The sequence below is a fragment of the Eubalaena glacialis genome, chromosome 17 (assembly GCF_028564815.1).
Source record: "Eubalaena glacialis isolate mEubGla1 chromosome 17, mEubGla1.1.hap2.+ XY, whole genome shotgun sequence".
Classification (NCBI taxonomy): domain Eukaryota; kingdom Metazoa; phylum Chordata; class Mammalia; order Artiodactyla; family Balaenidae; genus Eubalaena; species Eubalaena glacialis.
In genome coordinates this window covers 490761-779118 of record NC_083732.1, presented here as the reverse complement: position 1 = coordinate 779118, position 288358 = coordinate 490761, and the positions used below count along the sequence as shown (strand labels likewise).

Below are 288358 nucleotides of genomic sequence, written 5' to 3'. Positions count from 1 at the left end.
CCGGCAGGAGCCCCAGACACCGCCCCCTCCATCCTTCCTTCTCCTGAGCAAACCCTTCACCAGAGCAGAGGGCACCCGGCGAGGCTCAGGAAGAGGGTCCTGGGGGCTCATCTTCTCGAGCAGCGCACATGGGCTGCTCCCCACCGTGTGCGACCCCATGCTGGACCCCAAGGGGCCCGAGGGGCACCGGGCGGCATGCGCGGATGGCACTGGCCAAGCATCGTGTGCCACTGGGTTCTGGGTTCTGTGGGATCAGAATCTTAGGCAGGTGGGGACCCTTCGTTAAGAAAAAGAATACAGGGGCTTCCCCGGTGGCGCAGTGGTTAGGAATCCACCTGCCAGTGCAGGGCACACAGGTTCCAGCCCTGGTCTGGGAAGATCCCACATGCTGTGGAGCAACTAAGCCCGTGTGCCACAACTACTGAGCCTGTGCTCTAGAGCCCGTGAGCCACAACTACTGGGCCCGTGTGCTGCAACTACTGAAGCCCATGTGCCTAGAGCCCGTGCTTGGCAAAAAGAGAAGCCACTGCAATGAGAAGCCCGTGCACCACAACGAAGAGTAGCCCCCGCTCGCCGCAACTAGAGAAAGCCCGTGCGCGGCAATGAAGACCCAACTCAGCCAAAAAGAAATAAATAAATAAATTTATAAAAAAAAAAAAAAAAAGAAAAGGAAAAGAATACACAGGTACAAATACGAAATGACACTGAAATTTTACCAGAATGAAGAAAGAAACCACAACCAATTAAGTGAGCTCTGGGGACTCAGCCCCTTTCTTCTGAAAGCCCTTTACCAGAAATGCTTACGTACGAAGGTTTGCAGGCAGCAACCTGGCTTCCTCTCCACCCAGAACCATCCCGACGTCCCAGCGCCCAGGCGAGGGGGTCCCTGAGCCGCAGACCTCCCTGCTGCTGGGGGCGGGGAGGAAGCTCCTTGGCCGGCCGGCCCACCCGCCTCCCCACATCTGCTCTGGCCTCTATGAACCGAGCTCCTGCGCTGTGTTTGCAGTGGCTTTTCAACCCACAGGAAAAGCAGGGATGCGGCACGTGTCAATGTCAGGGTCCCAAGCTCCACGCGTGGCATTGACATCAGCCTGAAACAAACAATGAACGGAAGCGGACGCATGAACGTGGGTTCTCAGGGCCCAACACGCCTCCATGCCCGTCGGCTGAGTCCCCGTCCCGACAGCGCTGCCCGGGGCACGCCGACCCCCAGCCACCGGCCGGATTCAGACTCGGGAGGACTCCAAACCGTGAACTGCTGCGGAAATGTATACACACCTCCTCGTCCCAGCAGCTCTCTTCTAAGGGATGTTCCTGTGTGATCCAGCTTTAAGTTTTCAACTCTGTCATATTTTCTAAACTCCAGTCTCTTCCATTTACGTTAGGACTGTAGCCCTCGCCCTCCCCGCAGGGAAAGCTAAACAGTGTGGTCAGGACTCGGTGTTCCCAGGCGCCCGTGAAAACCTCTGTCCTCACTGCTACTGCTAACGGCTGCGCTGCCCACCCCCCTCGTGGTCCACCCCGTTCACTGCCCGGTGGACGGACGGGCAGGTGCGTCCGCGCCCAGGCGAGTCAGGACCCGGTGTGCGGGAACCCGTCTAAGCAGCAAGCAGCTCGGCTCCTGACCACCAGAAACTAATGGTGCAGAGCTGGTTCGTGGGCACCGATGGAGGTCCATGCCATGTTGGTGCATGAGAAACTAGGAAACAAGACCTAATACGGTATAACCTTATTTATGTAAATATCTATCTGCCTGCATTTGCATATTTTATATACACACAGGAAGATTCTAGTGTTCTTGTGTTCTAGTGATTATTTCTAAACAATGGGATCTTGTTTAACTTTGATTTCCTTACCTGACCTTCTCTCTAGACAGATAAAAAAATATGCACAACATGCAAAATATAAGTTTTACAATGAATAATGAATATTTTTTCAAAAGGAGCAACGCATGTGAAGACAAAGGGGCGGGGGGCTCAGAGGGAAGCCGGGGGGGACGAGCACCCAGGCCTCAGGGCCACACACGCAGAGGGCAGCCTCTTCCCGAGTTACAAAATGCCCTCCTTTTTGCCGTTTTCTCTCTCAAAACTGCTCTAAATTCCCAATCCTAAAGGATTAAACGGAGATGCAGGACAAGAGGGGTGAATTAAAGCAGGAGGCACTTGGGATGGAAGTGGGGCCTGAATTTAGAATCCAAAGACCTGGGCTTAGATCTGGTCCGGCTGCTGAGTGACCAGCAACGACATAGTCGATGACACTTCCCAAACCTCTGTCTGCTTGTCCAAACGCATTTTCACCTGGAAACCTGTAAGGCCATGCATTTAACAATATCATCTCCACCTCTAGGTTGTGCCAGAAGGAAAACTGAGTAACTTTATGGCTGCGTTTTTTAGAGCCCCAGGAATAGTCACCAGCCCCCGAAGCCGTGCCCACCTCCCCTTCTCTGGACCAGGGGCGATGCTCACCCAGTCTCTGCCAAAATGGCCCCGCCTACTCATCCGAGAGCCCTGCCCCTCTGTACCGTGGAGCCCCCAGCCTGGCCCACTGAGGTCGGCAAAGATTTTCAGTCGCTAGCGCTTACTAGAGGATCCTCACAGAAGAGTATTATATGTAATGTATAATTGATATAGTCACATCATTGTGTAACTGACACGTGAAATGACAGGCGGCCACTTCCTGGGTCAGCGCCTGCATTTAAAGGATGTGTCAGGAATCCTGGTGGAATTCACCACCGTCCTTTTTGTCCTTCCATCCTAACAGAAGAGAGTTTTGCAGCCGGGATGGCTGGGACCTGTCAGGGTGATTAGATGGAATTCCACTCGGTGGCCCTTCTAATACAGCCATCATTTTCCTAAGAAAAGGAGCCCCAGCTGGCGAACACGTCCTGCCCTCCTCCCTTGCTCTCCCCTCTTACCTGGAGCACAGAAGGGATGTCTGGATATGGAGCCGGCATCCTTGGAATCAGAACAAAAACCGCACACTGGGCGGGGTTGGGGGCGGGCGAGCAGAGGACGCGGCGCCCACGCCAGCCCCAGACTGCCTCTCTCTGGACGTCTTGAGAAAAGGGAAAAACAGACGCTGTCCCATGGTGATTGACGGAACTTCTGGTACTTCTGACAAGTGCAACTCCAGGTGATTAAGAAAACCTGCCTGTTCTGAGGCCTCGCCAGCCAGACCCTGAACATGGATCGGTTCCAAAAGTTCCACTACACGTGTCAGGTGCTCAGCTACGGTCACGGCCACACCCATCGCCGGCCTCGGAGCCTGAAACTGGGACAGGACCAGCCATCACCTCCCGGGCACGTGTCCTGCTGCTGAGGAAGGTCTTCATCCATCCCCAGGCCTCCGACGAGCCCGCAGCCGGCGAAGCTCGCTCTGACGTCGTCCCTGAAAAACCCAGGCTGGGTCCACTGTGAGAACCAGCCGCCACCTGTGCGTCCTCAGCACGCTGCCCCCTCGCCGGAACGGCCGCGCGCTCGGCGCATCGGAGCAGCGAGACGCGGAGGGGTCCTGGAGGCCGGCCAAGCCACACGTGTGTGCACGTGCACGTGGGGTTCTGCGCGCACATGCGCACTGTGTATACAGCACATGCGCACTGTGTACACAGCACATGCGCACTGTGTATACACGCATGCGTGCATCTGTCAGCTAGGAGGACTGACAGCCCTCGCCCCAAGCGCCTCTCCACCCCGGCAACGGTGGCTGAAAGGCAAACAGTAAATCCCAGAAAGTCGGGAATGAGGAGTTGCTCAGAAGGAGACGAGTTCAAATGTGTGGCCCGAGGCTCCAGGGTCCGGCCTTGTAATCGGTCATTCCCTGCGGCCATTCCTATGCAGGTGTAGCCCGGCATGGAGCCCACTGCCCACAACCGAGGTGGGGCCACCAGGAAGGAGGAGGGCAGAGGGCCCTTTCCGGCCTGCTCTGTGCGGCTGGAATACGGGCGGGGGGCGGCTGTACAGCTGACGGCGACTGTCCTGTCCCCGCTGACGCTGGTCTCACCACCGCCCCGAAGCAGGTGGAGACAGGTCCAGAGCCCCCGGGGCAGGAGGCCCGGGCACGGGGGTGCTTCTCACTGGGGTGGGGCAGGGAGCGCCCGCGAGGCTTCCAGCTGCTGCCCCGCCTCAGTCGCACAGTCCATCTGTGGGTCTGTCCATGGGTCCGTCCACGGGGACGGGAGGCAGGACCCGGAGGTGGCCCCCTGGGGAGGCTCGGCGGGCACGGCTCTGTGGTTCCCATAAAACATCTCATAGGTAAAACCCTCCACTGTATGCTGATAGCAATGCATCTTCACTCACCTACTAAGGCTCCACCCTTTTACTCTTCCTCTTTTATATTTTTTGATGTCACAACTTACATCTTTTTATGCTGTGAATTCATTAAATTACAGTAGCCATAGTTATTTTTCATGCTGTTTCTTTCATCTTTATACAATAGTTGAGTGGTTAACACACCATTCTAACATAATTTACAGTTTTCTAATTCTGAAGGCCCATTTTTCACCTATACTGCAGTGTTGTGTACTTTCATGTGTTTTTATGTCACTGATCAGTGTCTTTTCATTTTAGCTTGAAAAACTCCTTTCAGCCTTTCTTGCAGGGCAGGTCTAGTGGTGGTGAGCTCCCTCAGCTTTTGTTCTTCTGGGAAAACCTTTATTTCTCCTTCACGTCTGAAAAATAACATTGCCTGATAAAGTACTCTTGGTTAGCAACTTTTATCTTTCAACTCTGAGTGAGTCATTCCACTCTCTCCTGGCCTGTGGGGTTTCTGCTGAGAAACCTGCTCCTGGCCTAATAGGGGCTCATTTGTAGGTTACTTTCTTTTTCTCACTCGCTGCCTTTAAGATTCTTTCTTTATCATTGATTTTTTGAGTTTCATTAGAATGTGTCTAAGGAGAAGGTGTTTTTGTATTGCGATAATAAGGTGTTCTACCAGCTTAATGGACTTGTACTGATGCTTCTAATTCCTTCCCAGGTTTGGGAAGTTCTCAGCTATTCCTTCTTTAAATAAACTCTGTCTCCACCCCACCACCCAACTCCTCTGCTACACCAATTATTATCACATTTGTCTTCCTGAGCAAATCTGATAGCTCTCATAAGGTTTTTTTTTTTACTTTTTTAAGTCTCCGTTCTCTATTCTAACTGAATTATTTTTCTATTCCTACCCTCCAAGTCACTTATTCTTTCTTCCATCTGGTTTGCTCTGTTACCAATACTCTGTTGAATTTTCCATCTCCTTCACTGAATTCTTCAGCTCCAGAATTTCTGTTTGGTTCTTTTTTATAATTCCAATGTCTTTGGTAAAGATATCCTCTGTTAATTTTATTCCTGAGTTCACTGAATTGCCTGAGTTTTCTTGTTGCTCATGGAATTTCTTAATAACAGCTATTTTGAATTCTTTATCAGGTAGATTGCAATATTCTAAGCCTTGAGTTCAGTTGCTGAAGAATTATCATTTTCTTTTTCTTTTATTTATTTATTTATGGCTGTGTTGGGTCTTTGTTGATGCGCACGGGCTTTCTCTAGTTGCAGCGAGTGGGGGCTACTCTTCGTTGCTGTGCACAGGCTTCTCATTGCAGTGGCTACTCTTTGTTGTGGAGCACGGGATCTATGTGCACAGGCTCAGTAGTTGTGGCTCGTGGGCTCTAGGTGTGCGGGCTTCGGTAGTTGTAGCACACAGGCTCAGTAGTTGTGGTGCACGGGCTTAGTTGCTCCGTGGCATGTGGGATCTTCCTGGACCAGGGCTCGAACCCGTGTCTCCTGCATTGGCAGGCGGATTCTTAGCCACTGTGCCACCAGGGAAGTCCCATTATTTTCTTTTCCTAATACCATGTTGTCCTGATTTTTCATAGTGCTTGACTATATGTGCCTCTACTTTCGCATCTGAAGTAGCAGACACCTTCCTTAGTTAAGAATCTATGTTTACTCTGTTTCTCACAATTCGACGGGCTGGCAATTAGAAACCTTTCCTTTGTATCCCAGAAGGTGGCGCTATAGCTCAGGTTTGCAGCTTCTCCTGGAGGAGCTCCGCAGATACACTGAGGATGGTGCACAGGAGCTGGCATAGAGTGGGGATAGGAGTGGACTTGGCACTGGGCTTTGGGGGTCCCCACAGGCCCAGCAGGGGACCCTCGAGTAGGGCACTGCCAGAGGTCTAGTGGGTGGACCTCCTGCCAGAATTCCGAAGCAGAGAACAGGAGACACGCCCCTTCAGTGCCGTTTGATATTGTCTCTCGCCTCTCTTTCCTCTCTCCATCCCCAGTCAGACGTCCCTCCTCAGAAACCCAGGTGCTGCAGGAGAGAAAACTGGTCCCTCCAGCTGCAACGCCACAGCTGGGTCAGCCAGAAGGTCACTCACGCTTTCCACCTTCTCGGCCAGAGAGGTCACCTCTGACACCTTGCAGCGTCATCCTGGGGAGGGAAGCTGACTGGGTGAGTTCCTCCACCCCCTCTCCCTCAAAGCCCATCTCTACCCTGCCCTGAAGGGGCGCCCGACTTCCCATCGGCAGGCTGGACCCCCAGGGATCCTCTGTCAGCCACAGATGCCTGCCCGGGTCTACACTCCGAGGCTGCCTTTCCCCATCGTGACATGTGGCAGTGGGGCAGGCTCTCCCACTCCCTTGGATCCAGAGCCCCACTGAGGCCTGTCTGCTGACTTTCCTTTGCACAGGTGGGTAGAAGCTTCCAGGTGTCCTGGGGTAATGCGCTGGTTAGGCTCAGTCATGGGTGTCCAGTTAATTGTAAATCAAAGGGGAGAGAATAAAGGAATGACTCATGCTGCCATGATGCTGACCCCACTCCATCCTTTCACATTTAACCTATGTGTGGCCTTAGAGCCAAAGTGAGTCTCAGGAAGGGAGCATGTAGTTGGATCCTGTTTTTGTTTTTTAAAATTCATCCTGCCAATCTCTGCCTTCTGTTTGGAAAGTTTAGTCCATTTAAATTTTAAGTCATTGCTTATAAGGAAAGACTTACTTCTGCCATTTTGCCATTTGTTCCTATATACCTCATATCACTTTTTGTCCCCCATTTCCTCCATTACTGCCTTTTATGTTTAGTTGATTCTTTGTAGTGACATTTTGATTCTTTTCTCAATTCCTTTTGTGTATAGTTTATGATGTTTTCTTTGTGGTTACCATGGGGATTACATTTAATACCCTAAAGTGATGACAATCAAATCTGAAATTTTGGTGTCAACTTCAATCACATACAAAAACTCTGTCCCCACAGAGTTCCAGATTATTGAGGTCACAAATTACATCTTTATACATCATGTGACAAATTACATAGATTTTTATTCTTATGTATTTATCTTTTAAATCCTGTAGAAAATAAAAAGTGGAGTTATAAACCAAAATTACAATAATACTGGTATTCACATTTGCCGTGTATTTACCTATACCAGAGATCTTTATATCTTCTTGTGACTACTATTTACTGTCACACATCCTTGCATTTCAACCGGAGAGATCCCATCAGCATTGCTGGTAGGGCAGGTCTAGTTGTAATGAACCTCCTCAGCTTTTGTTTGTGTGGGAATGTGTTAGTTTCTTCCCCATTTGGAAGGACAGTTTTACCAAACAGAGAACTCTTGGTTGACAGTTCTCTTTCAGCACTTTATCATCCCACTGCCTTCTGACCTCCAAAGTTTCTCCTGCGAAATAGGCTGATCATCTTATGGAGGATGCCTTGTACGTAATGAGGCGCTTTCTTCTGGCTGCTTCCAAGATACTCTTTGCCGTGTCTTTTGACAGTTTGATTACAGTGTATCTCCACGTGAGTCACTCTGAGTTTATCTAACTCAGAGTTATTGAGCTCTCTTATTTGTAGATTCACATCTTTCATTAAACTTGGGGAGTTTGGCCATTATTTCTTCAAGTAGTCTCTCTCTCTCACTCTCTCATTTGGGGACTCCCATAATGCAAACATTGGTCTGCTTATAGTATCACATAAATCCCTTAGATTCTGTTCACTTTTTAAAATTCTTTTTTCTGCCTGTTCCTCAGACTCCATAATTTCAATTGTCCTATTTCAAGTTCACTGATTCTTCTGCCTGCTCAAATCTATTATTGAAATCCTGCAGTAAATTTTTCATTTCATTTATTGTACTTTTTACCTCCAGTATTTCTGTTTGGTCGTTTTTATAATTTCTACTTCCTTGTGGATATTCTCATTTTGTTCACACATCATTTTCCTGATTTCTTTCAGTTCTTTTTCCATGTTTTCCTCTAGGTCTTTGAGCACATTTAGGAGAGATTTTTAAAGTCTTTGTCTAGTAAGTCCAATGTTTGAGCTTCCTCAGAGACAGTTTCTGTCAATGTTTCCCCTCTGAATATGCCACGTTTTCCTGCTTCTTTGTATGCCTTGTGATTTTTTTTCTTAAAAATTGGGCCCTTTAATATTACAGTGTAGTATCTCTGGAAATAAGATTGACCTCCTTCTCCAGGAATTTTTTGTTTGTTGATCCTTGTAGTAGACCATTAGTTTTGAGACTTTCCCAAACTATTTTTGCAAAGACTAGTCTTTGTCCCATGTGATCACTTGAGTCTGTCCTTTACACTGTGTTCAGCTAATGTGAGAGTCTTCCTTGAATGTCACAAGTCTTTATCAGTTGGCTCTGTCTGGGGAGCTCCTTCAACACTCAGTCAGGCTTGCTTTGAGCCTAGGAATCAGCCCAAGGTGAAAGCTTAATGTCTTCTCGTGTCTTTTCTGAACATGCATCTTGCCAAGGTATGCATTTGGATTTCTAATGCTCCTGTGTACACAGCTGCTTTTGAATGCCCTAATTTCCAGAGTCTCACTCCAGCTTCTCCCCCAGGCCCTAGATTGTCTACTGTATGTCTTGCCCTAGGCATCTGTGAACCTGTGTAGCTGTTGGGGGCACTGCCCACAGTTTTTCCTTCTAAGTTCTGAGTTAGGCAAAGCAGATGAGCACCTTGCATTAGTCTTTTAGGTATCCCCCAGACAGTTTAGAATAGACAAACAGTAATTTCCCAATAAAGTCTGCTCTGCTCCCTCCAGTTTAAGGGAGGGACCTGGGAAGTAGGCTGCTGCGGCTTCAAACCTGCCACCACCCCAGGGGAGGAGTCGGGTAAGAGTAAGTAAGAACACCACTAAACTTCCTGACCACTTTGAATATGGCTTTTTCTTGACTGGGTGTTTGCTTGGTGACTGTAAACTGACTGTTTTCCAGAGCCCTGACAAAGCTGGTTGAGACAGTTTCTGTTTGTTTCTTTCAGTGTTTCCATGGGGAAGCAAGAGCTCAGAGCTTCTCAGACCACCATTTTGCTATTAGTAACCCCTCTCCCAGTCCTTGTTTTTATTTTACCACTTTCATTCACATTTCTTGAACTTCTTCTAGTGTAGTGACCTTTTGAAACAAAGTACAATATTTACCAATTTACTTATTTGGCCTATTGGATTTTCATCACACTACCTTTCAGATGATCTCGTCCAACATGATCTGTATCTCCACCAGCTTCCTGTCATCCACAACCAAATAAGCAAACCCTTCACTGTTCTTCAAGTCTCTATTTAGATTTTTAAAAGACTAGCACGGGGACTTCCCTGGTGGTGCAGTGGTTAAGAATCTGCCTGCCAATGCAGGGGACACGGGTTCGAGCCCTGGTCCAGGAATATCCCACATGCTGCGGAGCAACTAAGCCCATGTGCCACAACTACTGAGCCTGTGCTCTAGAGCCCGCGAGCCACAACTACTGAGCCCGCGTGCCACAACTTCTGCAGCCCACGTGCCTAGAGCCCGTGCTCTGCAACAAGAGAAGCCACCACAATGAGAAGCCCGGGCACTGCAAGGAAGAGTAGCCCCCGCTTGCCGCGCACAGCAATGAAGACCCAACACAGCCAATAAATAAATAAATAAATAAATTTATAAAAAATAAAAATAAAAGAATAGCACAATCAACCAATCATCGTGTTCTCCCAGTCTTCTGTCCTGTCCTCTTAATGTTCTCACCAGCATCTATCCCATAATCAGAACCCTGTATTATGGCTATTTTGGTTTTTAATGAATCATAAACTAAGGTTCCCAAGCCATGATATCTCCCCAGGGAAAACAGCCAACAGATGTCAACAGCCTTGCAGATACCAGAAGCACTGAGTCAAAGGTGATAATTATAGATGCTCATCCATTCCCCAAATTCCATCATAAGAAATAATTTTGGTTCCCACTTAAAATTTTTAAGTAGAATTTTACTTGCAGCAGTGAAAACCAGGAGGTAGTTTATCACAAAAAACAAAGACTTTGAAATCAAACAGACCAGTATTCAAATACTGATGTTGGCACTTACTAATAGCAAATTACTTAATTTCTATAAAACTCATTTTCTCATCTGAAAAAAAAAAAGTGGAGAAAACAACAACTATCTTGCAGGGATAACATGAAAATTAAGTAAAATAGCACATATAAAGTCTTAATACTGCATTTAAAGATCCCTTCACTAGGAAAAAGGAGAAAGACAATGAAAATTTCCCCAAAGCTAAGAATTCTAACGAATTTTATTAAAGAGATATTACATGGATGCCTAACTGTTGGTTTATATGCTCTCTCGTTTCCATTGCTATAACAGCATATAAATGTGATGAAACGTATCAGGCAGTTCTAGGGTGGGTGTCTAGTGTATTTTGGGAAGACAGATGGAGGAGCCCATGGGGGATATTTGCATGAGGAGTCAAGATTCCCAAGAAAGATTTCTTCTTAAGAGAGGAGAGAGTCAAGGTCCACAGAGGTGGCCCAAATCCAGCGAGTACACGTTGAAGGTGAGCTTTCTTTGAGTACAGACAGCACAGTGATGTACGCTACTCAGAGCACCTCCACTCAGCTCCCCAGCTCATGTCTGACTCCCAGGGAGAGAGGAATGAAACACAGACCAAGTAGAAAAGAAAGCTGTTTTGTCCGACTCCCTCGGGACATCAAGGGCACACGTCCACGCTGGTCTATAAAGGAATGAAACACAAGTCAAGGAGGGAGACCCTCCCCCACTCTGGCACAGCCTCAGACCGAGAGCTCAGGAGCTAGACCAGGCAAGAGGGGCCTGCACCCGCCTCTGCCCATCGTGAACAGCAAACAACAAACTGAAGAAGGACGAGCGCCGAGGGCACATCGTTCACATGAGGTCCAGCCCAGCGCCGTCCCCCAGGGATGCGGTGCCGCCAGCCCCAGTCGCCACTTCCCCAGCTCCAGCCCAGCATCCTCAGCACGAAGGGCAGCTGTGTCCAGGTGCTGGGCCACTCTGCGGGTTGGACCGCTGCCCTCAGCTGGGGGGGGATGCTGCCCTCGCACACAGGGGGGACGCTTGGGTGTGAGAACGCTTTACACACGTGTGGAAAGTTAACCTACCTTTTCAATCCTGCCTCAGCATAAACGCAGCAGACCCTTACATAGCAGAGATTCCCAGCGGCACCCAGGTCACCAAGAGCCCCTTCTCTTGCTTTTCTTGTGGTGTCTATTCACAGATCCTGAGGGGTCCACATGTCAGCACGGTACTCACAACCGCTGCTGAGAAACCACAGTGACTGAGAAACAGCTCGCAATCTTAAACCATTTAAGTTACTCGTAAACTTATATATGTTGGTCTAGACACAACACACGAGCATAATACCAATTCTTTACGTCGGCAACGAGATGACATTTAATGCGAGAAATACAAATTGTTTCATGTTCATAAAAATACAAATATGACAAAAATTACGTAAGACATCAGGCTTTTTAAAATTAAATTTAAATTTTCAGTTTTATTTCAATAATTTTGATTTAAGATGAATATTCATTTTTAAAATTTGCACTTTAATTTTCATATTTTAAAAGAAAAAAGATTTTTCAAAAACATGAAAATATTAATTTTTAATAATTTTACACTTGTTTTAATTTATATTTTTATAAAATATTTCCATTTTAATCATTTACAGCATTACTGTCAGTTGAACACAAATTATGTAAACATCTTTATTAGATCTATATAATTCGTGATTTAGCTGAAATTAGGCAAGAGAAAATAAATTTTGTGCTATATATATATTTTTTTTTAAAAAATCAGTGTTCTTTTTTAAAAAATTTATTTATTTATTTTATTTATTTTTGGCTGCGTTGGGTCTTTGTTGCTGCACATGGGCTTTCTCTAATTGCGGAGAGCGGGGGCTACTCTTCGTTGCGGTGCGCGGGCTTCTCATTGTGGTGGCTTCTCTTGTGGCGGAGCACGGGGCTCTAGAGCACGTGGCCTTCAGTAGTTGCAGCACACGGGCTCAGTAGTTGTGGCTCACAGGCTCTAGAGCACCGGCTCAGTAGTTGTGGCGCACAGGCTTAGTTGCTGCGCGGCATGTGGGATCTTCCCGGACCAGGGCTCGAACCCGTGTCCCCTGCACTGGCAGGCAGATTCTTAACCACTGCGCCACCAGGGAAGCCCTGTGCTATGTATTAATTGTGTATGTTTTATTTGATTATTCATTCAAACATCTACAGAACACCCATACATAATAATAATTATTATTCCACATATTATTATGTGGAATAATTAAATTCATCCTTGATATTTTCCTTTCAGTCATATAAGAATTGCAGCTTTACATATATTTTTATTTTGTCATTATGAAGACATTTATCAGGATAAAACAATAGAACATGTACATTTGGTACCTGTCTGTTGCTTTGATTTATAACTTTAATATTACACGTGGCATGTGGGCCACAACCGTCTGGGGCAGGCTGGATGGAGGGGCCCAGAAATGCCCCAGGCCCAGGACCTCCGTGGGAGGCACTCCCTAAACCAGAGCAGGAAACTGGGAAATGACAGCTCAGCAGCTCAGAGCACAGCACCCCAGCCCCCGAGACTCCCGGGAACAGCTGGGGAATCGGGGATGAGCTAGAACCCACACCGTAATTGTGTGGAAAATATATAGGAAGTTTCTCTGAGTTTCTCTCCTTGTGACCATTTCTACCCCAAGACCATGCGGCCTGAAAAATATTAAATTACAGAAAGAAACAGAGAAGTCCCTCTCCTACCCAAAACTTCCAAAACAATGGCGCTTTGCGAACATTTAGACATATCTTAATTCTGCTGTAATAAGCAACTTAGTATTCAGACAACCAGGAAGTGAAACCCAGGGACAAGCCAGCCAACCTGAGCTCCAGGGGCTCAGGAAAGGCAAGGGGTTCCAGCACACGCCACCCAATGACCTGCGTCAACACATCCTCTCCACGCAGGGTGACCCCCCTTGGAGTGGTCAGTGTTTACAAACACAGCCCAAGCCGGGAATAAACTCCCGGGAATCGCTGCAGGCAGACCACCAGCGGCAGGGACAACACCACATTGGTTACCAGAGGGCCCAGCGAAACCCAGCAGCACCAGAGCAAGACGCCCATGGGCAGTGGACGAGACAAGCGGCCCGGAGTGGAGGCGCCCGCACCCTGCCCTCGTGTCACAGCCATGGAGCGTGGTCCTCGAGTTCCTGTCCCCAAGCACAGCTTCCTCGATTTGATTTGTTTGGGGAAAGCGTCTAGGGGACCTAGGCTGAACGCTCAGCACAAAACGTCCTCGAGAAGCCGACTTTTTTGTTAATAAGACCTAACTGAACTGAACGGGCACGAAGACGGTCCACAGACAAAACCGGCCCTAGCACGCACCCCGGCTTCGCAGCCTCCTGACCGCTACAGAGATGCCTGCACAGCCGTGCCCATCCCAAGAGGCGGGTGTGGGCAGCAGATTAAAGAAATGTGGTCTGAACGCACGGCAGCGTACTGCTCAGCCTTAGAAAGGAAGGGAATTCCGACACACGCCGCAGCGTGGATGGACCTGGAGGACACCATGCTCAGTGACATACGCCGGACACAAAAGCACAGTTGCTGTACGTTTCCATTTATGCGAAGTCTGCAAAGTGGCCAGTTCATAGGAACAGAAAGTAGAACGGTGGGTGCCGAGGCTGGGGGAGGGGAGTAAGTGTTTAGTGGGGCAGAGTTTGTTCTGCAAGACGAAGAAGTTCTGGAGATCTGCTGCACAATACTGTGAATATACTTAACACTACTGAACCGAACATTTAAAAATGGTTAAGATGGCAAACTTAATGTTACGTGTTTTCTACCACAATAAAAAAAAGCTATAAAATACAAACATGTCTTGCCTGGCAAAGAATTTTGAGTTCTTTTTTTAATGTGATGAATGAATACGTAATCTAAAACTGTTAAAAGGAATTATTACTTGTAATAAAAAAATTGAATTTAAAAGTTAAACCAAGAAAAGGGGAAGAGAACTCTGGAACTGAATAACCCAAAGGAAGCCCCGGAAGTGGTGGGCCGTCCACTCGGGCCCAAGGGGTAACTGCCGTATCTGGATGACTCATGGTGTCCTGAGCCAGACACAGGATCGAGCAGCTGCTGCCAGCGTCCCCTGCATATGGTGAGCAGGACCTGAGACCTTCCTGCCTCTGTCCACACCAGCCTGTGTCCCCCTCAGCTGTGTCCTAGATAGGCAGACGCCGGCTCTCGCTTCTGTCCTGAGTCTAATGGCCTGGGTTTTCCATCACTGGAGCACGTTTAGATAGCCCAACGTTCAAAAAATAAGTCCACTTACCTTCTTCTGAAATTATTACTTTGGAGAAGACAAATTATGAAATTGCTTACCTAAAACACCTTCACTAAAAGAGCTCATATGTCTTCATATAATATTAGGAAGCCATTTTTAAAGGCATTTAGGCTCTTTTAGGTTTTTTTCAGTCCACTATGCGACGTGAAAACTTCCTTACTTAAAATGTTGAGACCGGCCAAAGATTTCATATGCTGTGCTAATAAGAAATCAAGTGGGGACTTCCCTGGTGGCACAGTGGATAAGACTCCGTGCTCCCAATGCAGGGGGCCCGGGTTCGATCCCTGGTCAGGGAACTAGATCCCACATGCATGCCACAACTAAGAGTTTGCATGCCACAACTAAGGAGACTGATAGCCACAACTAGGACCCAGTGCAACCAAATAAATAAATAAATAAATTTCTTTAAAAAAAAAATCAAGTGGACAAAGCAAAAGCTCTGAAATGCCCCTAAACAAACTTGGAAATCTCTCGTATCAATTAAAAACATCCGCCCACAGGGTAGATCATGAAAATTGTGCTTTCATGTCACCAGAGTCTGACACCTGAAGAGCAGACAGTAAATAATAACTGAATAGATAAACAAGAGAAGGAAGCCTCCTCCTTCCTCGGGGACTTGATGAGTGAGAGCTGACGATGTCGGGAGCCTCGCTAATTCAGTCCAGATGTGCTGCCTCGGTGCTGCCCTTCATAACTAAGGCTGTGCGTTAAGTGGGGAGGGGTCTAGACTCCACCCAAAGCGAGCGGCTGACCCAGGGCGCACCTGCCCTGTGTGAAGAGGGACGCGCTTGGCCCCAGTGACTGGGGGGGGATGTGGGCATGACCCTCCCCGAGACTTCCATTTTTAAATAAAATGCCCCAAAACAACCTTGCTGTGTGCTCAGCTCAAAGCAGCAGCTACAAGACCAGGCCCCCCTCAACCAGATGACTTGTGGACCCACCTCAGTCCTGTTCGGAGGACGTTTAACACAACCTTTGGATAAATCCCCTTGGCTGAGTGAGAGTGCATCCCACCCCGGACAGCAGCCACACCGGCCAGGCGATGTCTTGTCATCATCCCCGTGCAGTGCCGCCCACAGTGTGTGGCTCAGAGATAGCACCACCCCAACTTTTCTTAAGGGAGGCGAAGGATGCAAATGTCCAGGTGCCGACAGGGGCTGCGGGCCTCTGGTTTGTCAGGCGCTGGACCTGGAGACTTCAGTCACCCCAATTCCCACAGCTCTGTGACGCAGGAGGACCCAGATGTGGCGGATCCTGCAGACACACGGCCCCGCCCGGCCTTCCGCCCCGTCCAGAGCACACGTGGCTCATCAGGCGGGCCAGCACACCCTCTGAACGCGGGGCAGAATCGCACAGCTGCTGACTCAGGTCTCGGATTTGCACACAACTTCCCTCCACATCACCCTGGGAACGCGGGCTTCCCATCACCCGCCCCCTCCCACCCCCAGTCCCGCACGGTCCAGCCGCACCGATGCTGGGGTGAGTAACGGGTCTGAGAACGTCTGCAGACGCTTAGACGTGGTTTTGTTCCCCTTCGGTCCCGAACGGTCACCCCACGTAAGCACAGGAGAAGCGCCAGCGCAGAGGACCCTGCGGCGACCTGGCGTCAGGAATCTGAAGAGTGAAGGGGCCGAGGCCGGGGGTGGACACGGCCGCCCTGGAGCCCGGCTGTCTGGGTGCGAGCTGGTGTCCCTGAGTCTCAGTTTCCTCAGCGTCGAGTGGGGATGATAGCTGTCCCACCTCTCGACCGGGAAACCTACAGGGGCCTCCACCACCTGGGAGAGGACACACCTGTCCCCGAAGTAAACCAGGCTCTGTGGCAGGAAGGGCGGAGGAGAAATCGGGGAGGCTGTGTCCTCACGCAGACCATGCCTTGTTCGAGGGGCAGCCTGGACAGCCTTGAAACCCTTCCAGGACATTCCACCAGGATGATTCCCAAACCGCTTACCTGGGGGGGGGGCTCCCATTACTCTCTCTACACCCCTTGTCATCAGAGCATCACTCGCTCTCCTTGACCTAATTTTCTCTCTCACTCTCCAGAAGGTAAGCTCCAAGGAGGCGGGGCCTTACCTGCCTTGCTCTGATGTGGTGAGTGCTCAACAAACACGTGGAAGAAAGGGGGAGGGGGGAGTGGAGAGAACGGGGAAGGGGGAGGGGAGCTAAGGCTGAGACAGCCTTGTAACACTCCTCAAAACGCAAAGCCGAGGCAACGCGCTGACAATCACGCTGGGAGCACTGCCCCGTCGGTGGTGCCCTGTAAACGTTTCTGGCCAGCATCCAGGCACAGCCCTGGTGCCATATTTTTAACGGTTGAATTTTTGTCTAGTGAAAAAAAAATTGGCACCAAACCAATAATTAAAACATTAAAAAGACTGTTAAGTGTTTTATTTAAAGTTTTCCCAGTCTATTTTCTTAAGGAAACGTGCATTTCAGCCAGCGATCTTGGTCTAGCTTGTAATGACTTATTTATATATCATATTTTAAATCACTGCTCGGCTGACTGGAAATTATTATTGTCTTTGGAGGGAGACTACAGGGTGAGATAGCTTCTTGAAGGTGGCTGTGAACATTCATACGACATTCCACCAAGAAGGAATTACCTTACCTGGAATTCCCTTAAGCCCTCAGTCCCCAGTTTCAACTCTATTAAGTTGCATATTCATACACCATTTACAGTGAAGCCTTCAGATTTGATCACCAATATTCTAAATTTTGAACAGCCACCGTATGCCCTCCCAGCCCCTCAGAACTGCAGAGTCTCCTGTTCTCTGGTGCGGTCCCAGTCCGCTCCTTCATCAAAAGGAAAAGGAAAGGACACACACCTAGCTTTCAGGGAACCCTAACATACAAGGTATTTTTAAAGGAAGATTATTCGCAAGAGAAGTTCTTCCTTACATCTTCTGCAGATGTGAGAAGGTACTGGAAAACGCAGGGAGCCCCGGGAGAGGAGTCCGGGGTCAGAGGGGGCCCCCCACCCGGAGAAGCGCTGACCACGTCGGGGTGCCCACCACAGGTACATCAAGGCCGTGGGCTGTGCCCGCCCCGCTGTTTGCCTTCAATCCCAAGAGAGGAGGCCACCACACGCTCTAGGACATAGCAGTCAGAGGAAGCTGAAAAGTGACCGACTTACTCGCCTTGGACCAGGCCTGGGGCAAGTGCGGGCCGCGTAGCTGGGGAGGGTGGCCGGCCGCAGGGACAGCAGCCCGCTGCCCACCCCCGACACCTCCACAGCCCCGCCCCGGGCACCTGTCCTCTGTCACCTCCCTCCAGCCCCACCCTCCCCTGCGGGCCGGCTCCCCTCCCCGCCCAGGCCCCTCGCAGAGTCGAGCTTCCTACCTGCGGTCAGACGCCTGCTTCCCCCGCCCGCCACCGGGTGAGTCCAATGGGGGACACTCATCAGGAATGCGCAGAAGAGGCGCTGATGCGAACCCCGCCCGCCTGCTCTTCAGGGGCCCCTGCTTTCCACATAACACACGCTGGGGCTGACCCTTCACGAGGGCCCCGGAAGCCCCTGGGGACAGGGACAGGATAGCCAGGCTAGGACACCTCCCTCGGGAAACGCGGCTTCTTCAGCTGGACCTCGGTTTTGGTATCCTCAAGGGCCGGTCAAGTGTCTTCGTCCTAAGACATTTGGGAGTCCCTACCAACACACTCCTTCCAGCGGTTCTCCGACAAGACCCAAGGTCTCATCTCTAAGGAACGCAACTTCCTAGAAAACCCTGAACATTCGGCTAAAGTTTAAAAGTGATGCCTAGCATGCGACAGTGGCCGGCATCCCAAGTGTCACACACGCAGGCATCTCTCACACACACACGGGCATCTCAACACACACACACACAGGCATCTCAACACACACACACACACACACACACAGGCATCACACACACACACAGGCATCTCACACACACACACACAGGCATCTCACACACACAGAGGCATCTCACACACACACACACACAGGCATCTTACACACACACACAGAGGCATCTCACACACACACATACACACGGGCATCTCACACACACAAAGGCATCTCACACACACACAGGCATCACATACACACAGGCATCACACAGGCATCTCACACACACACACACACACACACACAGAGAGGCATCACATACACAGAGGCATCTCTCACACACACACAGGCATCTCACACACACACACAGGCATCACATACACACAGGCATCTCACACACACAGGCATCACACAGGCATCGCTCATGCACAAACAGGCATCACACACACACACACACGCAGGCATCTCACACACACACAGGCATCTCTCACACACAGAACGGCATCTCACACACACAGGCATCACACAGGCATCTCTCACGCACAAACAGGCATCACACACACACACACACACGCAGGCATCTCACACACACACAGGCATCTCACACACACACACAGGCATCTCACACACACACACGCAGGCATCTCACAAACACACAGGCATCTCTCTCACACACACAGAGAGGCATCTCACACACACACACACAGGCATCTGCTCACACACGCAGGCATCTCACACACACACAGGCATCTGCTCACACCGGCCCTGCTGGGTCCTGATCTCACGCTTCCTTCTTCACCACTTTGTGGAGGTGACTCTACTCATTCTTCAAAGGTCACCTCAAATGAGAACTTTCCAGAAAGCTTTCTCGAGTTCCTTCCAAGACTGTATTTCTTCATCCTATAAATACCAATAACGTTTTATACCTCCTCTGTGCATAAGCAAACCCTGCATGGCATCACAGTAGCAGACATTTGTCTCGAGAGACTGAGCTCTTTGAGGGCAGAGAACATGTACCTCTCCCCTCTCTACCCCTAGAAGCCTCTCCTCAACATCCTTATACACAGAAAACAACTGTTAAATGTCATAGATCAACTTTAATCGTTAATTGTCCATCTCTAGAAAACTGAAAAATGTGCATACCATCCCCTGGGTCTTTTGAAAAATACCCAGTTTTCAGGGTTCTACGGTTGTCAATTATAGTTAAAGGAGATACCCCTCTGAGAATTTCCAGGAAACTATACGGTATAGTAAGATGAGTACCATACTCTTACTCTCTCCATCCATGTATGTATTAATGAATCCATAAAAACTCAAATAACAAAAAAACTCAAACAAACAAATGTGGAACAAAGAATCCATCAGATAAAAGCCCTGTTCCCCAAACAAGTTTACCCTCCAGAAATCTGGATCTCCACAGGGGCTTTGTCTGAATTGCTGATTCCTGTTCAAGATAAATCCCTTCAGTGAGCAACAAATGGTCTTCATAAGAACCTCTCACTACAGCCAGACTCTCCTTCCTGGCACAATTACTAGCCCCTCTTCTAAAATACCATGTTGTTACCCATAGATTGTCACTTAGAAATTAAATATATACTCACTGAGCACTTATTTTAAGCAATGTTCTAGGTACTGACGATCTAACAGCAACAAAGAGGGGAAAAGCAGTTACTATGGGAAAGCATCTATTCAAACAGGGACAATACACAATAAACATAATAATCAAGTAAATCATGTAGTATGTTAGGTAAAATAATAGGACACATCTCACACCATCCACCAAAAACTACCTCAAGTGAACCACAGACCTAAGTATGAGAGATTATGCTATAAAACTGTTAAAACATCAGAGTAAATCATCATAATCTTGAATGGAGCAGTAATTTCTTAGGTCTGACATCAAAAGCACAACTGGGAAAAGAGAAGATGGCTAAACTGGACTTCACCAAAATCAACAAATTTTGTGCTTCGAATGACACCATCAAGAAAGTGAAAAGACAACCCACAGACTGAGAGAAAACATTTGCAAATCATATATCTGATAAGGGACACGTATCCAGAATATACAAAAACTTTTATAATGCAATAATAAGTTGATGAATAACCCAATTTTAAAAATGGGCAAAGGATTTGAATAGATCTTTCTCCAAAGCAAAAATGCAAATGGCCAATTAGCGCATGAAAAAGTATCCAACATCATTAGTCACCAGGGAAATGCAAATCAAACCACAATGAGATACCATGTCACACCTACTAGGATGGCTAAAATCAAAAAGACAGACAATCACAAGTGTTGTCAAGGATGTGGAGAAACTGGAGTCTCAGTGCATTGCTGGTACGAATGCAAAATGGTGCGATCAGTTTGGAAAACAGTCTGGCAGTTCCCCAAAATGCTAAGCATAGAATTACCACACAACCCAGCAGTTCCACTCTTGGTGTATACCCACAAGAACTGAAAATATATCCACACAAAAACTTGTACAGGAATATTCATAGCAGCAGTAGCAAAATAGCCAAAATGTGGAACCAAACCAAACACTCATTAACTCATGAATGGATAAACAAAACTGTGGTAAATCTATACAATATCATTCAGCCATAAAAAGGAATGAAGTACCATGCCACAGCATAAATGAACCTCTGAAGTACTATGCTCCATGAAAGAAGCTAGCCATAGAAGACCACATATTGTATGATTCTATTTATAGAAAATGTCCAGAATGGCCAAATATAGAGACAGAAGGCAGACCTAACATTTAAGTTGAGATGCCTCCTCTGTGAAACCCCTCCCAACAGAAGCAGGCAAACTGGCAGTGTCCTGTGGCCTCACGTTGTAACTGCTGACTAGAATGTAAGTTCTATGAAGACAGAAATGTTAAATGTCCATTTTGTTCTCTGCTGTGTCCCCAACACCTAGAGCAGTGCTGAGCACAGAACAAGGGTTCAACAAATATCTATCGCAAGCTCCAGGGAAAAAATGTGTTCACAGGCCCCATCAACAGGCAATGGTCCTCGAGTTTATCCCATTCATCTCTGTGCTCCCAGAACCCACGGTAACGTGGTGCCTGGCACACAGAACATCTCCAATCAATGTGGGGGAAGAATGAATGAATGAGAAATAGACTAAAAACTACCCTCAAAATGCACAGCTCTTCCCAGATGGGATGCCCAGGAAGACCCCTGTTGGCTTCTGACATATAGAAATGTAAGAGAATCTGTGTTGTTTGAAACCACTCAGTTTGTGATAATCTGTTACAGCAGCAGTGGGAAACTGTGATAATATGCCACGATAATTAACTCTATAGCGTAAAATATTTTGAGAAATACTTTTTAAAAATAGTTTTTCAGATTCTATCCTGGTTTTCCTGATTACTCATAAAACTTTTCAATAGTATAAGTTGCAAGAATATGGTAGTTGTTACTCCTAATTTTTCCCCTTCCCCTCCTCCTAGCCATCTTGCTCTACTTTCCATGTTGGTTCTGAGCTGTAATTTGAGGTTAAGCTGAAAGACCAGAAAATGGAAAGCTGTCATAAGTGGTTCTCTCAAATTTCCTGGACCTTGGGAACAGAACCACGTTGACTGCTTTTTTGGTTTGACCTAGTTAATTCTCTGTTCATTGGGAGCCTTTGAATTCTTTAATATGAACATACAATGTAATAACCACTTTCTATTTTTAAAAAATTGTAATAGATCTTTGCATCAAAGCAAACTCTTATGCATTAAAACTTCTCTTATAATGAAAAGAATTTGTTCAAGCCTGCTTTTTTTTTCTTTTAGTCAAAAGTCCAATTTTATTTTATTTTATTTTATTTTTATTTTTATTGGAGTGGAGTTGATTTACAATGTTGCTAGTTTCAGGTGTGCAGCAAAGTGAATCAGTTATACATGTACATATACCACTCTTTTTTAGATTCTTTTCCCATATAGGTCATTACACAGTATTGAGTAGAGTTCCCTGTGCTATACAGGAGGTCCTTATTAGTTATCTATTTTATATATGGTAGTGTGTATATGTCAATCCCAATCTCCCAATTTATCCCTCTCCCAGCCTTACCCCCGGTAACCATAAGTTTGTTTTCTACATCTTTGACTCTATTTCTATTTTGTTAATAAGTTCACTTGTACCCTTTTTTTAGATTCCACATATAAGCGATATAACATGATATTTGTCTTTATCTGACTTACTTCACTCAGTACGAGAATCTCTAGGTCCATCTGTGTTGCTGCAAATGACATTATTTTGTTCTTTTTTTTTATTCAAGCCTGCTTTTCTTTTTTTTTAGCTGCATCTGGTCTTAGTTGCAGCACATGGGATCTTTGTTGAGGCATGAAGGATCTTTTCGTTATGGCACGCAGTCTGCTCAGGTTTCTCTCTAGTTGTGGCTCTCAGGCTTCTAATTGTGGCGTGCGGGCTTTCTCTCTCTAGTTGTGGCACCTGGGCTCCAGAGCACACGGGCTCAGTAGTTGCAGCACGCGGGCTCTGAAGTTGTGGCACGCGAGCTCCAGGGCACGTGGGTTCTGTAGTTTGCGGCACGCGGGCTCTCTCATTGAGGTGTGCGAGCTCAGTAGTTGTGGCACATGGGCTTAGTTGCCCTGCGGCACGTGTGATCTTAGTTCCCCAACCAGGGATCGAACCTATGTCCCCTGCATTGGAAGGTGGATTCTTTACCACTGGACCACCAGGGAAGTCCCTCAAGCCTGCTTTATAAAAAATCATTTTCTTCATCACGTCCTTTGCAGTGTTTTTTTCTCCCCCCCAGTTTGGTTAGGCTAAATATGCAGCCTTAACTAAATCAAATGTAATAAAACAAGTCAAGGTTGAAAAAAAGCTCTTTAGACACATGTCACCAAAAACAATGAGAAAATTTATTAAGTGTTTTTCTCTCTCGTTTTTTTATTCCTAGCATTAATGGTGCATTTAACTGCACTCTTCTTATCTTGGTTATATCCTTGAAAAATATTTATACTTCTCAAGTCTCAAATGTCAGAGCAAAGAGCCAAAGCTATGAGCTCCAGTTTAAGCCTTTACTGAAAACAAAAATATAGTCTTCTGCATAAAAGACAAAAATTAATTTGTAAGAGATGTCAAGGCCTACCTGAAACAAACGTGTAACTATTTTCCCACGACGAGAATAAATAATGGTACAGAATCATTTCACATGCCATCGGCTGAAGTGCACGGTGGGTCATCTCGGCTGTCACACAGTGTCGCTGTGGGAAAGGGGGGCTGGCGGGAGTGCCCTTGCCCACCGCCGGCTCCACAGCCCCTGCAGGAGGGACGGGGGAGGGCGCGGGCTCTGGAGGAGGGGCGCGTGGAACATTCCGGCAAATCCTCAGCCCTAAAGGTCTGGCAGGAGCAAGGACTTGAATCTGATGTTCAGTCGCAGGCACAGGAAAGGGCACAAGCAGAAGTGTCCCCTCGGCCTTCGTAATGATGACCGGTTCTAACCTCACGTGCCATCAACACGGAATCTCAACCCGGAACATCGTCCTCCAGAAAGAGGGCATGGGGCGGGGCCAGGGCAGACCGAGGCCCCTCCCACCCCCGCCCCGCCCCGCCCCGCCCCTCAGCCAAGGGACCCGCGGTGGGCAAGGCAGGCGGGCAAGGCGGGAGGAGGAGCAGGACCCCGGCCACAGGACGGCGCGCGCATTTCTGCCGTTGCTCAGGAGTTCGTCTGCTTGGGAGCTGAGGAGGGTCCGAACCAGAAGCGGAAACCGAATAATACTCCCTTTCCCAGGCTCCTAAGACGGCACGAGCCTTGCACGTCCAGAGCAAGACCGCAGACGCCGTAAAACACCAACGGTCCGGCGGGAAAGGTCCCCACCTCACCTTTCATCCACATTTGTTCTCTTCAGATAAATATTCTGCTTTTACATGAGAGACCCTTTATTCACAGCAGCTAATCCCAGAAAGCGACAGGAAATAACTGTGCGTTGAAAAAGAGGGACAGAAAGGGTCATGGCCAATCAGAGACATTCCTGACATACACGACTAGTTTCCAAGCACTTGAAGAGAAAGATGTAGATACACCTGTGAAAAATCTAGAACAGGATGAGATTTAATGTAATTCAAGGCAGAAAAAAAATGTTGGGGAAACCGTGCACACATACTTTTATACCCTCAGGTACGCAGACAAAGGCGTACCCGATGCACTGCTGACAGAGGTCCCAGGGGACGGGGGGCCTGGGACGTGACCAGGGGCTCCACAGGGGTTTCTAAAGTGGCTTCTCCCACCCAATTTCAAAAGGCTCCTCCTCCCTGGTGTTGGTCTGTCTTCCCCAACTCCAGCTGTTCTCCTTCCCGAGGGCTGTTTATCCGACCCAGATGCCACTGCATCACAGCCCCGGAGACCCATGCGCCTCAGTTCGGCTGTATTAAGAGACACGGATTTACTACACGTAACGTGAACCACCAAAGGGGCCAGGCAACAACTCAAACTTTACACCGTGCACACACACACACGCGTGCACACACATTACACCCATGCATACATGTTCACACACGTGCTCACACATTACCCCATGTGCACACACACATGCACACACACACTACCCCGTGCACACATGCATTCAGACACAGGCACTCTGTTGACTGTGAAAATCAGGGTCCAGCCCTCACCTCCACCGCGGAACTCGGGTGATCACCGTGGACCCTGCCAGGATGGAATCCTTGTCTTTAGACATGCTTTGCTCTTATTTTCAAGAGTAGAAAAAGGGAAAATAAGAAGGAAAGCCAGAGTTTGTATATCACCAGGGCACAACCATGCTCACTCACACAACTGAGACACGAAGGCCACCCTCCCACACACGCCTCTGCGCCCAGGGCCGGCAGCCCTAGACCCAGAGCTCGGACCACGAGGGACGGGGCTTCCCCCAGCAGGTGGGCCCGACCACCTCGCTCAAGGCCTGGCCAGTCGGGACCAGGCAGACCTGGAGTCATGGCTTCCCCGCCGCGAGCTGTGCAACTTTGGCCTTGGCCATGTCATCCTGCCCAGCGGCTGACACGCTGCCCGGGGCACAGTCTGCCGGAGCTGCAGCCGCAGCAACAGAGTCACAGCAGCTCCCTGAGATCGTTCTCGGGGTAGTTAAAGGCTCCGGGAGAGGAGGAGGAGCTGGGTGACTTCAGTAACCACACCCGCCCTGCCTCTGGGCCTCTGCCCGCGGGGGGCCCGGGCCCAGCAGCATCAGAGGCTCCGGCGGCGTTCAGGCCGAGACCTGCAGCCCAGGGGCCAGCAGGAGGCCAAGCCTCGGCAGTCACCCAGGCCCTGGCAGACGGCGAGCGTGGGTCCTGAGCTCAGTCCCTTGCATTTCCTGCAGGGCACGCCAGCACGCTGAGGTCTCCCGGTCACAACGGGAAGCGGCCATGGAAACCCCAGTGGCGTTGCTGGGTCCCTGCTCCTCGGCATCTGATGAGAACCTCCCAGGTGGCTCTCCTTCTGGTGCCTCTGAGGAGAGGCCCATGCTTGGTACCAAGCCCCGGTGCTAGAAATGAGAAGAGCTGGGGCCGTCCTGCAGGGGAGCCCTCAGGACCCTGACTGACGCTCACAGCCCAAATTCCAGACAAGATGATGTGGCAGGTGCTGAAGTTGAACCAGAGATGCTAAGAAGTTTCTTTGAATCATGGAAGAGGCCAGCAGAAGCATTAAAACTCAAAATAATGATCTTCCTTGTCTTCTGCATGATGCCTTCAAGAAATAAACACACTAGCCTGAACTAAAAGATGTGTAATACAACAGAAGTAAAAATACTAAACAATTTATAGTTGCATATGTGCCTGATACTTTCCGGAGAGACTTACACTTTATTTTTCACAACAGCCCTATGAGGCAGGTCCTATTATTACTTTTACAAATGAGAAAACCGAGGCTCAGAGAGATGGGGTAACTCACCCGTGAGTAAACGCAGCCTCACCCGTCCCCAAATAAATCAGCCTGCAGTCCCCACCCACTCTCACGGCTGAGGGACGGACATGCGTGGACGGGTGTAGACCACAGTGCTCAGGACATGCGCTCCTTCTCCTTTGACCAGTGGCCCTGTTTGTGCAAGTCCACGCACCCAGCATCACGGAGAGCACGCCTGCACGGACCCCGACCAGGGGGGTGCTGCCCTGACCCAGTGCGGCTCACACCGGGTGCTGCGGCTCTGGTCTCATGGGCTTGTCTAAACTTGGCCAGTCTAACTACATCCTTCGCTGTAATTTCAGAAACTGGTATTTCATAAGCACCGGCACTGTTATTAAGGCTGAATCACTAGGAACCTCTGTTTCCATGATTTGGAGCCTGGACGGGAACAGTCGGGCACAGAGACACTAAGCACAGAGCTTCAGCCCAGAAGGGAATTTTTTTCCTCTGAAAATTGAGGGCAAACTATTTGGCTGTTTAAAAGCTAAAAATAAATACAGTTTACTGGTTCCAAACACTGTTTGTGGTAGTTCAGCTCCAAGATCATCACAGTTTGGAAACAAGTTATGTTTGGCAAACAGGCCGCAAGGGATCAAACTGCTTTTTCTATTTTAAATAACAAAATAAAAACAAAGTCTTTTGATTAAAAAATTAACAGCTGTACAGTAAACTCTCGTGCATTTTCATAAGGCTATTAGTGGGACCTGAGAGCCAACCCTTTCGGCCAGAGAAAATTATTCAACCAACCACAATACTCCACCAAACACTGCAGGAGTCAATATGCTGCATTAACTGCAGTGAGCGTTCAAGTCAGGGTAAAAATGAGGCTGCAGTCTCCCCAGGGCCCTGTATCCAGTGCCGCAGGACTGAACAAACGGTTTCTGTCTGTTCAAAGCTCCCCCACCAGAAAGAAGGAGATTTAGAACGCGGATTAGCAAACATAAATTAAATAGTTGGGCAATGGAGCAGTTTAAGTGTGTTTTGATAACGCAGCCTCTGAGCTGGGCTCCAGCCTCCACCTCCCAAGCACAGGACCCCGGGCTGGGCCGCCCACCCTCCCCTCCGCTCCTTCCCTCTGTCCCACGACCCGGCGCTGCCACCGCGGCCAGCCTCACCGCCGCTGCCTGCGGACCCGGCCCCCCTTCCCCCCCTCGCCCTTCCCCACGTGCCTCGAGGTGGAGTGACAGTCGCCACGGGACCAGCTCCTCCCCAGGGTGGGGGTCCTGCCCTGAGCAGCCTTCCTGATGCTCCCAGAGACCTGGGCATCTTCCCTGGGCAGCCCTGGGCTTGTGGGGCACCCGACCCTGTACCGTAGTTACTGATGTGGCGAAAGTCACCAAGGCATCGTGCTGGGGCCGCCAAGGGCCCAGGTGGCAGAGGCGTGCATGCCCATCACGGAGACCCTTCTGGACACGAATCCAGGTACCTGAGCCTTAAGGTCTCAGGGTTCAATTAAGTTACAGGATCATGTCCACCACCACCACCACACACACCACACCACATGCACAGGGACACACACAAGTACACACCACACCACACACACAGACACACGCTCACATATGCACACCTCACACACAGACACACCATGCACACAGACCCACGTGCTCACATACGCACGCACCACACACACACACGCCCTCCCCTCCTCCCTTCCCCCATCCAGCCCAACATGCTTCTACCCTAAATGCCCAAATCAGCCCCAGGGCCCCTGCAGGCTGGCTCTGACCCCATCACTCTTCACAGCCCCTACCACACACACTGCGTCCCTCGGTGAAGACACACAGCAGGGGCAGCACCCCTCTGGCGCCCTCTCAGCGAAAGTAAAGGATCAGATGCCATTTCTCCGCATGATGAGGAAATAAATGCATCTGGATTTGAGAACCTCAGCGTGCTCTCTGACTGATACGCTTCCAGACATATTCTTTGAAAGTAAATAACAGAAAAGGAAATGCAAGATGTAAACTGGGATCTGACATTGCAAGCTGACTCTGCAGATGACTTTTATAGTTTGCAAAGCATTTTCACACGTGTTATCTTATTTGACCTTCACAACCGTCCTGTACATAGAACAAGTATTATAATTTCCATCTTTCAGAGTCAAGTGGAGGCTCAGAGTACGGGGGGCACAGGAACCCAGCCAACTCACATCAAGGCTAGTCCCGCTATTTATCTTTAAATCTTTCCTGTTGTGCTTCATGTGAAATGTGCAGGAAAAATTCCAAAATAGTTCCAGAGGCTGATGTCCCCGTGTATCCAATTTACGGTAAAAGTGGATCTCTCCCCATTTTAAAAGTGACAGCTTGAATAAGAACTGCGTGAGTAATTAAGTCATTCGTCTTATTCATTAAACCACTGGCGAGAGCTGGTTATAAAAATGCTGTCGGCGTGAGGAGGGCGGCCGCTGAGCATCCTCTGTGAGTGCCGGAGGGTCCTCACTCCCGCCAGCCTACGGGGGGCTCAGGAGACCCTAGAGCTGCTTTGTGAGAATACCTTCTGCTACGGCTCTGCTACAGACAGCAAGATTTATCTGGGTCCTTTGTTGGGGACACATGGCCCTGTTTCTCCACTTCCCTTGATCTCTTGGTGTCTGGAATTAGAAAAAACAGCCGCCTCTCCTGGTCTTCACGGCCTGACCGCACCCAGAGCACAGAGAGGACCCTCGGCCACCAGCCTGGCCAGAGACTCTGGGGGCCTCTTGAACCTTCATGCTAACCCAAACCTTTTTCTCACTAGCGCCCAGGCAGCTGGAGCATGCTGGTACCATCAACACTCCCAGGCAGGCAGGACAGAAGCCAGGCCCGGCAGCCCCAGGACAGCTGGACGTCTGTGCCAGGCCTCCCCCTGCGGGAAGCAGCTGGGAGCCGGGGGTCCCTTCTTCCCGCGCAGCACAGGGTTCAGGGAGGGATGATGGCCCGAGGATGTCTCAAACTTTCCTGCCAGCTTTGAGGTGGCCAATTTCATACTTGTCCAGGGTACAGAAGCCTCTCAATGAGTTTCCAGGTTTCTTAAAAGGGAATTTGCCCGTGTGCTGTTCAATCCGTGTGTCTGGATGGGTGGGGCGTGGGGTGGAGCTGGGCAGGACTCCCAGTCCTCCATCTTGCTGGCATCATCTCTCTGACAGATAACTCTAACACCTTTATCATCTTGGTTTTGCCATATATTGACTTTTCATTCACTTTGAGATCATCTGGGAGCTGGTACGATGAATGATGTTTTACTGAGCCCCTGGATCCTGTGGGAGCCTCTACTTCAGCTGGGCGTCTCTGACCCCATCCCAGCCGGGGAGGGGGGCCGGTGCGGGGTGCTGTCCGATTACTGGGAGACAAAGTTAGAAGCCCAGGCTCCCTACCTGGTTACCACGGACACCCACGGCGGGCAGGGGTCCTCACTGCTGTTGGAGGGGGTGGGAGTTCTGGCTCACTGTCTCCACTACACCAAGGGAGGGTGATCCCAATCACTGGGCCTCAGTGGAGGCCTTGACTCGTCATCAGGCCAGCTTTGACGCACCCAGTTGCAATTAGCAGGAGGAATAAGGGAAAGTACATCTACTCCACCTTCCTGGAAGCGGAAGTCCCTGGGAAGCTTTTAAAAAATATCTCTGCCCAGATCCCACCTCTAAAGATGGATTTAACTGGTCTGGAGCAGTGCCTGGACATCAGGAACTTTAAAGGCCTTCCAGGTGACTCCGACGTGCCCCACCCCACCCCAAGTGCCACCACCTCACCCTCGTGCTCCCATCACCGTGGCCCCCACCAGCCTTCCTCTGCCCACGTTCCTCTCTTGCCCAGAAGGCTTGCTCTTCCCAAAACACTCCCCTGCCCCCTCATATATATTGACTTCCTTTGCGGAGCATTACCATGGGACATAGTTCTCTGTAATTCTGATCTAAGTTTCTAATTGTACATTTACTCTATTTGATTACTTATCAGTGCCTGGAAAGCCCATGAGGCTGTGAGTGTCCTACCATCGGGGACTACGCCTGCCTCACCCAGCAGCATTCCCGGTGTCTAGAACGGGGCCCAGCACGTGGTAGACGGCCCATAACCTTTCACAGAACGAACGGCCGCTTGGATGAACATGCACATCTGGGTTCTAGCACATGAGGTGAATCAGGCCTACTGCTTCTCCCAAGGTGAACGCCACTCAGCACTAGTTTAGCAGGATAATAACACAGACGTAACGGGGAACAGAGTCCTGTGGACAAGTACCTCGGAGAAACCCCGGGTTTAATGAAATTCCACGTGACTTTCCACCTATGGTTTACTGACACGCACTGTTAGAATTTCTAGATAGGAATCTTGGAGCTCTATTTCCCAAATTATCTGACTACAATACCATTTTTCACGGTATAACTTGTGGCACTAGTTTCACGACTGAGTCTGGCAGGAACAACGTGATGATCAGAGAGTGCACCCAACTTGAGAGAAACTGGAACTCATGGCCCGGGGGGGGCATGGTTCTTGGAAGGGGAGGAAATTCAACACTCGACACTTCACGTCTACTCTCACCTTAGTGAGGTTACACACCATCTATCTCTTGTCTTTAGAGAGTCAAACACCAAAATATTTGTGACACTGAATTAAGAGTCAGGAGACTGCCCTTCCTTTATGGCTTCACGACCTTGAGCAAGTTATGTAATCACCTGCAAAATGAGAGCGATAATACACACCCTGCCTATCTCACTGGATGGGGTAAGGAACAAAAGAAATAATGAATATAATAACAACAATGACTAACATTATTTCCTTACTCTGTGCTGAAGAATATTTCTAGGAACTTTCCAAGTATTACCTCTCTCATCTGTTGAAGGAGGTGCTATTACTATCTTTGTTATAAAGATGATCTACTTGATCCTAGAGAGGTTTAGTAACTTTCCCAACAACATAGCCAGGAAGCGACAGTCAGGACTTAAGCTCAGAAAATCTGATTCTGGAGTCTGTGTCCCTAACCTCTATGCTCCAAATAAGTGTTCCTGGCAATCTCTGAAGTGTGCAGTTAACATAATACTCATCATGATTTCTCGACCTCGTGTTCCCTTTCAGCCTCAGCAAACCAGGAAGGTCATGCTGCACGGCACAGAAACAGGGTGCCTGGCTCCAGCCCTGTCTTGCACCGATAGTCATGTAACCCTGTGCAAGTCACTCAGAAGTAACCGCCATTTATTGAGCATCTGCCATGGGTCAAGCCCTGTGCTGGGTCGAGTTTTACAGACATCAATTCATTCCTGGGGGGGCTCAAATTCGTCCTCAGTCAAGTGAGGGGGAAGAAGCTTTCTGCCTAATATACTATTTGTTCATAACGACATTTTTCACAAGCATAAAATCATTTTTTAATTGTGCTATGGTACAACATCATTTTAGATTTATAAAACTTTGTGGCTTATTTATGTGTATTTTAAGCATTTCATATTTTTTCCAGCTTTACTGAAGAATAGGGACAAATAAAAATTCTATATATTTCAGGTGTACAATGTGATGACATATGTATACATTGTGAAATGATTATTACAGTAAGGCTAATTAATGCATCCATCACCTCACATATTTTTTTTCCAGTGAAAACATTTAAGTTCTACTCTCAGTAAATTTCAATTTTTTAATACAGTGTTATCAAATATAGTCATCATGTTTTACATTAGAGCCTCAAAACTTATTCATCTTCTAACTGAAAGTTTGTGCCCTTTTTCCTCATCCCCTGTCCCTGGCATCCACCATTCTGCTCCCTGCTTCTATGAGTTAGACTTTTTTAGATTCTACATATAAGTTAGATCAAAAAAATATTTGTCTTTCTGTGTCTGGCTTATATCACTTAGAGTAATGTCTTCCAAGTCCATCCATGTTGTCACAAATGGCAGGATTTCCTTATGTTTTATCCCTGAACGATATTCCGTTGAATGTGTATATATACCACCTTTTCTTTATCCATTCAACTTACAAAGCTATATTAATCAAAACAGTATGGTACTGGCATAAAAACACATAGACCAATGCAACAGAATAGAGAGCCCAGAAATAAACCCACACTTACATGGTCAGCTAATTGTTAACAAAGGTGCCAAGAAAACACAATGCAGAAAGGGTACCCTCTTCAATAAACGGGGTTGGGGAAACTGGATATTCACATGCAAATAAAAAAGAATGAAACTGGACCACTATCTGACACCATACACAAAATTAACTCAAAAATGTGTTAAAGACCCCTGAATGTAGAACCTGAAATCTGAAAACTCCTAGAAGAAAACATAAGTTAAAAACTTGAAACTGGTCTTGGTAATGATTTTTTTTGATATGACACCAAAAGCACAGGCAACAAAAGCAAAAATAAACAAGTGGGAATACATCAAACTAAAAAGCTTCTGCAAAGCAAGGGAAGCCATCGACAAAATGAAAAGGCAACATACAGAATGGGAGAAAACATTTGCAAACCATATATCTGATGACGAGTTAATATCCAAAATATATATGGTACTCATACAACTCAATTGCCAAAATAATGTTCACACAACCTGATTTAAAAATGAGCGAAGGAACTGAATAGACATTTTTCCACAGAAGACACACAAATAGCCAACAAGTATATGAAAAGGTGCTCAACATCACTCATCACCAGGGAAACGCAAATGAAAACCACAATGAGATATCACCTCACACCTGTTAACCACAAATAACAAGTATTGGTGAGAATGTGGAAAAACGGGAACCCTCGTGCACTGTTGGTGGGAATGTAAACTGGTGCAGCTGCTATGGAAAACAGTATGGAGGTTCCTCAAAAAATTAAAAGCAGATCTACCATACTATCCAGCAATTGCACTCCTGGGTATTTATCCAAAGGAAATGAAATCAGTATCTCAAAGAGATACATGCACCCCCAGGTTCACAGCAGCGTTATTCACAACAGCCAAGACGTGGAAACATCCTAAGTGTCCAGCAACAAATGAATTTATAATAACAACTGATGATGTTCTCCTGTCTGGTCACTTCCAGATGACTGAAGGAAATTACCTCCTTGCCTGTAATGGGTGGGCGATACTTTACTCAGGCCATGGGTACTCAGGGCTCCTCCTTTTCCTGCTTAGAAGACTAGAGCAGAGTCCAGTCTTGGACAGAGAACCCGCGGCCTCTCAGGGTGCCCCCGGCTCGCTCTCCAGCTGCCCGCGCTGTCTGCTCCGTGGGCCACGCACCAGGGCAGCGTCCCGCTCCCGCGCCACCGCCTCGGGCTCGCACCCTCCACCAGGGGGTCTGGATGATCCCAGCCCGGGGTCCTGACTGCCAACTACACTGTTGCTGGCTCCCAAATCTAGACCTTTTTTCCTAAAATCCAGAGTGCACAAGTTCAAAATCAACATGTCCACAAACAAAACATCAGCGCTTCCTTTTCCTTCCGCAAACCCGTCCACTCAGGGCCAGTTCCGTACTCTGCAGCCCCCCGGTGAAAAAGGAAAATGCCACGAAAGGAACTAAAATAGGCAACTTTTTCCTTTGTCCACAGTCTCCCCGTCGACTAGTCATGATGTTTGTTACTTACTATTTAAAGTTATTCTAGGTAAACAAACATTACAATTTTGATCATTAGCATGAATTTTACTGCTTACCTTTTACTGTGGAATACCAGTTTTACCTGCAAATAGAGGAGCATTTAATTCATATGTGGAACCACAGAAATCACACAATCTGCATTTTGTAGCTCATAGCTGCTCGTGTATTGTGTTCTTACCAAAACAGCGGAAACACTACACAAAACACACTGAAGTGCTTTTACTTTTGCTTCTTGATATGCTCTTGGTACGTTCTGCCAGCCCTCCAGCTCTGTGCCAGCACCCAGCACCCAGGACCCGCTTCCGGACCGTCCCCCTTTGTTCGCAGCGCCAAGCCCAGGGGACGGGCGCAGAGCAGCCGCGGGGACGGCGCCACGGCCCCCAGCCTGCAGAGGCTCACCACGAGACCGCTCACGTTCACACTTATTTTGTTGTCGAAAGACATTCATGAGAAATTTTAATCAAAACACTTCATTTTCCTCTTTCGTCAGCACTCAACCAACAGATGTGCAGTGCAGGGGTGAGACGGGAAAAGGGCTCCCGGGAGGTCCGGCGGGGTCTGTCCTCGAGTCCTGCCACCGCCCCTGTGCACAGCACCTAACCCTTCTGGGCTTTGGTGAGTTTCCCTCTCAGCGAGAGGTGTGTCTGGGGTGCTGAGGACACGTGTCCTGCCTGTGTCGGGCACCAGGTGACCACACCTCGGGCACCGTGAGGCCTCCCTCCCCTTTCCTGAACGTCAGCAGACTTCCTTCAAGACCGTCGCCCCCCCACAGCCCCCCGAGGGCCGTCCGGCCTCCAGGTCAGGCCTCTGCTCCTTTGCTCAGCCGCTCCGTCCTGGCGGCTCTGACCTCCTCTGCTCGTGTGTGACCAGCCAGAGCCGGACGCAGCCCTGCCGTCCAGGTGCCCCCAGCCAGGAGGGCCGGGCACCCTGGGAAGGACAGAGGCGGCGGAACCCAGGCTCCGCAGAGACGCTCGGCCTGGACCCGGACCGCTGCCAGCGAACTGAAGCCAGGATGCCGGGCGAGGAGAGGCCCTAGGTGGGCAAGGCCAAGGGCTGGACCAGCCTCTCCAGCCCGCGGAGACGGGATTGGTTCTCACCGACCCCAAGGCGAGGAAGCCGAAGCCGCGGCCAGGGAAACAGGGCAACTTGGCAGCCCTACCGCTGGTTTCTCAGAACTGCTGTGTCTTCTTCCAAACAAGCCTCAGGAGAAGCACAATTTAAAACTGACTTCATCTGCGAGAGTCAAAATATTTTGGCAGTTCTCTGGAAGGGGCAAAAAAGACAACTAAGCCCTTCCCAACTCCTTCCCCAGGACAAGAAGAGAAGTTACAACACAGGCTTATGGGAGCCAGTGACAGAAATACATCGAAGATCTGCAGTTACACGGTGCGCGAATTTGGAGCAGCAGTTTTGAGTCTAAGTAAATGTCTGGAGGCTTTACTGAAATGTCTCTTTGTCTTCACTTGGCCGAACTGGCACCTCGGGATCACAGCAGGGGCCTCCACGACATCAGAAAACTGGGCGCGAAGAGCAACCTTCAGCACATCGTGGGCCAGCAGAGACGTGATCCCATTTTAGGCGGCTGAGGATGCGCCTCTGGTCCCCGCAGGGTCAGAGGGTCCTGCAGGCTGCCTTCGTTCAATAGATACTCTCAGCATAATTCATTTACAAGTTGCTCCTTTGACCAATCTCTCCATAATGTACCCAAGGCGAAACCTCCACCTTGCGTAACACCCTCACACACTTGCCTCTCTACTGCCCACGTTCTGCACGCCAAGAAAGGCCTAGCAAAGCTGGAAACATCCCAGGGAGGCCAGGTAAAGTGCGGGGAGGGGCATTCACACGAGAATAATTTGGAAAAATGATGACAGAGCACAAATGATCAACCTACGTCATGTCACAAAGGGTGGGAGGAGGCGACAGGAGCCCCAGACTTCCTGGGACGAGGGCGCCCTGCGAACATCCGCCCTGCCTACGCGGAGGCGCTGGGGAGAGCCAACACACAGCCTGTGAGGCTGGGGACCCCGGGCGCTCACTCAGAGTGCGGGCCCAACCACCCACCCGTTCACTCCCCATCCAGCCAGCCTGGTGTCTGGACAGCGAACGGGTTTGCAGTGAGCACGGTCCCGGCTCCAAGGAGTTCAGGGTCTCAGGAGAAGCAGAGCTGAGGTGACCTGCACACACGTGAGCACCTGGTAACTGCCCGGAACCATGCTGGGGACGCCCAGGCGCTGTGACAGGTGCTGTGACGGGCGCTATGACAGGTATGCAAAGCTCAGGGAGGTGCCTGGAAGGGCGCAGAAAGGCTTCTAGGGCGGCAATGCCTAATGGGGTTTAAAAGATGATTAGAAACAGTTCCATGAGGGTGGGGAGGTGGAAACCCCCGCAGATGGACCACCTCTCCCGACCTCGGCCCGTCTCCCAGAGCCCGCCAGGCCTCTCCCTCCCGGCTTTCCCCCCGAGCTGTCTCCTTCCGCCACCGGGTGCTGCATCCCAGACGGACCCGGACCTGCACACTGGGTGGGCTTGCTCACGTCCACTCTCTACCCCACACTCCACTTCTCCACGGAGAGCCTTAAGGTCACCTGCAGCCTTGGGGTCCCCAACGCTGTGGCCTGTTATTTGTGGTCACAGACCGTGCATCTCAGCAGCATCTGGAACCACTGACACGCACGCACACACCCGTTTCCCCTCATTCTCTCGGCTCCTTGCCTGTTTGCACTCTGCTGTCCTCTCCCCATCCTCACCTCCGAAGGTCTGAGTGCTCCGCCCGTGGGATGGGTGGGGTGATCCCGGGTCTCACCCTCCTCTGGCTGCTCCCTCCCCCCTCCCCGCCGCTGGGACCCCCAGCATCTCCATCCCTGTGTCTCCACTCAGCCCTACCCACACCTGGACCCTGTCACTCCCGCTGACACCCTGTAGACACTGGGAACCAAGCAGGTAAGAACGGAACCCGCCTCCGCCCCTCAGAGACCCCCCAGGGCTCTTTCTCACTCTTCCCTCTCCTTACCCCTCCCCCGCCGCCCACCCAGGGGTCCCCATGCCCCGCAGCCCTCTCCCTGCCGCAGTGAGAGTTCAACTGTCTCTTCAGGACTCCAAAGGCTCCCCTGCAGTGGCCAAAACACCGACGCCACAGGCAGCTGTGCCGGGTCCAGCGCGGCGACCTCACCCCCGGCTGAGGCCTCCGGCGCCGGCCCTCCCCCCATGGGCCGTGCGCTGTCTCAGCCCCCAGCGCCGCGAGCACGGAACACACGGAGCGGGCGCCTCCACGGAGAACCTGCCTGCTCACGGCTCTGGGGGCCCCATGGCCTTGGTCAGGGCCGCGTCTAGACCTGGTGCCGAGCCCCCCATGGGACGAGCGAGAGAGCCGGGGTCTCTCTATCGTGAATCCGACCGGGAACACGGTCCCGCTCACGGTGCAGCACGAGGATGAGAGCCTGGCCCTCAGCAATCGTTCAACAAGCCTCTTGGATGAACAAGCGTGGCCCGAGAACATGGCCTGTCAAGGAGCCACAGTATTTTCTGTGTGTAGGTGAGGGGGTAACGAAGACACGGCAGAGAGCGCGGGTGGCAGTAGATGTGGATGCCCGGCGGGGCGAGCCTTGTGCTTCGTCCTGAAACAAGTGAAAAGCTGCCTATGGATTTTGGGAAGAAGCATCATCCACTGCAGTAAAAGGGTTCCCGAGAAACAAGACCAGAGGCAGCGGGAAGGTTCAGAAAACTGTTCCGCTGTCCAGGCCAAGAATGGGGCCTAAACCAAGGCGGTGGCTTTGGGATCAGAGAGCACAGAATAGGCTGGTTCACGAGCCGTTAGTCACGAAGGCTTGGCTGGGCTTCATCTCCCACTGGATGCGGCATGCGACAGAAGGGACGAATCGAGGACAAATTCCAGGTTTCTGAACAGACAGAGGGGGCTGCCCGTCATAAAGCAGGGCTTAGAGAAGGGAGCCCTGGTCCAGGTTTGGAGAAAATGAGTCTGATTCTGAAAACGCTGAATCTGACATGCTTCTGACATACCCACGTGACGGCGGCCGGTTACAGCTGGAGGCCCAGGCTTGGCACTCAGAACAGTTTGGGCTGGAAACACAGCACGTAGATTGGATTTAAGCCATGAGAGTGGATGGGGTCATGCAGGAAGGGTGTAGAGAACACAGAAAGTAAGAGAAGTCTGAACACAAATCCTAAAGAAAACTAACACCTAAGGAGCAGGAGAAGAGTAGCAGCAAAGGGACAGGAAAAGCAGCAGAGAGAGAGAAACCAGGGCGTGGGCTTTTGAGGACGGCAAGAGATGGTTTCGAGAAGGACAGAGAGGCAGCCGACGATCCTGCTTCGAAGCCCCCGTGCCACTCCCAGCGGCCGGGAAGTTGTCGGGAATCTCAGCAAAACGACCTCAGGGGACTCTGGGAACAGGGGAGGAAGGGGAGACAGTAGGAACCAGCGCCCTAACCCCAACCCTTCCAGCTCCGAGGCTCCTTTCCCAACCGACAGTACGGGAAATAATATTTGCTCAGAGTTCACTGGCACCATTACTTTAAAAAGCCACCAAAAAGACAACTTAATATTGCACATTGACACAGCCATCTTTGCAGTGAAAGCACCTCATTGGGAGGGCACAACTTTTTTAAAACGATCACAGCAGAAACGTGGGAACCACAGAAGTGCATGCGGTGTGAAGTGTCCCACCCCATCCCTGGGTGGCGGCTGTGAGCACCCAGCTGCCCACCGTCCACTGACACACATTTCATTCAACAATTACTGAGTGCCTACAGCTGCCAGATCCTTTGTGCATTACAGTTTTGGGTGATGTTTTTGAGGTAAATAAGAATTTCACTGAATATACAGTAGAGGATTTTCTATGTTTGCATCTATATCTCTAATTTACATTTTGCGATGCCCCATAATATTTCATAAGATATATGTATGCACTAAAAACTGCTTACTATTCTCTAACGGACATTGAGGTTGATTCCAATTTTCACTGTGTAACCCTGCAGGGTACATTTAATTTTTTGTTCATCTTGTGTCCGTAAGCAAGTATTCACACAAGCTGTATTCCAAACATGGGATGGCTGGGTCAAAAATGTACATTTTTAATTTTTCTAGATCCTGCCAAGTTGTGACGGCCAGGATATGAGTGTCCCCACCAACCCCAGATATAATTTCTATCTTCTTAATTTCCACCAATCTAACCAGTGAAACATGGCATCACGCTGAATTTTTAATTTACAGTTCCCTAATTATTTGGAAGGTTAAGCATTGTTTCAGTATTTGTGGGCCATTAGTTTTCTTTTTTTTTTTTTTTTCTGGGAGTTGATCTTGTCCTTCCTTCTGTTATCTGCCTTCTTCTGATTGGTTTGTGTGAACGCTTTGAACATTACGACTGTAACTCCCTTTCTGTACTGTGTGTGGCAAATATTTTCTCTAGCTCTTCGGCTCGTGTTTTAACTTTGTGGTGTTTCTCACTAATAAGCAGTGCTTTGTGTTCGGAGTTTGTTTTTTTTTTTGTCAGTCAGACCTGTCCGTCAATTCCTGGACGGTTTTTGGGTTTTGTGTTTCGCTTAGCAAACGCTTCACGACCCCAAGGTTATGCAAACACCCCACAGTTTCTTCAGCACCTTTTAAAGTTTCCAGGCCTCCACCTGAGAAGCACGCGCCGTCAGAACTGACTCCTTAACAGTCCTATATGGTCCCGGGACTTGTTTCCCTACATCCAATTACACGTGTGTGGCAGCCTTTGAGCCACATCATTTTGAAAGAGTTTCAGTGAGCAGAAATGTTTCCAGGATATAAATGTACTTCCAAGACTTGCTACAAGTCCACCACTGGTTTCCCAACCCTGTCAGCTTTCCTGCGGCCTGGAATCTCCTTCTCCTACTAGGAAATGCGGCTGGGGAGACGGCCGGTTGCCCTGCACAGAGGAGGGGCTGGGGAATGACCGTGTCCCCACCAGCGGCCCTCCAAGGCAGCTTCTTTGTAAAGCGCTTTTGTGCTTTCACTGATGGTGGCAATTTATCCGGGCTTCATGCAAGAAAGGGGGTCTTTCAAGAGAAGAGCTCTTCTTCCCAAGAACAGTCAAGAAAGTTGGGAGAGATTAGCCAAATGGTAGTATGCTGGGGGTGACATGGCTTTCGTTACTTTTTCAAAAGAAAAGAAAACACTTTATCACTGCAAACTGCTTTGGTAGATCAAACCGACGTGCGTGGTTCACTTCTGCTTGGTAGCCGCCCCGATGTGGCTGCCATCTGGCGAGGCTCCTCCTCACGGCGCACAGCCCGGATGCGCTTCCACAGAGCGGGCCAGTAACTCCGTGCCAAACCCCACTCGCACAGCTCACACAGTCACACTTCTGTTTGTTTTTACTGTGGACTTTTAATTCCTCACGTGCCTGGGCCGTGTCCAAGGCCTCTGTGTGTGCATTAGACCGTCTTTAAAAGACCTGCCACCAACCAGACAACACACACGAATCCGAACAAATGATTCAAACGAGCCCCTTCCTGCAGACCTTTGACACAGCACGGGATCCAAAACAGCCACGTGCACAAACAGCGCAAACCGCTATTGGGCCGGAAACGTTAGAAACGTCAAGTTCCAGAATCTGACACATCCACCCGCCGTCTGCAGGACGCAGACTTCCGAGTGAGTTCGCCAGTGTAGACAGCGAGCCTCTCTCACGAGAACCGGCTGAAACGAGGCAGCCTCTCCCTGCTGAAGGCCCCATCGCGGCAACAAAGGGACGACGGCTGGACCCCGCTGAGCGAGGGCTCGGAGCTCAGAGGTCAGGACAGGAGGCCGCACACCCTGTCCGACCCAGAGGCCAGGTGCGCCGCAGTTTCTCAGAGCGCGGCTCCCCGTCGGGCTTCTTCACCGGCGGGTGCTACGCCCCGAGTGGCCCCGAGTGGGGAGCGGGGCCACGGAGGCTCGTGTCCCGGAGGAGAGTCCCGAGTCCGAAAGGACGGGCATCCTTCCCTGCAGGCTGCCCTCCGCGTCTGTGGGTTCGCTGGTCCCCAGTCGGCCCAGCACCCACGAGGGGGGCGGCCCCACTCCAGGCCCCCGAAGCCGGCAGCATAGGCACCCCAGCACCTCCAGCCTGATGAGGCCTCTGCCCCAGGGCTGGTGCGCTCTGGACCACCCAGATGATCCAGCCTCCTCATTTCAAGGTCCACTGTGCCACGTAACAGAAGACAACCAAGGGGGTGAAACCTCATCACGCTGACAGGTTCGGGGAGCAGATGGGACGTCGGGGGCCAGCAGGCAGGTCAGGAATTCTGCTCCCAGGGCGGTAAACACTGCCCACGCGCGGGCACTCTAGGTGGCCTTGTGTGTCATTAAGTTCCCAAATTGGCAGTTTCCTTTCCTGAGAATTTGGGATAATGACCCTTTTTCAGGACTCAGGACACCACGAGAATGACTGCAAATTCCAGGCAAACGTTTATTTGTGGCTATTTCATCGCTGCAGCAAACGTCCTCAGAGGTATAACATACACACGAAGACGATGCTGTCGGTGCCGGCCCTTCCCCCGAGAGGGGTAACGTCCTGGACGCCCTTCCCGGGAGTGAGGGTGGCCTCTGCCCTCGCTCCCACTTGCTCCATCCACCCCGAGTGTGCCCGTCGGGGCTCGGGGATGACTGAAGAGAGCTCGGTGAAGGGAAATGAGAAGATGTGACCGGACACAGAAGAGCAGCAGGCCGTTTCCTCGGGCTCTGAAGACAAGCGGAGGGCGCAGTGACCGGGCTGCCGAGGCTTAGAGAGAGAAACACAGGCGTCTCCGGCCTCGCCTGGCAAGGAGGGAGCCGGGAACTCACGCCCCGAGCTCTCCCGCCTCTGCTCTTCAACATCCTGCCGGCGCCTCCCATCGGCTGAAGGGAAGGAAGCCTGGTGGATGACAGTCAGCGGAGATCAGAGATCCGTTCCCAGAGCCCACAGCATGGCGGGAAAGTTGGAAATGCAGTGACTTGGATATTGAAGAAGAAGGATGTGTCATTCACAAAAAACAAATGTTCCTGCAGCAACAAACAGCCCCAAATCCCGGTGGCTTTCAGTAATGGCCACGTGTTCGTCCAGGGATGAACTGGCTGCAGCCGTGCTCCACACCATCCTGCCCCAGAACTGAGGCCAGCGGAGCCCACCATCCAAAGCGCGTCCAACTTCGTGGCAAAGAATAAGGGCGGTGATCCCAGGCCAGCTGCAAAAGCATCTGTCTGGGGGCACTTCGGTCCTCACTTCACTGGCTAGAGCACATCACACGCCCACTCTTGATCTCACAAATGCAGTGACGTGTAACTTCCCACTGTGAGAGGCTTGTAGGGAGGAAAACTAGCATATCTAACAGACAGGAATACAGTGTAACAGCCAGGGGATGAGTGGTACCCACACCCACCCCGTTCCAACACAGGGAATACCGCCGACCCTCCCCATGGGAGAGCGGCCCTGAGGACTCACCTGTCACCCCGTCAGCTTTAAGTCTAGCACCCCTGGGTGACATCCTTGCCATCGGGTCCAGGTGTGGCTTCTCAGGGCCCAGAGACCTATGAACGCATGACCTAAAAATCTATCTTCCCCCTTAACACGTGCAGCATGCCAAAATGAAATAAAACCTCACTCCCGCTGAGAAAGGGGGAGAACAGGAAACACACAGCCGCCTTGGAGCCACAGCAGTGGTCAATCCTGCTATGCAGAATTTTGTGTGTGTGTGTGCGTTTTTCTAGGAAGCAGCCCGTAGCTGATAAAACTCTCAAAGCAGTTCTGAATTTGAAAGAAGTTAGGAACCCCTCAAATGAAAAGAAAATTATAGTATTGAGAACTCGAAATTTTCTGCCCTGGTAGAATTTTCTTAGAACAAAAGCACCATTGGAACGCACATTGCTAGGTTACAGAAGTTGACTAGGAAAGGGAGGTCAGCCCTAACCTCAGTCAAGCTCTGCCCCCAGTAGAGGAAACCAAGAGGGGTCACGCAGAGGTAACGCTTCCGTTTCCAGCACTTACCCTATTTTGTGTTTTCACACGAGCTTTGGGAGAGTGGGCATAGCTTCTCAGGGCTGGACGTCTGAAGTGAAAAGCGATGTGAGCATCTCCATCAGATTCACCCCACGTAGCCTGCAGAGAGAAATTGAAAGAACAGTTCAAAATCTTCTCATAGTGAAAACACGAGACCTGTAAGTTTCTACCAGCAAGCTCTAGCAAACATTAAAGGGATAAAAAATTCAAAGGTTACACAAACTACTTCGGATAAAAGATAATATGGGTTTATAACTATAATGTAGGATTGATGTATTATTAGAAAATCAATTGATGTAATTTACCACATCAACCAATAAAAGAATGGCATATGATCATCTCTACAAATGCTGGGGAAACTTTGGAAAAAACAATATCTATTCATGATTTTAAAACAAAATAAAATTCTTAACATGCTAGAAACTTCTTGATCCAATAAAGGGTCTCTTCAAAAAACCTACAGCATACAAGATACTTAATTGCTACTTAATTGAAGATCGGAAATAAGATCTGCCCGCTCTACCACACCAAACTAGAAATCTTAGCACAGCACAGCTGGAAAAAGAGAAAGGTAAGAGAAGTAGAAAGGAAGGACAAAACAAAGATTATTCATATGTACAAATGATAAGAGTTGTCTACATAGAAAATTCCAAAGAATCTACAGGTAAATAATCATAATTAATGGTAGAGATTAGTAAGACTTTTGGGTACAAATTCAGTTTTTAAAAATCCTTTTCTAAGACTTCCTCTTTCAGAATGATGGAGTAGACATACTTTTTCCTATTCCTCCCATTAAGGAAAGCCCCAAATCTTGGGCGTTATCTGTAAAACAAACAAAAGACTCTGAAAGGTGTAGACAAGGAAGCAACCCCCTGGGACACCTGGACCCACACAACAGTGGTTCGGGTTCTTTCTTTGCCTCCTGCCCCAGGCTGGGTGCTGGGGAAGACGGTGGGCACAGAGCAGAAAGAACCCAGAAGGGCCTGCTGCCCCCGGTGAGAGGACCAGGAATGGGGCAGCACCCCGAGACAGAACACGTGGGGTGAGGACCACCCTCCTCCGGCCCCCTCCGCCTCTGTGGGCAGCTGACTGTGAAGCTCCATCTCCAGCCCCCGATGGCTCTTCGCCTGCTCGAGGGGCTGCGGCGGGGAAGAGGCTACGATTAGTTTAGGGCCCAGAAGTCTGCTTCTGGTCGCCCCCCACTGCCCCGCACCTCACTCTTCCCTGCCGGGGCCTTTCCCAGCTGAGGGCGGGGGAACCCCCCAGGTCTTTGGGTCCTAAAGCCCTGCCCTCCTAATGGCCCGGCTGGGTCTCCAGCGGGAAAATTCCCCTCTTATCTCTGGGCCTCCCCAGGCCTCCCTGATCTGCTCTGCGTGGGCACAGGGGTCCAGGGTCTGTCAGGCGGCCTTTCTCGGCCATTTGCCCTCCGACCTCTAGTGAAAGTAGCTGCTGGCGCCTCTCCCGTCCGGTGGGGACCACAGGCAGCACTTGAACGGACAGGCTGTGAATTCGCTGTGCGTCCGGCCCAGAGCTTCATAGCGCCTGGCGGCAGCCCTGAGCAAAAAAGAGCCCAGTACCTTCTCAGGACAGCAGGCCCGGGTGTTCGAGTCTTCCTCTCTCCTCTCCCACCTCTCTCTTAAGAACGGAGGACGGGACAGAGTAAATCCAGCCGGTACGAGTGCATCCGAGAGGTTCCAATTCTCTCCCAAGAAACAGTCGTCCATAAATATGTGAAAGAGCGTCTGTAACAGTTGTTTCTATTCTGCCTCGGTGGCCTCCAAGCTGACCAAACAGGAAACCAAGGGAGCTTCTGAAACTTGAAACTCAGTGTCCAAATAGTCACCAGATTTGTTGAGCCACCTTTTTTTTTCATTGCTTAGAAGGACAATAAGGTCAAGTTACCAGAAGAAAGCAAGACGGAGTGTCCGAAGCTGGGAGGGACTGAGGTCTGTGTGTCCAACACTCTGGCCGGAGTAACTTAGGTGGTATCACTGTCTTTAAACAGTTCCAAACGAGACTAGAAATGTGAGGCATTTGGGGGAAATACATCAGCTAAGAGGAGCACTTCTACAAGACAGCAAATTTTGGTAACTGGAAACACAAACGGATCCTTCCAAGAAGGACCAATGAAGTAGAGAGATTGAGGTAGATGTGGATTAAACAGCAAGGAAAGAGGACGCACCAAGCAAGTGGAGAAGGGCTTGTCCTGCACTGGGCGAGCCACCCGGCAAAACCTGCAGTTCCCTCCTTCAAGGGACTCACTTGTAAACTGCAGTTCTGATGCCCCCAAAGGACTGGAAACGGGCAGACATTCCTGTGCACACGTGTTCACAGCAGCACTCTCAATAATCAAAAGATGGAAGCAGCCCAAATGCCCCTCGATGGACGGATGGATAACAAACGTGGTCCGTCCCTACGGTGGTCTATTACTCAGCCATAAGGGGAATAGCGTGCTGACACAGCGCAGCACGGATGAGCCCTGAACATGACGCCAAGGGGAGGAAGTCAGACACAGGCCTCACACAGCATGACCCCAGTTATAGGAAACGTCCAGAGCAGGTGAAGGAAGGCACAGGGGCAGAAAGTGCACGGGTGGTTGCCAGGGCAACGGAGAGTGCCTGCCGATGGGCTGCGATTTCTCTGGGGTGATTAAAATACTTGGGGACTAAGTAGAGGTGGTGGCTGCACAACGCTGTGAGTGTACTAAATGCCACTGCATGTCCACTTTTAAATGGTTGATCTTATGTTACATAACTTCACCTCAATTTTTTAAAAAAGCATTTTAATTGCATGTTGATACAATGTCAGAAATCACCGAGTAACTTTCCTTCCTCCAGTGAAACATCTTGGATGCTCAAGTGTGAAGAGGCAAACGCGGGATTTCTCTGGGCCCTGGGCGCTCAGCCCTGCTCCCCGCAGCCCTTCCCGGGAGGTACTGAACCCCTGGGCCCCGAGAAGATTTGAAGCCCATCTCCTCATTTTGCACATAAAAGCACGGAGGCCCAAAGGGTGTGTCAGTTGCTTAAGAAGCTCAGGCATTTTTGAAAGATCGGAGACAAATTCGTTATTTTTTCCATGTGAAAAGATACCAACGAAAACCTCGCTCCGTGCTCAGCAGGCAGTGTGGACAACACGCAGAGGTGTGCGGACAGCTGTGGGGGGAGGCCGGGCGCCTGGGGCCGTGTCACCCGGGTGGGGCCGCGCCCTGACTGTCACGTCTGGGAACTGAAGTAACACAGGGGAGCATGTGCAGGAGACGGAGGGAACTAGTCCGGTTTATAAAATGGTCTGAGAGCCTCGGGCACACTGGGCTTCAGATAAAAGACATAAATGTCCTCTCAGGGAAAAAACAGATACGTCCGTGTACATGTGGGTGATGATGTCACATGACTGGCTGACTCTTGGCCTCGCGGCGTGTCCGTCACGTGGGAAACCAGGCCTGTCCCCGTGGGCGGCGCTCAGCCCGGCTCAGGCACAGGGACGCAGCGGGCAGGGCGGCTCCCAGACCCCGGAGCCACTCCCGATGGGGAACTCGGGGCGGCCGGGCTGGCACCCGAAGGGCTCCTGCAAGGCCCACCCGAGCGCTGGCCGCTCTGACCCGCGGGCCGGGCCCCTGCAGCGCGGCTAACAGGGCAGGAAGGAAGTGTCCCCGGCTTCCACGCTGACGACAGCTCAGCTGCAGAGCTGAGATGCCCCGCGGGTCAGGGACCCTCCCCTCCCCCAGCTCCGGCATCTTTCATGCGTGGAAGGAAGAGAGCTGAGAGCCAGGTGAGGAGCGTTACTGGCACAGAGGCGAGGGTGAAGGCCGACGGGGCAGGGCCCCCAAGCGCCCCTCAAAGCCTGGGCTGTCCTGTCCCCTCCCAGCCACCGGGAAGAGTGTCCAGACAGGAGGGCACGCGTCGTCCTAAGCGTGGAGAAGGCAGAGCGACCGGCACGGCGCCGGCTTAGTCCCCATGGTGGCTGGTGTCCCCCCATCACCCCAGCCGATCCCACTCCGACCTCAGAGCCTGGCCACCAGCAGGCTGGGCGGGTGGCAAGCAGTCGGGTGGCCCCCAGGTCTCTACTTGTCTGAGCCACCCTGTAGAGAGAGTAAGAGTCTTCACTTACCAGGATCCTGCCTGTTTCACCTCAGGACCACCTTCAGACACACTGATGTGATCCCTCTGCGCTTCATTCATGCTTCTATTTAGAGACACTGCGGCGTCCCTCCAGAGCTGTGGACGGGGTTAGCGAGGAGAGGCCCACGTCCGCAGGTTCGCATAGTGAGTGCAACCGCAGGGTATTTTTTGAGCAGGTGAGGCCAGCAACACCCCAGCTCCATCTGGACGCCTCTGTGTCCTCGTGGAACGGGCGGCCTTTCCTGCAGAACTGGGTCCTTCGTGCTTTACGAGGGTAGGTACTGCCCTCTGCTGATGACTCAAAGCCGGGGCAGGACAGAGGCCTGGTGCAGGCAGCGCAGACGTCTCCCCCCAACGTGCTCCACCCACAAGGTGGAGGCCAGCCTGCAGCACCCGTGACAGACCAGACCTTGGTCCCTGCAAAGTTTAGGGTCACGAGGGAGACACCTGAGCACAGATGCGTCGGGGACCCAAGTCCTCAAAGGGAACGGGGAGTCCAGGGGCGAACCACCCCCCCAAAGTCACGGCCATGCACACGGTCCCCCTGCAAGCACTGCTGGCACCGGAGAGGAGCCCATCCCACACGGGGGAAAAGCCCGTCACCCGACTCCTCTAACCAGGAGCGGCAGCCCCCTCCACAGCCCGAGGAGGAACAGGGCCACCAGCTCCGAGCCCCCCCCGGCCCCCAACGTGGCCGTGTGCCGAGGGACTCCCAGCCAAGAGCTACGCCAACAGGACCGGAGCTTAAACCGAACAGCTATTCCTGGGCAGAAACAGCTCAATAAACTCTACAGGGTGACTTCTGTAAAAAGATGACAAAGCAGAGAAAAGGTCCCTGATTTCAGTGTGTTGACAGCATTCGCTGAAATCTCCCTTTGAATCAAGTAACCACCTTGAGGCTTTCTAAAAACACAACCGAAAATGCGTGACTCTGAACACTGAAATCAGCCAACCGCGTAAACAAACACAGAACTCAACCCCCTTCAGACGCCTGGTTCTGTTTCCACCAGGTCCTGTGGACTGACAGCCCCACCCAGGACAGGATGGCGGTTGTCCAGGAGCACAGACTCCACAGCACAACTGAAAACAACAAACACACACTTTCCCGGGACCACCCACGGGCCTCCCCTGTGTTCACTCGATGCAAACACGCTCGGTCAGCGTCGCTGCGCGGGAAAGGGGTCCATCCCGGAGTCTGCGCGTCACTGCCGGGGAAACGCTCCTGTGAGCAGAAGTGCCGAGGCTCGTTAGTCTGGAGGCGCTGTCCCCCGGGGGCCTCGGAGCCTTCCGCAGACACCGTGTGTGCCACGCTGCTTCCACAGGGCGGGCCTGAGGGCGTCGCCCGGGGTCACCGCTCTCAGACCGGACTGCCAACGCTAAACGAGCACCCAGCCCCTCAGGCCAACGGGCGTCCGGGGGTGGCGTCGGCCCGGGCCTCCACGCGGTGGCCTGACCCCCACTGGCCCTGCCTGGGGGTCACTGCCCGTGGGCCCACCCCGGGGCTGGGGGCTGCACAGCCCAGGGCCCCTCCGCCCCAAGCTGCCAGCAGAAGCCCTGGAGCCCAGGCTGTGCCGGGAAGCCGCGACCACGACGGGAGTGTGTCTGATACAGTGAGTATCTCGGAGGAATACCCACTCCAGCAACAACAAAATACATCAGGGCTGAGGCAAACACCCAAGGCATCTTCCCGAACCCTCTGGTCTTGGGCAAGGCTGGGCCCAGGTCCTAAGAATGCTTCCTGGGGACTGAAAGTTGGGACTTAGAGAAGAATCAAAAGTTCTCTAACGTGCCTCTGGACTCTTTCCCAGTCTCAATCCAGGGCACAGAACTGGGCCTAAGCGGGGTCCCCAGGGGTCGTGGGCACTTCCCAGCAGTGCCTGCAGCCTTGGGGACCAAGCCCACAGACCAGAACTGCTCACAGGACCCTTGGTGTCCAGAGGACGCTTGCTCTGTGAGAATTCGACTGTCAACACCCTGCTGTTCCAGAAAAGCTGTCTCCCTAGACGGAGGGTCGGAATCCGGACGCGGAGGCCTTAGCAAGGAGAGGAGCCGGACAGGGAGGCCTGTTCCTTGAGGCCAGGGGGCGGGGAGGGCGGGGTGTCGGCAGAGGGGCCCATGGCCTTGTTTAAGGGCAAAGGGCTCCAGCCACCCGACATTTCCCTAAAAGGGAATAATTCGTTTCAAACACGGTATCTGCGAAACGCAGGACTGTCCTTCCTCATCCGAGAAACAAGAGTGCTGTTCGCGACGTCTAAGCTGCTCCCCCTTCACGTGACCCAGTGAAGGATGAACAGGATCCCAACTCCTGCACTGTTGCTGCTGCTGCCGCTGACGTGTAGACACGCTTTCCTGTCGGACAGTCTCCACCATTTTTACCCAGGAATTTAACACTCAACCTCAGAATCTTCAGCCAGACAAAGTCTAGCTTCTATTCCACTTACATCGAGGCCATAGGGGAGCCTCCTTCAGCCAAGGGCACTGGCGGGCGGAAAGGGCTGCAGAGTCTGAGGGTCCACATCGCCCCCGCTGCCCAGCGGTGCTCTGCGTGTCCCCGCTTTCTTTCCTGGTCCAGTGGACACAGGACAGAGCTGGACGTGCGTCCGGGCACAGGGGTCTATCCTGCACTGACACCAGACAGCCCTGTGGAGCCAGGGAGGGTCTAGGTATCACAGAGAAAAGCCTCACGTTCAGGAATAAAACACGGAAGAAAATCATTCCTCGATATAAAAGGTTCTCTGCTCGTCCCCTCCCACGTATTCGCATGCTGGGAGTGGGAACATTCTGGTAAAACCCTTTGGGGAAACTGGGTGTTTGCAGAGGATGGGTAACTTCACAATGTATGAGTTTGTCAAATACAGTAAAATATTTCAAAGAAACGTCCATGTCAACAAAACACAAATACCTCTCCTCCAACTCAAAAAAAGCCCCTGAAATCCAAGCATTGACTGAGTCCGGATCACAAAGTGTTCTTTCCTGTGGTAATTTGGAAAATAATGAGTTCGATTTTTAAAATCATATATAAAGTATTTTAAAAGCACATCAATATTGTCACCTGCCTGATACAAAAATGAATCTGTCAGTTAACACAATGTCATACAAGCCTTAAGAAAAGGGTTAAATTATTGCTGAAAATCCTACCCCCTCTATGGAATACATTCCAGTACAGCACAACTTCATATTAAGAGACAAACAGAACTTAACAAACATTAACACCAAATGTAACCTAATAGAAAAAGTCTCAAGGTACTTGTTATGCGATGAAAGTGACATTTTTCTATTTAGATATATTTTGTTAAGTATTAAATAAAAATGTTACAGATGATGTGGAGAATGGGGGTTAGGGAGACTATGGGGGATGATCTACATTCCCACCTGATACAGCCAAGACAAAGCACTTGACTTTAAAACTGAAGAAAAATGAAATTTCTCAAGCCGTCAGTCTTGTTAGTCCTGCCCTAATAAAACCAACATGAATGAAAGTAACTTTCAACTCACTCACCATCCCACCACCCCAGCAAATCACCTTTATCCTCCTCATTCTCAAAGTAGCTTATCCTAAGAGCCCCCTAACACACAGAAGAAATCCACTTCCAGATGTGATGAAACTCAGTTTGAAAAAACAGTTCCCTCAAATATTTACAACGACAAGAACTAAGAAAGTTGTTAAAACAAGGCACGTAGTGAGAGGCCCGCGCACCGTGATGAAGAGTGGTCCCTGCTCGCTGCAACTAGAGAAAGCCCTCGCACAGAAACGAAGACCCAACACAGCCATAAATAAATAAATAAATGAATTTAAAAAAAAATACAAGGCATGTTTCATTCACGTCATACTCTGAAGACTGTTCCTGAGACTCTGTGTTTCTGTCGGCTCCACACAAGCCTGAGAGTAAACGCAGAAACAGTCTGGATGTGGGAACAGGTGCCCTGAGAGCTTCGGAAACCCTCGCCCCCACTTCAGCTGATTCCTAGTCACCGCCCTCCCCGCGGGGCCGTCCTCGTGACCTCGGCTCGGCCTTCAGCCCAGGGACCGGTCACCAGGACGGGACACCTGGGGCCGAGAACTCCCCCAGCTCGGAGTCCGACTCCTGAGCCCCAGGGGCGGTGATGACAGCGTGACCTTGCCGTGTCCTTGCTCCTCCCGGGGATGCCGGGGGATGAGTCAGGCTCTCCAAGTCACAGCACTAAACGGGGCCCCCCTGCCCGAGAGCTGTCACCCCCCGGGCCCAGGTGGCAGGTGCGCGGGCGGAAAGGCCCCTCCCGGTCCCCAGGGCCCGGCGTCCACAGGTGCTGGGACCCCCGCGCCAGGCCTAACCCTGCGGCGCTCCCAGCTTTAGGACATATTTCTTGTAACCCCCATTAAAAAGCAAAAAGAGACCAAAATGGTGTTTATGAATTCTAAAAAGGACATTTTCCTCAGAAGGTATAGCGTGGGGCGGGGGGTCTCGGGGCTCAGGTGGCGGCATCACCGGTGCCCCAGGCGCCCAGCGGGCGGGGACAGGTGTCCGCGGAGAGGACAGCGTGCGGGTTAATCCTGAACTCAGAGGCCGCATGGAGAGGGAGGAAGGGCTGCTGGTGAGTCTGTGGATCCGCCCTCGACGGCCCGAGTCCTGCTCTGCTTCCAGGCCCAGGGACCCTGGTCCTTAAGGAGGTGAAACCCGAACCTGGACAGAGTTCAGGGGCTGGGGGTCTTCCTGGAAGGGGCCCCCACGGAGAGCGAAGACAACACGCATCGCCTGACCCATCTTCCCTGGCTCGTGGAGCCTGAGACACGTCAGACACAGGCCTCCCACAAAGGAGTCCGCATTCAAGTCAAAGGAGGATTTATTCCTCATCCAAACATTTAGCCACAATGTGACAAAACTAACAGTGTGGGAACAGAGCTCCTTGGCTGGAAGGACCAGCCCTGGGAAGTGGGAACCGGAGAGCCACCACCCGCTCCATCCTCCGTGTGAGGGGTAACCCGGGCGACAGTGGGGACCAGGAGGTCGGAGAGGAAGAGAAATGCTGGGCTGGACAGACAGCTAAGGTCTAGTGGACGACCAGACGCCAGCAGAGGGAGGGCCGTCAAACCAGCGGATTAGCAGCCAGAAGTTTATAAACAGTTCCCACAAATCACTATGAAAAAAAGACACACACACACACACCCAAGCAAAGGATTAAAAAAAACCCAGGGAAATACCCAGAAGAAACCCCCAGGGTGACGGCCATGAAGAGGAGCCCGAAGACCCCACTCACGAGGGACTCAGGTCCATCCTGCTGAGACATGAACTTCCACGGGAGCCCCTTCCACAGCCACACGCGCGCGTGAAGGTACCTGCACGGATTTACTCTCTGCAGCTTTGCCAGCAATGGAGAGGATGAAAACTCGACCTGAATGTGTGTTGAGAGCATCGAGCCCCTTACAGAAGGGGCTGCACCAGTACGGTCTGACATGGAAAAGCAAGTAACGCACGATAGTAGGTTTTTAAATACGCTTATGTGGCTTTAACAGTATGTAAACACAACAAGAAAGGATCTTCTCTGTGTCTCTAAGGAGCCCGTGTTTTGTTTTTATTTTCTTAGAATGATGTTTAGAAACCACGTACTAATATGTAATAAATGGATTTGCTAAAATGAGTCTGATGTCTGATGAGTGGGTTCAAATTAACATTCCAGAACATGATTAAATTACTACAAATTCTTTCCTTGGAAGAACAGTACTAAAAAACCCTTTTATTTCTTGAGATCCCCTTAAGCCGTGGCAGTTAATACACGTAGCGATCCCTGTTTTGCATTTAATTATGTGTCCTCCTTACCCCCATACCCAAAAGCACCGACTTCACTTTGTGTCTGTCCCTATTTGGAAGAAATAAAACTTGTCGGCAGGCCACCTGACTGCAAAGCATCTGCAGACGCAGCTCAAGGCCCTCAGGTCGCACAAGCCTGGAGAATACCCGGCAGAGCCGGCTCTCAGGCAGCACGACGCTTCCTCTGGGCCCTCGTCTAAGCCTCGGGGAGTCACCCTGATCAGCGTCCCCTCAGCCAAACTTCAGGTCCCGCGCCCCGGAGCAGCCGGCCCCCACCTCCTGGCCGCTCTTCTGGAGCAGCGGCTGGGCCTGGACCCGACGTGGGCCTCCCCTCCCAGCCTGGGCCGTGCTGAGGCACAACGGCCGACCGGGCCGGGGACACGGGCAGGAAATGCCCAAGACCCTCTGCCGCACCCGCCCGCCCCTCACTCGGCGCCGTGGCACCACCTGTATCCGCAGCCTCTCGTGAACGCCTGCTGAATACACGCAGGCGGCAGTGAGGGCTCGGCCTCGCACCTGCACCCCCTCGAGCTCCCAGTGACGACTCCTGCTCAGCCTCCATGGCCTCCTAGGGAAAACCGTCCCGTGACAGTGACCGCACACCGTCCCTCGCCCAGCAGCACAGGCACGTTTGCCGTCACAGACGCAGCGCTCAACTACGGACGGCGACGCGTTTGCACCTGTGCGGAATTAAGTAAATTCCTAATTGAGTAAAACCCTTTGGAGGCTTTTTCAAAAAGCCTTTTCTCTTGTGAAACATCAAAAACATAGAAAGTACACAAAACAAACATTACAGCTCAGTGAATTATCACTTCTCCGTTCACAGTGACCGTCTCTTGACCTACATGACAACCAGATTCATGCTTTTCTTTAGAGTTTTACCACATAATCACGAGTCAAACAATACAGGTCAGTTTTGGTTTTTTTTTTTTTTGAACATAAATAGAATCACACAGTATGTGAACTCCTGGCCTGCTTCTCTCATTCGACACGTTTGTATCTTCATCCACGCTCTTGTGTGTGCCGAGCACCGTTTGGAGGAAAGTAGCACAGGGTGTTTTCTGCCCAGGGCTCAGCCGCCATGCACACCTCCCCCTCTTCCTGTTCCCTGGCTGTTGGGTTTATATTTAGGAATGAGTGACTGGGACTTGGGGTAGGTGTAGCCTTGACTTCAATAGATGATGCCAAGCAGTTTCCAGCAGGACTGTTCACGCTTCCGCCCTCAGCAGGTTTCCGCCCTCAGCGGGTAAGACTTCTGGGAGCTTGCCAACCTCACCCTTTTTAATTTTGACCACACTGGAAGTATCAGCGATAACTCGTTGAGCACCTTTTCATAACTTTCTTGGCCATTTGCATGTCCTCTTTTGTGACTTGTTGATTAATACCCATTTTTCTATTGGGTTGTCTTTTTCTTACTGATTGATAGGATTTTTACTTATAGATTTGAGTTCTTTTTCTAATTATTTGCAATGCAAGTATCTACTCAGTTTGCCTTTTTCTTTTTTTTTTAAATTGAAGTACAGTTCATTTACAATATTGTGTTAGTTTCAGGTGTACAACATAGTGACTCGGTTATATATATATTTTTTGATTCTTTTCCATTACAGGTTATTAAGATACTGAATATAGTTCCGTGCTACACAGTAAATCCTTTTTATCTGTTTTATATAGTAGTGTGTATCTGTTGATCCCAAACTCCCAATTTATCCCTCCCCTGCCCTTCTCCTTTGGTAACCATAAATTTTTTATGTGTTTCTGTTTTGTAAATAAATTCATTTGTATTATTTTTTAGATTCCACATATAAGTGATATCATATAATATTTGTCTTTCTCTGACTTACTTCACTTGGTATGATCATCTCTAGGTCCATCCATGTTGCTGCAAATGGCAATAATTCATTCTTTTTTATGGCAGAGTTATATTCTATTTATTTATTTATTTAGCTACATCTTCTTTGTCCGTTCATCTGTCGGACACTTGGGTTGCTTCAATGTCTTGGCTATTTATTTAGTGCTGCTATGAACACTGGGGTGCCTGTATCTTTTCAAATTAGCGTTTTTGTCTTTTCTAGATATACGCCCAGGAGCAGGGATTGCTGGATCATATGGTAACTCTATTTTTAGTTTTTTAAGGAACCTCCATACTGTTTTCCATAGTGGCATTTACATTCCCACCAACATTGTAGGAGGGTTCCCTTTTCTCCACACCCCCTCCAGCATTTATTTGTGGACTTTTTGATGATGGCCAGCCTTTTCATTTTCTTAATGGTATCTTTTAATAAACCAGAATCCTGATAAAATTTATCAATCTCTTACCTTAAGGATAGTGGTTTTTTGTGTAATGTTTAAGAAATCATTTCCTATCCCAATATTTGTGTGGCTTTCATATTTAAATCTACAATCTATTCAAACTGATTTCTGTAGATAATGTGAGGTAGATATCAAGGCTTTTTAAAAGAAATTTGTTTTTATCTGTTTTCAAATTTCTTGGCATAAAGTTGTTCGTAAATCCCTCATCATCTTATCTTTATCCACATGAGCTCTAGTGATTTCTTCTTTTTGATTTCTAATATTATTTGTGCCTTCCCTTTTATGTCTTGGTGAGGACTTGCCAATTTTAGACATCTTAACAATGAACCAAACTTAGATCTGTTGGTTCTATTTTCTCATTTATTGACTTTTATTTTTACCTTTATTTCCTCCCTTCTGCTTTCCTTGAGTTTAATTTTGCTTTCTATGACTTCTTGAGATGAATGCTGAGATGATCAACTTTCACCCGTTCATAATTTAAATGTTTTAAATCTATACATTTTCTTCTTAGCAATATTTTTGCTTCATCCCCCAGATTTTAACTTGTAGTATTTTAGTCATCACTCAATTCAAAATATTTCCAATTTCCATTGTGATTTTTCCATTCACCCATCTGTTATTTACACAAGTATTACCTAGTGTCTAATCTCATCATTTTCTGGCTATCATTTTGTTACGATTTCCACAGTGCTCAAAGAGCACACTCAGTGGCAAAGAGGTGCTTCCAAGGAGTGTTTATTCCGCAGTTGGTGGGTGCACTTTTCTACACTTGCCCTTTAGGTCATTTGCTAGTCATGTTCAAATCTTCCATAAACTTAATGGCTTGTGCTATCAGTTGCAGGGAGAGATATATGTTAGTGTGAATGTCTTTTTTTTTTTTTGTAAAGAGCTATAATTTTCTGTAATTTTTTTCTGTGCCTATTTCAAGGCTATGTTTAACTGGGTATAAATGTAGAATGTTGATGTTTCCTAGTGATCAGGCTGCTTTATCTTCAGCAAGTTGTCTTTGTATATTGTTTGCATTATCTTCCTCCAACCTTTTATTTTCAACCTTTCTGCATCCTTTTTTTCACAGCTTTATTGAGGATAAAATTAAACAGCACACATTTAAGTTGTTCAAGTTGGTAAATCTCACATGTACATGAAACAACCCCACAATCAAGACAATATGTCTATTATCCCCAAGTTCCTTCATGCTCCCATCACGAGGCAACCGTCGGTCTGCAGTCAAGATAGATTAGTGCATTTTCTAGAACTTCATATAATAAAATCATATGATATGTACTCTGTCTTCTTTCACTCAGCGGGATTATTTTGAAATTCCTTTTTATTGCTGAATAGCATTCCACCGTATGGGTGTATCACACAGTTTGTTCACCCATTCACTTGATGATACACATTTGGGTGTTTCCAGCTTTTGACTCTTACAAATATTCTGAGTATTCATGTCTTTGTATGGACATATGCTTTTCATTGTCTTGAGCACATACCTAGGGATGGAAACGCTAGGTCAGATAGTAGATGTGTGTTTAACTTTTTAAGAAACTGCCAAGCTATTTTCAGAAGTAGATGCACCATTTTACAGACCCAACAGCAACATATGAGAACTCCAGTTCACCGACATCCGCCCCAAAACCTGGGGTGTCTTAATTCAGATGTTCATAGGTGTATAGTGGTATCTCAATTTGGTTTTTATTTGCATTTCCCTAATGATTACTGATGTTGACCATCTTATCATGTGCTTATTTGCCATTTGTATTTCTTTGTTACTGAAGTGTCTGTTCAGTTTTTGTCTATTTTTTTAATTGGGTTGTTTTCTTATTGGCAAGTTTTGAGTTCTATACATTTTCTGGACTAACGTCTTGTATCAGTGTATTAGTTCCCAATTATTGTCAAAACCACCACAAACTTAGGGGCTTAAAACAACACAAATTTATTATCTTACAGTTCTGTAGGTTAGAAGCCTGAAATGTCTGTTTGGCTAAAATTAAGGTTTGGAGAGGGCTTAATTAAGGTTTCCTGCAGGCTCTAAGGGAGCCATCTTCTTATTTTTTCCAGCTTCTAGAGGCTGCTCACTCTCCTTAGCTTTGGTCCCCTTCTCCATCCTCAAAGCCAGCTTCTCCCGTCACAGGGACCATGTGGCCTCCCTCAACCACGTTTAAGTACGCTTGTGGTCACACTGGGCCCACCTGGATAACTTCATCTCACGGTCAGCTGATGAGCAACCTTAATCCCGTCTGCAACCTGACTCCCCTTTGCCTTTTAACATTACATCTTCACAAGTTTGGGGGATGAGGACATAGACATCTTTGGGGGACCACAATTAGATGTGTGACTTGCAAATATTTTCTTCCAGTCTATGGCTGGTCTTTTCATTCTCTAACAGGGTCTTCCAAAAAGCATAAGTTATTCATTTCAGTGAAGTTCAGTTCTTAACTTCTGTTCTATGGATCCTGCTTTTGGTTTGTTATCTAAGAAAACTTTGCCTAGTCCCCCCCAAAAGTTTTCTATTTTTTCTTCTGAAAGTTTGATAGGTTTTTTTTTTTTAAATTACCACAAATTTAGTGGCTTAAATCAACACACGTTTATTTATCTATTTATTTCTGTGCGAGGGCTTCCTCTAGTTGCGGCAAGCGGGGGCCACTCTTCATCGCGGTGCGCGGGCCTCTCACTGTCGCGGCCTCTCTTGTTGCGGAGCACAGGCTCCAGACGCGCAGGCTCAGTAGTTGTGGCTCACGGGCCCAGTTGCTCCGCGGCATGTGGGATCTTCCCAGACCAGGGCTCGAACCCGTGTCCCCTGCATTAGCAGGCAGACTCTCAACCACTGCGCCACCAGGGAAGCCCTTGATAGGTTTTATGTTCTATGATCCATTCTGAATTAACTTTCTTCTATGGTGTGAGGTATGAGTTGAAGTTTTGCATAAGGATAACCAATCATCCCAGAACTTTCTGTTGAAAAGATTATGGGAAGTGACAAAGGGCCCCCGCTGGCCAGTGAAGAGCCTGGCAGGAGCACAACGGGAGGTCACAGACAAGGGGTCAGAAGGAGAGGCGTGTGGATGGACCTCTGGGAGCGGGCACAAGGCGTGAAGATCACTGATCACAGGTTAATGCCCAGCAGAGAACATCACCCGAACACCCAAGCAGACAGAACGGTCAGCTAGCCTGCCATCACCACCTCAGTGCAGACAGTGGGTGCGTGCAGACAGCATCCACTGTGGTGGGTGAGGGCTGTACATGGGCCCAGCAACGTGGGCTTCTGCTCAGCAAGGCCAGTCTTCCAGCTGCAACACCACCCCTGACAAGGTCAACCAGACACTTTGGGGCACCCACTGGGCCCGTTCCACTCTGGAGAAGGCTGGCTTCATCTTTCATATTCCCACCCCACTCCCCTGTTGACTCCACCTCGATCTTCCGCCAGCAAACTCAGAGCTAGGAAGGAAGTGAGCCAGGCTCCAGGTACCTAGGCTGGTACCCATGCTCCTTCAGAGTCAAAAAGGGAATGCCTCTAAATGCTCTGAGGATGTGAATTTGGCCTGTAATTAATATTTCAGGACACCTTGTTTCTCACACACACACTGGCTTTGCCCAGTCTGGACTCCCTTCCCTGATTTCTACTGCGCTACATGACGACAGACAATTGAAATAAAACACGTCTGCACATTTTTACAACTATAAAGTATCTGATACGAAACAACTTTGCTGTTTGCAAATTGTCAGCTTTTATTTAGCTAAACAGTAAAACAAATAAACAAATGTCCTATTTCTCTTAGAAAACTGCCTACTAGCAAAACTCCTCTGGTCTAGTGTACGAATTTTTGCTCCCAGAGGGCCAAGATAGCACATGTGCCTGTCAACAGCAGAGCAACTTTTCTGGAAAGTAACACATGAAGATGGGTTATGCCAAGATGCTTTCTCTCTGGGAGCCTTGCGTCAGCCTTATTCTCAAGTCAGTGTGGTCACTGTCAGCTGTTACAATCTCCACCAGGACAGAGAAAACAGGTTTTCTGTAAGTGGCCCTTCACCCTGAACACTGCCAATTCACTCCCCACTCCCCACTAAGGTCAACAGTGCCCAGGCTATTAACCATGACAAGCAGTATAGCACGCTATCTGCCTCTATATTCTTACTGTCTCTGCCACTTCCCGATTCCAGAACCCAGTCAGCTCTGGCTTCAGCAGTAACCTCACGCCTTCATCTGCAGCCTGCCACCAAAGGGGCAGGGTTCGTACAGGACTCCTGACCTGGGCTCCGGGGACACGCAGCTGGGGGTGTGCAGAGGACCCCACACCCCTGGCTGTGGCCTCAGACTGTGCGAGCCTGACTGGCTCCCTGCCAAGGAGCTGCCGTGGTGGCCAAGGGTGCAGATCTGCTGCACTCGGTGACTCAGAAAATCCACACCTTCACACACAAATTAAAACACACCCACAAAATACGTATGTCTCTACCACTGACTTCACCTGCGAAGTTCCCAGACATCAATCTCACGTATATTACAAGGATCTCAAAAAATTACTCTCTTAAAGTTTGGTTTTATTATTTGTATCTTACTATAATAAACACTTGATTTTTTTCCCTGCAATCTCTCTTCTCTAATTTTAGGACATTTTTATGTACAGACAATACCCGTGTGCTCCCTCTCCCCCTGCAGTTTCTCCTATTACTAGCATCTTGCCTTAGTTAGTGTGGCACATCTGCTACAACTGATGAACCACTCCTAATTATTACTAACTGAAGTCCATAGTTGACATGAGGGTTCACTCTGTGTGCTGTACACTCCATGGGCTCTGACAAACATACAATGACGCGGCTCCACCATTACGGACAGTGTGACTGCCCTAAAAACCTCCTGTGCCCCACCTAGGCATCCCTCTACCTCCCCGCCACTCCCCAGTCCCTTGGCAACCACTCACCTTGTTACTGTTTGCCTTTACCAGAATGCCATACAGTTGGGATCATACAGCATGTAGCTTTTTCAGACTGACTGGACTCCTAGAAACAACTAGATCTCCACAGTTTATCAGCTCCACCAAGTTCATGGAAAGTTAGTATGCACTGCTCAGAAGTATACTGAGGACTGAAGGAACAAAATCCCATGGACCAGTTCTGGATAACACAGCATTTCAAGAATATTCTCCCTTGGATTAGTTAAAACATAAATACAAACTGGGTCTTTTATCCAATTCATAATGAATTGTTACTGCTAGAAATAATTGGTACAAAACCTGAAAATGGCTATAACTGCTCACAGTAAAATCTAGATCTCCAAAAAAAATTTTTTTTTAATAAGAAAAGGAAGAGAGACTTCCCTGGTGGTCCAGTGGTTCAGAATTCACCTTACAATGCAGGGGACACTGGTTCGATCCCTGGTCGGGGAACTAAGATCCCACATGCCGCGGGGCAACTAAGCCCAAGCGCCACAACTAGAGAGAAGCCCACGCGCCTCAACAAAAGATCTCGCATGCCACGACGAAGATCCCGCGTGCCGCGACTAAGACCTGATGCAGCCAAATAAATAAAATGAAAAAAAAAAAAAAAAAAGGATGAAAATGGGAATGTAAGTTGATACAGCCACTATGGAGAACAGTATGGAGGTTCCTTAAAAAACTAAAAATAGAACTACCATAGGACCCAGCAATCCCACTACTGGGCGTATACCCTGAGAAAACCATAATTCAAAAAGACACATGCAACCCCAATTGTTTACTGCAGCACTATTTACAATAGCCAGGACAGCAACCTAAATGTCCATCAACAGAGGAATGGATAAAGATGTGTTACATAGATAAAATGGAATATTAATCAGCCACAAAAAGAAATGAAATTGGGCCATTTGCAGAAACGTGGATGGACCTAGAGACTGTCATATAGAGTGAAGTAAGTCAGAAAGAGAAAAACAAGTATCATACCAACGCATATATGTGGAATCTAGAAAAATGGTATAGATGAGCTTATTTGCAAAGCAGAAATAGAGACACAGCCATAGAGAACAAACGTATGGATAACAAGGGGGAAGACGGGGGGTGGGGGGGGTGAACTGGGAGATTGGGATTGACACATATACACTATTGACACTATGTATAAAATAGACAACTCATGGGAACATACATACTGTATTGCACAGGGAACTCTACTCACTGCTCTGTGCTGACCTAAATGGGAAGGAAATCCAAAAAAGAGGGGATATGTGTATACATATAGCCAATTCACTTTGCTATACAGCAGAAACTAACACAACATTGTAAAGCAACTATACTCTAATAAAAATTAATTTAAAAAACAAAAGGAAGAAAAAATATCTAAGAAACTTGGACTAGAAATTATGACTGCAAAAGATAATGGAAGAGTAATTAGGCAAGAAATAGAAATCAAAGACATCCAGATTGGAAAATAAGGATGATAACCTCTATTTGCAGATGACACAATTCTACATACAGAAAACCCTTAAAATTTTACACCAAAAAACTATCATCACTAATAAATTTAGCAAGATTGCAAATACAAGACTCTAAGCAAAGTGGGTACAGGGTGGATGTACCTCAACATATTGAATAGTAAAGGCCATAAAATGCAAGCCCACAGCTAACATCACACTCACAGTGAAAAGCTGAAGCTTTTCCTCTAAGATCAGAAACAAGACAAGGGTGTCTACTTTTACCAGTTTTATTCAACATAAAACTGAAAGTTCCAGTCAGAGCAATTAGGCAAAAAAAGAACTGGAAGGTATCTAAGTCAGAAAGAAAGAAGTATAACTGTACTCACAGATGACATGATATTATGTATAGAAAACCTTAAAGATCCCACCAAAAAAACTGTTTGAACTAATCAACAAATTCAGTAAAACTGCAGGATACAAAATCAATATAGAAAAATCAGCTGCGTTTCTATACACTAATACTTAGCTATCAGAAAGAGAAATTAAGAAAATAATCTCATTTACAATTGCATCAAAAACTAAAATACCTAGGAATAAATTTAACCAACGAGGTGAAAGACTTGTACATTTGAAAATGGACAAGACCGAGACTAGCCAAAACAATCTTGAAAAAGAAGAACATACTTGGAGGACTCATACTTCTTGATTCCAAAACTTACTATAAAACTAGAGTAACCAAGTGTGGTACTGGCATTAAGGCGAGACACACAGATCAAGGGAACAGCATTGAGAGTCCAGAAATAAACCCATATATAAATATGGTCAATTGATTTTTGACAAGGGTACAAGACCATTCAACAAATGATGCTAAGATGACTGGATATATATGTGCGAAAGAATGCATCTGGACTCGTCCCTCACACCACATACAAAAATTAACTCAAAACAGATCAAAGGCCTAAATGTAAAAGCTAAAAGTATAAATTCTTAGAAGAAAACACAGATGTAAATTTTTGTCACTATATCAGAATGAACCAACAGGAGATCATAGATAAATGATAGGTAGATAAAGAAAGAAAAAGACAGACACAGAGACAGATATTTATTTTAAGGAATTGGCTTAAGTAATTGTGGGGACAGGCTAGCAGGCGGGAAATTCAGGCAGGACTTGACACTACAGTCTTGAAGCAGAACTTAACTTTCCTCCAGGAAACCTCAGTTTTTGCTCTTGAGGCCTTCAATTGACTGGATGAGGTCTCATCGCATTATTGAGGGCAAGCTCCTCTACTTAACATCAACGATTGTAGATGTTAATCACATCTACAAAATATCTTGAAAGGACCCAGATTAGTGTTTGATTTAGTAACTGATTACTACAGCCTAGCCCAGCTGACACAATTAACCATCACAATGACCTTGGACTAGGCAATGATTTCTTAGACATAATATCAAAATTACAAGTAACCAAAGAAAAAACAGAAAAATTACGTTGCATAAAAATATAAAAATCTGTGCATCAAAGAAATAGTATCAAAGAAAGTGAAAAGAGGGGCTTCCCTGGTGGCACAGTGGTTAAGAATCCACGTGCCAATGCAGGGGACACGGGTTCGAGCCCTGGTCTGGGAAGATCCCACATGCCATGGAGCAACTAAGCCCGAGTGCCACAACTACTGAGTCTGCGCTCTAGAGGCCACGAGCCACAACTACTGAGCCCGTGTGCCACAACTACTGAGTCTGCACTCTGGAGCCCGCAAGCCACACCTATTGAAGCCCACGTGCCTAGAGCCCGTGCTCCGCAACAAGAGAAGCTCCCGCTCGCCACAACGAGAGAAAGCCCGCGCACAGCAACAAAGACCAAAAATGCAGCCAAAAGTAAGTAAATAAATAAATTAAAAAAAAAAAACGTGAAAAGACAGACCAGAGAACAGGAGAAAATATTTGCAAACCATATATCTGATACAGGTCTAATATCCAGAATATATAAGACCTCTTACAACTCAACAATAAAACTACAAATAAACCAATTTTTTATATGGGCAAAGGACCTGAGTAGACATTTCTCTAAAGAAAATACACAAATAGCCAGTGATCTTGTAAAAAGATGCTCAGCATCATTAGTGACTGGGAAAAACCTCAACGAAATTCCACTTTACACCTACGAGGATGGCTAGAATCAAAGACAAACAATAACGTGTTGGTGAGGATGCGGAGAACTGCTGGTAGAGATGTAAAACAGCACAACTACTTTGGAAAACAGCCAGGTAGTTCCTCAAATGACTAAACACAGTTACCTTATGACTTGGCAATTCCACTCCTAGGTATATCCACCCAAGAGAAATGAAAACATATGTCCTCATAAAAACTTATATACAAATGTTTGTAACAGCATTACTTATCACAGCCAAAATATGGAAACAGGCCAAATAGCCATCATTCTGGAATGTTCTAGAATTAGTGATGTCTGCACAATCTTGTGGATATGGTAAAAACCACTGGGCTGAACAGTTTAAAAGGTGAATTTTATGGTATGTCATTTACATCTCGACTTCACAAGGAACGTGTAGGTATGGCAGAACCTCCTGTCCTGGCTCTGCTGGCCTTGGGCCCCACACCTCCAGGCTAGGATGCAGCGGGCCACCGGGAGCAGCGGAGCTTCAGCTCCAGGAAGCACCCTCCCCGGGGGCACGAGAGGATCCAACTGAGGTGTTGGCCACCACCCTCCCGTAAGGAGCCCGGCAGCGTTTCACACCAAGTCAGCTCAAAGGGGGACTGTCCAGCCTCTGCAGGGCTACTCTGAGATGCAGGTCGAGGTGTGTGTTTCTGGTGGGCCAGCGAGGTGTATGCCCCACCTGTGTGAGATGAGTGCGTGAATGAACTGCACCACCACCTCCACCTGTAACGTGCACTGGTCAGAACAACAATGCAAACAATCGTAAATGCACTGATAACACTCATGACTGTGGGAGGGCAGGAGTGGTGCCCATCCAGGGGTGGATCCACCAGGGCCACTGCACCCAGGTGGGACGGGGGAGGGGTGCCAGGCATGCCAGGTCTCACTAGCACCCAGAAGCCCATCTGTCTGCCTTCAACCATGAGCAGAAATTAACCTTGTCCAGAAAGCACGAGCGGCTTAAGGAAGCCTCCTATATAACCTCACGTAACCGCTTGGAAAGTAGCCCACCCTTCACACAGGAGGACAGACCTGATGCAAATGCGTATCTTGACATAATTTAAGTGAATGTTCTTAGATTAATAACATTTTTAAAAGCTACCACTTACTGATTTAAAACCATTCATATTGTTTCATGACACCACAACTCTATGGGGTAAGCATGACCTTCTCAGAAGGAACTGAAGGGCACAGGGCTAAGTGGCCCAAAGCCACAGGGTAGAGGGCCCTAGGATTTCCATCAGCTTCCTCTCTGCTGCTCTTCGTTGATCAATTTACAGACCCGGTTCGGCTTAGAACCTCACTGCTAACGGCGCTTGGGTTCTGCCAGTGAGGAGCCCCAGAGGAGGACCACAGACTCCATCACCCACTCGATCACCAAGGCTGACAGAACTGGTGCCTACCTATCACCTCCATGGTATTGTCTACCTTTATGTCCTAAAGAAGCAGTCTCACAAGGACTTAACACAGGGAGGGCTGAAAAACACACCCCAACCTGTCTGCTGAGCAGAACTCAGTAAAATCTGCATCGCATAAAAAGTCACCTAGTTTCTGGCAGTCATTTTAATAATTTTCAATACAAATAAATGATTCTAACACTTCTTTGCAGCCAAATACATTGTTTTCAAAACTGGTATTTCTAATAATCTTAAATATCTCAAATAAGAAAACACCCAATTTCTGATGTTTAGCTTCAAAAAATATACTCTGGGGATTTTTTTAAAATTCAAAGAATATTAAATGCTTAGAATACATTTATAAATAATATTAAAATTTTATTACCGTGATGGGCAGCTTGGACATCAACTCTGAGGCAAATGAAGCAAAAATATCACATACAAGGACACTGTGTCAAGGAGGACAACGGTGACAGGTGAGGAGAAGATCTGCAAATCGGGGATAGAGAAGGTTGGAGAGGACCCAGGTAGTGAGGGCACAGGTGGTAAACAAAGGGCACAGGCAGGAAGGAGCGAGAGCACAGGGAACGGGCGCGCTACCTCTCATAAACAGTCTTCAAATTCATGGTTGGGGCTGATGTGAGGGGACCACATCCAGAATGATGGGGAAAAGGGGTTTAAAGGGATCCACTCAAGAGAAACAGAACATAAGAACAGCAGTGGCCACAGGCTGATAAAAGGGAGCTACAGAGATTACAGGTGAGGGAGATTCACCAGAGGACGATGGACAGTACAGAGGCACAAACGGAGAGAGGAGCCACTTTCAACCGCAGTTTACTTTCTAAACCAATAAATGTATTCAGCACCTCTTAGCACTAAGCTTTAAAACCTAACGGATTAAAATGTGTCATCCAAATTTAAAATGATCTTACTAATATATCAGCTTATCTACCATCACCAATCATAGATCATTTTTATTTCTATACAGGGCCACAAACACAGCGAAGTGAGTATCACAGTAATTCTCAAGAATCAAGGGTTTAAGACAACTGTGGTCTCAAAGTTGAATCAAGACTCAGGAATTTCAGTTCTCTGGTTAACAGAACAGAACAGAGGGGGACCTAATGTGGGAACTGTATTTATACCAAATGAAGGTCAGATAACACAACAAAGGTTTTTTGTACCAGTTTGGCAAGAGAAAAAAGGTAAGAAAAATCTGAGGTCCAGCCGCACACTCTAGGATAGACATGGCAACAACAAAAATCCAAGACGAGACGAAAATATTTACATTTCAAGTAGAGAGTAATTCAATAAAACATCCTCAATATTAAAGTCTTTTACATTTTAATTACTATAATTGTGTTAATTTGCTTTATAATTTTATAGGGCTAAGAAGTTTATACATTTGCATTAATACAATTTTATGCATTAAACAATGTTTTAACAAAAATAATTCAAGACAATACTGAGTCCAAAAGAATTATTTTTCTCCTTAAAGAAGTCCATATGATACTCAAGATTAAGAAACCCAGGCAATTAGATATTTTACTTTTCTTGTGAACTCAATTACTTTTACTTGAGTATTAAGATGATTTTTTAAATTACAGCAATAAAAAGATAATTTATGATAGTGGATATAATCTGGACATCTGGCAATCACTACTTATTTGGACAATGTGGCTTGAGAAGCAGTAAAACAATACATTTCTCTTTGTCAGTTATCCACTGTGGAGAAAAACTACCTTTTTCCCTCAAATTTAAGGGCTGACAAACTACAAAGGCTATAAAATCTCACCCTGTGTAATAAAGCATTCACAATTACCATGCTTGTTGATTGGAAGAGTCTTTGGACCCAAAAAACATGACATTAAGTATTATAACTAATTTTACTACATTTTAATGTAGGTGTCCTGTCGAAACCTCACTTTACATTACACTGTTAATTTTCCAGATTACTTTGTAAAATTATCTATTGTTAAAAGCCTGTTTAAAAAAAAAAAGCTATTATATCAGATGAAGGAAGAATACACACACTCAATTGTTCAGTGTTTCCCCATAATCTCTGAACAATATTTTAATTACTCAACTGCACTGAACAAACAAGAAACAGTTTTCACTCTCAATGAATTCAAAGATTTGCTTCTTTACTGACCACAGGGTTTCTCACTTCTATTGGTTTCTCAGTGCCAGAGATTAGTCTTCCTTTGGAGGTGGACTATTACCTTTACTTTTGTATAATCTTTTGGCTGCCAAAATCTCAGACAGATGTAAGCAGCTGCTCAGTACTCAACTAAGACAAGATGAAAGAATTCACATGGTAAGTCTACATCAGGAGCAGAGGGGTCACTGCACAACCCTTACACGGTATCCGGTCAGCTGCCCACCGGAGAAAGGATGATTCCTGGAATCTTTCTAAGTTAAGAAAGTGAAATCTATCTGGCTTTTATCACTGATTTCATAAATGAAGTTGCAGAAAAAATCTTGTACTGATCTTTAGATTACATGTAAAAATGAAATGCAGAGGACCTTTAGCAATTTTTTAGGTGAGACTATCCCATTAGAGATGTACGTAAACACAATGGGCAACCTCTTCATATCCAGTGATTCTTAAAAATCACGTACTCACTCCATGATTCCCTCAAACTCCCTTATTTCACAGGATGACAGTTTTGACTTGTCATTTATTTTCTGTGTCATCAAATACCTTCAATAGTTTTCTCTTCAGAAAATACTTATGGTGTATCTTTTATTTTCAGTATTCCACTATACTTTTAAAATAACCAACATTTTCAGTATGACCTATGATAAGATTTCCATCTACTGTTTAGTAACTTCAAAGAGGCATATTAATTTTAGCATAAAAGATATTCTATTTCCATACATTTTGTTTGTCAATAAACACAGTACTGGGTAGGAATTAACTGCTAACGCTCCTATCAAGCCTGTAATACGCTGCATCCACTGCTTTTCATAATGTTTCCGTTTTATATACAAAATACAAACGCTTTCCAAAATCTTCGGAGCTGGAATCTTTTTGTGAACACAACCAAAAGCCAATCAAGTTGTTACTGGAAAATCATATTGTTACTTCTCAGAAAAGTGAAATCAGTGCCTTTTAGATCCTTCCCAGCAATTAATTATACTATAATGCTACACATATATGTCTAAAAAATATACTTACCGAGGAAATCTGGGGGAAAAAATTCCTTAAGTAACTCCCCAAACTGTTTTTCATGACACTAGACAGTATCATCCGCACTTACACTCTTTAACGTGTACATGCAAGTACGGCTGTGTACCCACGAGAAGAGTGAGCACAGCTTTGACCGAAGTCTATACCTCACGATGCGTCTTCCAGAGCCGCCCACATGGTCACACACCAAATCCAGGGTGGGAAACACATTGATATTTTCCAGCCATGTACTCTAAATTTTCAAAACAATATGAATTTCATGCATATTTATCAAAAACAATATATACTTAGTGGGAAGCAGTTAAATCAATGAACTGGTATTAAGTAATCCAGACTAATAAACCATATGCAAGTCAAACTAATTCAGTCCCCCAGCACTTACTCAAATTTGAAGTGTGATAAATTCTTTTAAAAAGATAATTTAAAATTACAATTTTAAAAAAAATTTTACACCCAAAAGACTCAAATACCATTGACCACCTCTTATAAATGTTTATGTTCCAAAATCCTGAAAAGTCACACATAAACCTGTAACAACAAATGCCATTACTTTAAAATACTAGAAAAAATATTTTTTAAATGAGGGATTCTGAAAATTAGTAATTAAAACCATTAAAGCATAACACTGACCTAACAGGACAAATATTTTACTTTTGTAATCTTTATTAATACATGATCATCCCCTAGAGTCTCACCTGCTAGCCTTTCAAACAAATTTCGAAGGCAACACACACCTGGGCGGGGGAAGTCCTTCACAACAGTGGGTGCGGGGAAAGGAGAGTGGACCAGAGGTCAAGGTGCCCAGGGTCTCAGCCCACCCATGTAGAAACAATGTACAGCATTCAGATGGTTATCAGCGCCCACGTATGACAGGACACACTCTCCCAGTGGGGAAGGGGTCACTAGAGACCGATTTAGACTGTCAGGAACCACCACTCTCACATAGGATATCAGTGTAATCACACTTAATCTCAACCACTTAAAATTTTTAAGAATGTATGCCAAGGTAATAGTTCATTTCAAACCTATTTTAATAAATTACACATGCACTAATTTGTATGTATACATTCTCTATGTGTCACTTTAAACATCTTTGATAATTAAAGCCATATTGAAATTAGTAAATTTAGATAAACTGCCGCTGACTTTACCGTATTACTGGCCAAGAAAAGGTGGCTCACAGCTTTAACTTTGAATGCACTTGATAAAAACATGCCAGGGTTGAGAAATCTGTCCTTGTTACATGACCACCTTACTATTTTCTTCAGAAAACAGAATCCATAAGAGAGAAGTATTTTCAACAAAGTAGTACACCCAAGCGCTCTGAGATGAAAAACGGCGACTGAAAGCCTCAGGTCACTCTGGTAAAAGCAGAGCACAGGTGGACTTTCAATTCAGAATTATGTAGCTGCCAAAGCAAAGGATAAATGAACAAAACTAACCCCAGTTAGTGCTAAGAGCACTGGGGGCAGATATGATGAAGAAAAACTGGAACGTATATTTGGATAATTTGCAAATCTCTAATTCTATAAAAATTGCTAGAACTCAAACATCTTTCTTAACAATATTTCTGGTGAAATCAAATTCAAAACATAATACCTGGGATTCCTCCTTCTCCTAACAAGAAATTAAACTTATTAGGTAATCTGTACTGTTAAATACTCCACAAATTCCAATTTGCAAGAAGTATACAATATAGGATAAATAATAAAAGGTGTGTATAGGGGAAGGCTACAATAATTCCAATTTCTGCTACCTCAGCAAGTTACTGTACACATACCACATCAATATAACAGAAATGGCACAGTTTCTGAGGACACATTCCACATTTTATTTACAATTTAAGACTAACGTTAATCTCAGAATCACATATCCATACATCTATTTCCTTTTTGTTGATTTCACTTAAATGTAAATGCATGGTTTGTCCAACAAAGACTGTAAACAACTCTTCACCGCGTCTGGTACATGGAACACCCAGGAACAGCTTGTAACGGAAATCCGTCCACCTCCCCACAACAATTTTATTATAAATACAGGTATCAAAACAATCCTGAACGTATTTTTGATACTACTAGTAGTCAGCACCTATACCGCTTCAAAAATGAACACATTTGGTGACAATATTCATTGTACCTGCTATTTTAGACAATTTCAACGGAAGCTCTTTCACTAAGCAAGAGCACGCCGTTCCGGGTTTTCCTTCTTGAGCTTTCTCTTCAGAAACACATCTGCTTGCACAGCCATCTGACACTTCTCGCTGTTCTTCCACCTGGAAACCTGAGTTCCACTCTGAGTACTCCAGGTTCATGCTTAAATGACGGTGCCTTAACAAGAAAAAAAACTGTGCTGAATTTTCCTCCTGTTACCTGAAAACATAATGGGTGTACATATATTAAATATACTCTTACAGATGTCCAGGTCATGTTTACCAGCTGGAATTATCTTACTTAATGTGTGGGTATTTTGCATTGTGATATTTAATCAAGACATTAACATGAATAGAAGGTTGTTGATTTAAGACAAGTTTTAAATCCACTAAAATTAATTGTTGTATGTTTGTCCTTCTGGTGGCTGTGGAAGCTTCATATTTTCTTTGGACATCATTAGACGTCTTAGCTCTTGAAGTACAACTTTAATGCTGTATGAATTTTGCCATTTTGCTAACACTGGTATGCTCCGTGCATCCACCTGAAAGGAGAGGGAAAAGAGTAAAATTAACTACCAAGTTTAAAGGGGTCTGGCACCAATTTACTAGACACACTTTGATAAGAAGTGCTTTGAAAAATTCATAGCCTGGCTCTATTTTCACAAAGCGAACATTATGAAACTACTGGTTCATATAATACTTAGGGATAATATTCCTTCTTCAACAGGTGTTTCCTAAAAATTTGTGTCCTTTCTGTGTGGTGCTTTTCTGTAAACGTGTAGTGAACTTCGGTCATCAGAAATAAACAAATGTTATATAAAATAACTACACATAAACATATTCACCAATTCCTTCTTGATAAGGTCAGAGGTTTCTCTCCATTTCCAATGCCACGACCCAAAGTCTGGGCAATGACCTCCACCAGGATTAAGGAAAGAACTGCGAACCCTGACCTCTGCTTTCGGATCTCTCTCTCCCGTGTGTTCTCCGCACTGTGCTAAATTCATCTTCCGCTGCAGGAAACTGGCAGGATGGGGCTGGAGCTCCTTCAAAGCCTCACCCCCAGGTACCTGCCATCTCTCGGCCTGCGTGGCAGTTCCCTGGAAAACCCCTCCCGCAGGGTTTCTCTTTGTCTGACCTCAGAACTCACCCACGGAGGACCACCTAGTCCCCGGCCCACCCCTCCACCTGGTGTTTGCCAAAAATAACCAGTGTCAATTGTGTGACACCTCGGAGACACAAACTACTATGTACAAAATAAGCAACAAGGATGTACTGTACAACACAGGGAAAGATAACCATTATATTGTAATAACTTTAAATGTAGTATAATTTATAAAAATACTGAATCACTATGTTGTACATATGAAACAAATATAATACTGTAAATCGACTATATACTTCAATACAAAATAAAAATTTTTTTAAATTAAAGAAATTGTTTAAACTGTTTAACACCTCTGCTAGGTGAGGAGGTGGTAAGAGGAAAGCAGGAAGGTGACCAAATACTTCACAGGAAAGGTGGGAAATGAGATGTCCAGTGAGGCTTTGAAAAGTTCCAACACACGCCTGTGAATCTAGAAGACACACATGTGCAGGGCTGTACAGGCTCAAAAGACCTGAGAAGGCCATATACTCTCACCTATGGCTGACCCTGAGCAACATATAAAGAATTTGATTATGCACCATAACCAAGTGGGATTTATCCCAGAAGGGCAAGGTTGGTTCAATATATAAAAATCAATCAATGTAATACACCATATTAACAGAACAGAGAGCAAAAAACCATGATTATCTCAACAGACACAAAAAAGCTTTGACAAAATCCAACAACCTTTCATGATAAAAACACTCAACAAACTAGGTATATCAACCCAATAAAGAGCACCTACAAAAAATATACAGCTAACAGCACACTCAATGGTGAAGGACCGAAAGCTTTCCTCCTGAGATAAGACAAGACAAGGACATCTGCTGCCATCACTGCTACTCAACACTGAACTGGAGGCTCTGGCCAGGCAACTAGGCAAGAAGATGAAATTAAAGGTTTTGAAAAGAAAGAAGTGAAACCATCTCTATGCGCAGATGCCATGGCCTTGTACACAGATCCTAAGGCAGCCATTAAAGGAATTGCTGGAGGGAATAAACAAGTAGAGCAAGGCTGCAGGGTACAGGATCCACAAACAAAACCTCGTCTGTGTGCTTGCAATGAATGATCTGAAAATCAACTCAAGGAAACAATGCCATTTACAATAGGATAAGAAACAGAAGTGTAGGCCATGTACACTGAATACTATAAAAAAACTGTTGACAAAGACATCCCATGTACATGGATCAGAAGACTTAATGTCGTTAAGCTGACAATACTCCTCAAATTGATCTACAGATTTCACACAATCCCTATGAAAATTTCAACTGCCCTGTTTTTTCTTTCCTTTTTTGCACAGCTGGACAACCTGATCCTTTAATTCATATGGAAATGCAAGGAACCCAGAATAGCCGAAACAATATGAAAAAGAACACTTACTACAAAGCTACAGTAATCAAGAAGGGTGTGGGACTTCCCTGGCGGTCCAGTGGTTAAAACACTGCACTTCCATTGCAGGGGGCACGGGTTCGAGCCCTGGTCGGTGAACTAAGATCCCACATGCCGCGCAGGTGGCCAAAACAAACAAACAAAACAAAAACAAAGGGTGGGGCTCACACAAGGATGGACATACAGATCAATGGAATGGAATACAACTGAGAACCCAGATCAATGGAATGGAATACAACTGAGAACCCAGAAGTAAATCCATGCACGTACAGTCAAAAGATCTCTGACAAGGGTGTCAACTATGGGGAAAGGACAGTCTCTTCAATAGATGGTGTTGGGACAACTGGACATTCACGTGCAAAGGAATGAAGGTGGACCCTTAACTCAAAATGGATCAAAGACCTAAATTAACAGCTGAAACAATAAAACTCTTAGAAAAAAACAGGAGTAAATCTCTGTGACGTGGGATTTGACAATGGTTTCTTAGATGTAACAACTAAATACTTTCAACAAAAGAAAAAGTAGATAAATTGGCTACATAAAATTTTTTAATTTTTGTGTTGAAAACATCAAGAAAGCAAAGAGACAACCCACAGAATGAAACAAAATTCATGCAAATCATATACCTGACAAGGGGCTCTTGTTCAGTAAATTAAGAACTCTTAGAACTTAATAATAAAGGCTAAATATCTCAATTAAAATGTGGGCAAAGTGGATCGTGGTAGACAGCTGTTATGGACTGCATGTTTGTGTCCCCCAAAACTCATGCGCTGAAACCCTAACCACCACGGAAAGGTACTAGGAGTTGAGGACCTTGGGAAGTAATTATCAATAGGTTTAGGTGATGACCCAAGGGTGGAGCCACCAAGATGGGATTAGGAGAGAACGAGACTGGAACTTGCTCTGTCCTCCCTGTGAAGACCCAGCAAGAAGTCAGTCAGCTGCAGCCCAGAATGAGGGTCCTCACTAGAAGCCGACCGCGTGGGCACCCTGATCTCAGACTTCCCAGCCTCCAGCCTGTGAGAAATAATCTCTGCTGTCCAAACCACCCCCGGTTTATGGTATTTTTGTGACAGCAGCCAAACTAAGACAGCAGCTTTTGTGATGGTTCCCGAAGATCTTCAACTCCTGACATTCACGTCCTATGTGACCCCTCCCTGGAGTGTGGGCTGGACAGAACGCTGGGGTATGACTTCTGACGTTAAGATACAAAAATACTCCAGCTTCCATCCTCTTTCTTGCTTTCACTCCCCTGCTTTGCAGATGGAAGCCAGCTGCCGTGCTGTGAACTGCTCTGTGGCCTCTGGCTATAGTGTATAATTAGGAACTGAAGCCTGACTGAGAACTGACTACTGACAACACGTACGTGAGTGAGGCTGGAGCTGCATCCTTCCTCAGTCGAGCTTTCAGCAGAGACCACAGCACAGGCTGGCATGTGGGCTGCAGCCCTGTGAGAGGCCCTGGGCCATAGTCCCAGCCCACAAAGACTGTGAGACAATAAATCCTTGTCGTTTTAGACGGTTCTGAATAGACATTTCTCCAAAGAAGGTAAAAAAAAATGGCCAATAAGCAGGTGAAAAGGTGCCTAACTAGGGGAATGCAAATCAAACCACAATGAATATCAATCAAAAGAAAACCTGATGCCTAATCCAGTCACTCTATACACACACCTACGCTCCAATAATTAAACCAGGACTTAATTTCTCTGCTTCCAGGTCCCCACTCCAGCCTGACTATATGAAGCGTTGGTGGGGATGGACAGTCACAGGCACGTACACACAGTGAGCAGGACAGACATGGACAACCCTGGGAGAGCCCGGGCAGAAGTCAGTCAAGCTGAAGACAAGCCCCACCCAGACCCCACCTCAGCAGACATCCTACTTCTTAGGTGAACGCCCTAGAGCAGGGCCACTGAAAGCACCTTTCACGGAACAGCCCAAGGCCTTGCACTGATTTTTACTGGTCCACCACAAGATAAACACAGAAATTCAGAGTGGCCTTTAGAGAGTTCTACAGCAATCTGACAGAGAAACTTTTATCTTAAAAAATCTGAGCTTGGATTTTCTTCTTAATTTCATTTTGCTAGTAATTCACTTTCATTGCACTTTATAAAAATACTGATCCATAACCTACTGGAACCCACGAACCCCCCAGTCCTGAGACGCGTGTTCTAGGGTATAAGAATACTTGCATAAGAATGTTCACTGTAGCAATCTTTTCAGTGAAAACTGAAAACAACCTAAATCCCCAGCAAACGAAAAATGGAATATTACACAATAAAAAGGAACAATCTAATCTGCATGACATAGCATGGATGAAGTTCAAAAGTCACTGACATATGAGTCCACACAAAAGGGATACAACATAGAAGCATACACAAACGTGCACAGTAAAAGCACAACCACGCATGAAAATGATAAACGCCAAATCTGAGATGGAGCCACCTCCGAGGAAAGAGGAAGGGGAAACCGGGAAAGGCACAGACAAAGTTAACTCTGTATAATGCAGTCTTTCTTTAAAAAAAGACCTGTTACAAATAAGACAAAAATGTTAAGATTTGAGGAGGGTAAGTGGAGGATGTTGGTTACATCATTCTCTAAAACCTGCCTGTGTGTTAGAAACAATTCTTTTAAAAACGCCAAAAACAAAAACAAAGAGAAAAATGATAATCAATTTATAGTAACCGCTACAAAGGGGAAGAATAAAAGAGTGACTGTAGCAGAGTAACAAAACAGACACAGTTCAGACTGGGAGTCTGGACAGAACTCTCAGAGAGTGACACTTAACACAGGGAAGTGAAGAGTCCGTAAGGATGTCCACCCAGGAAGAACAGAAAGTGCAACGGTCTTGAGGCCAAAGGAAAGGTGTGCAGGGCAGCAAGCACCGTGAGCCCCCAGGGAGCCAGGGTAGAGAGTGTGCACGTGTGGCTGAAGCCACTGCAGGATTTTAAAGCACAGAAGCGACAGGACACAACCTGTGCCTCAGAAAGATCCCTCTGCTGCCTGCTTTGTAAAGATTGGGGGAGGTATAGCAGGAGAATCAGAGAGGCTGTGCAGGGCCCAGACAAGAGATGATGGCCAACATTCACTCGGTGGCAACGTAAGGAGAAAAGTAAGATCGGACTCGAGTTACATTTTCAACAAAGACTAACAGACCTTAATGGTAGAGGGTTTAAGGAGGAGAGGCAGAGAAGGAGGCATAATGTCCAAAATGAGATCAGGTAAGCTCGTAAGGCAGGTCTGAAATTTAATGCTGAATTTCCTAGTTCCCACAACAATGTAGAACTCACTATGAATTACCTAATTTGCAGAGTCTATAATGTGAAAACAAACCAGCAGATGTGAAGCACAGCTATTCCTGGTAAAGAAATTTCACAAAAATATCTTCCTCATAAAGGCAAAGTTGTATGCCATAAAAGAAATTCCCTAAACAATATCCATTCTGTAAATTCAAACTGTTTCGTAATCCTGCTTCCATCACATCTCTTAATATTACTTGACACAGAAATAGTTAAGTATGCACGCTGTAATTTCTAGAATAACCACTGGAAGAACAGAAACAATGAAAAGAATTGAGAACAGCCATTTCAAAAGTAGGAAAGAAACAAGAAACACGTGTAAAGATAGAAACCACAAGATAAGATGATTATTACACCTGAACGCATCACCACATTGTACAATAAATGTCCATGGACTGATGCCCTAGCAGGCAGGGCAGGGACGACTCTCAGGGCCCAGCACCGGCTGGCGCACCGCACGCAGGGAGGTATGGGAGTGGTCCAGCAGGTCCAGGGCTGAGATGCCCAATAACACTCCTCCAGGCAGGGTCATGCTTTTGTCCGGTGCACCCAGCAGGGAGGAGCCAGCCCACCTGGGGCCCTGGGGTGGGGTGGGGTGGGGGCCGGACGGCCAGCTGTGTGTCCAGGACCCAGCCTGCTGCTGGAAGCGTGCTTTCACACAGGGGGACTGAGCACATGCAGGTAAACACACTGGGCAACAGAAGGCAGGTTTCTCACCGCAGAAGGCAAGAAGTACAAGCATAGAAAGGATGAAATCTGGAAAACGCCCTGCAGTGTTGGAACAGAACTGGAGATGATGGTATAAACTCATGGTTTGGGATGGATGATGGACGGAAGAGAAGGAAAGAGGGAGGGAGGGAGGAAGGAAGGCTAGGCTGTATAGATGTGATACATAAAGAAAATATAAGAGAGAATATAAAAGAAATGCTCCGGATGTTAATTACCATTGCTGGGACACAGGGACGGGATGATAGGCGCACACAGAAGTTCAGGTAACGTCCTGCTCCTATGACAGATGAGGTTCCTGCTACTATCATCACATTACCATGCTTCTAACACGTATTCTGCATGTGAGCAAGCTCGCAACACGGCACCTCAAGAACCTGCACTTCAAGTTCTAATACTCGTATGAACCTAAGACTCGCACTGGAAATTATTTCCGCTCACTTCCTTCTGTGAGTCAGGTAGAGCACATCATTTTGATTTATCTGCTTTAAACAACCATGCTCAACCACGACTGTCTGTTCCCGTACAGGCATACTTGCTCCTCAGAGAAAAACCTCCTCTTCATACATATTCATCCTTTTAATCTCACCAATGTACCTTAACCCTAAAGAAAAATAACATTCAAAGAGAAATAATGACTATCTTATCACCAAGTAAGGATTCAGCTGAAATATGACTACTGAAGCAATTAATAAAACCCTCACCTCTATCTAGGCTAGTACATAAAGGTTCTTAAGGAAAGGTCCATTCAAAAGAGAAAAACAACATGAGATAAACTGTTTTAGACTTTCCGCTAAACAAAGGTGCTTTTGTTGTTGTTGTTTTAACATTCTCCTGACTATATATTTATAGGTTATGTAAGAATAAAATGACTACTTTAACTTACCATTCCACTGGAATTATTTATTCCATTCATATTAATTTTGGTTACAAATCTAACTGATGGAGGTGCTTCTGGGTATTTAGGTCCACATTCTACTTTCAGGCTATATATTCTGTTTTCATAATTTGTCTGGAAGGCAAAAATAATAATAATAATATTCAAGTGCTAATCGAGAGAAAGTACAATATAAATGTACTTAATATTACCACTTGTATGATCAAGAATTTACTTTTCTACAAATTTATTTGATCTATATGGTTAGAAAAAATGCAGCATGCACACTTAAAAGTAGAGATTTTATAAAATTAAATAATTCTACAAAGTAATATCAAAATGATCAGAACTTGCTTTTGTAGTACAGACAATGCCTGTAACAAATTAAAAGGAAAAAACAGACCACTTAAATTCAGATTTTACTAAAAAGTCCATATTGTGGCTTGACCTGTGTCACACATATATAAAGGTTCCCATTTTTCCAGGACAATTCTATTTATTCTTACTGCTCCCTGTATTAATTATTAATAATACTTCATTTCATTCTCAAAAGGGTCTGGCTGGACAATAAATTATATGGTTACCCCATTTATACAGCAATCAATATATCTTCTGGTATAAAACGCCATATTATACCATTGTCCAGCACTAGAGCAATTAATTCATGCCTCTTACTAGTTACATTTACATTATTACTTCATTAATTTTGTGGTCCATTAAATTCCATTATCTAAATTCAGAGATACAGTAGCCAACTTTTATTTTTCCACATCATTTAAAAACAGGGTTTCTTAATCGAGAAGTTGAACATTACCATATTATAAAACAGCCATTTTAAAGCTACCAGACTTAACGCTTCTAGATTTTTCAAGGCTTACTTTTATGCCTATAATTAACTCTTCTTTATCCTTATGGCTTCTGTTCACTCGGTAAACTTATTAGTGTGCAATGAAAACAAGAAAGTAAAAAAATAAATGGAAGTGACAATTTAATACCTGTTGATTCCTGTATAAACATGGGAAAAAAGAAGTTAACCATCTATAGATTTCACTTACCCCAACTGATCCACAGCTTCCTCTCCCTTAAGTAAGAGTTCTCCCAAGTGGAGGTCAGGTCTGGGTTATTAAACTACCGTAATTTAAGATGTATACAACAATCTTATACATATATTATTAAATATTTCAATATTTTAAAAAAGAAACAGCTGGATAAAACTCATCCAAGTTTAACAGCAAACATATATTAATAATATGCCCAGGACCTGCAGAGGTTTAAACAGGACTAAAGGTCAAGGAAATCATCTGGTCTGTTGTTCTCCAATCACATGCACATCAGTCTCTCTAGAAAACTTGTGTTAAAAATAATAATAATTTTTAAAAAATGATACAAATGAACTTATATACAAAACAGAAACAGACTCACAGACATAAAAAGCAAACTTATGGTCACCAAAGGGGAAAGTGGGAGGGGGAGGGGTAAATTAGGAGTTTGGGGTTAACAGATACACACTAGTATACATAAAATAGATAACCAACAAGGACCTATTGTAGAGCACAGGGAAAATGATACTCAATATTTTGTAATAACCTACAAGGTAAAAGAATCTGAAAAAAAATAGATACATATGTCTGTATCACTGAACCACTTTGCTGTGCACCTGAAACTAACACAACATTGTAAATCAACTAGACTCCAATAAAAAAAGAAAAGGAAAAAAAAATTTTTCTTAAATAGCCCCTGAGAAATTCCATACTGTTAAAAATACTCAAAGTACATGGAAACAACTAGAACTCTCATACTTTGCTGGTTGTAGAGAATGGTATAACCATTTTGGAAACAATATGGCATTTTCTTATGAAGATAAATAAGCACACACCTCCCCTACCACGTAGGAATTCCATTCCTAGGCATTTTATCCAAGAGAAATGGAAACAAACCTATGTTCATAAGAAGACTTGTAATCATAGCAGCTTTACTTGTAATGGCCAGGGAGTACTACGATCAGGAGAAGCGATAAGCACATTGTGGCATCTCTGTGAAACACACCACTACCCACTTCATGGAACAACACAGCTGATCCCGAGACATTAAATGCCAAGTCAAAAGAAGCGGGCCTCTAAGCACACACACTGCACGACTCCACTTGCACAAAGTCCTACAACACACAAGACTACTCTAGGGTGTAGGGAGTAGTGACTGGGGCAGGGTGGGGATGGGGAGGGGCACAGGGAATTTCTGGGGGCACAGACATGTTCTGTATCTCGACATGGGTGCGGGTAACAAGTTCCATTTGTCGAAAATCATGGTAATATCTATGCATTTCACTATATGCAAATTATACCTCAATCTAAGCTAGCCTACAATGATTAAACATCCTAACTTTTGGTACCTTGGATTAATTTCATCACCCCTGGATTTTAAATTAACAGCCAAGTCTTTCTGTTGTCTGACAAAAGAGTGAAAGAAAAGAGAGTAGTAAAAGCAACTAATGTTTATTAATTATGTACTACAGATACTCTCTTATTGTCTAATTATTAATTCATTTAATTCTCAAAACTTCTAAAGTAAGTATACATACAAGGAAACTTGGAAACGTTACTAAACATCTAATGCTAAAAAAACACTGCTTCAGAAAATTTAATATACAAACATATATGGAAAAACAAAATTGCTAATTATATAAATCCAAATAAATAGTGGAAAAACATAACAAACCAGGGATCTTAGTAACATATAAAAAACATATAAAAAACCGAGAAACAACTAACCAAGTAACAGAATGTTAAGGCAGGAATTCTCCTATTACCCTAAAGCTGGGGACAAAATTGTTCTGAATCTGGCACCTTCCAAAGAAAAACCAACTAAGCCGAGATGCCGCCCCTGCAGGTTTTATTAAAAGGCAGCTGAGCAGCTGAATGAGTGCTGGGACCACCCCCTTTCAGCCAGCACCCCAGGCCTCAGCGAGGCGGGGAAGCCTGGCTGGAATGACAGGGCCTCTCAGGGGTGCCTCCTGCTCCACAGGAAGGGGAAGGGGCTCCAAGACAACACCCCCCCGCCCACAGAAAGCGGCAGGGGGCAGCATCCTGTCTCTGCGCCCCCTGCCAGCAGGCCTAGCCCCATCCGACCCTACAGCAGCCCTGGCTCCCACTGGGCACAGCAACCCAGCGAGCTTCCTGTGGTTCAGCGACACCAGGAAACAGCTAGTTTGGGGGTCCTGCTGATGACCCCAACCGGGTGAGAGAGACTTGTGAACTAGGTTACAGGGCAGCCCACAAAATCATGGAGGGTCTCATGCACAAACTCCAAAACACTCTTCAAGTTTCAAGTCTCTTAGAGGTATAGCGACCAGAGAAAATCCAAATGTAAATAATTTCGCATGTATCCTCCACCCAGTTCAGACTGTCCAATCTGCAAGCTGCTCATTAGATAAGAATGCTCATAAATTATAAGCACTTACTTTTACCAAAAAGACCATGGTGATACTGTTCACAGGCAGTGAAAATCAAGGTTTTCATTACAAATACCAAGTTACAAAACATCAAGAATTCTAACCATCAGGATTTTATTTCCTTCCTCACATGTCTTATGGAAAAATCAGAGCACTGGAGGAAAGAGGGAACTTGTTAGTTTAGCAGAGTGCACGAATTCTGCAAAGGAATACCAGAAAATGCAAAACATACATTAATTCATTCTCTAAAGTTAACATTGCTAATTACCTGACCATTTTTCTTTTATAAAAAATCAAGAGGAAATCTAAACTCTACCCAACAGCAAAACAGTTGAAATGCTCCCATCACAGGCAGCAAACAGTATACAAAACCAAAGACTAAAAAAAATTTCATATTTGTGTTCTTTCCAACAAGTCAAAAAACATACAATACATATTTCCAAGAGTCACTGCAGGGTGCGCAGTAAATGGTGCCTTTGAGTAAGGAATGCAACGCAGAAAAAAAATTTCCCAGTCTGAAAAAGATTTTGAGTAAAAATAGAAAGTCATAAACTTGAGAAAGACCTAAGAATAAAACAACAGGTCTGTTGCCAGCAATGCTAGAAAATATGCAAGAATCAGTCTTGTCTACATATTTTATAGATGAAAACATGGAGGCCAGAACATTTCCATGGCGTGTCAACTGTCATTGGCCAACAGCAATGTGCACTCAACACAAACCAATTTAGAAACCCTGATGACACACACAGCGGGTTAGTAACATGTTACATCAAAACACACTGTTTGCTCTTCCCAAATACCCCTCCGTTTCCTCACCTTTTCTCCTCTCTATCTGGAATGTTCTCCATCCCCATCACCACCTTCTGAAATCCTACCAGCCAGTCCTTTAAGGCTCATTCCAAAGGCAACTTCCTCCACTGTTCAGCCTTCCTCAATTATTCCAGCTAGAAGAAACATATTCTAAAGTCCCGCAGTGAACTTTCTCTGCCATATTCAGAATCTATCATTTGTGTTCATTTCTTCTCCTCTACTCAACTGCAAACACTTTGGCAGCAATGATCGTATCAGTCTTTTCCCCCCAATCCTCCAGAAAATCAAGCATCAATAAATGTATACAAAATAAGTAAAAAGTGAGGAAGTGTTTCAGTTAAAGTTACCATAATTATTTATTTTAATATCAATATTATAAAATAAAATGCTTACTCTAAAGTGACAATAAATATTAATAGAAAAAAATATGTAATTTATAGCACTGACCCTTGGTGGCCCAATAATCATGCCTGTCCACCTTGTAAGTGTCATATCTTCATCATCTTCAAGGCCCCAGCTAACCGTACCATCGCCTACTCCTTTTTGTCCTTCTTCAAGTTCTTCCAACAAGCGAAAATTACGAGGAACTTTAACGCCTATACAAAAGAATGTCAATGTAAATGTAAAAAGCTCACAATTATAAGGGCTACACATATTCAAATTCAGCTTTTCCCAAATTAACCTTTAAAAATTATTTCCCAAAAAGACAAAATTCCCTTTAAAAAGCATTCTGCCCCCAAAAATGCTGAATCTAAAAACCCTTCAAAATGAAAACGCTAAAGAAAGCGCTGTTCCAAACATTAACAGCAGTACAGAACATGTATATAAATTCCTAATCAATCAATTTTACACTGACATAAATCAATCATAAGGGAATCATCGTAAGTGATTATTTTTCCATAATTGAGATTCCTGTTCCTCAGCCAAGAACACTACATCGAATAAACAGGCGTGACCAGAAAGTCCATAAAAGCTCCATTTCATTAGCATATACTCTCCAGTAATCTTAAAGAAGAGAATTATGTTCCATCTGTAAAAACGCACTAAGAGGTACTATTTTTGAGAATCCTGACCCCACCCTCGGTCCTGAGCCAGTCTGCTGGCTGCCTAATAACCAGGGGGCCCCGTCTCCCCTGTCAGCGGGTTGGAGGCTGGAGAGCCAGCCTCCTGGTGGATGTTTCCTAAGACACGTCCTTCTCCTCTGGGCCCAACGCAGCAACAGTTTCACAATCCAACAGCCTTTCTCACACCCCCACTTCTTTAGACCTCCTCATTCTACTTACTTCTAAAATCTTAACACAGAAATGTTCCTCTCTGCCTAGAACCCTCAGCCTTTCACAGTCCCTACTCCCTCATTCTCACTGAACCTGGTCTTTGCCACCATTCTGACCTCCAACCCCTGGAACCAACCACGATCTGTGCACTTTATCACAACCTGTCCTAGGATCACTGGCCTGGCCTCTCCAGAGGATGGACCCTGTGGTTTTCCGTGTTCTCAACAGCATCTAGCATGAAACACCCTCCAGCCCCACTGCACAAGTCTTGAAAAAAATCAGGACCCTCTCCTTCTGGCTCTGGAGCACCGCCTCTCTCCCTCCCTCCCTCCCTCTCACATGCAAGCACACACACAATCATGAGGCAGGAAAAAAAGTGACGTCTCTTTTAAAGCGACTGTCATTTTGTATGACTTATCTCTCTTGCTGAAACTAAAACATCTCTTTCAGTTACTAATCTGTAGTAATGTGTCTGGACAAACAATGGAAAGCCAATAAGTACTGCAACTTAAAAACACTAGCCATGGGGCTTCCCTGGTGGTGCAGTGGTTAAGAATCCGCCTGCCAATGCAGGGGACACGGGTTCGATCCCTGGTCTGGGAAGATCCCACATGCCGCGGAGCAGCTAAGCCCGTGCGCCACAGCTACTGAAGCCTGTGCACCTAGAGCCCGTGCTCCGCAACAAGAGAAGCCACCGCAATGAGAAGCCTGCGCACCGCAATGAAGACCCAACGTAGCCAAAAATAAAATAAATTATAAAAAAAAAAAAAACTAGCCACTTTATGTGCTGTGCTTCATAAAAAAGGCTTGAAAATCTTGGGCCACAGAAACATGGAGCTGTTATAATTCACAAAAACAAGAGTACTCATTATTACAACTACAATAACTAGTAATAACCATTTGTTTAGGGTACACTGTGTGTGATTTTAAATAAATTATCCCACTTGATCCTAAAAGCACTCATTTTACAGTTATAGAAACTGAAGTTTGAAAGAGTTAAGTGACCTACCCAAGGTCACACAGTTACAAGCGGCAGATCCAGTATTAAAACCCAGTTTCTAGACCAAAGTCACTCTCCTAACCGTTGGGTTATACAGCGAGCCATCCTGGCAGCATCGCGGGCGCCGCCCGAGGCCAGCTCCCAGTGCTGCTGCCTCCGAGACAGGGGCCCCGGCCCCGTTTTCTCATCTATAAAAGTGAGACCACGGTGGCTTCTGCTCCAAAGAACCACTGTGAAAATTAAACAAGGTAATCTATCTTAAACAGAATAAATGTTGACTATGACCGTTTTAGTGTCCATATTAAGTAAAATTACAAAAAACTTCCATTCACCTCCATCTACGTTTTGGGAGAGTTCAAGCTCTCTGTACAGTCCTGAAGGTTGGCCCCCCCCGAAACAGCCCCCTGAGCTGTAAGTTTCTAGGCACATAACGCTGGGACAACTGCTATTCCCTGCAGCTGCACAGTCAGAATCTCCACCATCTATTGCTACTGACTTGCTTTTTAAAGGCTTCTAAAAGGACCTTGATTACTCTTACCATTATGAAGTCATTCCCCAAGAAAAATTCTAAATTTGTGTTGAATTTTGTTGCCTCCTTTTTATAAACAATTCAGTCAGGTGAGCTTTATGAGCGTCCAAAACTACAAAGTAAACAATGTAAAAGTAATGTTTCTTTTTACATAAGTGCCATAAAAGCGATAAACCTAGTGACTGCTAAACTTTTCACCATTTCTATGCTGCATTTTGGGGAAATAGTTCTAAGATTAATGGATCAATTATTGGCAATGTTAACATTTAAAAGATTATAGCAGCTAAGATTATTTTGTTTTTAAAGTATAAGACTCAAAACAAACACCAGTGAGCTACATTTTTAAATTCAGGGCTAGAGTACTCCGGTTTTATTTCACCCAACCACTAATGTCTGTGAAGAGAAAACACCACGAGATGGGGATGTTGGTCTGTGAGTGTTGCAGTGTGTACATAAGCTGCCCTCTGGATCTCTTGCCATGTCTGAGCCTTCTTCTATTAGTTCAGAGTGCCTTTTTCCTATGTGTGTGTATGTGTGCATGCTGTTGCTATTACTGTTGTTGTTTAATAGTTTTAAATACTTTAATCCCTTAGTCTAGGATCTTCATTAAAAGAAAAAAAAGCAGCCCATATACCCACCCTTTCCTAGCTGAAACTCTTTTAAAATGCTGTCAATTTTTAGATCCAGAAGAACCTCAGAGACCATCAGGTCCAAAACCTAACGCTTTAGAGGAAAGAGAGTTCTCACCAGGAAAAGTTAGGTGATAATCCTAAAGTCACTTAACTACCAGTTAGTTACCAAACCAAGTCAAAAACCCAAGTCTCCAGGCATCCACTAATCTAGTCTCCTCCTTACTACATTACAATGAACCTCCATTCATAAGAGGTAAGACCCAAAATAATATTATTCAAAAGTAAAATGCTGAATGCAAACAACCTAGAAAACATGCTTCCAGTTTTTAATCTCAAGGCTATCAGATTCCTAATAATGTACCTTTAATTCCCACAATACCAAAAGTAAAGGCATAAACACTGCCAAATAAAAACTAGAATGAGTCTTGAAATGCTGTTTATTAGGAACATGGATTTCCCAATTATAACTCATAAATATTTTTACCTTTTTCAGTTATAAGGAAAAAAGCCCAAATAAAACCTTAAATAGTAATAAATCTGTCAATCTATCCACACAAACGTAAGAAATGACAGCAAAGCAAATTTAACATCACTTTGCAACCAACCATCTAAATTAAGAAAGCTCTGATAACACTAAAAAAAAGAAAAGAAAAGAAAAAAAAAAGATGAGGTGGTATAGTTTTGAAGAGGGCCAGGTGAATTCCAGTTCTACACTCTGGGATGTAGAAAACCCAATAATAAATAACTATGAACATTTTAGTGTATTTCTTTTTAGATTACTTTCCATGTGTAGTAATATATGGTTTCTGTGTTTTTTCCCAAATGATATCACGACTCATAATTTTGTAACTTGCTCTTTTCCTCACTTACAAACATGTTTCTATATGAAGCATAATCAAGTACCATTTTTAAATGTCCTGGTGAATAATATTAGTCATGTTGGGGAACGGGGTGGGCAGGACTTCACTGGACACCCTTTCACACTATTTGACCAGGTGAATCATCATCACCTACAGAAATGAAAGGAAAACCCCCATACAAACAGAATGAATTTCTTCCATCTTATCTGCTTTCCAGCCCTACTTAGCTGGTCCTCATGAACAGCCGGCTCCCCCGCACTACACGCCCAGAGTGGTGGTGGTAGGTTAGGGGAGGGAGTGTCGGGGTGCCCAGCTTACGGGCCGGTCAGGCTGCGTAACTGCCCCTGCAGAGTTCTCTTAGGCGCTTGGGCTTCTGTCACCCTTCGACACACCTGAGGGGGCACGCTGCTACAATGGAACTCCTGAACAGTCCCACTTGTAATCTGAGTGCTTGCTTCCCATCCCACTCTGGGAGTTCGGAGTCCCCACAAACTCCCAGCAGGCTGACTTAGTTAAAATGGACATATTTATTGAGCACCTCCTCTGCTCAGAGGAGGCAGAAGCATTAAATTTTACCTTATATTGTTTTAACATCACCATTTCACTAAGTAAGAAAATTAAGGCTTAAACTACTAGGTTGGGCCACATGAGTGGAACTGCTGATGTTCAGGCATCTCTGTGATCAACAGAAAGTAATTTTGCAAGGTCCACCCTAACAACATGGCGAGCTAGTGGGGGAGGCGAGGAGGAAACAAGTCCCAAAGCCCAAGCTGCCCGCCATTACTCTCACTCCCTCCCCTCAGTCCCAGATGGCACGCACATCCCTGGCCCTGCAAATCTGATGGGAAGAGGAACACATCATGACCAGCTGTGGGGGCAACTGCCAAAAATAAATCCTGCTCCGAACGCTCGTAAAAAGAGCCTTTCCATGTATCACACACCTGGGTGTGCGCGAAGCAAAATATTTCCCTACCCAGGGAAATAATATAACTGTCATTTTATATTTTTCAAAGTACTTTCCCATACAGTCATCTATCTGAATAAGGGAAATATCTTTTGAGGTGTGAGGGGCAGATATATCCACATTTTCACAAAGATCAAAGACATGAAGTAACTCACTCAAGATCATGGCAAGCCAGTAGCTGAGTCAAAAGTGAAATTCACATTTCTCAGCATGAGTACAACTCCTTCCATTACTGTACACTGCATACTTCAGAAAGTAAAAAGGAAAGCAGGGAAACTTCAGAATGTGTATGACTTAAAACACGTATTTTTCAAAACATACACATTGTTGAAATTCACTATATAAACAAAAACATACAGAAAGTTTTAAAATTCAAGTCTAAGAAACAGGGACTTACCTTCTGATTTTGCATTGCTTAAAATTATATAGTAACAGAAGCATTTATAAAAGCTCTCTGTGAATAATATTTTCTAATTTTTCAGAAATTTAAGACTCAAATATTTGTTTGGTTTTAACATTCTTTTCTTCCTTAATGGGATGAAACAAAATTCGGAAAACACCACATGTAGCGGAACATGCATTAGGCAGCAAAGCACTGGGAAACCTGTATTTGATCATATCCATTACTTCTACATTAACTCATCCCTTCACTCAATAAACCTCTGACTACTGGATGTAGTTACTATGCTAGGCACTTGATACCAGGAGGACTAAAACCCTTGTTTGCCCTCAAGAAGTTTACAGTCTATGACAGGAGGACAGTTAAAGAGATAGCACAACACAAAGTAAAACATCCTCTGGGGACACCTAGGAAGGACAACCAACCCCAAAGAACGGACAAGGAAGGTCTCCTTGAAGAAGAAACTCTCCAGGTACAACATAAAAGAAACCATTCAGGGGGAGAGTAGGTGAAAATATTCAGGACATTAGTGGAGAAAATTAAAAAACATAAGCAAAGAATGTCAAAAAACTGAATAAACAGAGCAATCTGCCTACATGAGAAACTCACTGCAAATACATAAGTTCTCCTCAAACTAATCCACAGATTCTTACAATTTAAACTGAAATTCCAATAGCATTGTTCTTGGAACAGGACAAAGAGTCCTAATATTCTTATGGAAAACTTAAGGGGCAGGAGTTTGGAGAAAACTTTTAAAGAAAAGGAAAACAGAGGGGATAACTTCCCTAGATGTTAAGACTTCCCCATCAGCCAAAGAAAGTAATTAAGATAATGTGAAGTCAGTGCAAGAATCGACAAACAGACTAATGAAAAAGAAAGCCCCAAAACAGATACATGCATGTATGAAAACAGGATATGTAATAAGGGCAGCATTAAGAGTCAGCAGGGGGACTTTCCTGGCAATCCAGAGGTTGAAACTTCGCCTTCCAAAGCAGGGGGTGCGGGTTCGGTCCCTGGTTGGAGCTAGGATCCCACACGCCTTGCGGCCAAAAAACCAAAACATAAAACAGAAGCAATACTGCAAAAAATTCAATAAAAACTTTAAAAAATGGTCCACATCAAAAAAAAAAAGAAAGAGTCAGCAGGAATCCACACTAAAAGAGGACCAATCTTGAATCATGTACCAGAAAAATATATGTTATTATTTTGCTTTAAAGAACATTAGTGGAAAACTGGCAGTCTGAACAGGGCCCAGAGATAAAAGTTCGGTATCAAAGTTAATTTCTTGATTTTGATAATTATATTGCCGAGCAAGAGAACGTCCCGGCTTTCAGTACATACACAGTGAAGTATTTAGCAGTGAAGAGGGACATGTCTATAACTTATTCTCAAATGGTTCATTAAAAAAAAGTATGTCTGTGTGGACGGAGGGAAAGAGGGAAAGAAAGAGTACACACGCAAGCACATGCAAAAATCTTAAATATTAGCATGGGGTAGGATTTCCTCATACTGTTCATGTAACTGTTCTGTAAATCTGAAATTATTTCAAAACAAAAAAATAGGGAAAGAATGGACTGGACTGTTCAGTAAATGATGTTAGAAAATTTTATCCACATGGAAAAATAAATTAGATCCCTATCTCACAGCATACATGAAAATCAATCCTAGGCATATTAAATGCCTAAATGTGAAGAGCAAAACATAGACTTCAGGAAAATATATGATATCCTCCGACCTTGGGATATAAGAAAGGATTTCTTTAAAAAAAAAAAAAAGCACAAACCAAAAGATTGATAAACTTGACTAAAATTTAAAAACCAACTTGACAAAAGAGCCACAAACTGTTATGAGTAACATGTAGTAACATGTTACATGAGTAACAAAAAATGTCAGCCTCCAAAATATACGAAGAATTCATCCTATGATTCAACAAGGAAAAGAAAATAGTGAATAAGGAGGTTCACAGAAATGGAAACGGATGTACAATAAACATATAAAAAGGGTTCTCAACCTCAACAGTAATCAGGGGAAACATGAATTAAACCATAATGACTCTCCACCAGACTGACAAATATTAAGTCTGGCAATACTTGGTTTGACAAAAATGTAGAGATGGAGGCTCATTCACTGCTGAGGTTGGCATAAACTGGTACAACTCTGGGAGGAAACTGGTAACATTCACGGAGATGCTGGCAAAGGGTTGGAGGAAGGTAGGAATGCTCACTTACCATGATTTCTAATCGTGAAAATTTAGAAACAACCTAAGCATCACATGGTATAATCCATGACAAAATACTGTTGCAATTAAAATGAAAGAATTAGAGCTACAAGTATCAATCAATGCTAAAATTTTACAAACATGTTGTTTAGTAAGTGTACAGTTGCAGTTTTACAAGGTGAAAAGGATCTGGAGATTGGCTGCACAACAAAGTGAATACATGATATTGCTGAACTGTACAGAGACAGTTAAGACAGTAAATTGTACGTTACAAACACTTTACCATAATTTAAAAGAAAAAATAAACCAAAAAAAAAAAAAGCTATATATCAACAGACCTTTACTATACTCTTCCTGAGTACATACACATCTAGCAAAAGTATAAAAATGTTTGTGGAATATACTCCTTAATCAGGATAGTGATCACCTCTGGGCAAAGAGGAAGGGGCCTAGTATTTGGAAGGGTCCTGGTAATGTTTCGTTTCTTCAAAAAACAAAAAACCTGAAGCAAGAATAATTTATTAGCGTTTGAGAGAGCTGGGGGTGGGTGAATGTGCATTCATGCATTTTTCTGGTGTTTAAAAATCTTTCATCTAAAAAGAAAAGGAGAAACAGTACCCAAACAAGGAGAGAAAGAATGGTAGGCAATGTTTGGGGATAGCAGTTGAGTATAAATGAGCAAAGAGCCAGAAACTGCCTGGAAGGACAGGTGTGCTTGCAAATTCAGACTTCACCTGCGGCGATGAAGACCAAGGGAGGGGTTTAAGCACAGACTTCAAGGACAGGAGGGCAGAGGGGAGAACAACATCGGCTGTGATGAAAGAGCAATCAGGGAAAAAACGTTAAATGCCTCCACTAAGAAAAATGTGGTTCGTTTTATTGTTCTAATTCTGTGATTTTATTTATTTCCAATAACCAAAACTAAACATCAAGCACGAGCTAGGAACTGTGCTAGGCCATGGGATCTCACACTGACAGTCCCAGCCCCAGCCCTCATGGAGCCGACAGCGTATTAGGGCAGCAAGACACAAATCACAGCGTATGAGAAGCACTTAGATGACAAAAGCAACAGGAAAGTTTCCTAAAGTAGTAGTTTTGCTCTACCACAAATCTAGACAGGTGACTGTGGGCAAAGTGTCTTTTTCTTAAACTCTGCATACTCTGATGTAAAATGTGGGACTAAACTACATGAGCCCACCCCAACCCAGCTCACTGACCCGCACATACAAGCCTACTTCAGGAGGGGTCCGGCTGGACTGGGGAGAAAGGAGAAATCCTGTCCCCAGGTCTCTGCCCCACCTCTATCCTCAGCTTCAGAACCCTTGCACAACCACGTTATTCCTAAAGCTCCTCCCAAGTTTAGGATTCTTGAATTCCATTTGGAGGACTGTTTCAGAACATCAGACATGACCCTATCCTAAGAAGTCCAAAAAAAGCAAAAAGGAAAAAGTAATAAACATAAGGTATAAAAATTTTAAGTTGATTTTTAAACTATTAAAACCCTATAACATGAATAACCAGTTACACTGAAGTAGTAAATGGATAATATGTATTTCATAGACAGATATGAAATACAACTGATAATCCAACAAGCAAATAAACCAGAAGAGAAAATAAGAAAAACATGCAGCCTTGAAAAAAAAAAAAATAATAACATTACTGTACTCCCATCAAAAAATAAAATTAAAAGCACAGTAAACACAATGCTGGCAAGACAGTGGATAAACTACATTTATCCATCCTTACACCTCACTGGAAATTGACTACACCCTGCTGAAGACGGAATTTGACAAAATATAACAAGAATTTTTAAATATTTATACGCTTTGATTTATACTCCAGTCTGTGAAATCCACCCTCAAGAACAAAGCACACAGAGTGCAGCCTGCCTCAGAGCCAACTGTGAACAACCCGTCTCCTGTCTCCAGGCATGTGCCCTCCTGTTCAGAGGCCAGGGCTACTCCCCTCCCCCCGAATCTGGGCTGGCCTTGCCACTTGTTTTGGTAGAACGTGATGCTGGTGCGGTTCTGGGCTGGGACGAGCCTCGTCAGAGCCCTATAGCTTATGTTTGGTTTTCTTGGAAGCCAACCACCATATAAATTCTGACCTCCCAGACACTACTGGGATGTGAGGAAGTCCAAACAGGGCACCTGGAGTGGCCACGCGGACGAGAACCAAGGCGCCTGGGCAAAAGGCCCAGCCCACCGTCAGGTGAAGGGAGACGAGCAAAACCACCCAGTCAGCCCCCGAATCATAAGAATAAATCACTGTTTGAAGCCATATATCCACTTCAGATATTAAAATTTGTCTTAGAATTGATGAAATATGGCAGATGAAAATAAATCTGAAAAAAATTTCAAATCAAACGTACATCTGAAGCATCTGTACTATACCTTCAAACACAAATCCTCTGGATTAGAGGATTTGCAAAGTGCCTCGAACCCGTGGTATGGAAGCTGCATTATGTACAGCAGAATGTGAATCATGCTACTGGTACTCTTTAGGTGACAGCCAAAACCACTCTGCCCCCAGCCACTCCCCCAAAATTCTGCAACTCTTCTTACAGCCTATGTGCTGTACACTAACTCAGGTAAGGAAAAAATAAGCAGCTTCATGTGTTTATTTAATAAAAGTATTTGAACACAAAACATCCTTTTAGTACTGCTTCACTTCAGAAAAGTAAACTCAAAACAAAATTTAAAAGTAAAGCATTATAATACACAAAGGGGGAAAGCTAGATTTTACTTGAGCCATTTGTTTTCTCATTATTAAATCACTCACATAGAAACTGCACCATAAGGAAATGACAACATCAGAGGCACTCAATAAACACGTGGTGCGTTTACGGCAGATGCTTACTCTCAACCTTTCTGTCGACACTTATGGGCCAGTCCTGAAGCAGGTGATGCCGATTCTGAACACAGAATCCTTTCCCCAGCGTCTTGGCGGTGGTGATGGGTGAGGACAACCATGTACGCGGACGCATTCAAATGCAATAAGCTACCACAAGAGATTCTGCTCAGACACACTACTGATATCTCGATGAGGCAGACTAAGCAGGGAGAACAGAGTTACTTAATATTCTCCAGGAAACCTGCGAGCAATGTTTACTTCAGAACTAAGAAGGAATGCCTCCCTGAGAATAAACTCGGGAGTGGCGGAAAGCTAGGTGAACCACAACATACTCTGCTTCCTCTCCAGCAGGGACTTCCAAGTGGAGTGAGGACTGGCACACCTCCCTCTGGCGGAGACCACTTACAGGGTACAGGGGCTCTCCTGTGACGCCAGGGAGCTGCAGTTAGAAGCAAAGGAAATATCCCGCCAAGTCACTGCTGGCAGGGTGAACACTTGAGAAAATTAAAAACTTTTCAATAACAAGTATATCCTCTCAGGAAACAACCACTTACATCAATACTGTTTAGTAAGCTGTAACTGATAATTCAGGTAGCAGGTGACACTACCCTGAATAACAAACAGTAAACCAAGCTATGCATTGTTGGTACTTTTCAATAACATTCCAGTCACCAGACTGAAAATAATCTATGGCATAATTACATACTTACAAAGAATAAACTGCTTGAAGCATGCCTGCTATCTGGCTATATAACTCAATGTAACATTAAACCTCACACTTGGCAAGGCAGGGCTTAGACTCCTACCCTCTGTCATGTGGTAATCCTGTATAATAATCATAATCAGATCATCACTTAGAACTTACATATGTCAACATGATGTTTTTAAAACAAAGAGATAGACGATGAAGTACATACCAAAAGCCAGACTTTTCATCTTAACAAAGTAGAAACAATAGATAAATTGGACTTTACCAAAATTTAAAACTTTGGGGTTTCAAAGGATACCATCAAGAAAATCAAAAAACCTACAGAATGAGAAAAAATACTTACAAACCGTACATCTAATAAGGAACTTGTATCTAGAATATATAATAACTCCTACTACTCAACAATAAAGAGACAAATAACGCAAATTTTTTAAGACGGACAAACCAGAAATGAACCCAAACTTATGTGGGCAATTAATCTACAACAAAGGAAACAAGAACATACACTGAAGAGTGACGTCAATAAATGGTGCTGGGGAAATCGGACAGCTACATGCACAAGAATCAAACTGGACTACTCCCTCACACCACACACAAAAGTAAACTCAAAATCCGTCAACGACTTAACTGTAACACCTGAAGCCTTAAAATTTCTAGAAGAAAACTTAGGCAGTATGCTCTTTGACATCAGTCTTAGCAATAATTTTTTGGACGTCTCCTCAGGCAAGGGGAAAAAAAAGCAAAAATAAGCAAATGAGACTACATCAAACTAAAGGCTTTGCACAGTGAAGGAAACTATCAACATAACAGAAAAGAAGCCTATAGAATGGGAGAAGACATTTGCAAACACTACATCTGCTAAGGGATTAATATCCAAAATATACAAAGAACTCATACAACTCAACATCCAAAAAAGCAACCTGATTTCAAAACTGGGCAGAGGATCTGAATAAGACATCTTTCCAAAGACACACAGATGGCCAACAGGCACATGAAAAGATGATGCTCAACGTCACTAATCATCAGGGAAATGCAAATCAAAACCACAATGAGATACCACCTCACACCTGTCAGAATTGCTGTCATCAAAAAGACAACAAAAAACAAGTTGGCAAGAATGTGGAGAAAAGGGAACCCTTGTGCACTGTTGGTGGGAATGTAAATTGGTGCAGCCACTATGGAAAACAGTATGGAGGTTCCTCAAAAAATTAAAAATAGAACTACCATACAATTCAGCAATTCTACTCCTGGCTATTTATCTGAAGAGAACAAAAGCACTATTTCAAAAAGATATATTCACCCTTATGTTCATTGCAGCATTATGCACAATAGCCAAGATAAGAAAGCAACCTAAGTTCCCATCAATACATGAATGGATAAAGATGATGTGGAAGGTGCACACACATGCGTGCACACACACACACACAAATACACTGTAATACCATTCAGCCATAAAAAAGAATGAAATCTTGCCATTTGCGACAACACGGATGGACCTAGAGAGTATTATGCTGAGAAATAAGTCCCAAAGAAAAAGGCAAATGCTGTATGATTCCACTTACATGAAGCAACCAAAAAGTTTATAGAATACAGTGTGATACAGAAGCAGCATCAAAGAACCTGAAATCAAGAAACTAGCTCTGGACTCAGCATCTAGCTAAGTAATCTTGTGAAAGTCATTTCATATCTAGATAGTCAGTGCTCATCTATAAAATAAACTTTGCCTAGAGCCTAAATGATTCATAATGTACTTTCCATGAGCACTACTATTCCAATATATGTATAAGGACCTATACAAGCCACAAGGACCTCTCTCCCCTTCTGTAGTTTCAAACCTTGCTGAGTTCCAACTTAAACTGAAAATAACATCTGCTCTTACACAAGTCAGCAAAGACTGTGTAAACAAGAATACACTTCCAAACCCAGTCCTGAAGTCCCATCTTACAATAATATCTCAAAGATTTACTTATAAATACATCTGCTCTTTTAAAGCAGTTAACTACTTTTGAAACAAACTTTTGAACACTGGATTTCATTCCATTTATTCTAGTCTACATACCTCACATCCATTTTGAAATTTTGCGTCAAACAGCTCCACAAATACTTGCTAAGTGGATGTTTCCACATATGGGCAATCTCCGCTTTTCATGGTTTCCACACGCGTGGCTTTCAGTTACCACGGTTTAGTGAGACACCAGTCCCCCAACAACAGGGTTCAGACTCCAGTCTCCACGGTACGCAGACAATGAGTAAGCGCACAGAGCACACACGTGGTGCTAGCTCCTCAGTCCACAGGTCACCATGTGAGTCACAGACGAGCAGTCCCAACCAGCAGCCAGCACTCCACAGCTTTCAGTGTGTAGGTGAGGGCTCACTGCACATCTCTCACTCAGTTAACAGACAGCAAAGCATGGAATAAAGTTGCCTCCTTGTCCACCAGTGACAGTCCATAAAAATAGCCAACAAAGATGAAAGTCCAGCAAAGAAACAGGAACTGGCAACACGGGAAGTGAAATTTGAACAAATGTAAAGACAGTCACAGAAGAAATTTGACCGTGGGAACGTTGGAGAGACTCCGGAAGACCAGGCAGAGGAATTCTGTGAACGTGAGCTTATTGACATAAATGAGGAAAGGAGATGTAGGAAAAGGATGACCGTGTCCCAGAGGAAGTGAAAAACTTCACAATAAAGAAACTCTCAGAGATATTTCCTAACATTGAAAGCACAAATGACAAAATACTGGAAGCAGATCCAAATTTAGGAGTATGACAATTCACCAAAGCACAGAAAAGATGCTTGTTCCACATAAGTTATACGATAGGAAGATGAGGCAAGCATTGTTCAAACTACTCTTGACAAGCGTTTTATAAAGAAACAAAAACACTCTAATTCTTAATCTCTCACGTTTAAACTACAGTGTACTAAACAAACGCTAGTTTTACTATTTTTTCCATTTTTCCTATATGCTTGTAACCCCAAGAATTTTTCAATGTTTCAGCAAACATTTTCAAAGGTCAAAGAATAATCATAATTTTTCTCACTTAGTAAGATTGCTCTGAACAGTTTCAGTTTGCCACCCAAACTACCATGCAAAGGGAGGACTGCTGATAGTAAGGTTGTATTGCTTGACGATATTATCAAGAGCAAACATATGTCAAGAGCACCCAGGTTCCTAACTCACATAGACAAATCTACCAGGCCTGTTATTAAAGTCTCAAGAGGGAAATACCCTGGACTATTACAGTTCAGCTCTTGTATTGTTTAATTTCCAGGTTCTATGATTTACACCTGCAAATCTCTTCTTCTGTTACTACTCCCAAGTTCTGCCCATATCCACAAATCTTCATCCTGAAGATGGGGAAAACAAACAAAATCATGTAGTCCAACCTTCTCATAGAAGGGACGGAAAAGCAAGGCTTAAGAGACTCATTGCACGCCTAGCATGGTAATCTACCAGGGCAGCAGGGGAGTTAAAACACGGCTCAACCCAGTTCCTGTTCCCGTATACATAATGCTTCCCACTTCTGAAAAAGGTAATCAGGCTTCACTGTGGTTGTTTTCCACCTACATGGCTTACGTAGACCTACCACACTTTTTAATCTAACATTAATACTTCTATTAGTGCTGAGATGTGATTAAATTTTTGAATCACAGGTACTAAATATACTAACAAATTTCTATCCCAAAGAGTCGTGTTTCTTAAGCCGTGTCCTATGAAATCATCTTGACCCCCAGAGGTGACTGTCTCTTGGGAAAGGGGAACCTAGCCAGTGGGGTCTCCACCACAGCCCTACTTCCGTCCACGAGAAGCATCTGACAGTCTGAAACAAGGATTCTGCTAGGAAGAGAAGTATGAAAGCCACTCTCAAGCCTAAAAGGAAGTAAGATTCCTGATTTCAGGATTATTCCAAATTCATAGCTGCTCATGATGGAAAAAGCACTAGACTGAGAGTAAAAAACCCGGATTCTGATCTGGACTCTACTGCTAACCAACTATGTAAAACCTTGTATTTCCTCAGGCCTCAGTTCACTCAACTGCAAAACAAGAGAACCAAATGGTATGGCAAAGTATCGGTCAGCTTAGAGGTCTCAGTCTAGTTAGAATTCTTCCTGCCAATTTTTCTTCCAGTAACAGAAAGACTAAAAGCATATGATTTAGATAATGCAAGTTAAAATATAATGCTTTAGTTAAAATTAAAAAAAATATCTGTCAGATGTTTTTTTCTTTTCGGACTATTAAACAGCTATTTTTATCAAGATTATTTTGGCTTAAATAAAAAACATGTACAGTACACCCTAATTGTAAAATTTCAAGCTTTATCACATTTATTTCACAAATACACGGGTACTGTTTCCCTCCCTTGCTACCAAGAGGCAAACAATACAAAAGGAGAACTAAGAGAAAATATAATTTAAAAATAGTTTCGAAACATAGTCCAAAACTGCTTCTGCACTCCTCTCTCCCCAAGATGAATGATAGTGTCAATGCTGTAAAGCACAGAAAAGGAATAAACGGCATGAAATTCGCCAAGGCAATTTTTAACAACAGTTTCAAAACAAATTTCAGAGGTTTAAGAAAACATCAACTAACTGCCTAAAAAATATTCTTTCTGATTACGCTCAGGTTTCGAATCTCATAAATTTAAAAGCAGCGTAAATGTAACAATTAGAATGCTGAAATATAAACTAGAAAATACAGGCTTCCAATGTACAATAAACGTGCTAGTAACCTCTCAGCAACTTCTTTATAATTCATAGTCAACTTCCAAAAATGACTCACTGTGGTTAACAAAGAGCACCTGCCATTAACATAATCTAATCATTGGTCTTTTCAAAATATTTCCACACTCTCACATGTACAACGTTAGAGGGGAGAAAAATCGTGCTGAAATAAAAAATGAAATCCACAAAATGAAGACTATCAATCAAATTGAAGCACACCACTTTATTACTAAATTTTCAAGAACCTTCAGGTACGAAGCACAACTCTTAAAAAGACATGGAGTTTTAATGCACAAGCACACTCGATTTCAAATAGCAAGGACAGTAAAGTTTTAACACTAAAATGTCACTTTTTAAATCATCCACGCTTTACTAGTAGTTAGCTCTGACCCCAAGTGTACCGAAATAGCTCCCCAACGCTAAAATCGTTAAACAGCTTATCCTGACACCTGTACGTAATAAAGATGCGATACAAAAGACGCAATTCTTCATTAAAATGAAGGTAGAATAGCACTACCTTAAAAGTACCCATCACAACATACACCGAAGCCTTCCACTTTAGTACACAAAGACTTGAAAATTCGTGTTATGCAATGATGGCATGAAATACAAAACCACACTGTTCCACAGCCACGGTTCAATAATGACTAGAAAAATTAAAGACCAAACGCATTAACGTTTTAAGTAATAAAACTGTGCCCCTTTAACATTTTGTAATGGTCAAATTTCTAAAACCTCAGTGTTCATACCTAATTTCAACGTCTGTGCTCAGAGGAAACCAAAACTGTATTCAGTACGAGAGAGGAGCGGAACAGCTAATCTAAGAAACCGCTTTTTCTTCAATTAGCGTTCACCTCGCTCCTTGCTTCTATTTAGTCTGCACCTCAGTTTTTCACTCCAGCGAAAGAAAGACCACACGCATTCAGTCGGATAAGAACGGCCCTGTCCTCCGCCCACGTCAGGACGAGCCGGGGGGTCGGACCCGCTCCATCCAGGACCCCCACGCGAGGCCTCGCGCGCCCAGGTGGACGCGGCCCGCCCGGGCTCCCCTCCTCGCTCCCGCACCGCCCGCCAGAGCCCCGGGCGAGCCGGCCCGGCCCAGCCCAGCCCCCAGGCGCGCAGCCGACGCGCGGGCACGACCGCCGCCCCGACGGCCGCCAGGACCCTCCCTGCTCCGGCCGCGCTCCGCGGGAAGTCCGGCGGCCGGGGGCCCGTACTCCGGCTTCTCCCACACCGCCAGGCCGGCCGCCAGCTGCGCGCAGAAGCGCAGCGCGGGTTGGGATGGAAAAGCAGGCAGCCCGACAGGGTACTGACCTGTGGAGACCGCCATCTTCTCCTGCAGCCCGACGCACCGCCCAGACGCACGCGACGTCCGCACTTCCTCCGGGAGCGCCGCCGCCCGCCCCGCGGCTTCCGGCCCCAGGCTCCCGCCCCACGGCTTCCGGCCCCAGGCTCCCGCCCCGCGGCTTCCGGTCCCAGGCTCCCGCCCCGCGGCTTCCGGCTTCCTGGGACGGTGCTGCCAAATCAGAGTGCAAGGGTGCAGGTTAAGCTCATGGAACAGACTTGAGTCAGTCACCGTGACGGAGAGCAAGAGCGCGAGGCCAGAATGCTCGGGAGGGGAACGTGCTCCGAGAGCCCGCGCCGGCTCTGACGTCATAGGCGTGCGTCGGAGCAGGTGCGCGAGCGCCGCCCAGAGGGCCGTCCTCGGTCGCGGGGGAGGGTGGCGTCTGTGTGGAGTTCGACGAAGTGCCTGTGGAAATGAGGCCTTGACCAGACAGGGGCGTTGACGGTTCCGTCGAAAATGATTCAAGAAGTGACAAAAAGTTTAAGGAGTCCTTCGAATTAAACCACCTTGTTCATGCTTTCTTTTGAGATAGGCACGCGAGAGAAATGTGATTGAAGTCTGTGTCTGAGTCTAGAAAGTTGCTTCCGCTTGTGAGTGATTGGGGAGCATCACTGCGTCCGGAGGGCGGAGGTGCCCACGCGGCTCGGGCGGCCGCGGGGACGACCGGGACGACCCCCGAGGCCATGACGTCCCCCGGGGCGCGCGGACCCCTCCCCGCCCCGGCCCGCATGAGTGGGGCTCGTTCTGCGGCCGGGCGGTGGGCCTGCTGGGTGGGCTGCTGCTTTCCGTCCTGCGCCCCTGTTTACCCGTCCCTTGCACTCGGCGGAGGCTTGGGGAGGAGACAGACCCTCCGCTGGGTTCTGAACGTGGAGGGGGTGTCAGTGCTTGGTCCCAGCCACGCCCCCTAAAATGAAGCGGCCGAGCGGGCGCTGTTCGGTTCGCTCTCTGCGGTGGGAAGCCTCTGCCGCGGCTCCCGGTGGCCCTCTCCTGGCCTCATGCCTTGCTCTTTAATATGCCCCTGCCTTTTGTGGGAGCTGTGTTTACTGACCAGCTTCCAGTGAATAAGATGAGGCAGTGCCCACTGCGGCGGCACATACCCTAAAATTGGACCGGCGCAGGGAGGATTAGCGTGGCCCCTGCCAGGATGCACGCAAATTCGTGAAGCGGCCCATGTTTTACGGAAATCTGAGCAAGAGTGGGTATCCGTGTACGTATGACTGACTCACTTTGCTGTGCAGCAAGGAACCAACAACACTGTAAAGTGACTCTACGCCAATAAAAATCCATTTTAAAAGAAAGAATAGAATAAGACAGAAGTGTGGGGTATTGCTTCTGAGATTTTGTTTAAAAAGACTACACTGCAAGGACTTCCCTGGCGGTGCAGGGGTTAGGACCCGGCGCTTCCACTGCCCAGGGCCCAGGTTGGATCCCGGGTGGGGGAACTAAGATCATCCCACAAGCCGCGTGGTGAGGCCCCCCCAAAAAACAGAAAACAAAAAACGACTGCTAGCTTGCATACCTTGCTCTCTTGCTCCCTCTGAGGGAAGCCAGCTCTCATCCTGACAGCTACCTTACAGAGAAGCCCACGTGGCGAGGAACATCAGCCTCTGGCCAGTAACTAACCTTGAGGAAGTGAAGCACTCAGTTCCACAACCTGAGGAGCTGAATCCTGTCAGCAAACATGGCGGGGTGAGCTCGAAAGCAGACCCGCCCCACTCAGGTCTTCAGGTGACACTTTGGCCCAGGCCAACACCTTAAGGGCCACTCTGCTAGAGTCCTTGAGGCAGAGGACCCCAGGTAAAGGTTGCCTGATTCCTGACCCCCCGAAAATGAGGTAACAAATGTTTGCTGTTTTTGGCCACTACATTTTGGCATCATTTGTTCTGCAGCAGCGGGAAACTGATAACACTCTTACAGTAGCCAAGGTGTGGAAGCAACCTAAGTGCCCATCAGCAGATGAGTGGATAAAGAAGACGTGGAATATATATACACAATGGAATATTACTCAGCCGTTAAAAAGAATGAAATTTTAGCATTGTCAGCTACATGGTTGGACCTGGGGGGTATTATGCTAAGTGAAGTGAGACAGAGAAAGACAAATATTCTGATGTTTTCACTTGCGTGTGGAATCTAAAAAATGAAACAAAGGAATGAATGTAACAAAATAGAAACAGATTCTCACATGTAGAGAGCAAACTAGTGGTTACCAGTGGTGAGAAGGAAGGAGGAGGGACAAGATGGAGGGGATTAAGAGGTACAAATATTGTACAGGACAGGGAATACACCCAATGTTTTATAATAACTTTATAAATGGAGTACAATGTACAAATTTAGAATCACTATGTTGTACACCTGAAACTAATATAATATTGTAAATCAGCTATACCTCAATTAAAAAAAAACTTTGTAAATTTCTCTTGAGATTTCATCTTTGCCTCGGGTGTCATTTAGAAGTGTGTTATTCAGTCTACACATATTTTGGGAGTCAGTGAAGGTTTCTGATGCATGGTAATGGTTACTCAGTATTTGTAAGATTAGCTAATGTACAATAACAGTAATCAGTTATATTCTTGCCTTCTTTGTTGTAGATTAATTGACCACAGGTGTATGGTTTATTTCTGGGCGCTCCATTCTGTCCCGTGGATCTATGTGCCTGTTTTTGTGCTCATTTCATACTGTTTTTTTGGTGTTTGTTTTGTCAAAAAGTTTATTTGGACTCACTGTTTTGGCAGAAGCATCTGTACATCAGCCTACTGGTAAGCCAGTGGTGTTTGTAAGTGCCTTTACCTTGTAGACCCTGGGTTAGGGACAGAGGAGGAAACCAGAGAGACAGATGACAGTCCAGGAGAAAGGGAAACCTCACTCGCATACACTGGTGTTTCCACACAGCTCATTTAATGGAAATTGTTAGACCTGGACTAATCCTGTCTTCATTATCTAACTGTGCAGCCCTCTGTAGATCTTAGTTGCCTCATCAGCAACTGATGGGTGAGGACTGAATGATAGCATCTTGCTGTTTTGATTAATATAGCTCTGTAGTATAGTCTGAAGTCTAAGAGTGATGCCTCCAGCTCTGTTCTTCTTTCTCAAGATTGCTTTGGCTATTCAGGGTCTTTTTTTGATTCCATACAAATTTTAGAATTATTCTAGTTCTGTGGAAAATGCCATTGGTATTTTGATAGGGATTGGTATAAAGCTTTTTTTTTGGCAATGCTGTGAGGCTTGTGGGATCTCAGTGCCCTGACCAGGGATTGAACCCAGGCCCCGGCAGTGAAAGTACCTAGTCCTAACCACTGGAATGCCAGGGAATTCCTGGGATTGCTATAAAGCTTTTTAAAAAATGAAAACAGAACTTGTCAAAATTTGTGGGATATAGTGAAAGCAGTACTTAGAGGGAAATTTTGAGCATTGTATGCAATGTTAGAAAAGAAGAGAGACGTGAAATCAGTCATCTAAGCTTCCACCTTAGGAAACCAGAAAAAGAGCCAATTAAATCCAAGGTAAGCAGAAGCAAAGAAATAATAAAAGTTAAGAGTAGAAAGCAATGAAATTGAAAACGGGAAATCCATAGAGAAAATCAACAAAACCAAAAGCTGGTTCTTTGAAAAGATCAATAAGATCAATAAGCCTCTAGCCAGGCTAACAAGATAGAACACACATATTACTAATACCAGAAATGAAAGAGGGCACATCACTACAAATCCTATTGACATTAAAAGGATAATAAAGGAAGACTATGAACAAATCTATGCCCCAAATTTGACAACCCAGATGAAATGGACCAATTCCTTGAAAGATACAATTTGCCAAAGCTCACAGACAAAATAGTACGAATAGGTCTCTATGTATATTATAGACCTATACACTAAAGAAGATAAATCAACAATCGGTAACCTTCCAAAACAGAAAGCACCAGGCCCACCAGTTTCACTGGTAAATTCTATCAGACATTTAAGGAAAAAATTATACCAATTCTCTACAAACTCTTTCAGAAGATAGAACAGAGGGAATACTTCCTACCTCATTCTGTGAGGTCAGCATTACCCTACTACCAAAACCAAAGACATTATAAGAAAAGAAAACTACAAACCAATCTGTCTCTTCAACATAGATGCAAAAATCCTCAACAAAATATTAGCAAATAGAATTCAGCACTGTATAAAAAGAATTACACACCATAACCAGGTGGGATTTATCTCAGGGATGCAAAGCTATTTCAACATTCAAAAATCAATGTAATTCATCATATCAATAGATTATAAACAAAAGCCACATGATCATATCAATAGATACAGAAAAGCATATGATAAAATCCAACACTCATTCATGACAAAAGCTATCAATAAAATAGGAATAGAGGGGACTTCCTCAACCTGATGAAGAATATCTGCAAAAAGCCAACAGCTGACATGATAAAGGTAACAAACTAGATTTTCCACTAAGATCAAGAACAAGACAAGGATGCCCCTTCTCACCACTCCTTTTCAACACTGTACTGGAGAAGAAAGAAATAAACTTATTTGTTTGCCAATGACATGATTTCCTATGTAGAAAATCTGAAAGAATCAACAAGAAAATCTGGAACTAATAAGCAATTATAGCAAGGTTGCAGGATACAAAGTTATCATACAAAAGTCTATCACTTTCCTATGTATCAGCAATGATCAAGTGGAGTTTGAAATTAAAAACACAGTACTAATATAAGCACCCCCAAAATTAAATACTTAGTTACAAACCTAACTACATATAAGATCTATCTGAGTAAACTTACAAAAATCTGATAAACAAAATCAAAGAAGAAATAAATGGAGAGATACTTCATGTTCATGGATAGGAAAACTCAATATCATCAGGATGTCAGTTCTTTCCAAATTAATCTATAGATTCAATGTGATCCCAATCAAAATCCCAGTATGTATCCTGATTCTAAAGTTTATACAGAGAGGCAAAGACCCAGGGTAGCCAACACAATATTAAAGGAAAAGAGCAAAGTTGGAGGACTGACCCTGTTCGAATTCAAGACTTTCTATGAAGCTACAGTGACCAAGACAAAATCGTATTGGTGAAAGAATTGATAAATGGAACAGAATAGAGAGTCCATAAATAGACCTATATAAATAGAGTCCACTGATCTTTGACAGACAGCAAAGGCAATACAATGGAGCAAAGGTAGTCTTTTCAACAAGTGATACCTGAGCAACTGAACATCCAGATGCAAAAAAAAAAAAAAGATTCTAGACACAGACCTTATGCCCTTCACAAATATTAACTTGAAATGGATCACAGACTGAAGTATATAATGCAATACCATAAAATTCCTAGAAGTTAACATAGGAAAAAGCCTAGATGACCTTGGGCTTGGCAATGACTTTTTAGATAGGACACTGAAGGTACCATCCATGAAAGAACTGATAAGCTGGACTTAAGTTAAATTAAAATTTTCTGCTTTGCAAAAAACACTGTCAAGAGAATGAAAAGACAAGCCACAGACAGGAGAAATATTTATAAAAGACCCATCTCATAAAGGACTCTTATCAAATTGTAAGAACTTTTAAAACTCAACAATAAGAAAACAAACAGTCTGATTGAAAAGTGAACCAAAGACCTTAGCAGACACCTCACCAAAGAAGAAATACTGATGGCAAATAAGCACATGAAAAGATGCTGAACATATGTCATCAGGGAAAGGCAAACTAAAACAGCAGTGAGATATTGCTACACACCTATTAGAATGGCCAAACCCAGAGCACTGACAGCACCAAATGCCAGTGAGGATGTGGAGCCACAGGAATTCTCGTTTGTTGCTGGTAAGGATGAAAAATGGTGCAGCCGGGGCTTCCCTGGTGGCACAGTGGTTAAGACTCCGTGCTCCCATCACAGGGGGCTGGGGTTTGATCCCCAGTTGGGGAACTAGATCCCACATGACGCAACTAAGAGTTTGCATGCCGCAACTAAAGATCCTGCATGCAGCAAGGAAGATCCCACACACAGCAACAAAGAGCCCGCATGCCACAACTAGGACCCGATGCAGCCAAGTAAGTAAATAAATAAATAAATAAAAAATTTAAAATGGTACAGTCACTTTGGAAGCAGTTTGGCAGTTTCTTACAAAACTAAATATACTCTTCCTATATAATCCAGCAGTTTTGCTCCTTGATATTTACCCAAAGGAGTTGAAAATTTATGTTCACTCAAAACGTACACATTAATGTTTATAGTAGCTTTATTCATGATTGCCAAAACTTGGAAGCAGCCAAGATGTTAGTAGGTGAATGGATACATAAACTGTGATGTACAGTATGTAAACAGTGGAATATTATTCAGTGCTTTAAAAAATGAGCTATGAAGTCATGAAAAGACAGGGAAGAAACAAATGCATATTACTGTATATTAAGTGAAAGAAGCTAATCTGAAAAAGGCTACATACTGTATGACATTCTGGAAAAGTCACAACTGTGGAGACGGTAAAAAGATCAGTGGTCGCTAGGAGTTACAGGAGAGGGAGGGATGAGTACGCAGAGCACAGAGGACTTTTAGGGCAGTGGAACTACTCTGTATGATGTTATAATGGTGGATACATGTCATTATACATTTGTCCAAGCCCATGGAATGTACAACACAGAGAGTGAACCATAATATAAACTATGGGCCTTGGGTGATTATGATGCATCAGTGTAGGTTTATTGTAACAAATTTACCATCTGGTCAGGGGTGTTGATAATGGGGGACACTATGCATGTGTGGGGCAGGGACGTATATGGGAAATCACTCAGTTTTGCTATGAACCTAGACTGCTCTAAAAAAAAAAAACAAACTATTTAAAAAAAATCTTCTCCAGTGGCTTTCGTCGTACTCAGCTGAAGTTCTTGCAATGGCCTGGAAGGCTCTACATGGTCTGTTCCCAGGCCTGCTCCCTTATCTCCCATCTTCACCTCCTATTCCTCTCCTCTTTGCTCTTTCATACCCAACCCACGTGCTTCCTCACTATCCCTCCAACAATGAAGATTCACAACCACTCCAGGGTCTTGTCACTGACCACTGCTTCTACTTGGACCTCTTTCCCTCCCAGTACATCTCAGCTGAACATCATCCCTGCCCGCTTCTTGCAGTCTCTTGCCAGTACCTCTAGAGGTTCCCCTATTTTCAGTCAGGCTGATCAGATCCCATCACCTGGGATTTGGACAGGGATTATTGCTGGCTATGTTCTGCTAGAGCAACCTCCCAGGGGAAGGACTACAAATTTCTGCTGTCCATTCCAGCCACCCCCGGACGTAGTGCATCCTTTCTGAAGTGTCTCGGCAGGCAAAGCGGTAGGGTGAAAGTAGACTCATTATTCACCGTGTACTGAGAGCTGACTGTTCAAGCCCAGAACCCCGTAAGTAAGTGTTTTCACCACAGTGCCAAAATTAACGTGTCGGCGCTCTCAATTCTCCTCCTCCTGTTAGAGTACTGACTGGTTGTCATGGTGTTAAGTCCACATTCAGTGGGTCCGTTCTTCTTCCTCACATTCAGCAGCTGGAGTATTCTTAAATCTAAATAAACAGGAGATAATGAAAACCAAGATAATACAGATGGAATTTGTTGTTACTCCCTTGTTTTTGTTTTTGTTTTTTCTGTGAAGGGGATTCTGAGGAACATTGGTAATGTTTGAAGTTTTAAGTCCATAGATGGGAAGAATGGACAAGCACTGAAATAATGTGAACTGCATATGCTAAAAGTAGGGAGATGACTCAGGATTACAGAGAACTCCTTGAGAGGGAGGATCTGACATAAAGTCATAAATTTCCTAGATATCTAAATTCCTTTTTCTTTTTTAAAGAAAAGAGATAACAAAATAAAATATTTTGTTAATAATTCTGTAATAATTTATTCATGACTATTTCTTTAACACATCTACTTCTAGTTTCTTTTTTTTTTTTTTTTAATTTGGTTGCGCCAGGTCTTAGTTGTGGCAGGCGGGCTCCTTAGTTGTGGCTCGCTGGCTCCTTAGTTGTGGTGTGCGAACTCTTAGCTGCAGCATGCATGCAGGATCTAGTTCCCTGACCAGGGATCAAACCCGGGCCCCCTGCAGTGGGAGCGTGGAGTCTTAACCACTGCGCCACCAGGGAAGTCCCTACTTTTAGTTTCTTATACACCTTTCAGATAAACATTTTTATAATTCCTCTTATAGTCTATATATTATTTACTACTTTCAGTAAAAAATATTTTTCCATTCAATCTTCATAATTTTAAAGGCTTTAAAATATTTATCACATTATCAAGCCATTCTCTTAATTTTGGACATTTGTCTGCTTCCAGGACTCTTCCTAGAACAAGTTCCTCTATCTATATCTTTAGGCAGTTAGGGGAAAGGCCAGAGGTTCTTCCTGAATCTTTTGGGCCTTAAAAATAATCATCCTAGGGACTTCCCTGGTGGTCCAGCGGTAAAGAATCTGCCTTCCAATACAGGGGACACGGGTTCGATCCCTGGTCAGGGAACTAAGATCCCACATGCTGCAGGGCAACTAAGCCCACACGCCACAACTACTGAGCTTGCGCGCCTCAGTGAGAGAGCCTGCGTGCTGCAAATTACAGAGCCCACGTGCTCTGGAGGCCGCACACCACAACTACAGAGCCCATGCGCCCTGGAGCCTGCACACCACAACTAGAGAGAGAAAACCCACACGCCACAACGAAAGATCTCGCATGCCTCAACGAAGATCCCACGTGCTGCAACTAAGACCCAACACAGCCAAAAAAATAAAGAAAATATTAAAACAATCAGCCTAAATTAATCCTCATGTTACCGAAGCGAACTCTGGTTTGCTCACCTGAAGTGCAGCAAAGCCAATCTACCTGGTTGTGGTGAAGGAAAGTACAGTGTTTACTCACAGGCGCCAAGCAAGGAGAACAGGCAGCTAGTGCTCAAAGGACCCGAACTCCCTGAGGACTTTCAGGGAAGGGTTTTTAAGGCAACATTAGGGGTGAGGGTCGCAGGGTGTGGGATCAGCTCATGGACATTCTTCTGACTGGTGGTGAGGTAACAGGGTGATGTTTTGGGAATATTAATCATCAGTCTTCTCATTCCAACTGAAACCACACAACTGGTCTCAGGAATTAATGCAGCTCAGGTTCTTTATGTCTCAGCACAGAAAGAATTCAGTGAGGGACAGAGTGGGAGGTAAGCAGTGGATCTGATTAGTATAGGACGCTTGTGAAGGCTACAAGAAGAAATGGAAAATCTGGATAAACCTGTAACCAGTAAGAAGATTGAATCAGTTATAAAAAAATTTCCTAACAAAGAAAAGCCCTGGATCAGATGGCTTCACTGGTGAATTTTACCAAGCATTTAAAGAATTAATGCCGATCCTCTCAAATGCTTCCCAAAAATTAAAGAGGAGGGAACACTTTCTAATGCATTCTGTGACGTCAGCATTACACGATACCAAAGCCAGACAAAGACACTGCAAGAAGAGGAAACGGCAGACCAATATCCCTTACGGATATTGATGCAAAAATTCTCAACAAAATATAAAAAATTCTCAACAAAAATACCATAAGCTGAAATCAGCAGCATAGTACAAGGATTATACACCATGACTAAGTGGGTTATATTCCAGGAATGCAAAGTTTGTTCACATAATACACCACATTAATAGAATGAAGGAAAAAAATCACATTGTAATCCCTATTCATGCAGTGAAAACATTTGACAAAATTTAACACCCTTCCTTGATAAAAACACTCAACTAGAAATAGAAGGAAACTTCCTCAAGATCATAAAGGCCACATATGAAAAACCTATAGCTAACAACATTCTCAGTGGTGAAAGACTGAAAGCTTTTCCCATAAGAAGTTTTAGAACAGTTAGGCAAGAAAAAGGGATAAAACTTATCCAAATTGGAAAAGAAGAAATAAAATTATCTCTGTTTGCTGATGACATGATCTTGTAGAAAATCCTAAAACTTCCACACACACAAAAAAACTTTTGGAACTAAGAACCTAATTCAGCAAAGTGGCAGGATACAAAATCAACACACAAAAGTCAGTTGCATTTCTATACACTAACAGTGAACAATTTGTGATGGAAATTATGAAAACCGTTTCATTTATAATGGCATAAGAAATAGGAATAAATTTAACCAAGGAGGAAAAAAGCTTGTACACTAAACAGTGTCGAAAACATTGCTGAAAGAAACTAAAGAAGACATGCATAAATGGAAAGCCAGCCCATGCTCATGGATTGGAAGACGCAGCCTTAAGATGGAAATACAGTGGTGTCCCTGCAGGTCAGCAGACAGCAGAGCAGCCTGGGCAGACGGGTGTCGCCAGGACCTGCAGGGAAGGCGGTGCCCTTGCCGTCGGGGCTGTGCTCGCAGCTGCTCCTGGGGGAGGGGCCTTCCTCCGCCCACAGGTGAGCAGGCAGCTCTGGGCCCCGGGAGAGTGCACCCGCTGACGGAACGGCTGCTCCCTTACTGCCCCTTGGTCTCCCGCAGACACCTCCTGGGCCAGCCCAGCCCAGACAATCCAGGGAACGGAATTCCACGAAACACAGTTCCAGCTTGACCAGGCTGACAGCAAACACAGCCACCACACCTACAGAATACTTACAACCCGAGAACTAACTGAAGGGTCTGTTTGTTGGCAAGTCAGGAGGCTGTGAATGCTCATGTGAGGTCACTGGACTGTGTTCTCAAATGACGTCTCCTGCCTGTTGTCTGTCTAAGAATTCAACGTGCACGGTTGAGGACACTCATCATGTTGGTTTGCACAGAGCCTCTTTTTACCATTCAAACCATAATTTTATGCTTGAAGATATGTCAGCAGGATTTATGAAACATATTTTAGATTATTTCCAGTTCATAAATGATTTTCATAGTGCTAATGTGTATGCATATATGTCTAATTATTTTAGATATTTCTGAACTTACAGTGACTTCACTCTTTCCTTTTTCTTTTCCACCTTGATCTAAAGTAGAGTACTTTTTTCACACGCTATTTTCAGAACTAAGTGTATCTTCTGTTGGTTGAAATAGGTGTTTCAATTACTGTCTCTCTGCTCTTGCCATTTATAAAACACTTGAAATTTTTTTAAAACTTTAAAAAAATATATTTATTCATTTATTTATTTGGCTGCACTGGATCTTATTTGTGGCATGTGGGATCTTCGTTGCCGTGTGGGATCGTTCTTTTTTTTTACTTGCGGCACGTGGGCTCATAGTTGTGGCACGTGGGCTTGTAGTTGTGGCATGCAGGCTTGTAGTTGTGGCACACGGGTTCATAGTTGTGGCATGCATGCGAGATCTAGTTCCCTGACCTGGGATCATACCCGGGCCCCCTGCATTGGGAGTGTGGAGTCCTAGCCACTGGACCACCAGGGAAGTCCCAACACTTGAAATTTTTTAATGCTTCTGACATTTTCAGACTTAAAGAAGTAAAAGGAAAAATTGTAAAAGACTTTGAAATGAACTGAGAAGCGCACTGGGTGTATGTGAGGGAAACGTGTTGTCTGGGTGACCTGATTCTGCAGGTTCTCTGCTCTTTTTGCTGTCTTTGAGCTATTTTACAACTCATTAATTTGTAAAAAACTGATAACAATGGCCATGATTTTTGTCCATAGAAATACAAATTGTGTCCAGTGATTCCCATAGATTATTCCCTGTGTATAGTCCCATTTTGCTTCAGTTTATAAATTAATACCAATTTTCTTCCATTTTTCACTTGACCCAGTCGTAATTTCTTATTGATTCTCTGATTAACTAGTAAGTTAAAACCTTTGACACTGTCATTTTATCTATCTCAGTGTCTTGATTATATCTTTTAAAAAAATTTTACCAACAGCAAGGAGCTTTATTTATATTCCATACAGTGGATTTCAGTAAGAGCTCATGGGACTACAAGTGCATTCCAGTTGTATTTATGTATTTATTCCACTTCCATCAAGCACTCAGGCCCTGCACTGGGTCCTGGGGAGGAAAGATGAGACCCACAGCAGCAGGTACAGAAAGCACGTCGCTGCAGAGCTAACATCCCAGAGAGGAGGTTGCAGGGCAGTGGGAGGACCGGAGAAGGTTCCTGATCTTGTAGAACAGGTGGGAGTCGGTCAGAGAAGGCATTTTGTGCAGAAGCACCGAATGAGGGGGAGCATGACACACCCAGAGGTGAATGGGGGGCAGCTGAAGGAAGGTTGGCGCCTTCGTCCACTTGGGCTTCTATCACAAAATAAAGTACCAGAGACTGGGTGGCTTATACGCAACAGAAGCTTATTTCTCATGGTTCTGGGGGCTGGGAAGTCCAGGATCGTGGCACCAGCGGGTTCAGGGGCTGGTGAGAGCCCTCTCCCGGGATTGCAGAAAGCCGACTGTATCCTCTCGGGATGGTCGCTCTGGGGTCTCTGTTATGAGGACACTACTCCCATTGTGGGGCTCTGCAATCACCTCCCATATGCCCGCCCACTAATACCATCACCTTGGGCATTAGGCTTCAACGTAGGAATTTTAGGGGGACTCAACATTCAGCCCACAGCAGTTGGAGAGATGGACACGGGCCCCTGCCAGCCTGAGGAATGAAGGTCCTACTAAGCAGCTTTGGGAGTCATTGAAGGACTGCACGTGGTAGGTCCCACAAACAGGAAGCTGTTTCTGCAGGAAGAGATGCTGCTCTGTCCTTAGAGGCAGGGAAGGAGAGTGCCTCGCCGCCCACACGGATCAGCTGCTGCTTCTGCATCTGTAGTATTATCTGAAATTCAGGGGCAAAGAGCTCTGCTCCTAAGTGGCGTTGGAGTTGGACAAAGTGGAAAAAATTCTGTTTTGCTCCTCTTTGATGTATATTTCATCTTAAGTTTATCTGAGACATTTTTCTAAAGAAGACATACAGATGGCCAACAGGCACATGAGAAGATGCTCAACATCGTTAATCATCAGGGAAATACAATCAAAACCACAATGAGATACCACCTCACACCTGTCAGAATGGTTGTCATCAAAAAGATAACAAACACCAAGTGCTGGTGAGGATGGAGAAAAGAAACCCTTGTGCACTGTTGGTAGGAATGCAACTTGGTGCAGCCGCTGTGGAAAACAGTATGGAGGTGCCTCAAAAAACTAAACATAGAGCTGCCATATGACCCTGCAATTCCACTCCCAGGTACATATCCTGAAAAAAAACAAAAACACTAATTGCAAAAGATACATGCACCCCAATATTCACTACAGCATTGTTTACAATAGCCAAGATATGGAAGCAACCTAAGTGTCTATCAACAGACAATTGAGTATTACTCAGCTATGAAAAAGAATGAAACCTTGCCATTGGCAGCAACATGGATGGACCTGGAGGGTTTTATGCTGAGTGAAATAAGAGAAAGACAAATACTGTATGATATTTATATGACCCTAAAAAGTAAAACAAACTAGTGAATATAACAAAAAAGAAACAGACTCACAGATGTAGAGAACAAACCAGTGGTTACCAGTGAGGGGGGCATGGTAGGGGTTATGGAGGAGTTAGAGGCATAAACTACTATGTGTAAATAAATAGGCTAACATTATACTGTACAGCACAGGAATATAGCCAGTGTTTTATAATAACTATAAATGGAGCATAACCTCTAAAAATTGTGGATCACTATGTTGTGCACCTGAAGCTAACATAATATTGTAAATCAACTGTACCTCAATAAAAAATTTGATACATCTGTGCAACCTTCATATCTAGTTATTAATATGCAGAGGGCACAAGATGTAAAAGCAAAATATTATTATTTTAAACAAACAGGCTTATCAACAACATGAATCAGTCTTTCCTTGGTGGATAAAGTTCTATTTTCTTTAATAACAGCTACTAATTAAGCAACAGAATAGTTTACCATGACATTAACCTTGTTCTAAAAGAATCATTAATGTGTAAAATCAACAGTTTGGAAAGCACCTGTACCCCGCAGTCAAAGCCTATTTCATGGAACTGTCTGTTCTTTGTCCACGAGAAGTTGAGTTTATGTAGGATTATCTACAATCTGGAAATCTGACACTGAGAATAAGTGAGCAGAGTATTTCACACGCTTGATAATTCGCCAACCTGGCATCTTTTCTTCTGAAGGCCCTTCTCACTTACAGATTCATTCTGAGCAAAATTTCACATTTGACAGTGTTTTGATGTGTAAGTCCTTCCAGATATTTTGCATGTTGACAGCAAACTCCAGAGTTACAGTGCAAGCTGGGATAATTCGGCAAGTTTAGGTTCTGGGACAGAGCAGCTGGGAGGATTGGCTAGGGTCACAAGGAGCAATGTTATAAATGCTTGGCGATGGTTACTGAGTGAGTAACCAAGGACGGGCTGTGCCTGGTGCTGAAGCTTTCTGCTCTGTGACTGTCCATAATTTTTACTTCTTTGCCTGCCTTTACTGTATCCTTTTTTAATTTACAGGAGTCTTGTAAGAAACAGTCATTAAACTTTATTCCTGAGTCCAATGTGGTTTTGCTATAATAATGCCAAAAGTCCTGAGGAGGAGCATGCCGCCAGTTAAATCATTATCCTCTAGCGCTTTAGCCCTTTCCAAAGCTCCACGGTTCAGGGGGAAGAGGTTTCATACACTTAAAATACACATCGCGGAGCTTGAGTTTGGCCCTCTGGTTGCTCAAAAGTTCAGAATGTATCTGATCAGGTAGAAGTAGTTTTCAGGGATCTTTTACTGTAAACCCTGTTTGAAATAATCACCGCGGATAGCTTATAGGAAGCCTTAGCACAGATGCTATATGTTATATAATATTATGTCACAGTATAATTTTCCAACTAAGGAAAGACTGTTTTCATTTTTGTGAGATGGTGTGTTTAGGGCTCACAGGGCTTCAAGCCTGTCAGATCACACACTTCGCCTGTGAAATCCCACTGAATATCGAAGAGTCTGCGCCGGAAGCCCAGGCATCTGAGCGGCAGGAGGGACGTCAGGGACCGCTAAGTGTTACGAGCCGAAAACGCCACCGAATCAGATGTTTCCATGTAAAGGCTGATGCTGTTCTGTTGGGGCAAAGCAGGGCCCACCTGTCTCACTGCTCCCAGGTGGCTCTGGAACAAACGCTGCGGAAGGCTGCCCCTTCCCGGCAGACAGCCTCCTACCCTTGCAGAGATCGGCCCTGCATTTCAGCCCTCAGCGTGAGGAGACACCACAAAGGGGAGGCGGGTGCACCAGCTGCTTCTCTTTCACGGGGGAACACGAGCTGGACCGGTGTCTTCCTCCAGCCCTCCCAGTTCGGCGGCCGCAGAGAAGTGCCTGTGAAATGGGAGCAGCACTGCCCCGCGGGGCTGCTGAGAAGGGAGAACATGGCACGTGGGCTCTGCGAGGCGTGTTTGTTAAATAAAACGCGGAGTCCATTGCTCCGTCTCTGCAGAGGCCGATAAAGCCTGGGGAGAAAGGGAAGCAGATTTTAAAGTTTATAACTTTCCATTTGCAGCAATAGACAGCAGTGAGAGGAGAGTCCAAAGGATAAACACCCCTGAGGTTTTTTGTTTTCAGATTCCACATGAAAGTGAGATCATAACAGCATTAGTCTTTCTCTGTCTGACTTATTTCACTTAGCATAATACCATCTAGGTCCATCCATGTTGTCACAAATGGCAGGATTTCCTTCCTTTTTGTGGATGAATAATATTCCATTGTGTGTATAGTTACATACATATATATATATATATATAATTTCACATATATATATATATGAAGGACTGCACGTGGTATAATAATATAATATATAATATATATAATATATATAATATATACTATATAATACATAATATTATACTATATACTATATACTATATTATATATTATATATAATATATTATATAATAATATAATATAATATATATAATAATTATAATATATATTATATATAATATCATATATAATATAATAATATATATTATATATAATAATATAATATATAATATATAATATATATTATTATATAGTATATATATTATATATAATATATAATATATTATATAATTATAATAATTATATAATATATAATATATAATATATATAATTATATATAATAATATATTATTATATTATTATATATTACATTATTATATCATAATATATATTATTATATGATATTATATATTATATATTATATATTATATATTATATAATTATATATAAAATATATTATATATTATATAATATATAATATAATATATAATATAGATATATTATATATATAATTATAATATATAATATAATAATTATAATATAATAATATATTATATAATATATAATACAATAATATATAATATAAATATATTATATATATAATATATATAATATATAATAGATAATATAATTTTATATATATATATATAATTTCACATCTTCTTTATCCATTCATCCATCAATGGACACATAGGTTGTTTCCATGTCTTGGCTACTGTGAATAATGCTGCAATGATCATGGGGCCCATGAGGTTTTATAGATTGCTCTTTTTATCTGGAAAATTTGTAGTTGCCTTGGAAAAAGTCCCTTCCTTCATGGAGCTTCTGTGCTAATGGAAGCAGACTAACAGCAAACTCTTAAACAAATACATATATGAGACAATTTCCCACCATGATAAGTGCTGAAAAGCAAACAGGGTAACAGAATAAGAGCGGCAGAGGTGGCCGCTGGCTCCGTTCTTCAGGGCAGGTGGTTAGAGAGGGGCCCTTTTAGGAAAGGGTCGCAGCTCAGATCATGGGGCAGGTGTTGTAGGAAGCCCTGGAGGGGCCCAGGCAGCAGCGGACAGCTGAGGAGGGCAACTTGTGGGGCCTCCCTGGTGGCGCAGTGGGTGAGACTCCGCAGTCCCAGTGCAGGGGGCCTGGGTTCGAGCCCTGGTCGGGGAACTAGATCCCACATGCATGCCGCAACAAAGGAGCCCTTGAGCCGCAACTGAGGAGCCCGCCTGCCACAACTAAGACCCAGTGCAAACAAATAAATAAGTAAATAAATAAATATTTTTAAAAAATGCGGCTTGTGATCCTGAAGCAGAAACATGTATTTTTTTAGTTTTGCTATGAGCATCATTGAGACAATTGATGAAATCTGAATGTCTGTAGATTGGGTAACTATTAATTTTTTTAAAAAATTTATTTTATTTTTTTTGGCCATGCCACCATGTGGCCTGCGGGATCTTAGTTCCCCAACCAGGGATCGAACCCGTGCCCCCTGCAGTGGAAGCATGATTCTTAACCACTGGACAGCCAGGGAAATCCCTTAATTTTTCGATCGTTATGAAATCATTCTGTGGTTATTATATAAAGTAAGGTTACTGGTTTTAGGATATACATGGTTTTTAAGAAGTATTTATAAGTAAAGGGGCATCCTGTCTATAACTTAGTCTCAAATAATTAAAAAAACTTTATAGATAATGGTAAAAGCAGGTTCGAGGAAATGTAACAAAGGAATTTGAGTGAAAGATAAATGGGAATTTTACTAACCTTACAACTTTTTTGTAAGCCTGAAACTTATTTCAAAAAGTTTTAAAAATTAAATTGCAGAGGCATTTTAAGAAATGACCTCAAATTTAATAAGTAACAGCACTTTCTTAAACTAAACATTTCCTAACCTTGTGCTAAGGGTGAGTCATTACCTTCTGGGTTTCTTCATTCTTGCTGACGTTTGATTCCTCGGGTGGAGTTGGTTATATTTATGATGGATACTGGGAGTACAATGGCTTGTGTATGTGTATAAATCAAGTAAGGCTGTTCCAACTAGCAAGTCTGGGTATCTTTCAGGGTCAAAATTGGAGGGAAAACTTCAAATGCAATTACATTATACTGTAACATTTAAAACATATATTTGTAGGAATTGAGCTGAATTGTATTGTCCTGGTAAGAAAAAGCTACATTCTACTTATTTTGTTCACAGGAATGTGGTCGGGCACTGACCACGTGCCAGTCGAAGGACTGAAGATTGAGAGGAAGACGAGCCAGGATCTGGCCTGGGCAGCCCACATCTGTGCCAACAAACCACCTTCTACAAACGGGAAGGTGCCGGGGAAGGTGCCGTCTTTCCTGCCCCGATACTCCTGAGGGTGAGTGCAGAGGCTCAGCCTCCAGGGGCAGCTCTCGGAATTGGGGTGAAGGCAGAGCTCTCCCGTGAGTCACCCTCTTCCTCTTCTGCTCCACTGCCTACGAACACCCAACAGGCACCGTCGGCTCTGCCCTGACAGGATGAGCCCCTCCTGGCTCTCGGAGACCCCCAGACCACGGCGCAATTACACAAGTGACCGGAAATGCGCCCAATTGAATAAATTTAGATCCACCAAAACGGAAGCCTCATTATGTTCATTCGACTCAAATTCCCTTAAAATCAAACTTTATTTGCAGCCGTAAGCTCCATGTTGGCACTGAATCACAAGGTTTAGAAGAATATCACTACTGTGTTACCGCAGGGGGAAAGCATCTGAATCAACAGATAGGGGCGCCCCAGAAGGCTCGAGGACTGAGCACACGCGCCACCTAACTTCCTATGTTCTAGCCATGACTGCAGGCGGAGGTTCAGTTTGGTGGAAGCCTGTCTTCATCTCCTGTATCACTCGTCTATGATCTACAGAACTGTGTAAAGGAAGCAGCTCCAGAACCTGATGGCAGCAATGCTGTTTGTTTTGGGGTTTTTTAGTATTTATTGATTTTGGCCGCGCCAGGTCTTAGTTGCGACACGCGGGATCTTCGTTTGCCTTGTGTGGGAATCTTCAGTTGCGGCATGCACGTGGGATCCAATTCCCCAACCAGGGATCGAACCCGGGCCCCCTGCATTGGGAACCTGGGAGTCTTAGCCACTGGACCACCTGGGAAGTCTGCAGCAGTGCTCTTTCACTTAGCTTGTAATTGTGCAAGAAGGCACTCTTGTTGTGACCTTACTCAGAATGCAGTTTAGGGGGAAGGTCAGCTCTCGCCGTGGCCCCGGGACATTTCCCAGTCGGTTCAGGGAACTTGGCCTCACAACGCCCTGCACACTGTGGGCCCTGGTGTAGTGTGTGCTGTCCACAGCTCGTCAGTGGCCTGAGAACCAGCCACCTTGAGCAACTCGGGCTGGGAACCGCTCAGCATGTGGCCTCAGACTCCTCTCCCCAACGGTCTCCCTTCTCTGCCCAATTCTGGAAGCGTGAGCAGCGTCCAAACACACCGGACAGAGTTCTACTCAGAAGATTCAGAGGTTTTCATTTCAGACTCGTCTCTCGCACCCTCTGGTGATGCCCCAGCCTGACTGCCGCCGAGGCACCGTGACCCCCAGGACAGAATGGGGACCGCCGGAGCTGCTCAGATGACCTCTGAATCCCATGCCCACATTAGCATTTTAAGGCTGTTCAAACACTCAGATCTATCACTTTCTATGAATGCTTTACTAATGAATGTTGACTCTAAAAAAGGCCAAACTCATGGTGACTTGAATGTTCCAGGGATGACTTGTTACCATAGTATCTCCACCTGAGATTTCAGCTTATGGTGGTTTTATGAGAATGACTGCTAGAATTGAAATAACTTTTGAATGAATAAGATGAAATGTATTATATCTTAGTGAGTTTATGACTTACACAAAGTACTTACCGTCATGAATTTCCATGAAACCAGTGTTTATTAAAGCTTTTTTCTTAATGAAAAATAATGCCTGATAACCAAGTATTACTTATTCTATCATTTATTGAGGAAAAAGTTTTACATATTAGGGTGAAGCAGTAGAAAGCAGTGACACGGAACCCCATCATTTCCAGCCTCATGTAGCCAAGAGAACAAGCCTTGAGGACTCAGCGGGGACAGCGCTGGCCGTGCACCTCCCCACGGGAGGGATGGGAACACCCAAGCATCTCCAACGGCCACGACAAAGTCCAGCACAAAACCATGACCCAGACTGCTGTCTCCAGAGAAGATCGCACCCTGCTGTCTGTACCTACACACAGCTCAAACCTGGTGCTAAAGAAACGGCACTTCAAGAAAACAGCCGTACTATATCATGCTCATAAACTGGCACAGTGCTCTTTACTTAAAATGTTAAAAAGATGAACACACACGCTTCCCTAGGAAAACTGAACGCAGGTTAGAAAATTTTTATGCAGCCAAGTAATGACTTTGAGGCTCTTTCTCCCGCCGGCGGCAGGGCAGTGACCAGCGCTGCTCGTGGGGCTTCAGAGCAGGCGCACCGTCTTCCCAGTTACCGTCAAGAAGTCATCATCCGCCAAGGCACGCAGCGCTTCTTCAAACATATCCTTGGTAATTGCCTTTGGGGAAGAGAAGAGGAAAAAGAACTTTACGTGTGGAGCTGCGCTCCCCACTTAGAGACACAATGATTTCCAAGTTAAAGAACCACCGGAGTCTCCTCCCTTCCTGGTGGCTGTACACACGTCTTAACGCTGCGTCTTGGGAGTGGCAAACGTTTCCTGCCAAGGGCCAGGAAGGGAGGGCGTTAGGGAAGCAGGCAGGACTGGACCCGACCAGCAGAGCTCTTGCCATGAACTCAGCTTTCCTTGTAACAGCAAGAGACTGCAAACGCTCTAAGTGCCCACCAAATGGTTAAGTAAATGACGGGGGAGGCATGAGATAAAGTGAGTAAGTCATGAAGTGGATTCTGCGTCACAGATGAAGCTAAGAGTACTGACACGGCTCAAAACCATGCATCCAAATCCACACAGAAAACCGAAAGCCCAACAAAATTCTCATCGCTATCATTCCCTGATGGTGGGTGGTGATCTCACTTCTCTTCTTTATCTGTAACTACTTAAACAATTTATTACTTAAACTACAAACGAAGGAAAAAAATTAGAAAAAAACTTTAAAGCAGCATCAAGGGAAAAGAAAACTCTATTAAAACAAAATATACACATAAACACTTACTATATCAGACTGTCCCCGAATATCTTCAAAAAGTTGCTGGTATTTCAGGGCTGGCGTTTTGCCCTTGGATAAAATAAGCTTTTTCAAAGCTTCAGCTAACTCTTCTTTCCGTTTACGAGAGGTGGCACTCATTCCTGATTTAAAAGAAATTAGTGAAGACGTTTCTGCTCTAAGGAAGCAAAAGTGTTTCAAACTTCCATTAATATTTCTTTAGTCATAAATCAGCTATACTCTTTAAAAAAAAAAACTGTTTAGTCATGTCACCACATAAGGTTAGGGGACAGTCAGAGCAAGTTCTGAATGCTGTTCCCAGTTTCTGAAGAGCTTATTTATAGCTGCTGCTTTCCACGGAGACAGTCCAGGCAATGCGCACAGAAGCGGAGCCGCCCCCGCTGGGGCAGAACCGCTCCTCCAGGGGCGCGGTGCCCGGAGGGCGGGCGGGACAGACCCAGGCCGTGTGCGCCCGCATCCACCTCCTCAGCATCCCCGTCACGCGCTCAGAGGGCCCACCCAGGGAAAGGCGGCACCCCCGGCCCGCGCAGCCCCACCTGTGGTGAGGATGGAGATGTCCACGATGCCCGTCCGCGGGTCGGTTGCCGACTGCTTCAGGGCCTCCCGGTGCAGGCGCTTGGCCTCCTCCACGTCGATCGCCTCCACCTTGTTGGAAAACCGCACCTTAGCGTGGGCTTCGGCCAAGCGGGTCAGCGATTCCAGCTGTCGGGGGTACGCGGACACCATCCCTCGGCTGCTGCCGACCTTCCTCATGTCCACGTAAGCCTGGCGAGACAGGGGACACGCCGACTCCTCACACGATGACCTCAGGGTCGCGCCTGGACTCTGGCCAGTCGGGCTCCTGTTAAATAACCCCCTGGGCAGGTAGGTCCTGAGGGGAGCGAGCACCGGTCCAGCCTTGGGCCTCGACCCTCATCCGGGGGAGGCACGGGTGCAGCTTTAGGACGGGACCGGGCAGCAAGGGTGTGCGAAGCCCGGCACCCAGAGGACGCGGTGTTGGGAAGGGCAGCTGAGGACTCTGGTCTGTTTGTTTACACCCCTGCGAGGAGCAGGCCAAGGATTAGTGGGGCAACATGCAAGAGGTAAATTGTCTAAACCCATACACGGATGACGTAATTCCTTCAAGATGACAGAGACGGAAAACCGCGTTATCACTTGTAACTTTCACTTGAGCATCTTCAGGGCTTTGTCAGGATGTAAAGCCCATCAAAGCACTAGGAACCTTCTCAGTGTCACAATGTCTACTGAGTATGTGTCATCACGCACTGCTGCCCACTTAAAAGGTACTAAGAAGTGAACGTAAAATACTTATTTTTTTAGAAACGAGCAAATGCAGCCCAGAGACCAGAATTACAAAATCACTATATAGCATCACCTACATTTCAACTCAGGTATCCTGGCCTTAAATACACTGTGCTTACACGTACTTAAATATAAAGAGTGTGCACAGCGTGTAGAGATGAATCCCTTTCCCCTTCCTACATCTGGAGAACTCGATTTTGCAACACAGGAGGGAAAACAGTTGTAGAAGTTTTAGAGGCTGTTTCAGAGGCTGAGCAGCACCCAGCTGCGCTTTCGGCCGCAGGTACCTCGATGAGCGCCTGGCTGGCGTCCTGGCTCAGCCGCGGCAGGACGGCGCTGTGCGCGTAGGCGATGTAGTCCCTGAGCACCGCCATGTCCAGGACCTCCTCCTGTGCCTGCTCCTCGCTCTGGTAGTACAGGGACACCAGGTGGTGAGCCAGGCGCCGGTCGTACGCTTCGTCCTGAGGGTCCAGCATGAGGAAGATCAAGTCAAACCTGAGAAAACATCACAAGCAGTTTTCCCAGCTGGGACACCCACGTACCTGTGAGTGGACCCCTGGGCCTCCGGTTCCCCTGCCCCGGCCCCGCAGGCCGCTTCTGCCCGGGAATACCGGGCACTGACAGCTGAGCCAGAAGCAAGATGCTCCCAAGGGAAACGCTGCTGTAATTCTGAAGACTGGAAGATGCGAATGAAAATACATTCAACTCTTTTGGGGAGAAGGAACTATCTGTTAAAACAGTCAAGTAATCAAAGTCTAAACATACCTATCTTCGAGAAAAAGTATGGACTACCTGACTCCCCTTCCACAAATTTAATTTTCAGACCCTTATCTATCGTGTAAAACCGCTCTCTGCACTTTGTTGATTCTCTACAGCAGCTTTAAGACCGAGAGCAGTGAGAGGCGGGTTTCTGAAAGGATGAAGGTGAAAGGCCCTAATTGCTCCAAAAAACGAGTACGCATCAAGGTGAGCAGAAAAAACACACCGTCCTTGCCTGGAAAACTCGTGACCAAGCAGATGTGCAGACCTTGCACTGGCCTGAAGAGTTTACAACATTAGCTGGGTTCTGCCTGCATTTCCTTCTCAAGCTCCCCCTGAACGTTCCACTGGTGAGCAAAGTGAGACCATCTCTTCTATGAAAACGTGTTTGCGTACCTTGACAACAGTGTGTGGGGCAGCTGGATATTCTCAATGGTGGTTTTTTTCGGATTCCACTGAGACTCGACAGGGTTTGCGGCTGCCAGGATGGAGGTGCGGGCGTTGAGTTGACAAATAATCCCAGCCTGGCGGAGGGACAGTGTGGTTAGAAACCTCGCCCCGAGGCCGGCGGGACCTGTGAGCCACCTCCGCCTGCGTGCCCTCTGCCAGGGATCCGCCGTCCCCACGAGCCACGTCACCCGGCACAGGTGACTTCTGCACATGCGTCCCACTGGGGACAGCCCTGAGCGCTCAGTCAGGCCAAGGACCGAGCTGTAGATGGAATGTTTGCTGCGACTGCGTCTTTTTCAGTAACCAAACCCCGTGCATTAGGACAAAGTCAAGTTCTACGAGTACCACACGTCAGAGGGTTAGGACAGCGCAGAGGAGGAAAGAGGATCCTGTGGAAAATACTCAGATTGAGCTGGGACCTAACAGGAGTGTCGGCCAGTCTCCCGAGCGGCAGGTTCCACAGACGCTGAGCTTCAAGCCCCCCGACACCCCACCTGTGTCCACGCCGGGGCAGAGCGGGCGACTGACCTTGGCGATGGAGAGCGTCTGCTGCTCCATGACCTCGTGCAGGACGGAGCGTGTGCTCTCGTTCATCTTGTCGAACTCATCGATGCAGCAGACGCCGTTGTCACTCAGCACCAGGGCGCCCGTCTGCAGCACGAGCTGCCGCGTCTCAGGGTCCTTCATGACGTAGGCGGTGAGGCCCACGGCGCTGGAGCCCTTCCCGGACGTGTACTGGCCCCGGGGGACCAGGTTGTACACGTACTGCAGCAGCTGGGACTTGCTGGTCCCTGGGTCCCCGCAAAGCAGGATGTTGATCTCGGCGCGGAACTTGCCCCTTCCTGTGTTGCTGAAATCCTTTCTCGTCCCGCCAAAGAGCTGAAGCAGGATTCCCTGGATGGGCGGACGGGCGGACAGACAGACAGGTCTCAGTGCTCACCTGCCGCTGGCAGCTGAGACGCAGTCAGATGGACAAAGGGTGACAGTGAAGAGATCAGAGGACGGGAGGGGCTGCGAGTCAGCCCTGGGGCACGGATGCCATAGGGGGCCCGGACCCCACCCACCCCGGGCTGCTTCTGTGCCTGGAAACGAGACAAGGATGCGGACCATTCCCGTCACCAACAGCCAAGGCAGGCGGTGGGCCCTGCTCCGCCCAACGGGCCGAGGCTCAGCCTTTCCGGGGTGTCCACACTGTCTGACCCGAGAGCTCTCAAGCCCAGCTGCAAGTGAGAAGCCCATCAGTCAGTTACCTTCTTTATATCTTCATGCTCATAAATGCTCGGAGCCAAGGCGGAAGCGAGTCTCTCATAAATGTCTGGTTTTCTGGAAAGCTCCTTAAGCAATTCCACACGCTTCTCTGAAAAAAGTTTCTGCTCTGCTTCTTCGTCGAGGCCGTGCAGACGCTTCGAGTCGGTTTTCCGATAGTGAATGACGTCGATGTGGGTTTTGTAGACAGACTTCACGTTGCTCACTCTGGGATTGACGCGAATGGGGACCGCTCGGTAGATGCCTGAGGGCACAAAGGACACACTCTCACCTGCCCGACCTCGGCCTGGAGCACGGGGGGAGCAGGGCTCTGGGAGGCTCCGAGCAGAGCCAGCGAGGTTGACCCGGGACCACCGCCTCCACACGCCACCTGCTCGCCTCTGTGTTTGATGCATCGCGGTTTGAAACAGAAGTTTCATTTCTCTTAAACCGAATGTAAGGAATTATCAATAACTACCTGAAAGAAAATACCTAAATCCCGTACTAAAAACCTAGAAAGAAAGGAAACCCGAAGAGCTCCAATACTGAAGGTCGCTCGCAAGTCTTTTCAGACGATAACAGGGAGACAGCCTACTGTCTGGGCAGGGGCCGTGTCGGAGGTCAAAGGCAGGCGCTGGAAGCAGCAGCCCCAGGCCAGGCACCCCCGACCAGGTCACAGGGCTGACTCTGGAGCCCCTCACCTGTGACGTGCACTCTGTCCCCAGGCTGGACCTTGTCCACGAGGTCATTGTGGGCGGCGAGGACGACCGTGTGCGGCGTCTGCCCCGCGGGCATGTCTTCAGGGGACTCCTGGAGCTTGATCTGAGGGGGCGGGGAGCAGGTGCCTCAGGACAGGCCCAGAGCCCTCCCCGCCCAGCCACTCGACAGCAGCGCCTCTGCTGCCCCGGGGCCTCGCTGTGTCCACCTCTGGACACCCAGTCTGATGCGCACGCATTCTGAGGCGGTTGTTCGTTTGGAGGCTGCCCCTTTGGGGGCGGGGAGGCCAGGGCTGTTCTTCCCCGTCTTAAGGCTGTGGCGGGCGCGTCTGCATCAGCGTCGGCCTGCATTTCTAGTTCCTTCTGGACGCTGCTCCCAGTGTGCTTCTGGGTGGAGAAGCACCCCCCCTTCAGGTCACCGTGCCTCCCAAACTCTTGCCTGTCCTCCTGGTGACATCGACTCACCCACAGCTCCTGCCGAGCAGCTGCCAGACTCTGCCCCGGGTGTTGGGGACTCTGCCCCAGAGCGGAGGGACACACATGGTCCTGGCAGCGCCAGGCGCGGCGGGAGGAGAAGACAGGGCGCACGGGGCGGGGGTGGAGGCTGTGCGTCCCACCATCAAGGGCAGGGAAGGCCCTTCTCAAACCAGGTGACCGTCGGGCAGAGGAGAGGCTGCCAGGGAGGGGCCCCGTGTTCTCAGCGACAGGACAGCAAGCGCAAGGGCCCCGAGGCAGCCTGTGCTCGGGAGGAGCCGGGAGGACGGCAGCGAGTCCGCGGGCAGAGCCTCGGGAGCACCCAGGCCCAGGAATTGGTGCCCACGTGAGGTGAAAGCTACTCACCTCGATGACCCTTCCATCAGCAAGAAAGTGGATGCTTTTCACACTCGTTAGTGTTCTCCTAGTGACTCCCAATAAGGGAAACTATCTCTCGTCCTATACTTTGAACTCATTCTCTCCACTTAAAGTTAAGATTGCTTAAACATTATAACAAATCAAAAAAATCTTCACTCCTTATGCATACTTTACACCATTACAATCACAGTAAATAAATGGTTTTCTGCCTTTCTCTGGCATTTTAATCTGCATCTTAAAATTTTTCATGAATAAAGAGCTACAAGGTCAAACTCCCTAGGCAATACAGTTTATGAGAAAAACTTTGGAAAAACTTCTCAGCCCATTCTTTACCAGCGGTAGAATTGCCAAATGACAGAATTTAATCAAACGGTGTTTACTGTTCTTAATGTTGTATACACTCTTATATCCTACAATCTTAAGTATTTCCCATAGAAGCATCTCGTGTTAAATTTGACTTAATAAATCACGAATGACACTGAACTTAAGATATTCAGTTGGAGAATGCACTCCTCCCCTATGACAAGAGTGTGGAACACAGCGCATGGGTGCCCGCGGGCGGTACAGCAGTGCTGCGGCCCAGGGCTGGGGCCTCAGGCACTCTGAGGGCTCAGCTTCGCCCTCTAACACACCTGCTCTCCAAGGAGGAATGAAGCTGCTCAACCCATCAGGAAGCATGGTTTCAGGGCTGCACGAGTGGACAAGTTACACTTGGCTTTTGAGGACCCGGCTGGGGCAGAATGAGGACGGGGCACGTGGAGGGGGGCAGGGGCCACGCACCATTTGCTTGTCGGAGAAGATGGAGCGGTTGTGGATGAGCGCCATGCTGTGGCTGGTGTGGCAGCGCTCGCACACGCAGGGCTCGGCGATGCGACCGCGGTCTATCTCCACCCGGGCCGTGTGGGCGCACACCTGGCACTGGAAGAAGGCCTCCTGCATCTCCGGAATCAGCTGGGACGTCCTGATCACCATGCCACTGATGGCGATGAGCTGGTCGATGTCTGCAAGGCGGGGAGAGAGGGCGGCTCGTCCCGGCTGGGCGTGGGCCTCCCCAAGCTGGACGCCAGCTGGGGCGGGTCTGGCTCTGCTGTCCAGCCGGGAGAACCTCACCGGAGGAATGGAGGTGCTGGGATGGCGGGGTCAGGGGGAGACGCTACGGCCAGAGCACGAACGTCTCACTGGGTACCCTCAGCTCTGACCTGAGATGCCCCTCCTGTGTCCAGTCTGCTCCCTCCCAACCCCTTAGGTCTACTGACCCTTGCTGAGATAGGCCGACCCGAGGCTGCCTGGGGACGACCGGACCTGTGAAGTGGCTGTCACAGCCCACGCACTCGTGATAATCTTCTCCATAGTCAGGCCCACTATACGTGGAGGGTTCAGAGACTTACCTGTCCCACTAGTAACTGTGGCCCCTGATATAGCATTTCCCCAAATAAATAACATAATAGAATGTTTCAGGTCTGCTTTCCAAATCTTCCACCACAGAGTCCTCCCACTGGGGCCCAGTGTGCTCCGTCTCTCCCTGCGCTGAGACACTCCTGGCTCTGTTCTTCTGCCTCTTCTCTTACTTTCCAAACTATATTTCCTCCCTATGCTTCAGTGCAGGGATCATATTTTATATTTGTCTTCTACTTTGATTCTGAGAGAGTGCCTTCTTAGTAAAATAACTGTAAAACTATCATAATTGGATAAGTTCATCTTAAGATAGAAAAGTATCAAGAGTTACAGCATCTTTTATATAATTTCAGTTTAGTTAAAAAAGGTATGGTGGGGCTTCCCTGGTGGCGCAGTGGTTGGGAGTCTGCCTGCCGGTGCAGGGGACACGGGTTCGTGCCCTGGTCTGGGAGGATCCCGCATGCCGCGGAGCGGCTGGGCCCGTGAGCCACAACTACTGAGCCTGCGTGTCTGGAGCCTGTGCTCCGCAGCAAGAGAGGCCGCGATGGTGAGAGGCCCGTGCACCGTGATGAAGAGTGGCCCCCACTTGCCGCAACTAGAGAAAGCCCTCGCACAGAAACGAAGACCCAAAACAGCCATAAAAAAAAAAAAAAAAAAAGGCATGGTGGACCCATAAGCATACGGGGTAACTGAACCTGCAACTGGTTTCTGTCAACTCCCAGTCCGCCACCGTCACTGTCACCAATTCCTTTAAAGTTCCTTGATGAAGTGACTTTCACGTAACGTACTTTCTTGCTATTAAAAATATTATCTTCTGTATGTCAACTACATCTCGGTAAAGTGGAAAAAAATATTACCTTCTGGATTCAGGTTCCTCATATTCTTAGTCTTCAATGCGTTGAACGGTCTTACTTGAATCTGATGTTCTAAGATTGAGTCAGGATAGCGGTCAAAGAAGATCTCATTGACAGCCATGTCGAAAGTTGGGATAACTTCCTTTAAAAACAAGTATAACGGTGCCAAGCTGTGTTTGTATTTTTATCTTAGGGTTAAATTTAATAAAGCAATTCATGTTAGCAAGGCATAAAAACAAAAAGAATATGTCATAATCCAAAAGCATTACCCTATAAAATCACACATGCTATTTGTAAACCCTTGGGCACACTGAAATCTCTCACCTCTGCATCTTCTCACTAGAGTTAAATGAGATGAGACATGGACTTCCCTGGTGGCGCAGTGGTTAAGAATCCCCCTGCCAATGCAGGGGACATGGGTTCGAGCCCTGGTCCGGGAAGACCCCACGTGCCGCGGAGCAACTAAGCCCGTGCGCCACAACTACTGAGCCTGCGCTCTAGAGCCCGCGAGCCACAACTACTGAAGCCCACGTGCCTAGAGCCCACGCTCCACAGCAAGAGGAGCCACCGCAGTGAGAAGCCTGCGTACCGCAACCAAGAGTAGCCCCCGCTCTCCGCAACTAGAGAAAAAGCCCACGCGTAGCAATGAAGACCCAATGCAGCCAAAAATAAATATATCAATTTTTTAAAAAATGAGATAAGACATATAATCGTGCCTTCAGGATGTGCTGGCATGATTGTAGGCTTTTAATGGGCAACAGAAGCTCATACTTTCACATCTTACTTTTCTTCCATAACAGAATGATACCAAAATGGGTTAAATCATAATATTCCAATTTGTTAACACCTGTTCCTCATTTTGCAGATAAGGAAACAGCCTCTGGGAAGCTGAGAAACTGGACCAAGGTTACACAGCTATTAAGCAGCAAAATCAAGATTTAAAACCAAGTCTGCCTGCCTCCAAAGCCTAAAGCTAGAATCAATGTAGCTGATGCTCTGTTAATAAAGCCTGACCTTAAGCCCAGAGAAAACTGCAGTATGGTTAACACAGCCTGTTAGAGAAGGCAGGTATGTGTAAGTGTTTTCGCTTAATATGTTTTAAGTCATCAAACCCAACAAGCTGTCAATCATGAGTCACCACTGTTTTATGTACTAAGAAACGCTGCCAACCAAACAACGACATGCCGTCAACAATAACACACACCCCAATTTCTAATGTTAACGTGTGGAAAAGTGTTCATCTTAAAGAAAACAAAACATGGTTTTAAGAGGTTTTGGGCGACTTCCCTGGCGGTCCAGTGGTCAGGACTCCTCGCTTCCACTGCAGAGGGCATGAGTTCGATCCTTGGTTGGGGAACTAAGATCCCACATGCCATGCGGCAACCCCCCGCCCCCCAAAAGGTGCTTTGGAGGCATATTCTCTGTTACTAAGGAAACCCCACTGTCCAGAAACCCTACAGATGCTCTAGATGTTTACTGCAGTCCCCCAAGTTCAAGGGCAAATTCTTACCTGTGGGTAGCAAATGAGCTGTCTGTATAGATTTGTGTCGAATGATCTTATGTGTTCACAGTTTACGTTTAAAAACGGCTCTCCAATAACGTTAATCTACAGGGCAGAACAAACAGGTTATATCCTGCTAACCATTTCAACCCCTAGTTTGAATTTTCAGGTTAGCGTTATTTCATTACCTCCCCAAGTCGCTGCATGTACAGAGGCTCAGTAACGTCTGTGCCAACGCTTTCTTCTTCTCTAGCTAGAGGATCGATGAAACGCTGAAGAAATCTCTTAGCGTGGGAAGAGAAACAGTAAGCTTAATGCAGTTAGGAACCAGCAACTGCTCAAAATAAAGTTATGAACGCTGGGGGCCACGTATCTTTTCAAGTTAGCTAAGATCTGGAAACAGCCCAAGTGCCCATTTATAGACAATTAGCTTAAGAATGTGTGATACATACAGATTTATATATGTATACACATAATGGAATATTAGCCATAAAAAAGAATGAAATTTGTCATCTGCAGCAATATGGGTGCACCTAGACAATATTATACTTAGTGACGTAAGTCAGATGAAGGTAAATACTATACATCATTTACGCGTGGAATCTAAAAAGTAACACAAATGAATCCATATACAAAACAGACTCACAGACACAGGAAACTTATGGTTACCAAAGAGCAGGGGGAGGGAGAGAGGGATCAATTAGAAGTATGGGACTAACAGACTCAAACTATCAGTCATAAAGTAGAAAACAAGAATTTACTGTACAGCACGAGGAATTACATTCAACATCTTATAATAACCTACAATGGAACATAATCAGAAAGAGAAGTATAATCGAATCACTTTGCTGTACATCACTTTGCCGTACACCTGAAACTACCGCATTACTGTAAATCAACTATACTTCAAAAAAGGAAACTAGGAACGGGGTCAGAATTTGGAGACAAGCATAGGTGTTTTTCTTTTTCCTAAAAACTGAAAAAGACACCACCAATTCTGAGCCATGTGAAGATCTGCTGCTAAATACCGGGGCTACGTGGATGGAGGTGACACGTACTTTCCCCCACATCTCCGGAGCCCCGAGGAATGACACCTCACCTGAAAGTTTTCTTTGCACGTTGCCACATTTACATCTGTTCCCCAAATCACGAGTTTTTGGCCCAAAGACTGCTCGCTCGCCACTATATCCTCTGCGGCCGGCTGCACAGGAAAGGCGACGGGAGCAGGTTCGCGGGGGACGGCCCACCTCGCGCGGCCCACCGCGCCCCGGGCGGCCCCGCACTCACCCCGTCCGAGTGCAGGTCCACCTGCAGCCCTTTCCGCGCCGAGCCCAAGTCGGGCCTCTGCCGCACAGGCGTGCCGCGGACGCCGCTCCTCGGGGTGCCCTCCACCCGCGAGCTGGGGGTGCCATAGGTCAACGGCGAGCTCACGTCCAAGTCCAGGGGGGCCGCTGGGGAGCGCGTCCACAGGGGTGAGTGCGGCGAGGACCCCTGCGGGGCGTCCGCTCTCCCCGCCCGGCCCCTCCCGGCCCCCCCAGCCCCCGATGCCCGAGCGGGCAGCGCACCTGCGGGCGGCGCGCGGGGCGGGCTGCGGGGCTCGGCGCCGGGCGACGCGGGCAGCGGCCGCGGCTCTCCCGACGACAGCGGGTCCTGGCCTGTGGGGGAACGGGCACGCCGGCGTCGGCGCGGGCGGCACTGCGGCCGAACGGGGCTGACACGGCACCGCCCACCCTGCCTCCCCGAGGACCCCGCGGGGCACGGCCGCACGCGGACACTCACGTGGCTGAGCGGGGGCGGCCCGCCGGGAGCCGCGGCGGCTCGGGGTGGACACCGGGGACGACATGGCGGGCTGCGCAACAGGGACGCAGGCTCGCGGTGACGCTCCCTGAAGACCCCCGCCCCTCTCTCCTCGCTCCGGCCCCCCGCCCCTCGGCCCTCCCCTCAGCACCGCCGACCCCGGCAGACCCCCGCCTTCCGCGCCGGCCGGACCCAGCCCCACCTAAGGGTCGCGCTCCCGCTCCGCTTCAGCAGGGGCCAGGTTTCCCGCCGGCGGCACCGTTGTCTCCGCCCCCAGCGGCGGCCCACCAATCGCAGCAGCGCCCTCGCGCGGCCCCGCTTCCGGGAGGCACCACTGTGCAGCGGCAGGGGGGACGGGACGGCCGCCCCGCGCCCCGCGGGACACCGACGCACAACTCGATCGGGGCTCCCCCGCTCCGGTGGTCTTGTCCGAAGCCGGAATGCGATTTCGCGGGAAATCTGGGGAGGCCGCCGGACAGCGTTCGGGGGCCGGCCACTACAGGGCGTGCCTAAGGAGGAGCCGCTCCTGTGTCCCTTGGGAATCCAAACGAGCGAGAGAGACAGACACACACACACACACACACACACACACACACACACACACCCGTCCCGGCCCTCCTTATCAAGGGCTAGCTGTGGCTCCTGACTCGCGCCGTAGCCTGTTTCTTTCTGCCTTGGGCACTCGGTCAACTCCAATTCGCCACCTGTCCTCCGCATCTATTTCCGGAGGTCGAGCGGTTGGATTCCTGATTCTCCCCGAGTTTTGACGTATTGTGCTAAGTGTACTGTGGGCCACACATTCATAAGCCTGCCTCTATCTTAATGCACGTCTAAGCCGTTGATCCTACAGGGAGGGCTCCCTCCGCCATGGTCTTCGACAACGTTCCAGCGCCCTCACCCGCCCCCGGGGCACTTCTGCGCCAACGCTCGATGTGCGCAGGCCCCGAGGACCCCGCTCCCTTCCGCCCGCTAAGGCCCCGCCCCTCTCAGGACCCCGCCCCCTTGCCTCGGCACTTCCGGGCCCCGGACAACTGTGCGCACGCGCCGGAAGCCCCGCCCCCCCGTTCCCGTAGGCACTTGCGGGCCCGGGTAGCGCGGGCGCACGCGCGGGTCGTTGCTGGGCGTCATGGCGGACGCGGGGTCTGGCGTGCGGGGTACTCTGCTTCAGTTACAGGAGTCCTTGTCCGCGGCCGACCGCTGCGGAGCGGCGGTGGCCAGTTGTCAGCTGCTGCGGGGCCTGGGGCAGGAGTGCGTGCTGAGCTCCGGCCCTGCGCTGCTGGGTGGGTACGGCTCCGGGCTTCCGACAGCCCGTAGCCCAGCAGCCCTTGCGGGTCCGGCGTGGACGCCTCGGGCGGTGCTTGAACGGGCTGGTCGGAATTCGTGATGTGTGTAAAAGTGGTTTGTCAGCTGCCTCTTTTCTTAACGGCAGAGGAAAGGTATTTTAAAACCAAAGGTGGTGAAAATGACCTGAATTTGGTATCGTTGCTATCCACGGTGTGGAGGGACGAGAGGAGAGTATTTTCTTCCACCTCAGTGTCGCCTAAACCCACCAGCACCTTTTCCAAACCCCTGTGTTTGCTGTTCCTTCTTTTGAGAAGCAAGCCATGCTGTTCTTTTAACTCTTTAGCTACGCCTGGATGAGAACTTTTCCTTTTGCAGCAAAAGTGCCTCATTTCAGCATTTTTAAATGTGTCATCGCGTGAAAACATCTGTGATATTCCCTTTTTTTTTAAAAAAAGGGGAAAATGAATCTTTAAAAAAATTTTTTTTAAATTTCGTTTATTTTTGGCTGCATTGGGTGTTTGTTGCTGCGCGCGGGCTTTCTGTAGTTGCAGCGAGCGGGGGCTGCTCTTCGTTGCGGTGCACGGGCTTCTCACTGCGGTGGCTTCTCTTGTGGAGCACGGGCTCTAGGTGCGCGGGCTCAGTAGTTGTGGCTCGTGGGCTCTAGAGCGCAGGCTCAGTAGTTGCGGCGCACGGGCCGGACCAGGGCTCGAACCCGCGTCGGCAGGCAGATGCTTAACCACTGCGCCACCAGGGAAGTCCCAGTGTTATTCCCTTTTAAAGCCGCAAGTATGCAGACTCTTCATGTTGTGTCCGCTTAATTAGAAGGTAGATGAGATTTTCTTCCTAAAAAAGTCATTGTTGAATAAGGTGGAGAAATACTGTAAGAAAAGTCTTGAAGAAGATGCTTTGCAGTACCTATATATTGTCAGGGGTGTACTAATGGCGAAATTAATGACCAAACAGCAGCATCATTGTGTAAATGCTTTCTAGTCTGAGTTCTAGGAGTTCAATTTTGTTCCTTTAGTAACTTTCCGTAAAGCAGTTCCAGGTTCACTCTGCATGTCCAGGGTGTGTCCTTTCCCTGGAGAGATTATAGGGGAGTGTACTAGTTTTCTGTTGGTGCTAAAACGTGCCACTGGCTTGGTGTTTACAACAGCGCAGGTTTGTTAGTCCTATAGTTGTGTGGCTGGAAGCCCAGCACGGGTCTCAGCAAGCTGAAACCAAGGCAGCAGGCAGGGCCACTTTCCTTTTCTTTCTTGGATTACGCTGTCCCCCTCCCCCTTCCTCCATCTTCAGAGCCAGCAGCAGAGGGTCAAGTGACATGCTTGGAATCTGTCCTGCTTTCCTGTCCTCCCTCTCCTTCCTCCCTCTTCCACTTGTGAGGGCCCTTGTGATTGCATTGGGTCCACCTGATGGCCCAGGATGCTCACCAGTTTAAGGTCAGCTGATTAGCAACCTGATTTTCATTTGCTATGTAAAGTTAGCATATTCACAGGTGGGTGTGACACTAGGAATTAGGGTTCTGGCATCTTTGGGGCCATTATTCTGCCTACCTCATTGCTGTGGAACATCTAGAATTTCCCGTTTTCCTTGTCAAAATACGGCAGCCTTAGGCTAGTGTTTTATCACTTAAGAGGCTGAATTGAGAAACAAGCAATACCTTTAGGGTGGGTTTATGCAGTACCTTGGCAGCTCTCTTATTTGTTTTGTTTGTTTGTTTTTTCCAGCATTACACACTTCCTTAGTTTTTTCCAAAGATTTTGGTTTGCTTGTATTTGTTCGGAAATCACTTAGCGTTGATGAAGTAAGTTGAAGATTTTCACTTTGCTCTTCTAGTATATTCCTTCACGTTGAGGTGACTTTTTTTCTTAGCCGTGTTTCTGTAATGTTTATTTCTTTTATTATAGTTTCGTGATTGTAGAGAAGAAGCCCTAAAGTTTTTATGTGTTTTCTTAGAGAAAATTGGCCAGAAGATCACACATTATTCTCTCGATATTAAGGTAAGGAGGAAAAAACATACCTCGTTATATACCAACGTCCCTTTTAACTTATGATGTAAGTTAAACTTCATTTTATTTCTGCCTTTCTTGTTGGGGAGTTTATTTTTGTTTGATTGTGTTAGAAATTAAGTGGCTATTTTTAAACATATTTAATGAGCTAAGGCCCTTGTGGAAAACTATTAAATTGTAATATATCATATACTGGTATCGCTCCTCCCAGGCATAGTTTTAGCTGTTAAGTCTTAGTTATAAGAACTAAGGTCTTTTTAATGATTTTGATATGTCTCCTTTTAAAACCTAGAATACTTGTACCAGTGTTTATACAAAAGATAAAGCTGCTAAATGTAAAATTCCAGCCCTAGAACTTCTTATTAAGGTAATTAAAAAAAGTATTTCTAAGTGCATGTATTTTCTATTTAATATATATCTTGAACTGAAAATTGGAGTTTTGGGTTATGTTTTGGGTGAGAGATGTTGTAGAATCACATTGATGTGTGGAGAAGATGCATGTTTCCCAACCATCACCCAATAACAACCTTGGTATTTTGCCCTCACACCCTTCTGGGTAGCAAAGGGAGAAGTTCGGTTGTGAGGGGTATGAAGGGAAGGTAGCGCGGAGTGTAAGGAATTGACTGCCCTTCCATTACTCTGTTACCTTTACTGTGAAAACCTAAACGCTACTAAGAATTGCCAGAATTCATCTCATTGTGTCTTTGAATGTTTTCCTAAAACCTTACACTGGGATGGGTCTGTGTGTTGTATGTAAGTGGTCATTGGGCTCACTCTCATCTAGGTATCTGTTTAGATGTGTCTCTCTTTTAGAATTTCTTTGGGTTTTGTTGGTCCTTGTCTTAATATGTCTCTGAGAACATGTGTCTAGTCATCGTATAGTTTTTTTGGGAAGGTGAAATTAAGTCTACCTCCCCTTCCCCTTTGTAGCCCCTGTTTTTCCACCACCCACCTCAACCCGTCCTCCCAAATAACGTGGCTGGATAAGAGCCCTGAGAGGCGGAGAGCGAGTGCCCTAGAGACACGTGGGTGTGGAAGTCCGCTGTGTGTGAGCAGGTGCGGTAGATGGAAGCCTTTTTGCTGCTGTCTCTGTACACTCGGCTGCCTTGTGTTCTTTCAGTTACTTCAGACTTTGAGAAGTTCGAGCCTCATGGATGAATTTAGAGTTGGAGAGTTATTTAGCAAGTTCTATGGAGAACTTGCGTTGAAAAAAAAAATACCAGATACAGGTGAGCTGTATTTAAATGTTATTTAAAAAAATATTTTAACAAATTAAAAAATTGTTAGTGTAAAACTTAGGTTTTCTCTGCCAAGGTATTTATATGCTTTACAGATGAATTATTTTTGCTGAAAACAAACCAAAATGGAGACAAGAAACAATGTGTGAAGTCTTCTTATAAAAATTTTAATCTTTACAAAAGATTTTTTTAAATAGAAAACTCACAATGCATGTCAAATGTAATTTAGTTTATAATAATAAATTTGCATAAAACATATCACGGAAGATTCAGTACATAAAACTAGATATTTTGTGTGGCTTATCGTGAAATTATTTTGAACTAAACATCCTTTCATTTTCTTATTTGTGCATTTTTGTTTAATTTATTTAAGTGATTTTAGGCCTAAATTTGTCTAAAATTTATTTTTCAGTTTTAGAAAAGATATATGAGCTCCTAGGAGTATTAGGCGAAGTTCATCCTAGTGAGATGGTAAATAATTCAGATAAACTCTTCCGGGCTTTTCTGGGTGAACTTAAGACCCAGGTATGATAAACTTTATGATCTTCTTTTCTGCTTACATATATCTGGTGAATTTTTCTCTTTTAATGATATCTTGTTAAAACTCTCCTTTCAGATGACATCAACAGTGAGAGAGCCCAAACTTCCGGTTCTGGCAGGGTGTCTGAAGGGACTGGCTTCGCTTCTGTGTAACTTCACTAAAACCATGGAAGAAGGTATCGCTTGATGGCACTTGAGTTTCTTTATTCAAAAACTACTGGTCTAAAATGAATTACTGTGTATTTTTTTGAACTTTTATACCAGTTGTGGATTCACATGCGCCTGGGAGAGACAATAGAGAGATTCCATGTGTCCTTCACCGGGTGTCTCCTGATGACGTCTGTCATAGCTGTAGCACGATAGCACAGCCTGATAAAATCTGTGGACCTTGCTCAGCTTCCACGTGCTTCGTGTGCACACATTTGTGTGTTGGGTTTAGTTTTGTGCAGTTTTAGCAGGTGTGGAGTTGTGTATGCACCATGGCAGCCAGGATACTGAGCAGCCCGTCACCAGGAGGATCCTTCATGCTCCCCTTTTATGGCCACAGCCACCTCCCCCTCCTCCCCCACCCCCTGCTCCCCCTCCTTCCTTCCTCCCCCTCCTTCCCTGCTCCCCCTCCTTCCTCCCCCCTCCCCTCCCCCTCCCCTCCTCCATCCTCCCCCTCCCCTCCTCCTTCCTCCCCTCCTCCCTCCACCCCTCTCAGTGAACACTTGGGTTGCTTCTACTTTTTGACTATTGTGAATAATGCTGCTGGAAAATGGGTGTGCAAATACCTGGAGTCCCTGCTTTCATTTTGGAGGTATATCCCCTGAAGTGGGCTTGCTGGACCATGTGGTAGTTCTATATTTAATTTTTTGAGTAATCGCCTTAGTGTTTTACACAGGGGCGGCACTAATTTACGTTCCCACCAGCAATGTACAGTTTCTCCGCATCCTCACCAGTACTTGTTGTTTTCTGTTGTTTGATCGTAGCCATCGTAGTGGGTGTGAGGTGGTATCTCACTGCATCTCCCTGATGGCTGATGGTGTTGAGTTTTTTCACAAGTGCCTGTTGCACTCCCTCTCTTTTCTTGGGAGAAATGTCTATTCAAGTTCTTTGCCCATTTAAAAAGTCAGATCATTTGACTTTTTGTTACTGAGTTGTAGGGGTTATTTGTATATTCTGTGTATCAGTTCCTTATCAGATACATGATTTGCAAATATTTTCTCCTATTCCATGGATTGCCTTTTCACTCTGTTGATTGTGCCATTTGATGTGCAAAAGTTGTTCATTTTGATGAAGTCCAGTTTATCTGTTTTTTCTTTGGTTGCCTGTGATTTTGGTGCTGTCTCCAGGAGATCATTGCCAGGTCACTGAATCGTTGTGTGCCTATGTAGAAAATCGTTTGTGTGGGTCAATCCTTGGTTCTCTGTTCTGTTGGTCTGTGTGTCTGTTCCCCTGCCAACAGCACACTGTCTTTTTGATATAACTATATAGTGAGCCTTAAATGTCGGGTGCCGTTAAGTCCTCGCATTTTATTCTTCCTTTTAAAAATCATTTTGGTATTATAAAGTCTGTGCTTTTCCACATCAGTCTTAGAATAAGTTGGTCTGTGTCTGTGAAAAACCTTGCTTGGATTTTGATGGTCGTTGTGCTAAACCGGTAGATCAGTTTGGGGAGAGTTGATATCTTTACCACGTTGAATCTTCCAATCCAGGAACACAGTGTACCTCTTCGCTTATTTAGGTCCTCTTTGATTTCCTTCATTAGCATTTTGTAATTCTTACGCTGGAAATCCTTACCTATTGATTTTAAACTCTGTTTAATACAATTTTCTACATAGCTGTCAGTAGTGTTCTTCTATAGTATCTCAAAATTAAAAGTTTAGAGGATAATCTAGCTACGACAGCATTATAAGCATTAGGAAATTCATTTCTTTTTACAAGACAAATAAAACTTTTAACCCCATAAATTCTTCACAAGAAAAAAATCTGTTTGCCCTTCCTTACCGTGTTTTGTTCAGATAATTGCCAAATTTTTCTACCTCCAGCATGTGTTTGCTTTTATTAAATCGAAACTTAAGAAATTGCCAGTATCTGGTGATTTTGCCCTGTGAAAACAGCAGTTTCGGATGTTTCCACCTAGTGTTCCTATTCACCCTGTCTTTGTTGCCTCTGACCAGGAACACTGGCGCAGCTCCACCTGCTTTCCCTTCCTCGGTCTCTTCTCTCTTTGATCCATGTCTGTGGCCAGCTTCCCACCCTGTCAGGTTCCTGCTCAAAGATCTGTTTTCTGAAGCCTTTATGCTCCCCCTGTGTGGGTCACTTCCTTGGGCTTCTGTAGTCCTCTCTGTGACAGCACTTTCTGTGACGTATTTTTAATCTACCAGGTTGTATGTTTATTTTGTCACTTGACCATGGTGGCAGGTAATGTTGCTTATTTCTTTTTGTTCTTGCTTCCTATATTAATTGACGTTTGGCGAACAAGAAAAATAATAGCACTTACTGCTTATTTACTGTGTGCTAAAGATTATTCATATTGCAAGGAAAATTCCTGTAATAACTCACTAAGGTAGGTGATAATATCTTTGTTTCATAGATTAGAAAACTAGAACTAAGTAACTTCTCCAAAGTCACTCAAGCAGCAAGGTGGGCAGAATAATGGCTTCCAAAGATGTCCTCATTCTAATCCCAGCACCTGTGACTTAGGTTATATCACAAAGCGGAGTCAGGTTGCAGACGGGATTAAGGTTGCTCATCACCTGACTGTGAGATGAGGTTATCCAGGTGGGCCCAGTATGATCACAAAGGTACTTAAACGGGGGTGAGGGAGGCTGCATGGTCCCTGTGACAGGAGAAGCTGGCTTTGAGGATGGAGAAGGAGCCCGGAGCCAAGGAGAGCAAGCAGCCTCTAGAGTCAGGAGAAGGCAGCCCTGAAAGCCTCTAGAAAAGAACACACCCTGATGACACCTTGACTTTATTTTATTTTATTTTTTCTTTTTTTTTTTATTCCTGGCCGTGCCTCACGGCTTGCAGGATCTAAGTTCCCTGACCAGGGATTGAACTCGGGCCCTGGCAGTGAAAGTGCCGAGTCCTAACCACTGAACCGTCAGGGAATTCCCTATTTTATTTTTTGAAATGAAGTATAGTTGCAATACAATATTATGTTAGTTTCAGGCATACAGCATAGTGATCTGACGATGAAATACCTTTGGAAATGATCACCTCGACGAGTCTAGTAACCACATGTCACCAAACGAAGTTATTATGATATTATTGACTATATTCCCCATGTTGTGTGTCACATCCTCGTGACTGACTGACTTCACAATGGGAAGTTTGTGGCTCTTAATCTCCTTCACCTGTTTCACTCATCCTCCCACCCCCATTCCCTCTGGCAACATGCAGTTTGCTCTCTGTATCTGTCTGTTTCTGTTTTGTTTGTTCATTTGTTTTTTAGATTCCACATATAAGTGAGACAAATACGTGGTGTTTTGTCTTTCTGTGTGACTTACTTCACTTAGCATAATACTCTCTAGGCCCATCCATGTAGTTGCAGATGGCAAGACTTCTTTGTTTCTTATGGCTGAATAGTATTCCTACAAATAGGTATATATACATAAATATTCACCACATATTTTTTATCCATTCATTTATCCATGGGCACTTAGATTGCTTCCATATTTTGCTGTTGTAAATAATGCTGTTTTGAACACTGGAGTGCATATATTTTTTCTAATTAGTATTTTCGTTTTCTTTGGGTAAATACATAGAAGTGAAATTGATGGATCCTGTGGTGGTATTTTTTTTGAATTTTTGAATTTTATTTTATTTTTTTATACAGCAGGTTCTTATTAGTTATCTATTTTATACATATTGGTGTATATATGTCAATCCCAATCTCCCAATTCATCCCACCACCACCACCCCCCTGCCACTTTCCCCCCTTGGTGTCCGTACGTTTGTTCTCTATGTCTTTATCTCTTTCTGCCCTGCAAACCGGTTCATCTGTACCATTTTTCTAGGTTCACATATATGCATTAATATACTATATTTGTTTTTCTCTTTATGACTTACTTCACTCTGTATGACAGTCTCTAGATCCATCCACGTCTCTACAAATGACCCAAGTTTGTTCCTTTTTATGGCTGAGTAGTATTTCATATATATGTACCACATCTTCTTTATCCATTTGTCTGTTGACGGGCATTTAGGTTGCTTCCATGACCTGGCTATTGTAAGTAGTGCTGCAATGAACATTGGGGGGCATGTGTCTTTTTGAATTATGGCTTTCTCTGGGTATATGCCCAGTAGTGGGATTGCTGGTTCACATGGTAATTCTCTTTTCAGTTTGTAAGACACCTCCATACTGTTCTCCATAGTGGCTGTATCAATTTATATTCCCACCAACAGTGCAAGAGGGTTCCCTTTTCTCCACACCCTCTCCAGCATTTGTTGTTTGTAGATTTTCTGATGATGCCCATTCTAACTGGTGTGAGGTGATACCTCATTGTAGTTTTGATTTGCAGTTCTCTGATAATTAGTGATATTGAGCAGCTTTTCATGTGCCTCTTGGCCATCTGTATGTCTTCTTTGGAGAAATGTTTATTTAGGTCTTCTGCCCATTTTTGGATTGGGTGGTTCTTTTTTTAATATTGAGCTGCATGAGCTGTTTATATATTTTGGAGATTAATGCTTTGTCTGTTGATTCGTTTGCAAATATTTTCTCCTATTCTGAGGGTTGTCTTTTCATCTTGTTTGTAGTTTCCTTTGCTTTGCAAAAGCTTTTAAGTTCCATTATGCCCCATTTGTTTATTTCTGTTTTTATTTCCATTACTCTAGGAGGTGGATCAAAAAAGATCTTGCTGTGATTTATGTCAAAGAGTGTTCTTCCTATGTTTTTCTCTAAGAGTTTTATACTGTCCGGTTTTACATTTAGGTCTCTAATCCATTTTGAGTTTATTTGTGTATATGGTGTTAGGGAGTGTTCTAATTTCATTCTTTTACAGGTAGCTGTCCAGTTTTCCCAGCACCACTTATTGAAGAGACTGTCTTTTCTCCATTGTATATCCTTGCCTCCTTTGTCATAGATTAGTTGACCACAGGTGCGTGGGTTTATCTCTGGGCTTTCTATCCTGTTCCATTGATCTATATTTCTGTTTTTGTGCCAGTACCATATTGACTTGATTACTGTAGCTTCGTACTATAGTGTGAAGTCTGGGAGTCTGATTCCTCCAGCTCTGTTTTTTTCCCTCAAAAGACTGCTTTGGCTATTCGGGGTCTTTTGTGTCTCCATACAAATTTTAAGATTTTTTGTTCTAGTTTTGTAAAAAATGCCACTGGTAATTTGATAGGGATTGCATTGAATCTGTAGATTGCTTTGGGTAGTAGTCATTTTCACAGTATTGATTCTTCTAATCCAAGAACATGATATATGTCTCCATCTGTTTGTGTCATCTTTGATTTCTTTCATCAGTGTCTTATAGTTTTCTGAGTACAGGTCTTTTACCTCCTTAGGTAGGTTCATTCCTAGGTATTTTATTCTTTTTGTTGCAATGGTGAATGGTATTGTTTCCTTGATTTCTCTATCTGATCTTTCGTTGTTAGTGTATAGGAATGCAAGAGATTTCTGTGTATTAATTTTGTATCCTGCAACTTTACCAAATTCATTGATTAGCTCTAGTAGTTTTCTGGTGGCATTTTTAGGATTCTCTATGTATAGTATCATGTCATCTGCAAACAGTGACAGTTTTACTTCTTCTTTTCCAATTTGTATTCCTTTTATTTATTTTTTCTTCTCTGATTGCCGTGGCTAGGACTTCCAAAACTGTTGAATAATAGTGGTGAGAGTGGGCATCCTTGTCTTGTTCCTGATCTTAGGGGAAATGCTTTCAGTTTTTCACCATTGAGAAAGCTGTTTGCTGTGGGTTTGTCATATATGGCCTTTATTATGTTGAGGTAGGTTCCCTCTATGCCCACTTTCTGGAGAGTTTTTATCATAAATGGGTGTTGAATTTTGTTACAAGCTTTGTCTGCATCTATTGAGATGATCATTTGGGTTTTATTCTTCAATTTGTTGATATGGTGTATCACATTGATTGATTTGCGTATATTGAAGAATCCTTGCATCCCTGGGATAAATTCCACTTGATCGTGGTGTATGATCCTTTTAATATGTTGTTGGATTCTGTTTGCTAGTATTTTGTTGAGGATTTTTGCGTCTATATTCATCGGTGATATTGGTCTGTAATTTTCTTTTTTTGTAGTATCTTTGTCTGGTTTTGGTAGCAGGGTGATGGTGGCCTCATAGAATGAGTTTGGGAGTGTTCCTCCCTCTGCAGTTTTTTGGAAGAGTTTGAGAAGGATGGGTGTTAGCTCTTCTCTAAATGTTTGATAGAATTCACCTGTGAAGCCATCTGGTCCTGGACTTTTGTTTGTTGGAAGATTTTTAATCACAGTTTCAGTTTCATTACTTGTGATTGGTCTGTTTGTATTTTCTATTGCTTCTTGGTTCAGTCTTGGAAGGTTATGCCTCTCTAAGAATTTGTCCATTTCTTCCAGGTTGTCCATTTTATTGGCATAGAGTTGCTCGTAGTAATCTCTTATGATGCTTTGTATTTCTGCTGTGTCTGTTGTAACTTCTGCTTTTTCATTTCTGATTTTATTGATTTGAGTCTTTTCCCTCTTTTTTTTGATGAGTTTGGCTAAAGGTTTATCAATTTTGTTTATCTTCTCAAAGAACCAGCTTTCAGTTTTCTTGGTCTTTGTTATTGTTTTCTTTGTTTCTGTTTCATTTATTTCTGCTCTGATCTTTATGATTTCTTTCCTTCTACTAACTTTGGGTTCTGTTTGTTCTTTCTCTGGTTCCTTTAGGGGGAAGGTTAGATTGTTTATTTGAGATTTTTCTTGTTTCCTGTGGTAGGCTTGTATTGCTATAAAATTCCCTCTTAGAACTGCTTTAGCTGCATCCCATAGGTTTTGGATCGTCGTGTTTTCATTGTCATTTGTCTCTAGGTATTTTTTGATTTCCTCTTTGATTTCTTCAGTGATCTCTTGGTTATTTAGTAACGTATTGTTCAGCCTCCATGTGTTTGTGTTTTTTATGTTTTTTTTCCCTGTAATTGATTCCTAATCTCATAGCGTTGTGGTCAGAAAAGATGCTTGATATTATTTCAGTTTTCTTAAATTTACCGAGGCTTGATTTGTGACCGAAGATGTGATCTATCCTGGAGAATATTCTGTGTGCACTTGAGAAGAAAGTGTAATCTGCTGTTTTTGGATGGAATGTCCTATAAATATCAATTAAGTCCCTCTTGTTTAATGTATCATTTAAAGCTTGTGTTTTCTTATTTATTTTCTGTTTGATCTGTCCATTGGTGTAAGTGGGGCGTTAAAGTCCCCTACTATTACTGCGATATTGTCGATTTCTTCTTTCATGGTTGTTAGCATTTGCCATATGTATTGAGGTGCTCCTATGTTGGGTGCATATATATTTATAATTGTTATATCTTTTTCTTGGATTGATCCTTTGATCATTATGTAGTGTCCTTCCTTGTCTCTTGTAACATTCTTTATTTTAAAGTCTATTTTATCTGATATGAGTATTGCTACCCCAGTTTTCTTTCGATTTCCATTTGCATGGAATATCTGTTTCCATCCCCTCACTTTCCGTCTGTATGTGTCCCTAGGTCTGAAGTGGGTCTCTTGTAGACAGCATATATATGGGTCTTGTTTTTGTATCTATTTAGCGAGCCTGTGTCTTTTGGTTGGAGCATTTAATCCATTCACATTTAAGGTAATTATTGATATGCATGTTCTTATTACCATTTTCTTAATTGTTATGGGTTTGTTTTTGTAGGTCCTTTTCTTCTCTTGTGTTTCCCACTTAAGAGGAATTCCTCTAGCATATGTTGTAGAGCTGGTTTGGTGGTGCCAAATTCTCTTAGCTTTTGCTTGTCTGTAAAGCTTTTGATTTCTCCGTTGAATCTGAATGAGATCCTTGTCAGGTAGAGTAATCTTGGTTGTAGGTTCTGCCTTTTCATCACTGTAAATATATCATGCCACTCCCTTCTGGCTTGTAGAGTTTCTGCTGAGAAATCAGCTGTTAACCTTATGGGAGTTCCCTTGTATGTTATTTGTTGGTTTCCCTTGTTGCTTTCAATAATTTTTCTTTGTCTTTAATTTTTGTCCATTTGATTACTCTGTGTCTCGGCATGTTTCTCCTTGGGTTTATCCTGCCTGGGACTCTGTGCGTTTCCTGGACTTGGGTGGCTGTTTCCTTTTCGATGTTAGGGGCATTTTCAACTATAATCTCTTCAGATATTTTCTCAGGTCCTTTCTCTCTCACTTCTCCTTCTGGGACCCCTATAATGCGAATGTTGGTGCATTTAACGTTGTCCCAGAGGTCTCTTAGGCTGTCTTCATTTTTTTTCATTCTTTTGTCTTTATTCTGTTCTGCGGCAGTGAATTCCACCATTCTGTATTCCAGGTCACTTATCTGTTCTTCTGCCTCAGTTATTCTGCTATTGATTCCTTCTAGTGTATTTTTCATTTCACTTACTGTATTGTTCATCTCTGTTTGTTTGTTCTTTAATTCCTCTAGGTATCTGTTCTTTAATTGCTCTACATCTTTGTTAAACATTTCTTGCATCTTCTCCATCTTTGCCTCCATTCTTTTTCTGAGGTCCTGGATCATCTTCACTGTCATTATTTTGAATTCTTATTCTGGAAGGCTGCCTATCTCCACTTCATTTAGTGGTTTTCCTGGGGTTTTATCTTGTTTCTTCATCTGGTACAAAGTTCTCTGCCTTTTCATTTTGTGTATCTTTCTGTGAATGTGGTTTTCCTTCCACAGGCTGCAGGATTGTAGTTTGATCATGTGGTAGTTTTATTTTTAAGTTTTCGGGGAACCTCCACACAGTTTTTCTCAGTGGCTGCAACAGTTTACTTTCCCATCAGCAGTGTAGGAGGGAACGTGTTCCTTTGGCTCCTCCTCTTGTCTGATTCTGTGTGTTTGTTTCTGTGTATTTGGTAGGTCAGCTGCATTTCCTGGGCTTGGTATAGAGGGTGCCCTGTGGGGCCCGGTAGTGCAGTGCCCCAGACTGCATTGGAGCCGGGTGCCCCAGGAGCGTCCTCTGTGTGACCGGGCCAGGCTGGCCTCCCGTGCGCTACCGTGTGCGCTGGGCTCTGAGGCCCGGATACAGCTGTTGCTGGTGCTCCCGTGTGTGCGGCCATCCCTTGGGGCAGGAGCCACGTTGGGGGATGCTGGTGCTGGCCAGAGGTGTCTGGTCTGGCAGGGGTGGATTTGGAGGGGCTCTGGTCCCGGCCGAGGGCACGCACCAGAACTGGTGGGGTGGGGGCTGCTTTGGAGGAGCGCGGGCCGTGGTGGGTCTGCAGCTGAAACCGGGTGGGGTGAGCGGGGCTGACGGGTAAGACGGGGAGTCAGAAAGAGACTGGCGGTACCCGGCCAGCTCGGTGGAGGGCAGGGCTCCCACAGCCCCCACAGCCAGCATCTGGTGCCCGCCAGCCCCTGGGGACCCTGAGAACGTGTCAGCAGAGCCCTGCCCCTCTGGCACACGATTTGGAGTTAGTCCATGCCACTCCTTCATGGGAGAGGAGACCCAGGCGCTTTTCGAGCTACAGCCCCTGTGCTGGGCCTCGGGGGGAGAGGCTCTCCTTCCCTGCAGTCCCCTGGCTCTCCCGGATGTTCTGGGGGCTCATCTTGCGGGTGCAGGGTCTCCAGCTGGGGAGCCCGATGTGGGGTCCGGACCCTGCGGTCGCAGTGCTGGGGGAGCAGGCCACACTGTGCCGGTCCCTCTGCGTGGCTTCTCCTTTCTGTCTTCAGCTGTGCAAGGTCTGTCCTGCTGGTCTTCAGGGCAGTCTCAGAGAGTTTTCTACTTGTAGCTGTGATCTTGGTTTCAGATTTCTCACCTCCAGAACTTGGTTTCGGATTTCTCACCTTTCAGATTTCTCACCTCACTGTGTGTGGTAATAAGTTTGTGTTGTTTTAAGCCGCTGAGTTTGTGATAATTGGTTACAGCAGCGACAGGAAACTAATGTAACCAGCACGTGGCAGGACTGGGATGTAAGCCTTGGTCTGAGGCTAAAACTCGCAGTTTACGGTCACGCTGTGATTGTGTGACTTCAGGCGGTAATACTCAGTACTAATACGTTTGTTTATAGAGCACGTCTTTCCTGGGTGTCTTCTGTCTGAAGAGTGATGGTTTGGGTGCTGGGCTCAGAGATGGGAATCCCCGGGTTCCTGCCATCGCGAGCTCAGTGTGGTGAGAAAACGGACGAGGAGCACAGGCTCCGCAGATTTCAGGGTTCATTTGTGCACGCACACCGGCTGCTGTGAGTAGGAATCTTGAGCATGGAGAGATGGAGGAGGTGCACAGCCCACGGTTCTTTCTGGGGAGGTGACGAGAGGCAAAGGCCTGCAGGGTGGCGAGGGGCCTGCTGGGGAGGGGCTGGAGAGGATGTTCCAGGCAGCGGGAGCAGTGGGTTCCCGGGCGTCCAGGCTGCCGGCTGTGGTCGGGTTCACGAGAGCTGGGTTGCCTGCTGCAGAGTGCTGGGGAGGGGTGAGGTCGCACAGAATGTGGGGTCAGTGTGAGAGGGGCTTCTGCACTGTGATTTTTCTGTAAGGAACAGGTCTGGGCCTTGATGTTTACGAGGTCTGCCTGCCTGCTTTGGCTGAGGTGTGCTTTAGTGCAGCGCCGAGAGCCATGGTTCTTGGTGGCAGTGAGCATCTGCAGTCCTTCCCCTGGTTATTGAGCTGCAGGCCAGAACCTGGCTCCTCGTCCTGGACGTGTCTAGCTGTGGCCGCTGTGCAGCATCCACACTTAGCGTGCGTGCACCACGTAGGACTGGGTCCTGTGGGAGAAAGGAGACCTCAGGACATGGCCTTGGCAGTCTCCCGAGACACGATATGTACAGCTGTGCACGTGGGCAGGGTCAGCTCGCGAGCCTGGGCAGAGAGGCCTGCAGGGTGCCTGAGGGAGGCTCCCCTGGAGGAGGCTGATGCCAGGAGACCAGAACAGAGCCCAGCTCAACACAGGCAGTGCCGGTCGCTGTCAGCACCAGCGGGACAGAGTGTTCGAGGGTCAGTCGGACGAAGACAGGTGAGGGAGGAGGAGGCCGTGCTGTCTGAAGCGGAGCTGTTAGTTTGAAGGTCTTGTGAGCTTGGTCAGGTGATGCTGTTGTGCTCTGTGACAGCGGCTGCTTTCTGTTTATCCCCAGATCCCCAGACTTCAAGGGAGATTTTTGATTTTGCACTAAAGGCAATCTGTCCTCAGGTAAGATTTAATATTCCTCTAATTCTTTTTCAGCTGAGCCTTGTGATTGTCAAACATTGATGGTAAATTTTTTTTTTTTAATAGATTGATCTGAAGAGATACGCAGTGCCTTTGGGTAAGATTCTATATTTAATGAGGTGGAATGTTTCAGATTATTAAGTTAATGCATTGAGTAAACATTTGCTTAAACTGTGAGTGAAAGTCAGTGCAGTGACACCTGTGATGCTCCCATACGGTTATGACGGGGCCTCTTGGGTGCTGGTTGAGATGGTTACACTTAGATCACATGATTGCAGAAAAAATCACTTTAGAGCAACTCTCAGGGAATCCAGATTGTTTGATTCTGACTTTATCTAAATAAACCCTGATCCTACTTCCGACCTTTGTTTTGGGAGTCACGGGCCTGTCGATTCAGATGGAGGATGGAGGCATCAGAGGTCTGAGGGGACCACTGGGTCACTAGAGTAAGGATACTGGAGCCTCCTTTGTGAGCACAGTTTTAATTTGACGTGTGCCTGAAGCTTTTTCTTAGCTCTTTGTTCCGCCCTTTGTTGTCTTATTTTAAATGTGATGTATTCTGCATTTGCAGCTGGCTTGTCCATATTTACACTGCATGCATCTCAGTTTAGCACCTGCCTCCTGGACAACTACGTTTCTTTATTTGAAATACTGTCGAAATGGTGTAGCCACACAAATGTAGAATTGAAAAAAGCTGCATATTCAGCTCTGGAATCTTTCCTGAAGCAGGTACTGTTTAAAATTCTTTCTATGCAAAAAATTAAATTCCAATCTTGTGCATGAACGTTTGAAAAGTAAATACAAGTTGATCCATTAGCTTCTGTGGTACTTAAAGAAAAAGCATGCTTATCCATCAGCCGCATGGGTGGCAGCAGGTCTGGAAGAAAGCTCAGAAGATGCCAGATCGGATCAGGGCCTCTGAGCCAAGGCTGGATAGAAGAAGTGGCGGCAGGGAGGGACGGCTGGGAGGCCCGGGCTCCCTGGAGCCGGTGGCTCAGTGAGGGTGGGGTTCAGGGTCAGCTGCCACGTTAAGACAAGATGCTTGTGTCTCCGTGGCTTCGTGACTGAGATGAGCCCACCTGCCCTGGGGTCTTTCCGTCCAGCTGGGGTGTGGGTGCAGGGGGAGCCTGCAGGTGGCTGGGTGTCTCTGTTGGCCAAGGAGCAGGTGTTGTGGTTCTGAGCGCCCACTGGCAGCCGGAAACACCCGAGGGGTGGGTGGTGGCGGGAATGAGACTGGCTGGGGCGGTGCTGATGGAAATTCTGAAGAGTGGCATTGGGAGCCCTCGCGCACCTGGGGCACAGCTGCTGTCCTGCTGCAGGCGTATCCCACAGCTCCTGTAGGGACTCTTGGGACGTTTCCAGCTTGGGCTGTTTTAGTGCTTTATTTATTTATGTTTTAAAATTTTATTTATTTATTTATTTTTGGCTGTGTTGGGTCTTGTTGCTGTGCATGGGCTTTCTCTACTTGTGGCGACCGGGGGCTACTCTTCGTTGCGGTGCACGGGCTTCTCATTGCGGTGGCTTCTCTTGTTACGGAGCACAGGCTCTAGGCACACAGGTTTCAGTAGTTGTGGCATGCGGGCTCAATAGTTGTGGTTTGCGGGCTCTAGAGCGCAGGCTCAGTAGTTGTGGTGCATGGGCATATTTGCTCCACAGCACGTGGGATCTTCCCGGGCCAGGGCTCGAACCCGTGTCCCCTGCATTGGCAGGCGGATTCTCAACCACTGCACCACCAGAGAAGCCCATACTGCTTTATTTTATTTTATTTTTTCGTAAGATAGCACTTACATGTGGAATCTAAAAAAAGGGTACAAATGAACCCATCCACAAAACAGAAAGAGTCCCAGATGCAGCAGCAGACGCATGGCTACCAGGGGTTGGGCTGCGGGGGCTCTTGTAACGGGACCAGCTGAGGACATTGCTGAGCAGCACCCTTGCCGACTGTTCTCGTGGCTCTGGAGCAGACACCTAGAAGTGGCATTGCTGGGGTGCATGGTAGGGATAGGTTGCAATTTATGAGCGACTGCCAAACTCTTTTTCAAACTGTTTGCACCGTTTTCCATCCCCACCGGTAAGTTCCAGCCACCCCACTTTCTTGCCAACACCTAGTATTGCCAGTCTTTTTAATTTCAGCCCCTCTGATGGGTGTACAGTGTTACCATACTGTGATTTTAATTTTAATTTCCGTGGATCTTTTTTTTCTGTAGTGGTTTGCCATTCTTATGTCTTGTTTTGTGAAGTATTCCTCCAGATCTTTCGCTTGCTTTGAAATCAGGTCGTATGTCATTTTATTAACGAGCTGTAAATGTTCTTTTTACAATTAGGAGAGAAACCCTTTTCTAAAAATAGTGCAAATAGTTTTTCTCTGTGGCTTCCCTTTTCTTTTTCTTAACTGTAACTTTCGAAGAGCAGGACTTTTAAAGTTTAAGTCCAATTTATCAGTTTTCCAATTGGTCCTCTTTTCTATGCCGTAAGAAAACTTTACCTATCCCGTGGTTGCAGAGATTTTCTCCTAGTTTTCCACAAGGAGTTTTGTAGTTCATGGTTTTAACATTTACATTTAGGTTTATAATGCGTTTTGAGTTAGTTTTTGTGTATGATGTACAGTAAGGTTTGAAGTTGATTTTTCCCCCTTTTTTTGATTCGAGCACCATTTGTTGAAGACTTCTTTCCCCATCGACTTACCTGGGCACCGTGGTCACAAAGCAGTTAACCACATGTGTGGAGGTTTATTTGTGGACTGTTGTTCCATTTGTCTTTCTGTCTATCCTTAAGTCAGTACCTCACTGTGTTGATGACTCCAGCTTTTATATTAAGTCTTGAAATTAGGTAGTGGATGTCTTCCGACTTCACTCTTCTTTTCCATTATTGTTTTGCTTATTGAATGAGCTTTTTTTTTTTTTTTAAGGCATTTTAAGAGTGAGAAATTGTGGAGAAATTGACTTATTTTACACTGGAGAGAGAGAGAGAAATGAATTAGATTCATCTTGAGTGTCTGAGCTTTTTAATTTTTTTTGAATTTTATTTTATTTTTTAGACAGCAGGTTCTTATTAGTTATCTGTTTTATACATATTGGTGTATACATGTCAATCCCAATCTCCCAGTTCATCACACCACCACCACCACCACCACCCACCCCTCTTTCCCCCCTTGGTGTCCATACGTTTGTTCTCTGTGTCTGTGTCTCTATTTCTGCCTTGCAAACCAGTTCATCTGTACCATTTTTCTAGATTGCACATATATGTGTTAATATATGATATCTGTTTTTCTCTTTCTGACTTATTTCACTCTGTATGACAGTCTCTTGGTCCATCCACGACGCTACAAATGACCCAATTTCGTTCCTGAGTAATATTCCATTGTATATTCGTACCACATCTTCTTTATCCGTTCGTCTGTCGATGGACACTTAGGTTCCTTCCATGACCTGGTTATTGTCAGTAGTGCTGCAGTGAACATTGTGGTACATGACTCTTTTTGAATAATAGTTTTCTCTGGGTACATGCCCAGGAGTGGGATTGTTGGGTCATATGGTAATTCTATTTTTAGTTTTTTAAGGAACCTCCATACTGTTCTCCATAGTGGCTGTATCAGTTTACATTCCCACCAACAGTGCAAGAGGGTTCCCTTTTCTCCACACCCTCCCCAGCATTTACTGTTTGTAGATTTTCTGATGATGCCCATTCTAACTGGTGTGAGGTGATACCTCATTGTAGTTTTGATTTGCATTTCTCTAATAATTAGTGATGTTGAGCAGCTTTTCATGTGCTTCTTGGCCATCTGTATGTCTTCTTTGGAGAAATGTCTACTTAGGTCTTCTGCCCATTTTTTCATTGGGATGTTTGTTTTTTTAATATTGAGCTTCATGAGCTGTGTATATACTTTGGAGGTTAATGCTTTGTCCGTTGATTCGTTTGCAGATATTTTCTCCCATTCTTAGGGCTGTCTTTTTCTCTTGTTTATAGTTTCCTTTGCTGTGCAAAAGATTTTAAGTTTCATTAGGTCCCATTTGTTTATTTTTGTTTTTATTTCCATTACTCTAGGAGGTGGGTCAAAAAAGATATTGCTGTGATTTATGTCACAGAGGGTTCTGCCTATGTTTTCCTCTAAGAGTTTTATAGTGTCTGGTCTTATATTTAGATCGTTAATCCATTTCGAGTTTATTTTTGTGTGTGGTGTTAGGGAGTGTTGTAATTTCATTCTTATACATGTGGCTGTCCAGTTTTCCCAGCACCACTTATTGAAGAGGCCTGTCTTTTCTCCATTGTATATTCTTGCCTCTTTTGTCATAGATTAGTTGACCATAGGTGTGTGGGTTTATCTCTGGGCTTTCTATCCTGTTCCATTGATCTATATTTCTGTTTTTGTGCCAGTACCATATTGTCTTGATTACTGTAGCTTTGTAGTATAGTCTGAAGTCCGGGAGTCTGATTCCTCCAGCTCTGTTTTTTTCCCTCAAAAGACTGCTTTGGCTATTCGGGGTCTTTTGTGTCTCCATACAAATTTTAAGATTTTTTGTTCTAATTTTGTAAAAAATGCCACTGGTAATTTGATAGGGGTTGCATTGAATCTGTAGAATGCTTTGGGTAGTATAGTCATTTTCACAATGTTGATTCTTCCAATCCAAGAACATGGTATATCTCTCCGTCTGTTTGTGTCATACACCATGATCAAGTGGGATTTATCCCAGGGATGCAAGGATTCTTCAATATATGCAAATCAATCAATGTGATACACCATATTAACAAATTGAAGAATAAAAACCATATGATCATCTCAATAGATGCAGAAAAAGCTTCTGACAAAATTCAACACCTATTTATGATAAAAACTCTCCAGAAAGTGGGTGTAGAGGGAACCTACTTCAACATAATAGAGGCCATATTTGACAAACCCACAGCAAACATGATTCTCAGTGGTGAAAAACTGAAAGCATTTCCTATAAGATCAGCAACGAGACAAGGATGTCCACTCTCACCACTATTATTCAACATAGTTTTGGAAGTCCTAGCCACGGCAGTCAGAGAAGAAAAAGAAATAAAAGGTATACAAATTGGAAAAGAAGAAGTAAAACTGTCCCTGTTTGCAGATGACATGATACTATACATAGATAATCCTAAATATGCCACCAGAAAACTATGAGAACTAATCAGTGAATTTGGTAAAGTTGCAGGGTACAAAATTAATGCACAGAAATCTCTTGCATTCTTATACACTAACAACAAAAGATCAGAAAGAGAAATTAAGGAAACAATACCATTCAGCATTGCAACAAAAAGAATAAAATACCTACCTAAGGAGGAATAAAGCTACCTAAGGAGGTAAAAGACCTGTACTCAGAAAACTATATAAGACACTTGTCTTTATTTCTGATTTTTAGTTTTGAGCCGTCCCCGTGTTCCCTCCTGTGGGTCCCAGTCTGTTGGTGACTGAACTCACCGGCCGCTGGGCTGCCCAGCTCTATGTCACCATGAGTCACAGATGAGTGTAAAGACGCCTTCTGCTTCATCAGGGAGCTTTCGTCCGGAGCCTGTGTTTTGTGCAAACGTCTTCCTGCATCTACCTGGTCTCTTTCAGTCCCTTTCTCTAGGAAAAAAGCATCACGTATAATAAAGGCTTACTTGAGAAAGTGCCTTTTCTGAACCTGTTGGAGACTAAGCAAGCAGATGGAAGAAATGGTTCTTTATGAGTAAAAGCAACTGTGGAACTGTGACAACACATTGATAATGTCTTACTCAGCAGTTCTAGCCTTTTCCCATTTCGATAGATTCCTTTGTTTTCCTAGAAATGTCTCTAAAGTAAACATTATGCAATTGCAGCTTTCTTTTATGGTAACGAACAACGCAGAGACGCACAGGAGTAAGCTGCGGTACTTCATGGAGCAGTTCTATGGGATCATCAGAAACGTGGACGCAAACAGCAAGGACTTGTCCATCGCCGTTCGTGGATACGGACTGTTTGCAGGGGTATGCCCATTAATGTGCTCTTGTCTTTTTAGTTTCACTTGAGTGTTTAAAGGAATGTACTTTATTGTGTTTTGAATAGCATCTCACACTTGTGAAAATATTGTTCTTACTTGCTTTGTTGTTAACTTGTTTTTCTCAGTGCCTGCTGTGTACTAGGATTCTGTATGTGTATTATCTCAAATACTCATAACTCTCCCACAAGCTTTTAGGAATATGATTCCACTTTACAGGTGAGGAAACTGAGGCCCAGAGAAATTAGGTAACTCGTGAAAGGGCACACAGTGAACAGTTGACAGAACCAAGACATAACTCCGACCTGAAGATGAGAAACACCATGTTTTTCCCACTGCCGCGCTGCCCATTGTTGATGAGGTGCAGTTTGGTGGTGACGCTTGGCACGCTAGCAAGAGCCCCTGTGCCTGAGTGAGGTCTGTTTAGGGACATTGAGCATCGCCGTGGGTGCCCCCCTCCTAGTGGAGCTCCGCGCTTCCACTCGACAGAGGACGTCACTCCCTTCCTCTGTGCAGATCTACCTCCCAGGGCTGCTTCCCTGTTGTAGGGTCTGTGTGTCTGTTTCCAGCCCTCCACACGACTCCTCACTCCTTCCCTCATGCTTCCTCATTTGTTTCCAGATGATCCTTTCCCCTTAAAAATAAACCTTTATCTCCACTTGTCTCTGCGGCTCCTTTCAGTGTACTTAGGGCAGAAGAAACAGTGTGTGAGAAGGCTCAGAGGTGACCAAGAGCCTGGGCTTCACAGCTTCAGACCCTGAGGTCTGGCCAGCTTGGACTCGTTCGTTGTGGTGACCTAGTGTAGCCAGAGCGTGGCCGACAGGGAGGAAGGGAGAGGACGCGGCAAAGATACAGGGGCCAGAGTCTCCTGGAGGAAGAACTCGAGCCAAAGTCTAAGGGGCCTCAGGAGCACGCGGCCGGGTGGAGCACGGCACAGCCGGGTGCATGAGTGAGGAAGGTGCCTCTGGGTGCCGTGTGCTGTGCCTCCGGGGTTTGTGTCTGTCCCTTCCTCTGGGCGACTGGCCTCTGGGCAGGGCCTGCACCCAGTTGTCTTTGATAACTACCATCTTCCCAGTGCCTAGAACACAGGGTTCAGTAGGTGTGTTGTGTATTCATAACTGTTCAGAATGTACTTACAGATTTTTCAGAAAGTATCTTTAGAACATACACTGTATTTTATATCTGTATTTCTTCTCCATTATAAAGCTTGTTAACATTCAGTTTATAACAACATGGCTTAACACGACACCTTAAACACCATTATTTTGAGGTTGGTAAGGTTGACAGAGGCTTGTTTTCCTTCCCTAAAGCCTTGCAAGGTTATAAACCCAGAAGACGTTGGCTTCATGTTCGTGGAGCTTGTTCAGCGCTGCCGGCAGCTGTTCCTCACCGAGACGGACACGGCCGAGGACCACGTCTACCAGATGCCCAGCTTCCTCCAGTCTGTTGCCAGTGTCTTGCTTCACCTTGATACGGTGAGTGAGATAGTTGATTAAACGGAGCACAATTTTGACTATTTTACCTCAGTTCTTCAGATAATTTGATGGCGTAGCAGGAGTTAATAATGCATTCAGTACGGGCACATTGTGGTCAAGGCGACCTTTTTTTTTTCTAATATCTCTATTTATTTATATTTATTTATTGGGTTGCACCAGGTCTTAGTTGTGGCATGTGGGCTCCTTAGTTGTAGCAGGCGGGCTCCCTAGTTGTGGCATGCCTGTGGGGTCTAGTTCCCTGACCAGGGATTGAACCTGGGCCCCCTGCATTGGGAGCATGGAGTCTTATCCACTGGACCACCAGGGAAGTCCCCAAGGTGACATTTTTAGCTAGTATTTTGTATCGGTACGGTTTTTGTCATGAAACTTGACTTTTTGTTCCCAAAGTAGGAAAAATTATTTGTTACTTTTTATCTTTCTAAAAGATTAAGATTGCTGCTTGGGGTAGAATTGCACCTTAAGTATCATTTAGACAGTTACTCTGATTTTTTTTTTAGACAATCACAGCAATAAATTAGATAGGTAATAATCCTGGTTTTTCATTCATCTGATACGTGTCTAATGGTGTTGTATTTACTGTGACTGTCTGTATGGTCCCTGTAGTTATTCATTGCCTGCCCTAGATCTTCGTGTGCTCTCCTTTCTGACAGGTTCCTGAGGTGCACATGCCAGTTCTGGAGCACCTCGTGGTCGTGCAGATAGACAGTTTCCCCCAGTACAGTCCAAAAATGCAGTTGGTGTGTTGCAAAGCCATAGTGAAAGTTTTCCTGGCCTTGGCAGAAAAAGGACCAGTTCTCTGGAATTGCATTAGTACTATGGGTGAGTTTGGAATTCACTTGTTTTGAGGACAATGAATGGTTAATACTTAACATGTTGTTTGATATAAAGAACATCTGGTTGCCAAATTCTTTTGTATCTTTTGATGCCTCTTGGAGAACTCCTGGTATTTTGGTGGACCAAAATATCCTTTTTCTATCCATTTTTTGAATTTTTTTCCTCTTTCTTTTGGTTTTGAATCTTAATATTCTAAAATTTAAAACAAAAGAAAAAAAAGAAAAAAATTAAAACTAAAGATATTACTAAACTTAGAGAAAAAATTGAGAGGTAAGTTATATTCAAAAAGATAATGACTGCCATTTTTATTGAATGGTTATATTTTTCAGTGTACTTTTCTTTTTTGTTTTCATTTTCTTTTTATAGTGCATCAAGGTTTAATCAGAATATGTTCTAAACCAGTGATCCTTCGAAAGGTAAATTCTGAATGTATGATTTGAAAGTTAGTCTTTTGTCATCTTGAAAGCTAAAGATGTTGCTAGAGTTTTTAGTCTGTAAATATACAAAAGTGGCTTTTTTGTTATTAGCCATTAGCTGCATTTTGAAAAGTATAGGCTGTAATACCTAAGTACTTTTTCTGGTGATGGTTATGAGACATCCTTAAACATAACCTTACTACTGTACATACATTTTTACAAAAAGGGATCTTTTTCTCTTGAAGCTGTAGGACAAAATACTTAGGTATATTATGGGAGGCATGTCTTAGTTACTTTAACAGGAAATAGGATGAGATGAGAGATCTGTATAAGAAGTTGAGGTAAATTATTCATAACACATACCTTGGGTATTGTTTTGAAACACTTGTTAGGGCATCACTGTTTTAGTCCTAGTTAGAAAATTGTGGCATTTTTCCAGCTTTTTTATTATGCTTTCATAATATACTGTCTTCCTCAAACAAATTAGAGTCTCCAGCTGGTGGCTCTTGTGGCCTGGAGGGTTCTGGCACATCAGACAGTGAAAGCGCAGCAGTGCTGCTCGCTCTCTGATGCGCCCTCCGCGTTGGATGTTTGTCTTCCCACCAGGGTGCTGAGCCTGAGTCTGAGGACCGCCGTGGGTCAGGGGAAGTTAGAACCGGCAAATGGCGAGTGTCCACGTACAAAGACTATTTGGATCTTTTTAGAAATCTCCTGAGCTGTGACCAGATGATGGTAAAAACGACCGTTTTAAAGCCACAGAAGTACCTTAGTTCCTCGTTATTAGTCTCCATAGTTTTACACCTAAGAATTATTTCAGAAGTATATTTTACTAACTTTCAATAGGGTTTTTTTTTGTTTTTTTTTTTTTAAGTACTTCAGGTAATGAAAAATTAAAACTGTAAGTTAGGATAGTTAAAGTGAGACTTGAAAAAAATCAAATAAAAGGAACAAAATCATAGAACTCATTTAAAATTAATGAATTACTGTAGCTGAGTCCTCATTTTAGCTTAAGAAGCAGCATACATAGCGTAATTGGTGCAAAGTTGTTCTTTCAAACAGACCCAGGCTGGTGGATAAAAAGAACATGGCAGGCAGTGTTATCACCACGGGAGAGCTGTGCTCTTTTTATTTGCTAAAGCTGAAGGTACATCCGGTTGCTGTAGTAGGTACGAAGGAGATGGGTGCACGGCTGTTTGTCACGGTTAGAATCATGCCTCCTGCGTTTCTGGCAGGTGCTTCAGCGGTGTCTGCGCTAAGCCAGGTTCTGGCCACCGTTTAACATAGTCTTTGACAAAGCATTCATAGCCTGGGAAAAGCAGTGTTTGTCAGTAGATGGTTCCTATCCTGTGAAAAATCTTAGGAGTTTTTCTTTTGAGGTAAAATAGTATAGCAATGTTAATAATTTTACCTAAAATATGCTTTCTTATATGTGATGTTAGATACATTTTGAGGTTAAGTTTCATAGACTATTTGAGTAAAGGCAGAGTAATTGGCTCATATTTTTGGAATGGTAGAATATTTCACTTTTAAAGAAATAATAGATTATAATACTTTAAATCCATTCTGAGAATAGATATATATTTATACATATGTATGCATGCATATATGAGTGAGTACATGTGTATTTATATGTGCACACGTGTATATGTGCATATGTACATGCATGTGCATTTGTACATAGACACAACATGTATAGTATACAGGTGTGTGTACACACACACACACACACACACACTCACACATTAATGTGGTAAATACTTTGACAAGGATTGGCCTAAATCTTCTCATTTACTACCGTTTGTGTTTGTTACATGACTGCGTAAGTCGTATCTGACTGAAATGGTATTGTCCTAATAATTTAGGAAGGTATCTACATTTTCCAGCTTGAAAACTTTGAGGTAAATCTGCTATAGTTTACACAGGCGTTTCCTTAATACCTAAATATACATATACATCGTTATGTATCATAATGCTTATTTAATACTGGTACTGATACTTTTTTGCACAGTATGTTGAAATTTATTATTTTCTTTATTTTAAGGATTCTCTTTTAGCAGATGAAGCATTTCTCTTTGTGAATTCCTCCCTTCCAAGTCTGAATCGTTTGCTGTATGATGAATTTGTAAAATCAGTTTTGAAGATTATCGAGAAATTGGATCTTACACTGGAAAAGCAGAGTGTTGGGGAACAAGAGGTTAGATCTTGTCAGTAATAATTTTGTATCCTTTTTGTACTCTGTGTGCTGCTGTATGAGCAATCGCACACTTGTAGAGATGCAGGAAATTGGTTTATCAGCATTAATACGTGTCATTGATACTTTTTTATTTGCATTGCCTAATGTGTAGAAAATATTCTGTACTACATTGTTCTGAACTACTAGATAGTAGTTTATATGTTTAATAAGTTAAAGCAACTCTTTGGAAAAAGTTGTTACGAGGATTGTTACTCATTCCTCAGCAATAGCAGAGTCAAGTCTTACTTAGTGTAGAGGCGGCCTTTTGCAGTAGGATCGGGAAACCTGGCGTTCCTCTGGTTGATACCCGAGGAGGCTCCAAGCTCTGTGCTCTGGAGTCAGTAGAAGGTAGGCCAGGGCGGACAGGGAAGACCCCCTGCTCCTGTGTTCTTGCACTGTTTTCCTGGCCGGCTCAAGGATGGGACGTAGCGTGAAGCTGCCGGCTTGGAGCTGCTGTCCGCTCTGAGGAGCCGTCATCACAAGACACTCAGGTGATGAGGCTAGATCAGTGGGCGTGGACTCTGTGGAACACAGTTCACTGCTGAGCCCTTGGTTCCTTCGGTCGACTTTGCCCGTTGGCTTCCATGGCCGAGCCCGAGGCCGCTCAGTCAGGGGGTCCTGCAGGGGCAGAGGCAGGCCCTGGGCCTCGTCAGCCTGGCTGCACTCGTGATGATTTTACACAGGTTGAAGGGGACACTGGGGGGTGGTCTGTTGCTCTTTAAGGCTTTTTATTTATTCACGTCTAAAATAATTTCATAAACAAACATGCCCAGAGGGACTCCCCGAGACTGTCGGCCTCACACCTGCTCTTGGAGCACATGTCCTAGTCTCTGTCTTCCGCTCCCCTTGCACTGTCCGCCGGGTCAGCTGTCGCCTCTGAGCTTAGCATTTCCCAGATAGGTCTAGGCTCCAGCCTTGCCCTCGACATTTCCACCTGAATCTGAAACACAAACTGAACATGTTAATATCTGTGTATTACCTGATAGGAGTGACTGTTCCTCTGTTTCTCATTTGGAACCTACACGTCACGACTGGTCCTTTCTCTGCTGTGAGGTTCTGCCTCTGGCCGGCACACTGCTCCTGTGAGAAGGTTTAGTCCCCCCCACCCTGTCTGTCTGTGTGCGCACCTTCATTCCCCCGAAGGCGTCCCCTGTGGCCTCCTGTGCCACGTGCTCTGTGGGTACCGTCATTCTGATCCTACTGTGAGCTTCCGAGGCCCGTCTGTACCTCCTCACTTCTGCATTCCTTCCTCAAAGACTCAGGCCTTGGCTGTGGAGTCACTTGCTGAGTCATTTGTTGAACGATTGAATGTTACAGTGTTTTTTTGGTACCGTTAATTTTTAAGGATGAAAATGAAGCTGCTGGTGTTTGGGTGATCCCGACTTCAGATCCAGCTGCTAACTTGCATCCTGCTAAACCTAAAGATTTTTCAGCTTTCATCAACCTGGTGGAATTCTGCAGGTATTTAAAAAATGCTGTTTGTTTAAGAGTGGAAATTATCAATTATTGGCTGTAATACAGGAAAATCACTTATGTAGATATAAGAAATGAAATAGTAGGACTTAAAATGTAAAATTGCTTGTATGAAACTTAAAATATATTTAAATGTAGCAGCTGAGATTTATCTTTTTAAAAAAAAATACATTTAAAAGATCCTCAGGTAGGGAAAACAAGGAATATAGATATACCTGAAAATGATATATAATGGAATCATAGATTATGATTTTGTTTTGATTATGTCCCTTATAATTTCAAAGCTGAATAAAAATAGTATATGATGAGAATTTCTACATTAAGCTTTAAATTTGTTTTTACAGGGAGATTCTTCCTGAGAAGCATGTAGAATTTTTTGAGCCATGGGTATGCTCCTTTGCATATGAATTAATTCTGCAGTCTACACGGTTGCCATTCATTAGTGGTTTCTACAAATTGCTATCTATTGCTGTGAGAAATGCCAAGAAAATAAAATATTTTGAGGTAAGTGTTTTTTGAAGGACACTGAATATTCCTGTGTTTCTTTTTTTTTTTAAATTAATTAATTAATATTTGGCTGTGTTGGGTCTTCGTTTCTGTGCGAGGGCTTTCTCTAGTTGCGGCAAGCGGGGGCCACTCTTCATCGCGGTGCGCGGGCCTTTCACTGTCGCAGCCTCTCTTGTTGCGGGGCACAGGCTCCAGACGCGCAGGCTCAGTAGTTGTGGCTCACGGGCCTAGTTGCTCCGTGGCATGTGGCATCTTCCCAGACCAGGGCTCGAACCCGTGTCCCCTGCATTGGCAGGCAGATTCTCAACCACTGTGCCACCAGGGAAGCCCGCTGTGTTTCTTAGGTTGCATGAGTGTGTATAAATACCTTCTAAAATACGACATGATAGCATATTGCAGTTTTAAAGTCTACTAATTTTATTATCTGTACTTTGAGAGACTGATAATGTGAGTGGCAATTGGATGACACGCTTTACAGTTTAACGAGCAGCATTTTCTGCTCTGATTTACGACGCCTGGCTGACGGCGTTAGCTCTGCGGGGTTCTGGTGGGGCGCTGGGCGCTGGGGCGGCATCACCGCCATCACTCTCGCCCTCTCCAGGCTCACCTCGTCAGAAGCTCTGGGCCGCGGCTCAGCAGCCTGTGCCCAGGCCGCCCAGGGGATCTGGTGTCCCGTGAGGTTGGAGGGTAACTGGGTTTGTGTCTGGGGGCTCTGGGCGTGAGCAGTGTCTCAGCCCACAGGCGTGCGCTTCAGAACACCGGGACGGGGAGTGGACTTTTAGGCCCTGGGTTTTGACCAGCAAGCCACTTCCCACCTCCCACTCGGTTTCTCACTGGCCTCCGCCTGCCATGTTTTCAGGGCTGATTTCACTTCCCCTCTGCATGAGGCCTGAGCAACATGAAAATGGGTTCCCCTCGGAAGGAAGGCTGGGAACTGCCGGATTAGGACACAGGATTACCTGGTTATCATTCACGGAACTAATTCCCTGTTTTATTTGACAGGGTGTTGGCCCAAAGAGTCAGAAACAGTCTCCTGAGGACCCAGAAAAGTCTGTTTGCTTTGCTTTGTTTGCAAAATTTGGTAAAGAGGTAATTTTCAAATGATTTATCCAGTGTTGTCATGGGTTATTTAAAAATGAATGTAAGACGTAGAGAATGGACTTGAGGACATGGGGAGGAGGAAGGGTAAGCTGGGACGAAGTGAGAGAGTGGCATGGACATATATACATTACCAAATGTAAAATAGATAGCTAGTGGGAAGCAGCCGCATAGCACAGGGAGATCAGCTCGGTGCTTTTGTGACCACCTAGAGGGGTGGGATGGGGAGGGTGGGAGGGAGACGCAAGAGGAAGGGGATATGGGGATATTTGTATATGTGTGGCTGATTCACTTTGTTATACAGCAGAAACTAACACACCATTGTAAAGCAATTATACTGCAATAAAGATGTTTTTAAAAAAAATGAATGTATGTTGAAAAAAATCCTAATGATCATAAATGATCTAATTACTTAAAAATGGGCTGCTTAATCCATATGGGGATTAAGGGGTTAAAATCACTAACAGAGGAAATCTTTGCGCTTCCAGAGTCCCCTGAGGTTTCTTAAAATCGAGTGATGACAACTCAAAGTTAATAGATTCTTTAGCGCTTCCACATAATGGGAATTAAGTACTCAACAAATGAACTTTTCCTGGAGATCAGTGCTTAATTTTTAAATGAACGTGGCCGTGTCAGATAAAGGCCACGTGATCATTTTCCCTACTTGCGAATAGGGTATCTCGTAGTTGATTGTGACATCGAAGGCTCTCTTCAGGTGCGCAGCACTGATGTTCTTGTCGTCTTTCTTGCTAAGGTGTCAGTTAAAATGAAGCAGTACAAAGATGAACTCCTGGCCTCCTGTTTGACCTTTGTCCTGTCCCTGCCACATGACATCATCGAACTTGATGTCAGAGCCTATGTCCCTGCCTTGCAGGTGGGTGCGTCGTCCTGAGCAGACGCATCTCTCGCGCAGGGTCCTGTTTCCGGGGACGCGTGGCGGTCACAGCAGGCGCTCACCTGTCGGGCACCCCGGTTCTTGTTCTGCTTCTGCCACTGGGCAGCTCTGGGGAGGGACCCTGGCTGGGCCTCTCTGAGGGCCCCTGGGAATGGGGGTGAGGATTCAGCCCTCCCTGTGCTGCAGGCCTTCCTGAGAGGGCCTCAGTGTACCCTTCCCTCCAGCCTGTCTGGTTCCGGCAGAGGAAAGGCTTGCCGTTAGAAACCCTCTTTGAATCTCATATTCCTTGTGTTTCATTACCTTGTTTGTACTCACATACAGATGGCTTTTAAACTGGGCCTGAGCTATACCCCATTGGCAGAAGTCGGCCTGAATGCCCTAGAAGAGTGGTCAGTTTACATCGGCAAACATGTAATTCAGCCCTATTATAAGGACATTTTACCCAGCCTTGATGGATATCTGAAAACTTCAGCCTTATCAGGTAAGGTTTAGGAGAATTTTGACATGTATCTTAAAATGGCGATGTAATAACTATAATAATGTGAGAAATGCCAAGAAAATAAAATATTTTGAGGTAAGTGTTTTTTGAAGGACACTGAATATTCCTGTGTTTCTTTTTTTAAAAAAATTAATTAATTAATTAATTTATACATATTTGCATTTTTGCAACTTCTGAAATTTGAACCCAACATATTCAAAATATGTTTGATTGATATTTTTGTGATCTCCCCAATTCATTTCAATATAATTGGGACATAAGAAGTATAACTGAGGTATTAAACCTACTTTTTATTTTAGTCACTTATATCCTACCAAGACTTATAAAATCTTCAAGGGCAAGAAGTCAGTCTTAAATATCTTGAACTCCTTATAGATTCTAACATACTGCCTTGCAAAGAAACTTTTGTTTGACAAATCAAACAGGAATTAAAACTATAAGGAAATCCAATAGTAATTTTATATTTTGACTTAATCTCACCTGATTTTTTATTGGTTTTTCAGATATAACTGATTTAGTACTAACGTTAGTTCAGAAGAATTGTCATACAAGAAATAGGTTTGGGAAAAGATTCAAAGAAAAAATTCATCTGGCCAGGCAAAATTTTTTCTTTTTTTTTTTTAATGGATTGGAGGTTTTTTAAAAATTAATTTATTTTTGGCTGCATTGGGTCTTCATTGCTGTGTGCGGGCTTTCTCTAGTTGCAGAGAGCGGCGGCTACTCTTTGTTGCGGTGCACGGGCTTCTCATTGTAGTGGCTTCTCTTGTTGTGGAGCACGGGCTCTAGGCGCGCGGGCCTCAGTAGTTGAGGCTCGCGGGCTCTAGAGCGCAGGCTCAGTAGTTGTGGTGCACGGGCTTAGTTGCTCCGTGGCATGTGGGATCTTCCCAGACCAGGGCTCGAACCCTCGTCCCCTTCGTTGGCAGGCGGATTCTTAACCACTGCGTCACCAGGGAAGTCCCCAGGCCAAAGTTGTACTAGCCAAGAAAAGTAGTATGTAGAATTGAGGGGGGGGGGGCAGATTTCCTTGAACCAGAATGGAAATGGACATTGTGATCAGATGAGCTAAAAGAAGGGTTCATGTTGGAGAAGAACCCTGAAATATTGGTAAGAATTGAAATGTCCCTGCCAGCAAAGTAGAAAATCAAGTGTTAATTCGTAAAATTCCATCTACGTAAATCATTATTTTATTGTTCAGCTTAAATACTGTTGGTTTAGAAACCGTAAATGAAAAGTGTGTGACAAATTTCATTTACTGTGTCTGGTTTTTATGACACCTCGATGCATATTCAGAGTTCATAAAGAAAGAGTCACAGTTTGGGGATAAGTATTTAGAGGAAAAAAAAAGCTAGTTGATGTTTGTATTTTATTTAGGCTTTTAAAATTCACTTCTTATAAGGAGTGCTGCTATTTGAGTAGTTCACTGAAAACACGTGGACATGGTTAAAGGAAATGAATATATCTGTTAGCAGATATCTTTGTGGTCCTTTCATTTGCTTTTTTGAATTTAGTTCTGTCAGTTAGCTCATTGAAAAGATTTGTATTTCTTTTCAGTTAATGTGGGACATTACTGTGATCCTTTAAGCAGAGAATTTAGTTATTGATAAATAGTCGTTCTCTAGGTAATTAGAAGATAGGGAAAAGCAGAGGGTAAGTAAACTAACAACAGAAAATCCATAACCTGAAAGACTATTTTTAGTAATGTTTTATTTGATATGATATTAAACTTCCAGAACTTCATTAATAGTGAAAAGAACTCCTATCTGCTCTTCATGCAGGTTTAGCAGTTAAATTTTGTCCCGCTTGCTTTGTCACTGTATGTGCTTTCTCTGTATTGTGTGATAATATGCGTGTGTTTATACGTGATGTTTTTTCCCGAACCTTTTGTGAGTAAGTTGCAGGCATCACAGACAGCATCGTCGTGGTCAAGGTCAGGAAGGGTGACATGGATCCCTCACTCTCCTCCTCTGCAGCCCGTGTGCACATTGCTCGGCTGCCCCATTAACTTCCTTCGTAGCTGTGCTTTCAGCTGCGTTTTTCCGGGGCCAGAATTCAGTCCGGGCCTTGCATTTAGTTGTCGTGTCTCTGGGCGTCCTTTTGTGTGGGACAGTTCTCATGACGTTGATGTTGTTGAAGGTTGCGGGCCGTGATTTGGGAGGAGGTCCTTCCGGCTGGGCTTGTCTGATGTCCTCTCACGTGAGGGGCCCCCAGGACCGATGGCAGGTGGTGCCGTCATGGTCATGCCCATGGGCCTGTGGTTAGCGGGAGCCGCTCTGTCCTCTGACTGCGAGTGGCCGTCTTCCCAGTGAAGTCAGTCCCGTGAGGTCCTCCTCCAGTGGTTGGTGCCGAGGAGGGTGGGCACCGGGGGCCCCCCTGGTGGGGCAGGGTATCCAGGCAGGCGAGGAGGGCGGCATACGGGACGTCGGCCACGTTAACAGTTGGATCAAGGACAATGAGGGGAGAGAGAGAAAGAGCTAAAGGGCCTCGGGGATCGGGCCGGGCGTGAGCTCAGGGCCCTGCCTCCCGTCCCGGGCCTCACTGCTTCTGCACACGTGCACAGGCGCCTGCACACGTGCACAGGCGCCCGCACACGTGTGGGTGGGTGAAGTGGAACGTGTAACGTGCACACCTGTTGTCCTTCTGTCCGTTGGAAGGGGCTGCCTGGGGCTGGTGGTACCTTTGTAGCAGCGAGCAAACCAGCCCCCAGGTTGTGGCTTTGGAGAAATGGCTGCTTCCAGCCTGGACAGGCAAAGTACAAGAGGAACCTAGAATATTGTGTTTTCTGAAACATGCAGAAATCAAGGAAGTGTTCAAAGAATGATGGGAAATGTCACAGGCCAACTTGGGATAATCTGAGCATCAAGGCAGATTGTCCCAGAAGGAGATCGTGATCCGCTGAACCATGTAGGACTCTTGCGTGTGCACAGTCACAAGTCAGCGAGTAAACGGGAAGCCTCATCGTGTGCTTCGTCTCGCTGCGTAAGAAGTCACCACAGGGCCAGTGGCTGAAATGCCATCTGTCGTTTCCCCGTCCTCTGGGTCAGAAGCCCAGGCGGGCTTAGCCGCTCCTCTGCTCGGGGCCGGCTGGGCAGTCTGGCCCTTCTCCGGGCACTCTGGGGAGGGCCCTCAGGTTCATGCAGGGTGTCGGCGGCGTCCGAGGCCCCGTTTCCTTGCTGGCTGGTGGTCCCGGCTTGGCCCGCCCCTTGCCTTTGGCCCTCCACCTTCACAGCCAGCGGTGTGCCTTGAATCCTTAGGCTCTGAGTCTGTCCCCCTTCCTCCTGCATCCGCTGGAGGAAACTCTGCTTTTAAGAGGCTCGTGTGATTAGATTAGACCTGCCTTTGTTGTGTAAGGGAACACAGTCACGGGGGTAACACCGGGTAGGGTCATGGGGCTACCTTAAAATCCTGCCTACCTCACCCCACAATGCATGTTACTCACCAAGGGTGCAGATGGCAGCTTTACAGTGGAGACCCTGGCAGACAGTCGTCAGCCTGCTGGCCAGCAGTGGGGCCAGTGGACAGCACGCCTCCTATGTGCTTTGCTGAGAGCCCAGTGCCGCTCTGTGCCGCTCCTGACAGAGGTGCAAGGCCTGAACCTTTTGCTCAAAGCGCTTCTGATGAGACTCAAGCCTTGCTCACTTGTGGATTCCACAGAAAGTAGAGTAACTTTGCCCGTTACAGACAAAGGCATTGATCAGTAAGGCAGAGAAGCACGTCCTTTAAGACGGAATGACCTTTGCTAAGAATGTAACTCGTTTCATAGCCTCTTCTCAGACTCAGGTTCCAAGTTTTGTCATGTTCTGGGACCCACTGACACAACTTGAAACAGCGGGTCTCTCGCAGGGAGTCCATGAGATCCCGTTGTTTTCAGAGGAGTACTAAGATGTCGTGTGTGTTAACATGCGGTCTTCAAATAGATCAGTAGGTCTTTACAAAAGTAGGTTCTGCTTCCAGTATGCTGACTGTTGCTAGTTGTAACCCACAAAAGCAAAAATCTGTGAGCTCTTAGTAAGTCCCAGTTGTGGGAAGACGGCAGGACGCCAAGAAGCCGAGACTCGCTGCTTCGTGGACAGCAGCTCACCCTCCCTGAAAGTCAGAAGCACACCCTCTTACTTCCACCGCAGCCTCGTCCGCTTATCACTTACAGCTCTCTGCCAGACTTCTCTTGGACTGAGAAAACGCGGAGCGGATGGTTTTGAGAAGTGTCTGCTGAGGTCTTGGAGTTTCTCAGGCTCGGAGCTTGTGAGCACACGTGACACCCGCCTGCAGCCGCATCCATCCCGCATGGCACCACACGCAGCGTGCCTCATCTCTTCACGGCCTAGAAAGCAGGAAACAAAAGCACACAGACTTAGAAATGATGCTTAGTGGGACTTCCCTGGCAGTCCAGTGGTTAGGACTTGGCGCTTCCACTGCAGGGGGGCCTGGGTTCAATTCCCAGTTGCGGAACTAAGATCCCACCAGCTGCGCGGCATGGCCAAAAAAAAAGAAAGAAAAAAAAATGATGCTTAGCAATCAGTGTTTCGGTATTCTGTTTTACTTAGAAATTACGTGGGTATCCAGTGATTATTTACTAATTAACTCAGTCAGTCCAAGGTTTCAAGGCTGCAGATCATAGAAATTATATTCCAGTTGACATGCTACAAAACGTAATTACTGGGGAAGTAAAAAGTTTGTCCAGTGATTCAGTTTAGTTGAACATAAACTTACTGCATTTATCATGATCTTAAAAGTTATGTAGGGCTGTTTGTGATGAAGAAAAAATTCTGCAGATGGTTGGTGGTGTTATTTTGTGTGTCTTGTACCATAATAACAATGTAATGAGAGGTGATGTTAGCTTATTGGCTTTGTAAGCCTGAATGAGTATAATAAGTATATAAATAAGTATAGGAAAAACAAACCCAAGTAGAATAAGATGTATGCTTGTATTGTACTTAACTCTAATAGGAAAACACATTTATTTAAACTAAAATCATGAAATTTGTCTCATTTACCAAAGATGTGCCTTAATCATGTGAATATGGATTTCTGAAATGCTTTTGAGTTAGTGACTATAGCATGTTTTTAAAGTTTGGCACATTTAAAGCGTTAGAAGTCCAATTTTTAAATTTTCAGATAATTTTAGGAATATTCATTTTATACAAGCTTATTTATCTGTATAAATAAAAGCAGAGCTCCTTTAAGAGACTTAATAATCGAATTTCTTAATACTTTCCAAATACAGGAGAACAGCACACTCACAAGGAGAAGTCAGGTTGTTCTCAATTCAGGGCTTAGGTGACACACAGACACATGAGGGTTTATGGCTTCAGTTCTGCAGTTCGAGTCATAGACAAAGATAAAACACTTGACCAGTCCACATATCAGAGAGTTGTTTCCCAGTGTACAAAATTCTTAACTAATTTGAGCTCCAAAACATTTTAATAAAGACTAAATAAAAACCAGATCCTCTTTTCATCTGGGGCCACCAGAGGGTAGATTTCTAATATCCACCTGCAGAAGGTCTAAGACCAAAACCCCAGTTCTTAGTGATTGTTCCCACCCGGGGCCTAACTCATGGGGCGTGAGCAAACCTGCACCGCAGACTCACAGATGGGCGGAGAACCAGAGAAACAGTGGAGGGGAGTCAGGCTCTGCCGTCAGCGGGGCTCACTTCTGGGGGCCGGGAGAGGCGTGCTGGGGTTGTCGCCCCTGTGAGGGTCCTCCCAGGCTGTCTCAGCACTGGGAGAAGTAAGTGTGACTCCACTGAGAGAAAGTGAGCAGGTGCCAAAGGTTTTATTAATAAAGGACTAGCAAGGCACTACAAACGGTCTCTGTAACCTGAACGCAGTCGTGAGAAAACATTGGACAGACCCAGGTGGAGGCGTCTAATTTTGTAAATGTCCAAGTCAGGAAACTCCAGGAAACTGAAGAACTGTTTCACTTAAAGGAGATGAAAAAGACAAGACAACTAAGCGTAAACCTGTGGTTCTAAGCTAAGACATTGTTAGGGCCGACTGGAGCCTGACTGGGGGTGAGGGTGAATGTGGGCCACGTCTGCAGCTCAGCCTCCTCCTCTGGGTCATAGCGTGGCTGTCACGTAGGACAGGGTCCTTTAGGACCCACACCATTCAGGGGTGGTGGCGTCAGATTGGTACCTTACCATGAAGTGGTTCGGGAGGGAAAGTTTTGTGCTGAACTTGCAAGTTCTGTAGAAGTTTATGATTGTCGAATGGCAGCTGCTTCACAGCTGTAAGTGCTCCGATTCCTCAGGGATGCCTCACCGCGATGGCTTTAGTGTCTGTCCATTGGTGATTCTTCTGAGTTGATAATTACTGTAAAAGTGGCACAATGGCGATGTTCCAGCTCCATGGTTCCTTTTATCTAGTTGGCACTCTACGGTGAGAAATAACTTTCTTTTTTCACCCATTATTTCTGCCTGTCAGGAGGGACTTGTGGAGTCTTACATTCTCAGTGGGTCCAGCCCTTTCCTGCTCCCACTGATGTCTGCCTCAGCCTGTCCCAGATGTGACTTGTGTGGGACTCGTGGGAGTGTGCCCCTCCCCGAGCAGTGCCCCCTCCTGGCGCTTCTCACCAGCACAGTCTCCCCAGCCTGGGAGTCAGCCGCTTCTCCAAGGAACCGTGTTTCTTTTAGTCAGCAGTGGTATTTAAAACTAAGACAACCACTGTTAATATTGTTGTTCTAGAAATTTCATTTTTAATCACACTTTAAATTAGGATTTTAATGTCTCTCTGTAGCAATGTAGTGTGTTTTCCCTTGTATTAATTAAATAAATGAATGAGTGCTGTTTAAAATTGACTTTTGTTTACTGTTGATAGATGAGACCAGGAATAACTGGGAAGTGTCAGCACTCTCTCGGGCTGCCCAGAAAGGATTTACTAGAGATGTGTTAAAGCATCTGAAAAGGACAAAGAACATTTCATCAGTAAGAAATCCCTTGTATTTTCTTTAGCTTAAATAACAGAGAGATCAGATTCTAATGCTTGTGAAAAGTAAAAGTCTTCATTTAAAATATTAGTTGTTCTTACATATCAATTAGAGTACAATATAGAAATAATTTCAATATATATTTAGCAGTAAAAATGTAAACTATGTTAACGGGTTTATTGTCTTGTTATCTTGTTTGGAATAAGCAATTGCAATAGTGATATTATAGATATGTTAGATTGACTCATTTACTGATTAAATCTGAAATACATATTGTCAAGTTCAGTTCATGGCAGTTTTTATGTTTTTTTTCCAGTGATAATTTCTTGAGACCAGTTTTTTTAGATGTGGCACATAATGTAACAGATAAAAATGATGTAAATAGAGAAAATTGAGTTAGTGTAGGGAAAATATTTTTAAGTATGATGTGAAAAAGGAAATTTGAAAAACTTTAATATCTAGAACTCATATTGCAAGCTCTAGGGAAAATTCCTCCCATCTCGATATTTTTGACAGCTTTTGATTGGGAGACCTGGATGAAACTAGAAATGGTGTCTAAAGGTTTTAAATTATCTTATCACATATAAGTAAAAGAAGGTAAAGTTACTTGAGCGTGCCTCTAGTTTTGCACATTTCTTTACAGGCACAGGACCCCGTTTCCCTAGGTGGGCCCTGGGGTCCCCGGGTGCAAGGCCAGAACTATCAATATTTTCACATGTCGACGTTTGCACTGTGCAGTGGTGGGTGGTGCGTTGGTGGCCTAGCGCTTCCTTAAGCCTCGACCCTTGAGCACACGTTGTGTACCACCCCGTGTGCTGGAGCAGGAGGTGCTGGCGGTTGTCCTCAGGGATGCACCGAGCAGCCCTTCCCTTGTGAACGCCGTTGTTGCTGGGATAGACAGCCTGGCCGTTCAGCGGCTGGCAGGCGTTTTCTCCAAGGCAGAGAGCGAGCCTGTCACTTCAAAGAGCACTTTGAGAGTATTTGTTGCCAGTGATTAAATTCTAGCTTTTAAGTGAAAATTAAAATTTTGGAAAACTTGTAACCATCATGAGCTGGGCAGCTTCTCAGTACTTAACAAATGTGATTTTTTCACATGTACGGTGAAATGCATCAACATGTGGAAGATCTGCATGACCCAGGGAACCAGTGTTTTCAGATGAACAGTACATTATGTTCCCAAATCAAATCGTGTGTGGGTGAAAATCCACAGAAAGCGAGATAAGCCCATGGATTTAATGTGGTAGAGACTACATAACCTTCACTGGTGCGGTTTCAGATTCCACCGTGTGACTGACCTTTAAGAAGCTTCCACGTCAGTTTCGGAGCCGTATCAGAGAAAAACCCCAGTTATCTAGAAAGACTATTAAAATACTCCTCCTTTTCCAGTTACAGCCCAACAACAAGTCTGTCACAAATGTGAAAATGGGAAACAGTACCACTTGCCTGAGGTTGTTTATTTGGAATATATCGTTACTTTTCCTAAAAGTATATCGTTTGTTAACATGTCATGGTTTTAGTGTTTTTAAATAAAATAACTATTTAAATAATATCTAAGTTTCAACTTATGATAAATACTGGTAAATACGACCCACGTAAACAGAAGTTCTTTGGGGAGCCTCAGTGTTTTTTAAGGGTGTAAAAGCTCCTGCCAAAACTTTGGAACCGATGGTCTAGGAAACGGACATCTAACTGCAAAATTGGAAGAGATGTGGCTTCTTTTCATGAATTTGCAATAAAATTAACTGCAGTGCCGTGTAGGATATAATGAGCCATTGGAGGCGTCAACAGTGGGGAGGGTGGTAGAGCAGTGTTTCTTTCAGCTCACGACTCTCTCTGATGTTTAACTTGTCACCGTGTTTGCAGCATGAAGCGCTGTCCTTAGAAGAAATACGGGTTCAAGTCGTGCAAGTGCTTGGCCGTCTTGGGGGACAGATCAGCAAAAACCTCATAACAGGTGACCTTTCCTTAAAGCACACCAACCGCATGGATGTATTTGGATGCATACAGGTCATGGTGTGTTCTGATATTTGCTCCTATATGTCATTTATGTGTTTTCAGGTAAGAGGATGAAGAGCCCTATTTTGCCTGATGGAGTGAACACTCCACTGTGCCCTGCAGCCTGTGGGGTTCTTTGTGCTCGCGCGCTGGGGTCTGGGGTCTTTTCCTTTCTGAAGCAGAATCTAGCTTGATGCACCTTTATATTAAACATTGTGTCAGGAGTTCAGAGTTATCTTTTTTAACCTGATATCCTTAATACTTGGATCATTTAAGTTGTTTTTGATCGGAATTAGCATTTTTGATTAGTAAAAATTGGTATTTTTACCTTTAAAATTTCATATTAAATGTATTGGTGATTTTGGCATTTCAGAAGTCAGAGCCTCTATTAGGAAAGTAAGTGTTACAAAGGAGATACTTAGAGTATTGTGCATTTACCATTTTTCCGCAGAAGAGTAACTCTTACTGAAATTGGAAATTAAACATTCCAGACTATTAGACTTGTTTAAAAATAGCTTGCTTTTAAGTCAAATACAGAAACAGTGAGTGGTGGTTTGTACACACGTGGTAAACAGAGCAGGAGGGGGTGAGCCAGGGGCCGTCCTGGAGCGAGGATGGACTGACCGAAAGCGCTCTGCATCTCTCTGACAGCAGTGTCCCCCGAGGAGAGGGCCAAGCGCTGTGTGGCCTGGGACAGAGAGAGGAGGCTCGGCTTCGCAGTGCCCTTCGCGGACATGAAGCCCATCATCCACCTGGACCCATTCCTGCCGCGCGTCACAGAGCTGGCACTCTCGGCCGGCGACAGACAAACCAAAGTACTCACTGATCACCCGCTGTGGTTAGACATGTATTCGTTAGGAAACACGTATTGTGTTTCACGGATTTTGTATTTTCTCTAGTATAGTAATCAGGAAACTATTCAGTTATCAGAAGTATGTGTCCTTGGAAAATGGAAGTTAAACATAAATTATCTGAATAATAGATGATAACCTGGCAAAACATTAATATACTAGAACTCTTCATAATAGAAAATAGTACAAAGGGCATTGAAAAGTGATTTTTAGTCTGTGCTTGATTATCTCTTCAACCTGGGAGATTAGAAACATAATCTCAAGTCTTTATATTAATCTGTACATTTCCAAAATTTGTGCTTTAAAAATATATTTACTGAAAGTGACAGTTGAAAGTGTGCTAACACATGAAGCAGAGTTCTGTGATATGGCAGCATGGAAATACGTTTCTTACGAATGTATTAGTCCTGATGTCTAAATCTTTTAAATCTCAGTTCTTCACTGTTGGCTCCAGATCAAAGTGAACGGAAGCATGAATTTTATACAACAAGAAGTGCCACTTCCAGTTCATTTATTTTTGGGTGGGATAGTTATCTGCTGCAGAAGTTTTCCTTTTTAAAGGGCTACATTGTGTAGCATTTCAAAATGCTCTTAACCTTTGTTGGACCCCTGGCCTGTTTCAGGTTGCAGCCTGTGAACTTCTGCACAGCATTGTCATGTTCATGCTGGGAAAAGCCACTCAGATGCCTGACAGTGGCCTGGGCCCCCCACCCATGTACCAGCTCTATAAGCGCACTTTTCCTGTGCTGCTTCGACTGGCATGTGATGTAGATCAGGTAAGTGCATGACTTTTAAAAAAAATTTTGTAACTGTTTCAAATTCAAAGTCCTGTCTAGTTCAGTGATGGTCAAAGCTTGCTGCACATTGGGACCACTCTGGGGTCTTTGAAAACCTGCCGCCTGGCTGCTGCCCTTCCGACTCTGGCTTACTTCCTCAGGGATAGGCCCTAAGGAATTAAGTTAGGAGAGTAATTCATTCAGGAATTAAGGAATTAATTACGAGAGTCTAGCCCCTAAGGCTGATTCTGCTACCGGCTCTGCCACGTAGGGGTGAAGAAGAGAGGAGGGGCCGTGGCCAGCAGTCGGGGGCACTTGGAGATGTCAGCAGGTCATCTCTTCCTCGTGGCTTTTTGGACAGGATTCTCCTTTGCTGCTGGGACACGGAAGACATTCAGATTCTTTATTTTATGAAGCTGGCAGAACCCTGATATAAGGGTGCACACATAAAAAAGAAAACTAAATGAAAAACTCACTTATAAATATAGATGGAATATCCTTCAGTATCTACGTGAGCGAATACAGCCCAGCAGTGCCTTCAGATGCACCATGATTAAATAGGATTTTGGGGTAAAACTGGACATTTACCACAGAATAGGTTTCATAAGCAGCGATTCTCTTCATAGAGGCCAAGAAGGTATTTTGGTAAATCAGGAATAGTTTAATTTTGTCTTTAAAAAAATGATGAAGAATGTTTACCTGAATATCACAGCCAAATCCTCCCCAGCCATGCCGCAGTGATGCTGCCGTGTGCTTCGGCTGCGGTGGGTGCTGGGGTGAGACGTGCCGTGGCCTGTTCACAGGCGCCTCCAGCCCCGACCCGGGCCAGGGCCTGCCTGTGGAGTGGTTGCTCAGAATGGCTTCCCGTGTGTTTAGTAAGTTGTTTGCACTGGTTAGCCTCTGGGTCTCTCATCAGGCCATGAGGTCCCTGAGGTCAGGGACGTCGGAGAAAGGAAGGAAAAAAATTATTATTTTGAATACAGTTTTAAAAAAATATGGAAAGCCCAGAGTATCAACTGATAAATCTAAGAATTAATAAAGGAGAAAGCTGATGAATTACAAAACAGAATTCTCATGTGTTAGTGTTCTAATATGTCTCATATTCTATTGTAGCATTGACCACTTGGAAAATATGTTTACAACATAACATTCATAACAGCATCAAAAAATGTAATAATAATAAAACGTCTGGGGGAGTTCCCTCGTGGCCTAGTGGATAGGATTCTGGACTTTCACTGCTGTGGCCCAGGTTCAGTCCCTCGTTGGGGAACTGAGATCCCGCAAGCCACATGGCGCAGCGTAAAAAATAAAATGAAGTAAAATAAAACGTCTAGGAAAAAACTTTAATATGCCAGGCAAACATATATTTTATGACTATAAAATAAAAGTGATGTGTACCTGAAGTATCAATACTGAGGGAATTCCCTGGCAGGCCAGTGGTTAGGACTTGGTGCTTCCACTGCAGGTAGCCCGGGTTTGATCCCTGGTCGGGGAACTAAGATCCCGCAAGCTGGGCGGCGTGGCCAAAAAAAAAAAGAATCAATATTGAAAAAATTTGAGCTCTTTGCAAATCGTTCAGTAAGTTTGGTATCGTTGCAGCAAAAATCCCGGAATTTCATTTTGAACGTCAAAAGTAATCTGGAAGAATAATTGCTGGAGCCTAACCAAGAAAAATTTTGGCAGGGTCAGGTACTGAAGGGTTTCTTGCCCTAACAGACATTAAGAAGAAGCCATGTTAATTATAATGGGGTTGAACTTGTGCACAGATATGTCAGTGGGACTGTCCGGCAGTTGGCAAGTGGACCCATGTGTACACATAAATATTGTATGTGTGGTAAAATGGGCTTTTTAAGTTAGTGAGAAATGGAACATTTAATAAATTCTATTAGAGCATTTGACTAACATATGAGAGGTTAATTTCAAATTAAAAAGATTTAGAAGGAAAAATAAACTCTAGAAATATTATAGAAAAATGTGATGAATTATAGCATGTCTGTGTGTATCTTTGGATTGGGATGGTCTTTTTCATTGGTAAAATATACTAATTAATATAGAAACATATGATGCTAAAAGTGAACCTCCATGTCATCACCCCTTTCCCACCATTATTCCCCAGGAAAAGCCACTGTATCCTCTGCCGAAAGTTTGGTGAAAATACTCCTAGATCTTTGTAAAACATAGCATACATATAAATTTTATATAAATTTTTATAAGCATACATATAAATTTTGTTTTACAGATAAAAAGGATTATAGCATTTAAAAATGCTTTCTTTTATGTAAAATGTGATTTCTGCTACTTGGGTGGATTTTATCATTACATTATAGGTGTCTTTCCATACAGTTTGTGTAGAAAGGGACATTTTCATACAAGGTATTGAAGGGAGATCTGTGGAAGAAAACTGTTAGTGTATTGATAGTTCTGACTTTATGAGTATTTAAAACCACTGAATGGCACAAAACCCACAGTTTTGACATACACATGATGTAGGGAAATTTTTTTTTCCACATTGTGCTGAAGATAATAAGATTTTAAAATGGGCAAATGGATAAAGAACAAAAATGGGCAGCTCGTGAACAAAGAAGTACATATGGCCAACTAAATATGTTTTAAATATTCAACCTTTTTAGTAAACAAGGAAATTCAAATTAAAATGGTATGGATTGCAGCAGTTGTCAAATATTTTAAAAATTGGCAGTGTTTAGTGCTGCCAAGCTTGTAGGGAAAGGGGCTTGTGAGTCCTGGCAGGTGGGAGTGTGGACAGCAGCCCTTGTCCAGAGAGGTGTTCAGAGTGGTGTGTATAAGACAGACATAAACTAGAAATACTGCATTTCTAACAACAGGATTTGGGTAACTGGATCATGGTTTATCCATATATGAGATAGCAGGCATCTAATAAAGATATTGATGTAGCTTATGTATTTACATGGAAAGTATTCAAAATTAAGGGGTAGAAAAGTGGTTACAAAAGTGTATATTTTTACACACGTGTATACATATATTTAAATGTGTATAAATAAAATATACTGAGTTAACAGTGGTTTTGAATGTTAACAGTGGTTACCTTTTGGATGTAGGATTGTAGTTGGTTTTCTACATTTTCTATAAATGGTGCGTGTGTACATATATATAATTTATGTTCTAAGAATACAAAATAATTCTTTTGGGGGGAAAAAAAAAAGTGATGCTTTAAGACCAGGTTAAATTTCCAAACCGAAAGGTAAGATTCTTTTACTTTGATTAAGTCTAAAAGTTGCTTCAAAGTTTAGAAAGATATTTTTTGGAGAAATACCCGGGTGCAAGAGAAGTTGTTGTTTAGTCTGAGCCCCAGACATTTCACGTGATTTTTGTTTTTTTTTTTTAATTTTTATATTTTATTTTATTTTTTGGCCGCAGCAAGCGTTATGCGGGATCCTAGTTCCCTGACCAGGGATGGAGCCCACACCCCCTGCAGTGGAAGCACGCGGTCCCCCAGTGGACTGCCAGGGACATCCCTCACGTGATTTTTGATGTGGTGTCCATACCACGTGCTTTGTTCTTAAGCTGAGTATCAGCGGGGAAGTAGAACTCCGCTAGATTTCTCAGTGCTCCTGTAGGGCCAGCCTTGTGAGACATGAAGATTGGGAATGTTCCCCTTCACTCGGGCTGTGAACATTTACTCTTCATAGAGAGCTGCCCTGGATTGTAGGAGCCAGACACCCACAGGGCTCTCTGGGCCCTGGAGAGACTGTATTTACATTTGCGAAGGTTAGGGTGAGAACCCGCATCTCCAAGGAGTAAAGACTAGTTTCCCTTCTTTCGGCAGGGCAGCGGAGGGGGAGGGGAGGTGCCTCTTCTCGTCTTGTTCTGTGATACAGCCTGGAAGTCTGTGTGCAGAGGACGCTGACCTGGCTTCTGCTTTGTCACCACGGGGGTGTGAACAGAATGCCTTCTGTTCAGCTCAGGATCAGGTTAGTCAGGATGAATGATAGAAACCATCACTGTCGACCCTAATTGCCCTCCTCGTTAGAGGAGCAGTAAGTCTTGGGGTGCGTATTTTTCTTTGCCGGACTCTTAGGAAGAAGTTAGACCATGTTCGTCACAGAATTTAACTAGAGAAGGAAACTAATATAACCACAGTAGTATTATGCTTAATTTTGCTCCTGTCACATAAATAGAACTCTCTCTGATATAAAATTTACATGAAAAATGTAAATTCTGATGTTATTACTCCTTCAGGTGCCGAGGCAACTGTATGAACCTCTAGTTATGCAGCTGATTCACTGGTTCACCAACAATAAGAAATTTGAGAGTCAGGACACTGTTGCCTTACTAGAAACAATACTGGTGAGTAATGGTTCTTTTCCTGCCGTTCCCATCAACTGGTTATATGTGATCAATACTCAGAACTTTAAGAAAAGCTACCTGTCAAGGTATCAAAATGTAACATCTAGCTAGATTGGATCATCTTTTTTCTTTTGTTTTGGTGAGATGGCATTTAATGAACAAGGTGCTATGTTTATTAAGTGATACTTTTAAATAGCTATAAGCAAATAGATGTTTTTGTTTTGTTCCTTTTGGGAGGATGGTTATAAATTTGACAAACTTCATCTACATTAAGGCTGTGTGTGTGTGTGTGTGTGTGTTGAGGGTGCAAAGGGTGAATGAGAATGTTCTTGGACTTCTATCAGAGTTGCAGTATCCTCTTTTTTTTTTTTTTTTTTTTTTTTTAAACTATGGTGTACTAGTTCAGAGTAAAAGGAATTTTTTGAGCTGGTCCTGTTTCCTCCTGCATTCAGATTCAGTAACTCAAAACCCCTAGACATCGCAGTTCACCATTTACATAGAAGTGTCCTGAGACAGCAGAGGTGGAATTGTTAGGGTGGGGTCACTGGCTCACTGCGGGCAGAGGCAGTGAGGTCAGCTAAAAGCCTTACCGTCTTTCCACACTGATCTGATTTTAATATTCTGAACTCGTGCAAATAACTACATTTGATTTCTTTAAATATCATCTTAATTGATATTTACCTATTATTTCAACCTATACTTTTGTTTTGGCATATACTGACTTTGGAATCAAAATCCCCAGTTGAGGGACTTCTCTGGTGGCGCAGTGGTTAAGAGTCCGCCTGCCAATGCAGGGGACACGGGTTCGAGCCCTGGTCCAGGAAGATCCCACATGCCGCGGAGCAACTAAGCCCGTGTGCCACAACTACTGAGCCTGCGCTCTAGAGCCCGTGAACCACAACTACTGAGCCCATGAGCCACAACTACTGAGCTCGCGTGCGTACAGCCTGTGCTCCACAACAAGAGAAGCCACCGCAATGAGAAGCCCGCGTGCTGCAAGGAAGAGCAGCCCCCGCTCGCCACAACTAGAGAAAGCCCACGTGCAGCACCGAAGACCCAACACAGCCAAAAATAGATAAATAAATTTTTAAAAAAAATGCCCAGTTGAACACACAGCAAGTTTGTGCAAACAAACATCCTTTAATTCCATGTTTTTGCAGACTGATTTGTTTGAATCTGTGGGTCACTTTCTGTTAAGTTTGAGGTGAGGTGTGTCGTTGCATGTAGGGCCACCATCCGTTGCAGTTTGCCCAGGCCAGCCCTGTTGCCCCTGTTGCCCCTGTTGCCCCTGTTGTGTGTGTAGTTACTAACACAGCTCCTTTCCCTCTCAGAGGTTGCCTAACTGGCTGCCACTTGTGGGCAGTGGGAGTTACTGAACATTTGTAATTAGGATGATGACATCATTGTACCTGTGGTTTAACTCCCTGCAGTGTCTAGTGTGAAACCTGCCTATGACAGATCCATTTAATTAAGTTTAACTTGTGGCTTATTTCACTCAGACGGATTTATTCTAATGTTTCTATTCTAAAGTTTCTATCTTAGCTGTTTCTTTTCTCCTTTTGATCCTTGAAGGTAGCTTAAGTCAGGGCTTCAGGAAAAGCCAGGTGGCAATGGAAATGTAACATGAGAGAGTTTACGGAAAGAAAAGAAAAGGTGAAGGCAGAGGTGGAGGCTGGCACGCTCCAGCGCACTCGTGTCCCTGCTGTCCACTCCTTTGCCCGTTTCCGCGGTGCATTACCATCACCTCCGTGAATTCTGATTCGCACTGTGATCAAAGATGTTGCATGTAGCAAGGAACCAGGCATGTTAGAAAGAATCCCCTTATTTCAGTTTCCGTGTACTTTCTCAAGTTAAACTTTTCCTGTGTGGATCTAAGAAACAAAAGCACTCAAATTTCCTTAGCTGCTTTTTCAAGTATTTAGAGACTGTGCCTTTCTGGAGACTGCTCTGATAGAAAGTTCTACTTTTAGAACCACATCTCTACTATTTTTCTTTGTGTAGCGTTACAGTTTCCTTGAAACTTGCAAGGGTCTTATTCTATTTATCCTCAATAAATAAAGCATTTCAGATAATGTTATGAGGTAGAATCAACAACAGAAGTTTTTAGGATATAATCATTGTGTTTCTTCAGGGGAAGGAAAGTCTGCTTTGTTGCTGTACAATTAAAGTATTCTCTTTTTTCATGTATATTTCAGTTTCTTAATTTGTTTAGAAGAAACTTTTCATTATGTTCAAAGGAATTTGTCATTAGAGTCTAGATTCTAGACAATCAGATTGGTTTGACTAGTGTCTGTTTTTTTCCTTAATAGTGCTCTAAATTAATTTTCATAACACACTTCAGTTATGCTCAGAGGCAGACCAAGGTATTCAGTTGTCATTTTATGCTTTGTTTCAGGATGGAATTGTGGACCCAGCTGACAGTACTTTAAGAGATTTTTGTGGTCGGTGTATTCAAGAGTTCCTCAAATGGTCCATTAAGCAGACAACACCGCAGCAGCAGGAAAACAGTCCAGTAAACACCAAGTCACTTTTCAAGCGACTGTACAGCTTTGCACTTCACCCCAATGCTTTCAAGAGGCTGGGAGCATCACTTGCTTTTAATAATATCTACAGGGAATTCAGGTGCGTGAGTTACCTGACGGGGAGGAGTGTAAAGATCTTTAAATTTTCTTTTTTAATATTTATTTATTTTCCTTTTCTTCTTTTGGCTGTGTCGGGTCTTAGCTGCAGCAGATGGGATCTTTGTTGGGGCCTGTGGGATCTTTTCGTTATGTCGTGCGGTCTGAGATCTTTACATTTTCAATAGTGATTTTGTAAAGTGACTCACTGTTGATGTGTCCATGTAGTCATATATCACGCGTTTAGTAAGTAGTCAACATGCTGGAGGCTGTGCTGCGGATTAAATAATGAATTAAAATGCTGTTTGCATTCAAGAAGAGGCTCAGAACGTGTTGAGGACTACATTGAAGCATAATAGTACGCGGTCTGGAAAGTCCAACAAAAGCCATAATACACAGTCTTTTGAAGCACAGAAGAGGAGGGTCTGACATGGTTTGAGTAGGTTAGGGGAGGTTTCCTGTACCTCCTGGCCTCCTGTACCTCCTGTACTTTTGGCTTCTTGTACCTCCTGGCCCCCTGTACCTCCTGGCCTCCTGTACCTCCTGGCTTCCTGTACCATTTATACTTGGGATGAGGCTTAGGGGATGAGTGGAAACCGGCCCAAGCATTTCAGGTCAGAGGGACAGGGCAGAGATAAGAGGACAGTATGTAAGGAGATGAAGTCATTTTCTACTCCTTGCTGTGGGGTTTGAGGTTTGGAAGGGAGAGAAATGAGACTGGCCAGGAGCGTCTCTTTGTGGAGTTAAGATGTGACGGCCACTTCCAGAGATGGCCAGTCCTGGGTAGTGGGAGCAGGGGGCGGCACGGCTAGACTCCTCCCAGGATTCGCCTGCCAGTAGCTGTGTGGGGAGTGGGTCTGAGGGCCAGGACACCGGTGACAGTGTGGTTTCACAGTCCAAGGACAAGATAGTCACTGACCTAAGGTTGTAGTAGTGTTTGTTCGTTTGTTCATTTAGCACTGTTTGCTAGGTCAGACTGTTATGTGCCAGGCACCGTGCCGAATGCTGGAGATACAAAGATGTAGCCCTTCGTGAGGGTTGCATTTAAAAAAGACAGGTAGATAATATTCAACCAATCACAGAGATAAAGGTAAAATTTGTAGCTGGAATTAGTGCTTTTAAGTAGCGGTACAGGGAATTCCCTGGCGGTCCAGTGGTTAGGACACTGCGCTTTCATTGCTGGCTGCCCGGGTTCAATACCTGGTCGGGGAACTAAGATCCCACTACTGTGCAGCACGGGGAAAAAAAAAAAAAAAAGTAGTGGTACATGATTACTGAAGAATCTTATAATGAGGAATCTGACCTCATTTGGTCAGAATAACTTCTCTCAGGAAATGGCAGTTGGGATAGTGATGAGGGGAGCAGTTGTGAAAATAAGAGATGATGGATGGATGATGGAGGGATGGATGATGGATGGAGAGGTAGGTGGATGATAAGTAGATAGATTTTAGTTGGATGGATGGATGGATAGATGGATGGATGGGTGGATAGATGGGTGGATAGATGGATGGATGATGGATGGATGATGGATGGGTGGATGATGGTTGGAGAGGAGGTGGATGATAAGTAGATAGATTTTAGATGGATGGATGGATAGATCGGTGGTAGATGGATAGAGAGAGGGTAGCTGGATGGATAGGAATCTGTCTCTGCGTGTGTGTGGGCATGTGCACGTTTGTATGAAAATCGACTGGAGTTTGAAGCCACTGTGTTGATTTTTTTTTTTTTTTAATTTATTTATTTTTAGCTGTGTTGGGTCTTCGTTTCTGTGCGAGGGCTTTCTCTAGTTGCGGCAAGCGGGGGCCACTCTTCATTGCGGTGTGCGGGCCTCTCACAATCAGGGCCTCTTGCTGCGGAGCACAGGCTCCCAGATGCGCAGGCTCAGTAGTTGTGGCTCACGGGCACAGTTGCTCCGCGGCATGTGGGATCTTCCCAGACCAGGGCTTGAACCCGTGTCCCCTGCATTGGCAGGCAGATTCTCAACCACTGCGCCACCAGGGAAGCCCTGTGTTGATTTTTTTAATTGAGGTATAGTTGAGGTAAAATGTATGTTTCAGGTGTACAGTGCAGTGATTCACAATGTTTAAAGGTTATGCTCCATTTATAGTTATTATAAAATATTGGCTGTTTTCCTGTGTTGTACATTATATCCTTGTTGCTCATCTGTTTTATGCATAGTAGTTTGTGTCTCTAAGTCCCCTACCCCTATTTTGCCCCTCCTCCTTCCCTCTGGTAACCACTAATTTGTTCTTTATATCTGTGAGTCTGGTTCTGTTTTGCTATATACATATGTTTGTTTTATTTTTTAGAGTTCTCGTACAAGTGGTATCATACAGTATTCGTCTGGTGTATTTCACTAAGCATAATACTCTGTAGGTCCATCCATGTAGCTGCAAATGGAATTATTTCGTTCTTTTGTATGGCTGAGTAACATTCATTGTATATATTTACCACATCTTTTATTTATTTATTTTTTTCTTTGACCTGACCAGGGATCTAACCTGTGCCCCCTGCAGTGGAAGCACAGAGTCCTACCCACTGGAGTGCCAGGGAAGTCCCTTACCACATCTTCTTTATCCATTCATCCGTTGATGGACACTTAGGTTGTTTCCATGTCTTGGCAATTGTGAATAGTGCTGCTATGAACAGTGGGGTGCATGTAGTTTTTCAGATAAGTGTTTTTGGGTTTTTTGGATAAATACCCAGGAGTGGAATTGCTGGGTTGTGTGGTAGCTCTATTTTTAGTTTTTTGAGGAATCTCCACACTGTTCTCCACAGTGGCTGCACTAATTTACATTCCCACCCGCAGTGCATGAGGTGCACTTTTCTCCACATCCTCGCCAATACTTGTTATTTGCGGTCTTTTTGGTGATAGTCATCTGCCACATGTGAGGTGATATGTCATTGTGGTTTTGATTGTACTTCCCTGATGATTAACGATGTTGAGCATCTTTTCATGTGCCTGTTGGCTATGTGTGTGTCTTCTTTGCAAAAAGGTCTATTCAAGTCTTTGTTTTTTTGATACTGAGCTGTTTGTATATTTTGGATATTAGCCCTATATTCATCATATCATTTGCAGATATTTTTTCTTGTTCAGTAGGTTGTCATTTTGTTTTGTTGATGGTTTCCTTTGCTGTGCAGAGGTTTTTAGGTTTAATTAGGCCTCCTATGTTTCTTTTTGCTTTTGTTTCCTTTGCTTTAGGAGACAGAAAATATTGCTACAATTTATGTCAGAGAGTGTTCTGCCTATGTTTTCTTCTAGGAGTTTTAAGGTTTCCAGTCGTACGTTTAGGTGTTTAATCCATTTAGAGTTTATTTTTTTATATGCTGTTAGAGAATGAATGTTCTAATTTCATTGTTCTACATGTAGCTGTCCGGTTTTCCCAGCACCAGTTATTGAAGAAACTGTCTTTTCTGCATTGTATATTCTTGCCTCCTTTGTCATAGATTAATTGACCATAAGTGCGTGGGCTTATTTCTGGGCTCTCTACTCTGTTCCATTGATCTATACAACTGTTTTGTGCTAATACCATGCTGTTTTGGTTACCGTACAGTATAGTTTGAAGTCAGGGAGCGTGATTCCTCCAGCTCTGTTATTCTTTCTCAAGAGTGTTTTGGCTATTTGGTGTCTTTTGTATTTCCATACAAAATTTAAAATTATTTGTTCTAGTTCTGTGAAAAATGCCCTTGGCATTTTGATACGTTTTTTAAATTGTGAAACCTATATGTATAGAAGAATGTTTAAAAACATGTAAAACTGTCACTATTTGCAGATGACATGATATTACAGATAGAAAATCCTAAAGACTCCACCAATAAAACTGTTAGAACCAATAAACTCAGTAAAATTGCAGGATACAAAATCAGTATACAAAAGTCTGTTGCCTTTCTATGTACTCATAATGAACAATCAGAAAGTGAAATTAAGAAAACAATCTCAGGACTTCCCCGGTGGCACAGTGGTTAAGAATCCGCCTGCCAATGCAAGGGACACGGGTTCGAGCCCTGGTCTGGGAAGATCCCACATGCCGCGGAGCAACTAAGCCTGTGTGCCGCAACTACTGAGCCTGTGCTCTAGAACCCATGAGCCACAACTACTGAAGCCTGTGTGCTCTAGGGCCTGTGTGCTACAACTACTGAAGCCTGCACGCCTACAGCCTGTGCTCTGCAACAAGAGAAGCCACTGCAATGAGAAGCCCGCGCACCGCAACGAAGAATAGTCCCCGCTCACCGCAACTAGAGAAAGCCCGCATGCAGCAACAAAGAAGACCCAACGCAGCCAAAAAAAAAAAAAGAAAACAATCTCATTTACAGCTGTCTCAAGAGGAATAAAATACCTAGGGATAAATTTAACCAAGGGGGTGAAAGACCTGTACACTGACAACTGTAAGACATTGATGACAGAAATTGAAGAAGACACAAATAAGTAGAAAGATATTCTGTGCTCATGGATTGGAAGAATTAATATTGTTAAAATTTCCATACTACCCAAAGCAATCTCCAGATTCAGTGCAATCCCTATCAAAATTCCAATGGCTTTTTTCACAGAAATAGGGCAAACAGTCCTAAAATTTGTATGGAACCACAAAGACCCTGAAAAGACAAAGCAGTCCTGAAAAAGAACAAGGCTGGAAGCATTACGCTTCCTGATTTCAAACTACTATACAAAGTTATAGTAATCAAAATAACATGGTGTTGGCAGAAATACAGTCACATAGATCATTGGAACAGAATAGAATGCCCAGAAATAAACCCACACACATATGGTCAATTAATTTCATGACAGAGGAGCCGGGAATACACAGTGGAGAAAGACAGTCTCTTCAATAAATGGTGTTGGGAGAACTGGACAGCTACATGCAAAAGAATGAAACTGGACCCCTGTCTTACACCATTCACAAAAACTAACTCAAAATGGAGTAAAGATTTGAACGTAAGACCTGAAACCATAAAACTCCTAGAAGAAAACATAGGTGGTAAGCTCCCTGACATAGGTGTGGTAAGCTCCCTGACATAGGTGTGGTAAGCTCCCTGACATAGGTCTTAGGGATGATTTTTTGACTCTGACACCAAAAGCAAAAATAAACAAGTGGGATTACATCAAACTAAAAATTTCTGCACAGCAAATGGTCAACAAAATGAAAAGGCCACCTACTGAATGGGAGAATATAGTTGCAAATCATATATCTAATAAAGGGTTAATATCCAAAATATATATAGAGCTCAATAGCAAAAAATCTGATTAAAAAAATGAGCAGAATATCTGACAAGACGTTTTCCCAAAAAAGACATAGAAATGGCCAACAGGTACGTGAAAAGATGCTCAACATCACTAATCATCAGGGAAATGCAGATCAAAACCACAATGAAGTATCACCTCACACCGGTCAGAATGGCCGTCATCCAAAAGTCTACAAATCCCAAATGCTGGAGAGGGTGTGGAGAAAAGCGAACCCTCCTGCACTGTTGATGGGAATGTAAATTCGTGCAGCCACTGTGGAAAACTGTGTGGGGGTTCCTCAAAAAATTAAAAGTAGAACTACCATGCGATCCAGCAATTCCACTCCTGGGTATTTAGCCGAAGAAAATGAAAACACTAATTTGAGAAGATTTATGCACCCCCATGTTCATTGCAGCATTATTTGTAATAGCCAAGACATGGAAGCAACCTAAGTGCCTAGTGAGAGATGAATGGATATAGAAGATCTGACACACACACGCGCGTGCGCACACACAGACACACACACAGACACACACACTGGAATATTACTCAGCCATAAAAAAGAAGGAAATCTTGCCATTTGTGACAACATGGTTGGACCTAGAGGGCATTATGCTAAGTAAAATAAGTCAGACAGAATAAGACAAATATTGCATGATCTCACTTATATATGAAATTGTAAACAACAACAAACAAACAAGCTCATAGATACAGAGAACAGATTGGTGGTTGCCAAAGCCAGGGGCTGGGGGCTCAGAGAAATGAGTGAAGGGGATCAAAAGCTACAAACTTTAAGTTATAAAAGAAGTAAGTCCTGGTGACGTAATGCACAGCATGATGACTACAGTTAGTAACACTGTATCCTATATATGGAAGTTGCTGAGAGAGTAGATATTAAAAGTTCTTATCACAAGGCGAAACATCTTGTAAGTAGGCGTGGTGCCTGGTGTTAACTAGGCTTGCAGTGATGCTTTTGTAATGTGTACAAACAGCGAATTGTTATGTTGCACACCTGAAACTGATACAATGTACGTCAGTTATACCTCAATTTGAAAACCCTAAAGTGTGTAAAGTTTGTAGAATAATAATAGTAACAGAAGTTCCTGCATATTGATCACCTAGGTTTAGAAATTGGGTGTTATCAGTATTTTAGATCCGCCCTGCCCTAAGTTAATCCTTCTTCTGACTTTGATGTTACTTGTTCCCTTGCTTTGCTTTTTTGCTTCATTCTCTGTATATTGGTATGTACCCTAATCGGTGTGCTCTTGGTTTTGGAAAGCAGCTGTTAGGCATAGACACGGCCAGGTAAGATTGGGTCAGTGTTTTCACTGTCAGGTAAAGGATCCTGGGAAACTCTGCTGAACAGAGACTGGCTTCAGCTTCTCCGAGAGTACAGGAGCCTGGTCCAAGGAATTAGGTTGACAAAGTCCATCGTTAGTCCTGGAAAGCAGAGCTCTCTAGAACTGTGTGAAGTGGACCCACAACTGACATCTGGGAGAAATACCGTCCAAGAATGTGGACTACCCTTTAGTTTCTGCTTCTCAGACCCCAGTGGCCTGACTTGGGTGTCAGGAGCAGGTCAGAGCAGAATTCTCTTGTGGGGTCAGCGAGCGCAGTCGGCAGTCCAGGCTGAACCTGGGCTGGAGGGCGGCGTCACGCGGGGGTCGTTGGGCCCGGCTCCTCTGGGTCTGTCGGGGTGGAGAGCCCCTCCACCCAACTCGCCTACCCTGTCCGACCCGACCATGCGCCCGCGCTCCCCCCTCCGTCTTGTCGGGCCTTGTTCCCTTTCCCCTGTTGCCATCTTTCTCGGACGCTCGGATTTGCTGGACTACATTCCGGGTGGCTTTGAGAAATGATGCCCGAGGGAACTGTGTTCGAGGGCTTGCGTGTTGAGTGATGTAAGTACAAGTTCGGGTGCTCCCATCCTGCAAGCTCATGAACTGTTTTGGAGAGCTTTCCTTGGGGATCGTGGATTTGGAGTATCATTTGGTCATGTCATTTCCTCCTCGCTACTTCAAGTGGTTTTGGCATCTAAGATAACAAGCTACTGTAGCCAGCCTGGGACTCTGACCCCAGCCCCCCCTTCTGCGGTCTGGCCGCACATTGCTCTTCCAGGTGAGCGTTGGCCCCTCGCTCCGATGCCTGCGCTCCATCGCTCCATCCGCCTTCGTGGCCCACAGCGCGATGCCCTTCAGTGTCAGTATCACATCTGGGTGTGTGGTGGGGTGTCGTGGCAGACACGTGGAGCTTGTGGGTCCCCTTCTAGGATTCAAATTTAAAAAATTAGGGTGATATTCCTCCCGAACCTAACAGCGGTGTGCGGTCTTGTTCTCAGCGCTCCCCACCCTCCCGCACCTGCTGGTTCCCCGGCCCGGTTCTGTTCCAGGAAATCACCACCTCTCAGAGGTGGAGCAGTGACCCTGCACTTGGTCACATGGCTAGAACGCCCACAAGCCTTAGTGCCCCTGCCTGGCCTTGTGTGCTTAATCATTCACTGTCCTGTGTCACTGAGGAACAGATTTTCCAGGGAGAGGCTGGCCTGTGCCTGGGGCCCACCCATGAGTGTGACATCAGTGGATGGTCCACAGACATTGGTGGGCCAGGTAGTTGCTCACATGTGACGGATATGCTTGTAAAAGGCCCAGAGATGACTGCTGATGTTAACTTACTTTTGGATAGGTAGAGAGCTTTTAAAATTCCTTTATTTAAAAAAAAATGTGAACGTAGTACCAGGTCTTCTTTTCTGCTGCATGTAGTTTTGATGAGGTGTGTGGAGTGTGGTCAGAACAGTGGCTTTAGGTTTTAGGTTATGTGCTGTGAGCAGGTCCACAGGTGGAGGAGGGTGCTTGTAATAGTAAAAAGCCCGTGCCTCTTGGGTCTGTTTTTGACCAGGTTTTCTTCTGGCAGAAGTGTTTTAGGTTGTTTTATGTTTTAAAACATTTGAGGCATTTTTAAAGACAAATTTCATTAAGGTATGTATTCTTTAATAACATAACTTTTTCCCTTCATTGTTTCTGTTTTGTTGTCTTCTCAGATAAGGCTCAATATTCTTTATTTTGCAGGGAAGAAGAGTCTCTGGTAGAACAGTTTGTGTTTGAAGCCTTGGTAACATACGTGGAAAGCCTGGCCTTAGCACATGCGGATGAGAGGTCCTTGGGTAGGTCCCATTCGGGCTTTCTGTGTGTGTAGGGAGCCTGTCCCTGCGGGGGCCTAGGTCACGCCCTCGTAAGGTGCTGTCTTCTCCTCACATCCCCGTTTAGGGTGATAAGTGAAGGGGAGGTGGGGCCCTCTGCTGCCTCAAACCCGCTTGGTACAAGAGGCTTCAGTGCCTCCTCTACGACTCGCCGTGTCCCCTGGCGTCCACTCAGCTTGACCCCTGGTTGGTCAGGGATCTTGGCCAGGGCACGTGGGGCAGCCCTGCTGTGAAGCTCCGCTGAAAGCGCACGGCTGGCACGAGCTAAAGAAAGCTGGCCTTGTCTCTGAATTCACTAATGACAGCCAGAAGGTAGAAAGTAGGTTTCCTTACAAGATTGTAATAAGGCTATTTTGACAGTAATTAAGACGTTGTTTAAAAATACTAAGTCAGAAATAGGCTGAAGTGGCAAAGAGAGTAATAAATGATCGTCTTTGCAGTTCTGTCCGGAAGCTGTCAGGACTATCCGGGAGTTCTGGGGCTGGAAGACGTCTCGGGGATCTCCCCGCTCAGTCTGCATGGGGGTCTGGCCCGGGGCGCGTGGACCCTGGTGTGGCTCTCACAACGAGTGCCGTGGAGACCCCCTCCCCCTCTCACTTGCCAGATGGTGGTGTCTCATGTTTTGACAGATTGAAGCTCTGTTGTCCTCCATGGTGATAGCCCTACTAATGAGCAAAAACACTTAAAATTCAGTCCTGCCATCAGCCGTCATTAGCTTAAAATTGCCTTATCTTGACATATATAGGTGAATTTTCTCAACAAGTGAAATTTTACTCTTTTAAAATCACTGCCATAGTTAAAAAGCGTAGAAAGAAAATTTCCTTGGTAACAGAGGTCAAAATAGGCTGTGTGAGGCCCCTTTCCCGAATAACCCTAGATGCCTGTAGATGGTTTTACTATTTTATTTCTCTTCTCCTCCTGCAGTGGCTGTATTATTAACTATAATATAGTTTAACCTACATGAGAAAAGTGCGGGTCAAGGAACTGACCCCCTGAAATAATAGCCTTCAGTGGGGTGCACGGGCTCTGGCCTGCTTTGTGGGTTTTGTAACACCTGCAGAGCCCTTCCATCTCAGACCTGTACACAAGGCTGTGCTTTGCTCTGCTGTCCTGCAGTCTTAAACATTGGTGTTGTACTTGGATGTGCAGTGTTGTATTTTGAGGGATGAAAAATACTCTTTTGTAAAATCACCTTTTTAATTACAAAGCTAGGCCGATAAGCCTGTAGTACTACTTTGTTAATGACGATCAGCTGTAGATCTCCTTCAGCAATCTCTGCTTGTGTTGAGAGCAGGTACAGTTCAGCAATGCTGCGATGCTATCGATCACCTGGGGCGCATCGTCGAGAAGAAGCACGTTTCTTTAAACAAAGCAAAAAAGCGACGCTGTCCCCGGTAGGTGATGTTGCTTCCTTTTTCTTTTTCTTTCCCCCGAACATAAAACTAATTCTCAGTTAGCACAGGAGGATCTAGGAGGAATTTGTGAAAGTACAAAGAGTCAATTTTCCAAAGTAACTTAAAAGCTTTATGTTTGAAAGTGCTTTGTTTAAGGTGTCATCTTGGTTGGGATAGTGGATACAATTTGAAAATCAGTTTTGTAACTGAGACATTTGTCTGCACTAATTTTGAATACGAATTTGGTGTGGAATTATTTGCTTGGAATATGCATGAGCTGTTTGTTATGGAGTAGGTTTGAAATGTAAGAACTACAATATTGAAATGGTAGGATTTTGACAGAAGGAGGTTACAGATTATGAAATGAAGCCACTCAAAACCAAGGCTGGCTTATTGCCCAGTGGTTTCCAGTCTTTGCTCGCATTTCCATCCCGGCAAGGTCTCTTTCTCAGACGGGGTGCGGGTGTGCCATGCCTCTTCCCCCAGGTCTGTGCAGGGGTCTGGGGGCTCTGGTGTCTGCTGGCGCCCACCACTCTGCAGAAGCATAACCTGTAGACTGGACATTAGTACTCCCTCTGTGGTTTTAAAATTGATTCTTCCAGATTCTGCCGCTGAGTATGACATCTCTCCAGGTCATTCATGCTCACGCTTGAGCAGTGGAATTACCTTGAGGTCTGGTTACAGACAGCACAGGTCGCTGGGCCTTGCTGTGGAATTGGCTTCAGTAGGTTTAGGGTGGGGCTGAGAATTTGCCTTTCTGCCAAGCTAATACTGATGCAGCTGGTCCAGGGACCACAATTTGAGAAGCACTACTTCAGATCTTAAACCCCCTTTCGTTTTAAAGTGCATTGAAAAGGAAACATGAAAATACTTGTTGCTGATCTTTTAAGAAATGCTTTTTAATTTTTCCCTCAATTAAAAAAATAAAAGGTAAGCAGCATTTAGGACCTATTTCGCCTGTGACATTTCAATTGTATTCTAATGATAATACACTAAAAATAAATTGAATGCCTTTAAATATGGTTTCTACGTGTATCAGGGTAGCAAAATTGAATTTATGGTTTTTAGACTCTGGGGTCAGCTAAATGCTGAATGTTGGGGTGTGAATATTAAATACAGTGTATTCTCCATGCAGAGGCTTTCCACCTACGGCATCCTTGTGTTTATCGGACGTGGTCCAGTGGCTTTTCGCCAATTGTGGGAGGCCCCAGACAGAATGTCGACACAAATCCATAGAACTCTTCTATAAATTTGTTCCTTTGTTGCCAGGTATGATGGTCTTTATGCCCTATAAATGACTTTTGCCAGTAGTTTAGAGATGCACTTATGTAAAACATGATATTTCCATTATTTAGATAAATGTAACATGTTCTAATAAATACAAAAAATAAGTACGTTCTAATAAATACAAAGAATAAGTACAAAAAATAATCATTACAGATCGTTTGTAAGACAGGTGATAAATTATGGCTGTACATTTCTCACAGATTTATAGAAGGAAAGAAAAAAATGCTGTTTTTTTTTTGTTTTTTGTTTTTTAAACATCTTTATTGAAGTATAATTGCTTTACAGTGGTGTGTTAGTTTCTGCTTTATAACAAAGTGAATCAGTTATACATATACATATGTTCCCATATCTCTTCCCTCTTGCATCTCCCTCCCTCCCACCCTCCCTATCCCACCCCTGTAGGTGGTCACAAAGCACCGAGCTGATCTCCCTGTGCTATGCGGCTGCTTCCCACTAGCTATCTGTTTTACATTTGGTAGTGTATATATGTCCATGACACTCTCTCACCCTGTCACATCTCACCCCTCCCCCTCCCCCTCCCCCTCCCCCTCCCCCTCCCCCTCCCCATCCCCATCCCCATATCCTCAAGTCCATTCTCTAGTAGGTCTGTGTCTTTATTCCCGTCTTGCCACTAGGTTCTTCATGGCCTTTTTTTTTTTTTTCCCTTAGATTCCATATATATGTGTTAGCATACTGTATTTCTTTTTCTCTTTCTGACTTACTTCACTCTGTATGACAGACTCTAACTCCATCCACCTCATTACAAATACCTCCATTTCATTTCTTTTTATGGCTGAGTAATATTCCATTGTATATATGTGCCACATCTTCTTTATCCATTCATCCGATGATGGACACCTAGGTTGCTTCCATGTCCTGGCTATTGTAAACAGAGCTGCAATGAATATTTTGGTACATGACTCTTTTTGAATTATGGTTTTCTCGGGGTATATGCCCAGTAGTGGGATTGCTGGGTCGTATGGTAGTTCTATTTTTAGTTTTTTAAGGAACCTCCATACTGTTCTCCATAGTGGCTGTATCAATTTACATTCCCACCAACAGTGCAAGAGTGTTCCCTTTTCTCCACACCCTCTCCAGCATTTATTGTTTCTAGATTTTTTGATGATGGCCATTCTGACCGGTGTGAGATGATACCTCATTGTAGTTTTGATTTGCATTTCTCTAATGATTAATGATGTTGAGCATTCTTTCATGTGTCTGTTGGCAATCTGTATATCTTCTTTGGAGATATGTCTATTTAGGTCTTCTGCCCATTTTTGGATTGGGTTGTTTGTTTTTTTGTTATTGAGCTGCATGAGCTGCTTGTAAATCTTGGAGATTAATCCTTTGTCAGTTGCTTCATTTGCAAATATTTTCTCCCATTCTGAGTGTTGTCTTTTGGTCTTGTTTATGGTTTCCTTTGCTGTGCAGAAGCTTTTAAGTTTCATTAGGTCCCATTTGTTTATTTGTGTTTTTATTTCCATTTCTCTAGGAGCTGGGTCAAAAAGGATCTTGCTGTGATTTATGTCATAGAGTGTTCTGCCTATGTTTTCCTCTAAGAGTTTGATAGTGTCTGGCCTTACACTTAGGTCTTTAATCCATTTTGAGTTTATTTTTGTGTATGGTGTCAGGGAGTGTTCTAATTTCATACTTTTACATGTACCTGTCCAATTTTCCCAGCACCACTTATTGAAGAGGCTGTCTTTTCTCCACTGTATATGCTTGCCTCCTTTATCAAAGATAAGGTGACCATATGTGCGTGGGCTTATCTCTGGGCTTTCTATCCTGTTCCATTGATCTATATTTCTGTTTTTGTGCCAGTACCAATCTGTCTTGATTACTGTAGCTTTGTAATATAGTCTGACGTCAGGGAGCCTGATTCCTCCAGCTCCATTTTTCGTTCTCAAGATTGCTTTGGCTATTCGGGGTCTTTTGTGTTTCCATACAAATTGTGAAATTTTTTGTTCTAGTTCTGTGAAAAATGCCAGTGGTAGTTTGATAGGGATTGCATTGAATCTGTAGATTGCTTTGGGTAGCAGAGTCATTTTCACAATGTTGATTCTTCCAATCCAAGAACATGGTATATCTCTCCATCTATTTGTATCATCTTTAATTTCTTTCATCAGTGTCCTATAATTTTCTGCATACAGGTCTTTTGTCTCCTTAGGTAGGTTTATTCCTAGATATTTTATTCTTTTTGTTGCGATGGTAAACGGGAGTGTTTTCTTAATTTCACTTTCAGATTTTTCATCATTAGTATATAGGAATGCAAGAGATTTCTGTGCATTAATTTTGTATCCTGCTACTTTACCAAATTCATTGATTAGCTCTAGTAGTTTTCTGGTAGCATCTTTAGGATTCTCTTATGTATAGTATCATGTCATCTGCAAACAGTGACAGCTTTACTTCTTCTTTTCCGATTTGGGTTCCTTTTATTTCTTTTTCTTCTCTGATTGCTGTGGCTAACACTTCCAAAACTATGTTGAATAATAGTGGTGAGAGTGGGCAACCTTGTCTTGTTCCTGATCTTAGTGGAAATGGTTTCAGTTTTTCACCATTGAGGACAATGTTGGCTGTGGGTTTGTCATATACGGCCTTTATTATGTTGAGGAAAGTTCCCTCTATGCCTACTTTCTGCAGGGCTTTTATCATAAATGGGTGTTGAATTTTGTCGAAAGCTTTCTCTGCATCTATTGCGATGATCATATGGTTTTTCTCCTTCAATTTGTTAATATGATGTATCACGTTGATTGATTTGCGTATATTGAAGAATCCTTGCATTCCTGGAATAAACCCCACTTGATCATGGTGTATAATCCTTTTAATGTGCTGTTGAATTCTGTTTGCTAGTATTTTGTTGAGGATTTTTGCATCTATGTTCATCAGTGATATTGGCCTGTAGTTTTCTTTCTTTGTGACATCTTTGTCTGGTTTTGGTATCAGGGTGATGGTGGCCTCGTAGAATGAGTTGGGGAGTGTTCCTCCCTCTGCAATAAAAAATGCTGTTTTGATGTTAGACGATACAGAAGAGGTAAACTTAGAATTTCCTAGTACCTTTTATTCCACAGCATCTTTGCTTTTTTGTCCCACTTCAAAGAAAGAAGGAAGGATTGGATGACCATAGTAGTTAACACGGTATTCAATTAAGGTTAGAAATCTTATTAATAGTTAATGAAGTGGGACTTCCCTGGTGGCGCAGTGGTTAAGAATCCGCCTGCCAGTGCAGGGGACATGGGTTCGAGCCCTGGTCTGGGAAGATCCCACATGCCGCTGAGCAACTAAGCCCGTGCGCCACAACTACTGAGCCTGCACTCTAGAGCCCGCGAGTCACAACTACTGAGCCCGTGTGCCACAACTACTGAGCTTGTGCTCTAGAGCTTGCAAGCCACAACTGCTGAGCCTGTGTGCTGCAACTACTGAAGCCCTCGTGCCTAGAGCCCGTGCTCCTCAACAAGAGAAGCCACCGCAATGAGAAGCCCGTGCACTGCAACGAAGAGTAGTCCCCGCTCGCCACAGCTAGAGAAAGCCACGTGCAGCAACAAAGGCTCGACGTAGCCAAATATAAATTTAAAAAAAACAACACTTACATTAAAAAAAAAAAGTTAATGAAGTAATGCAGTTGTTTTATTTCGACCTGTAATTAATAAGGAATTGCCAGACTCCTAAGTCTGAATGATCTCAGATCATTTGGTATTAAAGGAAAGCGATGGACCTATGCTTTTCAGTAGTTACTGTACTAAACCATTAAACTGTACTTAAGAGACGAGATAATTTCTAAATTTCTCAGGAATAAATGTATTGGTAGCTCAGGCATGGGCTTCGGTAGCTGAGGCATGGGGAAGCTGTGCCCCAGGACAGACTCAGGCCCTGGCTGCCCTTCACGGGCACCGGGCACTAGTCCAGAACCAGGACGTGCTGTGGCGTGGGCATCTGGGTGAGGAGGTGCCAGGGCACCACGGATCGTGCGCTGGTTCTCTTCAGCACGTGGCGTGGAGGACCTCTGTGGGGCTGCTTCAGGGACAAGAGGTGGAAGTGACTGTATGTCATTCTGAGACTTAGAAGGGTTCTGCATTTGTTGTACTCGAATATAATATATACTGCGGAATACGTTATGTTAAATACTATATATTTTACGTACTGTATGTTGTGATTGTATTCATACTATTCCTTACGTATACTATATAAATACGTAGTATGTAATTATCTACTATACTATCATTTTATGTATATGGTAGAAATGTATATTTGTATTTTTTAATTTAGAGAATTGTTTTAAAAACATTATTAGTATTTTATATATGCTTACTGCTTTTAGTTAACAAGTTTGTTTTACATGTTGTCATTCTCACAACGAAGTCAGTGAAGCGTGGATGGGATGGAGGACAGGGCATCTTCTCCTTATTTTTAAAGGAAACTGAGGCCCAGACTCTTCTGAGGTAGGACTGCTTGCTGCAGGCCCCGCGATTTCCAGCGGCGTCAGCTCGGCTGATCCCAGACGTTTCCACTGCTCTTCTTCCTAGCTGCCTGCCACAGGGACCTCGTATACTTTCAGTGAAATAATAGCGCTCTACCTCTCAGAATGGTCTTTGTTAATAAGCACAGGATGCTGAGTACTGGTGAACCTTGCCCTGCTACCACCATGACTCACCTCTTTTGTGGCTTCCAGTGGGGTGTTTGTCCTCTTCTTTGTCTTTGCCCCTGTGATTTTTAAGGTCCTGTGTCCTGCAGTAGTGCCCTGTGTGTGGTCGGGCCGGGTATGTGGACACCCAGATCCATGGGACGTAATGACAGGTGCAGGTTTGGCCCCGCTGTGTGTCAGGGCCTTCCGATGCCGACACCGGGGAGTGGGGACGGGTTGGGTGGAGAGGCAGAGAGACAGAGACCACCTCACGGTGGGGAGGGCCCCCCCGTCCCCCCCGCCCCCCGCCCCCCTCCCCCACCAATCCTCGACCTGTCTTGCTTCCCTCTAGACCTGTCTTCCCGGGTCCTTCCTTTCTGCACGTCCTCTTCTGCCGCTCTTAGCTAGCACTCGATGTAGAATTTAAATATAGTATTCTTCACTCATGGTTACAGTTTTATTCATTTCTTCTTAGTGAAAATAATGGAATGTTTAATATTTCTTCCTAAGGCAAACCCTGAAAACATGGTACTAATCTTTTACTTATATAGCTTGTGAGAAGTATTTTTTGACACAGTAAAAAAAACATTTCTTCTTTTTTTCTTTTTTTATAAATTTATTTATTTATTTATTTTATTTTTGGCTGCGTTGGGTCTTCGTTGCTGCGCGCGGGCTTTCTCTAGTTGTGGCGAGCGGGGGCTACTCTTTGTTGTTGTGCACGGGCTTCTCATTGCGGTGGTTTCTCTTGTTGCAGAGCATGGGCTCTAGGCGCACGGGCTTCAGTAGTTGTGGCTCATGGGCTTAGTTGCTCCGCAGCACGTGGGATCTTCCCAGACCAGGGCTCGAACCCGCGTCCCCTGCATCGGCAGGCGGATTCTTAACCACTGCGCCACCAGGGAAGTCCCCAGTTCGTCTTTTGCATCTGAAATATATTACTGTTTTGGATTCTTCTGTACCTTCATTAGAGTCAGAATGACTTGACCTTTTTACAGCCACTGATTTCAGAGCATACAAAATACACTTTAATGTTTTTTTCTTTAATTTAGAAAATGATTAATACCTAAAAGAAAAATATCTTTTCAAAAGCAGATCATTTGACTCTCTTATTTAATAAGCACGGCACTTACCATGTGGTAGATGCTATTCTAAGCACTTTTTCAGATATTAACTGCTTCGGTTTTACTTCACCTTGGTGACAACCTCAGAGGTAGATACTGTGTGCGTCTCACTGTGGACGAGGAAGCAGGCTGGCGAGGCCTGGTCCCCGCGGCCGCTGGTAGCACAGGCAGAGGGGATGGAGTGTCTGACTGCTCTGTGTTTATTCCTTAAAAAACGCAATAATGACTTTCAGGAAAAAAGGCAAGAGAAAGAGTGTGAAGTTTATAGGTATTCAAATGGTATCCGACTATGTTAATGATGTTTAAAGAGACTGAAGAGAATGGCTTTTGGTGGAAATACCTTCTTGACAGTAAGTACAGTGAGCACGTTGTAAGTGCTGCGGTTAAAATAAGATTATCCTGGATCATTTTGGAATTTCAGTGCACTGGTAGGTCGTTTATGTGGGACATTTTGAAATATTGTGATATTGCCCATCTTGTTCTGGTCTGATTACATTTTTAACATACCAGACTTTTAATTTTTGTTTTTTATTATTGGGAGATGCTGTTTTTAATTAGGTACAGTGATTAGATCAAGTGATTTTTAACTACATGAAAGTGATTTATATGTGTGTTTTAATCTTATTTCTCTTTTAAGGCAACAAATGCCCTTCCCTGTGGCTGAGAGACCTGGTCCAGAAGGAAGGCGTTTCCTTCCTCGTAAGCGCATTTGAGGGGGGAGGCGCCTGCAATCCGCCCGCCGGCATCCTCGCCCAGCCCACCCTCCTCCAGCCGCACGGGCCGTTCAGCCTGCGTGCCACGCTGCAGTGGATGGACGCGCTGCTGGCTGCGCTGGAGTGCTACAACACCTTCCTGGGCGCAGGGACGCTTGGTGCCGCCCAGCTCCTGGGTGGGTAGAGCCTCCCTGGGTCAGCACCGTGGGGCTCTGCCCGGAACCATGCTGGGGCCAAGATGGGTGGGGTTTTGGTTGGACAGGATCACAGGGTGTCATTTCTTCAGCTCTGCCTGCGTCTCCGAGCTCACAGTGAGGGTGGGGGGACTCCCTGCCCGGAGTCTGTAGTGCTTTCTTGCCCTGTTCACAGGTTCTCAGTGACCCTTACGTAAAGTAACCTTCTGAGGTTTTCCTGAGGCCCTCTGATCTTGAGCCACGTCTCTGTGTAGCGGCTCTTCAGTTTACTTGCATCTTTCTGTCCCTGGAGCTTCTCTGTTGTAGTGCGGTAGTGACGGTGTTGTTTGCAAAGGACGCCAGGCGGGTGGGATGTGAGTGCTGGGCAGGCTCTGTCCCCCTGGGGACCCCGGTGGCCCACGCGGACAGGCGCTGGCTCTGGGAGTGGCGTCCCCCGGGAAGGAGAGCCTGGAGCCGGCTGTCGCCTGACCGGTGCGCTCTCTGCTTCAGGGTTCTCGGAGCGGCTGCTTGAGTCTTCTGGCGGTTCTCCTGGACCCCCTCCCGTGGGCGGAGCCTCAGACTTGCCCTCAGAACGGGCTGTGCTCTTTACATGATTGTTTGTGCTGGGGGTGGGGGCGGCTCCGTTCCAGCTGGGGCGGCGTCTGACCGGAGGGCCTGCCGTTCTCTCCGCAGGCCTGTCAGAGGTGATGGGGTTGGGAGGAGTCAGACACGGCCCCTGGCCTGCTGGGTTCAGGGTACCTGGCGTTTGAGAATGCAGTTCTGAACACATTGTCTCCCAATTCTTTAAATACATAATGACCTGTCAGTTGGCAGTTTGATCGCCTTCCTTAAATCTAAGGAGAACAAAGACCTGGAAGCCATCACCCTAGAGGACCTAACCAGCCTCCACCTTTGTTCACTCCCTTGGCTTGTGCACTGTTGTTGTCACGTGTCCCCTGCCTTTACCCCAGAACGGTGAGCTGTGCTCGGATTGCGGAGCGGAGAACAGCGTGTCCGTCCTTCGTGTGGCGGAGCGTGTCTCACACTCGCGAGTTTGGGGAGAAACCCGTTTGGGAGTTGATCTGAAATTGATCCCATAAAACGCCAGTCACAGCCTCCGGCTTAAAGGCCACTGCCATGGCGTGTCTCTCCGTTGCCCTCTGAAGGACATTTAGGTGGTTTCTATTTTTTTATTATTAAAAACAATGCTAAAATTAACATCCTCAAAGCACATCTTTGCAATTCTGCCATTATTTCCCGAGGATAAAATTTCAGTGCTGGATCAAAGCATATGAGCTTTTAAACCTTTGATGGAAATTGGTGTGCACGTTTTTTTAAGCTTTTAGTATGATTTGGCAAATAGCCCTTCAAAAAGATCATGTTAATTTATGGTCCCACAGTAGTGTTTGAGAGCCAAGACCTAACCTTCCGTAGGTGTGTTCTTACTGTACGAGTCTGCAGTTGAGTTCTGTTCGGGTGGTGTTTTGAAATGAGAAGAAATAAGTGCCGTTTTATTCGGCTTTTATTAAAACCTTTAAAATTTTGACTGAAAGTATATCACACCTGTACTTAAAGACAGAACTTTACATTAATCTTAGTGGGTTTAGAAGGAAGCGTATGTTAACATTTTAATACAATTTTTTCTAGGTGCTGAAACACAGTCTTCACTTTGGAAAGCAGTGGCTTTCTTCTTAGAAAGCATTGCTCTGCATGATATTACGGCGGCAGAAAAGTGCTTTGGTGCCGGGGCCGCAGGTGACAGACCCAGCCCACAGGAGGGAGAAAGATACAATTACAGCAAATGCACGGTGGTGGTCCGGGTCCTGGAGTTCTCCACAACGCTGCTTGGCACCTCCCCTGACAGCTGGAAGGTAGGCCCGCCCGCTGCCCTGGTCAAGGGGCCTGTGCTTGGCTACCCGCTATGGTGGTTCTGCCCTTCTTAGAACTTTCCCTTGCTATAGGAGTTGTCTCTTCTTGAAAATAATGATAAAACTCTGCGTGTACTTCAGATTCTAACTGTGCAAATAAAAGACACAGTTTTTCTAGATGTTTATTGGCTACTGTGTTTTATGCTGTGATCAAGCATCTGCTTGACGAAATGCGCATCAGCCGACATCTGTAAATGTGTCTGTGAGGCTGAGACCCGCACCCCCTCAGTGCCTGCTCAGCGCCTACTGTGCGCCAGGCCCCGCCTCTGCCAGGGCTGGAAGCCCACGGCGCCGCCCTGTGAAGGCTTCTGGGGCACCTCCGGGCCGCCTGTCCACGTGTGGTCCACGGTTGCTCTCCCGCCGTGATGGCAGTCAGGTCCACGCGGCGGAGACCTGGGGACCGCAGAGCCTGAACTGTGTGCTGCCTGAGCCCCGCCCCATCCCTCCCGCTTGCTGGGCCGTCCACTGCGGTGAACGCCCCGACGCTGACCGATGGGTGTGTCTGTGCAGCTCCTCGGGAAGGATTCGTGCAGCGCAGACCTTACGAAGCTCCTGGTGAGAACGCTGTGTGCGCCCTCGAGCGTGGGCTTCAACGTCGGGGACTTCCCGGTGATGGACCACCTCCCCAGTGTGTGCGTGGGCCTGCTGAGGGCCCTGAAGACGTCCCCGCACCGCGCTGCGCTGGAGGCCTGCCTCAGGGAGGAGGTCACGGCACAGAGGTGGGGCTTCCGAGGTGGCCTCGGGGCGGGGTGGGGGTGGGGGTGAGGGCGGGGCGCAGAGGCCCCTCCATGGCTTAGCCCTCAGGGCAGCAGGCGGCCTGCGGGTGGCCCCGAGTCGTCCCTGTGGCATTGGCACGCACCCTAGTTTGCTTAACCTGGGTTTGCTGTCCAGGACCTGGCGGTGGACTGGGGCACCAGGAAGCTAGTAAATACATTGCAGCAGGACGCACACCGTCTTCAGTGTCCTGTAACGTCTTGAGACCGGCACTCACCTGGTTTCCTTTTGTTTTCCCTGCACGGCCAGCATTGAGGAGCTCTGCGCTGTTGACCTTTATGGCCTGGACGCTCACGTGAGTAGGGCCAAGCTGGCGTCTGTCGTGTCGGCTTGTAAGCAGCTTCACAGGGCTGGCTTTCTGCATGTTGTAGCACCATCGCAGGTAACTGTGCCAGTTTGTTTTACATTTCTCTTAGCTCATTATGCCAGTTTGTCGATTTATTTATAGCCTTTCTAAAATATCCCTTATGTACAGAGCATGCCGAGATAGGAATTAGAGAGATACTTGCTCCAGACGTGGCAGTGTTGCCTAGAGTGTAAATAAAGTTTATAAATGTAAAATGAAAATAAAGGACACTTGAATATTTCCAGCACCTTCTGAAGACCTTTAGGCACTAACTGCTATTGTGCCTGTGTGGCCAGGAGTCAGAGGTGAGTGAAAATGTCCCTGACAGTTGGAAGGCAGTGATCAGTGTTGGTGAACATGGATTTGTATTAATGAAAGGTGTGAGATTGTGTTTTTCTATATCATACCTCACTGTTGGGTATTTCAGTGTTGCTTTACTGTAGTCTGCAGATCAGCAGCATTCTCTGGGCACGAAGCTTCTCTCCCTGGTTTATAAAAGCATCGCACCTGGAGTCGAAGGGCAGTGCCTGCCCTCACTGGACCCCAGCTGCAAGCGGCTCGCCAATGGACTTCTGGAGTTGGCCTTTGCTTGTGGAGGACTGGTAGGAAAAACAGCTACGTGCACGTGTGCTGTCCCAGTGACGTCAGGCGTCACTCACTTGCAGCGTCTCTGAAAACGGGAATTTAGCTGGGTAACTTCCTAGCTCCACAAGGACTTTAACTGATTTACGTGAGATGACTTTCTAAAAGTTTTTTTTTAATTTTTAATATAAAAGCAGTAGAATGACCTTCTTAAGCTGAAGTTTTGTCTATCCCAGTTTATTTCCAAAAGGCCTTCAGGCAGAGAGCAATTTGTGACTGCAAAGCCGACCTGTGTTGACACAGTGGCCTCTGCTTCCCCCATCCTTGGCGACTCTTCAGAGGCTGATGTGGGAGAGGCCCTGGAGGAGCGTTCCAGACGCCCCACAAAGCTCTCATGGCCTTCTGAACTGTGCAGGGCTGGCCTCAGACAGTCTCTCTAGCTGTGGTTCCCCCGTCCACCCCCCTCCCCTTCTCGGGCCCCTCTGTCCACTCAGTGCAAACAGCCCTCACCCTTCCTAGACTCTCCCCTCAGAGCAGCAGCCACGAGAGTCTGTGGAATACTGGGAGACACGTGAGTCAGGGGAAGAGTTCTTACCCAAAGTAAAACCTGGAAAGTGGAGCCATGCTGAATGTCTACAGTTAGACCAACCCAGGCCTCCCAGGACCAGGCCCCCGTAGACTCTGTGTTCTCCGCTGTCAGAGTTAACAGCCGCCCAGGGAGTCGTGTGCCACAGCCCTTGTCGTTTCCTCTTTGCAGTGTGAGCACCTGGTGGGTCTTCTCCTGGACACGGCGGTGGTGTCCATGCCATCCTCAGGAGGGTCCCAGAGGAACATCATCAGCTTCTCTCACGGACAGTACTTCTACAGCTTGTTCTCAGAAACAATCAGCGCTGAACTGTTGAAAAATCTAGATGTTGCTGTATTGGAGCTCATGAAATCATCTGTGGATAATCCCAAAATGGTAATGGATTTTTCCTTTTAATAAAGTATGTTTTCTTTAGTAATGCTTATAAAAGGGTTGCCATATGCCTGAAATAATACAGCAATAAAACAAAGTGAGGGACTTCCCTGCTGGTCCAGGGGTTAAGACTTCGCCTTCAAATGCAGGGGAGTACGGGTTCCATGCCTGAAAGGCCAGCCTGCCTTTTCGTCCCCACCGGCCGCGGCTGGTCCTGATATGCTGCAGTCCTCCCCGGTCACGGCTTCCGTGGTCTCGAGGCTGAGGCCTCACTTCCCACGTGTTCCTGCTCTAGTCCCTTCGCCCCCTCAGAGTGAACCTGTGCAGATCAGTATTTGTTTTTAATAAATTTATTTATTTATTTTTGTCTGTGTTGGGTCTTCATTGCTGCACGCGGGCTTTCTCTAGTTGTGGCGAGCGGGGGCTACTCTTCGTTGCGGTGCGCGGGCTTCTCATTGCGGTGGCCTCTCTTGTTGCGGAGCCTGGGCTCTAGGCGCGCGGGCTCCAGTAGTTGTGGTGTGCGGGCTCCAGTAGTTGTGGCACACGGGCTCCAGAGTGCAGGCTGAGTAGTTGTGGCGCACGGGCTTAGTTGCTCTGCGGCATGTGGGATCTTCCCGGACCAGGGCTCGAACCCGTGTCCCCTGCATTGGCAGGCGGATTCTTAACCACTGCGCCAAGGAATTCCAGATCAGTATTTAATATATAGTTGACTTGTTTGCTAAACACTGAATTTTGAACTTTAACCTGGTCAGTAGACAATCAAAAATTGTTAACTGTTGGAATGATCATTCTAAGGGAGAGGCATAATTTCCTGCTGAGTTAATAAGCTTTTATTGCAAGCAGTGCTAGTTGTCTCTTGTAGGGGAAGATTTTGTGGTAGATTGCACTAGAAATTTGTATTTTTAGAAGTTAGAAATAAAATTGCAGTAGACCCACAACACTCAGGAAATAACAGCATTTCGAGCTTGTAAACTATTCAGACTTACGGGGAAGAAACCATACTCATTTATCTCTACTTCCTCCCTAGATCCCTCTAAAGTGATAGAAGCAAGGTTGTTGTTTGGTTTTTTGTTTTTTTGAAAGCACAGTCTTAAAGGATACAGAAAAGGAGAAAAGACAAGAGTGACAACATTTTGGAAGCTAGAAAGCAAAAGGACAAGCAATGACAGACTTCAGAGTCTGAGAAAGCTGCAGTGGGGCCTTGGTGTGCAGGCGGCGGGATTGGGTGACTGTTAGCCAGCTCCCGCGGGCTCGCGCTGTCCTTGGGGGGCGCAGGAGGCTGGAGGCGCAGACCCTCTTGGCCGGGGGACCCTGGGCGTAGTTAAGGGTAAAGATACCTTTTTTCTAAAGAAACACCTTTAGTGAAGATTAGAATCACAGTATATAGCCCAAGTATTTCTTTAAGCAACATAGTGAAGTTTGAAATGCTTTGAACCATAGCAAAAGCACTGTACTACTCCACTGGTGAGAATTCCACTTTGTACTTTTATCCCCAAGTTTAACGTTAGTTCCTCAATTCTTCTGATCTTGGTTTCCCACCGATTTTTTTTTGAACAGCCAACGTCTTTCTGGTGTATGCTGTATTTTTGTGTTTTGCCCATTTTTCTCTTGGGATGTATTTTCTTATTAATTTGTAAAATTTTTGTATACTAAGTGTAGCAGACCTCTGTCTGTCATGTATGCAGAAAGTCCTTTTTCCTACTGACCATTTGTCTTTCTCAGTTGGAGTGTTTATTCCATACGGAAGTATTTGATTTTTTATAGTTAAAGAAGATACCAGTCTTCTTTTCAGTTGCTCTGTTTTTCATGTCATACTTAGAAAGGCTTTCTCCATCCCAATATTATCTTTAAAATCTATCTGCCCATGTTTTTTTCTGTTACTTTTATAGTTTCTTTTTTAAACAAATGTAAGTAATGCAAACAGCACTGTAGAAATGATATTTTTTCCTAAATAGATATATACTGGACAAACATTCATTCACAAATGCATATTTTCCTCATTAATTCAAGTTTCTAACTTTTTCAGATCCGAATCTCTATACAAATTTAGGTCGGAGGTTGTTTAATTTGTTACTTACCTATCTATTTTTCAGCCAGTACCACACTTTTAATTTCAGCAATTGTAAGATACACTTTAATATCTGGTAAGGCAGTGTTCCTTCGTAGTATTTTTGTTTTTTAGAATTCTTCAAGCTATACTTGCACATTTTCTTTAAAGTGAAATTTAGCATCATTTTGCCAAGTTTCCTACAGCCCTCTCCACAACATACAGGGATTTTGAGTGGTGATACAATGTGTATAGAGCATATTTAAACCAAGTTGACCTCTTTAAAAAAATTAAGCCACGTTTTCTATAGTATGTCTCTCAATTTATTCCAACATTTATTCATGTTCTCAAATCTTTTTGAGAACTATTGTGTATTCATACTATTATGTAGAATGTTACAATTGTATATTGATACTATATGCTGTATCTTCACTAAATTTTTAGATTAGTTTTAACAGTTTTTTGGTAGAGCCTTGAGGGTTTTCTATATATTGTATCATCTCCAGATAGAGACTGTTCTGCTTTTTCTGAGTGAAAGGATACCTTTTATTTCGTTTTCTTGTCTGACTGCTGTGACTGGAACTTCCAATATTACGTTGAATGCAAGTGGCGAGAGTGGGCATCCTAGTCTTGTTCCTGACCTTAGAGGAAATGCTCACAGCTGTCCACTGCTGAGTATGATGTTAGCTGTGGACTTGTCATATATGACCTTTATTATGCTGAGGTACGTTCCCTCTGTACCCATGTGTTGAGAGTTTTTATCATGAATGGATGTTGAGTTTCGGCATATGCTTTTTCTGCATCTGTTGAGATGATCAGATGATTTTTATCCTTTATTTTGTTAATGCGATGTATCACCTTGATTGATTTGCAGATACTGAACCATCCTTGCATACCTGGAATAAATCCCACTTGATCATGGTGTGTGATCCTTTTAATGTATTACTGAATTTGGTTTGCTAATATTTTGTTGAAGATATTTGCATCTGTGTTCCTCAGGGATATTTCCCTGTAATTTTCTTTTCTTGAGGTGTCCTTGTCTGGTTTTGGTATCAGGGTGACGCTGGCCATGTAAAATGAGTTTGAAAGTGCTTCCTCCATGCCCCCCCCCTCCCCCCGCCCCCAACTTCTTTGGCAGAATTTGAGAAGGTGTTAGTTCTTCTTTGATTGTTTGGTAGAATTCACTATTGAAGCTATCTGATTCTGGACTTTTGTTTGTTGGGATGTTTTGATTACTGATTCAATCTCCTTACTAGTTCAGATTATTTCTCAATGATTCAGTCTTGGTAGGTTGTATGTTTCTAGGAATTTATTTGTTTCTTCCAGGTTGTCCAGTTTGTTGGTGTATAATTGTTCCTAGTGGTCTTTTTTATGGTCCTTTGTGATGTAAGGATACCTCCTGGGGAATTAAATGAAAGCCTGTCCAAGTTCTGAACCTTGAGGCTTTAGGCCATTTTCTTCAGTTTGGCTCTCAGAACACAGTCAGCTAGATATACCCTCAGGCAGGATTTCAGACTGTTCTGAAAAGCCTGAGAGAAATTCAAGATACCGTTATCCCAGCCCAGCCAGATCGGCTTCCAGTGGTCCTCACTGCTGGTGAGCCCCGCCCGCTGCTCACGCACGCATCCGTCAGTTCCTCAGTGGGTCCCGACCACCGTGAAGCACCAGGCGCTCGAGGAAAGGGCTTCTGAAAGGACAGGCAGGGAAAAAGCACTTGAAACAGAGATTATTCAGGGAGATGGGGATGTAAAAAGAAACTTCAGAGAGGTGAGAGAAGATACTGTGTCCATGAAACAAGAATCGCTATTGAGAAAGAACATCAGAGAACAAGAAAGAAAATTTGTGAATTAAACATAGGCATCACAAATTAAGAATGAAGTGGATTTGGAAGATAAAATTCAGGAACTCTCATGGAGAGTAGAGTAAGGTTACAAATCAGAAAATGGAGAAACGATGAGGAAACTTGGAATCTATCTACAAGGTCCAGCTCCATGGCCTCCGCCCCTGACAGAGGACGAGCCAAGTAGAGGCTTCATGGATAACATTTCAGGAATGACCGTTCTGAGTTCCAAATGGAAAAGGCTGTCGAATGTCCAGTGCATTGTATGGAAACAGCCCGACACGGAGCAGACTTCTTGAAAATTTGAAACCTTGGGGGTTCCCCAGGAGAGAAGATCCTGAAAAGTTTCTATAAGAGAAGAAACCCAAAGGTCTTTCAAAAGGATCAGGAACCTGGATGACGGTTGTCTTTGCAACAGCAGAGTGCAGCCTGGGAGACGGCCAGATTTCTTGCACAGTTTCGGAAAGAATACTTCCCACCTGAGTGGGAGGGATTATCGATTATGAGTGAGAGCTGAGTGCAGGTGTTTCAGGGGTGCCAGGTCCCCATGGGGTCTGTGTCCTGTGCTCCTCTTTCTGGGAAGCTGCCAGGGGAAGTTCTCCACCGAGATGGGGCAGAAGCCAGGAAAAAGGAGGGCGTGGGGTCCAGAAAGTTTGCCGACGAGTCTCCCGGGGGCGGGGGGGGGTGACCTCCACTCAAGACCCGGACCGGTGTCCCTGACCCTCCCGAGATGGCGCCCCAGAGATGGCTCGCAGCCTCCCTGATGCGTTTGCACGTCTAGAGGAGACGTAGTGAATTTGGGAGAGTTTGATGACAACAGTGACAGTCATACATTGAGAGCAGCTAAGGGGGCCACTGGGGCGCTGTCCCTCTGCCAGGCGAACGTCCACGTACAACTGTCTGTACAGTCGGCCCTCGTGTCCACGGATCCCCCTCCTGCAGACCGCGTGGCGCTGTACTGCGCGTTGCCACGTTAAGTGCACCCACACAGTTCAAACCCGAGTTGTGCAAGCGTCAAGTACTTACTTCAGGGAGATCAAAATGTTATGTGAGGAAGGAAATGTGTGCTAGTACTCAGCTCGGATCATCTGTGAGCGGAGCTACCTGTCACCACAGCAGGAATATTGAATTAATCTAACCGAGTTTAGGAGATCACTATTGGGAAGGCAGTAGGACAGGAGATGTGCATGTACCTCCCTGTGCCCTTGCGTGCCCGTGTCCGTGTGTCCCTGCGTGCGTGTGCATGTGTGTGTTTCCCTCTGTGTGCATGTGTGTGTGTGCTGTTTCTAAGCGTGTGTGTGTGTCCCTGTGTCCCTCTGTACGTGTGCCTGTGTGCGTGCCTGTGTGTGTGTCCATGTATGAGTGCATCTGGTGGTGATGGTGACCAGAGAGAGCTGATTTCCCCTGCCATGGAGAATGGCCCCGACCAAGGAAACAGTAGATAGCAGTTTAAGCATTATTTCATAAAGGGGACCACTGTATGCCTTTGTGGGAAAATTTACATGTTAAAGTGCTGTTTTCAGGTATGAGGAGTTGTGAAGTAAACAGCTATTCTAGGAATAGCATCTTCATTTTCCAAGAATAGCTTTGAAAAATGACAGTGAATCCTGTTGCGTGTCTGTCAGCCTTGATGGTAAGAGTTTTTCTTGCTTCACCCCGTGCTGTCTCAGGTGAGTGCCGTTCTGAATGGTCTGTTGGATCAGAGCTTCCGGGACCGAGCCAGTCAGAAGCACCAAGGCCTGAAACTGGTGGGTACCATCCTGCAGAGCTGGAGGAGCTTCGGCCCGTGGTGGGCCAGGGACGCTGCCCCGGACAGTAAAATGGCCATGCTGACCTTACTGGCAAAAATTCTGCAGGTATTTTGAGAGACCTTGAAAATGTAGTTGTGTCTGTTGCTTGCGTCTTTAAAAATTTGATGGAGGTTTCTTGAAAAGCTCATTGGTTTGACAAATAAAAAATAACTTGGACAATTGCTGATTACCTTATATTTTATACTTTTCCATTATCTTACATGATTATCTTTTATTCTCATTTTCATTTCTTATTCTTTATCTTCTCAGTGTAGCTTTACGTGCATTGTCTTAGCGGATAGTTTTAAAATATTTCAGAACAGGAATTGTTGAAATGCTGTTGGCGCCCAAGAACAAATGTATAGGTCATTTCTGAAATTTAAAAAACTGAAAAAATGTATTAAAGGAAACTAGAGGCATAATGTAGAAATGTGTTTTCGTTTTCCCTCCTTTAGATTGATTCATCTGTATCTTTTAATACAAATCACAGTGCATTCCCAGAAGTTTTTACAACATATGTTAGTCTACTTGCTGATCCGAATTTGGGTTTACATTTAAAGGTAAGTGGTTAAAAAGATTTTTTTCAGATTATGTTCTCCATTTTTTTTCCTGTTCTGTATTTTTGTGTATTTGTGATATTTTCTGTTTTCTTATTATGGGAAATTTCAGACATACTCAGAAGCAGAGGGACCAGCACAGTGACCCCCGGGTACCCATCACTGGCTTCTGTGGCCCTTAGCCATCTTTCTGTTAATTAATAACAAAATATCTCGCTTACTTTTAGGGTCAAGAACTTAACAGATTTTGTAATTTTAAAGTCCTGTAATAATTAGATTTTACACTCCAGTAAAGTCTGGCCTTCATGAAAGCCATCTTTGTAGTGGAACATGAGGGTATTCCTTTGGAATTTTCTGCTCTGTGTGATTAATCAGGTTTCACATTTCTCAGAACGAGGAGGTCTGGGAACCGACCTGCTACCCAAGGGAGGAAGGAAGCACACCGAGTGCCCTGAAGCCCCGAGTTCCGCAGTGGCCCCGTAGGGTATTCACGATAGTCTTCCCTCACAGAACTCAGGCAGCGCACTTGTAGTAGAGGCTGCGTTTGCAGAGGAGATCCACACGCAGAGTCGGGCTGCCCTGTCCTGTGCTCACACGGGACAGCCCTGGCTCAGCCCGCGAGCCCGAGAGTGGAAGCCGAGGGCCGGGACGCGTCCTGCTGGTGGGTTTGATGCTGCCGAGGAGGTGTCCTGAAGTGGGCACGGAGTCCACACGTGTGGTGCTTTCTCGGCTCAGTCTTCAGAAAGCAGCCGTTGCGCTCGCGGTGCGGATCCCGAAGCCAGTCTCACGTTGCACTTGCTCTGCAGGGCCAGGCTGTGACTCTGCTCCCTTTCTTCGCCAATCTCACTGGAGGCCACCTGCAGGAGCTGAAGCACATTCTCGGGAAGCTCATTGTTTCTAACTTCCCTATGAAGTCTGAAGAGTTTCCCCCGGGGACTCTGCGGTACAGCAACTACGCGGACTGTGTGAGGAAGGTTAGTGTTTAGCAGTAGCAACTGAAATTAAGCACTGCGTGTTCCCTGTTACGTTTCTTGGTGAAAAGAAGTAAGTGAAATATTCAGAGTCAGAGAGTGTTCTCACTTTAAGGATTCATTTTAACTCATTTTGAAAGCTTGTTGTCTGTGGAGGCTGATGCGTATCTGAATCCTTTGGGGCTAATTTTTCCCCCATTTAAAAATTGTGAAATATTTTATGTGTAATGTATAAGCTTTGAAGAATAATACCGAAGAGAACTAAGAAATACAATATCACCTATATGGTGCAGTTTCTGAAGTTTAGTTGACTAGTGGTCATTTGAGAAATATCTAGTGGTTATCACTTAGTTAATATACAGCGTAAGTTCCCGAAACACGGGGGGCTTAGCCAAGGAGCTAGGTTCTCTCCCTCCTGTACAGTTCTAGATCCTCTACAGGGACCCCGTCTCCTTTACCTTCTTCTCTGTCGTCCCCCGCACGTAGCATCTGCCTTGTCCAGGTTGGCTGATCCAGCTCCTGTCTTGTCCCTTCTAGCCAACAGGAGGGAGGAGAGGGCAGGAGAGAGCATCCCTTTCCTTTAAGGGCTTAATCCAGACCTTGCACGTATGTATTCTGCTGATACCCGACTCGCCACATACAAGCGAGCGAGACTGTGAATGTTCTTATTTTGGGCCGCAGTGTACTCGGCTAAAACTCAGGGGCCAGCCAGTAGGAAAAACGAGAGAGTCGCCATTGGAGGGAGGGTGGGTGGTGGTCGCCCATACTCGTGATGGACTGAGCCCTGGGCTCAGGAATAATGAAGACAGTGTCTTTGTTTTCAAGGAGCTTATAGTAAAGCAAGGAAGAAACGATGATTAAAACACACTGTATAAGTGCCAGGGTAGAGATACACATACTCTCCAAGGATGGCTGCACCAGTGTATCCCATCCCACATGTTCTTATGGTGTGACTTCCCGTCACATGGGGAAAAAAGAGACGTCATACGTTTTGAGCAATGTAGTCTGATTTTTCTCCTGTTGCGTATGGGTTGTCCTTAAAGATCCACTAGTAACAAGAAAATAATACAGTGGAAGTGATGCTTGTGATTCTAAGTCTAGCCTTAAAAGGTTTCCAGCTCATTCCTGGGTCTCTGGTCTGTGGGACCCAGTCACCATCCTGTACAGAAGCCAAGCAGCCACACGGAAAGGCCATTTACAAACCACCCATCCACATGGATTCTCTCCTCCCCATCCTGGTATGATTTTTTTCTTTCAAACATACAGAGAAGTTGGAAGAATAGTAAACAAGCATCCATATAACCATCTCTTGTATTCAGCAGTTAACTTTTTGTTATATTTGCTTTGTGTGTGTGTGTGTGTGTGTGTGTGTGTGTTTTGGCTGAAACACTTGCGAGTTAGCTGCAGACATCCTGGTGCTTCACTCCTGAATGTTTCAGCAGCAGTTCCTGAGAGGCAGGCACCACGCTGATACCAGGCCCAAGAAAATTCTCGCTGCTCTCAGACCCTGTGCTGTTTCGTCCACGGTCACGTTTCTCCAGATGTCCCTGTGTTTGGCTGGATTTTTCAAACCAGGATCTAATTAACGATTGGCTCGAATGTCATGTCTCTGGTGTCTTTAAATCTAGGACTACTTCACCCCCATCCCTTTTATTTCTCTGCGACATTGGGTTTTGGAAGTAACCCTAGCACGTCTCTTGGATGCTGTCCCATTTGTCTGATTGCTTCCTTGAGGTGCGTTTTGGCTTTCCTCACCCTCTGTGTTTCCTCTAAACTGGAAGTTAGGCTTCAAGCTTGGCTGTGAGATTCATGCTAACCTTTCTGGCAACAGCCCCACACCTGGAGGCAGGTGTCGTGCACGTCCCCTTGTGAGCGACCTCGCATCTGGTGGCCTGGGTGACGTGGTAACCTCCTCATTTCTCTGTCGGATGGTGTGTTCTTTCTGCACCGTCATGCCAGTGCCATCTGAGTTTCCTGCTCCCCCGCGGTCTGCCAGCAGATGGTTGTCACGTCCACAAAGGTTCTGAGTAGATCTTTAGTACTTTCCCTTAACGTAAATGCAAGTGCGGACAGTCGCGGCACCTTTGAAGAAAGCTTCCAGTCTAAGAAAGATGTAAACCAACAGGAGAAAGGAACTCAGAGGGAACAGAGACAAGGTGAGATAAGAAGGTCGAAGAGACTGTTCAGAGTAGCTGCAGAGAGGAGAGACAGTGTATCAGGTGCGTGAGCTAGGACAAGAAGGCGCTCTTGGAAATTAAATACATACAAGCAAAACTAAAAACCTTCACCAAATGGAAGGTAAGCTTGCAGCTGTCTCCTAGAGAGCAGAGCAAAGGGGCAGGGAGATGGAAGATGGGAGGTGAGATGAGAACACTGGACCCACAGCCTGGAGTGTGTGTGCTGTGCAGTGAGGCTGGTGTGAAGGGCGCATGCTGCTGCCCCCAGAGGGCCCGGAGCCGGGGAGAGGCCTCGTGGAGGTGAAGAGAGGACCCCAAACACGGTTAGAGGAAGAATATCTGCAAGACTTTGAGAGAATCAAAACTCAAATATTTAAAGAACATTGTTATATGCCAGGCATTCCATAGCTGCAAAAATGACATATATTAGCATTTGTTAATCCTTGTGAAATTGTTATAATTTGCTTTCCCTGTTTATTTGAACTGTCAAAAAAAAAAATCCAACGCAATTATTATTATTATCATCATTATTATTGGTGTGTGTTTCTTCTCTAGCTTCTGGATGCGTTGGAGTTATCTCAGAGTCCCGTGTTGTTGGAGTTGATGACAGAAATGCTTTGTCGGGAACAGCAGCATGTTTTGGAAGAATTATTTCAATCCACTTTCAGGAAGGTAGCCGGAAAGTAAGTCATTTCCGAGTCTGGGATTCCAGGAACCATGTGTGTTCATTTCTGTGGGAGATTATCATCTCTGTTCTTGCAAACGATGAGTGCATTATTTCAGTAGATGCAGATAAATTTTTGACAGAATCCAGCGCTCATTTATTCATTGATAAAACTTGCAAAAGGTCATCTATGAAAAACCAATAGCCAACAAAATACTTAATAGTGAAAGGCTGAATTTTCCTCCAAAGTTGGGAACAAGGCGAGGACGTCTGTTCTTTTCTATACAACATAGTCCTGGAGGTCCTAGCCATTGCAGTCAGGCAAGCAAAAGAAATAAAAGGCAGTCAACTTGGAAAGACAGAAGTAAAACTGTTTTTACTCACAGATGGCACAAGGTAGAGAATCCTAAAGATCTACAAGAGACTATGCGAACCAGTAAACAATTACAGAAAATTTGTCGGATTCAGGATACGTATTCTAATGTCATTGGTGGTTCTGTTTATGAACAGAGAACATTTGACACTATAATTACAAATGTAATACCATTCATGATAGCACCAAAAAGAATAAAACACTTGGGAATAAATTTAACACAAGAAGCACAAGACTTGTACACCAAAAATTACAACCTGTTGCTGAAGGAAATTAAAAAATTAAAGATCTAAATAGATGGAGAGATAGTCCATGCTCGTGAGTTGGAAGATTCAATATTGTTAACGTGGCAGTTCTATTCAAATTGCTAGATTTAATGCACTCCATATCCAGATTCCAGCAAGCCTCATTTTTTGGGTACAGGAATTGACTAGCAGTTCCTAATATTTATAGGGAAATGCAAAGTACCCCTTAACAGCCAAAACAATTTTGAAAAAGAGAGACAAAATTGGAGTATTTTTCACATCCCAGTTCTAAAACTTACTCCAATGCTACAGTTGTCTCTGTGAAAATTAGTTAATATTTTTCATTTTTAGAACTTTTAAAAACAAAACAGAAGTAAATTTCAATCAGTGGCAGTTGTTATTCTTTTTTATGTTCAAACTGTCCCATCTGTGGCAGTGGGAGTCCATGGCGGCCGGCTCCTAGGTTCTTGGGCAGCCTTCCTTAGTCTCTGATGTCTTTTACGTGTCTTCTGGCTCAGCAGATCACCTCAGGCTCACCTTGACCCAGAGTCAAGCCGTTTCTCTAGAGAGCCCTGTGAAACGGCACTTAGAGACCACAGGCTGGGTCCTCAGTGAACTTAGTGCTACTGGGTTATAGCACTACTACTGGTTAGTGCTGTACTGAGGAATAGTTTTGTTTGTTTTAAGGAAAAGAAAAATATCCTGATACTTTCCTTTCAATCTTAACATTATGCGTTTTTTATTACTTTTATTATTTTTCCCTTACATTGTAGATTTTAATTTTTTTCTGTTCAGTGTTGTTTTTAATAACATTTCACCAGTATTTAATTGCTTTATCCTATAATACACATAAAATATTTTCAAAACTAACACTACCAGTATTACTACTAAGAATAATCATAGCTGGATGAAGTTAAAATTTTTAATTTTATTTATAATTTACTTAGAATATATTCTCTGAGGATATACAGTCAAATTTTGTGTTCCAGAATCACTTGAGAGTGGTTTTCAATGTGCAGTTATTATACCAATTCATTAGGTATGCTTTAATTCATTTGCAGATCTTAGAAGTTTTTTTTTTTTTTTTGACTTAATTTTCTTATTGAATATGTAAAATACATACGTGATTTGAACGTTAGAAGTACGTAATGCGCTACATTCAGGAGCCTTGCTTCTGTCTCTTCCCTGTCCTATTGTCTTCTGCCCTCTCACCTTTTTTTCTACTTCATGTTTTCTACAGATCACACTAAATCAGCACGTAGAGATCTTCTGCTTTCCTTTTTTTTTTTTTAAACAACTGTGTAATTATTCACTGTGTGGAAGTGCCAAGTATTTTGAAGCAGCCCCTACTGGTGGGCTTTTGGTCAGTCTTTTGCTGATAAGAATAACGGCATAGTGAATAGCCCTGTGCACATGTCATGTTGTATTTTGCCAGTGTAGCTTTGGAGTGGATTTGTAAATGTGAGTGAAAAGGTAAATGCATTTGTGACTTTGCTAGATATCACCACATCCCCTTTTGGGGGCTGTATTATTTGCATTCCTTCCAGCAGTGGATGAAAGTGTGTTTCATCACAGTCTTGCCAATAGACTATATTGTCAAACATTTGGATTTTTTCCAGCGTTAATAGGTGAGAAAGGATTTCTCAGTGTTGCTCTAATTTGTATTTCTTTTATTATGAGTAAAATGGAACATATATTCATATATTTAATGCTCATTTGCATTTATTTTTCAGTAAACCATCTGTTGGCCCATTTATGCTCTTTTCCTTTGCCTCCTCTTTCCTTTAGCTTTCTGTGTAAGGGCTGTGCATCTCCACTGTGCTCAAAGCAGGATGCTCCTTGAGAGAACTGAAATCTAGGACAGTGTCCAGATGAATATTGCAGAGCCCATGTAGATCTAGTGGTGTCCTGCAACCTCAAATTTTTGTGACTGAATTACCTTCAAATCCAGTATTTTTGCTCTGGGTCATAGCTAACTTCTGAGCATTGAGATTTTAGAACTGGAAAGGATTTTAATGATCATTCAATCCTAACCTCTTATTTTTATAGGCGGGGAAGCTAACGCTATTCTTAATTAATAGATTTGTAGACGGAATCGTATAGGTGATCATTCATATACCGTATTACCCAGATGAGAAAACAAAAGGCCAGCTGAATCACCTGTGCCTGGGAAGTAGGAGTGGTGGTTCGTTACTGAGGAAGAGGCTGGAATTGTCTGATGAGGATTCATGAGTCTCAGGCTCTGGGATACATGATGGTGTCGAGGCTGAGTCTCTTCCAGAGCCTTCCAGAAAGACCATATTGAAAGTAAATGAAAAAAGTTTTTTCCTAATGCCTAAATAGGCATGAGGATTTCTGGGGATGAGTAAAATAACATGACTTACGTACAAATGCTTCTTGTATTTCCTGGTTTTTATACATACAATCTTTAAAGGTATTTTTCTAATTCATAGTCATTGGCATTTACTTTGCTTGTAATGTAGTAGGCCGTCATGAAATATTTGTTGCAAGCCTGAATGTGCATGTCGTTTTCTTTTTTTCTTAGGAGTCCATGTGCAGCACAGTTAGGCCTTCTGGATAGTGTGCACGGGATGTTCAGGAGGGATGACCTGCTTCCCAGCGTCACCCGCCAAGCGGCTGTGGACCGAGTCCTCCTCACTCTGCTGTGGCACTGTGACCTGAATGCTTTGAGGGACTTCTTCAGCAAAGTTGTGGTGGACGCCATTGATGTGTTGAAGTCCAGATTTATAAAGGTATCATGGTCTGTGATTAAATTGAACGTTAATAAGAGTTGACAGATCTCCGTGGTCAGTGTCGTTAGAAACTGCCACGTGTTCAGTCAGGGGCGTCTGTAGCTCAAGGAGCGTCCCCGCCATGTCCTGATCTCAGCCTGCAGGCATGTGGTGTCTGCATTAGTTTCCTCAGGCTGCTGTCACAAAGGACCACAGATGTGGCTGAGAACCACAGGCCTTTATTTTCTCATAGCTCTGGAGACCAGAGATCAGAAACTGCTTCCTGGGGCTGCACTTGCTCCGGAGGTTCTGGGGAGAGGACGGCCCTCACTCTGCCAGCCTCTAGAGGCACCAGCATCCCTCGGCTTGTGGCCACATGGCTCCTCCCGGTGCTTCTCTGCTCGCTTGGCTTCGTCCTCCTCCTCCTCCTCTTCTTTTTTAAAAAATCCGCTGTTTTTCTTCTTTTATTGAAGTGTAGTTGACTTACAATGTTGTGTTAGTTTCAGGTGTACACCAAAGTGATTCAGTTATACACGTACATGTGTCTGTTCTTTTTCAAATTCTTTTCCATTATGGTTTATTACAAGGTACTGAATGTTTCCTGTGCTATACAGTAGGTCCTTGTTGTTTATCTGTTTTATGTATAGTGGTTTGTATCTGCTAATCCCAAACTCCTAATTTATCTGCTCTGCCTCCCCTCCCCCTTGGTAACCACAAGTCTGTTCTCTATGTCTGTGAGTCTGTTTCTGTTTAGTAGATAAGTTCATTTGTGTCATATTTCAGATTCCACATATAAGTGATACATATGGTGTTTGTCTTTCTCTGTCTGACTTCACTTAGTATGATTATGTCTAGGTCCATCCATGTTGCTGCAAATGGCATTATTTCATTCTTTTCATGGCTGAGTAGTATTCCATCGTATCTGTGCACCACAGCTTCAGCTTCTTTATCCACTCCTCTGTCGACGGACATTTAGGTGCTTCCAGCTTCCTCAGTTCTGTCTAATCTCTCTCTGCCTCCTGCCTGTAAATATGATTGCATTTTGGGCCCACCTGGATAATCTTCTCAGGACCCTTCGCTTCATTTCATCTGTCTTATCCCTTCTGTTATACAAGGTAACAGTCACAGGTCTGAGGCATTGGAATGTGGGTATCTTTTTGGGGCTATTATTCAGCCTGACACAGTCTAAACCCATTACAACATCGACTTTTAAGTCCAAAAGCTCATCTAAATATTATTAGCACAAAGTCCCAAATCTCATCATCTAAATCATATAAACCACATATGGGTGGGTTTTGGGTATGATCCATCTTGGGACCAAACCCTCTCCATTTGTGGACCTGTGAAACTAGAAAACAGATTATTTGCTTCCAGAACACAGTGGTGGGACAGGCATAGGATGATAATCACAGACATTCCTGTTCCAAACAGGAGAAAATGGAAGGAAGGAGTCTTGTTTTTCAAAGCAGTTTTAAAACCTGGCTGGGCAAGTCCATTAGGTTTCAAGACCCGGGAGTAATGCTCTGTGGCCTGGCGTTCTGCCTTCTGGGCCAAAGACTCCATCCTTGGAGTCATTCTGCTTTGTTCTTGAAGGTTAGCATTTGTTTGCAGCTGAGTAGTTTTGTCTGTTTCTTGCCTGTAGAATTTTGGGAGTACAGCATCCTTTTTTCCATTTCATTTTGTCTCTGTCCCTTTCAGTTCAGCTGGTATAACATTCTCAGAAACCTTCTGTCTCTCTCATGCTCATCCTGGAGATTCCCTCCGTGAGATAGGAGAGTCCCTTCCCTGTGCGCGGCTTCTGTGAGGTGGTTGAGCGCAGCCGTGAGCCACAGGCTTCGTTTCTTCAGCCATACCCTCAGTCTTCTCGCCAAAGCGTGCTTTCCTAACAGCCAGTCTCCTGACGTTAGTGTCTTCTACAATCTGGATGGGCTGAGAATTTCCCAAATCATCAAGTTCTGGTTCTTTTTGCTTAACAGTTTTTGTCTCAACTAATTTCTCGCACCTGGCATTCTGCTGTAAGCAGCAGAGCAGCAGCCAGGCAGCACCTCCAGCAGGTTTACTTGGAAATCCTCTCAGCTCAGTATTCACGCGCCTAGCCTGCAAGCTCTGCTTTCTGCACAGCTTCGGAGCACTGTGCAGCTGAGTCTTCTTGTTAGCCGCCTAACAAGGGTCCTCTGCCCTCCAGTTTCCAAAAATCTGGTACTTACTTCCTTTTGAGACCTCACCAGCAACTACTTTAATGTCCGTATTTCTAAAAAAATATGTTTATGATGATGGGCATTCCCTAAGACAGCATTGGCTTTCTGTTCACTTCCTTCTGAGTCCTCGCCAGCAGTGCCTTTAATGTCGCTATTTCCTAACAGTGGTCTCTACAGGGCAAGCTAGGCCTTTTCTGTCATGCATGGCAAAAATTTTTTCTACCTCTACCCCCCGTTCAATTCCAAAGCCACTTAACGTATTTTTTTCATTTGTTGCAGTAGCGCTCCAACTTTTGGTACCAAAATGTGTCTTAGTTTCCTTAACCTGCCGTAATAAATTACCATAAGCTTGGTGGCCCAGAACAAAAGTTTATCCTCTCACAGCCTTGGAGGCCAGAAGTCCCAAATGAGTTTCACTGAGGTGAAGTCAGTATTTGCTGCCACACTAAATAGAACACATCAGTACTTACATCCACGTTTTAGCTCTTGGGCTACCTCTTGTTGAAGTGGTTTAACATCTTTGTTAAAATTACTTTCAATGTAAAGGGCGTTGAGTATTAAATTTGATTTATTCGGTAAAATATTTTTCATGTTATCTTTTCTTAGCTGAATGAATCTTCCTTTGATACTCAAATCACCAAGAAGATGGGCTACTATAAGATGCTCGATGTGATGTACTCTCGTCTTCCGAAAGACGACGTTCACTCCAAGGGATCTAAAATCAATCAAGCGTTCCACGGCTCGTGCGTCACAGAAGGAAATGAACTTACAAAGACCCTTATTAAGTAAGGTTTTACTTAATTTCGGATTGTATTTAACTTGTTAATATTTTTGATACATATATCTTTACGCATGTATATAATGTGAATAAATGTTTAAACACTGAATTTTTATAGTTTTCCTATGTACAGACTACTTAGATGGACTTTAATTCAGCATGTTATTGGGTAACGTTTTATCCTATACACATCTTCTATACAGAGTAAAGCTCTTTTTCTTTTACTGTTTTTTTCCTACTATTTTTTCTCTCTCAATAGCTTGATATGTTTTTAGTGGTATGATTTACAGTAAGGAGGGATTTAGTGTATTTTATTTTTTCTATCATTTGAAATTAAAGGAGTGTTAAATACTTCTAAGCAGACGTTTTGTAAAGCACAGAGTAGTCAGATACGTTTTCTCTGAAGCCGGCCTTCTGGTGAGGTTCCTCTTAGTGTTGAACACCGATGTGCCAGGTCTCTGCAGACTCACCTTTAGCTCCTCTGACCCTCTCCTCACGTGTCCTCCTCAGTGGATGACGTCGTCACCACGAGCGTCTTGGGGGTCGTGTTATTTTTCCTTCTGAATCTCTTCAACCTCTGCACACACCCTGCCGGCCCCAGAGCTGGTGGATTTGTGTCCGCGGGGCTCCTGGCACCAGTGGCTCGTGTGGCGCTGGGGTTGCTGGTGAAGCGCCGCAGGGGCCTCCTGCGTGATGAGTCTCCCTGCCCCGAGGCCTGCCGCTCTCAGCCCCGCTGCCAGAGTGACCGTCCGTATGTTACAGGAACCTGACTGTTTTGTTTCCCAGCCTGAAGCCCTTCAGAGGGACCGCGTCCTAGTAGCAGGGGTCCGGCAGGCTTCTCCCCTCGAGGGCTGGGCGGTAACCGCTCCGGCTTCCTGGGCCCCGTGGAGCGGCTGGCAGCAGCGTAGATGAGGGGGGGCCGTGTTCCGACCGCACCGTGCTCACGTGCTCACGTGCTCACGGTGGCTGGCCGCAGCCGGCAGGGCCAGACCGCGCTCCTGGGTGTGGCTGGCAGCCACCCACCCCTGCCTCCGCCGCTGCTCTCCCCCCCCCCACCCCACGCCCTCGCGGTGCCCGCATGCCGCTTCCCCAGGGTCGGTTCAGGCCCGGCCTGGTGGAGCCCTTCCTGCCCCTCAGGCTGGGCCGCCGCCCGCCCGGCTTGTTGCAGCCCCGGTAGGTGTGGGTGCGGGCGCCCGTGGGGCCGGCTCACCCCGCCGGATGGACTGACGCTCGCCCGGCCGCCCGCAGGCTGTGCCACGACGCCTTCACGGAGAACATGGCGGGGGAGGCCCAGCTGCTGGAGCGCAGGCGGCTGTACCACTGTGCCGCCTACAACTGCGCCATCGCCGCCATCCGCTGTGTCTCCACCGAGCTCAAGTTTTACCAGGGCTTCCTGTTCAGTGAGAAGCCGGAGAAGGTAGGCCCCTCCCGGCTGCCGGCCAGGCTGCCCGGGGTCTGCGCCCCCCGGGCCGCGGTGGGTGTGCTCCTCCAGCCCTGCGTGCGGACGCGGAGGGCGGGGCCCTGGGGTGGCGTCAGCGCCCGGCGCCTCCACCTGGCGCTCAGGCGGCTTCACGTGGGGCTTTGCATTCACAGAACTTGCTCATTTTTGAAAATCTGATAGACCTGAAGCGCTGCTACACGTTTCCCATAGAAGTGGAGGTGAGTGAAATTTTTCGTGGTGTTTCCAGGCTACGAACACTTAGCACTTAGCACACTTATGTTTATAGAGAAACACACACATCGCGCTGAACATTAACTGCCCAGTCCTCAAGTCCGCTGTGATCTGTAAACACTGGCAGCTTCTTACAGTTTGACCCGAGATACAATCTCAGCAACTACAAAAAAGTGGTCATGACTCGGGTTTTCCCTCAACTTGTGAAGGAGAGAAAGTGCCACTGAAAGGAGCTCTTAGGACACATCCCTGAAGTTGTTTTCTGAAGTTCCTCTGGTCAGTGAAGTTGAGATCCACCCCGATACAGGGTTAGGCCCTGGGGGCCCTGGTGGGAGGCTCGGCGCATCACGGGCGCCGGGAACACACGTCTTGGGGGGAAGATGCTCTGGCAAAGGAGCCGAGCTCAGCGGAGGCTGGGGGGCTGCAGCCTTCCGCAGCCCGGCGGGCGGGGGGCTGGGCAGAGCGAGCGGGGGCTGGGGGGTGGGCGGGCGGGCGTTCTGGCCTCCACCCCTCGTAGTCTGCCTGGTGGCTCACAGGTTCAGGCCAGTGCTTGCTTCCCGCCTTGAGCCCTTTTGGAACAAGACTGGGAAGTTTTTTCTAGGCCTGTGTTCAAAGAACTAAAGACATGAAATAATAAACGCACACGTCCATTAAGCCTTCAGACACTTACTGTGCACTGCTTGTGGACTCCGCCGCGGCCGTGAGGCGCTGTGACCTGTCGTGACTTTACAGTCCAGGGAGCTGAGGCTCATAAGTGCAGACGACGGGTCCCCAGGCCTGTGGCTGGAGGGGTGCAGCCCACGCGGGTCCCAGAGCCCGAGGGGTCACCAGCTCCTGGCACCCGGCGGGGGGGGGGGGGCTTCCTGAAGGGCGCCCGCCTGTCTTTGTGGGGGGTTTTCAGTGCGTTTAAGTTTGGTTAAAGTTTTTGCTTAAAAGTTAATATTTGTGATTTTTGCCAGATTGCTACTAAAATAGAAAATATGTGACCACGATTCTAAAAAGTCTTAAATTGTCTGTTTTTGCCTAATAGGTTCCTATGGAAAAAAAGAAGAGGTACATTGAAATTAGGAGAGAAGCCAGGGAAGCAGCTAATGGGGACTCAGGTAGGACGTTTTCAAAATGATGAGAAAGATTCCAGTAGTTGGTATTTGTTATATAAATAGACAATACTTTAAATACCCCAACGTTGGAACTGAATTTGAAAATTTTTATTTTCAAGCGGCAAATGGAATTGTACTTTGAAAGAAATGCAGTTAGTTAAACTTTAACAGCACAGAAACATCTCAAGGTGGCCAGAGGGGGCTCAGATGTGGTACGCTTTTGTAACAAAAGCAAGATTGGCCTGCATTTATTTGCTTGTTTTTGGATTATGTTTGTGTGTTATTTAGATACTTTCAGAACCCTGTGTGACAATACAGCCCCATCCTGCCACTCCTCTCCTCCAAACCTCCCATCGGCTCCCGCCTCCCCGCTATACCCCTGTCTGCTCCCTGCGCCCCAGGGCGTTTGCTGTGATGTTCCCCCAGGCGGACTAATCTCGGCCCCAGAGGCCAGCATGGCCCCTTCCTCTGAAGGAAGTTCTCCTAGCTTCCCTGTTTAGAATCAACCCTCTCTCCCTCCACACGCTCCTGGTTTCAATTTTTTGCTTAATTATCTTCATAGCTGTTTTTTTTCTTCTTGATTTGAGGATAAAATTTGGACCAGTTTTCCGAGTTCCTTAAATACTTTGAATTAGCTATTTTCCACTAGTATCTCTTGCAGCGTTTATGTTAGGCTGTATGGGCAGAGTGTACATCATCAGAATTTTCAGTGCGAGAAGTTCTGTTAGCATCACATCCAAAAATTGGATCTAGTTCAACTTCATGCCTTTGTTTGCGACAAAGAGTAACTGCTCAGTGGGGACAGAGTGCGAGGAGGTCCCCCCCAGGCCCTCTTTGCTTTGTGGACCCGGGTGGTGGGTGAGAGCCACAGGTTTGATGAACGCCTTCGGTGCAGGTATCCGGGTATCACTTGAGCGTAGAGAAACCCATTTCTTCCTAGTTTGAGTAAATGTAGTTCCTTCTCTTTTCGCTTCAGGCGGCCCGTGTTATATGTCTTCCTTGTCACATCTGGCAGACAGTAGCCTGAGTGAGGAAATGAGTCAGTTCGACTTCTGCACTGGAGTTCAGAGCTACTCGTATGGCTCCCAAGACCCTCAGTCCACCGCCGGCCATTTCTGGAGACGGGTGATTACCGAATGCTGTTGTCTGGGAGGGAAAGGGAGCCTCGGGGCGGCGGGGCCCCAGCCTCTCGTCCTGGGGTGCAGCGTCTGACCCCGCCGGCACGCAGGGCGGGTTCACGTTAGCCGGGCTCCTCCTGCGGTCAGGTCAGTGTTTGCGTCAGAGCCGCGTGAGGCCCTCCCAAGAGAGCTGACCGCTCTGGCTGACTGTTGTCCCCCGCCCCGGGGAGGGGTGTGTGCTGTCAGCGTCCCCGGCCTGAGCGGAGCCTCCTCCCTGAAGGGCGGGCTCTGGCGACGGGCAGGGGGTGCACTGGGTCTGACAGCTGCTTTGAGAGGTTGAGCTCAGTCTCTCTTCTGGGGTCCAGCAGCTCACGGGGTTGTCCACAGCTCACAGAGCCGCTTTCCCGGCACAGCACTCCGTTTCTAGCTTGGGCTGACCTCACGCTGGTCGTTCTTTCAGAGAGAACCCTCCCCGCCCCGTCCCAGCTCTGCAGGCGGCCCGAGGCGGTGGCTCTGGCCGCCCGCGTGCTGAGTGGGCCCAGGTACGGCCGCCCGTGGCCACGCGCTCCCTTCCCGCCTCTCCGGGGGCCTTGCTGGAAGCGCCTGTCTCTCTCGTCTCCCGTGACCCTGGTTGTGTGTCGGTTACTGTTCGGTGCCGAGTGAGCCTGCTGTCACCAACCCGTGACACCCCACCTCTCTCTTCTGCCCCAGTTTGTAGACGTTACCCATCGCCTGGGGCCAAACACCACGGGCACAGAGGTTGTGAGAGGAGTGCGTGTCCAGGGCTGTCCGTCTTGGGAGGTGACGCTCTGGAGTAGTTGCTGCCACCAGGGCCGACATAAGGACGGGATTCACTGGGGCCGCCTTTATTCCTCTCTCTGCTCACTCCCCACAAGCACTTAGAAGCCCAGGCTGACCTGTATCCAAAACTGTGCTCTCAGCGTTTCTTAAGCTGTTCTTTCCTGGAAGCGATCTGTGCTAGGAACCACCCAGATCAGCTGTGTGTGTGTGTGAAATATACCATACATGTGTGTAAAACCTCAGTGCAGCATCACCCTTATAAAATGATTATTTCTGCTCTTTTTTCTTAAAAAGGATCAAGAATGTTTTAAAAGTTTTGTTCTATTGATTGAAATTTCAGGGCAAATTAAGGAGTTTACAAAGTTTTTCAAAGTGCTGAGAAAAATAGGTAAAAATTTATTCTATAATTCTACTTCAGTAGCTCTACTTTCTACATAAAGTGGCAACTAAGAATGACGCAGGCTGTGGCTCTCAAGATGTAGAGGGTCTGGGCCCGCCGGGACGCACACGTCTGAACTTTGTCCGAAGCGGCCGGTGTCTGCAGTGACACCCTGACCTGAGCGCGACCCTGGAGGAGAGCCGTGCGGCTGGGGGCGGGGGGATGGGTTACTTCCCGAGGAGACGTGCGGTCCCCTGTGTGTGAGCCATTTGACCCGGAGATGCCGAGCGCTCTCCTCAGAGCAGCGCGCTCTGGGCCGCCATCTCACCGGCCTCTCCCTCCCCAGGAACGTTCAGACCCCGAGGTCCCAGGCGACGTGCTGGAGCTGGAGATGGACGAGCTAAATCGGCACGAGTGCATGGCCCCCCTGGCGGCCCTGGTCCGGCACATGCAGAGGCTGCAGGCCGCTCGGCCAGGAGAGGTGCCTGGGCTGAGCCGGGGCTGCGGTGTGGGTTCACAGGCGCGCTGACCTTCCCGGTCTCGCTCACCGCCACTTGCCCTGTCACGCTGAGAGAGAGCAGTTCACATCGAAGACTAACCCGGATTCCATCTCAGACACACGCGATGTCTTGTCACTCGTCTCCTGCCCTGTCCTTGTTGTCTCGTAGTGTCAAAATATGAAGCTGTTTTGTTCTGCTTCCTTACTGAAGTAATTTTGAGTGTATTATTTCAGGGTTCAGTGCCAAGAAGTCTTCCTCCATGGATGAAATTTCTTCACGACAAACTAGGAAATCCATCAGTATCATTAAATATCCGTCTCTTCTTAGCCAAGCTTGTTATTAATACAGAGGAAGTAAGTAATTTATGATTTCTTTAAAAATTCTTCGCAATTACATGCATCTACTTAAAAAAAAAAAACCCACGGTGAAGAAAGATGTAAAGGGTCAGAGCATGGCGTTATTTTCTGGATCAGCTCGCCAACTTGTGTTATTTGTGCAGCGTCGTTCTTCTGTCATTTTCTTGTAAAACACGTAAATTAACTTCTTTAGAGTTAGAAGTGACCTGTGTTAGGAGGTATACGTGTTGGCAGTTTTCTTATGGCTGCCAACCTTCCTGGCTTACAGCAGCAAAGAAAGTGGGGAAAGATTCCTGGTAACTCACATCGTTGCTGTGTTTATCCGTTGGAGAGGGGGCTGGGCAAAGGCAGAGGGAGCCTCTGAAGGGGGCTGGGAGGAGGGCCCTCCCAGGCAGCAGACGGCAAGCCCCTCAAGGCCGTCGAGCGGAGAAGAGGCCTGGCCTGGGACTGCAGCAGGGCCCCTTCCTCGGGGTCACACTTGATTTCTAGCTGCTGGGGCTCAGACAACAGAAACCATGACCCTGTTTGCGCTGGAGCCAGAAGCCCGAGGCCAGGGTGTCGGCTGGGTGGTTCCTGCTGAAGCTGTGACTGGGCCTCTCCCAGCTGCTGTGGGCCGCGGGCATTTCTTGGCCTGTGGATGGTCTTCTCTCTCGGTGTACACACTTGTCTCATGTGTAAAAATTTCCCTTTTAATAAGGACACTGTTACTTAGGGTTAAGACCCACCCTAATGACTTTCTTTTTAACTCGACGATCTTCCAAGACCCCGTTTCTAAATAAGGTCACATTTACAGGTACGGGGAGTTAGGAGGACCTCAGCATCCTTTTGGGGCTCACAGTTCAGCCCACAATACTTGGGGTTCACACATGATTTCCAGCTGGTGTTGCTGTAGGTGCTGACTTGATGGCTGGCAGAAGGGAGCTGGTGTCTGGCTTTTGGTTCGATAAGGGGGCTGCTGAGCTGTGCTCACACGTGTGGCATGAGGTGCCTCTGGAATCACTGCAGGTGGCCCTGCAGCCTCGCACACGCCCAGAGCTCGGGAACGGCGGGGGCCCATTGTCCTGTGGAGCGAAAGATGAGAACTTGTGTTTACAGCTGTTTTTAAAATTTGAGCCTTGAATTTATCCTCATCTTACAGTTTAATAATATAGTAGAGAAGTTTATATTTAAAATTTATAAATAAACCAGTAGACATACGTGGAGAGTGTAAACTTTTTTTTAACCTATGGGGTACATGATCAAAAAAGATTTGCGACCACACAGGTTTAAGCTGTGAGAGTAGATGAGAAAACATTTGGAAAAAGAAGGTGGCAGAGGGGAAGAAGGTTGATAGTCTGAGTTACACTTCAGTCTGCAGTTTCTGAAATAGATTAAATGGAATTTAGTGTTTGGAGATGCTTTGGATTTCAGAGATCTTGGGCATGTTTAGTCTGTGGTAGAATGACTTCTACAGCATGGGAAGAAATGAAAAAGCAATTAGCCTCATGCACCTAATTTTTATATTCTCCTTTTTAATTTACCCTGTGCATTTGCATCCGGTAAAAGTAGGATCCTCCAGGGCTGCGTGTTGCTCAGATGGGGAGAGCTTGGTGTAGAATGCCTTCGTTTTTATTTCTCCGAGCGTAGGTATGGCAGAAGGGTTTTAAGCAAAGAGCAGATCAGTCAGAATCCGTTTCCTTTGAGCTGTGGTTTCAGGGCCCGTGAGGAAAGACTTCAGCTGAGAATCTAATCGAATTAAGCAGCGTCGCTGTTGGCATTTACATCTGTTTTGAATTTAGCTCGAGTCGTAACATAGAATGATGTTCCTGAACTCACATCTTGGTTACTCAGGGCATGCCTGTGACATGTGACCTTTGAACTCTCGCCTAGGTCTTCCGGCCTCACGCGAAGCACTGGATCGGCCCCCTGCTGCAGCTGGTGGTCTCCGAAAACAGCGTTGGGGGCGGGATCCACTACATGGTGGTGGAGATCGTGGCCACGGTTCTCTCGTGGACGGGAGTGGCGACTCCTGCGGTGAGAGCAGATGCGTCTTTGGCGCCGTCTCCCCGAGCAGCGCTGGGCGTGACCCAGGCCCCGTCCGTCGTCCGCGTTTCCAGCTGGGACCCTGCCCGTCCGTGCTGCTGCTCTTCCAGGCGGCCCCCTTTTCCTGCCTCAGTTCCGTCTTGTTGGGTCTGCTTTCGTTAATTCCTCCAGCCTTGCTTTTAGTTTTAAGCTATCAGGTGTTTGTGCTGTTTTGCTTATTGCTTTAACTTGCTAGGAGCTTGGAAACTGATCATTGGTTAATTAAAAGTACGTGTAAAATAAACGTCTGTAGACCCTGAGCGTGAGGTTCTGAAAACGTCTCCTCTGACTGAGGTCATGAGCCTCTGGCATTCGTCTTGCCAGCCTCCCTACTCCCAGAGCGTGACGGTGGCCTGTGATGGCTGAGATTGCTAAGAAAGTGCCCCTGGAGAAGGGCACCGGCCAGTCCTGACGCAGGGTGGGTCTGTGTGCTGGAGCTCTGCCCGCTGGCTTCAAGACGTCAGCACTAATAGTGTCCAGAGTTCTCGTGGAAAGATGTCCTGGGACGGCCCTCATTAAACATAATATGTGTCCACGGAGCTGTCCCACGTGTTTGTGTCGGGATGTGCCCGTCTCATTTTGCAGCAAACCAAGTCTAACTGAGGAGCCGTTGGAAGAGGTTGATTCAGATGTCAGGTGTTCAGCTGGGCTAGGAGAGTGAGCTGCCAGGTGTCAGGGTAACTGATTAGAGCAATCAGCCAAGGTGAACGTCACAGTGAACCTTTCACCACGCGTTGCAGTAGTCTGAGCAAGAGGCTGAAACCAGAGGAAGTGCGTCTTCCCTCCCCCCGACACCCATTCCGTGTACCCCACGGAACAGCCTCCCGGTCGAGGGTCAGGGGGCTGGCACAGATGTGGGTGTCATCTCACGGTAGAGGGAGCCCCAACGGAAAGGCTCCAGCAGTTTGGTGGGACCCTGGGGTTGGGAGGAACGCAGTGGGGGGGGGGGCGTCTTCAGGGTCCCCTCCCTCCCCGTAGGGAGGTCCCAGCAGAGGCCCTGGGGAGGGTCCGAGGGTCTGGCGGGGGCAGGGGTGCTGCAGGGCTCTGGCGGCCTCTCCGCCTGCTGGGTGGAGGCCCGCTAGGTAAAGCCTTCGTGTTGCAGTCGCACAGGTGGCTTTTAACCCGGAGGCAGACTCCTCGTTGAATGCCCACTTTCTTTTATAAATGGACTTTCGGGTCAAAAAATGCTTTCCCAGAATGCAGTGCTATGTATTTACGTAGAATTTCTATACCTTTTTAGGGGGTCCCCAAAGATGAAGTGTTAGCAAATCGATTGCTTCATTTTCTAATGAAACACGTTTTTCATCAAAAAAGAGCTGTGTTTCGACATAACCTTGAAATTATAAAGACACTTGTTGAGTGCTGGAAGGATTGTTTATCCATCCCTTACAGGTATAAATTTACTAGATTTTGCAGTGTCGTTTAAAGATCTTTTACACCTAGCACGTCGTGCGCGATGATTACAGTGAAAATTACTTGAACGGGTAGAAGGAGGAATGTGATCCGTGGTGGAATGTACTGGTAAGGTGGAATGTTGCCACTAATGAATGCAGGCTCCGCGTTCCTTACTAGAAGCACCTCTGGGCGGCCATCGTCTGCAGGTGTGGGGTTTGCCCTGCCCTTCACTGCCCCCCAGGGGTGATTCCTGCCGGGCACAACCTGGGGCAAACTAAAACTGCCAAAAGGTTTTACTGTCAACGGAGGGGGGATTAGGACCAGTAATTAGATTGTAAGAAAGGTAGCAGTGCCTGTGTTGCAAAGGCAGAGTAACCTGGGTGTGAACAAAGAGGGCGGGAAAAGGAGAAGTATTTCTTACCCTGAAAATTAGCCATAGAACGTTTTATGTTTGTCTTCCGGCTTCTTATGTATGACAAGTTACACTGTTCCCTTATGCTCTCGTTTCAGGTTAATGTTTGAAAAGTTTTCCAGCAAAGATCCTAATTCTAAAGACAATTCCATAGGAATTCAGTTATTAGGCATTGTAATGGCCAATGACTTGCCTCCATACGACCCAAAATGTGGCATAGAAAGTGTAAAGTAAGTATCGTATTTTCGCTTTGTTTCTTTTTTTGGTTAAAGTGTACCTGAATCGGACTGGAGACTGGAATATGGTTTAATTTTGATAAATTTAAGGACTAGGACCCATGTTAAAAATATTTCGAAGAAATATGTTAGTGGAGTGAATGAGGGAAGTGAGTTTTTAAAAATTAGTGTAATTTTTTCACGTAGTTTTGGCAGACAAGGTGTTAGCTATTTTTGTTATTTTCTAAAGTGACATTTTCATCCTTTATTCCTGAAAGCAGCATGAGCTCTGGAGAGCAATCACTTCAGGGTCATGACCATGAAGCAGGTGGCCGGGCCCTGCTGCCCTTCGCTGTGTCTCTGCCACAGCTGCAGCCTCCGGCTCCTCATCACCCGGGGGGGTCCACGTGGAGGGGCTTTAGCAGGACAGTCCTGACTTCACAGAGAGGAGCTGGGGTCCATGCAGAGCCGGCTGCTTGGTCGAGTTCACGTCTGCCGACGTTTCCCGTCTCTTTGGAAGTTCTTGCTATCTCGTTGGTCCTCCAGGGTCAGCCTCTGCGGCACCGGGGACACCGGTCGCCTGGTGTCACGGTTGGACGTGCGGCCCAACACAGGGTCAACGGGAAGTGGTTAACTTTTGGACAAGTGACTTCTCTGAGCTCACGTCCTGCTGTCATGAGGCTGGGGAGCATCCCCCCCACCCCCGAGTCTCTGCATGTCCTTCTCCTGTGGTATAGAGGCCTTTAACGGGGTCACATCTCAGGTCGCAGCTGATTTCACTGCAGGCCCTGCAGGCCGAGCCTCCACGGCTGTGTCAGAGGTTCTGCGCGTCTGCACCTGGAGCCGCACAGGTGGTCTGGGCCCTGTTCAGGTGCCATTCATCTCTGGGCCTGGGGAGTAAAGTCGTGATACGCTTCTGTCAGACAATGGGATGGGTGGTTTTATGCTTATTTACTTTCTACATTTGTCGTAGGTACTTCCAACCTTTGGTCAATAACATGTCCTTTGTCAAATATAAAGAGGTGTATGCGGCAGCAGCAGAAGTTCTGGGACTTATTCTTCGATATCTAACCGGGAGAGAAAAGGTGAGTGTGCTGTGCGCTTTATATAAACACTTCTGTTTCAGCTTTGACTTGACGTGGCCCTTGTTACTTGTAGCCCCTACACTAGGAAACCAAAGTGGGCATTCTGGAGTTATTACTATTTTACTCTCTTTCCTGCTATATACAGTGCTCAGTTTGTTAAAAAGACGTGATTTTTTTTTTTTTTCCGGACTCTTGGAAACTTGGCAAACATGTAAAGGTGGTAACTTTCTTTTTATTGTAAAAATCAGGATATGAGTATGTAAGCAGCTTTCACTGCTCTGAACTTGGCCTCAGGAGTCCCTTTTGGAGAAACTGTCCTGGTAGAGCCTTGCTGTGGTTCGGGCGAAGTAAACGGGTAGAGCCCTCCGCTTGTACTTTTGGACGTAATGTAGCTGTTGGATAGGAGAGGGCTTCTCAGGGAAGGGCTCTCCATCTCTGCCCTGCCCACTCTGCACGACTGTGAGAAGGGCCTGGTCGCGTCTCTAAGCACGGCACGCATTCTCCATAAGTTATCATTAAGACGTGCGTAGAACCGCGTGGGCCATGTATGGAAATGGCGGGCTGTAACTTACTACCGTGTGGCTGTCCCCCGTGGCTTAGCATGCTGGGGCCTGCAGAGCTGGTCCCCCACCGTGACAAGACGCCGGGTTGCAGCCTGCCCAGGACGGCACGCTGGACCAGTCCTCGGCCCTTTGTCACTGCTTGCAGGACACTCTCTGCCCTCTCCTGTGCTGCCGTGTCTTCTCCCCCGGCCTCACGGCTTGAGAACTGCCTGTGCGTGGTCCCCAAGTTCCTGTCTCCAGTCCCCTCCCCTCCTGCAAGGAGCCAGGGCGAGGAGCGGCTTGGGAGAAGCCAGGGGGTCCTGAGGGCACCAAGGCCGCCCACAGTATACTGGACCCCTGCCCATTTCACCAGTAAGGCATTTATTTGGATTTAGAACATTTAGCAAAATTAAATTAAGCTAAGAGGAAATAGAGCCCCCCCGCCCCCAAGAAAATCAAACTTCACTTATAATTTGTTTTCGGGACTACTAGCTATTTTTGTAAAATAAAAACGTATTCAAATTCACAATCTTGTAACGATACGATTCTAATGTCCTTTAATGGTGAGTTTCAATTTACATAATACGCTTAATTTTCACCATGGGTGGAGCACATTACGGGAGAGCCCAGGCTTAATCTCTCTCAACTTAAATTTCAACTTAATGGGAATGATAAACCCTCTTGTTTTGCATAGTTCTTTTCTGAATATAAAATGGCATTGATTTAGTGTAGAACTTTGGAAAGCAGAGTGGAACACAGAAGTAGGGGTCACTCGTGTTCTGACCACTGACCAGGCTGGCCCCTGGACCGTGGGCTCCGGTCCCGATCACCCCTCGTGCTCCCTCGTTGTTCCGTGCCGTCAGGGTCCCGTGTTCTGTGGCTGGGCACTTGCTCCCTGGTGGGCACAGGCTCTGGGGGAGCGGCCTGGCCCGGCCGCCGGGGACCTGTGGCAGGGGACGGCGGGTGCAGGGGGATGGGCAGGGCGCATGCAGATCGAGTTCTCTGAAGCTGGTTTGACCAGAGGCGTGAACACAAAGCACCGTTGAGTCACTGGTTTTCGTTCAGCTTCTCAAATGACTTGCTGGCAGCGTTCTGGTGTCAGAAGGAAGTATAATCTTGATCGTTCTGACGCCTGGTGTGTGGCCACAGCCCCCGAGCCTCTGGAGGTGCCCAGTGCTCAGAGCCCCCCCGGGGCCTCCACCTTGTGACGCTGTACTTAACCGAAGTTCCCACCTGGTGTGTATTTGAGACAAAGCTTAATCTTTCAGACGCTGGAGGAGTCTGTGTGCGAACTGGTGGTAAAGCAGTTGCAGCGGCATCAGCGCGCGGCGGAAGACAAATTTATCGTGTGCTTGAACAGAGCCGCCAAGAACTTCCCTCCTCTTGCCGACAGGTGGGGGTCACCGCCGCCTCCCTGCTCCTGCCTGGGTGGGTGGATGGGGGGCGGTGGTGGGGGTCGGCGCCACCTCTGCTCACCGGCCTTGCCCGCTGCCTAGGTTCATGAGCTCTGTGCTTCTCCTGCTGCCGCGGGCCCACGGAGTGATGAAGACGCTCTGCCTGGAGGTGGTGCTGTGTCGCGCAGACGAGCGGGCGGACCTGTACCTGCAGTTAGAGAGCAGGGGTTTCGCGCAGCTCATGAGGCACAGGTGAGGGCGTCCTCGGATGCAGCTGGCTCGTAAAACGTCCCTTTGCTCAGCTGTTCCCTCCACTCAAGGCCCTTTTAGGTTGTCGCGAAGTGAGTGTGTGTTCCCTCTGCGTCTGCGTCTTTTCTCGTCTTGCCTGTGTGCACGTTTTTACACAGTGGTGAACTGTGTCGTTGTGTCCTGATTTTCTCCGTTCAGTGCTTACTAAGTGTCTGCTGTGTGTAGCGCATTCAGCCGGCGCTATTTAAGGAGGAAGACACACGAGGAAGCAGGTGTGCACCCTGTCGGGACCGAGGCTGCACTTAACCCCCTGCTTGACGTGCCAGTGCCTGACTAGCACTTGAAGTCATTTTTTAAAGTCGTAACATCCTTTCTGTTTAGCTTATTTTGCTTGACATTGCCAGGTTTTTAAAAATGGACTTTTTATTTTGGAATAATTTTATTTTTACGGAAATGGTAAAAGGTAGTACGTAGGATTCCCACACACCTTTCACCCAGGTTCCCCGTCTTACATAATCACGGTGAGTTTGTCAAAACCAAGAAGTTAACGTTAGTACATTTCTGTTAACAAGACTGGACTTTATTTGGATTCACCAGTTTCCTCACTGACGTCCTTTTTCTATTCTAGGATCCAGGCAAGATACCACGTTGCTAATTTACTTTTAATAATCTAGCCTGCGATAATTATTTTCAAGAATGTAATTTTTATATAAGTGTAGTATTACCTATAATATCATATTTTGAAATACAGAACAGCACAAAAAAGAAAAAGTTACTTGTCATATCTGAAAGTCTAGTAATAACAACTGTCGAATTTGTGTGTTTTTAAAACTCCCTCTTACCGTAGAGACGACGAGAGACAGAAGGTGTGTTTGGACATAATTTACAAGCTGATGGCAAGATTGAAGCCCGTGGAGCTCCGGGGACTCCTGAGCCCTGTGGCGGAGTTCCTGTCTCACCCCTCCGCTCTGTGCCGGGAGCAGATGTACAGCATCCTCATGTGGGTTCACGACAACTACTGGTGAGCTCCGCTCTGACAGTTTACGGCGCTGTCTTCGGGGGACCGTTTGGGTGCCTTTAGCAGTCTGGAACGATTAAGATGAATGATAAAGCATTTAAAAATATGTCATTAATAATTGAAACAAGTTTAGTGTATTGAAATATATCCTTACCTTAATTGATTTTGTGTTACCTGTGGGAAATATTCAGAGCGTGGTATTACGGGTTGAGTTGGAAGTGTAACTTGTTTCCATAGTTATCCCTTTACAGTCTGACAGGATTAAGGAAAGGGGCTGCTGGGATGTTTCCTCCTTCGGGGCTGCGACCACGCCACTCCTCGTGGGGCCTCTGCGGCCCTGTTCCCCCAGCCGCACCGAGGGCCCGCGTCAGGGGGCAGGCGCCGGAGGGCGGGTGGAAGTTGGCGGGAAGAGGCAGGTTTTGTTACTTCAGTTCTGGACAGTGCTCTTGGGGTTGAACAAAAGCAACAGAAGGAGCATTAATGGGTTTGTCATTTTGTTACTTTTCTCAGCGATCCAGAGAGTCAGGCAGATGATGACTCCCAGGAAGTATTCAAGTTGGCGAAAGACGTGTTGATCCAAGGATTGACCGACGAGAATCCCGGCCTTCAGTATGTGCCCCCTCCTGCAACAGCTGGGCTGGGCGGGCACACTCAGGGGGTCTCTTTCTTGGCCAGTGTGGGGTCTTCCAGAGGCGTTGGAAGCACATTTGCAGTATCAGCGTTTTCTCTGCCTCCTGCTTCCATAATGTGTAATAAAAATGTATTTCAAATCACATTAAGACCTAAAAATCCTGACACGTTACTTTAACATAAAAGCCTTGAAAAAGTGGCGTGGGTTCACACTCCCTCTGCTGTGCCGTGACGTACAGCATTTCAAGATGAGAAATCTGTAATAAAAAGTGGGTTATTGTTTCCCGTTTAACCCAGAGTGAGAGCTCACTATACGTATCAGTATCGGATGACATGTTTGAAACCTTGGAAATTGGAGGATGCTTCAGTGTAATCACACATGGAGAGAGAAGGACAGTTGTTCTCCCCGAGGGCTAATTACATTACATTGCATAAGGAGCAGTGTAGACTTTTTCGTACGATTCTGTGTATCAACTAACTTTTAACTGTGCTGGAATTTTTAATTCATTAAGCTTTTAAAAATTGTATTTGGATTTCTTAAACATTCACAAATTATAAAGCCTAATCTGGTTTTTAACCAGAATAGTTTGAATATTTTATATTCATATTATGTTTTGAATATTTTATGGGACTAACTTTTGGAGTGAATTGTCTTATTAGCAAGGCAATGAAGGACTATATATGTAATTTCTTTCAATGATTTCTCAGTTTCAAAATATCTAATGTTGTATTCTCATCTTTGAAAACTTCCCAGGTAAGAGAGATGAGAATAACATCACCTAGTTTCTCACCTCTTGCTAAATATGCTAACATTTTGGAATATTTCTCCCCTTCAGCGCATACACTGTAAGTCAGCTTACCCTGCTGACACAGTTTTGCGTATGGTTGTCCTGCATTGAGCTCTGGGCGGGGGAGGAGATGCCTTCCCTGCCGGGCACACGTACAGGCCTCCTTCTCTTCTTTCCTCTCTGCCCTTCAGATTAATGATTCGGAACTTCTGGAGCCACGAAACTAGGTTGCCATCAAACACCTTGGACCGCTTGCTGGCCCTAAATTCCTTATATTCTCCTAAGATAGAAGTGCACTTCTTAAGTTTAGCGACAGATTTTCTGCTTGAAATGACCAGCATGAGCCCCGACTTCCGCAGTCCCGTGTTTGAGCACCCTCTGTCGGATTGTGAGTTTCAGGTGAGCTCTCACCCCTGTGATCTGAGCTTTCCCTGCCTGTTGCTCAGCAGACATTGTCCACTAGTGTTAAACGCCGTTCTTTTTTCTTTAATTGAGGTATAAATGACGTATGGCATTGGATTAGTTTCAGGTGTACGAGGTAATGATTCGGTATTCGTACATATTACAAAGTCATCACCGCAATAAATCCAGTTAACATCCGTCACCTCCCAGTTACACATTTTCTTCTTGTGATGAGAACTTGTAAGCTCTACTCTCTCAGCAGCTTTCAAATACGCAGCACAGTGTTGTTACAGTAGTCACCATGTGTACATTGCACCCCAGGACTTACTTCTTTTATAACTGGAGGTTTGTATCTTTTGACCCATTTCTCCCACCCCCTACCCCTCGCCACCACCAGTCTGTTCTCTGTTTCTGTAAGCTTGGTTTGTTTTTTGTTCCAGATTCTACGTATGAATAAGACCATACAGTATTTGTCTTTCTGTCTGACTTATTTTATGTAGTCTTCAAGGTCCATCCATGTTGTTGGCAAATGGCAGGATGTCATTCTTTTTCAGGGCTGAGCAGTATTCCATTGTGTGTGTGCGTGTGCGTGTGTACGTACACCACATCTTCTTTATCCATTCATCTGTCGATGGACCCTTAGGTTGTTCCCGTGTCTAGGCTATTGTAAATAGTGCTGCTATGAACATTAGGGTGCCTTTATCTTTTTTTTTTTTTTTTCCACTGCATTGGGTCTTCGTTGCCGTGTGCAGGCTTTCTCTAGTTGTGGCGAGAGGGGGCTACTCTTCGTTGCGGTGCACGGGCTTCTCGTTGTGGTGGTTTCTCTTGTTGCGGAGCAGGGGCTCTAGGCCCGCGGGCTCAGTAGCTGTGGCTCGCGGGCTTAGTTGCTCCGCGGCATGTGGGACCTTCCCGGACCAGGGCTCGAACCCGTGTCCCCTGCATTGGCAAGCGGATTCTTAACCACTGCGCCACCAGGGAAGTCCCAGGGTGCCTGTATCTTTTCAAATTAGTGTTTTCGTTCTCTTTGGATAAATACGCAGGCGTGGAATTGCTGGATCGTATGGTAGTTGTATTTTTAGTTTCCTGAGGAACCTCCACACTGTTTTCCACAGTGGCTGCACCAGCTTACAGCCCCAGCAGCGGTGCACAGGGCTCCCTTCTGATGACAGCCATCCTGACAGGTGCAAGGTGATGTCTCGCTGCAGTTTGGTTGGCGTCTCCCTGACGACCAGGGTGCTGGCTTCCTGATTTTATGTGGAACCCACGCACGTTCTTCCTGCGACTCCCGCCTGTGTGCCACCCTGCACGTGGCGCGCCCTCGTCCCTTCAGCCGCCACGGAGCTGTTCCTCTCTCCCCTCCCGCCGCCCCCGTAGATGCCCGTTGGCGCCTCGGCGGCGATTTGCACGTTGACTCAGAGCTCCTGGAGCAGAGCCCGCCCTGCCACCCCCGTGTGCCCAGTGCCTGGCGGTCTGGGCGCCGGGTGGGGGCGGGGTGCTCAGAGGAGCCGAGGCGTCTTCCGAGGGGGGAGTGAGCCTCTGGGTGCAGAATGCTGAGGAGTGGAGAAGGGTCTTTTCCTCCCCAGTACTGATGGGTTTGTTTAGTTGGCAGATAACTGTTCTGTTAAAACTCAGTTTGAAAAGGTGCTTCAGCTACTTCCCACAGAGACACATGAAGTTATAGTACGTATGTGCTGATGGGACCATTAGATTTTAAATAAAACACGTGAGTGCTGCCGAGAAGGGCCCCTGCTTCATCTGAACCTCTCGTGTGCAGGAGTATTCTGTTGATCCCGACTGGCGCTGTCGGAGCGCGGTCCTCACGCCGATGTTCCTGGAGACCCAGGCCTCCCAGAGTGCGCTCCAGACCCGGACGCAGGATGGGCCCTTCTCGGCTCGGCGGGCGCTGGCCGGGCAGGTCCGGGCCACCCAGCAGCAGCTCGACTTCACACCCACACAGAGTGCAGGTGACGCGTCCGCCGCGGGGCACCGGCTGTCGGGGCAGCAGGGCCCCCCCAGGAGACGTGAAGGAGGAGGGGGGCTGAGTTCCTGGAGGGCGGACTCGGGGGGTGGGCGGGGGCAGGAGTCCTGTGGGGACAGTCCTGGGGGTGGAGGTGGGGACGGCCGCTCAGCCAGCAGGCATGCTGGGCCCTTAGAAGCGTGGAGTCCGATGGGCGTCCTGTGTCCACCACGGCGAAGAAAGGGAAGAAAAGGGTTATTTCTGATTGGAGAAAGCAGGAAAAGTCTTCGTACGTGTATGTTTTGGTTTCGTTTAGTGCATCACGTTTAAAACCCCTTATTACCTCAGAAGCAAAGCAGAGCTAAACCAAATTCATCTACTGTGTTTGTAGTTCATTAAACTTTTCTTTCTCAAATGAGTCAGCTGTTTCCTTTGATCAGCAAAGTACAAGCTGTAGAGTGAAATCCCCAAGTCGTTTTATGTAAATACTTCAGTGTTTTCCTGCATGTGATTTCTTCACATTCTGTTGGTTCTAGAAATAGGAGTGATTTGGACAGTTAGTGTGGAACTTTTATGACACTGATGCTAGAAATCGTGGACCTTAGTACCTTGTCGCAGACACAAAGTATCGTTCTTAGGAGCAGGTAACGTGTCTCCCGCTTCTCACGTCGAGGACGCGGGAGTCCGCCGCCCGGGTCTTCCCGCGGGGACCTGGCCGGCTCCCGTCCCGGTCGCTGCTGCCAGGCGGCGGCCCCTGCTCTCGAGCGGCGTGTCCCCACTGCCCTGACGCGCCTTTCACGCCTGTTTGCAGGGGGAAGAGGCTCCTTCCACTGGCTGACGGGGGGCAGCATCGACCCGCTGGGGGACGGCTCGGCCCCCGCCACCGAGTCCTCGTCCTCGTCCTCGTCCTCGTCCTTGCTGTTTGCCCACAAGAGGCCTGAGGGGTTGCGCGGGGCAGCCCCGAAGTCAGTGGGACCCGACTTTGGGAAGAAAAGGCTGGGCCTCCCAGGGGACGAGGTGGATAACGGAGCAAAAGGTAGGCGGTCGCCGAGGTGTGTTGAAACGCCCGCCTCCGTGCGCCTGTGGCCGTCCCCGCGTCCCGGCGCCTGCGTGGAGCCCAGCACTGTGGGAGCACGGTTCGGGGTCCAGAAAGCGGTTGAGTAAAGTGGGCTCAGCCCCGTCACTCAGTGACTTTCTGGAAGTTTAGGGGTCACGAGAGGAGGTAGGATGGGGAGGCTGAGCCTCAGAGGGTTGAGGTCCGGGTTGGGTGGAGAGGGGTCAGACCAGGCCTGGGCGGCGGGGAGTGAGGACACAGACGGTCAGTTCAGGGCCGGGGAGGGGGGGGGTGGGGGGTGGGGCGGGGCAGGTAAGGAGGCTGACGGGGCGGGGCGGGGGCTCTGGGAGGAGCCACGGCTCAGGTGGGGAGCCAGCAGACAGGCCAGCCGCCCCCAGACTCGCGGGAAGCGACGGCGTCCGCCGTCGGCCAGGTCTCTGGTGCGGCTTCCGCAGCTCCGGTCGGCGTTTTTATTGCCTCTTTCCTTTGGGTCTCAGTCACTCTCTCTGGCTCTGCGTCCCCGGCCCTCGCCCACCCCGCACCCACTCGTGGGAAGCGCCTGCCCTAACGCTGGGCTCGCCCACGTGCTGAGCACTTCGCGCCTGAGCTTGGGTCATGTGGGCCTGTTTTCCTTTCTTGGGCGGTAATTTTCCCTGGGCGTTAATGGCTATTTTCTTTCTTTCTTTCTTTTTTTTTTTAATTGAAGTGTAGTTGATTTACAGTGTTGTACCAGTCTCTGCCGTACGGCACAGTGACTCGGTTACACACACAGATGTTCTTTTTTTATATTCTTTTCCATCGTGGTCTATCACAGGGTATTGAGTGTGTGACTATTTTCTTTTTCTTTTTTTACTTCTACCAACTTTATTTGCCAGGTGTCAGCCATTCAGGTTTCTAAACCAACAGACTTCTTTTCATATTTATATTTTTATAATTATGAAATATTTCAGATATAGACAAAATAAAAATAATATATTTGACATCCCTATACCCACAACCAGGCTTTACCAAATTTAACTTCTGCCACAATTATTTCAGTTAAAAAAAAAACCCTAAACAAAAACTCTCCCTTTCAGGCTGCTAACTCCTGTTTTCCGGTTCTGGAATATTTTTGCTTAGGTGATTTTGTTTGTTTGTTTTGTTTTTGTTTTTCATTGCTCTAGACATTTTATTTTATTTATTTTTTAAAAAATTTATTGAAGTATAGTTGATTTACAATGTTGCGTTAATTTCTACTGTACAGCAGAGTGATTCAGTTACGCATATATATGTATATACGTTCTTTTTCATGTTCTTTTCCATTAGGAAGAGGGTTCCCTCCTCTCCCGTGGATGATTTTGATGATGATTTCCAAGTGTCAGTTTTCCCTTTTTGGGATTCTGTTTGACTATCAGACCTAATGGATTATCCTTCTAATTTTCTGTTTTTACCCTTTTTAAAAAATATATTTATTTCATTTATTTATTTATTTTTAAATTTTGGCCACATCGGGTCTTAGTTGTGGCACGTGGGACGTTGAGGCACGCGGGATCTCTTGTTGAGGCGCGTGGGCTTAGTTGCCCCACGGCATGTGGGATCTTAGTTCCCCGACCAGGGGTCAAACCCGTGTCCCCTGCCTTGGAAGGTGGATTCTTTACCACTGGACCACCAGGGAAGTCCCTGTTTTTACCCTTTTTGTTCTCTGTTCTGGGACATGTCTTTAACCTTATCTTCTAACCTGTGCTTTCAAGTGATGACACCCTGTTTTTAGTTTCCATGAGCCTTTTTGGTCTGTGAACATCCCATCGGTCCACTGTTGCAATATCTACTCTGCTCTTTCTGATAAATGATCATTTTTTGAATTTCTTTCCTAGACGGTCTGCTTTAGGCTTTTGCTATTTTGCTATAGTTTGGTTCTGTTTTTCCTATTTGAAGCTTTCCTCAAGCGACTGGTGACTTTCAGCTTTTTGCTGTGTTGCAGCCAGGGCGATAAACAGCGTCTGGAGTGGTAGCTGCATGTTGGGTGTGTGCTGACTGGCCTCCACCATGGCGCGGAAGCCCCCCTTTTGTGCTGGTTGGTCCCCTAGAGGCCAGATCTCCACCTTCCTGCCTGCAGGCCCAGGGGTTCCAGGAGTCCTCATGGCCCCCGGGGTTTCTGCCCTAGCCTCGCGTCCCCGAGTCCCCTCTGCTGTCCTTGGGTGCTGTCTGGCCTCTGCCGGTTCTCTCCACACGGCTCTCGGTCTGCACTGAGGTGGCACGACTTTCTGTTTGCCAGCTTCCCGAAGTGGTCAGCGGTTTCCTGTGCAGGCTTTGTTTTGAGAACAGAACTAAGGGGAGGTAAAAGATGGAGCTAAGAGACAGCCTCGCTTTTGTGTCAGGGATTCTGGGGAGGAGGACAAAGTCGGCCACGAATAACCAGCCTGTTTTCTGTTCTTCAGGTCCAGACAGTCGGGCAGAAATACTGCGATTACGCAGACGGTTTCTAAAGGACCGAGAAAAACTGAGTTTGATTTATGCCAGGAAAGGTGTTGCTGAGCAAAAGCGAGAGAAGGTTTGTATCTGTTTCTAGCATTTGATCAGAAGTAGCTGTTTTCTGTCAGAGGACGTGGGCCGAGGACACAGGCTCCCTGTCGGCTAGAGGTCTTAGAGCCCGACTGTGGCGGCAGCCCGCTGGGGGTCCCCTGAGCTGCTCCGGTCCGCCCTCCCCTCGGGGGCTGCTCTCTCTGGACAGACGGGCTTTCTCCACGTGGTGGAGATGGGACCGCCCATCCCCCTGGGGTCCCGCCTCCCAGCTTCAGCCTCTCTCGACGCCGAGGCCGGAGCCCTGACCCAGCTCGGGACCAAGAAGCTGTTGGGAGCAGGGGGTGCACTGCTGGAGGTGCCACGGGGGTGGGCGAGGAGGACGGCCGGTGCTGAGCTGCCCGCTGCAGCCACACGTGTGGCACGAACCGGTGGCTGGACGTTCCTCAGAATGTGGATGTGACGGGAGAGTGTGTGTAGCCCTGGCTCCAGTGTGAGTTACAGATCAGTGATGATGACCAGCTGTTACAGGTCCAGATTGTGAGTGAAAACCCTGTCTTGTTCTAACTCAGCTTAAACCCTCAACCACTTAACTTCCAAATTTGAGCGTGAGGTGGTCGAATGGTTCCCCTGGATCTCCTGTGGAAAGAAAACGTGCTTTTCGTCTCCCTCTCGTCCCTGTAACTATGACAACCAATACAACTAATGCAACACTTCAGGCCTCTCGCCAGCCCCATTCCACTGGAGGCGTTTGAGCTGCGAGCCCCGAGTTCAGCCTGAATCCTGCCTGGGCTTCCTGGGGAGCCAGGAGCGGGCTTGGGGGCAGAGGCACCGGGCTGATCCCCGAGGGTCTCAGGGGGAGGGCGGGGATGGCCCGCGCTTGGTGTTGGGCACGCTCGCCAGCTGGGGGCGCTGGGGGCGTGTCACCTGAGTGCTTGCTGGCAGAGCTGTGGTCCGGTGCGTACAGCAGACAGAAGGCAGGGGCAGCGCCGGAAACTAACCAGGAGATGAGCACGCTGGGGAGCCTGTTAAAGAGGCCAGGGTGGGGGGCTCCGCAGAGACGGTCCCTGCGGAGGGAGCGGCTGCGGAGGTGCATTCCCGGCAGCGTCGCACGGGCCCCGCATGGGGAGAGCAGGGCCGGCGGGGTGGGGCTCATCGCGAGGTTTGTCCTAAGAGCAACAAAACAGAAACGCAGCTTCTCGTTTATGGCTTTAAAAAGTTTTAAATCAAGTTCTCTGATTTCAGAGAAACTCAGATTTCTTTGTAATAAATATTTAAATAATCTTCGCTGCTCATCTGACAGTGGTTTTTGTTGCGGATTTTTCATTTGCCAGACTGGTAAAGCGTAGTGACTAAACCGTCTTGGTTAGAAATTGTCATTGATTCACTTTTTTTTTGAAAGAGTTTTTTGATGAGGACCATTTTTAAAGTCTTTATTGAATTCGTTACAATATTGCTTCTGTTTTATGTTTTGGTTTTTTGGCCATGAGGCATGTGGGACCAGGGATCGAACCCGCACCCCCTGCATTGGAAGGCAAAGTCTTAACCGCTGGACCGCCAGGGAAGTCCCTGATTCACTTTTCTGTTAGCGGTGGGCGCTGACAGTTTCATAGCTCACACGCTACTGGTATTCTTAACTGAGAATTCTAATCCTCCTCCATTGCTAATGACCCTAGGAGATGAAGAGTGAGTTAAAAATGAAGCACGAGGCCCACGTCGTCCTGTACAGAAGTTACCGTCGTGGAGACCTTCCCGACATCCAGATTCCGCACAGCAGCCTGATCACCCCCATGCAGGCTGTGGCCCAGGTCGGTGCTGGAACCCTCCTCGTGCTCGCAGGGCTGCCTCTGTGCAGGGCAGAGGTGCTGGTTTGTCCCACACGGTGGGCTCAGTGAAGGGCCTTGTCCTGAGTCGTGGCTCTGCCGCTTCCTGGCTCCGTGAGACCCTGACACAGGGTCCCATCGAGACACTTTGCTCTGGGCCCAGTGTCTCTGTGTGCCAGTCACACACTGAGTCTGTTTTTCTCACCAGTAATGTCAGTGGGAATGAAACTGTGTGTAAGTTGCTAAGTCACTTAAATCATTGATTATACGAAATCCTCTTTTGGGGGAGGATCAAGAGAGTGTCAGTGGGATCAGTGTCCTTCTCTGGTAATTCTCTTACTAGCTGAGGACTGGGAATATTTTTCTCAGTCATTAGGGGATAAGTGTATTGGGAGTGAATGAAGTTTTCTCGCTGAATTCTCTGACAAAAACAGGATATTTATCCCTTGAAAGTCTGATTAAGGTTTCTTTGATTTTAATTGAAGTAATGTTTAAAATCGAAGGGTACCGTATATATCGTGTAATATATGATTATGCTAGGTACTGAAACATGATGCCTTATATTTTACTGCACTTAAGTGGCAGTACTAATGTTGATTATAGTAATAGATTCTGTCTGTGTAGCCCATTACTGCTTGGTAAGATTTTTACTTAATCTAAATAATTATAGAGTGACAAGAATTTGCAAAAATAGCCCAAGTCCCGTGTCCCCTCCCCCAGCTTCCCTCCGTGGGGACGGCTCACGTCACCGGAGCACCTGAGTGAGCCCCCAGTGTGCTGACCAGATCGCAGATGCGCGAGTCCTACCACTTCCCCTGCAGCACTGTTGTGTGTGTGTGTGAGATTCTGGGCCGCTTGTCCCACCTGCAGATTCACGTGTAGAGGAAGGAATTGGTACACAAGAGTCAGTGGGTGTAGACGTGGAAGCCCCCTGACAGACTAAGTGGACCCCACGTAGCAGAGTGAGAGGCCCACCTGGCAGTAACCGTCTCCGTGGAGTGTAACGACGGGCGATATTTATTTTCTTCTTGTTTCCTGATGCGTATTTTCTAAAATTTTATATAAGAAACATTATGACTTTTTATAAGACAAATACATTACCTAAAATAAAGTAATGAACAACATAAAATAAAGAAAAATCAAATTATACTTTTTATTCAGACACAGCTTTTATCAAACAAAATAATTTAAAAATTTTATTTATTCTTGCTATCGTGCCTTCATTTTAAAAATGTAGACGCTGCCTGCCGGGAGCCGTTCTCGGCACTGGGGTCTGTGCCTGGGGACAGCGGGAGGGACGGGCTGTGTCCGTCAGCCTGGCCACTCACCATGCGGGACGGAGGCGGCTCCTGCTGGCGCCAAGGGATTAAATGGCCACGGTGACGGGGCTCTGGCCTGTCGTCTAAGCTCAGGGCCATTTTCCAATGTCTCCAGGCTGCTGTCAGTCCCCAGGGACGGCCCTGTGTCCCCCTGGCCTGGGGCAGGGACCCGCAGGCTCAGACTCACGCAGGACTTGAGCCAGCTTCTGAGTCTGTATCTCTGGGTCCGGAATCCGTGCCATCGTGCCTCTTATGAGACATGTGTCAAACAGATGTGTTGGGTTAAGTTCCGAGTCCTCCCCGTCGACGGCTGCGGCTGTCGGCGTGGAGTTGGGACGTGCGGTGGCCGCGTGGGCAGCGGTTTGTGTGTTCGGGCTCGGCTCCGGTGCTGTGGGTGAGTCACCTGGGCTGTCCTCCTCCGGAATGTTCTACAGAGGGATCCGCTCATCGCGAAGCAGCTCTTCAGCAGCCTGTGCTCCGGGATCCTCAAGGAGCTGGACAAGCACAGGACCGCGTCTGAGAGGCGTGGCGCCACCCAGAAGCTGCTGCAGGACTTCACTCACTTGCTCAGCACCACCGTCCTCTTCTTCCCGCCGTTCGTGTCCTGCATCCAGGTGAGGCCGCACGCGCACCGTCTCCCGCCCTTCACACGCCGGCGAAATCTAGCGACTCCGTTGGCTTCTCAGTTGAAACGAGGGTTTTAACAGAGCAGATGTCCTGTGATGGGGCCGCTTCTTCCCAGACGGTTAGACGCAATTTATTTGTATTAAAAAAGAAAAAAACTTACATATGACGGAATAACGAAATCAAACTTGATGTAAAATTGTTCAGGTCTTGAACCCGCCAGTCCCCTCGGTGCTCTGCTTACGGCTGCGCGTCGAGCGGCACCCAGCCCTCCTGCCGGCCTCTCGGGGACGTGGATGCCGCCCGTGCCTGGCTGTGGGCAGGGGACGGAGGCAGAGGCGGGCTCGGGTCAGGCGGTAAACAGGCAGAGGCGGAAGGGCACGGGGGCCGAGGGATGCAGAAGCCTGGGGCGGTGCAGGCTGAGGAGAGGCAGGTCGGCAGGCCGCCTCTCGGCCGGGGTGGGCTGTGCGCCATCACGGGCACTGCGAGGCCGCCCTCAGAGAAGGCTTCGAAGGCTGTGCTCTTCGAGCAGAGAACTAGTGTAGACGTGCTTTTGTAAGCACTGAACACACTTACTGGAAGATTACTCTTTCATGTAAGAAATGTTTTCTTTGCCATTCAAACCATGGATCGTTACAAAAGTCCCTAATAGAAAATCCTTTGGATTCATCTCAGTATTTTTGTAACTAGTTACCTCCCTGGAGTAATTTAAAAATTACATTCTTCAGTGTTATTTATCAGTAGCTTTGGTTTGCAGACTGATTGGGTAATAATTCCTGGAGATGAAGTACTTAGTATTCTTACTTGTACTTTTTTGATGTAGCGTGAAGCTGTTAATACAGTTTCTTTTTATATACTCTATTTTTATTGGTTCATAATTTACCAGTAGAATTCCTCCATTGGTTTTCTCCTGGTGATGCCAAAGACAAGGCTTGAGAAATTATATTGAATCAGCCAGTATTTCAAAATAAGTTTCTCTTTACATTGTATCCCAAAGTGATTTTTTTTTTTAAAGATTTAATTTTATTTATTTTTGGCTGCGTTGGGTCTTCGTTGCTGCACGCAGGCTTTCTCTAGTTGCGGCGAGCGGGGAGCTACTCTTGGTTGAGGTGCGCGGGCTTCTCATTGCGGTGGCTTCTCTTGTTGCGGAGCACGGGCTCTAGGTGCGCGGGCTTCAGTAGTTGTGGCGCGTGGGCTCAGTAGTTGTGGCGCGCAGGCTCTAGAGTGCAGGCTCAGTAGTTGTGGCATGCAGGCTTCTCATTGCAGTGACTTCTCTTGTTGCAGAGCACAGGCTGTAGGCGTGCAGGCTTCAGTAGTTGCAGCACGCAGGCCCTAGAGCACACAGGCTTCAGTAGTTGCGGCTCATGGGCTCTAGAGCACAGGCTCAGTAGTTGTGGCGCACGGGCTTAGTTGCTCCGCGGCATGTGGGATCTTCTCGGACCAGGGCTCGAACCCGTGTCCCCTGCATTGGCAGGCGGATTCTTAACCACTGCGCCACCAGGGAAGTCCTGCTATGTTGTTAATGGAAATAGAATTTTATTTGGATTTTCTTTCCTGTACCACTAGTTCCTGCTAAGATTGACAAACATTTTTGTTTGTTTGCTTGCTTTGGAGAATCTGTGTTCTTCCAAGACCCCTGGTGTTGAGTGCAAGTTGGCTCGGTGGTAGCTGGTCAGTCTCAGTGAGGGTTCCGGGCCCAGCAGCTTGGTGGGGCGGGGGGTGGGGGTGCCCTTCCAGGTGTCCGTGCAGACGCAGGTCTTCTCTTGTCATGAGATGCTGTCCTACTAGTCATACTGTTCTCTATATTGGTTTGGGGCTCATTTTCGTTATTTTTGCGTATACAGAACTCTCAAATTGAGAGTTACAAAGTAAAGGTCAACATGATAATTCCCGAAGCCCTCCATTCCGTGTTGCTGAGCACGTGAGCCCCCGGATGGGGAGACGTGGGGAGGCTGCCGGGTAGTAGGGGCGAGCGCACCTACTCTGCAGTGACTGGGTGTGAGATCTTTGTGTCTCAGATGCTTTCCTCGTCTCCTCAGGGTATACGTTCCGGGAAACTGCGGTTGTGGTCTGGACATACAGCAAGTGTGTACAACCCTCACTGTCCACTAGTGGTTTTGTTGCTTTAAATTAATCCTGGATTGGAAGTGTACAGTAAGAAGAGATCATTTCCTCCTCTGAGCAAGTGGGGGGAAGCTTAACAGAATCACCCAGAGGAGCGTGTGGTTTCACGACCGCGAACCTCAGACCTCTGTGCTCAGCAGAGCGAGGTGCTTGCTGGCAGAGGTGTCTGGGGAGCCGCGGGCTAGAGGGCCGCCGTGTCTGTCTTCACAGGAGGTCAGCTGCCGACACGCCGACCTGCTGAGCCTGGACCCGGCCGTGGTCAGCAGCGCCGGCCTGGCGGGCCTGCAGCAGCCGGGGGCCATCCACCTGCTGGAGGAAGCGCTGCTGCACCTGCTGCCCCCGGAGCCGCCCGCCAAGCGCGCTCGGGGCAGGCCCGGCCTCCCTGCCGCCGTCGGCAGATGGATGGAGCTCGCCAGGTGAGCCCGGGCCCCGACCCCGCTGGGGCCGAGGCCGATACATCTGGTACAGTTACTTTGTGTATTTGGGAAAAACAAATTCTGTTTCGGTTACGTGAGGCTTTATCATAAGAAGGCCAGTGCCTAATTCTGAGGATGCTGGATTCGGGTGAAATTTGGCTTGCGCTTCTTTTCTGTAACACTGGTTTTTAGATCTTCAGGTTGTGGGCGTAAGAGTGGAAGTGAGAGTGGGGGTTCTTGCCTTGCCGCTGTTGTGTGGTCGCTCCTGTCTCTCTGAACTGAGCGCCGTGGTGGGTAGCGAGGCGCTGCGTCGGGTGCCGAGAGCGGCACAGCGCAGGTTAGACCCCGCCAGCGGCACGGGCGGCACCCTGGGTGGGAGGAAGGGCCTCTGCGGGGGCTGCTTCTGCCCACGGGCGGCCTTACCCTCTTGTGTCTGGCGTGGCCATGGGCAGTAGTGACGCCTTGTGCGCTTGGGAGTTTCAGGGGGCAGAGTCTCGGGTCTTGGGTGTTGTCTGGATAAATAAAGCACACAGCTTTTAAGGGCCTAAACTTTTAAACATTTTTTTTTCTAGCTTTATTAATGCTTCCTCACACTTTTTATATTATGTTTGTGCATTCCTTTCAAACAGAATTTTTTTAAATATTTATTTATTTTTAATTGTTCATTTGGCTGTGCCGGGTCTTCGTTGTGGTGTGCGGGATCTTTAGTTGTGGCATGCGAACTCTTAGTTGCGGCATGCATGTGGGATCTAGTTCCCGGACCAGGGATCGAATCTGGGCCCCGTGCGTTGGGAGTGCGGGGTCTTTGCCACTGGGCCACCAGGGAAGTCCCACGTCATTGTTTTGACCACGGTACAGCGTATGTGGTCCAGGGACCGGGGGCCAGTGTAGGGTGGACCTGAGGCTGGTGTGTTTTCTGAATTCCTGGAAAATGCTTGTAGCTTCGTCTCCTCTTGGACTCCTGGGCTGTGGGCTATTTTCCCACCTCCCTACCTCTGCCTCTGATTTGTTACCTTTAACTCCCCATGAGCAGGGCAGTAAGAGAGCTATAGCTATTAGATTTTTTTGGTCTAAATTTGGAGTCAGTGGGCTCTGAAAGAGACCCCGTGGGGCTTTTTTGGTGTAATAAACACATGAAATTTCATACCCAGGGAAGCAGCAAATGCAGGAAGACCCGGAGGGAAGTGGTCCTCAGCTCGGTGGTCAGGCGACTGCAGGGTTAGGAAGAGAGGACATTTGATTTGTGTGGAGGCTCAAAAGGTGGGAAGAAGTCTCTAGGGAGAAGGGAACGCACTTACTGAACACTTGAGACTACCTTAAAGGGGGAGCTTGGCTGATGGACCAGCAGGTTTGTGTTAACGTCAGAGATGAATGCTCTAGCCCGTGTTCAGGCTGTCAGTAGAATCGAGAAGGCCGTAGAACGTGGAGTAAAACGTGGCATCTCTAGGACCAGGACTAATTTACCTGCTTTGGGGTTCTTGACTACATTCCAAATTTTAGGGCTAGACAAGGATTCCAAATAGGTTACCACAGATAAGAGCAGTGTCTCAGCAATGAATTAACACAGAACAGCCTCATTTAATGAGTCAGCTTACGCATTGTAAACCTATAATTTTCAGATTTTACTTTAAATGCGCTGTAGAATAACTTCTGCCTTCTGTATGGCTAAAGTAGTAAAACTTAATGGCAACTTCAAAATTTTTAAGATTTTATATTTTTACCAAACAAGAATAACATATCTTTTTTGGTTAATTATAATGTATGACATCTTGATTTAATATTTCATTAGAGTAAAGACTTTAAAAATACTGGGGCATTCATTGATTTGGACTTTTTTTTTTTTTTTGGTTTGTTTTATAGGCTGTACAGGTCGATTGGAGAGTATGACACCCTCCGTGGTATTTTCAGCAGTGAGATAGGAACAAAGCAGGTCACACAGGACGCGTTATTAGCAGAAGCGAGAAGTGATTATTCTGAAGCTGCACGGCTGTATAACGAGGTAAAGTTGATCTCTAGCGAGTATGTTAGTTGCTTAAACACTTTTGTTCTCTGAATGGAAAAATAGTTAGCTTTAGAATTTAGAGCTTCAAATATTTCAGCTTTATTCCTTAGAATTTACACAAAGTAGTATCAGAAAATGGTTTCATAATAACCGAATGTGAGCTAAGTATTGTTGTTATCTCTTACTCTTTTTAAGAAAACATCACTGAATAAAAGAAAGTATTCCAAGTACGATAAAATTGTAAGATGTTACTTCAGTATCTGGTATTATTATGTAATTTATATTTGAGTAGATTGTTTTCATTCAGTAAGTAAAAAATTTATAAAGAGGTAGGTAAGAGTTGGTTTTGGGAAGATGACTGAAGTTCAGGTTTGTGTTTGAGCTACCAGTGGCCGAGTGTGGATGTGTAGCAGGTACATACTTGGAGTTCAGGTCTGTGGCCTGTGCGAGAGATCCAGGTGGTGGAATCTTCTGCAATTTTCTGTAAATGTCTTATTTTCTAATTTTCATTCTAAGAACTCTGTAAGTAGTAAATAATCTACAGTATTTACATCAAATTATGGGTCATTTAAAGTCTTCAGCTTATTCACTGTCTTCATTGTTAAGTTTCCCAGAGAAGTGGTTCCCTCTTGGCTGGGGTTTTTAATACTCATTTGACTGTTAGATTCCACTCAAGTTACTGTTTTCCCTTTTTTCTCCCCTTGTCATAAATCTGAAAATGGTTGTTCTTAGTACGAATGTTACACAACCTACAGTGCAAATGTTTTCATCTGTACTGTTCCCAACTTTGTAAAATCATCTTACCAGGCCCTCAATAAACAAGAGTGGGCAGACGGTGAGCCCACGGAAGCCGAGAAGGACTTTTGGGAGCTTGCATCCCTCGAGTGTTACAACCAGCTTGCCGAATGGAAATCGCTGGCGTACTGCTCCACGGCCGGTGCTGACGGCGAGGGCGCCCCAGATCTCAGCAGGATGTGGAGTGAGCCCTTCTATCAGGTGTGTGGAGTCATTTCTGAGGTCACGGAAATAAGTGTTTTAGATGGTCAGGTGTGCTCTCATTAGGCAGGTTGTTTAAAAGTGTTCAAAAACAGGGCAGTAGTTGTGCAGCATTAGGGTGTTTATACGACCTGACACCCCCCAAACTGCATAATGTTGTTAAACCGCTCACCGCTTTTAGCTCAACCTTTCAGAATAAGCGGATGCCTTTAAAAATGAGCGTCAGCATCCCTGGTGTGACCACCGGGAGAACATTTCCTGCTGTGTCTGCGCGGCGTTGCAGTCTCACTGGGCCCGCCTGGCCCGTCCGCACTGCTGTCCTCGGCCGTGCCTGGAAGTCCCTCACTTTGTACCAGACGTCCAGTTGTCTTTCAGCTACAAGTAGTTCCCATTTTCTGTAGACCGTGTTCTTATGTATTTTGTGGTTATAAAATGAGCCATTTTAGATGAACTTGTTTTAAAATTTGTAGCCGTAGGTGCTTTAAAATTTGAAGCATTAAGCACCATCACTTTGGCACCTGGACCTATAAAATGACACCAGAGATGCCATGGTGATGAGATTCTCGCTCCTCAGGAGACCTGCCTGCCACACATGATCCGCAGCAGGCTCAAGTCCCTGCTCCGTGGGGAGGGCGACCAGGCCCTGCTGACCTTCGTGGACGAGGCGGTGACCTCGGAGCTGCGGAGGGCCCTGCTCGAGCTCCGCTACAGCCAGGAGCTGAGTCTCCTCTACCTCCTGCAAGATGACGTCGACAGGGCCGAGTATTACATCAGAAACTGCATTCAGATGTTTTTGCAGGTAATATGACATCCCAGCCGGGAATGTGCCATCTCTGTGACCTTTTCTGACATCGGTAAACTCCCGGGTGAGAATCACAGCAGCAGGTTCCCCCGACCGACCGCGTGACGGGCCCACCCTCCTCGCGTCCTGGTTCCCCTGAGGCCTGTGCACACCGGCCTTGGTCCTGGGGCCTTTTAGTCCCTTTCTCTGTTTTAGAAAGTTCCACGTTTTGTGTCCCCTTGGGTTTTCTTTCTCTCACTGTGGACGAGCACCTGAGAGCAGGCCCCGCCAGCCCCGGCTCTGTGTTCTTCCCTTGGTGTCGGCTCGTTCTGTTGTTAAAGCCGTGCCTTGTGTAGAGTCTGTAAACATTTGTCGTTGCCATATATGGATCTTCACTGTCTTTATTCTACTTTTCAAATGTGTTTGAGGTTGAGTAGTACACTTGAAGTTTATCGAAGAAGAAAAATTGGCTTCTGTAATTGGCAGTTTTACATTATAGGATGTTGTGATTTTTAAGAACTGGTGGCAAATAGAGGCAACGGTACCCAATTGTATTGCTTTTATTGATTTTGTTGAACTGAAATGCAATTGAAAACCTAAATTAAAAAAGAAAATTAGACCATTTGTTAATTGCTCCTCTGACCTAATTGTTAACCACTCTGAGACGTCATGTGTAACTGATGCGTTTATAGGGTAGCTGCTGTTTCATGTTGAGAACTGTGTTAAAATCTAATGCAGTGAATTGACTTGTAACCAGTGCTAACTAACTTCTTTCCAGAATTATTCTAGTATTGATGTCCTTTTACACAGAAGTAGACTCACCAAATTGCAGTCTGTGCAGACTTTCATAGAAATTCAGGAGTTCATCAGCTTTATTAGCAAACAAGGTAATGTTCAATTTATACCTACCGTTTTTTTCTTTTATAATTGCGGAAGAGTTTCGGCTTTTGATCTTTTTGCCTAGTGACAGTACATGTTTCTTACTGTATGGGTTAGAAACTGCCTTGAGTTTATTCTACAAATGTATATATTTGGGATTGTTGAAGTAAGTGTTCAACATGGTCAAGCGCGATTCTGGGCACTGGAGAAGCTTCCAAGGAGTAGTGGTCTGACACGTGGCACCCGCAGAGGCAGAGGCAGGTCCAGGGCCCCATGAGAAACTGGGGTGACAGCACCTGGCCGGCAGGACCCCGAGTTGGGCGTGGTCGGAAGAGAGGGGCTCGCAGAAGGCAGGCCTGACCCTGAGGTGCCAGAGCTTCTGTCCTGGGTGCCAGCTGGTAAGGTGAGGCCGAGGGCGGCAATGCCCGGACCTGGAAGGCCTTTCTGCCGCCGACGAGTAGGTTTTATCCTGGTGCTGATGGGAGGCCACCCAGAGTCAGAGGTAACGTCTTGACTGTAAATCTGAATTTCAGTTTTGTAGGCTTTTCGGAGTACTAATAAGAATTGGTATTCAGAACTATCTACCTACCTGTTCTCTGTTTTAAATTTGGAGAATGATGTTTCAAGTACATATTATTAATGATGTATTATCCCAGGAGCTATGTTGATCTCTTTTCTCTATATTACCTAGTTTTTATAACAGCCTTATGAGATGTAGATCCTTTCTCCCCGTTTTATAGGGCATCAGAGATTAAATAACTTGCCTAAGCTAATACATGAAGGATCCAGATTTTGAGCTCAGGGCTGTGATTTAAGCTGAAAGAAAACCAAAGCTTTAAACATTAGCAGTGTGAAATTTAAGTTTCATGAGGATTATCATGAATCCCTTTTCCGAAGCCCTCGAGGCCAGGTCGTTTGGGGGCTATCACCGGCAACCTTGTGTGCATACTGGGTTGGGCCTTGTGTGCAGTGGCCCGTCAGCCCACGACTGATGGCTGTCCACCGCCTGGGTGGGTGTCCCCACGAGTGGCGTAAACAGACTGTAAGTTGCCCTGTGATGATTCAGATCAGATTTTGCAAACAGGAAAATTGGCTGCAACTCTGTGAAAAACATGTCAGTTTTCAGTGCTTTTTAGATTTTGGAATCGTGGATGGAGGATTGTGGACCTGTGCTAAATGTAAAAATTGTGTATGTTTATTTCCTCATCTTCCCTCTATGGCCCGAAGAAATTGAGTTTTAATGCCAGAATATTTAAAATATGGTAGCTTTTGCTCCTGTTGTGAAAGATAAGACAAAACATTTAAATTTGGACAAGAAATTTGACAGCTGCGCTTTGTAAGGTGGTCTGGTCACTGAGCCGTGGACATAGTCACACTCTGATATTATTTTTAGGCAATATGTCATCTCACCTTCCCCTTAAGAGGCTTCTAAAAACCTGGACAAGTAGATATCCGGATGCTAAGATGGACCCCATGAACGTCTGGGATGACGTCATCACGAATCGGTGAGATGTTGAGCCTTCTGAGTTGAATGTGGATTCTTTTTTGAAGTTGCCAGAATAGCTTTTCTCCCAAACTGTGGTTTAGACAAATGTGGGGTCTGAGCCTCGTGGGCCAATTTCCACTGAGGTTGTTCTGACAGTACTCTCCGTGCGTCTTTGTCCCCTGGTCCATTCCGTGCTGGGCGGTGAGAGAAGGCAGGGGTGTCCCCTCTGCTCCTGTCTCAGGGCTGAATGTGGGCGAGTGACATGGCAGCAAAGAAGATACTGCTTAACAACTTCTTCTTATTCTGTTATTATAACCTGGATTTTTGACACTCCCACCTCCTACCTCCCAGCTCTGTTACGTGCTGTATTCATCACTTCGCCGGGTCTGAGATTCTTTTCCTCACCTGTAACGGCCCTGGGTAATCCTAGGCAGGTATTAACCATATGTGTCGGAGAAGAGGTAATAGAGCCAGAGCGGTTGTGAGTTATTTTATTCAAAAACACACAGTCAGTAGGACTGAAGGACTGTGACCCCATGTTTGGCATTCTTGCTGTTGGACCCTGTTTCCTCTGATACTACAGCTTTTTAAAATTTTACTTTTTATACTTTTTATTTTTCAAACTTCTTTTACTTTTTATTTTGAGACAATTTCTTACTTATAAGAAAGGTTACAAGAAAAGTAGAACTCTCCTGTGTACCTTTTACCCAGGTACACTTTTTTTTTTTTTTTTAAACATTTTTTAACATGTTGCTGCGTTAGCATTTTTTTCTTTCTCTCCACATACATATATTTATTTTCGGAACCGTTTGAGGGTAAGTTGCATACGTCTATTTCTTTACCTCTGTTTGTATCGGTGTACCTTTCCTAAGAAAAAGAGTATATTCTTAGAACCACAGTACAGTAGTAACTTCTCTGTTTTCATTTTAATCTACAGCCTCAATTTCAGTTTTGTCCGTTGTCCCATTAACGTCCTTTAAGGCAATTTGTCTTTTAAGACAGGATCCAGTGCAGAGTCATGTACACATTTAGTTGATGTATCTTTTTGGTCTCCCCTAATCTGGAACAGTTCCTCAGCCATCTTTCATGACACTGACACTTCTGAGGAATTCTCTTCTGTTTGGGTTTGGCTGTGTATCCTCGCGATTATCTTCAGGTGAAATACCCATAGCCAGAATACCACTTAAGTGGAGTATTGGTCCTGTGGTCTCACGTCTGGAAGCACAGAGTGTCCACCTGCCTTTCACTGGTGGTAGCAGTGTTGATCGCCTGGTTAATACTGTGTCTGGTCTTTCTGGTGTACAAGGCCTGTTTTTTCCTCTGCAGCTAACAAGCAACGTGGGAGGTACTTTGAGACATGCCTGTGTCCTGCTTCTGACGAGACCTACTCCTCCGTGTTCTGTGTCTGTGGTGACTTTAGCCCACACCAGCCTTGTGCCGGGTCTTACTTGCGGCAGGTGGGCTCCTTAGTTGTGGCTCACCGGCTCCTTAGTTGCAGCATGCATGTGGGATCTAGTTCCCTGACCAGGGATCAAACCTGAGCCCCCTGCATTGGGAGCACGGGGTCTTAACCATTGTGCCACCAGGGAAGTCCCTCCAGGCTCATCTTGCAAAATTATCCTCCTGTGTTTCCTTCTAGACATGTTGTAGTTTTAGTTCTTACATTTAGGTCTATGATCCAGTGGAAGGTAATTCTTGTAGATGGTATGAGGTAGGAATACATGTTCACTTTTTCCATATGGGTATCTAGTTGTCTAGTCCCATTTGTTCAGAAGTCTTACTTTGTATCACTGAATTGCCTCGGCACCTTTTCTGAAAATCAGTGACGGTTATGTCTGTGGGTCTGTTTTTGAATGCTCTGTTCTGTTCCTTGATTTATATGCATATCTTTTCACAATATCAAACTGTCTTCATTACTGATGCGTTATAGTAAGTCTTAAATCAGATAGGGTGAGTTCTCCAACTTTGTTTTATGAAAACTGCTTTGTTTATTTTAGGTTGCTTACATTTATATATACATTTTAGTATCTGCTTATCAATTTCTACCAGAGAAAAAAGAAAAAAAGAAGAACAGAGTTTGGGATTTTGTTGACTCTAGATCAACTTTGGGAATTGCTGTCTTAACAGTGTAGAGTTCTCCAATTCACGAATGTGGTATGTCTCTCTGTTTATTTAGGTCCTCTTTAATTTCAAAGATTTGTATTTTTTCCATCTGGAGATCTTAGCTGTCTTTTGTTAGATTTGCTCCTAAGTATGTATGGTTTTTTCAGCACTGTTGTAAACGGAGGGTTTTTTTTCATTGTATTTTCTGGTTATTTGCTGTTCATATACTGATTTTCTGAAAGTTTTGTTTTATCATGAATGGTGTTGAATTTTGTCAAATGCTTTTTCTGCATCTATTTAATTGGTCGTGTTGTTTTTCTGCTTTATTGTGTGTGTGTCTATTAGGTCCATTTTGTCTATAGTATTGTTCAAATCTGCTATTTCCTTACTGATTTTCTGTCTGGATGATCTGTCCATTGTTGACAGTGGTATTAAAACCCCCAACTATTATTGTATTGCTGTTTATTTCTCCTTTTAGTTCTATTAGTATTTGCTTTATATACTTAGGTGCTTCATTGTTGGGTGCATAAATATTTACAATCGTTGTATTTTCTTGACAGATTGGCAATTGGCCCCTTTATCATCATGTAATGACCTTCCTTGTATCTTTTTACCATTGTTAGCTTAAAATCTATTTTGTTTGGTATAGTATAGCTACCCCTGCTTTTTTAGGTTACCATTTGCTTGAAATATCTCTCCCACCCTTGACTCTTGTCAGTGTGTCTTCAGAGCGAAAGTGAGTGTATTGTAGGCAGCATATCGTTGGAGATCTTTTTTTTTTTTTTTCCGGCCGTGCCTCCTGGCTTGTGGGATCTTTGTTCCCTGACCAGGGATTGAATCTGGGCTACGGCAGTGAAAGTGCCAGGGGTCCTAACCACTGGACCGCGAGGTAACTCCCTGGATCTTGTTTTTTTTAATCGCTTGGAGAATCTAAACCATTTACATTTGAAGTAATTATCAGTAGGTAAGGCTTACTGTTGCCATTTTGTTAATTGTTCTCTGACAGTTTTGTGGGTTCATTACCCCTTGTTGCTTATCCTGTTCTCTTTTTGTGTGATTTGATGGATGACTTTTTGTTTGGTGTGCTTTGACTTCTTTATCGTGATCTTTTGTGTAACTACTACAGTTTTTTCCTTTGTGTTTACCACAAGGTTTACATAAACTATCTTGTAACACCTGATTTTAAGCTGATAACAACTTAACTGTGATAACATTCTTAAACTTTATGCTTTTGTGTCCTCATCCCTCTTACATTTTAGGTTATTGATGTTACAGTTTACATATTTTTATATCATGCATCCAATACCAGATTATTGAAGTTATGGTTATATTTAATACATTTGTTTTTTAAGTTTTAAACTGGAGTTGTCAGTGAATTACATACCACCACTGCCATATTAGAGAATTTGACTTTGGTTTTATGTTACCATTACCAGTGAGTTATATACTAACTTCGTATGTTTCTGTGATGTTAATTAGCATCACAGTTCTGCTAGAAGAACTCCCTTTAGCTTTCTTGTAAGGCAGGCAGGTCTAGTAATGGACTCCCTCAGCTTTTGTTTATCTCTTCTTCATTTCTGAAGGAGAGCTTTGCCAGATACAGTATTCTTGGTTGACAGTTCTTTTTTTCTTTCAATATTTTGAATGTATCACCCCATTCTCTCCTGTCCTGAAATGTTTCTTTTGAGGACTTTGCCTATAGTCTTACTGGGTGGGGGGTGGGAGGGTTCCCTTGTGTGACGTGTCGCCTTTCTCTTGCTGCTTCCAAAAGTCTTTGTCTTGGACTTTGGACACTTCAGTTGTAATGTGTCTCGGTGTACCCCTGTTTGGATTCAACCTACTTGGGCTCTTTTTTTTTCCCCTCCAAATATTTATTTATTTATTTGGTTGCACCGGGTCTTAGTTGCAGCAGGTGGGCTCCTTAGTTGCGGCAGGCAGGCTTCTTAGTTGCAGCTCGAGAGCTCCTTAGTTGCAGCACGTGGGCTCCTCAGTTGTGGCTCGCGGGCTCCTTAGTTGTGGCACGCGAACTCTTAATTGCCGCATGCATGTGGGACCTAGTTCCCTGACCAGGGATCGAACCCCGGCCTCCTGCATTGTTGGGGTCTTTTGGGAGTCAAGGATCTGGGTGTCCATTTCTCTCCTCAGGTAAGGGAAGTTTTCAACCATTATTGCTTTAAATGTACTTTGTCTTTTTCTTTATCTCTTCTCCTTCTGGGATTTTTATAATGGGTGTGTTGTTTCTCTTATGCTCTGCTACACTCTTTTTCATTCTGTTTTCTTTTGCTCCCCTGACTGGATAATTTCATTGAATCTGCCACATGGTCGAATCTGCTTTTGAAGCTCTCTGTTGAATTCTTCAGTTCCAGGATTTCTGTTTTTGTTTTTTTTTGATGGTTTTTGTGTTTTTGTTAAACTTCTCATTTTGTTCGTGCATTGTTTTCCTAATTTCACTTAGTTGTCTGTGCTTTCTTGTAGTTCACTAACTTCTTTAAGTGGATTATTCTGAATTCTTGCCCGACCGTTCACAGATCTCCATTTCTTTAGGGTCCGGTATGGAGCTTTAGTAGTTTCCTTTGGCGGCATCATGGTTAGCTGATTTTTCGTGATCCTTGGTTCATTATGTTGGTATCTACGCATCTGAGTAAATGGTCTTGTTCAGACTTTGCAGAGATAGTCTTTCACCAGTCAGCTCAGCCTGGGGCTCTGGACGTGTCAGCTGGTAGCTTCCTTGGGCAGGTGGGGCCTGCTGTTGTGTATTTGGGGTGAGGCTGCTGCCTGAGCTCTGAGGTTGGGGGTCGGGGTGCCGCTGGCCCAGGACAGCTGGGTAGGACTGGGGTCCTGCCGCAGCGCAGCTGTAGGATGGCTCTGTGTTGCCTGCATTCTCTGTTCAGGCTTCCTAGGTGGTCGGGACTGGGTGCCATGCTCAGCAGTAGGTGGGGTACTGCCCCGGGGGGTCGGGGGAGGCAGCCAAGCTGGCCCAGGGCCAGCATAACTCATCGCCTGGGGACCCAGATCAGTCGAGACCACACAGCGAATTCCCTGGCTAGGCAGGCCACCGGTTTGACTCTGCAGATGGGAAGGGAGGGGCTCCAGCACCACTGTGCACTGGGCTGTGGGATTTCCCACGTGCTCTGGTGAGGCTCCCCGGCTAGGTGAGCTGAAGGCTCTTCGGCAAGTTGGTTTCCCTGCCCTGCCCGTGCGCGAGGGGCCACCACGCAGGCCCCCGGCTGGCCAGGCTCTTGTTTGGGAACCAAATGGAACAGAACCGTGAGCCAAGCTCCCTGGCCTGCTGGGCCAGTGTCCCGGCTCTGTCCACCGGCAGGCGCTCTGACCACGTGCTGCTGTGAGCAGGGTTTCCCAGTCAGGTGGGTAGGGCTGTGAATTAGCTCCCTGCCCAGGCAGAGGGCAGAACACGCTCCAGGCCAGCAAGGCTTGTTGTTTGGGTCCTGAATCGGGCAGACGCGCGTCCTGCCCAGCTCCCTGGTCAGACTGGGCCGCCGTGTCGGCTCAGGCACGCGAAGCCACTGGTTAGGATTTCTGCTCGGGCTCTGCTGGGACTGCCTGGCAGGATCCCAGCCCTGGTAGCTGTAAGCCCCACCCTGTCTTCTGTCATACCCTGAGCCCCGCGACGCCTGGGAGGTGAGACCCACTGGAGAAACCGCAGGCTCGGGGGCCCTGGTGGTGGCCCCAGTGCGGCTGCTTCTCGCACCCTTCCAGTGGGGTCCCTCGCAGTCCCCGGGGTGTGGGGCTGTTTACGCCTCATCCCCGTGTTGTGGGGTTTTCCCAGTGCTGTCTTGTCCTTGAATGTTGTTGGTTGGTTTTCCTGTGAGGGGGACCGAGGTCGAGAACGACCTGTGTCACGATCTGGATGATGTCACTCATCTTTGCTGTTTGTGGTGTGGTGACATCACTTGTCTTTGCTGTGTTCATGATGTAATATGTTGCTTTTTTAAAAAAATTTATTTATTTTTGGCTGTGTTGGGTCTTTGTTGCTGCGCGCAGGCTTTCTCTAGTTGCGGCGAGCAGGGGCTACTCTTTGTTGCGGTGCACGGGCTTCTCATTGTGGTGGCTTCTCTTGTTGCAGAGCACGGGCTCTAGGCGCGCAGGCTTCAGTAGTTGTGGCTCGCGGGCTCAGTAGTTGCGGCTCGCGGGCTCTAGAGCGCAGGCTCAGTAGTTGTGGCGCACGGTTTTTGATCCATGAAATAGTTAGAAGTGAGTTTTCTGTGTCTCTTATTTATTGATTTCTGAATTAACTCCTTGTGGTTATAAACACACACTGTATGGTTTCAGCCTTTTTAAATTTATTGAGACTTTTTTTATGACCAAGCGTATGGTCTACTTTAGTAAATATACCATGCGCACTTGAAAATCCTGTATATTCTGCAGTTCTTGGACATAATGTTTATAATTTTCATTTAGATTGAGGTGGTCAATTGTGTTTTTCAGATCTTCCATGTCTTTGGTGATTTTTTTGTTTAGTTCCATCTGCTGCTGAGATTGGGATTTCAAAACCTCCTGCTGTGATTGTGGAACTGTCTGTTTTGCCTTTTAATTCTGTTTTTACTCATTGTATTTTGAACTGAGTTATTAGGCACATACATGTTGATAATTGCTGTGTCTTCCTGATGAAATGTGCATTTTAGCTTATGTTGCAGTAAAGACATATTGACATGTGTGTACTTCATATATGTATATATATATATGAAGTAACAGTGAAAATATTAACAGATAATATATTTTTGCTTTAAATAGTCTAACATGATTCGGAACTTACAAGGAACAGTCTTTCATATACTCACCATTTCTTTTCTTTCTTTCCTTCTTTCTCTCTCTCTCTTTCTTTTTTCCTTTCCTTTCCTTTTTTTTTGGTGGGGGGCCATGCCGCATGGCACGTGGGATCTCAGTTCCCCGACCAGGATGGAACGCGCACCCCCTGCAGTGGAAGGTGGAGTCTTAACCCCTGGACCCCCAGGGACGTCCCTGCACTCACCAGTTTTGATGCTCATCATTTGTTCCTAAAGATCCAAGTTTTCCTCTCATATTTCCCTTCAGCTGAAGATTTTCCTTTCGCAGTTCTTGGAATTCAGGTCTGCCTGTGATGAATTCTCTTGCTTTTCCTTTGTCTGAGGTGTCTTCATTTCACTTCATTCCTGAAGAATATTTTCTCAGGGTATAGAATACTGGGGGATCATTTGTCCTCTATGTTTCCGAAGGGAAAGTCATGCTTGTTCATATGGTTGTTCCCCAATATGTAATGTGTCATATTTGGGGGCTGGTGTCAAGATTTTTTTTTTTTTTATTGTTGGTTATCAGCAGTTTAATTATGATGTGTCTATGTATGGTTTTCTTTGAATTTATCCAGTTTGAGCTTCACCAGGCTTCTTGAATCTGTACATATATGTCACCAAATTTGGGAAATTTTCTGTTATTGTTTTTTCAAGTATTTTTTTTGCCCCAGTTTTTCTCTGTTTGTGGGATGCCAATTACACATGTATTAGACCTTTTGACATTGTCCCACAGGTTCACTTTTATTCAATCTTTTTTCTCTTTATTCTTCAGATTAGATCATTTCTATTGATCTGTCTTCAAACTCACTGTTGTTTCCTCTTTTAAGTCTGTCTAGTGAATGTTTTATTTCGGGTACTTTTCAGTAAAATTTCTATTTGGCTCTTTCTACACTCCCTCTCTGCTGAGATACCTACTTTTTCGTTTATTCCATGTGTATTTTTCTTGACCTCTTAGAGGTAGTTAAAATAGCTGTTTAAAGGTCCTTGTGTGACCTTTGCAACCTGTCGGTCGTCTCAGAGTCGACATCTGCTTACTGTCCTTTTCACTGAAAACAGGCACATTTTCTTGGTTCTTTGGATTTCAGTGAATTTTGGCTTGTGTCCTAGAAAGTGTGCAGACTGAGCTCCTTTACAGCTCCCAGGGGACGTGGGCTGTTCTGCCCCTGCAGCAGCCAGCCCCTTAGACTTGCACCTGGGCTCTCGCTTTCTGCTGGCTCAGGTCTCAGTTCAGCTCCCAAGTCAGTCCTGCACACGCGCCTGTCGCGGGGTGGCCGCGGCCCACGCTGCTTCCTGTGCAGAGCTAGAGGCTCCCTTCTCCGCTCTGTCCCCTGCAGGGTGCCCTCTGCAGCCTTTGGTTCCTCCAGGCACAGTACAACAGGGCTTGCTTCTTTCAGAGTCTTCGTACTCAGGCTGCCACACTCCACGTCGTGGTTGTCCTTGTGGCAGAACTGGGAGAAGACAGAGAAAAGCAGGACACTCACCGCAGTGGCAGAACCTTCTCCTGGTTTCCGTGTCCTTGAAGGCGGCCGTCTTTTACTTACCCTCAGACCCCTGGGTGGTTGTGATTGCATGCTACCCCGTTTCTAGCCGTCACCAGCAGAAGGGCGGCTGCGGCGCCTCCTGCGGCCTCACCAGAGCCAGGGCTCTGTCACTTTTACCAAGATAGCTCTTTCCGGGCTCCTTCCTCCGAGGGCTGACACAGGAGCATGCCGGGTACCACCTTTGTGTCACCTGTGCCCTCCCTCTGGGACGTCGTGGCTACTCTGCCGCCTGGAGTGGAGTGCACTCTTCTCGGTGGTGATGGCATGTCCTCCTCACCTGCTGCCCCCCCTTCTGGGAGCCCAGGCCCTCATTCACGCCGTCACAGGGTGACGTTCCTGTTCTCCAGGTGTTTACCCAGCACCCAGGGTCCACCACCTTCTCTTGTTTAGCTCTTGGGAAGGGGGCACTTGTGTGGTGGTCATGGGGTCAGGAGCACAGGAGCAGATCTGTGGCTGGGGAGGCTGCATGTTGGGAAAAACTGAAAAAAATAAGCAAGAGAGATGTGAGACTTGCTAGTTTATCTGGTCACAGTGTTTCTAAGAAAATTGAAATTAGTCCGCAGATGCACAGAAAGTTAGTTGATTATTAATTGGGGTGAATTTTGTATGTTCAGGTCCTTTGTCCTTGTTACTGACAATGAAAATAATGAAAGTAAAATCATGGGAACCAAGTCAAATATGTAAATTATGATACAAATAAGAATAACCTTCTGACCGTACACGTGATACAGCCACTGTTCTCAGTGGTTATAGCCTGTCTGCTGCTATGTGATGAAGACCTTAGATTTGGAGATAAAAGGAGAAAAATGGTTTTGACTCAACACGGGGTGTGCTGTCCATTTGTTAAGAGAGCAGGTTGTGAGTGTTAATACTTTACTTTGTGGAGGCGGAAGCAGTAGATGCTGTCGGGAAAATTGTGTTGAAATATCCTCAGTGATCTTCCAAGAGCTGGTTAATTAAAATGGGGGTTAAGTCCAGTTCTGAGGGTGTACATTTATAGTCTAAAAAATGAGCAAAATTTTAACGACTGTAGCATTTCTGTCTGAATGCTATCCAGCAGCTTCCTGAATGTCAGAGATTTCTTTTATGAGTCTGGCATTAATTCTTATTTTTCTTTGTTTCATGTAGATGTTTCTTTCTCAGCAAAATAGAAGAGAAGCTCACTCTCCTTCCGGACGATGGTGGTGTGAGTGAGGATGCGGACGGGATGGGCGTGCAGGCTCTGGAGGAAGATGCTCGGTCTCTGATCGCGAGCTGCAAGTTCTCCATGAGGCTGCAGATGGTGGAGAGCGCACGGAAGCAGGTGGGCGCGCCCGGGTCACAGATGCTCCGAAACTGGCGTTCTTTAAACTTAGCTTTTCTTTAAAATCTGAAGCTTAGGGATAATTGAGTAGTTAGTATTTTTTTTTTTTTTTTCTCTATAAGGAAGAATACTTAAACTTTTCCAGAAAGCCTCTAAAGTTTATTATACACTAGTTAATCATTTCAAAATGATTATTTTCTGCTTTACTTATAAAGAAAATAAATCTAATACAGATTTTCTCTTGTTTAACAAATGAATGTTTGCCAGGTAGTTACAAATTATATTTAGGTTTAGTTTGTGGAAATCTATCATTTGATAATAAGATCCTTTCTTGATACAAGTGCGGTTTGCTTAAAAGTCACACATAAGCATTTCAACTGTATTAAATTATATTTTTCATGTAATTAAATCATATTTGGATATACTAGGGGAGCTTGCTGTTTTAATGACCCTATATTGATTGCTATTATAAAGCAAAGAATATTATTCTAGTACAAATAATTAATATTTCTGTTTTGTGGGTTTAAAGGCTCATTTATAGGTTTTTCTTTGAGATGGGTCTTGTATCAGGAATTTTATATTTCCAATAACAGCAGCCTAAGTGAATAAAGGAAGTAACTCTGTCAGTTCCCTGCATTCAGTTCTGGAGGAGCTGGCCTTCAGATGCTCTCAGATACTCCACCGAGGAGGCCCTGCTCCCTCGCCTGGTCTCCCCAGGCTCTCCCCTTGAAGTTTTGGATGCTGTGGGTGTTTCAGGTCGTGCCCCCTCCCCACTGAGTCTTTCTGGAATCAGGTAGTGTCTTCCCTCACTATTTCCTGCAGAGAAAAAGGAGATGCTTTTTTTCCAGAAGGCCCTGGCCATTTCGCCCTCCATCCCCTTAGCTCTGGGTGCAGCAGGGAGTGGCCGTGGTCCAGGGCACATGGCCGAGGCGGTGCATGTGGCCTCTCAGCAGGAAGTGGGGGGCACATCCCAAGAGGGGGTACAGTGGGTGCTCCCCACTTCTGGGGGCAGGGCACGAGGAGAGGGGGCAGGAAGGCTCCATGGAGGGCCTCGGAGGCGTTTGGGGATGGTAGGAGAGGAAGGTACTGAGATATATTTAAACAAAATCCCAAAGGGAGAAACTGGGAATCGTGGAGGCTGCTGTGGGCGGAGGGCTTGTCTCGTGATGCTGGTTTGAGGTGGATTGTGGAGCGTGTGGCCCAGAACTAGGGACTGGAGACCAGGAGGCCATCGAAGGCCTTGGACGTGCTGGTGGGGATGAGAACTGTGTGAAATGTACACTCTTAGACGCAGATGTAATCAGGCCAGAGACTGCAGGAGTGACGAGGGCGACGGGACTTCTGGCCTGAGTGGTTGGCAGGGGCGTAACGAGGACTCACGGGACTGATGTCAGTGTCCTCGAAGCTCAGCAGAGAATTAGATGTAAAAGACATCCCCAAACAACCAACTAAATAAAAAACAGAGAAATTGTACATTAAAACTAAAAACTTCTGTGCCTCAAATGGCACACTCAAGAAAGTGAAGAGACAACCCATATGATGGGAGGAAATATTTGGAAATCATGTATCTGGTAAGGGTCCGCTTATCCAGAATACATAAATAACTCTTTACAACCGAACAACAAAGTTAAACAACCCAGCGAGAAAACAGGCAAAGGATCTGAATAGACATTTCTCACAAGAAGACACACAAGTGGCCAGTACGCACATGAAAAGACACTCAGGGGACTTCCCTGGCGGTCCAGTGGTTAGGACTCCGCACTTCCACTGCAGGGGGCACGGGTTCGATCCCTGGTTGGGGAACTAAGATCCCGCAAGCCGTGTCGCATGGCGAAAGAAAGAAAGGGAGAGAGAGAGAGAGAGAGAGAGAGAGAAAGAAAGAAGGAAAGAAAAGACACTCAGCACCACGAGTCATCAGGAGGATGTAGGTCAGACCAGAGCGAGGTCCCGCTGCACACCCACAGGACGGCTGGAGTAGAGGGGCGGCCCTCCGTGCAGGGAGGTGAGCGGTGCATCCACCGTGGAAATCAGTCTGGCAGCTCCTCCAAAAGCCAGAGGGTTACCATTTGACCCAGCAGTTCCCCTCCTCGGTATATACCCAAGAGAAATGAAAACTTAACGTCCACACAGAAATTTGTATACAGATTCTTTGTGTTCATTGAAATTAGAAAAAAGAGCATTATTCAAAATAGCCAAAAGATGGCAACAACCCGAAAGTTTATCAGTAGATAAACAGATAAATAAACTGTGGCTGATCCATGCAGTAGCGTGTTACTCAGCCACAGCAAGGAGTGAAGTCGTGACACACACCACCAGGCGCAAAGTCAGAACACGTCCTCTGACTCCCTCGATAGGAAGTGTCCGGAACAGGCAGACCCGGGGCAGAAGGTTGTGGTCGCTGGGGGCTGGGGGAGGGGAGCAAATGCCTGTGGATGGAGGGTTTCTTGGCGGACGACGGAGTCCCGGAATCAGACGGCAGCGATGGGCGCCCCGCTGCGTGAGTGTCCTGGAGACCCTGGACTGTGTGTCTGGCCCCGCGATAAAGCTAAGGTGATGGGTCACTGAAGGCCAGTGAGAAGCTCCTCTTGTACAGTGACTTGACTTCTCATTGTCGTCCTGTGTCATCTGGCTGCTTTCTCTCTTCTGCCGTGCAGAATAATTTCTCGCTTGCCTTGAAACTGCTGAAGGAGCTGCACAGAGAGTCAAAAGCACGGGAGGACTGGCTCGTGAGGTGGGTGCAGAGCTACTGCCGGCTCAGCCACAGCCGGGCCCGGGCCCAGCGCCGGCCCGAGCAGCTCTGCACGATGCTGAGGGCGGTGTCCCTGCTGGGTACGAGGCTCTTCTCCTCCCACAGTTTGTGTTGTGGCTGCGTGTCTTCTCACAGTCTTCTTTGTGCTGCTTTATCTGACAGTTGGGAATTAAATTTTGTAAAACTTTTATTAAATATTTATTAAACATGTGGAGCCAAGGTACTGTGTATCCTAGTAATACTACTGAATATGACTTTTGGAGCTTTTATTTCTTCATCTGTAGACTAAAGTTGAAGTTTAAAATGTTCTCTTTAAGACTTAGCCAAATTTTGGGTGTAATAGTTTAATTATTTTGAAAACTCTATGTTTACATACAAGAACTGCCTAAAAAAATTAACCACGAAAGCCTTTTTCCTCCTCAGTTCTTCTGTCTGTGATGACGTGGCCTGTAAGGCTGAGGGGGAACCCCGTGTGTGGGTCCCGGGTCTCGTGTGCACATGCCAGGTGCACGGCAGGGCTTTCCCGCGGCCTCCCGCCTGGTCCCGAGCCCGAGTCTTGAGCAGGATGGGGAAGCACTTTCCACGTTGATCCCAGGATCAGGAAATGATCCTATGACTGCGCAACTGTTTTTTGTAGGCTTTTCTGGGGGAGTGAGGGGGGGAGGAGGAGGAGTTTGCTGCCATTAAGATGACAGTTAGTTCTCGTGATAATAACTGGCTGTCGTTGGTCACAGCCTTGTGAAGTAAGCGTCTCCTGGATGAGCAGGTGGTGTGGGTGCAGGGCTTGCTGGGTGACGGCCCTTTCTCTTCTCGACCTCTGCACGCTGTAGGCTTGCCCAGAGCCACACGGCCGGACATAGTATTCGACCTTGGACTGCGGTGGTCTCTGTTGCTTTACCAGCTGCAGGGGACAGCATCAGTTTAAAAATCTGGGTTACTGATGTACATGCACGAATGCGTTAGAAAGCGCCCTTTCTGCTCTCTGTAACACAAAGAAGTGCTTGGACAAAATGCAGAAGGGTGATGCTTGAGTGAAAGTTCCGGTGGCGTTTTGACTGTTGAGCCTCGGGGGACTGGTCGCTGCTGACAGAGAACACGTTCCATTAACGTGAGTGAGCTCAGGAGGTTCTCGGACCAGCGTCTGAAGTCGGTTTCTTACACCTTCAAGATTTAGTTTCTTAATAGAAAACAAGCTTTGAACACTATGAATATCTTCTTTTTAACTTACGTCACTCAGTTCTCAAAAAATCGTGTGTGTGCGTGTGTGTAATCCAGCAGGTGAGAACACGTCAAGCTACTTGAGCAGAAACGTTGTGGCTTCCCGTGACCATAACATTCTCGTGGGCACAACGTACAGGATCATGGCCGACGCTCTCAGCAGTGAGCCCCCCTGCCTCGCTGGGATCGAGGAGAGCAAGGCCAGGAGCGTCGTGGAGCTCTCGGGATCCAGTTCAGAGGATGCAGAGAAGGTAGTGACGCTGGGAGCCTGAGCTCTTCGTGTCGTGTGTTTGTCTCGACCGCGCAGGCTCCGCTACACGAAAGAAACGACAAGTCTCGCTTTGTGTTTTTAAGACATATTTGACAGTTACACGCAGTCAGGTTTCTTACTGGAAAAATGACATACTCCCTGAGTTTCCTGTTTGTTTGAACGACACCCTTCTTTTAGTGTTAATAACGAGAAGTCTGTGTTGGATTGATGTGGACGGTTATCCCATGAATTTTGTTAGTGGAATCTCACCACCAGTCTCCATTCAGACACCCCGCTAACTTGTGGGAAGAATCAGCTTTTCTGCTTTTTTATGTAGCACCTGCTTTGTTGGCGTTTCTCAGGTGGTTCTGTATGTTCGTGAGTTCCCACGTGCTCCCCGCGTCACTTGTGTCCCCAGCCTCCAGCCCTTCCTGAGCCCTGCCCCGCGTTGGTTTTCAGGTGCCGAGATGGCGCGGGGCTGGCGTCTCTTTCCCAGTCCAGGCGGACCTGGCTCTGCCCTCGAGCGGCTTTCTGTTTACCCGTGGCTGACGGGCCCCAGGTGGGGGCAGGGTCTTCAGGAAGCTTGGTCCCGCTCACAGCCTGCCGGGGTCTCTGCCTTCCAGGTTGCGGCAGGCCTGTACCAGAGAGCATTTCACCACCTTTCCGAGGCCGTGCGGACAGCGGCACAGGAGGAGGCCGGCGGGCGCCCGGCGTGGGACCAGGAGCCTGCATGCGGGCTGGTGGCGGCTTACCTGGCGCTGGTGGAGTTCTGTGACCAGCGGCTCCGCAAGCAGGAGGAGGGCCCCCCCGGTGAGCCCCGCGCGTGCCAGCCGGAGATGTAGGGCCTTGCAGGTCCTGTGGTCTCCTGTGGGTTTTTCAATGGCATGTGTTCTTCAATGGCATGTGTTCTGAGAGACGGCTTGTCTGTTTAAGAGGCAGTGACACGGCCACGCCCCATGGCCGGCGTGGGACCGGAGTTGGGCGTCTCTGTCCCCTCCCTCCGTCTGCTTCCCTGACGCGTGTCTGACCAGCTCCTGCGGCTGCCCCTCGTGTTCCAGCCCAGGAAGCAAACTGCTTCACCCGGTAGCAGAGGTCAGCGTCAGAGAGGAGCTCTTACACGCGGTCCGAGACCATCTGCTGAGCTGCAGTAGTTGTTAGAAAGGAAGCCTGGGGGAGAGCAGCCAGCGGCGAGTCTGCCACTCGTGTCTGTGTGTGGGTAGTGACCACGTGTCTCCTCTCCTGTCCCCGGTAGTCCTGGACGCTGCAGAACTGCACACGTATCCAGCCCTCGTGGTGGACAAAATGCTGAAAGCTCTGAAGTTACACTCGAGCGAGGCCCGGCTGAAGTTCCCCAGACTCCTCCAGATTGTCGAGCAGTATCCAGAGGAGACCCTGAGCCTGATGACCAGAGAGGTCGGTGTCTTCCTTCTAGCGAAGGGGACTTGACCGAACTAACGGATGTGTTGTGTGGGGCGTGTGTTCATGGCTTTTCCTAACCACCGAGCTTTGCTCCATCCCAACAACATATGTCATTTAAAACCGTGTAAGCGAGTGTTCCCACGCACCCACTTTCCTCTGTGGGTGTTGACACAGAGGCCGCGTCTGAACAAGGACCGAGACGGGAGGAGGTGAGTCCTCCGCCCCGGAGCGGGCTGCCCCTCAGGGCTGGGCTGCGTCTGTGAGTCCGGGGGCCTTACGCTCAGGTCACTGTTCGGCAGCGAGGCAAGGGGGACGTTTCAGGTGTCATCCCCCCATACTCCACGTCTCGGGAACCCCCAGGGCTCCTGCCCCACGTCCCGCTTGCCCGCTCTCACCCCGTGCCGGCCTCTCCACTGGGGCCGCAGCGGGGAAAAAGGGGAGGGTTATCAGAAAGGCTCCTTAGCGATTTCTGTGGATGTTTAACTGGAAGACAGGGCCAAGCTTTGAGTTGATGACGTAATAGTTCAGAAAGGGCGCACAGCAGGTCCGTAGACAGTGCTGGTCGCCGAGCCTGCAGTCAGTTCTCTGTGTGCTTGGACGGGTGAGGGTTTTCAGTAGGTCCTACACAGGAGATTAAAGTAAATTCGGTATGAAATGCAGTACACATGCATTTTCCTCAAAGATAAGTAAAGAAATATTTCAGTAAGTTATGGTTTTGTTTTTCCCCCAAATCATACTTGTATACAATAAAAATAACATTTTGAATTTGTGCGGAAATGAACGGAGTGGTGGGTCGATGTTGTCATGACCCTTGAGTTGGGCAGCTGGCCTTGCACTGAGGGCCCCCAAGCCTCCTGTCCTTCCTGGCTTTATACCAGCATTCCAAGCACAGCCGAGTTTATCTTGAAATAAACACCTGGAAAAAGCATTAGAGGAAAACCTGAGCAAAATTTGAAAATGGTCTTGGAGTTAAGAGACAAAAGCCAGGAGCTATAGAGGAAGATAATTTGACCTTCTATCATTAAAAAAATGCCATATACAACGTTAAAAAAAAAACTGGGAGAAAAATATTTGCAACACATACTGGAGACGGAGAGCAGGCGTCTCCACTGTCCACAACAAACAGACTCGTAGCAACGGGCGACGCACATGCGGTTAAAGCACGTAATGCAGGTAAACGCTGACTGCTTAGCCTCACTAATGATGAGACATGCAAATTAAAATTAGATATCTTTCACTTCTCGGATTGAAAATAGATTTTTTAAATTGTCAGATTGACAGTAGATTTTAACAATTGATTGCGTCCAGTGTCGAAAAGGATTTTGTAAAGTAGTTGATCTCTACTACACTTTTAGAAGTGGAAATTTGAAAAATCTTCTTGGAGGGAAATTTAGCAAAGTTTTTTACAGTTGTTAAGGTTCACGTTAAAAGTAAAAAGGAATTTAGGAACTCATTTAGGAATTTCTCCTATGGGTATATAGCACAAGTACAAAGACATAGACCTATAGGGTTGTGCATTGTAGTAGTATCTGGATAGCAAAAATTGCAAATACCCTAAAAGTTCATTATAGAGCGCTTGTGAAATGAAGCGGAATATGGTACAGCTGTTAAAAGGAACGAGGTAGATCTAAGAAAAACCAGCAACAGCAAGTTTCCTCCGATTCCATTCTTCTGAAGAAAGGGTCCACGTGCACACACCCTGAAAAGGCCCGGAAGAATCGATGGTTCCCAGTGGGTCGGAACCGAGAGGGCTGAGAAGACTTTCTGTCTACACGTCTGTCTGTTTTTATACTGACGGTAGCAAATACAGCTATACTTGGATGTTGGACACGCAGTACTTCTGTAAGGGAAGAACGTTGCATGTTTCACTCCTTACTAAGTCCCGGCTCTCTGTTTCAGATGTCTTCCATTCCTTGCTGGCAGTTCATCGGCTGGATCGGCCACATGGTGGCCCTGCTGGACAAGGAGGAGGGGGTCGCCGTCCAGCGCACCGTGGCGGACATCGCCGACCACTACCCGCAGGCCATCGTGTACCCGTTCACAATAAGCAGTGAAAGCTATTCCTTCAGAGACACTTCTGCTGGCCATAAGAGCAAGGACTTTGTGGCCAGGTGACACAAGAAAAATTAGGTCCATCCAACACTGAAAGGTTATCAAAACGTCTGTGGTCAAAGCAGACACAGGGACGCTTATGTGTGTCCTCAGATGAATTAGAGCTGCCGTGGAGGGCAGGGGGCCTAGATGTCTGTTTGTTGGGTGCATCTGCCCTGGTGTGTTATTGGCTGTAGAGTTTATTTCCTTTTGTAAACACAGTTCATCTTAAAATGTTATTCATGAGACGGTTATGCTAACCATTAGTAATCTGTTGGTTGAGACGGACTAGATGAGATGCTTTTTGGAATCAGTTCCTGAAATTGTTCTGTAATTTAAAATCTCTGGGAAGCCCCCCCTTCTTCATTAGGAGTCAGTAAACTGCCCAGGTGTCGCCCTTTCCGCTTCTTCAGTTGATTTGTAGGTGAGGACAGTTGCCAGAGCGGCAGCAGTGTTTTACTTCAGAAAGAACACTTGGTAAACGCACGGCATTTTAGTTGCCCTTCTCTGTCAGGAGCTGATTTGCCTCATTTAGAGCTTTTTGCTTCCGAGGGACAAGGCTGGGGGCACAGCCCTCGTCCTGGCTCGCTGATGGGCCGGCCGTGCGCCCACCCACCCCGTGGTGCCCTCTTGTGTCTCAGCAGAGGCAGCTGCAACGTGATGGGTTCCTTAGAAAGAAAGAAAGGAAAGAGAAATGTTGAAAGTTTGTTGAGAAGGGGGCCTTTTAACTTTAGATTGTGTGCGCCAAAATGTTGAGGATTTGCTTTCACCTCATCTCTTGATACAGGACACACTTTGTGCTTCATCTGTTTTGGAGATAATTTTTAAATTGCTCCTTCCCTAGACTATGTAGTTGGTTATGTATTGTTTTATATATAAATATAATTATATATACATAAAAATTATAGGCCTTGATCTTTGGAAGATGTTTGATTGAGCACCTAAACCTCGTAATTTTTTGTAGGATTAAAGCTAAGTTAGATCGAGAAGGAGTGGTTCAGGACTTCATTAATGCCCTGGAGCAGCTCTCCAGCCCTGAGATGCTCTTTAAGGTAGCGTTAACAGCTTCCCGCACGTAAGACACGGGCTCAGTGCAACCTGCCTGCAGTCCAGCTTGACGTGTCTTTTTTCCTGCACAGGACTGGACGGAGGACATCAAGCTTGAACTAGAAAAGAACCCCGTAAATAAGAAGAACATTGAGAGGATGTATGAGAGAATGTACGCAGCCTTGGGAGACCCACAGGCTCCGGGTCTCGGGAGTTTTCGAAGGAGGTTTATTCAGGTACGGGGTGGGGCGGCAGCCGCTTGGTGATTACAGAGTCATTGTGAAGACGAGGGCTTCTATTTGCTGGTTTGTTAATACTTCTGGTTTTAAAATGTCGTTGAATTTGTAAACTTTCCTTAGATCTTTGTCTTTCTGTGAGATATTGATGGCGTATTTTTAGGTCAGATAGTGGCAAGTGGGGCACAGGTAAAACCTCAGGCTTTCTATTGCATTCCGTTCTTCATGGCCAGATCCTTAGATATGAAGGTTGTGTGTAGTTTAATGTTTTTAATTCTCAGAGTGATTTGGGTATCAGACCAGGAAAACGTTTGTATTTGCCGCAGGTTGTAACCATTTGTGAGCACTTAGCTCTGTCCAAGGCTCGGAGAGCTCACGGGGCCGCCTGACAGGTGCTGTGTGGACAGAGCTGTGGCGTCAGCGTGAGCTCTGGTTTCAGAGTTGCTCCAGACTTGGAAGGGAGAGAATGCACGCCGTGCTCCCCGCCTGCCCGCCCCAGTCTGGCCCCTCCCACCCCCCCGGGACGGGGTGGGCCTCCTCCCTCCGCTGTCTAAAGCACCTGTGTGCGCCTCGCCTGCATTTGTCACGCTGAGTTCGTTTTGACAGTTTGGTGAAACCGCTTCTGTTCACGAAACCTCAAGAAGCTTTAGCGCGTGCAGGAGCCCGGTGCTCACCAGTCGCGCGTCTCTGGTGCGGAGGAGCGTCTTTGTCGCTCGCGGGTGTACCAAGTGCGTCAGCGAGACGTAGGTCACGTGGCCTGCCGCGCGTGCGGTCACAGTGTGCGGCGCCCGAGGGCTCGCTGTGTTCCCGCCGCTCCCCAGAGCAGCCCCGTCCCCGCCCCTCCCTGCCCTGCCAGCCCCTGGGGGCTCGCCGGCCCGACCTTCCGTGTGGACGAGCCCCGCGGGGCCCGGCTTCTCCCACTCGGCGGCCCGCGTGCTGCAGCCCGGGTCGGCGCCTCCCGTCTGGGTGCTGGGGGCTGCTCCACGTCCCGTGTGTCCCGCGTCCGCCGAGAGGCGCTCCTGTGCAGTAGGCACAGTGACTCCGGGCGCCCTCCTGACTCAGACTCGGGGGCAGGGCTGACTCCGCTCCCCTCTGCCCGCGGAGCCCACCGCAGGCGTCTCTGTCTGGATGCGCGGGCGGGGCGGTTCTGATCTCCAGAGGGAGGGCTGGGGGCGCCGTCCTTACTTGGGGGAGTTTCCGTTAATGGTCTGAATGTGGGAACAGACAGGATGACCTGCTGCCTAATGGGACCCGGGCTGTGTCTCAAGTGACAGTGAAGCCTAGACCTCGGCACGTACTGCATTTTATGACACGCGTTCGACCCCATGTCCTATCAGGTCGGCCTCACAGCACTGCTGCCCAGTGACTGCAGCTCCCCGGCGGGAAACCCGCGTCCCGAGAAGGTACTGAAGGGCGGCGGGCCCGCGGCCACAGCAGGAGCCGTCGGCGGGAAGGCGCTTGCGTCCGCCCTGTCCCCGGCTGGGGCCGCACCAGCCTCTGCCGTCACAGCGCAGGAGCAGCCCCGGCGGGCGGCGGGCGGGCAGCAGGGATGGCGGCCTCAACAGGGTTGACGTGTGAAATCGGTCAGGGTCTGGGGCTCGCCAGGTCTTGTTCTGAGCCACGCCGCTTGTGCTAAGCATGCGGCGGGCGGGCCCAGGGCCGACCGAGGGGGCGGCAGAGGGGTCGCCGTGAGCTTCCCGCGGAGGGGGTGGGGGCCTGCCCGTCGGCCCTGCCCTGGAAACCGCAGCCTGACGGGCTTTGTCCCGGCCAAGCTCAGCCCACCGCCCAGCAGGGCCGAGCCCCACAGAAAGCTCCCCGCAGCTGCAGCCGTGGTTTGTCCGGAGCTTGCTCCCTAGTACCTGGGGCAGTCCATCCGGAACTTTCTGCTTCGTACCAAATCAGCACATAATTTGCGTCAGTTAATTAAAATATTAATCCACTAAAACAGAACTGCCTCAGGTTTCACTCTAGGGGGCCCTTAGGGGCATTATGCCATTTGGATCAGTGTTGGCGCTGGTTATGCTGGGAAATGCGGACTGATCTTTCCCTGCATTCTAAGAATTGCAGATTGTTTCTATACTTTTAGTTCATTTATAGATCAAGGAAGAACTGTGTTTTATATATGTTAATTTTCCTGTAGTGGATTGTCTAAAACAGAGCTTGTATTTCATTTATACCAGGCTCATGATGTCGGGTTAGTTCTACATTTGGGACAACATTTCTAATTAAAGATGACCAGGTGAACCTTGACAACTATTAGGTCACCGTTAGTAATACTCTTGAGTTTTGTCTTTTGTTTTTTTAATTTTGATATCAGGATTATAATTTAAATAAATATTTGAGTAGAAACTAATACAAAGAATGATTTGATATATTCCAAGATAAGGAACTTCTAATAATAACTGCTTCTAGAAATACAACTTACCCAAATGCTGTTTATACTGGTTCTTGATCCAAAATAATGGCTTGAAAGACCCTCACTAAGGGAGAGTGTTTTTTTCTTATGTTTTTCTCTTTGCTCCGAGGAAGAACTTTGGGCTGTTCATTTTTTAAAATTTTCCTTATTTATTTTTGGCTGTGTTTGGGTCTTCGTTGCTGCGCGTGGCCTTTCTCTAGTTGTGGCGAACGAGGGCTACTTTTCGTTGCGGTGCGCGGGCTTCTCATTGCAGTGGCTTCTCTTGTTGTGGAGCACGGGCTCAGTAGTTGTGGCTTGTGGGCTCCAGAGCGCAGGCTCAGTAGTTGTGGTGCACGGGCTTAGTTGCTCTGCGGTGTATGGTATCTTCCCGGACCAGGGCTCGAACCCGTGTCCCCTGCATTGGCAGGCAGATTCTTAACCACTGCACCACCAGGGAAGTGCCTGGGCTGTTCATGTCTATTGACTTATGTCCTTTATTTTGTACTTTGTTCCTAATTACTCCCGTTGTCATGATGGTGCAGAGCAGCAGCTGTACAACGGACACAGAGGTTAAAGGATTTTCCCAAGTGTTTAAAGCCCTTATTAAGAATTTATGCCCAGAAGTCACCGCTGACTGTCATCCTTTCCATCTTCTCAAAGGCGCACAAAGACAAAAACAAAAGGCAGGCTACTGTGCTTTAAGACTGTTGAAACATTCAGGGAGAGTGAAACTATCAATTAAAAGCATAGAAAAAAACCAATACAACTTGAGCGCCTGTTTATTATAAAGATTCGTGAGCCTAGAACTTTTTCAGAAGTTCAACTAAACAATCTTTAAGGTAAATTATCATTAATTGCAGGCTTTTGGGAAAGAATTTGATACACACTTTGGGAGAGGAGGCTCTAAGCTCCCTGGCATGAAGCTCCAGGACTTCTGCACCATCACCAGCTCGCTGCTCGGGAGGATGAGCAGGGGCTCGAAGGCACCAGGGAACCTGAAGGAATGCTCGCCCTGGATGAGCAGCTTCAGGGCGGAATTCCTGAGGGATGCGCTAGAGGTTCCTGGTGAGTTAACCTCGGGGGCGGCGGAGACAGCAGGGTGCTTTGAGGAGAGTCGTGCCAGAGCGGGGACTTCTGATTCTAAGATGGTGAAATCGGGATCTTGACAGTTTTCTTTTTTTAAAAAGAATTTTAAATTCCACCTATTTTTCATCATTAGGAAAATCTATAATTACTATGAATAGTACGCTTACTAAATGTCTAGTCATATTTCTGGTGAAGACAAGTGCTCAGACGTCCACCTACTAATAACGGTAGCTGGTCATGTCCTCTGAACCTACCCACGCATTGCCCCTGAATAATTTTTCTTCAGAAATAAAATACAGGCAACCTCAGAGATGCTGCGGGTTCAGTTCCAGACCACCGCAGCAAAACAAATGAAAGCAGGTGGTTTCCCAGTGCACATAAAAGTTATGTTTACAGTATACTGTAGTCTGTTAACGTGCAGTAGCATCGTGTCTTAAAAGCAATGTACGTACCTGAATTAAAAAACATTGTATTGCTAAAAAATGCTAACCGTCTCCTTACAACTCAGGGTTGCCACAAACCTTCCATTTGTAAGAACCGCAGCATCTGAGAAGTGCAGTAAAACGCGGTGTGCCTGCACACTGCTTTGTGGGGTGTGCGCTGGTCCCACCTAAAGCGGCGAGATGATGGCACACAACGTGCCGGCAGGAGGGACGCTCGTGGCACTGAGGACCCACCCTGTCTTCACCGTGGGATTTGCCAGACCAAGTGTTTCACTGTGGTCGCTTAGGTCCTTATTCCAGTGGGGAGAAAGGGATTTGGAGAAACACTTTCCTTTGTTATTGTTAACAGCTGCGCATCACATACCATGAGTTTCAAGAAAACCACCGAAAACGAAAACGGAGACTCCTGACATGCAGCTTGACTCTGCTGGAAACAGCACGGGTGCTCGCCCGGGGCGCTGCCGTCCCTGTTTGCCTTTGTCTGCGCCACCCGAATGGGCAGCGCGTCCATGGGAAGCGCGTCCACTAGCCTGTCAAGCTGAGAAACGGCAGCGTTTAAAAGAATGCGTCCAGTGAAAACTTTGCGTTAAAGCTTCTCTCCTGTTAGACCAGGGGGTGTGCTTTACATGCAGGGTGCAGCCTCTGAGTCAGGCTTCTGTGGTTTGTCCCAGGTCAGTACGACGGCAGAGGGAAGCCGGTGCCCGAGTACCACGCCCGCATCGCCGGCTTCGACGAGCGGGTAGGTGCTGGGCGTCAACCAACTCCTCAGGTTGGAGGAGAGACGGTTCACTCCCCATGCTGGTCTCAAGCGCACGGGGTTCTCTGAGGGTTGTGTTGCAGGTTTTCTGATGGGAATTTACTGACCTTAATATAATGTTTCCAGTCTTTCAACATCAGTCATGTTTAAGGACCTAGTAAACTCGAAGAATAAACTGTGTGTGTGTGTCTGTTTCAAACGTACGAGTCTTAAGTGCCTGTAGCAAGTGGGCATGTCGTGTGTGGCTTGTTCCTGAGGATGCATGTTTATAAGCACTTAACTTGTCACCGGGAACCTGGCACCTCTTGGCACTGCAGCTGGGCGGGAACAGGGGCCAGGAGACTCGGTGCCCTCGCTTGTCCTTTGCTCTGTTGCCCGCCTGTGTCCCCGGAGGGCGTGCCCCAGGCCTCGCCCCTCCCTCTGGTGATGAGACCCGGGCCCACCTCGGTCTCTCAGCTGCGCCCGAAAATACTGCTTCCTTTGACCTTTGAAGGTGAAAGTGATGGCCTCGCTCAGGAGACCGACGCGCATCGTGGTCCGCGGGCACGACGAGCGGGAGTACCCCTTCCTGGTGAAGGGCGGGGAGGACCTGCGGCAGGACCAGCGCGTCCACCAGCTGCTCCAGGTCATGAACGGGCTGCTCGCCCGCGACGCTGCCTGTGGCCAGAGGGGCCTGCAGGTGACGACCTACCGCGTGGTGCCCATGACCTCCAGGTGCGCGGGGGCCCCCTGCGGGCGATGGGGGCGCGGGGTCACAGGGCCGGAAGCGCCTGCTTGGTTTTGTCGGGAAGGGGAGGGGGCGTCCCGTGAGGGTTGGGGTTCTAGGTGTCACGGGACAGAGGCCAACAGCCCAGACGCTGCTCAGCCCGTGATGTTCGTCCTTGTGGAGAGAGTGAGGGAAGAACTGTGTTCGAGAGAAGCGAGGGCAGGGGTGTTCATGACTGTTCTCTCCTTCCAGGTTGGGGCTAATTGAATGGATCGAAAGCACCTGCACCTTGAAGGAGCTCCTCCTGAGCAGCATGTCACGGGAGGAGAAGGCGGCCTACACCAGGTGACCTGGGGTCCCAGGGCCCTGCCCCGGCCCAGCCCGGCCACCCCAGCCCACAGGTCACCTCCCGGGGCGGGGCTCCTCCACCCTGCCTCCAGGGACCTGAATTTTCAGGCCCTTTCATTGGCGCCCTTGGCCGCAGCCTGGCCTGTACTTTAATCTGCCACTTGATGGGTGAACAAAGGAAATGGAGTCCAGGGTTCTAAACAGTAGTTGCATATATTTTATCACAATTTTTTTTTTTTTTTAATCAGTCATCAGTTTTATACACATCACTTTATACATGTCAATCCCAATCGCCCAATTCAGCACACCACCATCCCCACCCCACCGCAGTTTTCCCCCCTTGGTGTCCATACATTTGTTCTCTACATCTGTGTCTCAACTTCTGTCCTATAAACCGGTTCATCTGTAACATTTTTCTAGGTTCCACATACATGCGTTAATATACGATATTTGTTTTTCTCTTTCTGACTTACTTCACTCTGTATGACAGTCTCTAGATCCATCCACGTCTCAACAAATGACTCAATTTCGTTCCTTTTTATGGCTGAGTAATATTCCATTCTATATATGTACCACAACTTCTTTATCCATTCGTCTGTTGATGGGCATTTAGGTTGCTTCCATGACCTGGCTATTGTAAATAGTGCTGCAATGAACATTCGGGTGCATGTGTCTTTTTGAATTACGGTTTTCTCTGGGTATATGCCCAGTAGTGGGATTGCTGGGTCATATGGTAGTTCTATTTTTAGTTTTTTAAGGAACCTCCATATTGTTCTCCATAGTGGCTGTATCAATTTACATTCCCACCAACAGTGCAAGAGGGTTCCCTTTTCTCCACACCCTCTCCAGCATTTGTTGTTTGTAGATTTTCTGATGATGCCCATTCTAACTGGTATGAGGTGATACCTCATTGTAGTTTTGATTTGCATTTCTCTAATAATTAGTGATGTTGAGCATCTTTTCATGTGCTTCGTGGCCGTCTGTATGTCTTCTTTGGAGAAATGTCTATTTAGGTCTTCTGCCCATTTTTGGATTGGGTTGTTTGTTTCTTTAATATTGAGCTGCATGAGCTGTTTATATATTTTGGAGATTAATGCTTTGTCCGTTGATACATTTGCAAATATTTTCTCCCATTCTGAGGGTTGTCTTTTCGTCTTGTTTATGGTTTCCTTTGCTGTGCAAAAGCTTTGAAGTTTCATTAGGTCCCATTTGTTTATTTTTGTTTTTATTTCCATTACTCTAGGAGGTGGATCAAAAAAGATCTTGCTGTGATTTATATCAAAGAGTGTTCTTCCTACGTTTTCCTCTAAGAGTTTTTATAGTGTCCAGTCTTACATTTAGGTCTCTAATCCATTTTGAGTTTATTTTTGTGTATGGTGTTAGAGAGTATTCTAATTTCATTCTTTTACATATAGCTGTCCAGTTTTCCCAGCACCACTTATTGAAGAGACTGTCTTTTCTCCATTGTATATCTTTGCCTCCTTTGTCATAGATCAGTTGACCATAGGTGCGTGGGTTTATCTCTGGGCTTTCTATCTTGTTCCATTGATCTGTGTTTCTCTTTTTGTGCCAGTACCATATTGTCTTGATTACTGTAGCTTTGTAGTATAGTCTGAAGTCAGGGAGTCTGATTCCTCCAGCTCCGCTTTTTTCCCTCAAGACTGCTTTGGCTATTCGGGGTCTTCTGTGTCTCCATACAAATTTTAAGATGATTTGTTCTAGTTCCGTGAAAAATGCCAGTGGTAATTTGATAGGGATTGCATTGAATCTGTAGATTGCTTTGGGTAGTATAGTCATTTTCACAATGTTGATTCTTCCAATCCAAGAACATGGTATATCTCTCCATCTGTTGGTATCATCTTTAATTTCTTTCATCAGTGTCTTATAGTTTTCTGCATACAGGTCTTTGTCTCTCTAGGTAGGTTTATTCCTAGGTATTTTATTCTTTTTGTTGCAATGGTAAATGGGAGTGTTTCCATAATTTCTCTTTCAGATTTTTCATCATTAGTGTACAGGAATGCAAGAGATTTCTGTGCATTAATTTTGTATCCTGCAACTTTACCAAATTCATTAATTAGCTCTAGCAGTTTTCTGGTGGCAGTTTTAGGATTCTCTATGTATAGTATCATGTCATCTGCAAACAGTGACAGTTTTACTTCTTCTTTTCCAATTTGTATTCCTTTTATTTCTTTTTCTTCTCTGATTGCCGTGGCTAGGACTTCCAGAACTAGGTTGAATAGTAATGGTGAGAGTGGACATCCTTGTCTTGTTCCTGATCTTAGAGGAAATGCTTTCAGTTTTTCACCATTGAGAATGATGTTTGCTGTGGGTTTGTCATATATGGCCTTTATTATGTTGAGGTAGGTTCCCTCTATGCCCACTTTCTGGAGAGTTTTTATCATAAATGGGTGTTGAATTTTGTCAAAAGCTTTTTCTGCATCTATTGAGATGATCATATGGTTTTTCTTCTTCAGTTTGTTAATATGGTGTATCACATTGATTGATTTGCGTATATTGAAGAATCCTTGCATCCCTGGGATAAATCCCACTTGATCGTGGTATATGATCCTTTTAATGTGTTGCTGGATTCTGTTTGCCAGTATTTTGTTGAGGATTTTTGCATCTATATTCATCAGTGGTATTGGTCTGTAATTTTCTTTTTTTGTAGTATCTTTGTCTGGTTTTGGTATCAGGGTGATTGTGCCCTCGTAGAATGAGTTTGGGAGTGTTCCTTCCTCTGCAATTTTTGGAAGAGTTTGAGAAGGATGGGTGTTAGGTCTTCTCTAAATGTTTGATAGAATTCACCTGTGAAGCCGTCTGGTCCTGGACTTTTGTTTGTTGGAAGATTTTTAATCACAGTTTCAATTTCATTACTTGTGATTGGTCTGTTCATATTTTCTGTTTCTTCCTGGTTCAGCCTTGGAAGGTTATACCTTTCTAAGAATTTGTCCATTTCTTCCAGGTTGTCCATTTTATTGGCATAGAGTTGCTTGTAATAGTCAAAACAGTTCTAAACAGTAGTTGCATATATTTTAATCACAATTTTTTAAAAAGGATTAACTTTGGGGGAAAAAAGAAGACTCTTTGAAGAAAATAAAACAGTAAGGTTAGCAGCTAACATTTAATTATACATTTTCTGTGGCACTATTCTCAGTTCTTAATGTGTATGAAGTCATTTATTTCTTACAAAAACCAACAAGGTGAGTATTGTTGTCACCTCTGTACAGACGAGGCAGCTGAGGCCGGAGAGGTGAGGCTACCCCAGCATGTAGGGGGTGCAGGTGGGCGTGTAGTTCCAGGTCATGATACAGGGGCTTTCTATTTTTCTTTATCCTTTTTTATTTTCCAGGTTTCCTACGATGAACATGTTATTTTTCAATCAGGAAGTTTTAAAAAAAATTTGTTCCTTGTTTCTGTAAAGAAAAATAAGGACAGCATGGCTTACCGCCATTTTGAAGCAGGGGTTGGCACGTTTGGGGGACCAGCGTTAGGCTGGCGGGCGAGGCGACGGTCATCAGTAGCCTCAGGGCCCACGCCTCCTCGCTGGACCCCTGCTCCTTCCTGAGAGTACCCACGTGGGGGCGGCCTTCTCCTCAGTCACACTCTTACTCCTGGGTCATAGCTGCTATGCAGGGCAGTGTTGACCAGCTTTTAATTCCATTCATTTGAGTCTTTTGCCTAAAGTTGTCCCTGCTGCCAGGAGTCCCCCCTCTCGCTTGTGCTTGTGCTGACACGCAGGGGGCCCGAGCCACTCGCACAAGTGACCTTCCCGGTTCCCACGGCCCCCGCCCCCCGCTTGTGAGATGGGAGAGTGTGAAAGGCATCCGGCAAACACAGGTGTACAAGGAGTATAAAGTGCTTTTCACATATGGAATTGTAGACAGTACCTCCCACTACCTTTTTAAAACAAGGCACTTCCAGCCCCCATTCCTAAGATCGTTGCTGTTTTTTTGTTAATTTACATGTTGCAGTTTTCCAACCTAAAGACTTTTATCCAGTTGAAACTAGGAGAGAATTTAGATGGAAATGGAGTGGTCTCTTTGTGAAATTAACTTAGTAGCATCTCAGAAAAGATTCACCTTATTAAGGGATTTAACTACTAAGTAACATGTTGTGAAGTTGTTGTATCTTCAGTGATTTTTTTTTTTTTTTTTTTAAGGAAAACTTGTTAAAACTTTTGATGCAAACCCAAGAGTGGCTAAACATACAAGTAACACAGTGTCTCCACCTGTCCACACACTGCCTTTGCCTGGGAAGCATTACTGAAAACAAGCTTTTCAAATTCAATTCAAATCCATCGTCATTTAAGAAGATACTTTTTGGCACTTACTGTGGATTTTGTCTGTGTCTGCATACTGGAAATGGTTAAAAAAAAAAAAAAGCGTGGCAGTGTTTAATGACAAAAGCAGACAGGCTGTCTTCAACAAGTAGCTTGTGGTCATTTTGTTTCTTTAGTGACGTACCTGCTTTAAACAAGTTGCACGTGGTGCTGTCCTGCTGCGAGGGGCCCCGCCCAGGGTCCGGCGTGTGGGACCACGTGCATCGTCAGCCCATCATGTTCCCGTGTGTGGAGTGGGAGAGTTGTTGCGTCTGGCGGTTCTGCGCCTGGGCTTCGGCACGGGGGACAGCTGTGGTTCTCGAGCAGTGATTGGGAACGGGTAACGGCGTGCTGGAGCCCTAGACCCAGAGCGGCAGGAGTTCAGTGTTAATATTCAGTGTGGCTCAAGTCGTGTTTATCCTCCCCGGCTCTTCACTCCTTTTCAGTGAATTCCTGGCGATGTTTGCCTCTGAAATCAGCGACCCTGGACACCTTCCTAACGCTGATTCTCTTTCCCTACTTGTTAGTGACCCCCGGGCACCAGCGTCTGAGTATAGAGACTGGCTGAGGAGGATGTCGGGAAGGTGTGACCCTGGGGCCTACGCGCTCATGTTCAAGTATGTGTTGTACCGACCAGTTCGTTCTTCTCAAGGTTGCGTATTCACTTTTGTTTCTTAGAAAGTTTTGCCTCGGATCATCAAAATCTAGTTATCTGGTATTCGAGCTTCACTATAACAAAGAGCTTTAAATTTCAAGTCGTGAGTAGCTCTAATCAGACATTTCCCATTATTAAATCATAGGGGGGCCAGTCGCACTGAGACAGTCACATCTTTTAGAAGAAGAGAGAGTCAAGTGCCGGCCGATCTCCTAAAGTAAGAGTGTTTCCGACTTTGCTCACCGGGGCTGGGGGGCGGGGGCGGGGGCAGAGGCCACACGACTGTCCCCCTGCAGGCGGGCCTTCCTGAAGATGAGCACCGGCCCCGAGGCCTTCCTGGCTCTCCGCAACCACTTTGCCAGCTCCCACGCGCTCCTGTGCATCAGCCACTGGATCCTGGGCATCGGAGACAGGCATCTGAAGAACTTCATGGTGAGCTTGGAGACGGGCGGCGTGATTGGGATTGACTTCGGACATGCTTTCGGATCAGCCACCCAGGTGAGTGTGCCCTTCTCTGCTCTGGGCTGGAGTTGCCCTTGGGCTTTGCAACCCCTCTGGAAACAGTTGGTTTGCATGGTCGTTGAAGTTGTCATTCTTGGGGAGAGGGAAAATCTCAGCTTTGTTTCAGCCTTGTGCAGACAGGTTGTGGAAGGTGTGCTGATAGATTAATTAGGTAATCAGAGGTAAGAGAAACGTGTTCCTGTAAAAAGGTAGGAGGTTCTGTGAAGCCCCGTCATGAAAACATCCTGCGGGGATGTGAAGCACACCCTCCCTGACATCAAGCTCCGAGTCTCCGTCTCCGTGGCCGTGTCATTGCTCCTGGGCACAGTGACTTCACATCCGTGTGGCAGGAGCTGGTGTGCTCCCCACGTGTGAGCGACAGCCATGGAAGGGCCCTCCCTCGCGTCCACTGCTTCTCACACGTCCTTTTCTCTGTAGTTTCTGCCGGTCCCTGAGCTGATGCCTTTCCGTCTGACTCGCCAGTTTATCACCCTGATGCTACCACTGAAAGAAACGGGGCTCGTGGGCAGCACCATGGTGTGTGCGCTGAGGGCTTTCCGCTCGCGCCCAGACCTGCTCACCACCGCCATGGACGTGTTTGTGAAGGAGCCGTCCTTTGACTGGAAGGTGCGGTGGTCTCTTCACACTTTGTGCCTTTGTTACAGCATGCCTGTGATTGACCCGCATCTCCTGTTAGCTGGTGGGAATGTGTCATGTTGTGTTTACTAAAATACTTACTGTTTTATACAGCACTTTCTCAGAATGAACATTTGGGATCATTTGGCTTGGCTTGAAAATCAGATGAGACGTTCCTTTTATGTGGAGGAAACTGACTTGAGAGTATTTTTAACCCTTTGGTGATGGTGGGTTTGGTTTCTCTGAGACAGGTTTTTGTTTAAAATCTGTTCCACACAAGGTCTTCCTTGATCATAAAGACAGATAGTGCTTTCTTAAATCTCAAGGGTTCTTCACAATACTGCCCCCCGAAGGGAGCACAGCAATGGCGCCCTCCACAGGGAGGGATATGTTAAGCCTAAGGGTAAGACCCTCACGGTCGTGGTCACCGTTATTTGTGCTGCCGTGAGAGTTTGCATAAAAAGCTGTGGCGCCCTCCCCAGTTAGAGATTCTGTTTAAGATCATTACTTGTTGAATCTGTGTGAATGTGATCATGTATACTGTTAAGCAGAGACAAAAAATCATGTTCCTTTCCTTTAGAATTTTGAACAGAAAATGCTAAGAAAAGGAGGATCATGGATTCAAGAAATAAATGTAACTGAAAAAAACTGGTATCCCCGGCAGAAGATACATCACGCTAAGAGAAAGTTAGCAGGTGCCAATCCAGCAGTTATTACCTGGTAAGACGTTCTTTGTGGAAGAAACAAGCACACGCCAACACGCTGGCGTTTCGGAAGAATCACTGAACACCATATGTTTATCCTCGGCCTGTGGTGTCGGCACTGACAGATAGATGGAGGGCCACGGCCTGAGGAGGCCAGCCTCTCCACCGCCCTGCAAGGTCCTAACTCTGGAGCCCCTCCCAGGCTGCCTGGGGCCCCTGCACCGCATTCCTAGACTGTTGCGTGAATATCTTTACCTGCACGAGGAGGTTTAGGTTTTAAACTTGCTCTTGTCCTTTTTCAGGACAGATGGGACCCTGGCGGCATAGCCTCGAGGGGCGGAGAGCACAGTGGCGGCTCACTAACCAGTGTGCAGATCGGGTCACCTTTAACTTAGCTTTCACATTTTTCTGGTTGAGGTCTAAAACAAACAGGAATTTGTAGAAATGATTCACAAGAAGGAAAAAAAGTTGGACTTTCCCATTAATTAACAGTAAAAGGCTGTCTGTGGTCAGTTGTTTTTTGACAAAGGTGCCAAGACCATTCGGTGGTCTTTCCAACAAATGGCAAAGGAATGAGGGTGGAGCCTCCACCTCCCACCACATACAAAGTTAATTCAAAGTGGATCAAAGACGTAACTGTAAGAGCTAAAGCTATAAAATACTTAGGAAGAAACACAGGGGTAAATCTTTAGGACCTGGGATTTGGCAGTGACATTTGGCACTCTTAAGTATAACAGTAAAAGCACAAACAAGAAAAGGAAAAAACAGATAAATTCATCAAAATTGAAAACTTTTGTGCTTACCCTCAGGAAAGTAAAAATACAGAATGGGAGAAAACATTTGAAAGTCATACAGCTGCTAAGGGACTTGTGTATAGAATACATAAAAAACTCTTATAGCTGAATAATAAAAAGACCACCCAATTAAAAAATGACCAAAGTACCTGAACAGACATTGCTCTAAAGAAGATACACAAATGGCCAATAAGCACATGGAAAGATGCTGACCATCATTAGTCATCAGATAAAGGGAAGTGGGATTCCACTTCACACCCACTAGGATTGTTGGAATCAAAAAATGGAATATAGCGAGTTGTTGGTGAGGGCTGGAGAAGTCGGAGCCCTCGGGTGTTTCTGCTGGGAAGGTAAAATGGTGCAGCCACTCTGGGGAGGTGCGGCAGTTCCTCAAAGAGTTAGATGGGGGGTACCGTAGGGCCCCACGTTCCATTCCGGGTACTGACCCAAGCGAAGTAAAAGTGAGTCCACACAAACACGTGAAGACAGGCGTGCCCAGCATCCATCATGTTCTGTTTTCCTGCAGGTCGAATCTCTTGGCTTTAAGGTTATGAGCAACAGAAAATATTCTGCATGGTGAGAGGGAATGTCTGGTTTGGACAGGAAAAATAATGCGTGGTTTGTGTCTTCATGTTTCTTTAATCTTTTTTCCAGTGATGAGTTACTTCTGGGCCATGAGAAGGTGCCTGCCTTTGAGCATTACATCGCTGTAGCACAAGGAAGCAGAGATCACAACATTCGTGCCCAGGAGCCAGGCAGTGGACTTTCAGAAGAGGCCCAGGTGAAGTGCTTGATTGACCAGGCAACAGACCCCAACATCCTCGGCAGAACTTGGGAAGGGTGGGAGCCCTGGATGTGAGGTCCCGGGGAGTCAGCAGAAAAAGGGCATGCGTGTGGAGAGAGTGTCCTAAACTTTGATCCAAGCAATCAGTGGGCTCATCGTCCCGAAGCACCAGAGTTGTATTGCGAGTTTAATCAAGGTTGTGATGAAGAAGTGAATGCTGGCATGGGTGAATGACTAGGCCATAGTCAAAGATTAGGTCAGAGTTAGAATGGATGTAGAAGGGCAGACTCGTGCAAGCACTGACTCAAGACCGTAGCAGATCGCGAGGGCTCTGAGTGGACCGAGAGCTGTGGTAGTTTACGGTGCACGTGAGCGTTCTGCGACCGCGCCTCACGGCGCCGCGGAAGTCACACCCAGAAGACTTTGTCCCGGAGACTTTGTGAGAGTCATATTAGCACAGGAATAAGAGCAGGTCAGGCTATGATTATGGCTTATTATATTTAGAAATGATTGTACTTGATGTTGTAGGATATTTTTGTAGGTTTTTTCCTTTCACATTTTTCTCTTCTAGTTTTGACATTTTACGATAGAACCGTTCTCTAGAAGAGAAAGTATTTAGGAGAGAGAAAAACCTTGGTCTTGGCACTCACTTTTGCTACTCTGATCACAACGGGAAGGTGGATGAAAGAGCTTTGCATCCCAGACTCAGGAAAGCTTCAGAAATTCCCAGTATGAAAGTAGGGATAGCACTAAGCATTCCAGTTCTAGGAAAATAAAAGAAATCCCTGTTTGGAATGAACCCTTATTTGGAGATAAAACATGCATTCTAGAGCGGCCAGATCAAGTTACAGAAACAGCTTCCTCTCCACTCAGAGAGCCTCTGTCCCCACCCCAGTTGTCCCCACCTGGAGCCGATTTCAGGTTGGCTTTGAGCTTTCTGTTACTGTTTTTTCAAACATTTCTAGTTAGAAACTCTTGTATGATTTTAGGAAATAGTAAATCTTAAGACTAAGGAACATTAAAAGTTTTTCCCCCGAAGTAGTATATAGCTTTTATGCGGTTTCACAAGCAAACATTTCATCTTACAATCATTTCATTCTATTACTTGACAAACGTATTCTGATAGGTACAGGTTGAATGCATTATGGCATTAATAAAAAACGTTTATGGGGACTTCCCCAGTGGTCCAGCGGTTAAGAGTCCGTGCTTCCACTGCACGGGGCGCGGGTTCGATCCCTGGTCGGGGAACTGGGACATCCAGCATGCTGCGCAGCGTGGCTGAAAAACATTTAAAGAAAAAAAAAAAAACATACCAAGTTCCCTTAGGACGGGACGCCTACACATAGCTTCCAATCGACAAAATAAAATCGTGGGGAAAGAGTAAAGATGTAAACTTTAAACACTTTCTAAAATAAAAATTATTTCATCAACTTGCAAGAATTTTTGAAGTGCTGTTTATTAACTAATGACCAGTAACTTCCACTAAGATAGATACTTTTGAACTTTGGAATATTGTCTGTATATTAAAGTGACAACACAGCTGTGGGGGTTGTACTTGCTCTCTTTGAACATCATGAAATTGAAGAATTGAAGGACGGGCTTTTTAAAGAAGCAAAGGCCGTCGGAATTTGGTAGGGGTTGCACTGAGTCTGTAGATTGCTGTAGGTAGTTTTGCCATTTAACAATATTAAGGCTTCCAATCCATGAACACAGTGTCTTTCCTTTTATTTGTCTTTCTTTCAGCAGTGTTTTGTAATTTTTACTAGTTTTTGATGTTTCTACTTTTCGGTTTCCTTGTTTAAATTTATTCTTAGGTATTTTATTCTTTTGGATGCTGCTGTATATTTGTAGATATTATGTATTTACATAGTTTCCCAATTTCCTTTTTGGATTGTCATTGCTGGTGTAGAGGAACACAACTGCCTTTGTGTGGTGATCTTTTCTCTTGAAACTTCGCTGGATTAATTTATTAGCTCTGGTACTTACTTTGTGTATCCTTGGGACTTTTCGTAAATAGGATCATGTTGTCTGTGATAGAGAGAGCTTTACTTCTGCTTTTCCACTTTGAATATCTTTTCTCTTTTCTTGCCTGATGGCTCTGGCTAGAACATCCAGTACAGTGTCGAGTAGCAGTGGTGGAAGTGGGCGTCCTTGTCTTGCTTCTGATCTCAGGGGAACGTTTTCATCTTCCGCCAGTGAGTATGATGT

At 46.0% G+C, this 288358-nt stretch overlaps 3 protein-coding genes and 1 non-coding gene across 5 annotated transcripts; 2 read left to right on the top strand and 2 right to left on the bottom strand.

Annotated features, from left to right (window-relative positions):
* Window positions 1-66314: 66314 nt before the first annotated feature.
* Window positions 66315-99566, bottom strand: UBE2V2 (ubiquitin conjugating enzyme E2 V2). Its single transcript, XM_061171701.1, has 4 exons — window positions 99492-99566; window positions 82464-82612; window positions 77768-77893; window positions 66315-70863 (listed from the first exon to the last, which is right to left on the bottom strand). The coding sequence occupies exons 1-4, from the start codon at window positions 99505-99507 to the stop codon at window positions 70717-70719; spliced, it is 438 nt and encodes a 145-aa protein (XP_061027684.1). The 5' UTR covers window positions 99508-99566; the 3' UTR covers window positions 66315-70716.
* Window positions 99567-100596: 1030 nt separating this feature from the next.
* On the top strand, window positions 100597-100700 carry LOC133077495 (U6 spliceosomal RNA). The gene has a single exon (XR_009697764.1). It is a non-coding gene; the product is annotated as a U6 spliceosomal RNA (small nuclear RNA).
* Window positions 100701-119153: 18453 nt separating this feature from the next.
* On the bottom strand, window positions 119154-131512 carry MCM4 (minichromosome maintenance complex component 4). Its single transcript, XM_061171938.1, has 17 exons — window positions 131447-131512; window positions 131227-131296; window positions 131013-131102; window positions 130735-130898; window positions 130547-130648; window positions 129636-129731; window positions 129457-129552; window positions 127950-128088; window positions 126478-126698; window positions 124831-124951; window positions 124135-124394; window positions 123413-123778; window positions 122831-122958; window positions 121963-122170; window positions 120910-121138; window positions 120362-120495; window positions 119154-119748 (listed from the first exon to the last, which is right to left on the bottom strand). The coding sequence occupies exons 2-17, from the start codon at window positions 131288-131290 to the stop codon at window positions 119656-119658; spliced, it is 2511 nt and encodes an 836-aa protein (XP_061027921.1). The 5' UTR covers window positions 131291-131296; window positions 131447-131512; the 3' UTR covers window positions 119154-119655.
* An 858-nt stretch (window positions 131513-132370) lies between these two features.
* On the top strand, window positions 132371-287590 carry PRKDC (protein kinase, DNA-activated, catalytic subunit). 2 transcript variants are annotated; one of them, XM_061172006.1, is made up of 86 exons: window positions 132371-132524; window positions 134256-134332; window positions 134436-134528; window positions 134830-134904; window positions 135658-135766; window positions 136188-136300; window positions 136392-136491; window positions 147532-147587; window positions 147672-147702; window positions 148177-148334; window positions 153426-153572; window positions 154894-155058; window positions 155730-155898; window positions 156280-156329; window positions 156936-157061; window positions 158371-158523; window positions 159908-160023; window positions 160380-160539; window positions 161545-161631; window positions 162395-162514; window positions 162857-163016; window positions 169851-169957; window positions 171823-171913; window positions 172606-172769; window positions 173429-173581; window positions 177800-177907; window positions 180303-180529; window positions 188809-188903; window positions 190234-190333; window positions 191469-191602; window positions 197994-198245; window positions 199890-200113; window positions 200681-200889; window positions 201194-201326; window positions 201734-201892; window positions 202630-202833; window positions 208388-208573; window positions 208963-209067; window positions 209871-210038; window positions 212768-212895; window positions 216040-216247; window positions 219031-219209; window positions 220451-220619; window positions 220796-220861; window positions 221905-221977; window positions 222951-223099; window positions 224619-224753; window positions 225006-225125; window positions 226998-227141; window positions 228430-228581; window positions 229095-229226; window positions 230185-230296; window positions 232107-232231; window positions 232335-232484; window positions 233329-233502; window positions 234010-234108; window positions 235109-235316; window positions 237094-237283; window positions 238088-238312; window positions 240748-240860; window positions 242506-242637; window positions 244406-244585; window positions 246930-247135; window positions 248996-249134; window positions 249945-250133; window positions 250708-250932; window positions 251693-251801; window positions 253187-253298; window positions 262839-263013; window positions 265668-265842; window positions 267038-267231; window positions 267854-268040; window positions 268483-268643; window positions 270549-270760; window positions 271705-271792; window positions 271880-272023; window positions 275279-275483; window positions 276619-276686; window positions 277198-277418; window positions 277663-277755; window positions 282604-282693; window positions 282877-282948; window positions 283028-283229; window positions 283671-283859; window positions 284449-284588; window positions 286021-287590. In XM_061172006.1, the coding sequence occupies exons 1-86, from the start codon at window positions 132371-132373 to the stop codon at window positions 286223-286225; spliced, it is 12402 nt and encodes a 4133-aa protein (XP_061027989.1). In that variant the 3' UTR covers window positions 286226-287590. The 2 variants fall into 2 exon arrangements, with proteins under 2 accessions (XP_061027989.1, XP_061027988.1); XM_061172005.1 differs by lacking the exons at window positions 132371-132524; window positions 134256-134332; window positions 134436-134528; ... (4 more) ...; window positions 147672-147702; window positions 148177-148334 and having other exon boundaries at window positions 136424-136491.
* The last annotated feature ends 768 nt before the right edge of the window (window positions 287591-288358 follow it).

Excerpts from the sequence above, each read along its gene's own strand:
- PRKDC (XM_061172006.1), top strand. The coding sequence starts at position 132,371 with ATGGCGGACGCGGGGTCTGGCGTGCGGGGTACTCTGCTTCAGTTACAG. Across the intron at positions 253,299-262,838 it reads GATGACGTCATCACGAATCG|ATGTTTCTTTCTCAGCAAAA; the intron begins GTGAGATGTTGA and ends TGTTTCATGTAG. Across the intron at positions 265,843-267,037 it reads GAGGGCGGTGTCCCTGCTGG|CAGGTGAGAACACGTCAAGC; the intron begins GTACGAGGCTCT and ends TGTGTAATCCAG.
- UBE2V2 (XM_061171701.1), bottom strand. Across the intron at positions 77,894-82,463 it reads TGATTATTGGGCCACCAAGG|ACAAATTATGAAAACAGAAT; the intron begins GTCAGTGCTATA and ends TTTGCCTTCCAG. Across the intron at positions 70,864-77,767 it reads TAAATAATTCCAGTGGAATG|GTGGATGCACGGAGCATACC; the intron begins GTAAGTTAAAGT and ends CTCTCCTTTCAG.
- MCM4 (XM_061171938.1), bottom strand. The coding sequence starts at position 131,290 with ATGTCGTCCCCGGTGTCCACCCCGAGCCGCCGCGGCTCCCGGCGGGCC. Across the intron at positions 129,553-129,635 it reads ACATGCAGCGACTTGGGGAG|ATTAACGTTATTGGAGAGCC; the intron begins GTAATGAAATAA and ends TCTGCCCTGTAG. Across the intron at positions 122,959-123,412 it reads AGACGCTCTCCATCGCCAAG|GCTGGGATTATTTGTCAACT; the intron begins GTCAGTCGCCCG and ends TCCCTCCGCCAG.